Source organism: Chionomys nivalis, chromosome 26 (genome assembly GCF_950005125.1).
Source record: "Chionomys nivalis chromosome 26, mChiNiv1.1, whole genome shotgun sequence".
Lineage (NCBI taxonomy): Eukaryota > Metazoa > Chordata > Mammalia > Rodentia > Cricetidae > Chionomys > Chionomys nivalis.
The window spans coordinates 3,910,590-4,183,126 of NC_080111.1; the positions used below are offsets into that span (position 1 = coordinate 3,910,590).

The 272,537-nt window shown below is 46.1% G+C and overlaps 1 protein-coding gene across 1 annotated transcript; it reads left to right on the plus strand.

Moving 5' to 3' along the window:
• Window positions 1-21,361: 21,361 nt before the first annotated feature.
• Window positions 21,362-226,703, plus strand: Ankrd44 (ankyrin repeat domain 44). The gene is given in 29 exon segments (XM_057758516.1): window positions 21,362-21,555; window positions 109,107-109,190; window positions 130,314-130,392; window positions 139,494-139,564; window positions 144,187-144,387; window positions 144,501-144,588; window positions 147,578-147,720; window positions 148,652-148,864; window positions 155,060-155,138; window positions 165,327-165,441; window positions 170,206-170,288; window positions 171,442-171,505; window positions 173,503-173,571; window positions 175,629-175,769; window positions 177,946-178,026; window positions 179,800-179,911; window positions 197,301-197,372; window positions 204,206-204,238; window positions 204,241-204,409; window positions 208,200-208,287; window positions 209,228-209,345; window positions 211,082-211,298; window positions 213,466-213,553; window positions 214,909-214,992; window positions 216,006-216,151; window positions 216,636-216,718; window positions 218,357-218,439; window positions 220,328-220,419; window positions 222,510-226,703. Coding segments are annotated over 29 exon segments (3,171 nt in total). The 5' UTR covers window positions 21,362-21,528; the 3' UTR covers window positions 222,758-226,703.
• Window positions 226,704-272,537: the final 45,834 nt, after the last annotated feature.

Genomic DNA, 272,537 nt, shown 5'->3' on the forward strand with positions numbered 1-272,537 from the left:
TGAAAAGCTTTGTTCAAAACAGTCTGATTTCTGCAGTATACTTAGTTTCCGACAGGGGCAGCAACACCCAAGAAAACAAAGGCTTCCCTTCTAAATGGAAAGCCTTGGGGTTTGAGAAGAGCCCCAGGAAAGGCAGCCAGGAAGGGTGTATTTTTATTAATTGAATACTAATATGTAATATTCTCTGAGGTATGTTTTTTTTTAAAAAAAAGACATTTAAAAATAATATAATCATTTATGTTATTACAAAGTTATTTAAAAATTGAGTGCTTTTTTCTTGTCAGCATCTGATGAACCTTCAAACTGTCGAGCAGTAACAGTCTGTGCTTGGTACCAATGAGAGTGGAGCCGTCAAGACCACACAGTGTCTTGCTGCCTTCAGGTGAGGGGCCCAGATTCACACGTGAGCTGTTTGGCTCCAAGAGCCTGTGCAGTCAGTACTATTTCACCTCCTCCTCCCGAGACACAGACCCTTTTCTGCTGTACACTGATTTTAAAAAATTAAAGAGTTATTTATTCTTACTTTACAGGTAGGAATATTTTGACAGCATGTGTGTAGATGCACCGCACGTGTGCAGTGCCCACAGAAGACAAAAGGCCGTTAGAACCCCCAGGAAAGGAGTCACCAGACAACTGTAAGCCACTACATGGGTGCTGGGAACTGAACCCAGGTCCTCTGCAAGAGCAACAAGTACTTTTAACAGCTGAGCCTCCTCACCAGTTCCTACATTATTTTTTTTTTCCAATTTTTAATTTTTTTTTCCAATTTTAAACTTAATTTATCGTTAAAAAATAATGGGTTTCATTATGACATTTTCATACATACATCATTGTACTTTGCTTATTTTCCACCCCACACACTGCCAGCTTCAAACCCTGCCACCCACAACAGTGACCTTCTTGTAGGCTAGACTGGTTCAGTGGTGGTGCAAATGTTACTTTTTGATTGGATTAAGATACTCCATGGAATGGAACCTGTTCCCGACACCGAAGTGGTTAAGAATCTGAGACCAGATGGACCCTGGGGACAAACCTACTACTATTTTTTACTTAAAAATTTACAATGTAATTACACGACTTCTACCTTTCCCTATCGGGAACTTCGAAATTTCATGCACTTCTTGGGATTATTTCCTGTCTTATTGGAAAGTCCTCGTTCTTGTCTTGAGATGTGTTCATTTAGTAGATTGAGAGTTTCTGACCTCATATTGAAGTTGTTGATTCATTTTAAATTGACTTTTGTGTGGGGTGAGAGGCTATCTTTCCTCCAGCGTGTGTTTTTGGCACCTTTGCTGAAAGTCAGGTGGCTGTGGTTGTGTTGATGTCTTTGCGGGTTTTCAGTCCCATTCCCGTCTTCTGTTTTTGCAACAGTGCCATGCCTGTCTTGTTACGGTAGCTCTGTAGTATAGATTAAAATCAGGTATTAGGACACCTCAGGTTTTGTTCTTTCTGTTGAGGATTGCCTTAACTGTTTGGAATAATTTGGGCTCCCTTGTGAAATTTAGGCTTTCCTCCCCCCTATCTTTTTGTGACGAATGTTACTAGAATTTTGATGAGGATTGCCTTGAATCTGAAGATCCCTTTTGGTGACACAGCCATTTTCACAATTTATTAAATTCTGCCAATCCATAATCACCAGAGGTGTGTTCATCTTCTGTCTTCTTCAGTTCTTCACTGTTTTATGTTTCCATCCCAAGCCCGGTGGTGGCGGCGCACACCTTTAATCCCAGCACTTTGGAGGCAGAGGCAGGCGGATCTCTATGAGTTCCAGGACAGCCTGGTCTACAAGAGCTAGTTCAGGACAGGCTCTAAAGCTACAAAAAAACCCTGTCTCGAAAAAAAAAAAATTCCATCCCATAATTTTTCACTTTCTCTGGTTAGATCTATCCCTAAGTCTTTTATTTTGAAGCTATCGTGAACAGTGGTTTTCAAGCTGAACTTTTTTGCTTTTTTGATTATTCCATACACAAGTGCTGTCTTTATATCCTTTCCACCTTTTCCCCTGAAACTCTTCCCACGTTTCTCCCGATCCCCTCTCAAATTCTCACCTCTTCCATAATTACTGTGTCTATCTATATATATACAGGTTTCTATATTTATAATCGCATTTAGTGTTGCTTAGTTGTGCGCATGCGTTTGGTGTTGCTTTGATGTGTGCATGCTCAGGGCTGACCACTGTGTTGGGGTATTATCAGGGGGTCATCTGTGAGAAGACTCGCTCTCCTCTTCCGGCAACTACTGTTTCATCCATAATATGAAAAACGAGGATACCTGCCTGTGCAGAATGAGAACTGTGAGGTGAGGGAGTGCCGAAGGGTCAGCGCACATCTGGGGACAGATGCTGGTGATTATCTGGGCGGCTATGCATGAAGAATATTGACTTTTTTTTGCCTTGTTTGCTCCTAAGAAAAACGTGGAAGCATCCGTGTCCTGAGTGCCCTCGCGTGTGCCCAGGGAGGAGGCCAGAAAGCGAAACCGTGCGGCTCAGACTCAGGCCTTGAAGCTTCCCATTTCCCTTCAGGAAGAACAAGCAAACGAGCGAGCCAGCGATGGTTTAGGTGCTGACCAGGAGGACGAGCTAGGCCTGGGCTCCTTGGCTGCGTGGGTTTCTCTCGAGCCATTGTTCTGTTCTTTCGGCAGCTTCAACAGCAAAGCTGGGCTTTTTTTTTTTTTTTTTTTTTTTTTTTTTTGGTTTTTCGAGACAGGGTTTCTCTGTGGCTTTGGAGCCTGTCCTGGAACTAGCTCTGTAGACCAGGCTGGTCTCGAACTCACAGAGATCCGCCTACCTCTGCCTCCCAAGTGCTGGGATTAAAGGCGTGCGCCACCACCGCCCGGCAAAGCTGGGCTTTGTGGGTTGTTAAAAAGAAGAAGAAGAGGAGGAGGAGAAGAAGAGAAAGAGGAAAAGGAAGAGGAACAAGAAGAAGATCCAAAGTTCTGAGGGGTGAGAGCTGCTCTGAAGGAGTTAGGATGCGGGGGCGGGGGTGAATATAATCAAAATACATTGTATGAATGCACGAGATACTCAAATGATTAACAAAATGTATTTTAAAAACTCCCCCTAGAGGTAGTTTCTTTTCAGATAGACATTTTTTTAATCTACTTCAGAATTTTGCTGTCTAGTCCAGGCTATTCTTGAACCCAAGAATCTCCTGCTTCAACTTCCTATGAGCTGAGATGGTAAGATTACAGACATGTACTATATCCCAATAGACTGACTCACAATAGACATTTAAAGATTTTTAAAAAGAAGATGGGCAGTGGCGGTGCACGCCTTTAATCCCAGCACTCAGGAGGCAGAGGCAGGCGGATCCCTGTGAGTTCGAGGCCAGCCTGGTCTACAGAGCTAGTTCCAGGACAGTCAGGGCTGTTACATAGAAAAACTGGGTCTGGGGGGTGTGTGAAAAATTGGGTCATCTCATGGTGTTGGTTCTGGAGGCTAAGGATGATGGGTAACCTTGGTGAACCTCCTAGCCTTTTCTTAATGGTTGCCTCGCATTTGGACAGGATCCGGCCTGTAAGTCAGGAAGAAAAGGGAAGAGAGGAGCGTAATTGTTGTTGTTCCCAGCTCTTTATCCTGAAAGGCGCTCGGACCAGGATCCCGAGGGTCCTATTGCTTACATCTCACTGGTGGGAACTGAGTTTTACGGCCAGGAAAGAGGGACCATCTAGGCTCAGACTGCCGCCACCCCCACACTACGGAGCTGGAGAGGCCTTGATCTTTTGATACCAGCAGTGGTTTGAACACAAATGGCCCCCATTGACTCATACCTTAAATGCTTGACCAATAGGTAGTGACACTATTGGGGGTGTGGCCTTGTTGAAGGAGGTGTGGCCTTGTAGGAGTAGGTGTGGTCTTGTTGGAGGAAAGGTGTCACTGTGGGGCGGGGGCGGGCTTTGAGGTCTCTTATGCTCAAGTTAGGCCTAGTGTGACAGTCTCTTTCTGCTCCCTGAGGATCAAGAGGTAGGACTCTCAGCTCCTTCTCCAGCACCATGGTACCCACCTTGGTGATAATGGACTAACCCTCTGAACTGTAAGCCAGCCCCAATTAAACAATTAAATGTTTTCTTTTAAAAGAGTTGCCCTGGCCATGGTGTCTCTTCACAGCAATAGAAACCCTAAGACAACATCCCAGCCTCTACTTCCCGAGTTCCTTCAACGCATCAATATGCCTGGTTTTAAGTGGTTCTGGGAATCGAACCCAGGACTCAGTGCACGCTAGGCAAGCACTCCCACCGGAGCTCTAACCCCAGCGGTTTAGATCAGTTTTGACCCCTGTACTAAACGCCAATCGTGCCTGCGAGGAGGAAGGGGGAGGACGGTGAGGGACCTTGAGTCTCCCTCTGGCAGTGACTCAAGTCTCATCAGCCACCGGAATCCACACGGAACACTCTCGCCCCGTGCTTTCTCCCGCTGACGGCACCCCGTGCTTTCTCCCGCTGACGGCACCCAGAATCACATTTAAAGTGCAGAGCTTGCGCTATCCCCTTAGAGTTTCCGCACAGCAGTGGCCTCTGCGCTCTTAAAAGACGCATTGTTCAGACTCGCCGCAGCTGTTTGCCTCCGGGGTTCGCGTCCCCGTGCGCCTATCTTCAGGAACAGCTGGAAGCAATTTTCAACCTCAGCGTTTCACATTTCACGGACGGCTGAGCTTTACAACAACGTTGGAAGCCACGGCTCGAGGGCGCGTGCCGCTTTGGTGGGACACGTGACCGATCTCATCCTTGCCATTAGGTGCTGAAACACTCAGCGTCTCTAAGAGGGTCCTTGCCGGAGCAGTAAAGGAGATGCCAGGAAGACACAGAGAAGAATACATCACGCCAATACGCTGAATCTGCTCCCTGAATGACGGCCGAAGTGATCCCCTCCAAGAAAGGCAGGCCACCTCATGCCCCTCCCAGTCCCCAGTCTTCCCCCGGGCTTCCAGTCATTCTGGATAAAATCGAAGATTTAAAAAATGGCTTTCCGGCCCCTGGCGGTCTGGTTTCTGCCTTCTGGTGTACTCTTCCTCCTCCCTCTCACTCTGAGGTGGCCTTTTTTGCTCTAAAGCCACCTGTGAGTTCTCTCAGGCCCTAGCTCTTCGCGTCCTCCTGGCTGCGACATTCCATTTCCAGGTGTCTGTGTGGGAAGCGCGTACCTCTCTTCGTATCTCTAAATGCCGCCCTCTGAAGCAGTGTTCCTGTCCCCTGTGTCCTAACGACCGCTCTGCCCCTACCGCTGGTTATCCCAACCTGCTCTGTTTTCCTTCAGGGCCTTTGTTGTGAACTCACATCATACAGGGCTTACTATGCCATCTCTACAACGGTGTTTACCTCTGTGTTCCGCATGCCCAGACCTTTGTGTATCCAGCCAATGTTAAAAACATTAGTTGGATGCCAGCATAAGAGGTTTTGCTGTTTGAGAAAGAGTCTTACCCTGTAGCCCAGGCTAGCTTGTGTGTATAGCCCAGACCAGCTTCTGTACTCCCAGCCAGACAACTCCTGGCTCTGCCTCCTGAATGCTTGGGTTTACAGGTATGAAGCCTGCCACTTGGCTGAGAAGAACGCTTTTGAATTGTTTTCGGAGGCTGTTCGTGACAGGGTTTCACTATGTAGCTCAGGCTGGCCTCAAACTCACAGAGATCCACCTGCCTCTGCCTGCTGAGTTCTGAGGTTAAGGGCCTGCGCCACCACACTCTATCCGGCCGAGAAGAGTTTTAAGAAATGGGTCCTATAACCAACCACCTATGAGGAAGACTAATGAATTCACCAGAGCGTATTGGGTGATTTCTCTATTTCTTTTCCTCGGGAGTAGGCTGATAATTAATTTGCAAAGTTGAAATGATAAAATATTCAATGAAAGCAAACATTATTACATCATTGAAAAGTGGGTGAGATTCTCTCCTGAATTGTGCATGGAGAGACTGCTGTTTTCACCCTAATGACATCCCTGCCTTTTCATAATTAGTGCCTTCCTACCCATTCCCTGCAGAGTTAGGCCACACTCACTTTTAAAAAAGATGCTTCGGGGGGCTGGAGAGATGGCTCAGAGGTTAAGAGCATTGCCTGCTCTTCCAAAGGTCCTGAGTTCAATTCCCAGCAACCACATGGTGGCTCACAACCATCTGAAATGAGATCTGATGCCCTGTTCTGGCTGCAGACACACAGACAGAATATTGTATACATAATAAATAAATATTTTTTTTTAAAAAAAAGATGCTTCCGCAATAAGTGAAAAGCCCCTGAATTTGGCTGGGCCTGAATCAGGACGATGGATATATGCGTGCCTACAAGCACACACACTATGCGCTACGGGACAGTGACTGGAAAGGCGCTCCTCTTGCGTGGCTTTAGGGAGGGAAGTTAAACAATCCTGTGGCTGTCTACTTGGGAATCCAGTATGCATGACATTTGATATCCTGCAAGCACAGTATGGGGGTGTCCTGCTCTCTGTCACTTGTAAAAGTCACTAAAGTAGAAGACATGTAGACCCAGTGGTTCACTTTAAAGACAATTTAGCATATTACCTTTCAAAATGATTATTTTTTTCCTTTTATCAGTGCCTGCGTGTGTTTGTGTGTGCATGTGTACATGTATATGTGTGTGTTTGTGTGTGTGTATATGTGTGTTTGTGTGGGTATTTGTGTATGTGTTTATGTGTGTGCGTATGTGTGTGTATATTTGTGTATGTTTGTGTGTATGTGTGTGTATGTTTGTGTGTGTTTGTGTGTGTATGTTTGTGTATGTATGTGTGTATGTTTGTGTGTGTATGTGTGTGTATGTTTGTGTGCGTATGTGTGTATGTGTGTGTATGTATGTTTGTATGTTGTGTGTATGTGTGTGTTTGTGTGTATGTGTGTGTATGTTTGTGTATGTATGTTTGTGTGTGTATGTGTGTATGTGTGTGTGTTTGTGTGTGTGTGTGTATGCGTGTGTGTGTTTGTGTGCTAGTGCACATGTAAACATGCGGACACAAGGGATTGATGTCAGGGGTTTTCCTTGATTTCCCTCTGCCTTAGCTATTAACCAGGGTCTCTCATTTGAACCCAGAGCTGGAGATTCCGCTAGTTGGCCTAGCCCACTGGCTCTGGGGTCTCCTGGACCCTCCACTTTGGCACTGCCATCAACAGGATTTGACAACTTCACCTTTTAAAACTAATCTTTAGGGGCTAGGGAGGGATCTCAGTGGGAAAGGCACCTGCTAACAAGCGTGGAGACCCAAGTTCAAGTCCTCAGCCCTCACTTAAATATAGGCACGGCGTCACCTGTCCGTAATCTCAGTGCCTGTTGGGGGCGGGCAGGCAGGTGGATCCTGGGAGGTTTCTGGACAGCTAGCCTGCCCTAGAGTGCAAACTCTGGGTTCAGAAGAGACACTATTGTATAAAAATAAGGTAGAGAGGTGACTGAGGGAGACATTTGGCAGCAATCTCTGATTTCCATTGTTGCCTGCGGGAGTGAACACTACCCCACCTCCCATGTGCACAGACACGTGATTGAGTTACCGTACATATTGTCTTAGATAGGGTTTCTATTGCTGTGATACCATGATCAAAAGTGACCTGGGGAGGAAAGAGTTGATTTGGCTTTCATTTATAGTCCATCATGAAGGGAAATTAGCACAGGAACTGAAGGAATATGGAGGAAGGAACCAAAGCGGAGCCCTTTGAGGACCACTGCTTGCTGACTTGCTTCTCGAGGCTTGCTCAGCCCTACTTTCTTGTACAACTAAGGAGTTGCCTTAGTTGTCACTTGCCTAGGAGTGGCCCTACCCCCACGCCCTTGTGAGGACAATCTGATAGAGGCATTGTCTCAACCAAGATTCCTTGTCAGATCTGTCTAGGTTTGTGTCAAGTTGACAAAAGACAACCAGTATACTAACGGACTTCACTGCAACATTTAATATATTAACACAGTATTTAAAGGAGAGTTTTAAGAATGGAGAGCGTATATGTTATTCACTATATCTAGACCTATATAATATAGATTCATCTCATGATCTGGGAGAGGGCTAGGAATCACCAGGGAGAGTTGAAAACGTCCCTGTTTGAGTAAAACAAAGGATAACCAGACTATAATCCACAGCGCCAGAGAAGCTAGGTGACGAGGAGGACCCTGGGAGGGACACGTGGATCGCCCTAGGAAGGGGAAGTGGAGATCTCCTGAGTAAACCGGGGTGAGCGGGAGGGGTGGTAAAGGGAAGGGGGACGAGAACACGAGAGGACAGGGTGATTGAGGGGCTGAGAGGGCCGAGTGGGAGAGCAATGAAGGAGAATCGTGATAGAAGAAGCCACTGTGGGGTTAGGGAGAAACCTGGTAGGTGCTAGGGAAATGCCCGAGAATCCACAAGGATGACCCCAGCTAAGACTCTAGCAATAGTGGAGAGGGTGCCCGAGCTGGCATTCGCCTGTGATCAGATTGATGAATACCCCAACTATTATCATAGCGCCTTCATCCAGTAACTGACTGAACCAGAGGCAGAGATCCACAACCAAGCTCCGGGAATCCAATCGAAGAGAGGGAGCAGGGAATATTTGCGCAAGGGAGGTCAAGGTCATGATGGGGAAATCTACAGAGACAGCTGAACCAAGCTCGTGGAAACTCAGGAACTCTAGACCGACAGCTGTGGAGCCTCCATGGGACTGAATTAGGCCCTCCGTATGTGGGAGACGGGTGAAGCTTGGACTATCTGAGGGGCCCCTGGCAGCAGGACCAGGATCTATTCCTGATGCATGAGCTGGCTAGTTAGAGCCCATTCCCTACGGTGGGATGCCATGCTCAGACTTAACGCAGAGGGGAGAGGCTTGGTCCTGCCCCGACTTAATGTGCCAGACTTTGTTGACTCCCCATGGGAGCCTTACTGGTTGGGAGGAGTGGATGAGGGGTGGACTGAAGGGGAGGTGGGGTGGGGTGGGAGGACTGTGGTTGGAATGTAAAATGAAATTAAAAAAAGAGGAAAACGGACCCGTTTGAAAATAGTCCAAACCTTATAGCTACTGTGTGCCATGCTGTTTCAGTGGATGCTGAAACCGTACACCGTGGTGCCTGCTCACACTTAGGGGGGTGCTCAGTTTGCCCAGTCAAAGACTCTTCCTTATAGAAGCACGCAGGGGAGCCGGGCGGTGGTGTCGCACGCCTTTAATCGCAGCACTCGGGAGGCAGAGGCAGGCGGATCTCTGTGAGTTCGAGACCAGCCTGGTCTACAAGAGCTAGTTCCGGGACAGGCACCAAAGCTACAGAGAAACCCCGTCTCAAAAAACCAAAAAAACAAAAAACAAACAAACAAAAAAAACCAAAAAAAAAAAAAAACCCGCAGGGGTTGTTTCTTGCCAATCCTGAATGTCATTAAATTGGCCATCAAGATTAATTGTCACAGGGCCTTCATATTAGCAGGACTGCAGCCATGTTATGTGATCACGTGTTCTTGGGATGAAAATGACAACTTTGAAACAGGCTTTGAAACAAACTTTGAAGGGGCTTAGAGAAGAGGGCCAGAAAAACAAATTACCATTACTTAGAGAGGGGTATCTGACAACGAAAGCCCAAATGCTGAACCAAGGAGAGCAGAATGAACTGCGTCAGGAGGAACTTTCAGGTCAGGTGTTGTGCCTGGAACACAATGGGGGCCAACAAAAACTGGTCCTCCCCACCTTCTCTTTGACGTATGTGAACTGTTGCTTTCTGTTTTCAAATTGCATTTAGTTATTTTTATGTGTATGGGTGTTTTGCCTGCCTGTACGTGTGTCCCGAATGCATGCCGTACCTGTAGACACCAGAAGAGGGCATCATAGCCCTTGGAACTGGAGCCACAGATGGCTATTTAGCCACCACGTGTGTGCTGTGCACTCTGAGAGAGCAGTTAGTGCTCTTACCACGGAGCCGTCCATAAAACTTGACATGTGAAACTTTATTTACAAAAATTATAACGCCATTGGTCAGACACCGAGGCAAATATGGATTTGCCTTTCCTGAGGAGTGGTAAGTCAGAGTAGATCATTTGTATTAAAACATGTTTGACCAACATTTACAGAATTGCTTACCTGTCTAGTGGGCAAGCTAGTTATAAAGAACAGATCCACACATCAGTGCTAAACTGTAATCCTAACGCCCTGATGCTTCCCGGTACTAGTGCAACAGCCACACTTCCTGAAACAGGGTTTTTCTGTGTAGCCCTGGCTGTCCTGGAACTCACTGTGTAGACCAGGCTGGTCTTGAACTCAGCGATCCGCCTGCCTCTGCCTCCTGAGTGCTGGGATTAAAAGCGTGCATCATCTGCACCTGGCATCTTATGTGTCTTTAACAAGTATCGTTGTCTGTTTTTCTGTGCGTTTAGGAAAGCAGCATGTTCTAATGTGGCCTTTTTCATTCTTAGTCTAGTAGGGAAAAGATTTTAAAAGTCTTGAGGGACTAGAGGGATGGCTCAGCAGTTGAGAGCCTACTGCCTTGCAGAGGGCCTGACTCTGCCTTCTTTTTCTGTATCTCTGCTTGGATTTCATGCCTGGCTTCACTCTGCTAAGCCATTGGTTGAAACAGTTTTATTTATTAGTCAATAAAAGGAACATACAGAAGGACATCCCACATCATTTTCCCTTTTCTGTCTAAATAAAAAGGAAGGTTTTAATTTTAACATAATAAAATTACATATAACAAAGCAGTTTTTAAATAATAATTATAGTTACAATATTTAGTCTATTTGTATTAGGCAATTATTTCCTCTATTATATTTTCAGCACTTGAGATTCTCTCTTCTATCTCTTTTATTCTGCCGTTTATACTTACATCTGTGGTTCCTAATCATTTTCTCATAATTTCCATTTCCATAATCCCCTCATTTTTCATTTTCTTTATTGTCTCAATTTTAGTTTTCATGTCTTGATCAATTTCTTTCATCTGTTTGATTGCTTTTTCTTGGTTTTTGTTAAGGGATTTGTTGATTTCTCCCAATTTTTTGTTTGCCTTTTTCTTTATTTCTTTGAGGGAATGTTTAATTTCCTCTTTAAGGGGCACAAACATTCTCCTAAAATTAATTTTTGGGTCATTTTTTCTTGCCTCTTCTGTATTTGGGATTTCAAGTCTTGCTGTTGTAGGGCTACTAGTTTCTGTTGGTGCCATGTTGCTCTTTGTGGTGTTGAGTGTGTTCTTACCTTGTCTACCCATCTTTTTCTCTGATTGGTGTCATTGGGACTCTGTTTCTGGTGATCACTCTTCCAAGTGCCAGTGAATCCAAGGATCAGATGGTTGCTCCTTTGGTGCAGTCAGGGCCATGGTTTCAGTCACCCCGGAGGTCACTTGATATTCTCAGAGGTTGCTCAGTGCTCCTGGGGGTCACTCTTCAATCCTGGGGGTTGTTTGGGTCTACTTGCACAGATGTTACTTGCTTGGGGCTGTTCCTGATGAGGTTGCTGCCTTGGTCTGCTCCAGCAGAAGTCTCTGGCTCAGACCTGCTCCCTCAGTGGTGGCTCCCTCGTACCTGTTCCTGTGGTGGTCCTGCCTCAGGCCTGTTCCTGCAGATGTCCTTGGCTTGGGTCTGTTCCTGTGGAGGTCCCCGTCTTGTGCCTGCTCCAGCAGACATCACTGGCTCAGTCCTTCTCTTGTGGAGATCTCTGTCTTTGTCCTGCTCCAGTAAAGGTCCCTGGCTCAGGCCTGCTCCTGTGGAGGTTGCTGCCTCGGGCCTGCTCCGGCTGAGGTTGCTGCCTCAGGCCTGCTCCCACAGATGTCCTTGGCTTGGCCCTGCTCCCACAGAGGTCCCTGACTCGTGTCCAGTCCTGCAGAGGTCTCTGGCTTTGTAATAGATTTCTATATAGTCTTTCTAAACATCCTTGGTGGTAGCTATCCTTCTCACCCCTCATCTTCCAAATTCTCCCAAACATTTTATCCTTATTTTTATCTTATGTGTCTGGGTGTTTTGTCTGCATGTGTGTAGTGTGCCCTGGTGCTTATAGAGGCTGAAAGAGAGTGTCAAATCCCTTGGAACTGGAGTTACAGATAGTTATGAGTCACCATCTGAGTGCTGGGCGTGAAACGCAGTTCCTCTAGAAATGATGCTCCTAACCACCAAGCTATCCCTCCAGCCCCGGTTCCACCATTTTAAACATGCTGTGTGCTGAATAAAGGTGGGGACTGGGAGCACGGCAGTCTCCACTATAACAATTCATATTCATATTCTTGTTCATTTCCTATGTATAAACACATATGTATTAAATAAATGGACATGTGGATATGTTTTTAATATTTATAAAATTTAAAAATTTGAAATTAAGTTAACAGTGCAATCTAGTAAAACGAGATATTGTATGCTGAGTAGACATTAAAATCATAGGCTACGGTTACTCTAGTGCTAGTGAAGTGTCTCTCAGGATTGGAGAGGGTTCAAGCACTTGCTACATAGAAATCAGAGGGCTAAGGCATTTTGAAACAGGGACCTTAAAATGCACTGTTGGCTGTTTATGTAGGTAAAAAGTCTGTTTAATGGTCTGACCCTGAAACAGCCCCTTTTGTGTAAAAATCTAATGCTTTTGTTTTAAAATTTTAATATAGAGTGTTAGCCAGGATCTAATCAAGAAAAGGGAAACCAGACCTGTACCAGGCCTTTTCTTTTTGGGTCACAACCTGCTCCCAAATCATGACACCGAAGCTTATTATTAGTTTTGAATGTTCGACCTAGGTTTGGAACGTTTCTGGCTAGCTCTTTTAACTTAAATCAACCGTTTCTCTTTATCTTTTGCCTCAGTGCTTATTACCTTTCTTCTGCATATTTTACTTTCTCTGCTTCTCTGTGTCTGGCTGGTGGCTGCCTGACTGCTTGCCCCTGTGTGTCCTTCTTTGTCTCCTTCTTCTTCTCTCGTTCTTATATCTCCTGCCTAGATTTCTCCTTCTATTTATTTTCTCTGCCTGCTAACCCTGCCTATGCTTTCTCCTGCCTAGTTATTAGCTGTTCAGCTCTTTATTAGACCAATCAGGTGCCTTGGGAAGACAAGGTGAAATAAATGCAACACATCTTTACATTGTTAAACAAATGCAACACAAACAAATGTAACACACCTTTACATTGTTAACTAGTCCACAATATAAACAATTGTAACACACCTTTACATAGTTAACTAGTCCACAATATAAACAAATGTAACACACCTTTACATAGTTAACTAGTCCACAATATAAACAAATGTAACACACCTTTACATAGTTAACTAGTCCACAATATAAACAAATGTAACACACCTTTACATAGTTAACTAGTCCACAATATAAACAATTGTAACACACCTTTACATAGTTAACTAGTCCACAATATAAACAAATGTAACACACCTTTACATAGTTAACTAGTCCACAATATAAACAATTGTAACACACCTTTACATAGTTAACTATTCCACAATATAAACAAATGTAACACACCTTTATATAGTTAACTAGTCCACAATATAAACAATTGTAACACACCTTTACATAGTTAACTAGTCCACAATATAAACAAATGTAACACATCTTTACATAGTTAAATAGTCCAGCGTATAAACAAATGTAACACATCTTTACATAGTTCAAATAATATTCTACAAAAAAGACCACATTCTTTCTTATTATGTCGAGAACCACTTATTAGTGTTAGAGAGTTGAAGAGAGCAGTGGGTAGAGACACAGTTGTAGTGATATTTTATTTGTATTTTAACAAGTCTTGCCTGAAGATCAGAGTGCAGAGCTAAGCTAGGCGGTGGTGGCTCACACCTTTAATTCCAGTATTTGGGATCCCATGCCTTGAATCCCAGCACTAGGGAGGTGGAGACAGGAAGGGATGTGGCTGGGTGGAAAGGGGAATATAAGGCAGGAGGAGATAGGAGCTCACTGCAGTCTGAGGTTTGGTGTAGACAGTTGTAGTTCAAGGATGCCGTCTGAAGTGCAGTCTGAAGCAGTCTGCCACCACAGGGCTTGGAGGAGAGGCCTATCTCCTGCCATACATTTGATCCCTGCTAGAAATATCCATTTGTTGGGAAGTAAGACCTCTGACCCCATAGACCTCAAGTTACAGGCACTAGAAATGACAATAGCATCAATGGACTCTCAGTTAATGCGAGGTGAGACACTTCTATCCCTGCCACCACTGTTCTTAATCCCACACTTGATTCTTGGATCTGTGTATTTTGGGATAAATATTGTATATGTGGTATGTTGACTTAAAGTATACACAATACCCTCTACCTTTAAGAGGGAATGCGAATATTTATTGTGCTTTTTTTATTTGGCACCAGAACTCAGTCTTATAGGCTATTCCATCATGTGTCCAGGTCAGCTCTATCTATCTGGTCTGAGGTCAAGGATAAGACTGGCAAGTTCTATTTGTGTGACTCCACTCCTGTATTTGCTTTGCTGTATGCAGATGGAAGGTTCTGTCCTGCCTGGTTCTACAGTCGTTCAGTCCCAAAGAAATACACAGAGGCTTATATTAATTATAAACTCGTTGGCCTATTGCTCAGGCTTATTACTAACTAGCTCTTACAACTTATATTAACCTGTAATTCTTACCTATGTTTAGCCATGTGGTGTGGTACCTTTCTTAGTAAGGCATTCTCATCTTGCTTCCTCTGTGTCTGCCTTGTGACTGCATCTCTTCTTTTCCTCTTCCCAGAATTCTCCTAGTCTGGTTGCCACACCTATACTTCCTGCCTGGTTACTGGTCAATCAGCATTTTATTAAATGAATACGAGTGACAAATCTGTATAGTGTACAAGAACATTATCCCACAGCAACTGTAAAATGAGTTCCTTGCAAGGAAATAATATTATGGAAACTATTATAGGTCTAAACTATGTTCATAGGCGGAGGTACTGTCAGAAACATTTGAGCCTAGAAAGGGTATCAATATCTACACTATATACCTACTGTATTGAAGATGAATGACTGTCCCTCGATGATATTAAGGTGGCAAATTCAGTATAACCAACTGGTACCAGGCAACTAATTTCTTTTGGAAATAAGAACTCATTGGTTGATTTATGATGTCAGATGTTGGCCTTATTGCAAAGAAGACCACGACATCGAGCCTGTGCAGGAACTCCAGTTCTGATTCTATGATTCTCCTTATTTTATTTATTTCATATTGGTAGAGTCTAAGTTTCTCAGACTGTCCTTAAGTTTCTGGTCCTCTTGTCTCAGCATCCCGAGTATCCAGGATCACAGGCATCTACAGCCACTGTCTCAGCATCCTGAGTGTCCAGGACCATAGGCACCTATTACCTTTGTCTCAGCATCCCAAGTGTCCAGGACCACAGGCGCCTGCCACCACTGTCTCAGCATCCTGAGTATCCAGGGCCACAGGCACTACCACCACTGTCTCAGCATCCCGAGTGTCCAGGACCACAGGTGTCTGCCATCACTGTCTCAGCATCTCTAGTATCCAGAACAACAGGCACTACCACCACTTCTGGCTACTATGATTACTTTGAGACAGGCACATTTGAGTAGGTGGAGAAGAGGCCAATGTCAGACCTTCTGAACAGTGAACATTCCCATGGGACACAGACGCCCTCACAAGAAGGATGGATGTTTTTACCCATGTAGCTATCTATCTATCTTCCAGATCTCCTTTTCTCCCATCTTTGCTGTTTTTGTAGGCTGCTGACAATTTCCTAAAATAACCCTCAGTCATCGGTGAACAAATACAAATGGAAGCCTCTGTCCACCCCTCAAGGCAGACAAAGATACTCAGTTTGCAGCCAGAAATTACCTGCCCTGGAAGCTTTCATTCACTCCCTCATCAGGGGTTCTCCTCATTGGCATGGTACGGGTGGAATTGCCAGCTTGTGCGCACACACAGAAAACTGACTATAATTTAAAACCCTTCCACTGGGTTTAAGTTCTTCCGGGAGACAGAGTGCCGGGAGTAATTACCAAGTGAAGCTAAGCTACCTGCTAAGGCAATCTGTGCTTCCTGAACCTGCTCAGTCTCTTCGGGGTTTGTATTTAGGCTTGTGGCTGGGTGGGCCAGACATACCCCGTTCATAAAGAGCAGCCGAGGCTGCAGACTTGATACTTCATGATTAGCCAGTCAAATTCAGTTAGTAAGCCAGGTCCCTTTTCTCAAACGGACTAGTTATCTGCAGAAGAGGGGGATGGATCGCTTTGGAACTAAAGTCTTCTTGATAGCTCTTTTAATCAAGTTCATCAGAGTCTTCATATAGTATTCTTATTTGCTACAGATCTTTCCAATATTCCAGTATTTGCTTACTCTGAGTTAAAAGGTTCTTCTGTAGAGCCATTTTCTTTTTTTCATTCATTCAAAAAAAAAGCCTATTTTATGGGTTACTTGGTAAATAGGTCAAAGCATACATTTTGATGTAGTATGTATTGCTTTCAAAATCCAAAGGGATACAGCAAGTATAACATCGCTTTTGTTAGTGGTGTGCTTTCATTAATTTTTTTTTGGTTGCTAATACTGCAGCGCCACAGATTTGCTGTGTTACAAAGAAAAGAGGTTCATTTTGGCCCAGGGTTCTGGAGGCGCTCTATCTAGTGACAGCCTTCTAGCTGGCAGAAGGGGGTGAAGGGTGTCACACAGCAAGGCACAGGGAGTCTGCTGTGTCTAGAGATCTGGTCCCCTCTCACTTCTTAGACAGCCACCAATAATTCAATCACGAGGCCCCAACCTGATGGCCTTCTCTTCCTCCAGTCACCTGCGGATACCACGGTGGATCAAGTGTCTACCCTCTCAGTGGGGAGCAAAATGTAACACGTGGAGCCACAGGGAACACCCAAACTGACACAGAGCAACAACTTGTCTTTTGCTTCTCAAGGGACATCCTGACAGTGGCCAAATCCCTGGACCGCCAGACTCGAATAAAGTGGTCAATCCCTGGGGCGTATAGCGCACACTCTGACACACATGGGTCTTATTAAAGCATCTCAAACACTCGCTTCCCGTTCTCAGGTCCAAACGTCTGAGGTGTCTTTAGCACACTGACCAAAGCCAGCTTATGTTATGTAAGCAAGATTGTGAAGGTGAACTTGTGGTCGCAGTCCACACAAATTGGAATGACTTAAAACGATTTGCTCTCCCGATAGACATATGCCAGGCGCCTAGCTCTGTGTCCATTTGTTGGAGTAAAAGTTACAGCACTCGCTGCAACCGGCGCTGCTCTTGCTCAACTTCACAACAATTTATAGTGAAATTCGGCAGTCCCTCTGCCAGCAGCGCAGGCCAAAGGTGAGTGAAATGGGGGATACATCGTGCTACCCCGCCCCCTTCATCTCCCACACTTTTTTTTTTTTGGCGGTGCTGACGTCTAAATGCTGTAGGATTCAGTATTACCTCCTTTATTCGAGACTCTGCTAGCTGTCGAGTCTTCATCTTCCCGTTATATACTCAAGAATAGACCACGTGTGTAACTACATTATAGGCTTGGGGTGATTGATAGCTGCATAAAAACTCCACGTGTCCCTGCTGCCATCCGCCTCGATTTGATTGGTGGGTGGGGGTGGGGTGGGTGGGTCCTTGGTATCTCAGGAACTAGCGAGAGTTTAGAAAGAGTTTAATAATCACAGAAACAGGCGGGCGTCTCCCTTTCCCTAGTGCTAGGCCACCCTGGAAAATGCCATTACGTTCCTTTGAGGAGAATTTGTAGGATATATTTATGGCAATGTTTAGGGTTCCCTGAAGCGGACTAACATCTTCACTCTAGGGGTTCTGTGTCTATGACCTGGCTTCGTGTGGAGACTGGCTGGGATACTCCATCGTGAAGACACAGCCAGGTTTCAGGTGGGGCGTTTCAAAGTCTCCCCACATATTCTAGGTTTGCCCAGGGCACTGCCAAATAGCAAACTTTACTGCTTTGTCTCTGCTGCGTATGGCCATGGGGCCACATATCTGTGTCACTTACTCTGTGTCATCTGGCCATTGTCACCCCAGCACCCCACTGTAGCAGGATCCAGGGGTCAGCTCAGTGGAAGCCTCCCTCACCATCTCCATCTGTTAGAGCTTTCTGCTGTTGTCCTCAGTAATATATTACACAGCATCTTCATGTAAAGACACACATGTAAAGATGCCTTGACATGGAAGTCCAGACTCTCTGGATAGGCACCAATGCTAGTTTAGCCAATTTTTTTTCTTTTCGGTACTCAACCAGCCCAAATTTTGCAACATCTCGCCTATGACGACACCATTGTGTGTGTGTGTACACATGCACGTCATGTACACATGAAGTTGAAGGATAGCTTTAGGAGTTGGTTCTTCCCTCCCACCTTGTTTCTGAGGTAGGGCTCATTGTTTTTACGCTGTGTGTTTCAGGCTAGCTGGCCTGTTCTCCTTGTCCTCACCTGGGATTACAGATGCATGCGGCCCTCACATCTGGTTTATATGGGGTCTGGGGCTCAAGCCTGAGAGGTGCCAGGCTTGCAAGGCAAGTGCTTCTACCCAGAGAGCCATTTCCAGGGCTGTTTTTGTGGTTTTGTTTCGAGATAGAAGTCAGGCTGGCTTTAAACTTGATGTAGCAGAGGATGACCTCGAACTCCTGACCTAGTGTACAGTTCTGAGATTGTGGACTCTGGGCTTTTGACCTTTGCTTTGCTGATACTAAGCATTCAGATTGCTCTGCACCGGTAGTGCTCTCAGCCACAATGTATCCACAATGTTACTGCTTTGTCTTCTAGCAGGGTTGGGCTTTATGTATTATTTTGAAACATGCAGTAACTAAGTATTTCCATTTGTTTTACATTTATTATCTAATTAGGGGAGGATATTGGATTCTAAAATAAATTTCTGTAAGTAGATAATATTATGTTTGAATTTCAATTCAGGGCAGTGACGGCAATGTTAAAAGCACTTCCTACTATTTCTTTGACAGAAAGTGTCTTCTAGGAATATGATCCTCTCCCTTCCAGTGACAGCACACACCTGGGATGAAGAAATAAGCAAGACAGAGAGTTAAAGGCCAGATTGCCAGTAATATAGCAAGACACCATCCTGGGGGGGGGGGGGAGTAGGTGGGTGGGGACCGAGTCTGACTCAGAACTCATGCAAGCGCTTATCCACGGTGACCCAAAGCAGATCTGGAGTGAGTCTGTCACATTACAGAATTTGTTCTCTCTCTTTTGGAAATATGGTCACATTTAGTTGGAGAATTCCCTGTCCTATTTACTTATAAACCTATGCAAGTTATTAGCAAACAGTTTGCTGAATAGCAGCATGGAGGGGCCACGCACACACATATGCACACACACACACACACAGAGAGACATACAAACAGTCTGTAGAACAGCAGCATGGAAGGACCACACACACACACACAGACACAGACACACACATTCACTCTGTGGAACAGCAGCATAGAGGAGCCACACACACAGACACACACACACTCTGCGGAACAGCTGAATGGAGAGGCCTCACATCAGACAACCTGTGTTGTGTTTGAGAAGAATCTTGGGAGCAATGGCTTCACGGTGGGGGAGGAGGGAATGTGTCTGCTTATCACTGGTGGCCGAGGAGGGGGACCCAGGAGGTGCTCCCTCAGGACCCCTTTCTGCACGAGTTGAACCACAATCTGGAGGGTGAAGCAGAGTAGCAATGTGATGTCACTGTTGGCCAGGCGGAGCGGGTGAATGACACCCAAGGGTGTCGAACAACTGCCGTCACTCCCTTCTCCCATGAAATCTTCGGGGAGGCCCTGCCAACAGGTGGAAGAACCCACAACTGGTTTGTGAGGGAACTGTAGAGGAAGGCGTTTTAGCTTCCCCCGGGCACTCCAGCTCGGATTTGCTGTTCAACCGTCCTGAAGGCTTGCTCCATAGTCTGCTAGGGTGCCTGTGTCTGCCACCTCTTGCTTGCCTGCTTGACATTTCCCTCTGGATCTCAGCTTTCCCCCCCTCACAGAAGCCTGTCCGGTCTGGTCTCTTCCTTCTTAAGTGACCCGCCTTGTGGCCCTTTATTTCAGTTTGAAATTATATGAATCAGCAGTGACCGTCTGGTTTATGGGAATGTCTTATTTGAGGTTTCTATTGTTGGGATAAAAAATGATCAAGCTGGGCAGTGGTGGCGCATGCCTTTAGTCCCAGCACTCGGGAGGCAGAGGCAGATGAATCTCTGTGAGTTCGAGGCCAGCCTGGTCTACAAGAGCTAGTTTGAGGACCGGCTTCAAAGCTACAGAGAAACCCTGTCTTGAGAAACCAAAAAGAGATAAAAAACAACTTACACTTCTGCTTCCACATCACTGAAGGAAGCCAGGGCAGGAACTCAAGGCAGGAACCTGGAGGCAGGAACTGAAGGCCATGAGGGAGGTGCTACTTATAGACTTGCTTTTCACGCTCAGCTTGCTTTCTTATACACCCAGGACCACTCAACCAGGGGAGGCACCTCTCACGGAGAGCTGAGCCTTCTCACAGGAAGCATCAGTCAAGAAAATGCCCCCTCAGCTTGACCCCAGGTCAATATCTGGGGAGGGCATTTTCTTAAGGGAGGTTCCCTCTTCTCAAATGGCTAGAGTCTGTATTAAGTTGAGGTAAAAACTAGCCAGCACAGTATCTTAATTACGTATGCCCGGTTTTTTTCCTCACCCAGTCACTGCCTGGGTTACTAAGTATTTTCCCACATCTCAGAAGTACTTCCTATGAATCGCTAAGGCTGTATTAGAAACCCCTGCGGCTGGACAGCAGTCTTCTATCCGTCGGGGAAGCTAGACAACTTACAAACGTGTAGGAATGATTCAGCCAGGATTGTGCATCAATTTAGAACTGTTTTTTTTTTCTTCTTTTCTTTTCAGTACCACCTCCAGCCCCAAGCCCAGGCTACCAATTTAGGGTAATGTGTGGCTTAGCTAGGAGGCGGCTGCAGAAGTTGAAATGAAGGGCCCGAGACCCTGTTCCTCCCGCCCCTGTGTGTTAAGAGAAACACTGGAATCGTGAGTCCAGGGCCTCCTTATGCTTTAAACAAAGGGACGGTCTGCATGGCAGCCAGGTGGCAGAAATTTGGAGCGTTGGAGCAATGTGATTAGGGTAGAGGTTTAGGGAAAAAGGGGGTGTGACGCATTCCCCAGGGTGAAAGTTGGTGGCCCGCGAGTCGCAAGCTTTCTGGGCCCCTGGGGTGTGTCTGCGAGGGTTTGCCCATCAGTCGCGCGCGCGTGGGTGGGATCGCCGGGGAGGGTCGCCGTCGTCAGCCCCCCATACAACCCCCTACCCACCCCGGGGCTTCTGGCCGAACAGGGTGCAGGTGAGGGAGGGCGCCGGGGCCGCGGGCTGCGAGGAGCGGCTGCGGGCGGCAGGAGGCAGCGTCGGCCCGGGCGGCGCGAGGGAGGCAGCGCGCGGTGATGTCAGTGGCGGCCCAGCTGGCAGCGGCCGGCACTTCCTGTATAAAGGCGGGCGGGCCGGGCTGCGACTCCCGCGAGCCGGGGTTGGGCTCTGGGCGGCTGGCGGCGGCGGCCGAGCAGCGGGAGGGCTGTCACATCGGGGAGCCGGGCTCCCGGCGCGATCCCCGGGCTGTCCCTTCCGTCGCTCCGGCTCCCGGCGGCGTGACATCTGCGGAGCGGAGACCTGGATGTGTGTGTGCGCGCGCGCGGGAGCGGAAGAATGGCAGTGCTCAAACTCTGCGACCAGGTAGGGGCGCGGGGCGCGGAGAAGGGGGCGCGGCGGGCGCCGAGCGAGCGGAGCGCGCCCGGAGCTGTTTACGCGCAGGGCTGGAGCGTGCACGGCCGGCCACGGGGCTCGGCTCCCGCGCAGTCTCCGCCCTGGGCCGTCGCAAGTGCGCGTTCGCGGCTGGAGAGGGTCGGCGGGCTGCGGGAGTGGTCGCCGTGATGAGACGGGGTGGGGGGTGGGGGATGCGGGCCGTCACCGCACCGATCGGGGGAGGGGAGCCCCGGGCCGTGCTGCGCAGTCGGGAGCACTCAGTCTGGGGCTGTCCCGGGGAAGGCTGCCCGCGGGGTCAGGAGGAGGAAGGTGGACGCCGGCAGAGAGGCTCGCGGCTCTGGAGCTCTTCTGCGCCAGGCAAGAGACTGGCCCGGGTCCCCGCTCCGGTGGGGTCGGTTGTCTTCATCCGTTGGTTAGGACATCTCGGACTTCCTCTTTAGTTGCCCAGAGGCTGGGTGTGGGTGCGGGATGGGGGTGCTGAGAGCTGAGAGACGTGCGCTCAGTTTGCATCTCCCGGTAGGAGGTGAAGTCAGGTCCCAGGGTGAGCTTGCAGACGCTGGTGCCCCCATCCGCTTTGTTACTTTACTGACCGAGACATCACACCGGGCAGCCCGGGGCTTCTGCTCGAAGCCATGGGATTATTTGTTGGACCCCATTGACAGTCTTTGCTACGCATCGGAGTCTTTGACACTCATGGAAGCCCAAGCAAGTTGCGAGACAAAACAAAAAACAAAACAAAACCCCCAAACCTCTTTGTAGCTCTTTCCATGGTGGGGGGAGCAGGGGGAGACCATGTTCCTCCAGGTCCGGGTCTACTCATCCTCAGTGAAACTGTTTTGGGGTCCTGATAACAGAGAGACACTCTTGACTCTGACACATTATGCCAGACAGGCCAATCCTCGCTATTAAACATCTCAAACTTCTTTGGAGTTGCCTTGCTAGTTAGTATCCGGCCAGAGGTCCTGCGACTTCAATACAGCCCAACCCATTGCAGGAGTGATCCCCAGTGATTTGTTTTGCTCTTTGGATTGACTTTGCTTCAGCTTCTTGCCATCCTTACATAGTTACAGCCCCTTCTCCTTTCCCCTCCCCCACCCCATTCAGAAGTCACTGAGTTGAAAACTCTGTTAAATTTAGCAGGAAGAGCAACTGCTAATTGGGGGCGAACCTACCCCTCCTCATTGGCTCCTGAGCAGTGAATGCAATTGTAAACCGATATTAGGATTTTCCCTAGCCTTCGTTCACGGTGTTCGCCAACTGTTAAGACAGTTGCTTGAAGTCTTACATTGTTTTGAGTCTGGGTCCTGTCGACGTGGATGGTACACATACTTTTGTTCTGTCAATTTCTAAACAACCTGGTTCTAATAGGCATGGTTGTTATATATAGTGAAGGATTTCGTGCAGAATTTTACTTATAGCCACACAAATCACCTCTCCTAAATTCCTTAGCTTCTAAGTGAAACAGCTGACCTAGAGAAGAAACAAAGCTACCTCAAGACCCTCTGCTGTTGGCTGGTGGCGTCGCCTCCCAGGCTCCTCTAGTAGCAGAGAGCTGAGGCCTAGAGATACCTCCTCCCTTTGGGCAGACATGTTGAAGTGGGGTAGGGAAGGCAGGCCCTCCTAAATCGCACCAGCCCTGGTGAAGCTTGTGCTGCCCCGTTCAACCACACAGGAAGTTAGTCTCAGGCTTCAACGATGTCTGTCTGTGGAAATACTTCTAAGTACGTACCCTCGGTTCCCCCAGCAAACCACAATTGCCGCCAGGGAGAAAGAGATAGAACTTCCATTGGATTCTGTCTCCTGACAGACGGAAAGAGCCCAGGAGTTCCGTGACTCCAGAACACCTGAACCCATCAGGCTGTTTGGGGACCAGGCCAGAGGAAGACTGGGTGGGGTGGTGGTAGGGTGGGGTGGGGTGTCAGTGGTGAGCCAAGATGGTTTCTGTGTTTCTTTGGGTCCAGGAAGTGTGTTTCTCTTGCCTTATATAGTCTTGCTTTGTGTTTTGATCTTCATCTACTTCTGCTAACGACCCTTTGATTAAGCTTCTTCTAGAAGAGCTTTGCCCCAGCACTGTGGATGGAGAGTCACTGACACAGAATCCTGCTTCAGTCTGAGGTGGAACAGCTTGCTGTCTACCTAGGGATGACATAACCCTGGCATAAAACCCTCTCGGCCCTCCTCTTCCTGGTCCGTTCAATGCCTACTTGCAAGGCGAATCTTGACTTTTGGCGACAGCCCTTGGGTTTTTTGGGTTGAGGACACATTCTTGCTACCGATAACTTTGAATTGTCTCGCTGTGCTTTTGGATGTCCTTGAGGTGAGAGGTGATCACCGGTGACATTTTCTGGCCTACCAACCCCGAAGTCTGGAACTGGCTGGGTGGTGGTGGTTGCTACTTTCAGCAGCCAATCCTGCAGTGGTCTCTGAGTCAAGGGAGAGAAGCAATGTGTCTTTTCTGTTTTGGGAAGGCTGAAAAGAAATTGGGGGAAGGGAGAGGCTGCTGTGGTTTTTAGTCTTCTGCTGTGAAAAGGAACTGGGAACCACCGCTGCAAACACGCTCCACTTAGCACTTCTGCATTTGAAAGTCTGTCCTTCCATCATTCCCCCCCCCCCCTTTCTCTTTCTTTCTGATAGTGTTTTGGGACCATTTTAGTTTGTCCAGGACTGAGGGGGGTTTCCCAGCTTTTGGTGGTAAAGCGGAGACAGTCCCAAGCAATAGGAGGAGTTGGTTGCTTCTCCTCTGCAACATTGTTATTCAGCAATGTAATTAATACAGTCCTATACCCATTTCCTCACAGGTGGACACGAAGGCATTTGTTTACATCTCCAGAGAACCGAGATAATCATAAGGTTGGAGTGTCTTTCATCACGTCCAAATAGCAATGTGTTTAGCTGAAAATAAGCGTTCATGCAGCCTTTTGCAATTGGATTTAATACTTGAACTTTTGTATGGAACTTGTAGGGTGAATTCCTTATGTAGAGAGGTATAACGGACTGTAGAGATTTCAGCGTCCGGCAGCATCAGCTTGGCTCTTTCCTTCAGTTTTTCCCCCTTTCAAAGTTCCGTAGCCAGGCTGGCGGGCGGCGTCCTTGCCCATGAAAGGTTTGCTTTTCTGCCCGTGAGTTTGCTAACGACAGCAGAACCGCTCTCTGGTTTGTAGAGCCTGGTAGATACCAAGCTTCAGCACTTGGCCCTTTCCGAGCGTCCCGCCTGGAGGCCTTCTGGTTTAGCGTCTCCTCGCCAAGTCCTAGCTCACACTCCCGTCCCCCACCTCCTTGCCAAAGGCACTGTCTGGCAGCTGCAGCCAGAGACTAGAAATCCTGAAGCCTTTGAAAGCAGGATTTCTGGCCACAGTGTGGGGCCTTTGGACACGTTTTTATCAGGCCGTCCTAGATTTTCCAGCCACCCTTGGTCTGCAAGCCAACACTGCTCGTGCTACAGGAGCGAAGGAAGAAAAGAACACATTTAACTTTTGGACTCTGTTCTGGTCGCCCGTGACCCAGTGGTACCGTTTTCGGAGTGTACCCGCCGGCCGGCCTTTCATGGCTTGCGCCTAATCGTGGCTTGTACCCTGGGCCTTTGTGGTGGTGAATCATCTCTTAATCCTCAGCCACCCTAGGTGGATGGTGCGGCTGTCAATCCTGCTGGATGGGCGAGGAAACAGGAGCAGGGAGGGAGGTTGACGGACTTGTTCAGGTCACACACCCAGAGAGCAGCTGAGGGCAGAGACCTCCCCTGCCTTCTGATTGCATAAGTGGGGTTCTGGTACAGGCCATACTTTTCATAGCTGACCAGGGAGCAGCAGGTACAGAAGACAGGTCTCTCTCCTCAGTTACGAGGGAGCTCTGCGGGTGGGGTCAGACCCACCTCTGTCAGAGTGAGGACCTGCACTGAGGCCTCTGTCCCTAGCTGCTAGTCTCTGGCTTGTCCCATTAACCCTGCCACCCCTGCACCCACCGAATGATGCGCTAGAACATGTTGATTCTTTTCTTGATTGAATTTTTGTACGACATGGGAACTTTTAATCATCTTCAACATTGGGCCACCTTAGGAAATCAGAGAGCTGGACCAGCACATGGCGAGTTTGAAGCCTCCGTAGTCTGTTGGAATAACTGCCCTTGACATCGCGATACACTTCCTTTAAGGGTCTCTTTAGCCAGGTAACACTTCTGTATGATAGTATCAGTATCTCCCGTTGTGGATGTCTGTTTTCTAGACCGGGGACTTTTCGAAATAAAGATACGCGTCCCTTAAATCCCTTACTGTCTGCCCAGAATAGATGGAGCCTCCTTTCTTAAAAGAATGCGCGAAGTTTCACTTCCCCTGTTCTCAGAGGAAACAGAAGCCCAGAATGGCGCAGTTCTTATGTGAGACGTAGAACTGACACATCCTGAGAAGGTTTATATCTCAGCAACATAAATACGATGTATTAACTTATGGTGCTTAGTGGGTATTATATTTACAATGTAATGTTAAATTATTTTAAAAATTTATAATTCTTTAATTTTTTTGCATTAAAAAAATTTAAGGCGTGTGTGTGTGTGATGTTCCTGCATATGTGGAGGTCAGAGAATAACCTGTGGGCATCTATGTCCCCACATCTTTTCTCCCACCATGTGGGTTTTGAGTTAAGTTTGCGCTTAAGTTGTCAGGCTTGGTGACGGGTTCTTTTTACCTCTGAAGCCACCCGGCCAGCTCTGTATAACTTCCTATAAGCCAGACATCTGATAATGCTGTACTTTTCAAAGTTAAGACATACATGGCTTTTATAGAGGGCGACAGAGATGGCCCAGTGGGGAAAGCCTCTGCTGTAGAAGGCTGACAGCTTGGCTTAGATCACAGGAACCCATGCCTGCCATGCAAAGACAGAAGGACACCAGCTCCACAGAGGTGTTCTCTGTTGGCCACACACATGTTCATCATGGTGCATGTGCACTTGGGTCACCCCCCCCCCCAGAAAACAACAAAAATCTGATACAATTGATTTCCACACCCCTCCCCGCCACCAAGAAAATTTGATTTTGAAGCTAATATCTTAAAAATGGTACCGGGGGCCGGGCGGTGGTGGCGCACGCCTTTAATCCCAGCACTTGGGAGGCAGAGGCAGGCGAATCTCTGTGAGTTCGAGACCAGCCTGGTCTACAAGAGCTAGTCCCAGGACAGGCTCCAAAACCACAGAGAAACCCTGTCTCGAAAAACCAAAAAAAAAAAAAAAAAAAAAAAAAAAAATGGTACCGGAAGGATGGCTCGCTGGATAAGGCATTTGCCACCAAGCCTAAAGACCCGAGATCAATGCCTGGGTCTCACGAGGTGTGAGAGAACCCACTCCCACAAGTTGCCCTCTGACTCGACTCCCACGCTTGCGTCATGGCCCACGTGCCCCTCCTCTCCGTCAAGAAACAAATACAATGCAAGTTAGGCAGAACGAAAGTGGTGGGCGTAGCTGTTTTAAGAGTTACTGGTCTGTTTGTGGGGCCCCTGGCAGTGCTTCAGGACCTGGCCTTGATGCATGAGCTGGACTTTTGGGACCTATTCCCCAGGGTGGGATGCCTTGCTCAGCCTCGACGCCGTGGGGAGGAGCTTGGTCCTGCCTCATGCTTTGTTGACTCCCATGGGAGGCCTTATCCTTTCTGAATGGAGACGGAGGAGGAGAAAGAGTGGATGGGGGGGAATGGGGACATGAGGTAGAGGGAGGTGGGGGGGAGGGGACGAGAGGAATGGAGGGAGGGAAACTCTTGTTGGTATGTAAAATAAATAAAAAATGATTTAAAAAAAACTTTTGGTATTTAACATTATTTGGAAGTCTCTTTATGCGTGAAAACTCCTGGTTTGTCTTTTTCTTCCTGATCCGCCATGTACTCAAACACTTAAAAATTCTCATAGACAGTTGGGAGTGCACAGACTTCGGTGACCATGTCATTTTCCTCTACCCCACGGCCCTCTGAGAACCGTAACGGTGCTGTTAAATATTAACGGCCAAGGGACCTTCCAGGTATGTCTGTGTACACAGTCACACGCAAACTCCTATCTTACCTCTGTTTGCTCGCCTGAGGCTTGACAGCGACAGGTTTGGCTTCTGTGAGTTCGGTTGACACTGGAGCCTGCTGGCCACGTGTCAGCCCGAGGTTAGAACACGGCTTCTACCTCACGCGCTGGCTCTGGCAGGTAACGGTGGGTTGCAGGAGCCAAGCATTCTGACTCTTCTTGTCCAAGATGTGGGAGGCTGTGGTGACTGAGGCTGTGTCGCTGTGGGCATAAGTCGAGGGGATAGCGGAGGACTGATCTCTGGGCTCTAGGTTCCTCTTTGTCAAGTGAAGACGCCGGACTGGATGTCTTGGTGGTGCCTGAGCTCTGCCTTGTTCCTCCCATGCTCAGTCCTTCTAATGGAGTCTGCTTTACAGTGCCCCCCCCCCCCCCCCCCGCGTGGCTCATGTGTGCGTCTGCACGTGTGTTAAATGGTCTCAGGTTCCCGAAGAGGTTTATTCAACGTTAGCGGTTTAGAGACTGATTCTTGTTCTTTCCCTACTTCAGTTTATGGGGAATCTGAGTGCCTATTTTATAGGTGGTTTCTTTTATTACTAGACTCTTGTCTGCTTCTGGTGTTTCAGAGGTTGACGGCGGACAGTTTTCCTGGCCAGTGTTCGAGTTTGTGGAGAGTTGAGGAACTTAAAGGTGAAATTAATGGTTCATAAATCAAATTTCAAACTATGATAGTCATTTTGCGGTGCACATGTCTGTAATCCTAGTATCAGAGGTAGAGGCGGGAGGATCGGGAGTTCAAATCCATCACCGGCTATCCTTGGCTATATAGTGAGTTCAAGGCTAACCTGGGTTACGGAAAGATCTGTCTCAAAACCAAAACCAAACCAAACCAAAAACCTTTCGAAAACTAGCTATCTTTAATACTGGAAGACCATTTGCCCCAAGGAAGCTTCCAGAGCTTTTAGTAAAATTAATTAGATTTGTAGAGACACTGGTGTTGCCCTGACATGGAAATTTAGTGGCAGTTCTAACTTGTCTCTGGAAGTTTCAATATTAAATTACTTTGGTTTTCGTTTGATTTATTTAAAAAATAGCATCAGACTGGGAATAAAGGTCCTAGGATTCCACTTAGGGAGCTCCTAGTATTTCCTCGGCATTGGCTTTTCTTGCCCTATATAAAGAGACTGCCGGGTACAGATTCTTCTCAAGTTTTTAGCCTCTCCCATTGTGAGAAAGCGTCCTCCCTCTTTGTGGTGACCGAAGCTTTAGCCTTTCCCCGGCCTGATGAATGTACTTTGAGTCTTGCTGAAGGACCATGGATTCGTTCTCCAAGAAGGTCTTCTGAGTTGTCCAGGAACCAGGTGTGGAGACACAGGATGCTCTCAGTGTGGTCCTTGGAGAACAGTCTTGAGTTGTTTTCACTTACGAGAAGCTTTTCTTCCAGACCCTGGATCTCTCATGAGCCGTCGTGAGCTGGACCAGCGTGGGCCAGTGTAGCTCAGCGTAGCCCAGCGTAGCCCAGCGTAGCCCAGTGTAGCTCAGCGTAGCCCAGCGTAGCCCAGCGTAACCAGCGTAGCCCAGCGTGGCCCAGCATTCTGAAGCTTCCATCCAGAATAGAGCAATCAGGGTGGTAGAACTTAGGCCATGTGGCCTTCCCTGCTCAAAAGTCTGATCCCACTGAGTGAAAGCCAGGGTCGCTCGATTCCTTTTGAATCTCTACATCTCTGCTTTTCCAGTTTCCCCAAAGTGTGATACTGGATGAGAACAGGTGTGACGTTAGTCATCTCCTAGAGAGAGGACTGGAAATGAGCCGGGGCGCGTCGTGAGACTTAACCCCGCCAACGTGGCCACGTGAGAGCTGACAGTCATTTCATTTTGCCAGTGAAGAAAACGAGAACCCAGAGATTGAGGAGTTTATTTAGGACCCGTGAGTCTGGGAATCACGGCGCGGTGGGCTCGACCCCAGACTATATGGTCTTAGTCTTTCTGGCCTCTGAGACAGGGCCACTGTCTGTCACAAGAGACCCTCAACACTGTTTGGCCTCGCCTGGATATCTGGAGAAGTCGGTCTGAATCTTAGCAATGCTCACTGCATCTGCTGATTTCATAGGCGTGGTATTTTATAAGTTAACTCATACCTGCCTCATCCCAGGAAGAAAACTGTTATGTAAGCTGACGTAGACCTTCTGGGGGTCTTCTGTATCTATGATACCCCATGCTTTGGTGGAACGGTCCGCTTATCCTGGCAGCGTTCAGGGGCATGTGTGTGTTCAGGAATAGCAAGGACTTCATAGAAGGGAGCTGGATGGTTTTGGTGGCACAGGACATGGGTAAAAGAATAGTGACGGTCTGAGATGCTCTGTGTTTTAAAGTAAAAAGTTAAAATATATGGGCTCTAAGGAAACTATAGGAAGCAAATGGCCCTGTTTCTCAAAGAACACACCAGTCACAGAGCGGGTGTGGAGAGAGTTGAGAGTGAGTGGTTTAAAGAGAAGAGCTCTCACGTGACCAGTTAGGACTGGTAGTCTGGATTCTGATCTAAAGAAACAAAACTATACCTCCATAGGATGGTGTGAACTAAACAGGACTGGCTATGTGGTGATTAGTGTGGGCACTGCAGCTTTTTCTAGGAAGACAGTCCTCTGGAAAATTAAGAGACAAAGCCACAAAACTTTACCATCTGCCGAGGTGAACCTAACAATAGCCCCAGCACTTCTGGAAGCAACTCCCCTGCCCTACTCCTTCCTGTTCCCTTTGTGTGCTCTCAGAGGTGACCCCTCTCACCTGACAGCCTGTCTTCAAGGTCCTCATTGTCTTTGACTTATTGACAGAAAATCACAGTCTGAGCAGGGTATGGTGGTGCTCAACACTTGGGGAGTAGGGTCAGGTGGATATCCTTTCCTGCCCTCCCCCCCCACTTTTGGATAGGGTCTCTCTATGTAATCCTGACTGTTCTGTAGCTTGCTGGATAGTCCAGACTGGCCTCAAACTCACATAGATCCTCCTGCCTTGGTTTACTGAGTGCTGGTGCTGGGACAAAAGGCATGTGCTACCATCCCTGGTTTTCCTCCCCCTGGTTCTCTCTCTCTCTCTCTTTTTTTTTTTTTGACAAGGCCTTATGTAGCCCAGGCTAGCCTTGAACTTTCTATATAGCTGAGGATGACCTATAATTTCTGAGCATCTTTGCCTCCCAAGTGCTGAGATTACAAACCTGCACTAGCACAGGGTTTCTGTGGTGTTCAGGATCCAGTCCAAGGCCATGTTCGTGCTATGCCTGGCAAGTAGCCCACCAAGTGGGCTCCCAAGAATCCCATCTTGACTATTTTTTAAGAGAGCTTGGATTCGGCTTCTCCCTGTTGGATACCTCAGTTCAGATATTTGGAAGGGAGGTTAGGTATTAGAGCAGTCCTAAATGTCTATGTTGAAAGTGGCCTTGAAAGTGGGTTTTTGTTTCAACTGCAAGGCATGATGGGACAGGGAGAAGCTGCAAGGTCAGGTGACTAAATGGCGTGTCTGTCTTCACGGCAGGTGGAACTGGCTGTTGTGGGCAGTGGTTTTAGGCATCAGGATCCTGTCATTTTTATTTCTACCCATGTGAAACTTTTTTCATAGCTTTTTTTCTTTTTTAAACAGAGTCCAGATTTAAGGATAATGAAGGCCACAGGGCTAAGAAGTGACCCCTTGTAACCTGAGTAAACAGTATGATCACCGGCAGGGTAGAGGTGCAAAGATTCTAGGCATTTTGGACCCTTGCGGCATTTATCTCTTGGGGCCGCCAGAGATAAATTAGGGACAGTTTTCTTCTGAGCCCCGCTTTTTAGCAAAAGGTCTCAGATTAGGTTCTCTGGCACTGAACTTCCGCATATAATCCTTTAAATATGGCGCCTCATTTGATCAGTGTTGCTGAGCAGGCTGTGGGGGACACTGAAGTTGATGTTTGGAAGTCTGGGCTGTACACACAGCTTTGATCTTAGCTTCCACCTTAGTCTTTCTGGGCCACAGTTGTCCTCGACTGATGCAGGAGTATCTGCTTGTGGGGAGCCTGTGGCACTTCAGTGGGAAATGTCTAAGTACAGCAAGCGGACATTTGTGGTGCTTTGCCAATAGTCCCTGAATCTTGGCTCCTCGTTGGTCAAATTAAGGAGCTGAGTATTTGAGGGTCAACTTCAGCTCTCTCAGAATAGGTTTAAGTGATAGTTTTTGTTTGTTTAATTTATAACCTTTACTCTTGTTTTATTTCTCTCTAACGTAACGACCGTGGCACACAGATTCTTAATTTTTGTATGAATTCTCTTTATCAGGTACTCTGCGTGTCAGGTCCTACAATTTAAAAAGAAAAAGTTCTTTCTTTTTGTTTCGGGTTTTCTCTTGTCCATTGGCTTCGCGACTTAACCCTCACAGTTTACATTTAGATGGGTTCACCCGGATAAGTGTGCGTGGAAAAGACTGGGGTTTGCGGACGTTCTTGGGCCAAGCAGGCGAAAAGGACTTTGGGAAGGCTAGAACAATGCCTCCTCTCCACACAGTGTCAAATGGCCTTTTTGAGGCCGTGTCTGAGAGCAAAACAGTTTGCCAAAGCCGTCATCGTAGACAGTCATTAAGAAAAGTGTTATGAGAGAATGTTCAAGAACTTGGGTATAGAATTTCAGGCCTTGGGTGGATATTTATGGGGTAAAAGGAAAACCGTACATGCAGACAGGGCTGTAGCTCAGTGCTAGAATGAAGGACTGGCATCCAGGAGGCCCCAGGTCTGGTCCATGGTCCTATTAACAGGGACAGAGGAAACGTTATGAAGACCATAAGATAAACACCCTATCCATGAGGTCTCTGAAGAAAAAAATTTCAAAGTATCAGACGGACAAGAAGGATACATTGTAAAATGTCGTTTTAGTTTTGATTCTTCTTTCTCTTTTAGAGTGACAGGATACATTGCTTAAAGAGGATGGAGCCCCGGCATCATTGGATACATATGTGTGTTTAAATTTAAACATACTTGTTCTACCAGTAGATACTTAGGGCACAGTATAGCAAGGTGATAGGAAAACGAAAGGGCAGAACAACCACAGCAAAAACGGAAGAAAGAAAGAAAGAAAGAAAGAAAGAAAGAAAGAAAGAAAGAAAGAAAGATGTGGGGGAGGGGAAGAAGGCTAGGAAAGGTTTTTGTTCTTTTTTTTTTTTACAGTGGAGGAAGTGTGGCTGGGTACAACTGTAAAATCAGCACTGGGGTTATAAACACGAGGGGCAGGAGTCCACCGCCAGCCTCAGCTACATGAGTGAGTTTAAGGCTGGGGACTGTGTGAGATGAGCTCTCAAAAAAATCTAAAAAGAAGATGAGGAGGCAAAGGAGGCAGAAGAAAAAGCAACGGAGGAAGGGATCAGCTAGGGCCTGGCAAGAGGTGGATTGTGTGGGTTTCTGCAGGGCAGGGCTTCAAGGTCCCCAGATTCTGCGCTAAACTGATCATCTAGCTTCTCCCCAATGCGATTAACGTGCACACGTGTGCCTCAGCTTCTTAGGGTTGGAGATACCCACAGTGGAGGTTGTTAGTGAAGCCAAAAGGGAAACACAGTCAGAGGCTGCATCTCAGAGGGCCCGGATGGGTACTGTAGCCCAGCAGAAGGTCTTGAGAACAGGGTGTGGCCAGTGACAGAAGAGAAATGATTTTGCATAGCGGAAGGAAGTCTTGGGGCTCCTGCACCTAGGAAATGGTCCCTGTGGCATCTCTGCTGTTAAACGGCCCCATCTGAGCTCCGTGCAGAAGTCGTTTTTAGAAATCACAGCTTTACTGTTCCCATCCAGTGTTTTTTTTTTTTGGCTCCATTCCCACCAAAAATTGTTTACGTGATCCTGGCTAGTCATTTTATCTTCCTGGGTCTCAGTTTCCCCTTGCATGGCATCAGCAGGGACGTACCCATCCCCGTTTCAATGGCCGATGTCGTGATCTAAGGTCACTGAATCGCCAGCCTGGGATGGCACATCCTGCCCCATCGCAGGGTCTGTTTAAAGATGATCGTTCCCCAGCCCTACAGATGTGGGACTTTGGGGTTTGAGACCAAGCTGACCCTGGCTGGGTCTGGCAGCTGTAATATAGAGAGGCCACTTTGGGCCACTGCTGTCCGTTGCTGATGGTGTTGAAACACCAACCAGCAACCATCTTTTCTCATCGTCTGGAATTAGCAGCCCCACAAATGAGCCAGGCCTGCTCCCTGTCTAGAAAACAGAGGCTCTGGGGTTTGCTGTCTCGAGGTCTACCTTAAAGGAACCCTAGGGTTCCTGCTGCTTCAGCCATGATCACACAGCACCCTGTGGGGCTAGTGATGCTCCCAGTCTTAGCAAACCCCCATGGAGCCTGCCTGGGCCTCTCCATGTGGGGGGTACCAGGCAGTGTCAGATGATGCTAAGGAAGAGGAGCTTGTTTTGCCACAGCCTTCTGCTGAAGAGGCTAGGGGTAGCGTGGGGAATAGATGGCTGTGCCTTGGAGCAGATTCCTTTCCAGGCTGCTGTATCTTTAAGGCTGGCTCTCAGAGTAGAGACCAGGCCTAGTACATCAGGGACCTGAGGAGGGGGAGGAAGCTCTTGGTCCCTGAAACTCTAGCTACCGCAGGGAACTGGGCAGGACAGGGGGCAGGGAGTGGAGTAGTGTTTTCTGCTGTGGCTTCCATCTTTGCAGCCATGACCAGGGTCCAGATGTGACCAAGGCCATCAGGCTGCTGCTGACGTTGGCTTAAAAGACCGTCCCTGAACCCAAGCCGATAATACCAGCCATCCTCACACAGAACAGTCAATGGAGTTGGGTTTTTTTTCTCTCGTAAGGATGAAATGTTACCTAAAATCCTTCAGCCACCAGTGAAGTCATCAGGCAGAATAAAAACTTTAGGATGGGGTCGGGAAGAATACAGTTGTTGGTTTTCAACATCGTACAGGGATGTGAGCCGTTGGTGACTCTAAGGGTTGGCAGATTTCTGTTTCCTGGCTGAATCCTGCTGTCCACCTGCATTTCTCCATGCCCATGAGCTAAGAATAATCTTCACATTATTGGATACTTAAAAAGGATCAAAAGGATTGTACTTTATGACACATAACATTTTAATAAAGCTCATATTTTGGTGTCCACAATGAAGAGTTGTGTGGAGTGTATCCTCTTTGGTTGGCTTGCATTGTTGGTACCACTTTGAGGTGAGGATAAAGATATTTACTATCTAACCCTTTGCAGACTGAGATTTTGGGGCCTGGGTGTCACCTCAGGTTAGGTTCAGGCCTGCAAGCTTCAGAAGGTGCAACACTCATTACCTGGGCTGCACTTTGATATAGTAGATTGAGGTGGGGATTCTTGCTCCAGGGGAATGTAGAAGCTTAGTTACCTTTTCTGGGTCCAGTTCTCATGTTAAAAAAAAAAATCCTCGTTGAAACAGTAGTTTGCCCTCCAAGTTTCTCTCCCTCTAGGAGCTCGGTAGAGGAGACCATGTGTTTATACTTTAAACTGGATGTTTAGACTCTTGGTGTTGACCCAGGGAAGGTTAATATGTACTTTTAATGCATTCAAAGAGGCCGGATGGGGAGGTGGTGTGCTTATGTTTGGGAGCAAAACAGAAATCCCATTTTCTGCTGAAAGTACTGTTTCTAGTTTGAGTAGAGACTAGATCGGGAGATGACTTTAATTTTGTGGAAAAGGGTAACTTCAGGCAGATCTTTTGAGCTGTCAGTTTATCTGTGTTCCTTGCCATTCTGGAGGGTTCTTGAAGGAGCTGTTTGGAAGTTTTCGTGGGAGCTATGCATTCGGGTAAGTGTGTGTGCCTGTGTGAGTCCATGTGTCCAGTGTGCATTTATTTCATCATAATCATAAAGAGAATCCCCACCCCACACATTCTTTTCCTGGTCTTGGTCGCTTAGCCTATCGGCCTATCGCGACGCTTCCAGGCCTAGAGTCAGCCTATCGCGACGCTTCCAGGCCTAGAGTCAGCCTATCGTGATGTTTCCAGGCCTAGAGTCAGCCTATCGTGATGTTTCCAGGCCTAGAGTCAGCCTATCGTGATGTTTCCAGGCCTAGAGTCAGCCTATCGTGATGTTTCCAGGCCTAGAGTCAGCCTATCGTGATGCTTCCAGGCCTAGCATTGCAGTTGCTCTTGGATCAGCAAACCTCGGGGTCCTCCTGTCTCCCCCCACCCCAGCGCTGAGATCAGCAAATCTGGGGTCCTCCTGTCTTCACGCCCCCACCCAGCGCTGAGATTAGCAAACCTCGGGGTCCTCCTGTCTCCCCCCACCCCAGCGCTGAGATTAGCAAACCTTGGGGTCCTCCTGTCTCCCCCCACCCCAGCGCTGAGATTAGCAAACCTTGGGGTCCTCCTGTCTCCACCCCCAGCGCTGAGATCAGCAAACCTTGGGGTCCTCCTGTCTCCATGTTCCTCCCCCACCCCCAGTGTTGAGATCTGCAAACCTTGGGGTCCCATTGTCTCCTCCCCCAGTGATGAGATCAGCAAATCTTGGGGTCCCACCGTCTCCACCTACCCCAGCGTAGAGATCACAGGTTGTGTTTTCATGCCTGATTTTTCACCTGGGTTCCGAGGAGCCGCCCTCAGGTCCTTTCATTGCTTGCCCAGCAAGCACGCCATCCACTGAGCTATCTTGCTAGCTCCAGAGGAATTAACATTTTTATTTTTTTTTATTTTATTTTTATATGTATGAGTGTTTTGCCCGCATGTATGTCTGGACACTACATGCATGCCTGGTGAGTGAGGAGGTCCTAAAAGGTCATAGCCCCTGGAAGTGGTTGTGGGCTGCCATGCGGATGGACCAGGGAATCAACACTGGATCCTCTGGAAGAGCAGACAGAGCTCTCAGCCACTAAGCCATTTCTCCAGCTCCTGGAAATTTTATTTTGTTCATCAGTTTCTGTGTTCTGAGGATTTTGTCTGTGTGCATGTCTGTATGTATTCATATGTGCGTAGATGTATGTTTGTATGTATTCATATGTGTGTAGATGTATGTCTATGCATTCACATGTGTGTAGACGAATGCTTGTATGTACTCATGTGTGTAGATGTATGTTTGTATGTATTCATATGTGTGTAGATGTATGTTTGTATGTATTCATATGTGTGTAGGTGTGGGTATGCATGCATAGAAACCCAGAAGTTAGTATTAGGTCTTCTTTAACTGTCTCCCTCCCTCCCTCCCTCCTTCCTTCCTTCTTTCCTTTCTTTGTTTCTTATGTGCAGTTTGTGTGCTTGATGCATGTGTGCAGGCACACACGTCACAGAGCACATGTGCAGGGCAGAGGATAACTGTGGGATTCGTTCTCTCCTTCCATCTTGGACCCCAGGGATCCAACTCAGTTGCCAGATTTGTGTAGCAAATGTCTTTTATTATTATTAATAATAATAATTTTATTATTTCTGAGACAGGGTCTCTCTATGAAGCCCTGGCTATGTGACACTTACTATGTAGTTCAGCTGGTGTTGAACTGAAATCCTTCTGCCTCTGCCTCCCCTGTGCTGGGATTAAAAGTCTGTGCTGTCATGCTTGGCTTGAGTGTTCAGGGTGTCCCACTGAACCTAGAAGATCAGAGACTGGCTAGACTAGTGGTCGACCAGTAGTCCCTAGAGACCTTGCTCTCTCTCCCTGCCTCACCCAGCACCGAGATTACAGGTGTGCTCTGCCGTGTGGCCTTTTTAGGTAAGACTTTTGGTCTGTGCTTGCTCTGCAAGCACGCTTTGGACTGAGCCACCTCCCCAGCCCTTCTTCTGAGGGTTTCAGTTAGGCATTCACCAAGGCAGCTTTTAAAAGACCCCCTCCGCAGGAAGTCACGGTCCCTGTGCGCACACTCTCAGTTTCAAGCTTTTAGCTTGGCTGCTCTAAGGAGCCTGTCCTGGGTGGACTGGGGAGCCCCAGCCCAGAACATCTCAGTGGGGCATTTTCACCTCTATCTCCAATCTCTACAAGATTTTTTTTTTTTTTAAATATAAACCGCGTATCCCCTGCATGTTTTTTAGTTGGACGTCTGAAGATTTTCTTTGCAAAGTTAGAAAGATACAAAGGATGTAATTTCTGGCATAATGTAAATATTGATTTTTAAAGTGAAAACATTGTATCACTGTTTAAATTGTATTGAGTGGAATTTAAACACTATTGTGATCTGATGTGCCTGTCTGCAGTCCAAATTTTATAGTGTTTCTTTTTCCCCTTGAATTTTATTCAAGTGTAGTGCCTTTTTTGGATGGGTAGGGGGCAAGGTTCCAGCCCAGGCTGGCCTGGAACCTGTCATCTCCCTGTCTTCATGTCGGGATTAAAAGCACGCACCACAATGCTGGCTGTGATGCAGTTTTGCAAAAAATTGTTTTTATTTTTTTAGGTTATAATTGCATCATGTTTCCCTTCTTTTTCTTTCCTCCAGACTCGCCTGCCCTTGGCCATTGCTGTGATGCATTTAAAATGATTTCATCTATGACAAATTTTAGGGTTGAGTTTGTAATGATTATTAGCAACGTCTCAACACATAGCTTAAAAACTGGATAAAATATTAATAAAACATGCAAACTTAGATTCTTATTGAAATACATTTCTTGGTCTCAGAGTAGGGAGCTATTTATTTTAACACCATTCACTAGTGGTTAAGATAGAATAGACAATATAAGATGAATAACAGTTCCATACTCCGAAATTATTTTCTTGACTTCTATTGAACTAGTAACCCAAATACTGAAAAAATTGTGTTTACCAGTAAGCAATGAGTTGACGTAAATAAAAGGCATTGAGGTCAATAATTTATATTACCATGTTTTGATCATTTATGTCACCAGCTTAGGTCAGAAGGTCCTAAATTGCCAACATCTCTAACCATTTGATCTATTTCCGTGAATGACCTTGATAATCCTCGGATCGTGACTTTTTGTGGGCAAACCCCAGCTTTCTGCTTTGAATGAGAGGAGCCTTTCACGTGTGTTCAAGTCTTGCTTAGCTAGTTAAAGCTGACTGAGATTGTCCAGCTTCCTGGCCTTGACCCCACTCGTCCTTAAAGGCGAGCTCACCTGTTTGTGGAGAACTTCCTTCTGGGAGGCAGCGGGGCTTCTTGTCAAAGGATGGTCTCCCAACTTCAAGTGACTTTGAATGGATCATTTCTCAGGCGCTGTCATCTTTTTGTGCCTGAAGGGCAGCTGGAATCTCAGAGGGTGAGGAGGGAGGGCTTCTACCTTGGATCCAAGAGGAGAAGGAAGCCGCTGAAGAGGGAAGTGAAAGGGTGGAAGGTGTCCACACGGAAGCTGAAGCGTTATTTCTGCAAATGCTCCATTCTTGCAAACTTCCTACCGAGCTTTACCCTACTCTTGGAGACAGAGTCTCAGCATGGTGGAGCTTGTGCTAACTTGGGGGGTGATCTTTATTGCCTCATCCCCTGGGTTCTCATCAGGTTGCCGTATGGTGTCACCAAGCATGCAGGACAGACACATAACTCTCACAGGAAGTGCGGTTGACCTTTTTGCAAACCCGTGTTGCAACTGTGTGCCGTGCATCAGGTACTGAAACTTTAACATTTGAAGGCGAAGGAAGGAGAAAATGTAACCGCTTTTGGCACATTCGGATTAATGAACTTAAGTGGACTCGTCACAAATTTTCTGTAGCACGGTTCCAGCGAGTGATGATGAATAGCTGGCTTTGTATGTGTGGGTTTGGGGAAGCAGTCTCCTCGACATTTGAATCTCTATTTGAGTCTGATAGAGACTCGCTTTCAGACCTATTGAATGTGTCGTCATGGCTCCTCCTTATGCTCTACTCTGCATAAGTGATTGGCTTAACTGCAGGATATAAGTAGTAGGGTCTGAATTAGGGGTTCTGCGGCTGTGAAGAGACACCCTGGCCACAGCAATTCTTCTAAAGGAAAACAATTAATCGGGGAAGGGGGTTGACTTACAGGTTCGGAGGTGTAGTCCGTTCTTGGCATGGTGGGAAGCATGGTGTCAGGCAGGCAGACTTTGTACTGGAGATGCAGCTGAGAGTTTTACATCTGGGTTTACAGACAACAGCCCGAGAGAGCAACAGTGGGCATAGCTTGATCATCGGAAACCTCGAACCCTCCCCCCCCCATTTCCTCCAACAAGGCCACACCCCCAGAAACGCCACTCCATGGGTCTATGGGTGCTGTTTTCATTTAAACCCACCATAAATGGGTTGTAAATGTGATTGAAGACCAGAATATTTGAAGGCTAAGTTTATGGGACTGGTTACCTTATACTAAATCTATTACTGAGATTCAAAATGATGTATATTTGCTTGTGGATGCCGAACGGATTTGCCTGGCATTTCTGTGAAGTATTCTAGCATCAAGAATGGATTTTCAACCCTGACAGTCAATCTGGACAGTGGTGGTGCTTGTTCTTAATCCAAATCCTCAGGAGGCAGAGGCAGGCAGATCTCTGAGTTCAAGGCCAGCCTGGCCTACAGGGTGAGTTCCAGAGAAACTCTGTCTCAAAGGAACAAAAGACAAAACAAATAGACACAAGCAAAAATCCTCAAAGCAAGAACAGATTTTAAAAGATAACACTGGTAGCTGATGGCTGGTGTTGGCTGGCTTCTCTTGCTCGTCTCTAGACCAAACAGAAACACACACATCCTCTCTGCCAAGTACTCAGTGATGTCACAGGCAGGCCCTACAACATAGCTGCTTTCATGCTTCTCCTTTTCTGCTTTCTGGAGAATTAACCTCTTCAATGACTTAACTCATTTTTTTAAAGATTTATTTACATATCATGTATACAATGTTCCTCCTGCCTGTACACCTCTGTACCAGTAGAGGGCGCCAGATCTCATTGCAGATGGTTGTGAGCCACCAAGTAGTTGCTGGGAATTGGACTCAGGACCTCTGGAAGAGCAGCCAGTGCTCCTAACCTCTGAGCTATCTCTCCAGCCCCGACTTAACTTAGTTTTAAAGTAGGAGGATCTATACTTTTTTTTTCTGTAACATCTGAAGGTTAATTTTTTTTTTTTTTTTTTAACAAAAATAGACTTGAGAGTTTAGCAGAGAGGGATGGGCACAATTGTTGCAGAGGATCCAAGTTCAGTTCCCAGCACCCTCAGCAGGCTGCTCACCACCACTTCCAGTAGCTCTATGGGCACGAGCGCTGTACTGTGTGTGCCAGTAGTAAGAATCTTTTAAAAGAGACTTATTGTTGAAAGCAATTATAAGTTTATAGCAAAATTATCAGAAGCTGCAGGCTACTTCCTTGCCTCAGTCTCCTGCCTCACCCCCCACCCCCACTCCCCACCTTCCCCTCCCCACCCCGCTCCTAGAATCTTCCACCAGCATATTTGTTACATCAAATCTGACTGGATGCCAATACACCGTGGTCACCCAAACCCCGTAGCTTACGTCAGGACTCACTTCTGGTGTTACATGCTCTGTGGATTTTAACAACTGTTAAGGACACAAATTCACTTCTGTCTTTCTCTGAGTAGTTTCCCTGTGCTGGAAACTTCTGGGCTCTGTATGTTCATTTCTCTCCTCTCAACCCATGGTGGCCTGGGGCTTTCTACCGTCTCCATGGATTTTCCAGGCTATCTCGGAGCTGGATGACTTTTGTTTATTAGTGGTAAGATAAACCTTCTAGAACTTTAAGGGAAGCTTAGAGATTTTTCATTTCGTGGCTTGAGACTTAACCAAAGGTTACACATTTTCCAGGTTTGGATAGAAACAAACGCACTCAGCTTCATAAGCTGAAAACGTTATCTAGTATTGTTTAAAGTCAGGTGGTGATGGCGCATACCTTTAATTCTAGCACTCGGGAGGTAGAGTCAGGCGGATCTCTGAGTTTGAGACCAGCCTGGTTTACAAGAGCTAGTTCCGGAGTAGGCTCCAAAGCTACAGAGAAACCCTGTCTCAAAAAACCAAAAAAATTAAATAAAATAAAGTAAAATTAAGTATTCTAGGGAGTAAAGAGATGCATTTAAAAAAGGTCAAGATGGACAGAGAAATTCTCTCAGGGTTTAGAAATTCCTTAAAGAATCTTCAGGCCTAGTCAGGGGGTGTGGTGGTGCATGTCTTTAATCCCAGCACTCTGGAAGCAAAATCAGGCAGATCTCCGAGCCAGCCTGGTCCACGTAGTGAGCTCTGGGACAGCCAGGGATACACAGTGAGATCCTGTTAAATATTTTTTATGCCTATTTTGATAGCGTTTAGAAAATAAAAGAAGATAGTCTTTAAATTAAGACAGATGCTCTTACATAGAAATGTGCCCTGTTTTATTTTATTGCCAGGTAGGACTGGAATCTATCCAGTCCAGGATGTCGAGAGAGAATCATGTGATCACGGCCGGGGTCATGGGGAATCCGGATAGGGCAGCAGGACTCTATTGGCTGAGCACTGCAGTTGTGAGCTGGACAGACTTCCTTCCCTTTGCTTTACAGATTGGGGTGGTTGCACTATTGGCCACACCCAGAGTTAGCTGCGGGGTCAGACCTCTTGTGTAGGTGAGGGAATGGTTGGTTACTTCTACTGGTACGGCGTAAAGCTGGAAAATTGATTTGCTCGAGGATCCCCAGAAGCGATCACATTGAACACGCTGATATTGGTTGCATTCAGCAAAAAAGAACCTGGTGCTGTGTTATTATGTCAGTTTATTGATCTTATCAGTTCATTGATCTCTTTAGGCCTTATTCAAGGTGTATGTCAGTCAGAATGGAGTTTCACAGTTCCCCCCTTTTGATTCTCCTGCGGTCTGCTCAGCCGAGGTATATTTTGCAGGAGCTTATGACCAGGGCGTGCCCGAGAGATGCAGAAGGGCGGTCGGCTTTACAGCTCCCGCTGGCGATAGCTTGAGAAACTCCTGGAGGTGAAGGGGTTAGTGTCCATGACATCTGCCTGGAGTGAGACCACTAACCTTTAGAGCTGATTCCTGGGCTCAGAGGATCCATTGCCCCAGCTTCTTGAGTGGCTGGGGCTACAGGTGCCACTGTCCCTGTCTCATAGTTGGCTCCATGGTTCACTAGGAGCCCCAAACACTGCGTAATTTAAATCCCTTGGCTTCTGGTGACTTCCTGGAGAATGCGCTGTGGGATTCTAGTCCAACTCATGCCAACGAGCTGCAGTAGAACGAGCACGCGACCCTTGGACTTACTCAGAGGGCACGACTTCTGGGTAACCTTCAGAGTGTCCAGGTGTTCAAGTGCCACGCAATTAATGATTGCATTATTTCTCTCGCGTAAAAAAGGCCTGACTTAGCCAGCAGAAGAAAATTTTATTGTGATAAAGGAAGTTTTATATCTTAAAATTTAATATGTAAGACTTTATTTTTTTAAGATTTTTTTTTATTTTGCCTGTGTGTATGGGTGTTTGGCTGCATGTATGCCTCTATACCATGTAAGTGCCTTTGTTTTATGTGCATGAATGTTATACTTCATGTATGCAGGTGCACCATGCATGTACCCAGTGCCCAAGGTGGTCAGAAGAGGGTGTTGTATCACCTGGAACTGGAGCTATGGATGGCTCTGGTGTTGGAAACTGAACCTGGTCCTCTCCAAGAGCAACAACTGCTCTTAACTGCTGAGCCATCTCTTCAGCCTTCACTATGTGTTTTTGACTATATGTTATTTTAAATTTTTATTTGATCATGTGGTAATCGGTACTAGGATTTTGGGAAATTAAGTGGAAACATTTGAAAAGGGTCTGTGTAATATAAATGTTTACACATTTTCCTCTGAAAATTGGGGAAAGGCCTCTGTTTGGTTTTCCTTGATTATAGAACCTGAGTGACCTGAGGGATGGGTGCTGGAAATCTCTAGAATCAAAGCTCAGGGAACACCCAAGGAATTCTGTTGACATAGCAGAGGCCAGCATGACCCTCATTCCAGAGGCCAGCATGGCAGAGGCCAGCATTCCAGAGACCAGCATGACCCTCATGCCAGAGGCCAGCATGGCAGAGGCCAGCATAGCAGAGGTCAGCATGACCCTCATTCGTGCATTCTGTCTGCGCGGTTCTTCAGTGTTTTTTTGCAAATGGGTTTCACAGAAATGCGCTCCACCTGGTTGTGTGACCAGATATGCATGTCTGCCTTCTTGTGAGGTGCTCAGGAGCAGGACACAAGCCATGCTTATGCTACAAGCCTGTTCCTGTTAACCCCGACACACCATCGAGGCAAACACGTAGCTATCTCGGCAGTGTCAGATCTAGTATGCAAGTCTTTCCTCTCTCAGGCATCTCCCATGCTCCTTAATTTGGCAGAGACAATGTCCCGAGTCTTTCGAGGTACCGGGTCCCCAACCTTCTTTTTATTTCTTCTCAGTAGCATGGGGTTCATTTTGTGTGACTAGAACTAGAAACCAATGCCAGCCCCTCTGGAAGGCATCCGTCCTTGGACTAGTTCTGCTTGAGGCGAGGAGTCCTTTGAACCCACAGGGTACGCAGTATCCTCTCACCAGGATGTAGAAGTTGGTGAGCAATGGCAACAGCTCGGAGCGTAGTCATCTTGTCTGGTGCAGGGCAAATGGTGCCACACTGTACCGATCAATCTTTGCTGCGGAGGCTCGTTTAATTAAAAACTCATCAGGACGAAATCCTCTAGACGCAGACAACACGAGACATGCTTGTCATCTTCTTTTGACCCATAAATATTTATTGAGTTTTTATAAGACACTGGGCAGACCTCCCAAATACATCTTTTAATACCCGTTTTGTTGAATGTTTAATATTAATTTCTGTGTTCCTATTACAGCAACTCAAGTAAAAATCGTGAAACAGTTGCTAGTATATGATGCTTTAATTATGGCAAATATTTCATGTTTCCTAACAAAATAAATAATTGCACTAATACAGACTCAGGTGTTGAAGGTGAAACCAAGAAGTACTTGGATCTTCCAGATAACTACATATTTTAATAATTTTAAAGGGTAGTTTTTAAAAATAAAGATTAATGTAATGAAATCCCTGTTATCACTGTGGTAGATTATTTATTTATTTTGATGCATGGGTCAGGTTGGCCTGGGATGTGCTGTGTAGCTCAGGACTATCTTGACTTCATGACCCCTCTGCCTCCACTGTGATCATGAGTGTGCACCTCTAGACCTGGCGCTTAAGTAAGTTTGAAAGAATGGCCGTGTTTCCTCGTGTAACCGTGTTTATAACGACAGAGTAAAGTTTGGGAGCTGAGTCAGGCCTGACAGCTTTCGGGTCTATCTGGGGACAGGGGACTCCGATTCTGGCACGGAAGGATTTCTGGTGGTTTAGGGTGTCACTTGTCGCTATGGCGGGATATCTGACAAATGGGTTGGAGGGAGGAAAGACTTACGTTGAGTGTGGCCTGAGGGAATGTGGTCCGTGATGGCAGGGACAGTATGGCGGCAGAAGTGACTTGAATTTGTGCAATATATATGCAGACTAGGGACTGACCCGTATGTGTAGCTGATTTATCTGTGCAGCGAGCAAGACACCCCTTGGTGACCAACTTTTGTAGTTCAACAGTACAGTCCTCCTCTGCCAAAACACGTCATCCGTGATGCTTCACGGGATGGTCAGGAATTTTGCTGCCCAAGGCTTCCACACTCTGTCCGTCCGTCTCCACATAGGCTGTTCTGACAGATCCTAAACCAAGCAGGCAGCTCCAGCCCTGTGAGCCGTGGCTGGGGTACAGGTAACTGAAACCAGATGTGTGAGCGAGGCTGCGGCTTTTCGTGCTGAGCATCTGGTGGCTGGGGGCAGGGAGGGAAGCGCTTTTTTACGGACTCTTTTGTGCTTTTGTGACTTACACATTTCCCCGCATCTCAGCAGTGTTTGCCCATGTTCTTGCTGGGTATTTTCTGGGAGGAATTGTTGGTAGGGAAAGAGAACAGAGCATCCATTTTCCCCCCGTGCTAATCTTTCTCCTTTGCCTGTTTCCCGTCTGTACACTGCACTTGGCTCTGTGTGGCCCAAGCTGATTTTTCTGACCTGGCAATTACTGCTTGAGACCAGTTGATGGAGGCCCCCGGAACCCACTAAGAAATTTGGGGTTTGTGTTGTGACTGTGGGAAGCAATGAAGACTTCTGTTAAGGTGTGTGTGTGTGTATGCGCGCGTGCGTGTGCATGCACGCGCGTGCTTGCTTGTGCACACATGCAGAGCTGTGTACTAAGACTCAGAGTCTCACTGGATGCAGAGAACGAAGGCTTCTTATGGGTTTTTTTTTTTTCCAATTAGATCTGACCATTTTTGTGCACAGGTGGGTGCCTCCCTGGCATTTGGTAGGATCTGGCACTCACAGTCTGGCTCCTCAGAGGGGCATGTGTTGTCACTATTTTTCTTTTCCTTAAAGTCCCCAGAGGCAATATTTTATCAGTCTCTGAAATGTGGGCAGCAGGAGGGGTAGGCAGTCTGCTCTTCAGTCTGCCCCGCGGAGCTCAGCCCTGCAATCTTGTGGTTCCGAAATACTACCCAGCCTGAAACCATATGAAAACCTCCGCTTTGTCTGACGTACACAGGGGGCTGGACATGAGAAGCTAACACGTGAAGGATGTGGAAAAACCAGAGAGTTGCTGACTGCGCAGAATGCTCGTGAGAATTGTGCGTGGAGAGGGGCTCTTCCCTAGAATCTGTGGTATTTTCTTCTCGAATGTCCACGCCAGCTCACACCACCTGTTTCTGCTCCAAATATTCCCAAGGTCGAAGGTCTTTAGCCTCAGAGGTTTGAGGCGCTCGTTTGCTGATGACCTACATATCAGCCGAGGGAAGAGGAGGTAGGTAGAGGGGTCTTCAGGGCAATCAAAGTCGAGGCCACATGGCCAGTGGCATGAGTGTCTATCTCTTTCCCTTTATAGAGATATTTGTTCCAGGTGCACATTCAGAAGGCAGAGTGCAGTGTAGAATTGGGACATTTCATCTCATTGCCGGTCCCCGTTCGTTCTTTTTGCGTTTCTGTATTAGATGAGAATCTTCACACTTGACGATTTAACAGCTAGTCCAACACCCCTTAACCCCTTAGCACCAGCAGGTTGCCTCCACCCTGTCTCTGACCCACATTTCCCCTAGTCCTGTCCTCACTGCTGCAGTCACTCCTTACAAGGCTGCCCTGGGAGACCCTGTTCCGACCCTCTCTGATGAGGTAGGGATTGATCAACACAGGCTGCTTTGTCAGTGGAAGCCAGGAGCACTCTGGTGCTGAGCCCCTTTGCAGTTTGCTGTATCTCCACTAGGGTACTCTTCTGTGATGCATGGCTCGTTACCCCGTGGGTGAGCCCAGAATATTCTTCCTCGAGTCTTCCCAGCCTTGTGTAAAAAGATCCCTCGTAACTCTGGTGATTTCTAGCTATAATCCGGATGATACCGTGAACAAGGCTAATGGCACAGTGTGCTTGCCTATGGTACCAGCGCTGGGCATCTCAGAAAGGAAAGTGGGGAGTGATGGAGGGAGACACCTCACATCAGCTTCTGGATGCCATGCACGGTGTGCAACTGCATACACACATGCACACATGCTCACAAGCACACATATATAATGTTAATATGAGAAATATGAACATGATTTATAGTTAAATGGTGTAGCAATATAAATAGCCATATTAAAGATATGAGATGGCCACAATTCATCTATCTATCTATCTATCTATCTATCTATCTATCTATCTATCTATCTATCTATCTATCTATCTATGAGACAGGTTTCTCTGTGAAATAGTCCTGGCTGTCTTGGAACTCACTCTGTAGAGCAGGTTGGCCTCGAACTCATAGAGATCTACCTGCCTCTGCCTCCCAAGTTCTGGGATTAAAGGTGTCCATATTTTTAGTGAGACGACCATATTTTTAGTCTTATAATAAACTAGTTCAAGCTGAGAAACACTCAACTGAATGCCATCAATGCATTTTTATAGAACTTGAGAAATAAGAGATCAGGGCTGAAGTCCTGCTCAGTTGGAAGATCTCATCTTTCACACGTGTGAGGTCCTGGGTTTGATCTTAGGCATCACAGAGGGAGGGCACTCTATAAGTCTTCACTGAGACTATGAGACTTTCAGTGTCGACATCTGTGAGCAACATTCCCTATAAAAGCCAGGATTTTCAGAGCCGGTTGAAAAACTTGGAACTTTGAACAAAATAAAACGTCCACTGTCCTTGACAGAGAAGCCCCCGAACTATCGGTATCCCTAGCTGTCACCCTAGTGGATGCCCCTAGCTGATGGCATTTGGGCATATTTGGTGAATGAATGATTGGGGGAATGAACGAACAAGCTACGAGACTTGACTAGAAACAACCGTGTGTCTTTCCACAGTCTGGGCACCGAGGGAGGGCCGTGTTGCAGGCTGAGCTTTGGAGAGGCTCTCTTGGTCTGCAAGGGGCTCATAAGGACAGGCACCTGCAGCGGGAAGGAGCACCTTTAGGTAGAGCAGAGAGGAAAAGTTCCCACGGTGTGGTGTCCTGCTTCCAGCCGGTGGAGCTTGGCTTGTTCACATCTGCCTGTCAGTAACCAGCGTAGGGAAGTCATTGTAGGCGCACAGGAAAGCTTGCTCTTGGGACGTGGCTGTCTGAAGTCGAGGTCTGCCTTGAGGGGAGCTGGTGGCTACAGTCTGTGGAGACCACATGGCTGGACTGGGGGCCAGCTTATTCCTTGAGGAGGATTCCTGAGCAGCTTTAGGACAGGGTATTCATTCTCATTTTATAGCTGAGGAAACAGGGTTCGGACTTCTCCCTGGACTCCCTGTTTTGAGCTCCCAGCCACTATCTCAGCAAGCATAAAACAGGCCTTCCAAATTCCAGGTCCTCTTAGTGTTGTCTACAATGACGGTCGCTGCCCCTCCTCTGTTCCCTCCCTCTCCCTCCTCCCCTCCCTCTGTAGCCATTCATTTGTGAGGTATACTGAGCTCCATCTGCCATGGGAGAGGGGACACAGTCCCCTCATCCTGTTGCTTTTGTGTTTGGTGGGGGCACACCGGTCGATTCGCGTAGTGAAGCGGAGGGTTCAGCTTTTATCTTTTCTTCAGCGTAAGGAATTAATTAAAAGAAAACCCTGACAGGTCAGAGAGCCTCTTGCTTTGTGCTCAGATTTCCCTCATTTCTGACAGGACAAGGGCTTGTGGCTTTTGACCCCTGCGAAAGAGTGCTTTGAGGCCTTCAGGATATCACCTCCCAGGGCCCAGCCAGCCCGTGCTCGAGGCTGCGCAGGCTGCTGGCCGCCTCAAGAACCTGACCTACGTGCCAGAAGCCCGTGGGCCAGGCCAGGCTTGGCACTGGACCCACCAGCTTCCTTTACAGCCGGCTTCAGTTTGGGCTCTGAGTGGCCCACTGGAGAGACTTCCCAGCCACTTCTCATCCCTCGGAGGAGACGGCTGCTTTGTAATCCAAGCCAAGGCCTTTCGGTTTCTATTTGTTCCAATAAGTTTGGCGTTTGAACAGACCTAGTGGGAAACGGCTGTTGGGCTGAGCCGTGGGCAAATATCAGAATCACGATCTTACCAGCTCTGACTCAAGAGACTGACGTAAGGTGGCGTAGCTTTTAGTGCGATAGCTGGGTACTTTGGGGCTGGGATTCTCTTACATCAGCAGGAGTTAGATTTGGGGTGGGGGATGTGCAAACAGAAGTCTACAGCAGCCATTGGCTCCCATCAGCAGCTCCTTAGAGGCCGGTTCCCCAGCCCAAGGGATTATCGCGCTAAACAGAGGGACACATTTCCAGAGCCCTAACGAGGTTAAACAGATTTTTATAAATACCTCGGCCTTTTTGCACATTCTTTTCCTTGAATTACTTTGCTTTTTATGAGCACTTGTGTGTTTCTGTCCCCTGGTGCCCACTCCGGAGTCACCCTTGTCTGGGTCCCCTCTCTCCTCCGTGTTGGTTTTCTATTTTCCATCTGTCTTTCGGTCACAGCCTTCCCTAGATCCTGAGAAAAAATGCAGGTCTGTTTAATTTTCAGAAATTCTGGGCTTTTAGCCTATCAGCTTTTCAGAGCTCCATCTAAAGTCATGGTAGAAATCAGGAGGATTAAAAAAAAATTAAAACATAATTATTTTAATAAAATTATTTTACGGAGATACAGCATCACTCTTATAGCCCTTGCCATGTTATCTCCACCCCCTGTTCAAATTGGGGTGGAGGATGGATTTTAATGGGCTTCTTGAACCCTCAAGAGCAGAATCTAAGTTATTATGTCGAGTCTTTCCCAACTCATGATATAGTCACTCATAACTCAGGAGTAGTTTCTCGTAAGCGTGGTGGTCACCTTCCTTCCCCTTTGCACTGACAAATAGCAGGACTTTTCTAGTTTTGGCGCTGCCTGGTAGCTCACCTGCATCTTCCCGTGGCGTCACCTCCTCCCTCACAGCTGGCTTGCCACCATCAGCCCTGTGGGTGCTAGATGGTGACATCCGCTCAGTCTTTCAGCTCTCTTAGTCCCTGTACCCATCACCCCAAGAATACCCCTTCCCAGAGGCTTAGGCATGCCTAAGACATGGTAAAGGTCTCTTCCAACGCTCTGAGTATCTCTCCCCAGCGGTTAGCCGGCTGTTTATGGCTTCTTCGGTGTTCACATGAATGCCTGTCAGCTACCACAGCCTTACCTCACTGTCCCCTTCCAAACAACTCTCACATCACATCCATGACTTCGTTTAGGGCCCACCGTGTTTACTCGTTTGTCCAAGCTGAAAAACTTGGGGGTCATTCTTCACTTTCCACCTCCTCAGGCCCCACGAGTTGCCAAGTCTTCTTGTGTTGGCCTCCAGCATCATTTGCTGCGTTACAGCCCATTCCCTCTTCTCCAAGTTTAGAGTTTGAGCCTCGGCATGGCTTTCAAGGACTTCACTCTGGTCTCTGCCGCATCCTATCCCCTCCCCCACGCCGTGCGCCCACTTTAGATCTGCCCCCGCGTCCTCGCGCTTCTCCCGTGGAGTGGCAGCGCCATGGTCACATTCCTGGGGCATGTGGGGATCATTAGTTATCACCGTGATGAGCAGCCACTCACCGCCAGCAATCGATGGGCGGAGCCAGAGACGGCAACTGTCCCGCGTGGGAAAGGCTTCAGCATATGGAAATGTTCTACCCGGACTTGCAGGGCAGGACCATGCCGTGCCGTTGCCTCTGCCCTTTGTCTGATAGCCCATCTGGGCTCTGCAGGAAGAACTCTTATGTCCCCCCCCCCCCCCCGAGTTCTCCCACTCTGTCCTCCCGTGTCTGTGTACTTCAGGTGAACACGCTCTGAGCGTGTCCTTCCCGCAGAAGAGCTGACCCCATTCAGCTTTGTGTTGTCGACTCCTCGCATGGGGCTGTAGCCAATTTAGGCTAAATAGAGTGGACCGGCTCCAACCACTGAGGGGACCCGTCTTTAGCTGCGTGGTTCTTGGATTGCTCTCCCGGGTAGGTTTGAGTTCTGTCTTCCCGCTCCTTCCCTTTCTCTCCCTCTTCTTTCTCAATCGCAGCCTAACTCTGGCATGTTCTCCTTCATTACTACGGATTGGCTGGCTTCCATAGTTACACTCATCCGCAGTTCCTGGAGGCATCTAAGACCTGAAATAGATCTTGGCCATCTTCGCTATGAGGTGCGACTGCGGTAGTTACAGTTCCTGTTTCCAAGGCAACAGCTTTCTGGTTTGGAGTAGCATGCTTTTGGCAAGTCTCCTTTAAGAGAGAGGAGTTGGTGTGCATCTCCATATTCAAGCTCTGTGAGCTTTATTGCTTATAAAAGGCCAGTTTACCCTGGAACAGGGCAGGAATAAAACATCTCTCTGCTAGCAGTTTAACATGCGGAACATGTTAAGCATACAGAAGATGAGGACACATACATGTGCTTGTGAATATACCCACATAAGCAGAACTCCAGAGACAGAAATGGCATAGTACCAGCATCCTAAAGTTTAATAGTTATTAATGGAAATATTGGCTGTTTCCCAATACGGACTTCTTACTTCATTTAAGAATCATGTTTCTTTTTTTCTTCTTCTTTTTTTTCGTGTTTCTTTTTAAAAAATTGTTTATTTATGTGTGTGTGTATGTATGGGTAGCATGTATGTGCAGGAGCCTATAGAAGTCAGAAGAGGGCATAGGATCCCCTATAGCTTGAGTTATAGACTGTGAGTCACTGTGTGGGTCCTGGGAATTGAATGAACCCAGTAAGCACTCTTAACCTTGGAGTCATCTCCGCTAGCCCGACATCTCTTCCTTAGAGCGGCATAACTTGAAGGTTTTATGAGATTGTTTCTGATTAACCGTCATTGAGCAAGCACTGCACAGATCAGACAGTTGCTTTAGATCAAGACTCTTAAAAGTCCCATTTCCCTAGGGTGGAGGAGACCCGTGGGTAGACCCAGCCTGCTGGGGTGTCCACCTTTGGAAAACAGAGCATACTGTCCGTCATGCATGCTGCGTGACTCTACATGGGCTCTAGAATCAGATGGTTTGGGTGGCACCATCTCTGTCATGAGTGCTGCGTGACTCTACACGGGTTCTAGAACCAGATGGTTTGGGTGACACCATCTCTGTCATGCATGACTCTACACGGGCTCTAGAACCAGATGGTTTTGGGTGACACTGTCTCTGTCATACATTCTGCGTGACTCTACATGGGCTCTAGAATCAGACGGTTTGGGTAACACCTTCTCTGTCATGCATGACTCTACACGGGCTCTAGAACCAGATGGTTTTGGGTGACACCGTCTCTGTCATACATTCTGCGTGACTCTACACAGCTACTTTCACTTCTCGGGGCCTCAATTTCCTCATTTGAAAAGTGGGAGGAATATTATTAAAGCATTAATGTCGGGACTAACCGAGATATTGTACATAAAAAATATTAGCATTGTACAGTAAGTGATTGTTTCCTTGTCTTCTACCCCAAACTGGAAGCTGTAAGAGCTTTCGTCATGGAACGTTCAGGTGAATCTTGCTGTAGCCTAGGAGGTTCCTCTGCCCCCTCTATCTCCTGCCTCAGCTAAGTTTGTTTCTCCAGGTTTACTCCTGAACAACAGGGGCAGCAGCACTTGTCGGCTGCTGTGTGACATTTTTCTCACCTGAAAACATCTTCGCAATGTGGGCTGTCCCAACAGTGACGTGAGGTATGGGCAAAATGTGACACAGTCCCTGCCTCCGTGGGCATTAATCCCAAAGTGCGGGCTTTTGAGAACAAATGATTCCCCGAGACCTGAGGGGGGTCATGACCTTTTCCTTTGCTCTCACGATGCTGTGAGTAGATTCAGGGGAAGAGAGCCGGCTCTGTGAGCGGCCTGCACCCCGCTGAAGAAACTGGGGAAGCGGGGCTTACCTTGGCCATTTTGCTTCCCTTTAACTAGGAAGTAGGGGAGGTGTGGCCTGGATTTTGCAGATGGGGAGAGAGTGGACCGGAGAGGTAGGTGACTGCCCTTTCTCTAAACAGAGGGTTAGGAATTTTTGCTTGTTTATTTCGTGGTGCTGGGGATCGAACCTTTGAACCCAGGGCCTTGCTTATGCCAGGCACACTCTCTACCCCTGAGCTACAAATCCAGCCTCAAGTGATACTCCTAAATGTCTCTGCTGGAAGCTTCCTCCACTCCAAGTTCAAAAGTTTGGAACTGCCTGCCCTTCAGTTTGGGTAGAGGAAAAAAACCCAATTTTTAAAAAAATAAAATGGTAAAAAACCGGCAGCATTTTAAAGTCTGTTTTATCCGTGGCTTCCTTAGCCAGGTAGCAGGTTGAGCTCTGCTTGTATACCAACGGCTTAACTGAGTCTTCTTAGGATGGGGATTTCAACCGTAATTTTCCACTCCCTCCCCCCTTTCCTTTGGCATCTCTGTAGAAAGCACTTAGCCGTTATTTGAGGCCTTCTGAAAATTATCAAACTGAGACGGCTCCTGCAGCTTCTAGGCTGGTGCAGAATCAGATGGGCCGGGTAGGGGAAAGTTTTCCTTTTTCACGTGTACCAGGGTTTCTCTGCACTTGGGTCTGTGTGCAACACGCATGCGCGGTGCCCAGGGAGGCCAGAAGGGGACGTTGAGCCCGCTGGGGCTGGAGTTACAGATGGTTGTGAGCTGCCGTATAGGTGCTGATGACTAAATCCAAGTTCTCTGGATTTGGAACAATCGCGGTGCTCTTAACCACTTCGCCGTCTCTGGGGCCCCATGGCGGAGAATTCTTGAGAGAGCCACCTCTGCTTGGTCTCCCGAAGGAAGGGATTGAACCTTTGATGATGGCTGCCACCTGGCCGGTGGGCCTATGTACCTGATTCCTATTTAGGGCTATGTCATGTTCTCAAACGTCTTAGTATACCATAAAAGACGTTTACTATTGAATTCAGTTTATGAAAACAGTGATTCAAATGAGCCTGGTGCTATCTGCTCATCGCCGAAGGGTTGGAATGGCAGCTTTCTTTGGGTCTGTGTCGTTAGTCCCCTGAAAGGCAGGCTCTTCCCAGGGTCCAAAGGAAGTGGCAGCCATTGGTTTACAGTATTTTGTGGCAACATTTTATACGCTACATTCATGAATGGTCTGTCTTATAATATTCTCTGCATGTGAGAAATCCTACACTCAGGGCTTAAGAATCACAGTGCAAACACTCCGTCATCTTTATCAGTCAAGGCAGAGGCGGCTGAGGAAATAAATGGGAGAGGCAACCTGAGCCTTCAGTTTTGAAAGGCTTCTCCTCAGGAAGGGCACTCGCATTTCTGCGGGTGAAAGAGGAACAAGTCGCCTGGCTTGCAGAGTGGATTAAGGAGGTGTTTGCTCTTGTTTGGGTATTGGCTAAGGTGTGCCGAATTCTGCGGGTGGCTCACTGGGCCTTCTCAGTGTGTCTGAGGTATTTTGCTTGCTGACTCTTGTCATTCTTGTCAAGAAGCCAACAGTCCTTTCCTTCTCTAAGTGGCCATGGCTGCTACTACAAAACTGAGCGACTTTGTAGCTTTGGTGTCCTTTAAAGCAAATTATGATTTTTTTTTTTTTTGAGACAGGGACTCATGTGTTTCAAGCTGGCCTAGAACTTACTATATAGCTAAGGATGGTCATGGATTTCTGATCCTCCTGCCTCCCCCAAGCCCTGTGTATTTGATCCTGGGACTCTTGCAATCCAAGGAGTTAGGCAAGCATTCCACCCTGAGCTACATCCCCACCCCTCGTGAACCCACTGAAGAACCTATAAAATCTGACCGGATTACTTCGACCTAAGTATACGGTCCAGATGTAGGGAGTCCTGACTTTGGATTCTTCTTGAGCTAGAAGAAAGGCATCTCCTCATACTCAGGAGTTGGGTAAACATTAAAACGATTCTCCCCTTTGATTCTATTTTATTTTGGTTTGTTTGAGTAAAGGTCTTGCTCTGTAGCCCAGGCTGGCCTAGAGCTTGTGATTCCCTGACCTAAGTTCCCCAAATGCTGGGATTATGGTATGTGCCACCACACCAAGGTAAGGGTTTCACTTTACATATGATGGGACCCTGGACACGTGTTGCCAGGTATGACGAGCTCACGATGGGGTGAGACCCTGCTGGATGCCTGAGGAAGGGGATAAAGCAAGATGGCGTTCTAGAAAGGTGACCTGAGCGAAGGGCTACTTCCTGTAGATGTGATAGTGTGTGTAAAAGTCAAGACTAACGTCTCAAAAAGATGACTGTTGACAGCCGGTTGACCCAAACACTGATGGTTGCTCGGGTCGTGAAATCTGCTTCCTAGGCAATGGCTGTCCGTGGGACCACAATGGTGCGCGCGCACAGGTAACTTGGCACGTGGGATACAGGGTCTGGAGAATCAACAACTCAGGGTTATCCTCAGCTACACAGTGAGTTCAAAGTCAGTCTGAGTTACATAAGGCAATGGCTGAGTTCAGAGTGCCCAGGAGATGCATGGTTGGCACTAACGAGACAGATGCTTACTTGACTCTGATCTGTAACGGTCTAAGCATAAACTGGTGCAGGCTGGGAAAATGATTCTATGAGGCATTTCCCCCTCCTTTCGTGTGTGTGTGTGTGTGTGGTGTGTAGTGTGTGTGTGTGGTGTGTGTGTATTTGGTGGTGTATTGTTTTGTGTGTGTGGTGTGTGGTTTAGGGTATGGTGTGTGTATGTATGGTGTACGTGGTGTGGTGTATGGTGTGTGTGGCTTACGGTATGTGTGTGTGTGTATGGTTGTGTGTTTGTGTGGTGTGGTTTAATATACGGTGTGTGTGTGTGTGTTAGTATACTTCCCATTTTGTAGTAAAGATGGTTCTCGTTTCTGTCATCTCGAGCAAAAGTGGGATGAAGAAGGCACCCGTTTTTCCCTCTAGGAGCACTTTATAAGCATTTTGAGGTTCCTATTTCCATTGGTCAGAACCAGTCACGTGCTGACTTCCCTGCAAGGGTGGCTGGGAAATACAATCCCCACCTAGACAGTGATGTGCCTGTGGAGGGTGCATATCCAGGAGACAACCAGGGGGCTCTGCAGGGAGGAACACTGACATTTGCTTGTTCGTGCCCCTCTGCCGCTGTGCTTCCCAGATAATTCTCTCTTAAAAGGCGTATGGATTGTTCATTGAGAACCCCAGAATGTATCATAGTGTAACGATCGTTCAGTGAGAGCCCGAGAATGTATCATAGTGTAACGATCGTTCAGTGAGAGCCCCAGAATGTATTGTTCAGTAGTCTTCTTTTGTTACTTAATGTTTTGCTCAGACATCTGTGTTAGAAAAGTAACTTTGGAATGTACTGCCTGTCATTCTTGAGTTAAAAACACCGTGCTTTCTTTGAACATCTTTTTGTGGGAAGGCCAGACTTATTTCAGCAAGTAGAAATTTTCAGGCAGCGCACCCACGCGCACAACTCTGTGTGCACCAAGATGAGAAAAATCTTGGTCAAGGCTGACCTCCAGGGACGAGGTCAAAACATTTCCTTCTGCATGGGAATTTGATTCTGGCGTTGCCAGTTGTCAGTGATTAGAGCTGACTTTATGATGCTGATTCTAGGAAAGGGGCCAAAACATTAAAGACTCACTTGTAACCCTTCCTCCCGTCATTGGCCATATTGATATACAGCGTAATTTGGCTCCGGGCTCTAAAATAATTCTGTTAAAGTAGAGCAATATTTCTTGTTTTTCTCCAAGGAGATGGTGCCAGGACACTCTGCCTTTCTTCTTGCTGGCTACTTCCTGTCTGGAGTTTGTTTGTTGCTCTCGGTCCAGACGGTTCTGTCAGAGGGAACTATTCCATGACTAGGCAGGTTAGTTTGTATAAAAGTGCATGAATATTTGGTTTTAGTTGACAGCAGTGATCTGTCCCGTATATTCAGATTCTTGTCATAGAGCCTGGCACACACGGTATTTGATAGATTTTTAGTTGCGAGTTCTAGTTATGTGTACATTTTACACATGTGTTTTCCCTCCAGGTTTTTCTTTTCACATGTTGAAAAGTTGATTTTGATGTCTGAGTCTTTTGGGGTCCTGTCTCTTCCTTAGGGAGACTTAGACGTCTAGCCTTTTCTGAGGGTCTGGAGTAATCTCTTGTTGGCTTCATACTGTTTATTGTGGCTCATATCATCTTATCTATTTGTTTTTTTCATTTAACATCAGATCGCCTTAGATTCTCTGGGGACCCCGTTGTCTTTCCACAGTAAACAGGAGACTCAGACCATAGCTATAACAACAGATGCAGGGTGCCAAGGGTCATCCAGGAGACTCAGACCATAGCTATGGCGACAGAGGCAGGGTGCTAGGGGTCATCCAGGAGACTCAGACCATAGCTATGGCGACAGACACAGGGTGCCAGGGGTCATCCAGGAGACTCAGACCATTGCTATGGCGACAGACGCAGGGTGCCGGTGGGCATCCAGGTGTCGTCATTGGCAAAGAGACTTCAGGTGGGGGTTCCTTTTAGAAGCGGTTGTTCATCTTCTGCTATTTCTGAATTGGCAAGAAAGCACTTTTCTTGGGTTTCGGGTAGGACGGAAGAGGATGGATGTGAGGAGGCCGGGGGCGGGGGGGGGGGGTGATATGTGGGGAGGCCTGAGGGACTGTGCTGTTTTTTTGTTTTTGTTTGAGTTGGCAAAGCCCCGCCCATGCTTATAGTACAGCCTGTGATCCCCAGAGTCCCGAGACGTCTTCACCGACAACAGTGGACATTATTGGCATTGCAGGAGCCTTGGGTTCAAGGCTGCTTTGCCTAATCTTTAAGAGCCTAGAAGGAAACTTTTGGGATTGTCTTTTGTTCAGGTTTCAAACAGGAGGCTAAGACCGCAGTCCTAGAAACTTGGGTTTCTTTGTGCTGGTGGGTTGGAAGTTGTTCCTCGGAGAGCAATCGCAGCACCTCAAGGCATCTACTCAGAGCAATGGTCACTTCCTATCCTACAGAGAGGCGGAGGAGACAAATGAGAGGTTTTTGAAACACATTTAAAAGAAAATGGGTTAATCACTAATCATTAAGGATGGTCCTGCCAATCAAAGCCACGGAATGAAATACCACTTCACGCTCATTAAGATGGTTATCAAACCAACCAGCCGAACAAACAGCCCACCCAAACAGGAAGTGGTGCTGATGAGAGTGGAGAGAAATAGAAGCCCTTGTGACTTGCTGGGAGGAATTTAAAATGGTATGGACTGTAAAATGGGACCATAGCATGATTTTTCTTCAAACAATTAGGCAGAATTGCGTGAGCCAGCAACCCATTTAAGGCAGATGCACCAATAGATGGCCATAAATGGTTACTCACGATGTCCCCAAACGGGAAACAACTTTTACTTCAGTGACAGGCCAATGGGTAAATAAAATGTGCTCTGTACACACAGTGGAGTATTACTTAGCCATAGTGCAGCTCCGTGGAGAAGCATTTATACTAGGGACCATCTCCTGGGCTGGAAAAAACCAACCAACCCCAACGAAGCCAGAATAACAACAACAAAGTTCCGGACCTGACAGGCCACTGTGCTCCATACCTCACAGCGGCTGTGGGTGCCTGTACTAGGTGGGCCCTGTCACGCTCATCCTGGACGGAACAGAGACTTGGAAGGTCCCACCCTTCCCCCAGGAACTATTGGCAATCATGATTACAGAGGAGTTGTCGGTTTTCTTCAGCACTGGTGAATTACCTATGTAAGTCACCTCCACCCATGTTCATGGAAGCAACGTTCATTAAACTCAGTGGGTCATGGCAAAACAACCAAAAAGACCGAAAGTGGAAGGTGGCTTGCTGGGGAGAAGGGTTTACCGAGAGAGGGAAGAGGATGAGGGAGGCAATGGCACAGGGCTGGAAAATGACCAAAACACTTATTCTTCGACAGTTCATACATGTAAATATCAAGAAAAAAAAGGAATGAACAACCTGAATGAAGCTTGATGGTATTGTGTTGGTAGTATTATGTTCAGTGAAATAAACTGCACATTTACCTATGTCTCCATGTACAGAAGGTATCTGGGGCATCCTTTCATGGGGATGGAAGGCAGGATAGTGGCAGCCAGGGTCTAGGGGAGAGGCATGGGGTCTGTTGTGTGGAAAGGATTTCAGATGGAAAACGGTAGTGATTGCACAGGAGTGGGAAGAGGCTTCAGGCTGATAATTAGAGGTAATTAACTCATGGGTTTTGTTATGTACGTTCTCCAATAATATAAAAGAAACGTGTTGAAGTAATATTGTTTTAGGTGTGAAGAAAAATGAAAGGAAATGGGCCCCCCAAGAAGTCATGATTCCTCCCTCCCCGATTCTTTTAGTTTTGCTAAACATCCTTACTTGTTCCCTTTAAAGATTTTTAAAGACCCCCCTCTTGACAGCTGTTGGGGCCGGACATGGCGTGTGTGCTGGTAATCCGAGCACTTGACGCGGAGGTCGAAGACTCTGAGGTCTGTTCTCACGACAACACCGCCAAAGGCGGTCGTCGGATTACATTGAACTCCCCAATATCCAGCTCCGTCCGCGGTAGGTCTTCATGGCGTCTGTTTGGCCAGGGTAAAATGACCTAAAACAGACCTTGTCCCCTGACCTGGGGAAATTCTGGGCAGTGACAGCCACCCCCATGCAGGTCCCAGGGTAGGCTCAGCTTGAGGACCTGTGTTTAAACCCACGTCTGTGTAAGCAGAATGCTCTTGGAATTGGATTGGCGTTTCCATGTCCTCCTTGGTAGTCATGGCCACCAGTTACTCTCACAGCTTTGGGAAGTCTATCAGCCCTCTGTTTTCTGAACTTCGGGAGTTCTGAGGCCTGCAGACAGTCTTTCTGTCCGCAGACCTTGTCTTTAGGCTTTGGTCCTGTGAGGTGGCTGGGGCCCTTTACAGAACAATTTGCTGTGAACTAGCAACACCTAGATGTTTTTGGATCTGGGTCATGTGATTAGCTTGAAGTTCACAGGAAGTAATTGGCCTACATCCCCAGTGGCTTGGCTTGTTTATCTGTGACAGCCTTCGGTCCCTTCATTTCCTGTGTTTTCTGCAACAGAGAGGCTTTTGCTTCAAATCTGTTTCTACTGGGGATTGTGTCAGAGTGTGGGGCTGCACATGCCTCCTTCAGAAAGGCCTTAGAAGTCTGTATCATAAGAACAGTCCTCCTGAACATGTTTGAGGGCAGCCTTCCATTTCCTGTTTATCCTGCTTTGTTTGATTTCCTTTCGGATGCAGTGTAGCAGTGAGCCTTGGATGCAGTGTCGCAGTGTGCCTTGGATGCAGTGTTACAGTGCACCTTGGATACAGTGTTGCAGTGTGCCTAGGATGCAGTGCTGTAGTGTGCCTTGGATGCAGTGCTGCAGTGTGCCTTGGATGTAGTGAGCCTTGGATGCAGTGTCACAGTGGCCTTGGATGCAGTGTCGCAGTGTGCCTTGGATGCAGTGTTACAGTGCACCTTGGATACAGTGTTGCAGTGTGCCTAGGATGCAGTGCTGTAGTGCGCCTTGGATGCAGTGCTGCAGTGTGCCTTGTATGTAGTGAGCCTTGGATGCAGTGTCACAGTGGCCTTGGATGCAGGGAGCCTTGGATACAGTGTGCCTTGGATGCAGTGAGCCTTGGATACAGTGTGCCTTGGATGCAGTGTGTGTTGGATGCAGTGTCTCAGTGTGACTTGGATGCAGTGTTGCAGTGAGCCTTGGATGCGGTGTGCCTTGGATGCAGTGTGCCTCAGTTTTGCTGTTTTCAGGGAGGGCAGGTATGCCCGGATGTCTGATATTTCACTGGGCTTTGCTCAGGTGTGTCTCCTGTGAAGCTGTTACTGAGCAGGGATCATGTTTTGGAACCTTGAGGTTAAAAGGTCCGTCAAAGATGGCTGCAGGAGCCTTTTCTAGGGAGATCCCAAGAGCTAGGGTTTTAGTCTTCCCTCCCTTGGAGTTCAGAATCCCAGACAGACCAGCCTGACAATTGTTTCAGTTGCTGAACTCCTCCTCCATCTGACATCTTGTGTTTTTGTCTTTCTTTCTTTCCCCGTTGGTTTTAGATTATTTGCTTCTCTAGAGAATTCCATGGAAGCGCTGTGTATTCCATAGAGTTGTATCGTAGCTTTGACTATGGTTTCACATCATATTTCATCCATACGTTTTTTTCTCAAGTCATTCATATTAAAAACGGTCCCCATAAAGAAAGTATAAATTTAGAATATTTCAAGATTCCTTTCTGAATGATTTTTGTAGTTTCAGAGTCGCTAGGTCAAGAGTCCTTATTCTTGAGCAGTGTATACAGACAGAGGTTACACATTGCTTTTATCTGGTGAAAAGGTCCTTAGACGGGGCTCCCGGCTCACTTGTCTGGGCCGGTGTGGAGTTGTTGGTGGGACACCTGGCTGGGCGCCACAGGCCACTCTTTCTGCACCATCAAGGGTGGCAGCCGTGAAGTGGAGCAGCCAAGTGGCGGCCTGGCAGAAATGCTCTCCAGAGCACTGCCCCAGAGCAGGCCTGTGGTTTGCATTCCGACTCGTAGCTTGTAATTTTCAGATTCCCAGTTCTAAATTATGTCAGTTAAAGGCAAGCTAGATCTGCCTTCTTCTCGCTAGGTAAGCAGGATTCCAGTTATATGCGGGCCAGAGCCTGCATGGTTGTTAAGTTTTGTCTCCCTCCCTCCCCCTCCGCCTCCCCCACCTCAGAATTGTTGGGGCAAAGCAAAATTGAGCACGCAATTCTCCTCAGCGACTGGGGCCTCAGATGGCCTTAGTTTGTCCATGGTTTTGTCATTTAACTCGTGTTTCTCAGATGAGCGCATTGACGCATGCTGAGGCAAGCACCTCGGGCAGCTCAGCCTCGACATGGATGGGTATCGGTCCCAGAAGGATGGTCTGTGGTTTGGACATCCACAGGGAGACAGGCTAAATTCCCTTTCACGTCTCACCTTGGGCCTCTGTTTGCATTGTCTCACTTCCTTCTCTGAAGAGGACTTTTTCAGACTTCTTGGAAAGTCAGGCTGCCCTTCTGGACCTACAGGTTCAGCCAAAGAGGGACCAACTCTTGCTCTGTTCATCTCTCTCCAACGTTCACACATTAGGGCCCTCTTTGACTTCCCTAAAGTGGATGCTGCCCCAGTGCAGACAGCTGTGGCCCAGGGTCTTTGGGCAGCACGCGGGACAACTGTCTCAGGAGTTGCTTTTGGGTGTGTTTCACAGATGACACCGGGAGCATCATGGACAAAGTAGATGATAACGGGTGTGCACCTCATTTTATTTCTCTCAAAATGTCTTTATCAGCATATATTAATTGCATATAATAATTGGTTTCATTGTGACATTTTCACTCATATAATGTATTTCAATCCTTCATCCTCTCTTGTCTCTCCAACCCTTGTTAATCTTCTTCCCACTTAGTCTCCCATGAAAGTTCATGTCTTTTTTTTTTTTTTTTTTTTTAAACAGCTCAGTGAGTTTCCTTAGTGTGGTTTGCAGGAGCCTGGGCTGGAGCTGACTTTCAGGAGCATGCGCACTATCGGTGGCTATGCCACTGAAGAAGATGTCTCTCCTCGTCCCTCAGCTCTCATCTGTGTAAGCACTCAGGAAGAGCCACCCCTACCCCTCCTGTGGCAGGGTGGTAGGCTCAATCTTGTAGAGATCTGGTACAGGAAATTACTTCTGTGTGTTCAAAGGAGAGCAGATACGTTACTCCAGGAAATGAGATTTCTTTATCACCCCCCCCCCCCCCGCCCTCACCTTTTTCTGGCTTTTATGCTCTTTCTACCATTCTTCAATGATGGACTATCAGTTTTAGGCTCAGTGTCAGCCTCCTCCCCAGCCCCCCCACCCCACACCCTGAGATAGGGTTTCTCTGTGTAGCCCTGGGTGTTGTGGAACTCACTTTATAGACCAGGCTGGCCTTGAACTCACAGAGATCTGCCTGCTTCTTTCTCCCAACTGCTGGGATTAAAGGTGTGTGCCAACCACTGCCCCGGCTAGACCTAGCTTTTAAAGAAACATAATTTTGGTATTAAAACAGATATACATAACGTTTATTTCTAAGCATATGTAGGGAAGCTGGCACACATTCTGAAGATAACCATCAGGGGACACAGGGAATGTCACACTTGGGTCATCACACTTCTCTGTTGTTAGGAGCCATCAGCAGGCTTGTTTAGGAAGTACTGAAGTTCCTGGATCCAGCCACAAGTCTGGAGAGGAGACCCAGGAGGAAGATACTGAATAGCTCTGGTTGTTTCTGTTCACGGGGCCAGGGGTTTGCTTCCTGTGTAGTGTAGAATTGGATCAAGAATACTCCCACTGGGGTAGTGGAACTAAGAAATGTTAAATAATCTCTCAGTGGTCCTAGGCAGATGATAAATGTTATTTCTAGAATGAGGAGGACTAATAAGAGCTTTCTGGGTCTGAAGGTGACAGTGTGCGTCTGGAAATGACGGTTCCTTTGTCGACTACAGGATCACTGGGTGCCGTATACCTGTTCCTAGCCCACCTTATACCGCGTTTCCTTTTCCTGGTCTGCACTCGGAATATAAAGCTAAATTCAGGACTTATCTCCCTCCTTTCCTCTCTCCCACTCCCCTTCTCTCCTCTCTACTTCTTCCCCCCCCCCCCCATGGAAAGGGCCCTGCTGGAATACTTTTGGGGATGAGACATTTACCTGGACAAACCTGGAGAGTTAGTATAGAGTCGGCATAATTAAAGCATCTGCATTAATATCCTCCCAGCTTCCAAATTCTCCCCTTTGTATAAGATAATTCATATTAGCAGAATAGAAAATTTGACATTATTGGAGATATTATTGAACTACCATTTTATTGACCTGTGTGGAATATGAGTAGAGAATCGATGATTGCCTAATGCATATATCAGTATTATTGAATACTTTGACTGTTGCATTTACTGACAACTTAGAATAAGTTTGTAACTATGTGTAACTGAGAGGAAGGGGAGTTCCTTTTTATTTGGTAAAGCAACCGTCAGGTAAATACATTGGGAATGCCACCAGATTTTGTGGATTCTCATTTATTTTCCCCTAAAGCATAAAGATAGCTTTCACAAAACACTTAAGAAACATTTGAAAAATAAAAGTTATGAATGGATATACCACTTCCATCCCAGGAAATTTTGCTCCTTTTTGAGTTTTTTTTTTTTTTTTAAATAAACCAACCTCTGGGCCTGGTGGCACTCTGTGAGTTAAAGACAGGAGGATCTCTGTGAGTTCGAGGCCAGCCTGGTCTACACAGTAAATTCCAGGGGCTCCAGGGCTATAGATAGAAAGACCCTGTCTCAAAAAGCAAAGCCAAACAAACAAACAATATGCCCCCCCCCCAACAACAACAACAGCACCAACCAATGATAAAGCAAACACAACAACCACGAACTTACAATAGCACCGAGGATTCCCGAATGCTTCCTTGGAGGAGCACCTGGCGGTCAGTTCCAGTTAGGCCGTAGATCCTGATATCACGTGATAAAAGCTGGCCATCAAGAAGGGCAACCTGGCACTTTCAGGTGGTCAGGAACTACAGAAGCCGACCGCGTCTCCAGCCCTGCCATCTTGTAGGCGAAGGCTAGTTTGGAGTAAGCAGGTCCTTTTCCAGCGCTTTCTCAAACACTGCAGAAGTGCTCGGCAGTCCACAAGAGCATAAATATTAGCTCACGGCTCTTCCCAAGGCTTAAATTGAGTATGGGTTGAGAGAAGATATTTGAAAACTTGGGGCATAATTTTGAGAGTGTGAATTTAGAGGCTGTGAAGATTTTGATTTCAGTTGGTTGGCTCTGGGGCAGAGGGATAGGGCTGTGTATTTTTTAAACTCAGCGATTCTGGTTTGAGAATAAATATTTAGGTCACAGCCTAAATATTTAATATATTTAAATATAATAAAACTAAAGACAGAATGGAGGAATCTAAAACGTGTGGTTGGTGGCGTGTGTTGAGTAAAACAAAGTCTGAAGACGTTTCCTTCTGATTTCATCCCTACCAGCAATTCCGGGATAAGAGCACAAAGTGTAAGGCTCACAGTGATGGTTATTACAGATAAAAGAGTAGTCCTCCACGCGTAGACCGTGCTTGACCGTGACAGCAAGGACTGGGGTGTAGACATCAAAATGCGGCAGTGGAAATATCCTTGTTTATAATTTTATACTGAGGTTGAAATTCCTGCCCTGGTAGTTGACATTTGGGAGGCTGGAGGAAGCGGCTCAGATGGGTCATCCCAGTGTATGTTGGCACCAACCATTTGGTTTGCAGAAAGGACATTAAGCCAGCCTTGTTTTGAAATTTGTGAATGGCAGAAGGACTAAGTCCCAGAAAGGTTAGGGGGCCAAGAATATTCACAGGTTTTTGCAGGAGGAAACCCCGCCAGCACGCACGGAGGAGCCTCCCATTACATTGCAAAGAAGCTAACAGTGCAAAGTTATGGTCATGCGGAAAATACAATTTTGAACAAGGTGAATCTGGGGAGACTTCAGGAAGTGGGGTATCCTTCCATTTCTGACAGTGAGTTAATTGGTTCATTCTGTTGGAGTGCACACTGGCTTGGCTGGTTTGTGTTTGTCAGTTCTTTGAGACAGGGTTTTCTGTGTGTAGCCCTGGCTGTCCTGGAACACCTTCTGTAGACCAGGTTGGCCTTGGACTCAGAGATCTGCCTCCTAAGTGCTGGGATTAAAGGCTCATGCCACCACCATCCAAACATATTGGCTTTGGATAGAAGAAATCACCCAAATGCTCAAACCCAGGCATTCCACTCTTTGGAACTTATTCTAAAGAAAAACTTTGAATAGAGAAGAAACCGATAAAAATGAGGATAATCGTTATATTTTTATTTCTGATGCTAAACATTTGAAAGAATTTAGTCAGCCTGGTATGTGTGAGACCCTGACTTTGAGCCCTACTTCTGCAAAATAAACACAATTCGATTCTTAACAATATTATGTGGACTTAAAATTTTTTTTTGAAAATGGATGCTGGAGACATGGCTCAGTGCTTAAGAGCACCGACTTCTCTTGCAGAAAACCTGGGTTCAGTTCCCAGCACCCACATGGCAGTTTTCAACCATCTGTAACTCTAAATTCCAGGGGTTCTGATACAGTTGTGTGGCCTGTGTGGTTAGTAGGCACATATATGGTGTACAGACATACATGCAGACAGAATACCCATATACATAAAATCAAAATTAAAATTGAGAAAAACCTTCAGTAAATACTTTAACAATGAGAACTAGGAGATATTTTCAAAGGTATTCCCACCATAAAGCATAGGCGGAAACTGCTCGTTCATTTCCCGGCCACCCAGACCCGAATAATCACACAGAAACTATATTAATTACAACTCTACTTAGCCAATAGCTTAGGCATATTCCTAGCTAGCCCTTACATCTTAAAGTAATCCATTTCTATTAATCTGCCATGAGGCTGTGGCCTACTGTTAAGATTCTGGCGTTTCCTCCTTCAGCAGCTACATGGCATCTCCTTGACTCTGCCTACTCTCTATCTCTCTATCTCTTCCAGCCTAGCTATATTTTACCCTGCCATAGACCAATAAGAGCAACACATTTACAGAAGGACTTCCCACATCTATAATGTCTGCTGTATCTGTGTTCGCAAGTATAACTTCTGTTGTTTTTTTGAGACAGCATTTCTCTGTGTTGCCCTGGCTGCCCTGGAACTCGATCTGTAGACTCTGCTGGCCTCAAACTCGCAGAGATCTGCCTGCCTCTGCTAGGAGTAAAGGCATGCAGCACCACTGCCTGGCTGGCCCCTTGCCTTTTAAATCCTCTTTATACAACCTAGCTAGGTGCAGACCTTGGGGAAGGTCTGTGAGCACCCCTTTGCCTGCTTTCTCATCTGAGAAACGGAGATGATAATGACTCTGAGCTAGAGAGAATTAAGTGAGAGAACGCACACTTGATACATAATAAAACATTGTAGACTCTGAGTTTCCACCAGTACAAGCTACTCATGGTCCTGGCTTGGGAGGACCCCTGGTTGCCACACCTCCTTTCTTGCCAGTGGAACTCCAGACTAGTTATGCGTCTAGAGCGAGGGTTTCTCGGCTAATTGGGACCATCCTATTCTCATTAGTAAAGATTGCTTTGAAATGAGCGTATGATTCTGGTCTGGTCTGGTCTGTGGAACTGAATGGAAAGTCAGCTGAGGTCTCCTGAGAAAGATATTTCTCTCTCATAACCAAGAGAGGGGCGTAGGGAGATGGGTCACCATTTTGCACCTCTGCCCCCAGCTTGCCCGCGTTGGACCTTCTTGTGTGATGTGTTTTTCCAAAAGCCATCTCGTAGTCATGAGACGATGGTTGTCATAACCACAGCTGCAGACCAAGAAGGCAGGCAGAGCCTGGACCTCTGATGACATCACAGAGCCTGGTTTTGCTTGCCTCTGAAAAGGGGAAGAAATGTCCAAGTTGCTTAGGGAACGTTGACTTGGCTATTCTGTTATTGCAGTGACAATAGCCTTAGGGAACTTGATTGACAGCATCTAATAGCATGCTTTAGGAATTTATGTGTATGAATGTTCTGCTTGCATGTATGCTTGTGCACCATATATGTTTCTGATGATGAAGAGTCCAGAAGAGAACATTGGATTCCCTGGAACTGGACGTATGAATGGCTATGCATGACCATGTAGATTCTGGGAATCAAACCCAGGTCCTCTGGAAGAACAGCCAGTGCCCTTAACTCCTGAGCCATCTCTCCAGCCCCTCAAGGAATACTTTTAATCAATTAATTAACTTACCACAGTACTTTTAAAAATTATGCCACCAGAAAAAGTTAATTCATAAAACGGATTCACATTTCTGGAATGTCTTTTCATTGAAATGTAAACTCCTCGTCACATAGTACTTTACAGTTTAACCTGGACGCGCAACTATCCGGTCTTCTCTGCCTAGAAGTTCTTTGAAGCTACATTGTAATAAAAGTGAAATGTGGGGAAACGCGTGTGCTTTAATTATCAGCAGGAAAACTATTCTCAAAGGCAAGATTGTAACGTGGTAAGACGTTTGGTGAGGCTGGATATAAACCTGTAACCCGGTGATGGATGGTCCAGCTGCAGCTGTGGCAGGAACAGGCCTTCAATATTTGGACTATGTGTTTAAAAATAAACTTTCGGGCAGCTGATGGAGAGAGGGTGCGTCTTGATGGCTGCGTTTGCTGAAATTACGCATCTAAAATAGATAGGAAGTTGTATTTTTTCTTTGCTCTGTTGTTAAAAAAAAAATTGGATTCCCAGTGATGTGTTTGAATGTCACCGTGCTGCTGGCTGCCATCTTCTGAGCCATGTGGAGTGGACAGAACTGAAGAGGTCCAGGTCTTCCACAGCCAGAATCTTGCCTTATTTGAAGAAGGTTAACTGACTTGATAAAAATTCTCTGTCAACTGCATATTTTAGGAGGATCTTCATAACCAAAGTGACCTTTTATATAATTAAAACCAAATGATCATATTAACATAATAAAATTATTGTTAAGTCATTATATGCTTAGTAGAGTTGATTCTCCATGCAGAGGTAAAAATGCCAGTCCTCCCTAAGCAAGACTTCTGTCCAACCCTGGCGCCTCCACCAACTCTCACAGACACTTCAGTATGTCCTTCTGTGTGGATACCACATGCCACCTTGCTCTGAGTCCCTCCTTCTTGCCTGTCCAGAGGGTCTTCTCTTTTCATAGTGTGTAGTTTGACTTTCGCCAAACTAGGGTAATGTAGGAAGAAGGAACTTCAGCTGAGGACGAGTCCCCTCTGTGTGCTGTAATTACCATTAATGAATAAAGAAACTGCTTTGGACCTATAGCAGGGCAGAATTTCACTAGGCAGGGAAAGCTAGGCTAAATCCTGGGAGAAAGAAGGGAGGGGTCAGAGGAAGGCACCATGGAGCCGCTGGAGACAGACACTGGGAACTTTAGCTGGTAAGCCACAGCCATGTGGTGATACACAGATTAATAGAAATGGGTTAAATTAATATAAGAGTTAGCCAATAAGAAGCTAGAGCTAATGGGCCAAGCAGTGATTTAATTAAGCCGGAACAAGTGGCCCCCTTCCTCCTACAGAGGACTTAGCTCCCTCAGATTTGCCTATGGGCATGACTGTCAAGGCATCTTCTTGATTCATGATTGATATGAGAAAGTCCAGTGTATTGTGGGCAGTACCACCCCTGAATTAAGTGTGAGTCTTGACTTAAATTGTCACCAGACAAAGCCTGTTTTATACAAATCAGTCAGCTGAGCCCTCAGTTCCCAGGACTCCAGCTTGTGGGACTTCTATGGTAGACCAGCTAGCTGACCCTTCCTTTAAGAAAGGAAAGGAGAGGCTGTGCAGAATGAGTATTCTGAATGGGGAAGCCACGTTTTGCCGACACGTACCTGGCGGTTCTCATCCGCTGGGGTCTGTGTGACATGCCTGAATGAAGAGCTGTGGATCTTTTTTTTTTTTTTTTTTTTTTTTTTTTGCCTTGTGTCATGTCCAGAGATGAGACTTCAGGCAGAAGCAGAAATGCTTGGAAAATAACGAGCGTGCTAGAATGAAATAACTTTGTGCATTAGCATACGTATTCTTTTTTTTTTTTTTTTTTTTAGCATACATATTCTTAGTCAAGCCATAGCCACCGTAGCATGAGTGGCGCCGTGCCAGGCATTGAGGAAACAAGCAAGAGAAGGACCGCAGCATGTCTGGAAAGCCTGGGTTCTATGCCACTAGAACATGGGTTATAGATACCGAACTTGGACCTGGATCACCTGGTTCCTCTTCTGGCTGTCTTTGTCCTAACTGTGCAGCCATGAACAAGTTACCAAACCACTGCACACTTCAGTTTCTGTACCTGAAGAATGGGATCCTGAGCAGAACTGGGCACTCTGAGTTTAAGCCCCTCTCGGAGGGATGCCGGCAGGCTGAAATGAGAGCCACGTGTGACAGGATGCAGGTGTTTGTGGGATTGCAGGTGGATCTCAATCTTTCCTGCCCTCCCTTCCCTGTCTCTCTCAAAGGCTGGTCCGAATCAGCACCCACGTGACTGTGTCGTGTTCATGGCGTCCTTGACTGGGCAACAGGTCACCAGGTGTGGGGCTTCGAGGAGAACCTGAGATTCCTTGCCCTTCCTGCCTTCCCTCCCTGCTCCCTATCCACACGCCACCCTTCAGTTTCCATCTGCTTTGTAAATCAAACTTTTCACACATCGTTCTGAAGGGAAGCCTCATGTGCACACCTTCAGGATCGGCTGCCCACAGTCTGCTGCACACATTTGTGCCTTTGCCGTGACTAGAATATAGATAATGAACTTGGGTCAGCGGGAGACGTGGTTAGCATCGCTATTCAGAGGAAACGTGGGCTCTTCAGGAGTCAAACCGAAGCTAGTCCTTGGGTGGGTTCCTTATGGTGGAAGGTGAATAGTAATTTGCCCTCGAGGGTGTTGTAATGGACCCCTCCTCTGTTTTCCTATCTTTCAGCAATGGTTTTGACTGACGTATGAATTCCGGGGTTTGAAACATGCAGGGTCTCGCGTGACAATCTATCCCTCCGTGGTGACAGTGAACAGGAAGGGTTATTAGCGAATCATATCGTGAGTCTGAGAAACAGGCGGCACCCCAGGAAGAGGTTGGGAGCAGCCACCGCCCCTGCACAGAGCCCCTCCGGTCTCTAGGCAGGTGATGCGTGCTGTCTGCCAAGTTGATAAGAAATAGGAAGTATTTTCCTTTATGCGCCAGATGTATATCCCATGATGCACAAATCCATCATTTTCCTATTATACCAACGGGAGTTGTTGAAGAGTCTTGTTCATGCCTTTAAAAAATACCATATAAGCCGGGCGGTGGTGGCGCACGCCTTTAATCCCAGCACTCGGGAGGCAGAGGCAGGCGGATCTCTGTGAGTTCGAGACCAGCCTGGTCTACAGAGCTAGTTCCAGGACAGGCTCCAAAGCCACAGAGAAACCCTGTCTCGAAAAACCAAAAAAAAAAAAAAAAAAAAAAAAAAAATACCATATATCCCTCTGGTAGACACGAGCTGCCACGAGACTCGAAGCTTTGGCTGCAGCTGCCTCTTCTGGCATTGATAGCCATCATGGCTGGTTTGCACTTCCTCCTGCTTTGGAGGTGTGGCTGGCATTCGCGGAGGCGTGTTCAGTCACCTTCCTAGGTTTTAGCTTAAGATGGTGTGCTTGCTGGTTTTCGTACATGTCACTGTATGTTTGTGTTCCCGGTTGCCACACAATAAATCCCATGTTTATTAGTAAAACTCTTTGGTTGTTAGCCCCTTTATCTTGGGGCTACGCATCTCTCCTATCTCCCCCTCTGATCTGCATGTGCATACGCCCCAAATTCCCATGTTGAAACTTAATTCACAGTGTGGTAGTATGAAGAAGTGTGGGGGAGGGGCTAGAGAATGAATGGGGTTCGTGTCCTGACAGAAGATGGCTGCAGTAGCCCGTTTCCTCAGCAACATGAAGATTCAGCAAGAAGGTGTCTCTGGAGAATGGGCCCTCACCAGATGAGCTGCGAGCCATAGCCTTAATTTCTGAAACGCGACCAAGCACTCTCAATACCAATGCCTCCCCCTGCCCCGGAAGGTACGGACCTGCCTTGTGTATTCTTTAGTAAATGCATTGGGCATTTCTTACGTGCTCACCTGTGTACCGAAGGCGAGAAAACAGGTCTGTGCCGGCAGAGTTTGTCCAGTTAGTTGACGGCCACTAACCCGAGCCCATACGGTTTTATAAGGATTCTGCAAATAGAGTGCTCGGGATGCTTCCGGAATGCATGGGACGATGCGTGTTGTGTGCCTGTCAAGGTTAGCCCGTGTGTGCCTGTGAAGGCTAGCCCGTGTGTGTGTGTGTGTGTGTGTGTACTTGTGAAGGCTAGCCTGTGTGTGAAGGCTAACCTGTGTGTGTGTACTTGTGAAGGCTCTCACTGGCGATCTCTTGGATATCTTGTTATCCTGTGTCATGGAGGTCCTGCTGTTTTGGATCTGTAAGTTCATCTCCTTCCTATGCTCCACCAGTTCACAGATGAGGTGGACGTTGGGGTTGGCCAACTCACAGCCCTGGTTCTGAGCCTGGATGGGAGCTGGGTTGGTCAGCCCGCCAGCTGTCCCTTATCTTCACTGCCTAGGTGAGTTCTACTGCCCAGGCTAGCTCCAGGGTGCAGCCCGCAGCAAGGAGCGGGGCCTGTTCCCCTGCTCTCAGGCCCTCAGATCCAGGCCACCCACACTCACACCACCAGGGCCAACTCTATTGTTTGCCATAGTGAGGTCCAGGAGACAAGGCGGGGGAGGGGGAGGAGAAGGAGGGCAGGGTCAGCTTGCATGTCCCTAGGGCTGACTGACCAACTAGAACCCTTTCTTATAGAAAGGGATCTCACAGAGTTTCATGAATATAAATGATTTCAATTTGGGGCCCAAGCAATGCTGATGTTCCCCCATTTTTTTTCTTTTTTTTTTTTAATTTCTGAGACAGGGTTTCCCTGTTTAGCCCTGGCTGTCCTGGTACCAGACGACAATACTGGCCTTGAACTCAGTGATCCCTCTGCCCTTGCCTCCCGAGTGCTGGGATTAAAGGCGTGCACTGACACAGAAATATTACTTTTTAAGTTAATGAACGGCAAGGAAAGGAAAAAGAACAGAGAGGTAGGGAAATCGTTGTTTTCCAAATGTGTTTTACTTACAGATCAGCACAAGTTCCCAGAAAAGATGATTTAATAGTTGCTTCCTTTTCGTTTTGAATAGATACAGTATTTTGTGCCTATTTCTCTAAGCATAGTAGTCAGCCCTGGAATATTTGAGGATGAGGCACTGTAGAAGAACAAAGGTCTATTCTCAGGGATCAAATAAGACAGTCGGCTATTGTGCACGGCCCACAATCGATGGCAAGCGATTTAAAAGAGTTGCGTTTGGTGTGGAACCGGGTCTGCCCGGGCTCTCCTCAGCCCTGATCCCGGGCGAAGCTGCCTGCTGCCGCAGCCCACTGGCCCTCAAAGAACACTTTGTTCCCATCCGTTTCCTTGACTCGTAGTGAGGCACTGCTGTCTCGCTCTGCCCCGTTCGGCCTTTAATATTTCTGAACGCAGATGTGAGTGAAGAGTCTAGCCGTGCGTGCGCGTGCGTGGTCCCTCCTCCTTCCTCCCCGCTCGCACGGCTGCAAACAGGGCCCTTCGTCTCCTTTCCCCAGGGGGACTGTATTTCTGTAAGTCACTGAAACATTTTCCACTCTTCCTTGTTTTCTTTCTCAGACATCCCCCCCCCACCGCCCCCGCAAGCAGTTTGTTGCAGGAAGAGATTAGTAGTTCAGGATTTAGGTCAAGACTGTTTTTGTGATAAACAGAGAAAGAATGCGGAACTCATTTGGAAGCTCTATAATAAAGAGACAGGCCACACTTCTAGCAGCAGACTGGTAGACGGTACCACACCGCAGCACTGCCAGTACCCAAAGCCAATTTCAGTATCACAGAACCTAATCAAAACAAGAAACCAGTGTCCGTCCCTCCGTCCACCCACCCACCCATCCGTCCGTCCGTCCACCCATCCATCCATTTACTCATCCACCCATCCACCCACCCATCCATCCGTCCGTCCACCCATCCATTCATCTATCCGTCCGTCCACCCATCCATCCATCTATCCATCCATCCATCCGTCTGTCCCTCCGTCCGTCCGTCCATCCGTTACACATTATCCTTTCTTTTTGATGGCTTTAGAAATATCCTATTCTCTACTCTTTCAAAGATGCTGCAAGTCAGAGGCTGTGTCTTCACACTTAGGGTTGAGCCCACGCTCTTGCACGTGCTAGGCAACTCTTTAACATGTCCTCAGCTCCCAGAGGTTGATTCTTAAACTATTTTTTGGGTCCCTTTCAAGACAAAATAGTCAATAAATACTCAAATTTGGAAAGCTCAAGTAAAGGTCATGTTTGCTCATGTAGAAGATTCTAGCAGTATCAATCCATTTTGTCCTTTTATATAACCCCAACTGTAGGACCCAGCCATGACAAGCTCAATAGAGGTCCGAGTCTCAGGTTACCCTAAGGCAGTACCTGATTCCAAGAAAGACCACAAACTGAGACCACCCAGACACCACCCAGGAACAGGCCATCCAAAGGCAATTTCTAATGTTCCAACCACTATAGCTAGGAACATCTGCCAGCACACACCCATCGCTTTTCACCAGGACACCCCTAGATAAACGTCAGCCAATCAGGGGTCCTGAACTTTAGAATTTCCTCACCTCAACCTCTGATATTATACAAACCCCACCCCAAATGAGCTTGGGTCTCTGATTGCACCAATACATTGGACACATAGAATCTAGGTTTGAGCTTCAATAAGAATAAAGTCTCTTTGCTTTTACATACGGGACTCAGTCTCCTGGTTGGTTTTTGGGGGGACTCTGCTCCTGTCACTTACTAGTTTTGTGATTTGAGTTATGACATCACCAGTGCCCTTGTGTGTTGAGCAGTTGTGATACCTGCCTTACCTCACCATCACCCTTCCTGGATACTGATATCTCCAACCAGTGAACAATTGCTAGAAAACACCTAGTCTGGCCCTTTACCTGTGGGCCCCCCAGTAAGTGACGGGCAGAGTGGTTGAAGCCACATTCTCCGTCCACATCGTGATGCCCTGCGTCTTAGCAGGGCTGTCTGGGCGTGGTGGTTGTGATTGTACCAAGAACTGTTTCAGTTCGATGCCAAAAAACAAAACAAAACAAAAACCACCATTGAAAGGTACCTGAGAGAACTTTAGGTCGGAGAATAACGAAGGAGGTAACAAACACGAAGGAAGCTTCCTGCAAAACATTTTCCAAGCCCGAGGTAGTGTTTTGGTTGCCGTGGGTATAACACCAAATTCTACCCTTGCTTGGCTGACTTGTGTTCTCTTTCACACGGGAAAACGGACAGGGAAAGAGTAACGAGGAGGAAACACGGGCAGCCGAGGGGCCTCGTAGCCTGACTGCTGCCTTCAGGGAGGCTGTCGGAGCGAGTGGGCTGAGAGGCAGTCTGGGAGGAGGTGGCCGGCTTCTCAGACGGGCTCAGCACCCACGCAGGTGATGTGTTAGCAGCTTCGAAAGCTGTTGTTAATTATGGTCATGGATCCCCGACATGCATTCTTTTTTGCAGAGACTGTCTGATTTCGCTAAGCAGCCCGGGGAATCTTATTTACCTCTTGTCTCTCTTGGCTTTGCTGAGTAGAAACCGGTTATAAAATTCCCAAGTAGGCGTGGAATTCCTGTCCAGGCACTGAGTGGTTTCTCTTTTATATGGATAGATCTTGAATGACAAGTGGCTGTGGAATCGTGTTCACCTCCAGGTATCAGTTTTTGGACCTAGAGAAGCAGATGCTTTTGTAGAGTTCAGGTCAATTACAGTCTCCCTTGCGGCTGCCCACAGGTGCGGCTGCCCACAGGTGCGGCTTCCTAGATCTCGGGTGTGTGTGACGTTTCGGTGGCAGCTAATCATGTTTCGTCACACTTGCCCCAGCTGAGAACTACTGTCCCCGAGGAGCATGGAGCTGCCATCCCATGTAGCTAGGGCACGCGGGACAGCATGGTATTAATTGATGGATAACTCAGCCTTAGCGGAATTTCTCCTTAAGAAGCATGGGCTATGACAGCGACTCAGGCCATCTGTCTTGTTTTGAGAAATCCAGATTTGTTTCCTTCTGCCTTCTTGTGTGGCAGCCATGACATTATTTCTTCAGATCCTTTCCCTTCTGGGCCCGTTTAGGAATGTGCCTTTCAATGGGGTGGGTCCAGGTAACCAAATTCTGGACTGAAAATCCCACTCCCCCCATGTAGACTATGGAGGCAGGGATGATATGACCACTTTCTGGGCTTGTCCCTGTAGAACCTCCCAGTTGCTTTTTGTTTATTTGTTTGGTTTCTTTTGTTTGCTTTGTTTTTTTAGAGACAGGGTTTCTCTGTGTAACAGCCCTAGCTGTCCTGGAACTCACTTTGTAGACCAGGCTGGCCTCACAAAGACGCACCTGCCTCTGCCTCCAGAGTGTTGGGGTTAAAGGTGTGCGCTACCACGCCCAGCTCTCTCAGGTGCTCTCTTAGTTTGGAGAATGTAGCCCAGGATCTAGCGGGAGACCCGGAGGTTGTAGGATATGGTGAGGCCATTAAAAGAGCAGACCCGAGACCATGAGTGACCCAGGGAAGCACAAAGAGAAAGGAGCTCTACCGTGGTCTCCCCCTGAGATTTAGAGTAGCTTGGCTAGATGCTGGTGACGGCATAAGGGTTTGTAGTGTTTCTTTTCTCTCATCTCCCTGGTGGCTGCCTCATGGCATGACCCTACCACAGGCAGTACCTAGGACAGAGCCGTCTCTTCTCCTAGCTCCACACAGTTTTCCTTTTCAAATCTCTGAAGGAAGACTGTTTGGATCTGTCCCCAGCTGGCCTCTGGACTAGCGGGTCTACGGTCACGGTGTTAGGGTTTTGGTTGCAATCCAGGCCGAAAGGATTTCTGAATGTTGAGTTCATAATTGCTGGCTCCCCCGCACAGTTCAAATGGTGACATCTTAAGGCAGGAGGGGGGAGAACAGTCAGCCCTTTATTTCGTTCTGGCAAGACCGTGGTTTATGGGGCTCTGGGGAGAGGCAGCTGCAGATGTATCATCCATTTTGGGGACCCTGGGCGGTCAAATAAATCTTTAAGTCAAACCCAAACACAGACAGCACATCCTCCAGGAAGGCTCATGCTGACCCCCGTGATGGGGACACCCCGCTTTCCAAGCAGAATCCCGCCTTTGCTTGTGGGATGCTCACTCTTTTCATTTGATCTCGGTCAGCCTTGGTTTCTTAGATCATTCAGCGGAATTGGGATTTTTGCCCCTTAGACACCATTTAGTGAACTGTTCCGGCATTCACGGCTCTGTTTGTATCTCACTGCGGTGGAACGAGAGGTTATGAGCGAGTTCCTTTTCAGAGTCTGTAGCAGCAGAGTTGGGCTGAGAGGCCCCTAGGGCAAGGTGGTTAAGAACTGGATTGCAGGGTTGAGGGAGGGCTTGATTAGCGTGCGGGATGCCCTGACATCATCCCCAGGAATGCACAAAACTGGGGGTGCTGACACAGCCCTGGGAGGCAGAAACAGGAGGATCAGCAGTGCAGGGTCGTCTGTGGTTCCGGGACAGCCTGGGCTACATGAGACCATGCCACAAACAAAACCCAAAAACCTCAATGAACGTGGATTCTAGAGCCCTCCTACTTTGGTGCTAGCCCCATAGGGCATCTTACCCATGGCGTGACTTTTGGGTAAGACGGTTTGCCTCATTATACCTTTGATCTGGAAAAAAGTTTGTATGAAGTAGAGGGTTAATTTATGTCTGGATTTTAGGGAGCACCTAGTATAATTTCTTGCTTTATCAATATCATCTGTTAGTACTAATGAAATAGTAAGTACTATGTTTTCCTGTCTTAATGTGTGGTAATCAAATGGGACTTTTTTTTTCTTAAAGATTTTTTATCTTGTGTGTAAGAGTGTTTTGCCTTCATGAATGTGTACTGTGTGCATGCAATGCCTTTGGAAGCCAGAAGAGGGGACCAAGTCTCTTGGAACTGGAGTTACAGATGCTTGTGAGCCACCATGTAGATGCTGGGAATAAAATCCAGGTCCTATGCATGAGCACCCTCTTCTTTCTTTCTTTCTTTCTTTCTTTCTTTCTTTCTTTCTTTCTTTCTTTCTTTCTCCCTCTTTTTAAAAATTAATTCATTTTTTCATTTATTTTACATACCAATGCAATTTTCCCTCCTTGCCCTCCTCCCATCCCCCACCTCCGCCTGCTTCCTTTAGTTCCTGGATGAAGGCTCTCTGATGACAATTAGGGCAGTCACCAATCTGATTATGGGGAAGGCCAGTTCAGGCACCTTCTCCACTATTGCTAGGAGTCTTAGTCAGGGTCGTCCTTGTGGATGCTTGGGAGATTCCCTGGCACCAGTTTTCTCCCTTACTCTGAAATGCTCCCCCCATCAAGACGTCTCTTTCATTACTCTCTCCCTCCGTCCTGTCCCCAACCTGCCCCACCCAATCCCTCATGCTCCCCATCCCCCAATTTACCCAGGAGATCTCATCTATTTCCCCTTCTCAGGGCAATCTCTGCATCCCTCTCTGCAGCCAGTACTTCAGCCCACGTTGGTGCTCTTTAAGGACGTAGTGAGAAATAGCATTTATCTGGAGAGAATGTCTGTTTGTATATACACATGGGAAAATGAGCATGTATCTGGGGACCAGTGGCCTCATCTCTGAGAGATACGTTGACAGAATCGGCGCTACCGTGCTGCCCGGGTGAGGTGCAGGGCCTGCTCTCCAGAGTGTTGCAGCCAGTAAGGGGTGGGGCCGACTCTGTGCAGTCCCATCTTCTGAGCCTTTGACGGTAACAGGAGCCGCGGGCATCAACACAGACCACGGTTGCAGTAGGTTCATGGACTGAGACATGGACCTTGGCAGCAGCCCAGGATCAGACATCACGTGGCCCCGGGGGGCAAGCAGGCCACCTACCTTAGCCACTCCTCATCCCTTCACCTCTTCAGATTTACCTCTCTCCACAGGACAGGCACCATTCTGCCTGTCTCTCTGTCTCTCTGTCTCTGTCTCTCTCTGTCTCTGTCTGTCTCTCTCTCTCTCTCTCATACACCACCATGCATTTGCTCAACGTAATAGTGCCTGACTGTATGGCACCAGGTGGGCCTGTGTTTTCTCCTCTCAGCCCCGGGTAGTCCACCTTGGGCAGGCGTGTGGGTCTTCCTGGCCATCTCTCAATCTTTTCTTTTTTATGTACAGATTTAGAAGTGTTTACCTAAATTACCTTTAACTTGGTCTTCTATATAAACCCACACATGGGAGCTGGGGATAGATGCCATTCTAGCTTTGTCCACGAGGAAGTGGAAGCTTCTAGAAATGCATTTGTAAATGGGAGGAACAGGGCTGCATTTGATGTCATTGGATTCCTGGTTCACGTTTCCTTCAGCTAGGTCATGTTCTGATACCTCTTTCTTACAGTTCTGCCTTCTGTCTCCTTTCCCTCATGAATGTATTGGATTTTAGTAAAGCAGACGCTTTTCTGTTCATATATAATACACTAGGAGGATTTGAGCACATGAGATCAGAGAGGACATCTGAGGGGAATGACCTTCCGAGGTCTCACTCTAGAGGTCTTTTATCAAGAGGTGTTCACTACATCTGTGGAGGCTAACTGTGCTGAAGATCTCAGAAAAGGGTCAGCCATTCAGCAGGACCCCGTACCCTATTGCCAGCCCCCCACACTGCTTCTTCCAGCCTCCCCTCGGCGCTCAACTCCTCCTGAACACAAACCGTTAGAGCACTCACTGTCAGCAAATTATCCTCTTCTCAAGTTGCCCCGAAGCGATTTCTTTATTTGAAGGCTTTTTAGTTCATTCTTGCACCCGAGATTCAATTTACCATCAAATGAAGTTTTTTCTTTCCTTAGAAGAAGTTGTTATTATTTCTTCAAAAGAGAACTATCAGAGGAACATGGATTGGCAGAAGCAATAAAGGAAGCCATTAATATAGATTGAAAATCAGGCTGCTGTTTTGGGGTGAGCGTGGCGGGGATGGTGTGCACCACCTCACAGCGAACAGCTGGGCATAAAGACAGCTGTGGCCTGAGGGGTGAGGCGATGATTTCTGGTACCTCTTGGGGCATCAGGTCCAAACTGGGGTCCCAAACCCTGAGATTTGTCAGAGGAATAGTTGGGAAAGAGGGGGTTGTAATAGATAAGGAAGAACCTGATGATTTGGGTCACAATCCCAGCTGTGTGACTTTAGGAATGTCATATGATGCAGAGTGAGGTGGTTGGACCAGGGCAGTGGTATCTAGCCTTTCCTGTGCACCAAAATCACCTGGGAAATTTTGACAGGGCCCCATCTGACTTAAGTGATGATTATTTGGTGCCGATTTAATTGATGTGGGATTTTCCCGGGCATCAGTATTGCTAAAGCTCTCCTGGGATTCAAATGTACAGTCCGTGTTAGATCAGCGCTAAAATCCCCTCTAGTTTTCACAGAGTTTAAAGCATACATATCGCCGGTCTCTTACCAGGGCTTTATGCGTGGTGTGTGATGTATCACCTTGTGCATGGCCTTGCTGTAGTAAAAGATACTGATCATTTTTGTCTTAGGAAACATAGAATTGTTATAAGAGATGCTGATGCTTTGTCGTTGATTTGTAAGGAGAATTCTCCAGGGAGAGCCATGAAGCATTTCTTTCCCAAGGCATGGAGGATGGAAGAGAGATCTGTAGAGATTTTATATATCCAGAAAGGGTTTATGTGCAGACTTTTGCGTTTTTACTCAAAAGTTTATACAAGGGGGATGTGTTCACAGACTTGAAGAGTCAGCATGATAATTTCTAACCCACAGCACCCTCTAAGTTCTTTTTAAAGAGAGACCACTGGTTTCTGATGACTACAAGATCGTCGTCTCTGTCCCTGGCTTAAAATCCCATTTCTTGCCACGTAAGTCATTCTTCCTTGGGAATCAAATTCCTCCAAAGGAGATTTACTTTGAAATGCGATATAGCAGAAAAGCCTAAACTTAATTTAATGTTCTTTTTTACTCAGTTAAAACTATTAATTATGCATGAATTAAGCTAAATTATTTTAGAGTTTACACTTGAATACCGTCAGAAGAATCAACACACATGACACAGAAACCTGATACTCAAGGATTCCACACAAAGGCTCTCTGCTCAGATCTTGAGTGTCTCTCAAATCCACAAAGGCTTTATCACATGACCCAGAAGTGGGTCAGGCAACCCCAAGCCAAGGTCACCTCTGCTCTCCCCCCAGCCCCCACTCCCTGCCACACACTGAAAGCTTTGACTATGTAATCCTCTCTGGTGCCGGATGAAGTTGAATGAGGTTCTGAACTGTTGTAATCGACTCCTGTGCCCAGGGTAAATTTTGCAGCTGCTCTGCCTTTCCAGCCCCTGATCGATAGTGGTTTTGATTCAGAAAGGTGGTTGTTAGGTGAGCCCCATGCTTTAGGTAAGAGGTACCTGTAGGTTGTGTCCAACAGTCAGATTGCCATCACTATCAGCTCTAATGCTTTTTACCTGGGGTGGGGGACGGGAAGAAAATTGAAGTATTTAAAACTACCATGGGACTTTAAGAAAAATTGGTGTTAGTTTTTTATATATACATATATATACAGAAAATGGCCACCAAACAAAAGTGAGAAGGTTAATTTTCTACATAACCATGCGCATGCTGGAAATTCAGATGTCCAAAGAGGGTCCTCCCAGGTGTCTGCTTCTAATAGGAAATTTATTTTTAATAAAACTAGAATAGATGCAGTATTTTAATTACTTCTTACAGGTTAGCTCTTTTAATTCTCCAGCAAGAGTATAAGGTACATCCTATTTAAAAAATTTATTTTGGTTTTTCGAGATTAAAGATGTGTGTCCCCATCCCCTGAGAGTTCTGTGGGAGTTGTGAGAGCCAATGTATTTATATTTTATTTATTTATTTGGTTTTGCTGCAGCTTTTCTCATCGCCCCCCCCCCTCCAAGAGTGTCTTCTGGTGGGAGATGAGGTGGACCTTCCTTTGCATACAGGTTCTTCCTCCTCCAGATGTAGAGAGGCCTCATTGATTCACACCTGGAGTCCATTTACCCCATGGCCCGCCTCGCTCTTCCCAGACGAGGGGATCCTTCAGGGGCTCAATTCACGTCATACCTGCTTCCAGGGGCTGAGTATTTTGCTTTGTATATTGTTTTTGAAACAGAACTTGTATTCTTTTTGAGTTCTTCATATAAAGTAACTTAGATTACGCATTTATTTTTTGAGTCAGAATTTATCTTTTTTGGACGCAAATGACAAAAGTCTCTCACACCTGGGGACAGACAGTAGAGCTAATGGCCCAAAGCTGTTAATGTGCAGAGCTGGTTGCCCACTGATTATTTTATGTGTACGCAGGTGCACGTGTGTGCGCGTATGTGTGTGCAGGTGCATATGTGTGTGTGTGCAGGTGCATGTGTGAGTGCAGTTGCACGTATGTGTGTGTATGTGTGTGCAGGTGCAGTATGTGTGTGCAGGTGCATGTATGTGTGCAGGTGCTTGTGTGTAGGTGCACGTATATGTGTGCAGGTGCACATATGTGTACGCAGGTGCACGTGTGTGCGTATGCATGTGCAGGTGCGTGTGTGTGCAGGTGCAGTATGTGTGCGCATGTGCACGTATGTGTGTGCAGGTGCACGTATGTGTGCGCAGATGCATGTATGTGTGCACAGGTGCACTATGTGTGCACAGGTGTACGTATGTGTGCACAGGTGCATTATGTGTGCACAGGTGTACGTATGTGTGCACAGGTGCATTATGTGTGCACAGGTGTACGTATGTGTGCACAGGTGCACTATGTGTGCACAGGTGTACGTATGTGTGCACAGGTGCACTATGTGTGCACAGGTGTACGTATGTGTGCACAGGTGCATTATGTGTGCACAGGTGTACGTATGTGTGCACAGGTGCACTATGTGTGCAGAGGTGTACGTATGTGTGTGCAGGTGCACGTGCTTGCCAAACTCGAGTGTTGTCCTCAGGTGCTGTTGACTTTATTTTACGAGGCAGGATCCCTCAGCCTAGAATTTTCCGATTCAGCTAGGCTGGCTAATCCCCAGACCCTTCCCTTACAGGTATCGATGCCTCTGGGATTTTAAGTTCCACCACACCTGGCTTTTCCTATGTGAGTGCCAGGGATTGAACTCAGGCCCTTGTGCTGGCACAACAAACACATTACCAACCGAGTCCCCCCCCATCTTACCATGTTTGAAAACGTGGTTTCAAATCCCGTTTCCTCCCCCCCAGCCTGAGAAACTAGGGAGGCTTCAGTCTTCCCCCGGTCTGCCCCATTCCTCTGTGTCTCAATCTTTAAGTCTTCAGGGTTCCATTCTTGACCTCTAGAAGTGTGATCTTCCTTCAGCCCATGACAGAGACATGTGGGAGGTGGGGAGTGGACTGGGAAGTTTCCATGGGTCTGGAAAACTGGCCTTTCAACAGTGGCATTAGTGTGGAGCAGTCACAGAACCAGCAAAAGCCACAGCTCGCCCTGGTGTGGCCGTGGGGAAACCCAGACAGTCACACAGGTCCCTTATACCAGCGGTAGGCCCTCACCCTTCTGTATGCTTCCAAGAGTCTTTTTTTTTTTTTTTTTTTTTTTTTTTTTTTTGAGATTTGCCACTGTATGGGAGAGCTGGAAAAAGTGCCTGGGAATGGCAGCCAGGTCCCCTGGTATCAGGCATGTCAGAGGGACCTGTGGATCACAGAGATGGTTTCTCATGCTCTGGAGAACACGGAACGTTGAAGGATTGTCTCGTGAACAGTTTCTGGACTCCCTGCATGAATGTCATTGCAGTCCTTTTGGTTAGCAGGGTTGTCTTTTGCTTGTTGCCATTTTCTGACAGGACCCCGTCTGTTGATGTGGCAGTTTATCCTGTCTGTCTGTCTGCTCTTTCGTCCTAACGTTTTGACCGGACAGCCTTTAGTTTATGACGGAAGTCGTCGGCTCTCCACTCATTCCCTCAGCCACAGGAGGCAGAGGGGGTGACTGTGTTCAGCCAGGCGTGGAGGGTTTTGTTGCTGAAAGTCATTTCCCTTGGGACCAATCGCTCAGATGTTTTTTTGGAAACCTGGTGGGAGTTGTGTATTCTGAGCAGAACTGGGACCTTTTTGGATCTGGAAAGAACAACAGCAAAGTCTGCTGACCAACCCATTCATTTAAGAAGTGGAAAACTGGGTCTCATGGTTGCTAAAAACCCAGTGTGTTTTTATTACCTCACAGGGCAGAAGTGTCCAGGGTGCACCTTGAGGAGGAGATGTCAGTGGTTTACAACTGTTGTTGCTTTCCACAGAAGAAACGCCTCAGGGAAAATGGTACCCAGCCATTTTCCTGTTGCATAATTGCTTAACCGTTGTACCTGGTGATTCCAGGTAGCTCTCAGGTATGAAATCCAGGGGGCAGGAGTCCGTGGGTCACGGTAAATACTAGTCTACCTCTGTTCAAACACTGAATCTTTGGTGCCTCATGGTGACACCAACATTTTAAAAATAGATGGGATCTTTCGACCTCAGTAAGAATCCGAGTGGCTGGATAGGCTTCCCAGCTTTGGAACCGACTCCAGTTTTCATGACACCCTGCTGGTATTTATGTCACATTGGCTACCCTGGATCTTTCTTTGTTCCTTCTAGGGATTTAACCGACCCAAACTCAGGCCAAGCGGGAGGTAGCTGTGATTTTCTGGATGGTCTGATAATGTGGAGATTATTAGATCACGGAGAGAAGTGGAGAGCAAATTAAATGATAGTGTATTCCAGCAAAGCCAGGCCGCTTAGGCAGATAGCAGTGAGAAAATGGCCCCCGCTCTTCTTCCATTTATAGAACCTTTTATATTTTTATGATAGGAAATACCAGGGACTCTGCTGGGACCATTTGCACGCGGAGACTCCTTATTTTTGGTGGTAACTAGGTCTCTGCCCACTTCCTCTGTGGCTGGAGGAGTGATGTAGGTTGATTTTTTTTTTTATATTTGGGCGCTTGCTGACAAAGTCAGCTGTGGGCTGCCTGGCATTGTCTGCCATTTTAAGACAGCGGGATTGTGCTTTCTAGAAACCGATTCTTGGGAGAGTAAAAGATGTTTTTCTTCAGGAAAAAGCCCAGAGAAAGCGGCCCTGAGTGTGATGATGTTGGTGTAAAGGAAAAAGTCTACTGCTTCCCAGATCTGGGAAGAGGGAGATGGTGACATGCGTACCTTTGTCTACACGGTAACCTGTACTCCTCAAATGTCCAGTCAGCGCCTATAAAAGGACTCAGTCCAGTCAGTCTGGGTAACGTGCCAACCTCAGTGGCAAAGACAGTCAAAGGCTAGGTCCTGTTGAATAGGTTTTCCTGAAGCATCGGCATTTAGGAGGGAGAGCTAGGGGAGAGTGTCTGAAGTGGAGGGATGATGGAGGGATGACAGACTCACAGGTTTGCCCTGCAGCAACAGTGGGCTGGTGCCTGCTTGGCTCGTGGAGGAGAGATTCAGAGACAGGTGTTGGATTTCTGGGTGGAGTAAAATGCGGAGGGAACAGCCCTTCTTTCCCTAGGAGAGACCTTGAAGGCTAGGAGGCAAGTCACCGCCTCCGTTGACGGCAACCCCAGGTCTCTTGAACGTTTTTCAGACTAGGGCAACCGGTTCGGAGGCTGTAGTGGGGCACAGTCCCTCACACACGGATGTTAGATAGAGCCCGTGTTCTCACGCAGGTCGCTCTCGTGACTGGGATGGCTCACCAAGGGGTTGTTTCCTTCACTCGGTTTAAGCAAGCAAGGCGCCAACCTCGAACCTGGATCTGTTTGACCTTAATCTTTGGGTTCTTCCTCCCTCGCGGCTGTTGGTTGGTGGGAGCTGCAGATGCGCCTGTTAACTGGGGTTGTGATGTTGAACACAAATCAGAAGACATCGAGGGGGAAACAGCATCATAAATTCTGCCACCAGAGTCGAAGGCTTTCCCGAGCTCAGTGTGCTTCCTCTCCAGCCTCTGTGGCCGCGTAGTTAGCCCCGAAGTCTTAACTGCCGGTTGATTTCTAAAACTATCTCCCTTGGGCCTCCCGAATATACGCTGAGACATTAGTTTTCATTAATTGGCTACTTAGTGACAGTACCTAGTTGTATATCTTTTGAAGTACCAGCTATTTCTTTCAGAGACTGGGCCAACCTGGAACACATTGCTTTCTCATTGGCAGCATGTGGCATCCAGCCAGAATGCTTTCTCGCAGTTGAGGGCAGATCCAGGTGTGTTACTCACTCAGGGACTTTTCTATGCTCAGGCGTAGCACACAAGGCTGACAGTGATGTAATGAGAAGACGGCCCAGAGCTCGGGTGTCCTGTGAGCAGTCCTTTGCTGGAGTCGAGAGACTATTTACCCACGCTCTGCTAATGAGCTGTTCCTTCTAGCATCTAATCAGGTGGATTCATTTTCATGAAGGTTAAATGTGCTTAATATATTTAATAGAGATCTTGAAATAGTGTGTTGAATCCAATTAGAGGGGAAAAAAGTCCCCAAAATTCCAAGTGGGCTCTTTGGAACAATTGCCTCACGGATATTGTTTTGGTTCCTCTTAGAAAAACCAGGAAAGTGATTGGAAGACGATGCGCCAAAACCTGAGCCTGTGCCAAAAGCAGTGCTTCCTACTGCTTTCGCAGACCGGCGGCACAGGCAGATGAATAATGCCTTCCTTTGGAAAGTTCTCCTTACCCTCTGGAGCCTCGTTTTGTGCAATGCTCCAGGCTGTGCTTGCTGCAGGGCTTGGAGCTCACCGAGTGACAGTGTTTCTAAGTCAGGTAGAAAGCTTGTAGATTCAGTTGCCTTAAAGATCCTGCAGGAAGGGTTCACCTTGGCAGCCTACCCACTCTGTCTTCTGGAGGCCAACACAGCCAGCTTGGCCTGCAGAGAGAAAACACGTTGCTGTCTGTCTGAGCACCAGATAAATAGCTGGCTTGCCTTTAGGTGTCAATGTGCATGCAAAGCATGCCTTTGAGCATTAGGAGTCCACTTAGCTCTACCTGCCGTGTTCCTACAGTACTGGGACTGAGACTGGCGGGTCTGTGGAGCTGAGTATCCTTTGGTCTTTCACCTTGAGACCTGTGGCCATTGAGTGATGGTTGGAAGTGTGATGTGGGAGTCCCCTCTGTATGCTGTGAATACTGTTGGTGAATAAAGAAACTGCCTTGGTCTGTTGATAGGGCAGAACTTAGGTAGGCAGCGGAGGGGGGGGGGAGACTAAACTGAATGCTGGGAGAAAGAAGGGCAGAGTCAGAGAGAAGCCATGTAGCTCTGCCGGAGACAAACGCCGGAACTTTAACTGGTAACCACAGCCACATGGTGATACACAGATTAATAGAATGGGTTAAATTAATATGTAAGAGTTAGCCAATAAGAAGCTAGAGCTAATGGGCCAAGCAGTGATTTAATTAATACCATTTCTGTATGATTATTTCGGGGCTAAGCCGCCAGTGACAAACAAGCAGCCTTCTTCCAACAAGGTGTGTGTGTGTGTGTGTGTGTGTGTTCATCTTCCTCTCTTATAGGTGTTACTGAATTCTTTGGAGCCAAATCATGTGTGATACAAAACACTGCCATCATTTACCTGTGGACTGAGAACATTTACCTGTGGAGATGTTTTTCTGTGAGACCCTACATGACCTTATTACGAAGCTAGCACAGACGAGGCGGAGTGGCTGAGCGTGTTGAATGAACACGGATGAGTGGGAATGAGTCATGAGAAGGGAGTTATTGAGCACCTGCTCTGTGTCTGGAGTTAGGGATGCAACAGTGAATACCAGGGAGGGAAACTTACGGTTTTGGTAGATCTTGAGGATACGCCTCTTCCTAAGCAGCAGTAATGGCATAGGCGGCCACTAAATTTAATTTGTGGTGCACTAATTTTGGTGCAAATTCTCCACTTCTTTGGGCTCCTAAATTGGGACCATATGATAAAAATGGTTTCTTTGAGGATTGCCCTTTGAAGGTCAGTATGAGGAGAGCGGATGCCATATGCCCGTCTGGTGGCAGCGTGCTCTCTGCACGGCTTTGAACTCTTGGTTGTGGCCCTGCTAATCACTGCTCTCTTCTGGATCGAATCCATGCCTCACTTTCTAACCCGTTTTCCCAGAGCTGCATTTCTGACCAACCCATTTCCTTCTCCTAAAGGGGTAGTGATAGATGTGTGCAAACGGAGATGGGGGGGAGGAAGAGAGAGGGAGGGAGGCCCAGGAAGGAGAGGGGAGAGAGGGGGAGAGGAAGAGAGGCCCAGGAGGGAGAGGGGAGAGAGAGGGAGGGAGGTCTAGGAAGGATAGGAGAGGGAGGGAAGGAGGGAGGGAGGAAGAGAAAGAGAGAGAGAAAGAGAGAGAGGTCCAGGAGGGAGAGGGGAGAGAGGGGGAGAGAGAGAGAGGCCCAGGAAGAAGAGGGGAGAGAGAGGAAGAGAGGTCCAGGAGGGAGAGGGGAGAGAGAGGGAGGGAGGTCTAGGAAGGATAGGAGAGGGAGGGAGGGAGGGAGGGAGGAAGAGAAAGAGAGAGAGGTCCAGGAGGGAGAGGGGCGAGAGAGGGAGTGGGAGAGAGACCCAGGAAAACAGACCCCCTTGTAGGAGAGTTTACTCTGGATTCATCAGTCCTTCATCACTGGGGCGCTGGTCACGGACCTGGAGAGTAAAGTGACCATTCCCTCATATGTCCTCCCGCTCTCTTGGTTTGGGACCTGTTGGCATTATAAACCATAGCTCAGGTGAAGGGGACATGAGAAGAGAACAAGGAAGACCCACAAAATGCCTGACCTTGGAGTGGGGAGCAAGGCACCTAGAGAACAGAGCTTGGTTATTTTGGGCCCCCCAATCAGTTCCCAAATAAAGACATGGAGACTTATTATTAATTATGAATGCTCAGGCTTGTCCCATTAGCTCTTTTAATTTAATTTAACCTGTTTCTATTCGTCTATGTTTTCCTTCAGGCCCTTTTACCTTTCTTTCATTCTGCATGTCTTACTTTCCTGTTTCCTTCGTGTCTGGCTGGCTGGTCCCTGGCGTCTCCTGGCATCTCTTTTTCTTTCTCCCTCTAGAGTCTAAATTCCTCCTCCTACTTATTCTCCCTGACCAGAAGTCCCGCTTATATGTCCTCCCTTGCTGTTGGCCAGTCAGCGTTTTATTAGGCCAATCAGATGCCTTGGGCAGGCAAGGTAAAACAGCAGCACATCTTTACATAATTAAACAAATGAAACCCATCTTTGCCTTGTTAAACAAATATTCTGCAACAGTCACAGCAGGGATAGTATGCAAGGAATACGCTCAGAGAAAGGGTATGGGGTTCACACAGCCCTCTATGTCTCATAGCATCACAGGGCACATTAGAGGTCCCCAAAGGTAGACAGATGTCTGTGTATCCTGCAGATAGGGTGGAGCCAACTCACAGGCCCATCTTCCCGGCAACACTGCCCTCAGCAAATCCCACCCTGGAGATTGACTGCTCCCTCGATGGTGGCACGAATGGATTTGCTCTTCAGCGTCTCTCCCCATGCTCAGCTCCAGTTTCTGACCTGATTAGAGGCAGACCCAGCTACATATTTGTCATGCCTCTCCCCACCTCACTAGGCACCGACATGACTCTGTTCAGTTGCTTTCCACACGAGAGCAGCTGGGGAACCCAGTATTTTCAAGCCAGCTTTGGTGAATGATTTAGCTGAAACATGATATCTACTAAAATGTGTTTGCTGTGGTTTACTGTGAGTCTCAAATATAGTCTGTTCTTTGGGTATATCTGAGTAAGTAATTAAGAGTTTTTTGTTGAGCAGGGCATGGTGGCACATACCTTTGATCCCAGCACTCAGGAGGCAGAGGCAGGCAGATCTCTGTGAGTTCCAGGCCAGCCTAGTCTACAAAGCAAGTTCCAGGACATCCAGGGCTACACAGAGAAACCCTGTCTCAAAAAACAAAAAGAAGAAAAAAAAAAGAGTTTTTATATAGTCAGAGTTGGGGTCTAAAACTATAAAAATTTGATCCATTTGAAAAACTGCCCAGAACATCTTCTGTGTTGGAAAAGCCATGAGCGTATGCGCCACAGGCAAGGAAATGAATTGTACTCAGGACCCACTGTGCAGCCCAGAGGGTTGCCTCTAAGAGCATTGACTGTTAAGTCTATTTTGCCTTTATTCTAAACATCTATTCTTCGGATAGCCGAATGGTGACTCACCCTGTGTTCTGAGACAGTCAGTCAAACAGCTCGGACCAAATTGGCCACTTTCATGGGGCTCAGGGTTCCTCTCCTCCAGGGTTAGCATAAGAACCGTTGAAGTCACTGAATGAGGACGATAGCAGAAAGTCAGGAGCCTGTTGGGAGGCAAGGCTTAGCTTCTCCTGCTCATCTCCCACCAGGAGCTCATCCCCATATTTGGACATTAAAACTAACTTATCCCCACTCTCATGGGTGGGAGAAGAAGGAGGTGGCGGTGGTGGATGAAGAGCTTAGTCTTCCCAGAACCAGGGACAAGCCGGTCAGTCATTGCTTAGGTGGCCGCTCCGTGCTGGGAGTGTGTCGCTCAAGCGTTTACCTGGAGGGCAGCTGTGGACAGGCTGAGGTCCCACTGTGGCTTTGAGAGTTGTTTTTTTCCCGTGTGAAGTTAGAAGATTTCTAACACAATGAATAAATCTTGTATGTCTTTGAGCATTTGGAGCGTAGATACCTTGAATTAAGCGGTGAATGTATCCAGGAAAGGCGGCTTACCCACAGAGGGCGTTCTCTGGGATTTTGGACCCATGGCAATGATTTGAGCCGATGTGGTAAGAGCAGTGTGTCAGGAGAAAAATGGACAGGGCTGGAAGCAATTTTGCTTAATGCATCTTCCTTCTTGCTGGCCGCTTTGATTCTGGAATGATGAAAGGTCAGAGGAGTCGTCTAAGAGGTCACAAAAATAGTAGTCACTTCTAAGGGAGGAGCGGCTCCAACACCCCAGCAGGCACAGCTGCTTCCGGGAGGGCGGAGGTTGCACTGGGGTGGGGTAAAGGAACGGCAGGAATGCTCGGCTGCAGCTTGGGTAACAAGGGACGGACGGGTGAGGGCATCCAGGACCCACCGGTGAATCATGACAGACTCCCGGTGGAATCTGCGGAGGTGGGGGCAGTTCTCAGACGCCCCTGCCTGCCTCAGAACCCTGGTTTTCTGGTTGCTTGTTCCTTTTCTGCGTAAGCTTGTCCTCGTAACTCCTAATCACTTGTCCCAGCACAGCAGAAGAATTTCTGCTTGATTCAGCACATGGCCACATTTAATAAGCTTCCGGTAATTTTCTAATTTACTGGTTTAATTTCCATTCCACTTACAAACAGTTGTTTCTACCTGAGGAATGATGGATTCGGAAGCAGGCAGGGTTTTTTTACTTTTCATGAGCGAGATACAACAAGCGCATATAATCTTCTTAGATGATGAATATTAAGAACATAAAGCTGAAGAGTACCGACTAACTTATTCTGTGGTCCTGATGCTTAATGAGCCTTTGGGAACCTTTGGTGGAGGAGCCAGATCCTCAGTTCCTTATCAATCACACAACCAGTGGACTTTCTGTTTATCATTTGACAGTTTTGAAATACTTCCTTGGACATCCATCAATTAGCAGAGGGCCGATAGAACGGGCTCCGCGGTGTTTGCTTTCGGCAGTCCCGTATGTCTAGCCTGACCTGTCGATAAAAGGGCTGTGATACCATAGTATTACTCAGCGACGGACAAATGAATGAACGTGTGTCACCTCTGCCAGCTAGCGTCTGACCTGCTACAGCCTTTGCGTGGAGTGGCATCCCCTGGTAGACTTACTGCCACCGCGGTCCCCATGTGGCCTTCCTGCCTCTGGTCTACTTGGCCAGCAGTCTGTTCTGCCACGGCAATCTGAATATGTCATTCTTCGGGATGAGTCTTACATACGCGCTTCCCATTTCTCTGAGAAAGATGACAAAGGCTTAGTATAGCCCATGAGATGCCTCGGATTTTCCCTGTGCGCTAGCTGCTAGGATTGGTCTGCGTGTGTTCCCCTTGTGTGGTAAGGTCCCTGTGATCCCCGTTTCCCTCTCAGCCTGGAGTCCCTTATCTTTTGTCAGCTAGGGCCTCAGTTTAACACAGGCGTGTCCAGAAGCCCTTCCCCTTTGACACGGTTGGGTTGGTGCCCCTCTTCTTTGAGTCCCCCTCCCAGCTGAGGTGTCATTGCTTCTATGTTTCTACTTTTGATGGCAGAGGCTGGGGACTGTCCCTGTAATCCACCTAGTACACCAGCCCATTAAGTCAAGTCACTTGTAACATGTTGTTTGTATGGGTAGGAAGACAATAGTTCAGGTGAATCCGTACACACTATGGGGCCAAAGAGATGTAGAAGATCTTCATGGAAGAGACCCAGGGACATCCTTAAACTCCTGGTCCTAGTTATGCCCTAGGAACCGGGGTAGAGACTTTGCCTCTGATCTTGCCGATTTTGTTTAAGCTGTTGCAGGGTGCGTGGCCGCATGAGGCCAAGTATGGCTGCTAAGGTGGCCCAAGACAAAATCGAAATGCTTAACGGAAACATACGCTTTTGAGAGTGTTTGCAGAAACATCATCACCTGGTTCTCAAGCATACACTCTGTAGATGACGTCACTGTGTCACAGGGTCAAAAAGCTGGAGACTCCTGTGGACTGGGAAGACCACAGTGAGGTAGTGTAAGAACCCTGCTTGGCTCAGCGTCTGTCACGAACGCCTGGAGTTCATTCTTCCCTGTCTCGGTCCACCTCTCTGCCTCCTTTACCAGCCATAGCCAGGCAGTGAGACCTCCATTCAGCATCCTGGAACTCTCCTATGGCAGAACCTGGGTGCGGGCAGGCAGCTGAGGTACTGTCTGGTCATCTTACTTCTAAAAGGGAGTCCAGACAGCTAGGTTTTCAATTTCCCAGATTCTGATGTTTGCACACAGTCGAGAGCGCTTGGTTTAACCTAACTCTTGACTCAAAGCAGGAGTCCAGGTTATTAGACTTTGCAGGGCATCTCAAGGACAGCAGTCACTGCGTCCTGAGTCCTCTCCTGGACACCTGCTCTGTGGCGAGAGAAGACACCCTATATACTGTGTCTGACTTTGACCACCTCCTGGAAGGAAGCGGCCCCTTTCCCAGCCTCCCACTTGGCCATTTTTCCCTCCTGATATTTGAAGTTACTACTATAGTCTTTCAAAACCCCCCACCCCCCACCCCGGGTAAATACTCTTGTTCCATAAACCAGAATTTACCAACTGGCGCCTGTGGGCTACATCTGGTCTAAAGATGTATTTTGTTTGGCCCGCGGCATTGGAAACATATTGAATAAATTGCCAACTCTGTAAAAAACTGGAGCCTTTTCCTGAAGACTCTGAAGCTGCAGGCCCCAGCTTTGAGCAGATGGGCTTCCCCCAGCTCCCGTGGCCTCAGCCTCCAGCCCTAGCAGGGTAACGCTGCTGGAGTCCTATTGCCTTGTGGTTTTAGATTTCTCATTCTTTATTCTCTTTATCTTCCTGGGCTAAGCTCCAGAGGGGTCAAGAGGTCACATCTTCTAAAAATGTTTCAGTATGGTATAAAAATATGTAATAATGATTTTATAATAAAAAGGGTATTATGGGCTCAGGAGATGGCTCACTGGGTTGGGGGACAGCAACACAACAGGAAGTTTGATCCCCACATCTACATAAAGCCTGCTGGGTATTGTCCAAGTCTAGCCCCAGCCCAGGGATATTTAAGGGATCAACTTAAATATTCTGCATAATGTACGTAAACGTGTGTGTTTTTATAGTATGGTTTTTACATCTTATGTGCGTCTTTAACAATTTTAAATGCACTGCACAGTGTCCGTCAGCACATTCGGTTGTTATCATTATCTACTTCCAAAGCGTTTCATCACCTCAGAAGGAAGCCCTGTCTTCGTTAAACAGCCGCTTCCCCCTTCCCTCTCATTCCCAGCCCCTAGCAACCTCAAGCCTGCTTTGTCTCGCTATGGATTTGTCCAGTTTCAGTACTTCACATGGATGGCCTCAGGCAACAATGTAGCCTTTTGTGTCTGGCTTCTTTTACTTAGTATAAAACACTCAACCTTCACTCCCCAAGTCGCCTCCAACATGATGCATTGTATTCTCTCTTATGGCCGAGTAATATTCCCGAGCACGGCTACGATGCATTTGGTTTATGAATTCATCAGTTCGCTAATGGACTCCTATTGTCTCTACCTCTCAGCTGCAGGACGTAACATCACTGTGGACATACATGTCAAGTCTCTGTTTGAACCCTGGATTTCAATTCTTTGGGTTATGTATTTAGGAGTGAAATTTCCAGGTCCCACGATAGTTCTGTGTTTACCGTGTTGCCGGACTACCCGCTTATTTTCCACAGCTGCTTCATTGTACATTTTTTTTAGCTCTTCTCAACATTCCACCTGTTTCCTCACAGCCTCACCTGCGCTTACATTTTGTCCGTCTGTTTTTTTTTTTTTAAATCTTATTTTAGCCATTAGTCTTTAGTGGTCTCTCACCATGGCGTGGATTCGCCTTCTCTAACCTCCAGTGATTGATGGGCCTTTTCACATGCTGTTGGCCATTCCATTTGTGTGTTCTGCTTACTTAATAACTTCCCCCAGCTTTAACATTGGTGCGATCACCACCGGTGTTGCCGCGAACCGTCGGAAACGAAATTGTCTGACCACCTCTTTGATGTGGAACTTGGGGTTGGCTGGAGGTGCAGCTCCTCCGAGGTGTTCACGAAAGGATCAGACTCCACATCACGTGGGTGCATTCGTAAAACGCCGATGTGAGATTTCACTTCACGGGGCTCGCTGGGGTGGGACCCTGTTTCCTAGGGGATCTGGGTAGGTCATCTCATCCAGTTGTTCACTAGATCTTTTCTGTATTTATGTCTTGAAAAAAGAAAGAAAGAAAGAAAGAAAGAAAGAAAGAAAGAAAGAAAGAAAAAGAGGCCTTTTAGAACCCAGCACATGGCCAACACTCTGTTGTGACCAGCTCTGAGTCTAGGTTGTGGGTGACAGGCCAGTGACCCTCTGTCCTGTCAGGGTGAGCTTCTCTCCCCAAGGTGGCCTCGTGGGTTCTTTCCTTGTAAAGTCAGATCTTCCTTGCTCCTCACTTTTAGGGAATTAATCATTTTGAACCCACACTTTGTAGTGAGTAATCAAGCCATGCAACTTCTTCTCAGCGACCCAATGCATTAGTGAATAAGGTTAGACCAAAGTCAGGTCTCTAGGCTCGCATAGTGAATAAGGTTAAACCAAAGTCAGGTCTCTAGGCTCGCATAGTGAATAAGGTTAGACCAAAGTCAGGTCTCTAGGCTCGCATAGTGAATAAGGTTAGACCAAAGTCAGGTCTCTAGGCTCGCATAGTGCATAAGGTTAGACCAAAGTCAGGTCTCTAGGCTCGCATAGTGAATAAGGTTAGACCAAGTCAGGTCTTGAGGCTCTCAGATAATTTTTTTTTTCTTCCCCTCCTGGCCTTGCTTCCACATTCTTGATTGGTCACAATTCAAGAAACAGAACGTTGCCAGGCAGTGCCAACTGTACCCAGAACTAGCTCCGAGTGGGAACAGGCCCCCGCATGTCTGGGCAGGCAGTTTCCATCCTGTCCCTGGTTTACTGCCTTTGACCAAGCCTAGTGTTCTGTCCCTAGTGCTAGGAAGGCAGCCAAATCCCCCTGAGTCAGAACAAGGGGGCCATGATCTCAGAATAACTGTAATTATACTGTGCACTTTAAGGTGCTAGAATATTGTGCACTGATTGGATAACGATTTATGAATTCCGATGTTAAATGTTTAGTGCAGAGTCCACAATCTAGTCTTAATGGGTCCCTTATGGGTCCCTTATGTCTTTAAGGTGCTGTGTTGAGGGCCATGCGAGAAGGATAGTGCCCAGAAGCCCGGGGTCTTGGAGGAGCGACCTCTGGTTGCCACTCTGCTGAGCACACACACAGATGTTGAACATCAGCCTGGTGCCATCATTCATTGGTCCTCAAACACATTTCCTCCCCGTTAGGGTACTCTAGTCCCCTTCTAGGTCTTGTTTGTGTTGCCTCTTCTGCAACTGACTTCTGCGCTGTCCGGCCTTCCCTCCGCCCAATCAGAGAGGGCTCCTGGGATGCTTGCCCAGAGGGGACTCTCGGAGCTCTGCAGTCTGTCTAGGTGTAGAAGGGAAGCTGGCAGCAGTTGTCTGGAGAACTCTGGAGCACCAGCTTGCATATTTGCATTGCCTGCTTGGGGTAGGCTTCTTTCCCCAGCTATATTTGGCATTCTCCGAAGAAGAATGGACTATGTTAAACATTTTTTTTCTGGTATATTTTATAAAAATAGCATACTATAGGTATTCAGAAGATGCCTTCAGCTCTGTACTGTGTCTTTGTGTGGCGCATGGCCAGGCTCTGTTATGCTATAGCTACATTGTAGAACACTATGTAGCTATAAGGAAGTTAGCTTCTATGGCTGAACTGGGAGGTAACCTTAGCTGTTATTCTCACAGATTTCAAGAGAGGGATGCAGTAAGATTTCATTTTAGTGGTAACTCTATGTCATATGTATTGGTATTTTTGTGTACAACAGAAACATCCAGAAAATGTCAAGGAGTACTTATTAGCCTATTATTATCTGTGATCGGAAAGGTTATTAAGTTTTTTTTTCTTTATCTGTCTTTGTATTATCGCAACAAGAAAATTGCTTAAGATGTAACCTAGCTATCAGAAAGAGATAACGCATAATGGTTTTGATACCCCCTTTTCTGTGTATTTTTTTCTCTTCTGGTTTTGAAGCTGAATGAGACGAGGGAAAGAAAAGTTTTGAGTTGGGGACTAAATATAGAGAAAGATAATATTACGCTTTTGGTCCCTTAACTCATAGCATGAAGATACCGTTCTTTGTCATTCAAACCTGGACTGAGCAGGTAATACTGACCGCTCCAGGCTGTTTCTTTGTGGCGCCTCTGGAGATGACTAACGGGTTGTGCAAATGTGGGCTGTGCTACCTTCTGAGAGGCCCGGCAGAGGCTGCTGGTCTCAGAGCTGAGCGTAAACACACAGCTAGCAACTGGCTTCCGCCGGCAGAGCAGCTAGCTGCAGCTCTGCAGAACTTCCGCCACTGAGGGTCTGGGCTGGCTCTTGCAGAGAGCCTTGCACCTTGCAGATAGAGTCAGTGAGAGTCTAGGCAGCCCCATGCGCGCTGCTCACGCTACTCTAAAGGTGTGGGGAGCACATTTGCCTGTGAGATCTGCAGATCTGCCGACAGCCACAGGAAGACCTGTTTCCTCTCACGGTGGAGGAATACCCCCTCCCCACGAATTCGCACCCAGACTGGCACTGCTCTCACCTCACTTGTGGCAATTTTCTTCTAGTCTATCGCACGAGCTGCTACCAGGGTGATTATTGGAAAACTCAGCTCTTTTTGTTTTAAGTCAGGGTCTCACGTAGCCCAGGCTGGCCTCAAACTTATCTCTGTGGCTGAGGATGACTTTGAACTCGCAGGTCTTTGCCTTCACTTTCCAAGTGCCGAGGTTTTAGGTGTGTGCTACCGTGCCTGGCTCTAATGGACAATTCCTTTTTTTTTCTTTTTTAAATTAAAGCGCTTTATTTTTATTTTTATGTATGTCTACGTATATGTGTGTATGTGTGTGACTTTCAGATAGTGTCCACAGAGGACAGAAAAGGCTGTCAGATCTCCTGGAATTGGAGGTACAGGCAGCTGTGAGCTGTCTGATAATGCGGGAGCTGGGAATCAAATGTGGGAGCTGGGAATCAAATGTGGGTGCTTATAAGAGCAGCAATCTCTCTTACTGCTGAGCTAGCTCTCCAGCTCCTAAGGTACAACACTTAAATCACTCCCTACCCCTGCAAAAACAGATAGATCTTCTCAGCTCTATAGAAGAGAGTCCACAGCTATCAGCCAGAACCAGAGGCCCACTGTGATCTGATCCCCACGGACTTCTTACCCTCCTTGCTCTCCATCATGGTCCACAGAGCAAATCTGCCCTTCTCCTCATCGAGTCTGCCCATACGCTTCAAAATGCACAGGGTGTTCCTTACCATCCGCCCACCCCCTCTCTTCAAGCCCTCACCGACCTTCAGTCTTGACCTCAAAGGCTGCTGCGTATTCGAGAGGGCCGGACACAGTTTCTGTCTCTGCTTGCTGTGCTCCCCTGGTACACGGTGGGGGTTCTCTCAAGGGAAGGACCGTCGATGGTATCTGAGTCTGCATTTCCTACGCGTAGCAAATTTCTTAGGCTTAATAAATCAACATGGACTAGAACCGAGTATGTTTGTCTGAAACGCACTTGAATGATGTTTAGAAAACATCCCTTATCTGTAGTTGGGTGGATAGTATTTAGAAAAATAAAGTAAATATGAGCTGGGCCAGTGTCTTTGAAAGGAAATAAGATATGCCGGTCTGCTCCTGTAAGATTTCCCATTTCCCTATCAACTGTTTTTCAGCCCTGTAGGCTCCTCTCTCTTCCTGTTGTCTTATCCGTTTCCCTTTGACATCCATCAATGAATGCCCTTGCCATGATTTTGGCTGGAGAAGCCAAAGATGGTTCCCAGAAGATTACATGGAGGAGTCTTAGGTCTGAATTCTCAGAGACGTTTCTGGCTTTGTGAGTAGGGAACCCTCAAGTCACTGCAGGCAGAGACCCATCCTGGCTCTTGATTTGAGAGTGGGCAGGACACCAAGGTAAATGACCCTAATTTGCGTATGTCCCTAGTCCTCCATCTGTGGAGACACAGCGAGAGCTGAACGGCCATCTCTCTTCCACAAAACACTCATGGAATCCAAAGAGAAAACACAGACAAGGCGGACAGGGCTTCAGAGAAACCCATGGCGAGCTGTGGATGTAAGTGTTGGGAAGGGTTGATTGCGTCAAAACTGGCTTGTTGGTGCTTTCAAAGAATTCAGATTTTAGCAGATTTCAGAGAACCTCTGTTTGGAGTTTCCCAGAATCACGAGCGACTGAATTTGACTAAGCCCACATTCATCAGTGGGGGTACTTGTAGCTATCTATCCCCTCCCCAGTCAGCAACAGGTTGATTCCACCCTGAGGAATCCCTTTTCTTCCTTCTATGTGATCGTGTTGTTTTTAATGCCACTCAAAATGCCTTATTCGTCTTCTTATGTCTGAGATCACCAAAATTATAACTGCTTAAGTGACCATCATGAGGAAAGTATACCATGATAAAGACCATTTATGGCATGTATCGAAAAGGAACCCTTCAAAACTTATTGTCCTTTTACGATAAGGGAGATGTATCAGGTATTAGCAAAAGTCATATTTAGGCCCTACAATTGAAAATTGTTTTATGTCTCTGAGCAAAGAAATTCTGCTGAGCGTGGCATAACCTTCATCGTCATCTTTGGACTGTATGGTTGCCCCCCACCCCCTGCCCTGTGCGCCACTACCACAGAGATCTCTGAAATGGCTTGCCTTGTGAACATGTGGACTGAGCAGGCCGTAAGGTACACTTGGAGAAAGAATGTAAGCAAAATAGTCAGGAAAGAAGAACCTCTAAACAAACTCGTGAAGCAGGAATCTCAATCACATGTCCTCGCTCTTTTTGCCTAAGAATATGCTGGCTTAAGTATTCTCTACATACTATTCTGTCGGGTCTGTTGTGTTCTTACTTAAGTAGGCTTTCAAAATTACATTTGTTTACACGTCTGTGCGTCTGTATGTACAAGCGTGCTGTCCATAGTGCATAGTGAAGGTCAGAGGACATCTCACGGGGGTCCGTTCTCCCCTTCCACCAGGTGGGCTCCGGGGACTGAACGAAGACCATCGGGCTTCTTGGCCAGACCCTTTATCTGCAGATGCCTGGCCCCAGCTCTCTTAAAAAGTTTTCTCCATAACACTCCCTAATTACCGTCACCAAGGTTTAGATTTGATCTCCAGCCATTTGAAACTAGACAGAGTGAAAAAGAAAAAGAAAAAAAAGATCCGAGCAGTTGGCAGCGGATCCTGATGAAAATATGGGCCTTGGCAAAGCGCATCCGTCTTGTTTTGTTTTTCTTTTCTCTTTATGGATGTGGCCTATTTTTGAAATGTTATGATTTCAGCTCCATGCTCAAGTGACGAGCTTGACAAAACAGCTCACATAGGCAGGAGTTCTGTGTACGCATGTGGAGGGTGGGAGGGGTGGGACGGGGATGCTCCTGAGCTAAAGGAAGTAAACTCGATTTCACCTGGAAACGAGCGCCTTGGGGCAGGAACTCCGAGCTATATATAAAGAGAGGCGGCAAGGAGCCAAGAAGCTGAGCCAAACCTGTATCCAGGGACAGAGCAGGCATCAAAGAGCTGAAAACAGTGTCAGTGGTTTCCCCCGCATCCCTGGAGGTCATACTGCGGAGTCTGTCCCCAAGAGACCAGAAAGTCCCTTCCTGCAGTGGCTTGCATTGACAACCCCCTTTCCACTGGGTCTCTAACTCCAGCGTGGCCTCCCGTGTTCAGCACATACTGTGGCCAGAGCACACGCTTGCGAAAGCTCCGTGCCTTTCTCTTGCTCAAGACCTGGGTTCCTGTTTGTCCACGGATTAGGTTAAAATGCCTCTCGCTGGCACCGTGTTCCCCAGGCTTGTCACTTACTCTTCAGCCTGTTGCTCTGAAATCTTTATTCATAGTCTGTCTTTCACAGGCTACTTTAAGGCCCCTCTCTTCATCTTTCTGATGACACATATCTACGCAAGTCTTCCTCAGTTGTGTTTTCTGACTTTGAGGAAACACGTTTTATCCTTAGTAGTTATGTCGGAAGTAAAATCTTTTGGTCCACACATCATAGACTATATCCTCCATTTCTTGCTTCTTATCCTGAGCGGGCCATTAAGTATAGCGGCTCACACCTATAATCCTCGCATTCAGGAGGACTGCTGAGAGTTGTCAACCAGTCTGGGTCATATAGTAAGTTCCAGACTGCCCTGAGCTCTCTAGCAAGACCCTGCCTCAAGCAAAGGAACACCCCAAGCCAAAACCAAAAGTACAACCAATTTGGAGATATGTGGGAACTGAGGCTGAATGCCTGATCTTAGGCTTTCGGACAGGACGTGCTAGCTAGGTCATATATCATCCCTGGTGTGGCACATTGGATAAGGTTCTGAACAGGCAGAATTAAGAACATCTACATCTCTCAACTCAGTGTCTCGCTAACATGTAAATCGTTTGCCCCCCTCACAGATTCAAACGAGGGGGTCATTTTCTGTGTCACCCAGAGACCAACCAAAAGGTTCTAACTGTTTACATGTCTTTGCTAGCCTTTAGTATGAGGATCAGTTGACAGGCATGAATGCATGACACGGTTTAAATTTAGCGTATGTTAAGTCTACAGAAGAGTGGGCATATTCGGCCATTTTACACATGTTCATAGCGCTCTTTGCTCCTAGTTGTCTGTGCCCCGTGACACAGTCTCATCATAAAGATGACGTATTATTTTAGTAAGGTCTTTTTTTTTTTTTTTTGGTTTTTCGAGACAAGGTTTCTCTGTGGCTTTGGAGCCTGTCCTGGAACTAGCTCTGTAGACCAGGCTGGTCTCGAACTCACAGAGATCCGCCTGCCTCTGCCTCCCGAGTCCTGGGATTAAAGGCGTGCGCCACCATCGCCCGGCTTTAGTAAGGTCTTATTATTTGGTTTTGGAAGTTAAATTTCATACAGAAAAGCTCTGTGATATTCTTAGTTGCTCAGTGCAACTAAGGCAAATTCAGGCTGTCAGGGCTGGAGAGATGGCTCAGCGGTTAAGAGCACTGGCTGCTCTTCCAGAGGTCCTGAGTTCAAGTCCCAGCAACCACATGGTGGCTCACAACCATCTGTAATGAGATCTGGTATCTTCCTCTTGAGGAAGAGACCTGGTCAGTCGTCCTCATCAACTTAGACCCTGAGACCCAACATGGACAAGTTCAAAGAACTGCTATGTACGGGCGGCCCACGCATGCTTCAGCTTTGCCAGGGCATACATTTCATTTCAAGTTTTCCTCCTAGCAGGAAGAGCCTTTCTAGTTCAGAGATGGCAATGCATGGATTAGGAGTTCAGTTTGAAGGTTTGCTCTGCATTATTATTGTTATTATTATTATCTGTACATGTAAATCACAGGACAGATTTTGGGAGTCTTTAAGTCATGGATTTCAGGGATCAGACTCAAACATTCAGATCTTCTGGCCTATTTGGCAAGCTTGCTTCTATCTATCTATTTATTTATAACCTGCTCAGTCATTTCACTGGCTCTTACTCCATACTTTTAAAGGAAATCTTCCAGGATCCTTTATCCATCCAGTTTGTAGGATGGAGACAATAGGAATCCCCGATTTCACGGCAGGAACACTAGGCACCTGGCCTCCGATGGAGGTGTTAGTGTATCTGCAATTCCTTGAGTGTTTCTTGTAAAATGGCTATTCTAAGTTCATCTTACAGATGAGGAAACTCCGCTTAGGATTGTCCCAGGTCAACTGACTCTACATCAGCAGTCTCTCTACCAGGGTAAAAGGGAGAGCCATTATAGGTCTCATCAGCAAAATCAGTATTGCCTCAGGTTTCGGCTGAACCGGGCTGGGATTTCATCATGTCGTTTTGCCTAACCTCCCCTTTCAAGTCTTCGGTAGCTAGGAGCGAAGCTGACCTATCTGCGCTGTATTTTATCGTGAGTTATCTGGCCTCTGGGGAAAATGAGTGGCCCCACAGAGCAGAGAAGTGGCCATTGGTGGAGCTCAGAAACAGGCTAGCAAAGAAGGAATAGCCCCTAGCTATTGGTCCTTACTAACCACTGCCAAGCCACCGCCTCTGCGGTGTTTTCATTTTGGAAAGGTTAGGTGACAATTCTATCCAATTTTTGACTAAACATATTTCATTTTTCATTCTTTTTAAGTAGATGGATTCCTACTATAACTTGGGATTTTATGTCTTTTCTGTTTCTTTTCGGTAAACAATTAGAACTATTATAAAGATTGACTTTGTTACATGGTCCTGTAGAAACTCTCTCCCCCTCCCTTTCTTCCTTCCTGTGTGGTTCGTATGTGTGTGTGTGTGGTTCTATTTATGTGCGTATGTGTGTATGTGAGCATACTCTGGAGAATAGCATTGGTATCTCTCCTCAAGCATTTTCCACGCCCCCCCCCTTTTTTCTTCTAGAGATAAGGTCTTGAAACTTGCCAAACAGGTTAGGCTGGCTGACCCCTGACCCCCCCGCCCCCCCCCCTGCACTGGGATAACAATGGCCTCATCAGGCTTGGGTTTTTTGTTTTTCTGTTTTTTTTGAAAGTGGGTTCTGCTGATTGAAATAGTCACTGGCCTTCATTAATTAATTAATCAATTTAGAGACAGATACTCGCTGTATCTCATGCTTCCCTGGAATGCACATCTTCTCACACTGATGACCTAAGTGCTGGGATTACAGGTGTGAGCCGTTTCAAACGGTCCTTTACTCCCTAATTAAAAACAGCGTTTATGACGACTAAGTGTATTCTGCCTGCCTCTTACGGTACTTCAGGGAAACGACTTTGGTTTATATGGCCGTCATTGTCTTTTGGTGATGGGGCGGGCTTCCCAGATAAAGATAAGGAAGGAAGCCTTCGGCAGCATCCTTGCTGGGCATCAGCCAGCAGGACGGGCATGAAGAAGAGCGGCAGGCATTGTTCGTGAGATCAGGTGACTCGAACACATTTTTTGTTGTCCTTTTGCAAAACTACAGTCTCTGCCCCATACAAAAACCGGTTGCTATTTAATGAAGTGTTCCGCTTACCCATGTGAGCTGGTGGTTTTGAATGGCCAGGTTATTGCTGTGCTAGCTGTTAGGTACTTAAACCATGCTTCCGTCCGGCATTTAAGATGCACAGGGCCCAGAGTGCTCAAGTATATATAGGCAGATGTTTGGGCACACCACTGCTTCTTCTTGGTTTATTGATTGATTCCAGGATCCATTCCTGATCAGAATGCAAGACGCTTGCTTGTATGTTTGGGGATTAGGTACCCGATCTAGTCAGAGAAAGACAAGCCACGAGTCAGGGATTGTGAAGCGCGATGGTAGGGCATCTTCTACAGATGTTTGCATCTGTTACCCCGCCTCTAGGTCCTGGTCTCAGTGACATGCTGTCTCTCTGCCTCTCATTCAAGGTCTGTGTAGGAAAGAGCTTGCGGCTGACGAAGGGAAGGCAAGGGGGGTTTAGCAGAAGTCTAGGGAGTGGTTTCCACAGAACACATGATTTTGCTGTTCTGTGGATTGGACCCTCATGTGTGTTAGGTAAATAATCTGCTCGTGGGCTTTGTCCCCAGCCTCAAGCTTATCAATGTTTTTTTTTTCTCTCTTTTTTTTTTCCTGTCAGTTTTCTGATTGAACCCAGGGTGAAATTATTCCCCTCTCCCACCTGGAACTTCGTTCTGATGTCATAACTAACATAATTTTAATGGAATGGAGAGAAGAATTGAATCGTGCTTTTCACTTTCGTGTTGACGTGTAGTGTATGTATGTGTTCATGTTTGTACGTGTGTGTGTGTGTGTGTGTGCCGTGGGGGCCAGAGGTTGACGTCCGGTGACTTCCTGTATCACTTGCCACTTTGTTTCGAGACATGATTTCTCCCTTATGACGTCCTGTCTGTGCTGGAACTCACTATGTAGACCAGCCTGGCCTTGAACTCACAGATATACACCCTCTTTGCTTCCTAAGTGTTGGGATGAAAGACTTTGCCATCACGTCTGGTCTCCACCTTGTGTTTCAAGACAGGGTCTCTCACTGGACCTGGAGCTCGCTGATTGAACTGGGCTGGGTGGCCAATGGCTCTACGGATCTGCCTGTCTCCGCTGCCCCGCCTCCAGCACGGTGTTGCAGACAGGCCACTGTGTCTAGTTTCACACAGTACTTGGCGGGGTGGGGGTGATGAAGGTGGAGAGGATGGCGGTGTCTGAACTCAAGGGTCCCCGCTTGTGTGCCAGCTACTTGACTGACTGAGCCATGTCCCCAGTTCTCTAGATTGTGCTTTCAAATAATGAAAATGACACTTTTGAACCTAGGATTTGCCCAGATAGCTCTGTTCTAAAACAATGGGCTCATAGCTCAGTAGGGAAACTGAGTTAAAAAAAAATACTGTTTGATCCTTCTGTGTATTCATTTTTATTTTGGTACGTATGTAGTGGTGTGTGTGTGTGTGTGTGCGCGCGCGCACGCGTGTGTGTGAACATGTTTGCTTCTTGCCAAGAACTTTCTTAGAAGCTAAATTGGACTCGTAACCACTTCTTAATTGTAGGAACATTGATAGGACAACAAATTACTATCTTGCGCCCCCTAGCGGAATTGGAGCCCTACTTCAGACTTTGAGAATACTGTCTTGAAAGATTTAGCTTTGGAAACGAAGTGTTTTTCTGGTTGGTTTTCCAAGGTTTTGGATAGGAGAGAGAGAGAGAGAGAGAGAGAGAGAGAGAGAGAGAGAGAGAGAGAGAGAGAGAGAGAGAGAGAGAGAGAGAGACTCTGAGACTGCCTGCCTTGATGAAAGATCTGCTAAGCTTTTTCTTTTCTCATGCTTGCTGCAGAAGTCACAATGGCCGTCAAAGACAAGGAACCTGATGCTCCGCTCTGCTGCCCATATAGGCTAAGTGTCCTCAGCCTGGCAGTCAGTCACCTCTACACGTGCTGGGCCCCCCTTCCAGGAAAGATGGCAGTTGAGGGCAAGTCCCATCCAAACGCCCCACTTGCGCTACCGAGAAGCTAGGCTGGGAGGTGCCCAGCTGCCTGGAGTCTGCTGGAGGACCGCGCCAGCCTTCACAGTCCACGGCGAGCCTTGCTGGCCTGTAGCTGCTCAGGGGCAAAGAACATTCTAGTAACAGAGGTTGAAATGACTGCCCCATCTCTTTAAGCTCTCCCTTCCCGTATTACTGTTTTCAGCGATTTGACCTGTCTTACGTGTGTGCTTGCTGGGCTGTCTGCACAGCCCAGCCTTGTGTTGCCCATACGTGCAAGGAGGAACACGTGGTTTTCAGGTCTGCATGGACTCCCTCCTGTCCTGTCTCCCCGCCATGTGCTCGGCCACCCGAGAGCGTCATTCTTAATAAAACAATGGGCATTTTGATTTGGTTTGATTAGACCTAATTGGATTTCTTGCGCCGGCAGAGCTGTCTTATTCTTATTGTATGGAGTGTCCCACCTTAGTTTTTCCTGCAGGGTCCAGGCCCCAGGGCCTGGGCTCTAGGCCACACTGGGAAAAACTAAGGCCTCTTAAATACCCTGTGGGAGTGGCATGCTGGGATTTGGAGTCCAGAGCAAAGCAACCCCCAGGCCAGGTAGCTGGGGCTACTCTCCCAACTTAACACTGTCTGCAGGGTATGTATTCCTCCAAACCCAGTGAGTGCCTGCAACACTGGACAGCACCACACCCACTGTGTGTGATGCTCCTTAATCATGTGGATATACACCTTCTCATGGAAGCATTTGAGTTATGGATGGAGAGCCACACATGGTAATCAAATACAGCAGTTAACGCTGTCCTCAAACTGCCATTTCCACGGCTGTGATTTGGGGCCATGGATAAGTCAGGGATCCTGACACAGAGACAGCTGATCTGAGAGATGAGGTGGCACCTGAGGGGCGGTGGGCACTTCTGCGGGGGAGTGGGAGGTGCCTGCGAGGGAATTGACATGCGTCTCTATACATATGTGTCCAAGCATGGATATATATGTACACGGGACACATACGTGCAGTCGTGGGGGTGTGGATGTGTGTATTCCGCAGCAGCATCGGAGGGCAAGAGGCTCAGCTCGTCCCGTGGAAGCCAGGGGCATCTGTGTCTGACCAAGCCTTAGGATGCAGCTCTCAGCAGAACAGGGCCTAGAGCCATCCGGGAAGCTGGACACACCTCTGCGTGCTTAGAGACTGCTCTGGCGCCCTTCCCTGGCAGCCGGGTCAGGGAGCCTCTCTTTGGGAACATTCCAGTCATGACTGGGGAGGCTTGTCTCCCTTGAGGAGTGCGCAAGGACTTAATGAATCCCACAGAGCATCTGTCTGCATTCCTCAGGCTTGCCAGTGAGGGTGTGAGAGGCCCCTGAGCAGCTCACGACCGACCACTGGTCCTGTATCGCCTGAGTTGGGCTTACACCTGAGAATCTGAACTTCCCAGCTGTTGCGTGACCTCTATTGATTTAACACAACACTCCTACCCGGCTCTGCCACTATACATTGCCTTATGGCTGTTGATTCCCCCCCCCCCTCCTTGAGATTCATTTAGGCAGAAACTCACCCAATAGCATTTTGCTACGAGCCAAGAAGACAGAGAGAGCAGGATGAAGAGATGAGTGTGATCCCGTGGGAGACTTGGTTAGCAGGAAGGTTGCAGGAAGGGGAAGGAGGGTCTTTCTCTCTCTCTGGAGCCACCGACTAAGACTGGACCGGTGGAAGACGTGCCTCTTTTTCTCAACCATCTCTTTTTGATGCTTGGTTTTGACAACTTGCAAAACGACCCCTACACCTTGGCGTGTAGTAGGATTGAGAGATGGTGGGTAGGAGAGAGGCATGTTTGCCCATTCGCTGGAGGCTTCTGTGACGGGGGAGGGGTTAGCCATGGACAGATTCGTGGCAGGTGGAAACAGCCCCCTGCGATTTGCTACGTTTGACGTGGTGTTATCTCAGGAACGCTTACTTGGATGACACTCACTTTGGTCTCCTCAACTGACACGAACCAGCGTCAAAACCCACAGGAGAGCTGGGACCACGCTTGGTGCCAAACCACGCAGTACAGTGTGAGGACCTGCGTTAGAATCCCCTTGTGGAAACTGGGCATGTGAGCGTGTGTCTGTAATCCCAGAAGTCTGGTGAAGGGGAGGCAGGGACGAGGGCATCTGTGGGAGCTTGTTGGCCAGCTGGGCTGCTGGGAGCAGTGTTGAATAATGAATAGACATTGTCTCAAACAAGGAGAAGGACCAGCACTCAAGGCTTCTTCTGATCTCCATATGTGTGCAGGCACACATACACATCATATACATATATACATGCAGATATATATACTTATACACAGGCTAAAAGACCCCAAATCTGTAAGAAAGCCTGGGCTAAGGACAACACTCTATCTCAAGAAAGCAAATCAAACAAACAAAAAGCCTATGACAAAGACAATAGGAGAGAGACAGAAAGGGGGGGGCGGTAAGGAAGGATTTTGGGATAAAATGATGACTCAGACTTCCAAATGAGAGGAGACCTGGAGGTAGATGAAGCCAGTGACATCATTGGAGGTTAGTGTTTGGGGCCAGTTCCGAGGAGTTAGAAGGTGACTTCTGAAGCATCCAGATCCACAGCCCCCTTCTCTAGATACTCAGCCGGAACCCTCAGGAGAGGGCCTCAGGAATCTTATTTTCATAAGCCTCTTGGATGAGTCCTCTTCTGAGTCAAATAGTGACACTGCTGTCATCCAGGTAACTACCTGCCAAGACTAAAGCATTTCCAGGGGTTGTAAGCAAATACATATATGTAGTTGTCAAGATGTGAAGTTTAGGGGAAAAAGAGGCTGAATATTCCATATTGAAACAATTAAACATTTTTCTTTTTTCTTTCTTTCTTTCTTTCTTTCTTTCTTTCTCAAACTAGTTCCTTGGGTCGCTGGTTTATGCGGGCTATTTTTATCTTTTTAAATTTTTTTAAAATTGATTTTATTGAGCTTTACATTTTTCTCTGTTCTCTTCCCTTCTCCCCTCCCCTTCAGCCCTCTCCCATGGTCCCCATGCTCCCAATTCACTAAGGAGATCTTGTCTTTCTATTTTCCATGTAGATTAGGTCCATGTATGTCTCTCTTAGGGTCTTCTTTGCTGTCTAGGTTTTCTGGGATTGTGAATTGTAGGCTGGTTTTCTTTGCTTTATGTCTAAAAGCTACTTATGAGTGAGTACATGTGATAATTGTCTTTCTGGGTCTGGGTTACCTCACTCAGTATGAAAGTGTCTTTCAGCCATTTTAGAGTAGTTCTCTGTTTAGGTCTGTACTCCATTTTTGTTGGATTGTTTGTTCTTTTGATGACTGATTTCTTGAGTTCTTTGTGTATTTTGGAGATCAGACCTCTGTCTGATGTGGAGTTAGTGAAGATCTTTTTCCATTCTGTAGGCTGCTGTTTTGTCTTGTTGACAGTGTCCTTTGCTTTATAGAAGCTTCTCAGTTTCAGGAGGTCCCATTTATTAATTGTTTTTCTAAGTGTCTGTGCTGCTGGGGTTATATTTAGGAAGTGGTCTCCTGTGCCAATGCATTCAAGTGTACTTCCCACTTTCTCTTCTATAAGGTTCAGTGTGGCTGGCTTGATGTTGAGGTCTTTGATCCATTTGGACTTGAGTTTTGTGCATGGAGATAGATATGGGTCTATTTTCATTCTTCTACCTATTGATATCCAGTTATGCCAGCACCATTTGTTGAACAAGTTCTCAAGGGTCTTTTCTCCAGTGACTTTCGATGTCAAACTTCAATATTTGTGTTAGGGGTGGCAAGGTTTAGTTCATAACAAGGGTGGCTTCAAAAATCCTGCATTCGGCAATATCCTCGATAGGAACTTTAAGGGTCTATCACAAACACTTTGAACTGCGGGAGATTTTCTTTTTCTACTTCATTTTAGGTCATAGCCCCAGACAGTGGCCCTGTGTCCTGGCCTTCAGGTTGTGCTGAAGTCATTCCTCTGTGTCACTACCTCCCCCACTAGCCTCCTTGTGCTTGTAGCTCGGGTCTAATTTGTCTTTGCCCGCTCCTTGATAATTCTTGAACAAACTGGGAACAAATCTTCCCGCTGTCTGCGTAGGCACACAGACCTCTGTGTCAGCAAAGGTCCTAACTCTCAGTCTCTTGTTTTCGCAGCCACCGCTGGTCCAAGCCATCTTCAGCGGAGATCCAGAAGAGATTCGCATGCTCATCCACAAGACGGAAGATGTGAACGCACTGGTAAGAGACGCTGAGATGCTCTGGTCCTGCAGGGCCTCTTCTGGGGCAAGCAAGGAAGGGCTCGTTGACATTTTCTGTCCTGTGGACCCCTCTATGACATAGTTTGAACCCTGGACTGCTTTTTAGGTTATTGTTTTAAAAACCCATGCAGTGAAACTCTAGGGTTAGACTAAATCAATTATATTGAAATATTGTTGTAAAGATTTAAAGACTGAAGAAGTAGTCACTCTGTGGAAAAATGCTTGCCTAGGACACACAAGGCCTGGGTTGGACCCTCAGCCCTGTGCAAAAATAAAAAAAAAATCAAATTAAGGATACAGTCATATGTATCCTTAAAATGGCTTTATTCTAAGCAACTCATCAATGAAGGTATCACACACTAGGGAACTATGTCAGCATGTCCCCAGTTGTAATCTCTATGCATCTCTGTGAACTTTTATACAGTCAGACGGACCTTTCTGAAGCTTGGGGTGTTGCACTTTCTCTGCCAACCACACTCATTTACTTTTCCACCCTTGGAGGAGTAAAAACTATGACTGAGTTGAGGCTAGAGGGAACACCCCACTTTTTTTTCCTATCTACATTCGTCTTGAGATGGAGGAGCAGATCTGACGGCGAGCACGGAACAGAGTCGCCAGCACGGCATTCGGAGCGAGCTGCACCCGTCTCGCGTGTTATGAGCATGGCTGTGATTTCTCCTGGCGACAGCGCCAGGCTGAACACGGTTACTCCAGCGGTTTGCAGCGTAACTCCATGAGAAAAGGATCCCGGCCCCCGCGGAGAAGGCAGAGAGAGTGAAGATGTAGCTTAGTTCTTTCCCGGTGATGGCCCTTGGCTCGCCGGTGAAGTTTGGCAGCCTGTGCCCGTGGGCCAGCAGATGGGGAAGCTTATGCTTTTTTTCCATGAGGAAAGGATAACATTCTTTGCCATGAGCGATTGGTAGGAAGCAGAAATCTGAGTGCCCTCAGTTCTGTCGGAGCGTGGCCATCCGTCTTAAGCACCCTGTCTGTTCTGCTTTGGCCCCGCCCTTGCTGAGCCGAGGCCGAGGCACTGGGCCGAACCAGACCCACTCACGCTCTGGCCTTTATAGGAAAGACCTGCTGGTTCTTCTTCTAGGTACTATGACCCTGGGATGAACATGGGATTCCCCAGCTCTCACACTGTCTCTGAAGTTGTCTGAACCATAGGCGTGCTTGAACATATGCGTATTTTTCTGAGAAAAAGGGTCAAGGTTTACGCTGAATTCCTGAAAAAGCCTTTGGACATCCATCAAAAGATGAGCACCCGTCACGTACCTGTGCAGTCCCATGCAATAAGTCACCCGCTCTAAACAAAGGGAAAGGCATTAGCCAAGAGCTCAATCTTTGGTGGTTTCTGAGAGTTAGGTCTAACAAGCAATTAGGTGTATAGGACGGGGCTGCTAATTCGCTTAACGTCATCTGATTATTAAAATGCTCAGGCCCCTTGGGAGAAGAGCCCTCTTTCAAGTGTAGTGTTTGGCAGAAAGGACCCAGCAGAAAGGACCCGGAGTCTAGTAGGTCTTCAGGGTAAGCCGGGCTTTGCCCTGGGGCCATAACCCCAGGTATCTCTCCATCAGCTCTGCTGGTGGCTCCCTTCCGAGACACGTCCTTTGTGCTGAGGAGGTACAGATGGGTGTGGCTCTCCGGAAAACATTTTGGCAGCTTCTCCCCAGCTGGCAGAGAGAACACCAGGGCGATATCTTGAGATGCTTTTTTTTTTTTTTTTTTTTTGCAAGGTAAGCCAGATGAAGTCAGGGACAGAGGACTTGCCGAGGCAGCTGGGCATCGGTCCAGGGCCTGTGGGTTGTGCCCAGGAGGACATGAAGCAAGTTCCCTGTCAAGAGCTTTGACATCACAGGAATTTGCCCGGACTATTTCAGTGGCTGTGGGCCAAGCCCTTGTAAGCCTAAGGCAGGGTTACAACCTTTTCCTAGTGGTCAGGAGCAAACAGAGCTTTTATTTAGCTACACCTCAGGAAGTTGTACTGGCCTCTGAATGGCCTTTGTTTCTTTTTGGAAAAGCAACAAGCATTGATGATTGGTACAAATTGCTTGGACTGTACCCAGCTATGTCAATGAGTTAGCTAGGTTTCGCTCTGGTAACCTGTAGATGCCCGATGAACGTTTGAAGTAGGAGCTTAGTTCTCTCGCAGCAGATGAGAAGAGTGTCCCCAACTTACGTGGGGTCCCTGGTATGAAGGTGTGGTTTGTACGAGTCGGTGAGGAGGTGGGAGTCTCCCTTCATCAAGCAGACCTCTGTCCTAAAACCACACGGGCTCCAGGGGAGGATGGGATGTCACTGTGGCACTGTGCCCCTGAGAAGTCTGCACCATCGGCTTTGGTCTTACAGTCTTCCGTGGAGTCGGCGATTCTACTAACTTATCTCAGGGGCATCTCGTGAATGCTTCCGTTATTGACAGAGTCACAAAGTGAAGTCAAGAAACGAGAAAGCACTCTGATGAACTTGGAAGGGGAAAACCCAGGCTGCGCTGGAGGCCCTTCTTCAGGAGCTGATCTAATGCCCTTGCTGGCTGTGTGTGCGTGGCAGCCGGGAAGGGAGGGGAGGGGGAAGTGAATACAGGAGTGATTGACAGCTGAGTGTGGCAAACATGGGGTGGGGCTGCCTTCCACAATGAAGCCTTCCTGTTGAAGGGAATTGCTCCTTTTGTTCCTCTCACAGCCCCAGAAACCCCGTCCCCCACCTCCCTCTGCCACACGGGGAAAGAGATCTCGGATCCCACCATCACAGGCTCGTAGGCTGTGATACCCTGCTGGCCTAGTCTCTCATTGCCGGGGTTCCTTGGGGACCGGGTGGATTGGCGGAGCATTGGTTAGGTTACGTGGGGCCAGGCTCCTTAACCGGTCCCCATTCTCAATCACGTTTTGCCCGAGAAATATTTACGCAACCCTGAGTATATAGGTGCATAAAACAGGTGTAATGATGAGCTATTTACTCGCGATGCCTTACTTTTAAAACAATCATTTGGTATACATATAATTTTGCTGTTTATTAAAGACTAAAGCAAACGTACATATTAGTGGGAGTGATGTACTTTTAAAACTCTTGTTTTCACACTTTTAAAGATTTATTTTATATTGAGTGTGTGTGTGTGTGTGTGTCTGTCTGTGTGGGTAGCTGCATTTGAACAGGAGCCCATGGAGGCCAGAGGCACTGGATTCTTCTGCACCTACAGGTGATTGTGAGGTAGCGTAGGTGGGCACTGGGGGCGAGACACGGTTCCTATGCAAGAGAAGCACATGCTCTAACCCCCAGGCAATCCTTCCAGCTTCTTGGTGGGCTCTAAAGTTTTACATGAAGAATGGAATCTTGTCTGAGTGTTTGGCACCACAGGATAGAGACTATCTCCCATGCCTTTCAGTCTTACCCACGACTGTGATGGCCTCTTTCTACAAGCATGTAGAATAAAACAACATGTATACGGTTAGGACCTTCTTAAAGCATTGTGGGAAGTACTGCCACAATCCAAATGTATTGCACCATCTCTCTTACGGAATTCAAGCACCAATTGAAGTTAACAATTTGGTGCGCACACACGGGTACACGTGCAGGTGTGCAATCTGCCTCTTTTACTTGGGCTCTGGTAATTGGACTCAGTCTTCACATATGCTAGGCATGTAATGTTTACCAGTGAAGCCATCTCATAGACTTCAAATGGCAATTTTTAAAATCAAATATTCTCACAGCGGAACTCAAAGATACACTAATTTGATATTTGCATGTAAGAAGGAGATAGCAAAATGTTCTATTTTCCATAATAAAAGTCACAAAATTTCTAAGCGAGCAAAACCTTTGTATGGCAGCAATGGTGTCTGTCACCTACAGCAGTCTTGAACTGAGCCGAGGGGTTGCAGGCAGCATTGGTTGGTGTGTGGCGGGAAGGCTTGCACAGCGCAGCGTGCATGTCTTCTGTGAGCCTCAGTGAAGCCCTGAAGGACAGCCTGGGCAAGCCGGCTAGAAACACCTTGGGCTCCTTATGTGCTTGAGTTTGAACTAAAATCTGACCGGTTAAGTTCAGACACTTCTTACGATTGCTGTTTTCTTCATGACCCCCACATTCAGCTGGGCCGTGACCCACAGTTTAAGAGGCAGTGTTGCCCAGGGCTCAGCTGGGAGGTGGATGTTCTGTTTGGAAGGCCGAGAGAATTTAGGTGGATTGGAGGAACCTGTGACATGTTAGGATCCTTCTGCGGTCTCTGTCGTGAGTGGTGTGTCAGAGCCTAGAAATATGTGGAGGTAACTGTTGTATAGCCTCAGGTATCCACGTAAGCCGATTCAGATGTGGCCAATCACTAGGAAGACTTTATAAACCTCCGCTGGAATCAGCTCACTGAGCTTAGGGTAGAGAAGAGCATCTTAATTTACAACCTCACAAGTCCAGACTTCAGAGACTGAGTCAGTAGGAACACACGTTAGGATCACGTGCCAGCACCCTGACACTTGAAGATGGTCTTATTGCACCATACAGCGATCTGGACAGAGACAAACTGGGGCCTGGCCCCGGCGAGAGGCGAAGACGGGGAGGGAAATGGCGGCACTCTCTACTTAGGACAGGAGCCCCTCTGTCATGTTAAACCGGAACAGGCTTGCTGTTATGGCAGGTGGTTGTAAGCTGTAGAAAATAAGATTTCAACCCCAAGGATAAGAAATAGAAAATGGGGCTGTCTGAAGAAGCAGTGAGCTGCCTTCACGGATGAGGTCCCGGAAAGGCCACTTGGTAGAGCTCCCAAAGGCGATGACTGGCGTTGGCACAGATTGCCCCCAACCCCTGTTGTGCCCTTGGCTGACAGTAGTCATTCATGATGATGTGTTAGTGTTAGAGATACCGCCATACTGTCCATCCATGTGCATTATGACGCCTCCCCTGCCTGAAGTAGCTTTAGAGAACCGTGTCTTCCAGCGGTGAAAGAGCGCATTCCTGAGATTTGTGACTCTCAGTGATACCAAATGCGAGGCGTTTATTTCTCATCGAAAAGAGCCACTGACAGAAACACATGCATGTACACACAGACGCATGCGCGATGCTCTTTATGATGGCAAAGAAAATTAGCAAATATTCTTCAATATCATTTAGTCCTCAGTCCATACTAATCAGTAGCCTCAAACAGCTGAGTTGTCCCCAAGCTATGGCTTTCCACACGCATGTATAATGACACACATTCATCATACATATTACATAGACTAGTTCAGTGATGGCAGGATTGCTCAGTGGGCAGAGGCGTTTGTCATCAAGCTTGATGTCCTGCTTCCAATCCCTGGGACCTGCAAGGTACACACACACACACACAAAGTAGAAAAAAATTTAGAATAGGATTTTACTAAAAATCCCATGCTCTGGGGGCTGGTGAGATGGCTCAATGGGTGGAGGCAGTTACTGGGCAGCCGATCAGAGGATCTGAGTTCAGTCCTCTGAACCCACAGCAGAAGAATAGAAGCTGCTCCTGAAAGTTGACTTCTGGATTATACACACACAACACACACACACACACAACACACACACACACATATATATACACATACACACCAACGCACATACACGGATACACACATGCGATAAACATGCATATACATGTACACATATATATACACACACATATAATACACACATACACAGAGACACAGACATATATACTCATACATATACACACATACACAAATACACACATGCACAAACATACACACGTACACATATATACACACATACATATACACATACACACACAGAGACACATACACACATATATATACATATACACACATACACAGATACATACATACACACATACACACATGTACACACATATACCCCCCACATACCCACATACACATACATACACACACATATTCACACAGACACACACACAGTGTAAAAAATTAAAAATATAACGTTCCACCTATTCATCTTTCTTCTCTTGCCTTCAAGAATTTCTCGTTTTATTTTGTTGATTTTTTTTAAGCATGTGACCTGAGTAAGGGCAGTCCACCTGAAATGCAGAGGGGTTGCAGTTAGCTCCACCCCAAGTCTTCCTAAACAGACATCCTGGACTCACTGTGGACTTTGGGTTAACTTTCTTGGTCGTCTTTGCCTCTGTGAAACGCCATGTTTGGCACAACTGTCCCAAACTTTTATCAGTGTTGGTGGCATTAAATCCTGCACCTTCTAAGCTTGTTGGCCCCACATCGCCCCCTCCTTGCTTGGGAGCTGCACACGTCTGTCTGTCTCTGTGCTCCAGATGTCTGGTTACAGTGCAAACAGTGCTGTTTGCTTTTAGTGAAGCAAATGTTTTCTGTGTTCAACGGAGCCTGTGAAATCTCATTAAGAAGCCAGTCATTAGCCCCGACTAAGTAAACCCCGGATGTTTGGTGTGAATATTTTAGCTTCCCCTCCCCACGCTAGCTCAGCTTTCTCAAGGTTACTGGTTGTCAGCTGGGACCAATAATTTTTCAGTCACCTGCCCAGCGTGCAGCCGCTCCATCATCGGGAATCTCCACCCGCTCCATTAAACTGGGGCTGGATAGGAATCTGTTCTCTGTAGCTCCATTAGTGCGGCCTGAGTGGGGGATTTTCCTGCCGCTCACTTCATACAGGAGACTTGGAAGCGCTAGAAACGGCCTTCAGCTGGTGATTGCCAACAGTCTTCCCTGTCTTTATAAACATTATGGGCTTTCACAAAGGCCAGTGTTCTCTTCTTACTGGCGTGTGTGCATGTGTGTGTGTGTGTGTGTGTGTGTGTGCTTAATATTAAGTGTTTGTTTTCAAACCTAAGATAATAAGCCATGAAGATGCATGGAACTCAAAGTAGTGACTCAGACACTGTTAGCATGACTGACTGTGTTCACATGCACTGTTAGCATGTGTTCGCATGCACTGTTAGCGTGACTGTGTTCACATGCACTGTTAGCAGTGTTCACATGCACTGTTAGCATGTGTTCACTGACACAGAATGGTGCTGAGGTTTCCCCCTAAGGGTGTACCATGGTAGCATCTCAAGCGTGTTTCCCAGAGTCCAGAACAAGACTCCCTCCTAAGGAGGGAGAAGAGATAATTCAGTGGCTAAATACGTTGGAAAGCTCTTGTCCTACATATTCCCTCAGGCTTTCGTGATTCATAACACGTTACGGTACAAAAGACTGAAGGTTTCTGCCCACGGGACATCAGTTTAACAGGATGCTTCTCAAGGTATCTGACTTCTCAACCTTCTCCCCAAATGGTCTTCATCACTGTTATCATAAGACCATCATCCAAACTGACAGACAACTTCAGAAAACCCCCAGAATGGTCTCTGGCATTGTTTCCTGAACTTCAGCATGCAACAAGATCTCAGAGTGCACAGGCTATGGGTGTAACCCCGGGGTCCTGGGAGGGGCCCAAGGGGCTGCGCTTCCAGTCAGTTTCCAGTTGCCAGCTGTTTGGGGACCACACTTTGAGGACTGGTTCATGGTCAGACCGGAAATAGAGAGAACGGATATTCTGATGCATGACTAGGGGCTGCCATCGGCCCACGGCTTTATGACGCAGAAGTCAACATTCATTCAGCAGCTATAGGCAGGGTTTCCGAGCACCGTGTCAGGTACCGGGTATGTGCTGGCGTTGAATAAAGGCCTGGTCGCTGTCTTCAGAAGCCTGCGTGTAGTGGACAGATACGCGGCGATCTGGTCGAGAAGGTTGGTCAGTTGGTACTTATAAACTAAGAAGCCTGCTGAGAAGGAAGCTAACCGTGAGCTATGGCTCCCAGTTAAAGAGCCATGAAAGGCCTCTGTAGTGGTGGAGACATTTAGACTGAGGCTGTCCATGAAACGCTGGACATCTTGAGAAGACTGGAACATTCTTCAGGTTGGATGAAAATATGAGCAAGGACTCTAACGCGGGATGGCAGCGGTGGGCACGCCGCCGCGTGCGTGTAGATTTCTTCTGTGTGTGGTAGGAGGGCGGGGGATACACTGACGGCGTCTCTGCAGATGTGGAGACAGGTCCCTTGAGGTTCAACGACAGACCAGATGTGAAGGGCATGGACGAGCTGGCAGCCAAGTATGGCTCCTGGCCTGGGAAGCAGAGAGGAGGAGGGACAAGTGACATCAGGAGTCACTTTGTTTCTGAGAGAAGCCAGAACTGAAGACTTGCTTTTCTGGGGGCAGTGAAGTGACCATTATTCTGCAGACACAGTCATTGACTGTTGGGAGAGGGGGTGGGGTTTAATAAACATGCTTGTTGACAGAGCTCCCTATAGAGTGGCTATCAGCGACCGCCTAGCTGCCTTGCGTTAGAAAGCAAATAAGGCCATTGAACAGTAAACAGCATGTATCTTCCTGTGATAACAGAGAATGCCAGGCTCTCAGAGATTCGCAGTTGCTATGTAATGAACAGGAGACAGCTACTCTGTTATGTTCACAGCTTGTCTGGGTTGGGAATCCTGGCAGGGCACGGTGGGATAGCCTTTGCCATTTCAGGACTGGGATTAATTGGGAAGTTCCATTAGCTGGGTGGCTTGAAATGGAAGGCAAAATTATTTTGGGGTTCACTCACAAGTCTGTCTGAGCTTGGATTTTATACGTGACAGGCTTTCTGTCTGCAGGGCGGCCAGGGTGTAGTCTTTTGACCAGATCTCAGTACCAGGTAAGTATTCCGTCTTGTGCAGTGGGCCTCCAGCCCGATTAGAAAGCATTTGGTCATCTCCAAAACAATCGTGCCACTTGGCACTAACAGGCTCATCTTGCCTGGCAGCTCAGTAGGTTTTATAGTACTCAGGGAGCACAGCTGTGTAAGACTGCTGAGCCCCCCTCCCCTCCTCCCATAATATCTTACGTAGTACCTTCTGACACTACAATCCTAGTCAGTGGGGAGGAAGCGTCCAGCTGGATTTATTTCTATCCTGTTTCTAAAGTGTGTGGATACCCCCAGCCACAGGGTCTTGCCATCTTGTTTTGACCAAGAGCGATGACATTAGCTGTTCGTGTTTTGGGGTTGTCTGGGGAGTGCCCTGGCTAACAACTCATTCCACACTGGGATTTTTCATCTAAGCTTTTATGGCTTCTGGGAATAGCGTTCTCCATCTGTGCCGGGTGTTTCTGCTCACGTCCTTTCTTAAAACGTTCACTTTTTAGTTCGCCGATGAAGTAATAGGGTCTCTATACGGCTTGAAAAATGCATCCTTAGTTCTGGTTGCCCCTCTTACTGGCCCCCACCTGTCCCCATCCCGCACCCTATGAACCTTTCCTCGTATTATCACCTCTGCTTCACCATGTGTTTACTGCCCACCCCACCCAAGACCTTTCCCTTAGCTCCCGTCTCACTTCCTGGTCTCTGCAGATGCTCCCTTCGATATAAACACCGGAACCTAAAATCGTGACGCTAGGATCCACACATGAGAGCAAGCGTGTGTCTTTCTGGCCCAGGGCTCCCTCACAGTGGACACAGCTTAAAGGCGTGTGCCACGGTAATCATGGTAATCACGTGTCTAGCGGGTAACTCATGCTTTTCAAACGTTAATGTGCGTACGCATCACCGGGAAGCTTTTTCTCAGTACAGTTGGGAACACATTCGCATCACCTAAGCTCACAGGGGCTCAGTTAATAGACCCAACCCCCACATCTGTTACTTCCCACTAGCTTAAACACTTCACCTGCTATTTGAATATGTCAGGCCTTCTTTTTTGTGGATGATATTATCTTCACTCAATTTTTACAAAACAATATAACAGCAGAGTTGACTTCATGGGTATGAAGAAAATTTGGGGTTCGTAGTATGAAAAAATTTGGGGTTCCTAAAAGATATTTCCACGAAACCCGTGTGACCTGGGGATGAATCTTCTCACGAGATGCGTCAGAGTGGTGGCTGTGGACTTAAACTGTAGTAAGTGGGCTACTGGGCAGTGGCTCTGTTGTCCACAGCTGCCGTGTGTCCCCAGGCTAGGAAATGTGCCTACTGGGCTTCTGTGTCTCCTGTGTGACGGGGATGCTACAGTTCCCACCCATGTCTCCTGTGTGATGTTACAGTTCCCACCCATGTCTCCTGTGTGATGTTACAGTTCCCACCCGTGTCTCCTGTGTGACGTTACAGTTCCCACCTGTGTCCTGTGTGATGTTACAGTTCTCACCCATGTCTCCTGTGTAATGGAATGTTCCAGTTCCCACCCGTGTCTCCTGTGTGATGTTCCAGTTCCCACCCGTGTCTCCTGTGTGATGTTCCAGTTCCCACCCGTGTCTCCTGTGTAATGGAATGTTCCAGTTCCCACCTGTGTCTCCTGTGTGATGTTCCAGTTCCCACCCGTGTCTCCTGTGTGATGTTACAGTTCCCACCCGTGTCTCCTGTGTGATGTTACAGTTCCCACCCGTGTCTCCTGTGTGATGTTACAGTTCCCACCCGTGTCTCCTGTGTGATGTTACAGTTCCCACCCGTGTCTCCTGTGTGACGTTACAGTTCCCACCTGTGTCCTGTGTGATGTTACAGTTCTCACCCATGTCTCCCGTGTAATGGAATGTTCCAGTTCCCACCCGTGTCTCCCGTGTAATGGGGATGTTATAGTTCCCACTCACTGTGAGGAACACTCCAGGAAGGGCGGAGAGAGGACTCCCGTCCCTGGAAGAACACAGCCAGTGTCAGTATCCCCTAGAGACGGCTCTTTCTAGATCAGCACATCTTAGTTCCCGGAACATCTTCTCTTGCAGCCCTGACTTTGATCTAGCACCTTTACCCTTCCCATTTCTGCGTGGTGTGGCTGTGGCTTAGCCCACAAAGATCCGTGTGCTGGGAACTTCGCTCCTAGCATGGTTCTCTTGGGAGGCGGAGCTTCTGTCTGCTAGATGTGGTTAGGCCAAGGGGGATTTGGTCCAAGGGATGGATTAGTGCTGTCTCTCGGTGCTGACACAGGACAGGGTTGTGATAACGTCATGACATCCTCATCCTTGATCTCTTCTACAGGGGCCTGTCCCCTTTCTACTTCCCCATGCTGGGACTCAGCCAGATGGTGACATCGTGCTCTTTGGACTTTCCCAATAACCCCCCTTTCCACCCAGCCTTGGGCATTTTTATTTCAGCAATGCGCAAACACAGTATGGTCAGCCCGCTAGAACAGGGCCTTTCGCTGTCCCCATGGAATTATGATGCCTGGTGTCAGAAGCCGTGCACTTTGGTTGGTGACATTGCCCCACGCCTGTCTTCAGGGTGCAGCAGTTCATTTCTCTTGGAAAGACACGGTCGTGCTTGGGAAAGAAGTGCAGATTTGCTTGACAACCAAAAGGCTGTGGAGCCGCAGAGATGGCGCCAGCACACAAAGGAGGTGTCCGACAATGCTGGCAGCTGTGTGGCAGCTGTGGCGAGTTTGAGGTCAGCCTGAGCTCGGGGCTGCATGAGGGATTGCCTTCATCAGAGCCAACCCAAAAGCAACAAACGAAACAAAACAAGCCAACCAAAAATAAGATATTCTAATTTATATGAAAAAAATGTGTGATAACCAAACAGATCTGTGGGTCAACTTAGGGTTTGGTTTTTGGAGCCTGATGAACTCTTAAATACATGCTTGTTGCCTTTGCTTGAATATGGACTTAAAGGCTGAGCAAACACCAATTCATCCTTCCTCTGCCAGGTTACCATGAATTTTAGAAAAATCCTTCTTTCATTTTATGACGATCTCTCGTTTCTTTGTCGTTTTCGGGTCACTGTATAAAAAATCAAGATTTAAGAGCCACCTCCTATAGCCAGCTTCCCTCGATAGGTGTGAGCGTGCGGTTGCACTGTTGTCTTACACAACAGCTGCATCCCCCACTAGATGCTTCCACGGGTTTTTCTTCCCGGCTCCAATAGCTGGTTTCTTTGCTCGTTGTCTTCTCTCTGTAGTGTTTTCTGAGCGTCCCTAGTGTTTGGACCCCCTCGGGTGCTTTCTCCCTGCCTACCAGTCCCCAGTCCAAGCTCACAGATACCCCTGGCAGGAGGCCAGGGATGCCTCGCGTGACCCGATTACTGTGGCTGGCCCCACTACTTTTCTGTCGCCCAGTAGCTAACTTCAAGCGGTGGTGGCAATGGGGAGCTTTCGTTCACCAAAGATGAGAGACTTGTCCCACCAGCTCCCCATACCCCTTCCTTCAGTGGTTGGCATGCTTCCTTTTCGAGCTCCGATCCTGTGATTCTCTAGACCCAGGACCGACTGCAGGAGGCGTCTGTCTGAACTCCCGGGCAAGTCTACTTTCACGTGTTTGACGAACGCTGTTCCGTCTCCTCTGGAGTTTTGGCCAGTCTCGGCAAGGGTCTCCTTCATCTTTTCCCACATCCACCTTCACCCCCACCCTGTCTTTACTTCTTTTTCCCTTCAGTCAACCAGAAGGAGCCCATTAGGAGGAGAGTAAAAGGGCGGGTTGTCGTAATGGGCCGTGGTTGTTGAGAACTAACCACCCAGCAGGAAAAGGCCAGGTGTCTTTTAAGCATCATTTCACCCTGCGGTTCAGGAGGAAAGTATTGGATGCTCATTTGACAGAGAAACGATGGCTTAGAGAGGGGCCCAGGAACTTGCCCAATGTCATTTGGCTCTCAGCGTCATTGCTGAATTAAGCCCTTGAGCTACGGAGTCCATGAGGATGTACTGCCATCCAGAGGTGGTTACTGCCTGACATGGATAGACAGCACAGACCAGGTCCTGACAGCCAGAGGAGGCCGAGCCCCTAAAATAGGAGACCTCGGGTGCAGAGTGTGGAGGAAGGCAGTTCTGGTTAAGAAGCAGACCCCACTGAAGGCAAGCACAGGGAAGGCCCTGGGGAGGGGCTGGGCTTCGGCAAGGGTGGGGAGCAACAGGCAGGGTGGGTAGTAGGGAAAATGGCCCCTGGTTTCCCAGACCAGATGGAGGATTCTAACCATTCACATCCCTTCCCTGGTGTGGCGGTGCCCTCGCCGCTGCTGTGGGAAGGGTTCTTTGGGCACAGCTCTTCGGCTGGCAGAGTGTCTGAACTGCGGACCCCACGGTGTGCCGCCTGCAGAGGATGGCCTGGTACCACAGAGAGAAAACCTTGAGGCTCAGCTGCCTGGGATTCCTGGTAGCACACAGTAACGGTGCCCTCCTGCTCTTTCAGCCTGCCCTTCACCCTGTGCGCTATTCGAGATGTCCAGCTACCCACAGGCTGTTGGCACTGTCTGAGGCCAGGCTTCTAGGGATCCAAGAACGGCAGAAAGTCCCCACCCAGCCCTGTTGGGAATACAGCAGCTTCTCCCCCTCTAAACTTTCCTGAGAACTCGGGTTCTTGCCCCATGACATGGCTGGGGAGGGAATCTCCCAGCCTACCTCAGTCTCTTTGAGAATTCACAGTAGAAAGGCGCGACACTGCCATCTTGCTTCCTTTTCCTGTTCTTTATGAAGCCCTTGAATGGAGCCAATCCCCCACTCTCTCATTTTTAGAAGCAGGCCAGTGTTCCTCACCTCCCACCCCAGCTCTGGGCTTGCTCTGGCCTGTTTGTGAGCATCACCAACCGTGTCTTTTAATCCCAATGATAGGTTCTAGCATCCCTGTTTCCCAGGCCTGGACTGTTTGTTACCAGAAGTTTTACTTTAATGGGGCCTCTAATTGTTCCGAGGCTAGCCAGAGATAAACATAGACTTAAAAGCCCTCAGAGTTGATGTCTCTCTCTAACAAATCACTGAGCTCACAAGAGTGCTCATTTAGGGGGTTTTTCCTGGATCACATTAATGCTACGTTTTGGGACACGTGCCGTATGGTGGAGCAACCAAAAGAGGGGTCAGAGGGCAGGGCACAAAGCTGGGTATGAAAAGATTTCTTCCAAGCGACTGTAGACCCTCAAATCAAGGACTCCATATTTTGTGGCTTTGGGGTCACATTGTCCTTGTACCAGATGTTCCTGCTGCTTCTCCAATGATTTGGGTGTCAGAGTATCACGTTTCTCCATTTCCGTTGGACTGAAATTGACTGAATTTGGCAGGATGGGCAGTAGAAGGAGATATAAAATGGTGTATAAGAAGTAGGGCAAAGGTTATAACACATGTTTTGTCCATTGGCATTCAGGGAATAACAACTAAACATCTTGTTATCAGAGAAGCCATGTTGGAACAGCTTAAGGTGAAAATACATACTTTGAGGATGAAGCTGGGACATGATCCAAGATTAATATTAAAAAAAAAAAACAATACAGAAACTTGGGCCAGCAGTCCCCGCTACTCGGAAGGGTAAGGCAGGAAGATTAAAAGTTCAAGGCCCACCCGGACTACAGAGTGGATTCAAGGCCAGTCGGCAATTTAGTGAGGGTGTATTTCAAAATGAAAAGTACAAGGAGGGCTAGGAGCTAGGCACGGTAGCGTATGCCTCTAATCCTAGGGATGAAGATTAGAAGTTAAGGCCAGCCTTGGTTACATAGTGAGTTCAAAGCCAGCCTGGCCTGCATGAGATCCCATTTCACCCCCAACCACAAAAGGGCATGGGGCTGGAGACGTAGCTCAGTGGTAGAACATTTTACTGAGCAAGGGTGAAGCCCTAGGTTCAATCCCCAGTTCTGAGCAACAATAAGAAAAGATTATGGGCTTAGAGAAAATCCTGAGAGCTAAGGCAGTTGCTGATAGTGATAGAGTCTCTGGGGGATTTCAAGCCTGCACATGAAACACTTTGGTGGCTGGCGGGCAGGAACCAGGTCAGGACAGGGTGTCTTACCAAGCTGTGAGACTCAGGACGGGTGTGAGTCAGCAGGTCTCCCTGTGAGAGGAAGCAGAGCACAGACATGCTGGAGAGATGGTCAGTCAGATGCAATGCAAGCTGCGTTTATGGGAGAAATTATGAATATGTAAATTCAACAAAGTGTAGCGCTAGCAGTAAACCAGCCATTCACATAAATGACCAGTGTTTATGCCGTCTGTGGGACGGGGCATCTCTGTGTCTTCTCTTGTGCTGAGGATAAAGGTATGGGAGATGTCTGTAGCAAAGGGCTCTATCCTTGCCTTCTGTTTGCTCCCAGGAACCAGCTGATCACGCAAGGATCCTAAAGGGCTCTTAGTCCATCTGAGAAAATAACAGCTTTGAATTGCCGAGCTGCATAAAGTCGGGTTAGGGAAACATTTCGTCTCAAGCCCAGTTCTATAAAGGGCACATGCATGTCCATGACCTGGTCTCTGATGCTTATTCTCAAGAAGACCGGGTCTGTCAGAGAACACGCCGGAGGTGGAAAGGAGCCTTTCTCACACGCAGGGTCTCTGAGAAGTGCCATCAGCCTCCCTAAGGATCCGTTAGAGTGTACCTGAGTGTCTGTCCCATTGGCTCAGGTTAGGAAGGCCGCGCTTGAGTGCTTCTTTGTTCGGTGATGCAGAAAGTGGCCCCCAGGTTATCTGGTGTGTGTCCATCATGGATCTACTTTTAAGTACTAAGGAGGAACTTTTAATGGTTTTGATAATGTAAGCGTCCCAATCTGAGGAGTCTGTCAAGTGTCAGAAAGCTTTGGTTGGAGTGTTTATGCTTGGGGACGCCCAATTCTCATGACTTAGGAAACGAAGGACATTGTACACATATTAAAACTCCCAGGACAGAAATTGGTCCTAAATTTGGATTCCCGGGACTCACAGAAGCCACATGCACTAGCGTAAGTCCGTGTAATCCCAGTGTGCCCCATGGCTACATGGGGGGGGGCAGTACAGGAGAGTCTCCGAGGCTCAGAGACCAGCTTGCCTAATTTCTTAGTAGGGGAGAGATCCTGTGTCAAACAAGGAGGAAGATGAGGGCTGGCATCTAAAGGTCATCCTCTGACCCCCACATGTGAACATTTACACACACATGCACATGCATAGGCACACACACATGCACAGATATGTGTGCACACATGCACAGCCACATGAACATGCACTCACACATGCACATACATGCACACACATGCATATACATGCACTCACGCATACATGCACATATATGCACACAAACATGCATGCACACACTTGCACATACATACACACAACACAATAAATATGTGCATGCGTATACACATGCCCACACACATGTACATGCATGCACATAAACACACATGCACACATACATGCACATAGACATACACATAGACATGTGCATGTGCACACATGTGTATGCACACACATGCACAAGCACACAATATGCATAAACGTGCATGTGCACACACATGTCTACACACATGTCCACGCACACACATGCACATGTACATGCACACAGACATACACATAGACAGAACTGTAATTTTGTTACTGTTAGGTAAATATCTGATATGCAGAATATCTGATATGCCAGCCCCGTGAAAGGGACGCTTGACCCCCCCAAATGGGGTTGTGACCCCCCAGGTTGAGAACCACTGTTCTACAGCATCTGGCATCTGATAAATTGTATTTTCAGGGAACATGGCTGACTATTATAAAACACACCGGAGAGTCACTGTGCTTATTTCTCTCAATTCTCATTCTATTTTCCCCCTCTAGTTTCAGTATTCTTAGACAAAAATTTTAGATAGTTTGCAGCGTAATGGGTGTTACTTCCCATAGTGTTTCATTCATATATATTTATTCCTTTTTCTTAACCATACCATTTGCAGTGTGGCCAAGGCTGGTCTTGCAGCCCCGCACTGAAATGATCCCCCATCTCCTGCATGTTGGTTCCACAGAAGAGCACTGCCCATCTGGCTTCCTCATCTTGCTCTTTTAAAACACAATAGCTTCTCCCTTAGCATCAACTTTGTCTTTTGTGTCTTAAGTTTAGACATCAACCTAATTTCTACGCGGTTTCTTGTTATCTTAAGTTCCTGCTGGCTTCGTCTGCCATCTCTTGCTTGCGGTGAGTTGTTTCCACAGGGGTTTTCTGTCGTGGGCTTAGAAGTTCATCTCCAGTGGAGATTTCATTTATGGTGTCCCAGATTCTCTGAATGGAGGACTTATCTCTCCAATGAGAACTAAGTTTTATACCTATTTTTCATTTGAAAGTTCATGTATTACATAGATATTATAAATTCAAAATCCTGAACCACAGAGGGGAAATCCTGGGAATACAGATGCATCTTGGAGAGTTTCCATCCCTCATCAGGAGCCAAGGACAAGGTGCCCCCCTGCCAGCTGCCTGTGTGAAAGCTGGGCTTTCCTGCCAGCCCAGCTTCCACTTCAAAGGCCATTTCTCAGGTGAAGGTCTAAGTTCCAGTTCTGCGTTCCGTCTCCCACAGCCAGGCCTGGGTTGAAGGACCGACCTGGTGCATCCGCATCCCAGGCTGTAAAAGCAACTTCTGCTTCCAGCCTTGCTTCCCAAGTCACTTTCCATTCCTGGCCTCCTTCTATTTAATTTATAGTCAGCTCCGTTCTAAGGATGCTTACTGCACCTTCTATATGGTCCAGCCCATCCCCAGAATTTTTGGGAGGACTCAAGAGGAAATCTCTCCTGGTTAGTTTTTATTGTCAACTCAACATAACCTGCTTCATCTGGGAAGAAGATGATTTGAGAATTGCCTCCCACTCCATCAGATTGACCCGCGGCCACGCCTACGAGAGACTGCTTTGATGGATGTGGGAGGGCCACGCCCACTATGGGCGGTGCCATCTTCGGGCAGGTAGATCCCGGCTGTGTTAGAAAGTTAGCTGATCTGGAGACGGTAGGCAGCGTTCCTTCACAGCTGTTTGAGTTTGCTCTGCCTTCCCTCAGTGATGGATTGTGACTGGAAGTAGAAGCCCAATAGACCCCTTTTCCTCCAAGCTGATATTGGTAGTGGTGTTTACCATAGCAACAGCAAACAAACTAGAACAAAAGGATTTTAGACTGCCAAGGGAACTTCTAAGATGATATCCTTGCTTTCATTTTTATTAAGAAGAGTATTTCACATTGGGACCGTGACACATAAAACTTCAACATTAATTTGCTGTGTTTTGACGAATCCTATAACCTAGGCAGGGCTTATATTCCTTTTCTTTTAAATGAAGATAATAAAATTTGAGAACACCATGGTGCGTCTCCCCTGGTAGGGATGCTTTACAATCAAGCAGTTTGGGAAAAGTGAAATGAATGCGTGGTATGGTTACTGGATAGGCTTGCCTCTTTCAGACACGCTGGTGTCGTATCTTAGAATTCCTTTCTAGTAGCATCCTGACTGGTGTCCCCTTCCTCCATCTACCCTCACCTCCTATGGCTGTGCCTCTGATCCCACTGGTTCAGCTTATGACAAAGTGACGTGCCGCAGCCCGTGAGTTCTGACTTATTGAGCACAGTGATACTGTAACTCTGTTATTCAGCCTTGGCTCATGGCCCTTTACATTTCATGCTCCTTGCTGGGGAGCGTGTGTTAGCAACCTTGGTCATCAGTGAAGATGTACTGCGTTTAGCTAAGGTCTTTCTAGCTCCTGACTGTCTTCTTTTGCTTCGGTGAAATGTCCCATGTGGCAGGTTCTATGTCTGCCATGTCATTGAAGGGGGAAATGTCAGTTGGAGTAGTTCTTACACAAGCTACAGGAAACCTTTGAATGCATATTAATAGAAACACTTGGATTCATATTAAGGGTTTGTACAATATGACCTTATACTCCTACACTCCTTCTTACAATTATTGGAACCTTAGTTTGAACATGCTGTGTCCTATCAGGGACCATGGAGTTAGCAATCCCAGATTTGTAATAATAGACCAACCAAATCTGCAAGGCAGGGAGAGAGGCTGGAATTTCTTTTCATTTGAGTCCAAGTTCTCAAACGGAGCATTCATTTGCTTCAGGGTAGATGAAGTCATCATCTGAGCTAGGGTTCTCATTGCTTAAATCACTTGGGCCAGGTTGAGTTTGTTTGAACAAGCCCTGGATCTAATTCAGTTCTCCGAAGAGCGTGCAGTTATAAAACAGTCGTCTTAATGCTCAAGAACAAAAGGTAAGCGGGCATAGTGAGGATTCAGAGAAAGTGAGAAGTTAGGGTCACAAATATTTGTAGGGTGAGAAGTTAGGGTCACAAATATTTTTAGGGTGAATCAGTAGAAGAAAGAAAATATTTGTGTCTTAGATGGTTTTGTAGCTTACTGCCTGTAAGAATGCTTGATCCTTACATTAGCATGTAGATTTTCAGACAAAGGACCTTTATTTTGGAGACTAGGGTCATGCAGGGCTCACCATGGTCATATAACCAAACGACTTCTCCAATATCTACCGTTGTTTTCCAGTTACAGACTGCTCTGTTCTCAGTTCTCAGTAGTATTGCCTGCACACACAAGGGTATGTTTCCATGTAATTCACGCTCCCCTCTCTGTTCACTTAGTGTCAGTTCATAAAACCACTTCCCAGGTCTTCCAACAGCTAAAGTGGCTTGAAAACAGGTCTGTCACGTCCCCTGCCTGCCGCCTGGATTCAGACTTGGGATGCACAAGGCAGTAGTTTGAAAGAGAAGAGGGGAAGGGAGGGCCTGGACCGTGAGAGTAATATCTTTGGTCTAATAGAGTGTGATTAGGTTCATTAGACAGTCAAGTGGTAGCAGGAGAGACAGAATCACTGGTGAGTACCAGGAATCCTGAGGCATCATGGGAGGTCGTGGGAGAGGCCAAGCTTATGACCCGCTCGCTCAGTATGACCAAGCGCCTGAGATGCCACCGGGGTAAGGACTTTCTTTCAAGGAAATCTCAACCTTGGAGGGGTTTTATAGTTCATTGCCCAAATGAATGCACCCACTTCTCACGCTAGCGCACACTGTTTTAAACAGGGCGTCTTTATTTCCAAGGCTGGGTTGATGCAGCTCTAAGAGCCGCCACGGTCACGCGACTGCCCTAGCTTTCCGACGCATGCCACGGTTCATCGTCACAGACCGCCGTCTTCATGTCTCTGTCTCTGCACACTGGCGTTAGTGTCCCTGTGTGGGGCTCTTGCTGTGCGCGGCCTCCTGCTTGTTTGGGGCTTCATTTTCATCGTCTGGACTCCTCTTAGACCTGTAAAGTAGATATTACCTCCAATTTACAGACAGGGAGGCCATATTTCCCGTGCGTCATCACGCTGCCTCTTGGTGTGTATCAAATCCCTTGTCAAGGACGTCAACTAGAGCCTGCCAGCTGAACGTCCAACTTCGGCTCTGCTGTGTATCTGTAGGATCTTGAGCGCATTTCCTCATCTATTTGAGCCAGTTTTCTCATGTGATGTTCTTTGAGCAGTAGATACGGCGCTGGTGCTGCAGTTGTGTGTATATGTGTGTGCATGTGTGTTCATATGTGTGCATGTACATGTGTGTGGGCATGTGTGTGCACATACTCATGTTTATGTGTAAGTGTGTGTGTGTGCGCGTGTGTGCAAGTGTATGCATGTGCGTGCATGATTGTGTGCATGGATATGCGTGTGTACTGGCTGGGCTTCGCACAATTCATCGATTGTCTTTGCGCTGTGTTCGGTTATGGTTTTCTGCAGTGGTCTCAGCTTGCTTTAGAGAGGAGCCTCTTGGATTAGAGGGTGACGGCTGCCTTTCCTGTGGGTATAAGGATAAGATTTAGAATCTAGTTGCACAGTTGTGCTAGCCTAGCAAAGTGGTGGAAGTGGGTGGTCTTGTAAGATCCATGAACTCATGAGCCCTGGGGAGGTTGGCTAGGTGTCTGGTACAAGCATCCTTCTCTCTTGGTGATTGGCTTTAAGTCCATTTAAACAGCTCTTGGTTACCACCAATAGGAGAGTTGCACTGTTGCGCCTTTGGGGGGCATCTTGCCAGGCTGGTCACTGTTGTGGTTTATGGCATTGCAGCGGGGTAGGCTGTTTTGCTTCTCTTCCTCGGCATCTTACATAGTACTTTTTGGCGCCATGGGAGCCAGCTGTAGGAAGGAGACTGCCGGCTTAGATCTGCTTCAAACAGTCTGTGTCTTGCATCATATGTGTGCATCATACGTGTGCCCTATGTGTATGCACAGTATCTTTAGCAATAGGGCCATTCCTTAATCCTTTGAGGGGAACCCTGGGGCAGCAGCCACAGTCTGTATTGTTTTGGGAAGTAATTTGTACAACCTACCAACCACTTGTATAGGAGTTTCTCATGACCGGTACTGGGGTTTTTGTTGAACTGGTACCGGGGTTTTTTGTTAAACTCGCACACACAGGTTGACCCTCAAGCCTTGCTCTACAGTCCAGCGGCCACTGACTGATGTCTACTTTGATTCTGTTTGTTTTAGGATTCTGAGAAACGAACCCCGCTCCACGTGGCTGCCTTCCTGGGAGATGCAGAGATCATTGAACTCCTGATTTTGTCAGGTAGGTAGCTATCATATTCAAAAGCCCACTGCTCGTGGAAGCTTGAATGGCCTGTTTACTAGACAGCAACTATAGTGAATGGAACAGAATTGCTTTGCTCATCAAAGTGTATTTGATCAGAATTTATCTGTACATGAAACACAGCAGAAGACATTGTTGGCAACGATTCTCGACTAAGTGAGCATTGCTTTGAATGTCTTTTTCCTATCCATCCTGTCAGACCTGGCATTACAGACAAACAGTACATCTGGATGTCTTGTTTTTAATTGTAAGAAAATAAAACTGATTAAAGTCTATATGAACCAATATGCTATATATATATATAGACAGCAACTATATATATATACTTTGTATGGGTTTATACACGACATATAGCACAAAGTGTGCATACAATCTGAATATATTTAAAATTGTACTACAAATAATATTAGTTTTCTCCTAGGCAGTTATGGCTTCAAAAAAGGTGCAAAAACAGATGGAAGGGGCCGTGTCAGTTTCTAAAGAGGTTTCTCTGAGTGGGCAGGTGGAGTTTGGAAATATCCTCATGGCCAGGCATGAAATGAACTCCCACTACTTTATAAGATACTTTTTTTAAAAAAATGAGTGCAAATATGGGAATCATGCCAGATCTAATCTCTCTCTTTACTGGTCTGAGATTCTTTTTCATTCTCTGTACTTTTAATATTTCCTCAGATTAAGGTTATGAATGCTTTTGTTTCTAGACTCTTGGGTGTTCAGGACAGCTCACCAAATAGCTTTCCAAAATCATTATGTGGTTTTTCATCTGAATGCTTGCCAGGCAAATCCCTGGAATGAACCTGTAGTAGGGAGCTGCGGGCCTCTTCCCACAGCCCGGCTCATGGTTGCCTGGCTAGCTTATGCCCCAAAATAACGACACACAAACTCTATTCTTTTAAACACTGCTTGGCCCATTTCTGTTCATGTATGTAGCACCCCAAGGTGCGCTTACCGGGAAGATTCTAGCCTACGTCCATCCTGGGTCGGAGCTTTATCACGTCTGCCGGGGAGAGGGGAGCATGGCGTCTGCTCCAGAGAGCAGAGCTGTCGAGTCTGAGCTCACTTCCTCTTCCTCCCAGCATTCTATTCTGTTCACTCCACCCACCTAAGGGGTAGCCTATCAAATGGGCCAAGGCAGTTTGTTTATTGACAAATGACCTTCCTCCATCATGAACCTGAACAGAGTGGCCACACACCTTGCTATAGTCTGTATGCAGGTCTCTCTGTAGACTGTATGCAGGTCTCTCTGTAGACTGTATGCAGGCCTCTCTGTAGACTGTATGCAGGCCTCTCTGTAGACTGTATGCAGGCCTCACTGTAGACTGTACGCAGGCCTCTCTGTAGACTGTACGCAGGCCTCTCTGTAGACTGTATGTAGGCCTCTCTGTAGACTGTACGCAGGCCTCTCTGTAGACTGTACGCAGGCCTCTCTGTAGATTGTATCCAGGCCTCTCTGTAGACTGTATGCAGGCCTCTCTGTAGACTGTATGCAGGCCTCTCTGTAGACTGTATGCAGGCCTCTCTGTAGACTGTATCCAGGCTGACTGCTTTCCTTTCTCCTGATTTTGTCTGACGAGATTTAAATCTGGAGGAAATGCTGTCACTAAGTAGGCAAAAGGCCTGGACTGAGCTTTCGCCTTTGTCCGCAGTAGCCAAGGGAAATGCCAACGTTCCAAGGTATGCAATGTCAAGAGCGGGTGTGTGTATCTGAGAGATGTGCCATGCATCATGATAAAGACGGAGCCGTGCTGTGTGCACAGGAAGGCTCGTGATGCTCCCAGGTGTACTGTGTTCTATTCCTCGGGTGAGCCTTTCCAGGAAACAAGGATAATGTGTGCGTAGTCAAGTGTGCCTTAGCAGGGTTAGATTGTGGGCATTTCTCATTCTCCAGAGAAGATCTGGCAGCCGGAGGGCGTTCCGGGCTGTGTTCCAAACAAGCACACATTGTGTGGTATTGGCACAGACCACAGCTAAGAGCCAGTGAGTACCTGGACAGTTATCCTAGCAGCTGAAATTTGGTCCAGGGAAAACTGTGGACAGAACGTATGTGTAAAATAAGCATCAGGTGATAATGGCATTCAGTGATACCCAGTAACAATATTGTCACCAAGATGAGCATTTCCTCATCTGATGCCTGAACTCCGAATGTTCCAGGTGCTGACATGGTGCCGCCAGTGGGGAATTAATCCTCACCTGGCTTAACATGACGGGCTGCCATCAGAATGCAGAGACGCTAACGTATCTCTAAGGTATATACAAAGCAGACGAAAATGTCATGTGTCGTCTGGGGTCAAATAGAACAAAACCCTTTCCTCCAAATTCAAAATCTGCAGCACTTCTGGGCTCAGGCAGCTTGGATAAGGGATGTTCAACCTGGGTTAAAGGGTGTCTCAGAGGCTGCAGAGATGAGTCTGTGGTTCAGCGCACTGGCTGCGACTCCAGAGGCCTGAGTTCAGGTGACCCAGCACAGGCAGCTCACAACTATCCGTAAATCCAGCTCCAGGGGACCTGATACCATCTTTTGGCTTTTGTAGGAACCCCCCTCCACACGCACATGTGCACACATGTACACACACACACACACACACACACACACAGAGAGAGAGAGAGAGAGAGAGAGAGAGAGAGAGAGAGAGAGAGAGAACCGAACCACAGGCAAAGGGCAGGAGAATGGGAGTGGGGAGTGACTTAGAACAGTAAAGCCTCAACTTTTTGCTCCTCCGTCCTCGGCTTTGAAAGGGAGGCTTTAATTCTGCATCATGAGGGTCCCCCATATGGGACCAGTGTCACTCGGCATCACCTTCATGCCACCTTCACGTAGCATAGACCTCTCGATGTCTCTGCACCCGTGGCTGTCAGGGGAAGCTGTTGTACTGTCTTGGGCTGCACAGTTGTTTAGTCATAGAATTGCCGATCTGTTCATCTCGTTAGTATAACTTTGGTTTAGTTTGCTGTGGAGTTTATCTCTGCCTCGCTCCCTTCTGCCCACCAGGTTGAGAAAACTCTAGCAATTTTATTCAACGGATGCCAGCTTGGGCGGGTGGCGTGGCTTTCATTTTTATTCAATTTGTATTTTATGTCCCTAAAGAAATAGTGCACGACTGTAGTGACTTCAGTTCTGAGATCTCATCTGGCAGCTGACCCTTCGGGAAACCCTGTCACACGGTTTCCTCATTTCATAATGAATGAGGCGCTAATGATTCCCATGTTGGACAAATAATTTAGCCTCGCCAGAAGAGCTTCTTACAGCTGTGCTCCCTGTTGCTGGGTAAACTCCCAGAGCTTGCCGAAACCCAAACTCACTAAGTCACCACCGACTTTGTCTCCTATTAACTGGGCCAGTGGAACACTGGGTGTTTCTGAACGGACGCTGTTTTGGAGCAGGGGCAGGGCTCATGATACACAGACCTGGCGGATTCCTTCCACCTTCTTATCCTGTCTGCCGCTCGCTCGGGTTGGATTTCCTCATCTTCCAGGGCTTCTGTTTGGGAACCAGCCAGGTCAGGATGGAGGCAGGTGTGGGGCGCCAGGGCACGCGCGGGGCTGGGGGGTTGGGGTCAGTCAGTGGAGGAACACTGAGCACTGAGGTCAGAGTCGTGGTAAGGAAAGCAGAACCCCCAGGAAAACGACCACAGAGAAATATCTTATGGAAATATCCAGGAAGAACAGGGGCAATGGTGCGAGTCTTGGGTCAGAGGAAGAAACCACTGGGAGTTTGTCAGGTCTGCCTACAGAACACAGAAAACTCACTACAGGGTCTGGGGAGGCAGCTCTGTCAGTAAAGATGCTTGCTGTGCGAGCACAGGACCGAAGCCTGATCTTCAGATCTGCGCAAATAACCGGGCTTGGTGGTGTGTGTGTGTGCGTGTGTGTGTAGTCCCAGAATCAAAGGAGTAGAGACAGTAGGATCCCAGGTTTACTGGCGAGTCCCAGGTCCTGGTGAGAGACCTTGTCACAAAACCCAAGGTGAGCAGATGGTGAGGAACAGTCTTGGAGCTTGACCTGTGGCCTGCACACACACACGCACACACGCATGGATGTGCACGCACACACGCACACACATGCACACACACACACACCAGCTACATGCCTGCACAGACACACAAATAAAAATAAATGCATTTGCTAGAATCTATGCCACCGAACAAGTAATAGTTTTGCAAGATGATTTCTTGTGTTTTTATTTATGTATTTATTTCCAGTTGTGCTCCATAGTCTGGTGTCAGTTGCTCACAGAGCTGGTAGCACGAGGTTCTGTTACTCCTACATGCCTAATAGATATCCGTTCTTTGTGAATGGATTTTTTTTTTATATCTGGTAAAGATTGTGACTGAACAAATCAGAGCTGATCCTAGACACAAATCTGGTGCAATGTTAAACAATATGCTGCCTTTTGGCCCTGGCAGCAACTTGAAGAAGAGTTTGAAAAATGTTTCAGGCAATCGCCACGCACGTGACATTAGCTCGTACGTTTCCACGGTGACGGGACTCCTGAGCCGCAGGAAGATCCGGCCTGTTTGGCAGAAAGAAAAATCAAATAGCAATGCGATTGCATTGTATTATAATCGTGTTTCATAAACTCTTTCTCGAATGTTTCCCTTCCTCAATAAGCTGACTACCCGGCCTTTGGACAGACTTGCCTTCTGAATTGATTACTGTCTTTGATCAGTAAGAGTGGCCTGTCACTCATCCTTCAGCCCGTCTGGATCACCTCACTGCTTTTTGTCCCCTTCCTCTTCGAGGCTAAAGGAACAGAAACATTGTCTCTGGAAAGGATGCCAGTGTCCCTTTGCTCCCCATCCCTTGGGACGAGGAAGGAGAGCAGATAGCGACAAAATGAAGACCGTGCTTCAGTGGTGGTTAGAATTGTGCTTGGTAATCTTCAGCCGAGCTCTTGTTTCTAGAGTCCATAATATTTAATACCTGTTTTCACGATTAAGGATTGTAGTGTCGAGCCGGGCGGTGGTGGCGCACACCTTTAATCCCAGCACTTGGGAGGCAGAGGCAGGTGGATCTCTGTGAGTTCGAGACCAGCCTGGTCTACAAGAGCTAGTTCCAGGACAGGCTCCAAAGCCACAGAGAAACCCTGTCTCGAAAAACCAAAAAAAAAAAAAAAAAAAGGATTGTAGTGTCTTTGGGCAAAAGAGCTTTGGCCGTGCAGATTGTGCCCTTCAGGGCACATGACACTGACGGGCAGGTGGAAACACGGGGATTCCTTTGGAAAAGTCAGTTATGAATATTCAGTAAAGCCCAAACCCTCTGCCGCCCCCTCTCTGCCCCAAGAGGTGAATAAGACTCCCTAAGGTGTCCAGAGGAAGAGGATGGGAAGCCAGGGAGAGATGGCAGTGGGAGCGGGGAGATGCGGATAACACTGCTTTTGGGTAGCTCCTGGTGGGGAGGAAGAGGCTGTTCCTGGCAGCTGCATAGCCAGCCTCTAGGCGGAGCCTGAGTGGCAGAATTGAGGGCATATTTATTCAGCAACTAGAGAAGCAGTTTCTTCCACCTAATTATGAATTTTCCACTTCTCAAGCTCCGCTGAGGCTGCACCTGACAGCGCCTGTGCTGGTAGACCCTGCGCTATGCTAGTCCCAGGCCCAGCAGGCAAGGGGCTCTTTCCTCCTTCTGACTGTTTTAACATTGAAAGCCATGGTAGAATCTGCACAAACCTAAATGTAATCTGTATATAACAGTGATAGCAGTAACAATGCGAATTATATGGGGGAAATAGGCAGAGAATATGAACCAAATAATTCTCAGAAAATGTATTGCAAACAGGAAAAAAACAGTAGAAAATGTTTAAGCTTAGTATTTAACTTAGGAGGAAACGTAAAAATGAGATGGCATTTTCTTCTAACTAGATTTACAATATTTTAAAACTTATTTTAAAGGAGCTTTACCAAAGTATTATCAATATTCTATACCACACACACACATATGCACGCACGCACGCACGCACACACACACACACACAAATAGAGTTTAACCATGTGCAAATACACTCATGAAATAATTTCTGTAATCAAAACGATGTAACCTCCTGCCTCCTTAAGTTTCTCTCCACGCACCTTTTGGGATAGAATGTGTTCTCTCTCCCCTTCAAGTGTATTTTAATTGCATAATTCAGCGTTATTAATTCAGATTCATCACACTTAAGGTGACTGGTAAGATACAGCATTCATGAAGACCCGGGAAACCAAGCACTCAGACACTGGGTGTAAATTGCCAGGCTCTGGACAGCCGAGGACACCATTAGAGAGAAAGCATGTGTTATCCGCGATCCATCTTAGGTTATCTGCCCTAGATGAAAACTTACACATCTTCATCAGAGCGACGTGGTATGAATGCCCATTTTTGTCATCTCTGGAAAGCTATCGGGAAAAAGGAAACTATTGACAGACGAACTGTCTGAAGAGATGTGACATATTTACACTGGAATACGTGTAGCAATGCAAAGGAATTGACTCATTCTTTGTCAACCTGGATAGATGTAAAATATATCTTATTAAGTGGAACAGGGGAGGTCATATTGGGAGAATAATTTCATGTGAACCCCCCTTCCCCACACATAGTTATTTTAAGTTTTAGCCAGGCGTGGTGGCACATAGCTGTAACCACAGGACTGGAAAGGCTGAACTCTGAAGACAGTTGTGAGTTCAAGTCCAGCCTGGACAACACAGAGAATTCCAGGTCAGCTTGCACTACAGAGGGAAGCCTGGCCTTAAAGAACAAAGCAAGATAACTTCAGGAGAGTATTTTTGGTATTGCTGCGTGTATGTGTGGTGTATGTACTTGTGTATGTGTGTGTGTGTTTGTATTCATGTGTTTATGTGCATGTGGGTTTGGTTTGTGCATGTGGAGATCACGTGTCAATGTTGGCTACCTTCGTTTTTTTTCCACTTTAACACTTGCTTGAGTCTCTCTTTTAAAACTGTGCTTGATGAGGCTGGAGGGAAACCCCAGCAGGTGAGAGTCCTTGCTGCTCTCCCAGGGGACGCGAGTTCAGTTCCCAGCACCCACTTGAGGGGATGCGCAGCTGCTCATGACTCCAGCTCCAAGGGATCTCAGCTCTCTTTTGTCCTCCGTGGGCTCCCACACACGTGTGGCACACATGTGCGCGTGTGACTCCTCCCTCACCTCCGTGGGCTCACACACACACGTGTCACGCATGTGCGTGTGTGGCTTCCTCCCCCAACTTCTTCTAAGAAAGAAAAAGGATGTGCTCGCAGGGCAAGTAAGACGATTTAGCAGGTAAAGGTGTTCACCACCAAGCACCAAGCCTCGCAATCTAAGTCTTGTCTCCAGATGCCAAGAACCTACGTAGTGGGAGGCAAGAGCTCTGACTTCCACATGTACATACACACGAATAAATGGAAAGAAAACGAACATTAAAAATCATGCATTTGGAGCCTGGAGGGATGAACCGATCAGTAACTCCAAGCTTTAGAGCTCTTTGTGGGCTGTTGCAGGAGACATAGACTTGGGTCCCAGCCCTCACGTGGTACAGGCAGTCCTTAGTGTCTCCAGTTCCGGGGGGCCCTGGAGCGCCCTCTTTTGACCTCTGTGAATAACAGCTGTGCACATGGTGTACATGTAACATGCAAGCAAATACCTGAGCACATAACAAAATAAATTTTAAAAATTTCGATGAGAACTTAAAAGAATGTGCTTGTCTGTATATCTCAAAGTTGACAGTTGACGGCATCGCTCCACAGTTGTTACTGCCTTTGGAAATCTTCGCCGTCAACTTTGGGGAGGGGGGCGAAATAGCGAGGGGATTCTGCAACAAGAACTGCTAATAATTTTCTGGTGCTTTCTGACTTGTGAAGAATCCTCACCTCCATCTGACACTCCCGAGCCCCCAGTAGAACCAACATGGCAGTCTTGATGTGTGGTACTCTTATTCTAGAGACCAGAAACTCTGAGTCCCTGGAATACTGGCTGCTGACATCACAATACAAACTTCAGACTTTGTCCCTAAATCCTGTGTCCTTCCTGTCCACTTCACTTCAGAGCCTTTAACGTGGGCTTCCCATTTTAGTGTGGTCTCCATGCAGCTATGTAGATGGCTTTCAACCCTTTTAGACAAGATGGAGTCCGTAAAATCAACTTCCAAGGTTTTGATATGGTTTAAAATTAAGTGCATTCAATGCTCTCAACCTCCGCAGCCTGTTACAATAACCTTGGGCTGTTAAAAAATAAAAGTGTCTGATGACACCTCAAAGTGAGGGATTGAGAGGGGCAGTGCCCCTTTGCGGGGTTAGGCCGTTTTCTCTGATGAGTGCTGTCGACGGTTTTGTTCTCTGTTCTGTGATTCATTGTTTCTTTTTGTCTGTGGCTTAACCAGTAGCTCACATTTACCGCAGAAGTCTCCTGCTCCCTTTCTAGAAGTCTCTGTGTTTCCCCTCTGCTTTCCGCTCGTCTCGCTCCCTCAGCTTTTGTCCTCCCATTTCCCTGCCCTCCTAGTTTCCAATATCCGTGTCCCTCCTCTCCACCCTCATGAGCTTCTTCACCATCCTAAGACCCAAATGGGCGCCTCTCACCCATTGTGGGTGCCTTCTCCCCCTTCCTGTCACAGCCCTTTTATAAACAATCTCTCACTGACAGAAGGGTTTATCTAATCCTTGAACCAAAGACTTGTATAGGGTGTCTCCATTGTTCAGATCTATCTTCGGTGGCCATGCTCCCATGGGAAGCTATGGGAACGTCAAGGGAGCAAGGTGTGTTCTGTTTCCCAGAATCCCATTCATCTGCGGCTTCAGCTCAGTGCCTTGACTTCGACGGAGTGTGGAGAATGTCTCTTAGTGTGAGCCAGCCGTCTGCTCCACAGCACGAAGAAGTTGTGAACAGTCTGCACAGGTCTCCTGTCTGAAAACGCCACAGGATATGGATTCCTGTGTCAAAGGACCTGGCATAATTGGGATGTCCTGGAAGATAGATTTCTGGTGGTCCCTTTATCCCATATAAAACCTTGTCAAATTGGGACTGATGCAGGGAAAAGAAGGTTTGCTGGTTATCCCAGGCAGATAGGAACGGCACGCAGCCCTTGACTCTGCTATGCCCTAACGTGTGCTGTTTGGTTGCAGGAGCTCGCGTAAATGCCAAGGACAACATGTGGCTGACCCCTCTGCACCGCGCTGTCGCCTCCAGAAGTGAAGTGAGTGATCCTCTCATTTAGTCTAAACACCTACTACCTTCTGCAGAAAGAGAATTCTTTCCGCAGAGGACCCTCAAGGGTAGATAAAGCGGAAGAGAGTTACCCACGTGGGCAGGGGCAGCTCTTTGCGTGTCTTGATCATGTAGGACACGAAGCAGTAGGAGCGTCTTAGGGTTTTTATTGTTGCAACGAAACACCGCGACCGAAAAGCAAGTTGGGGAGGTTATTTGATTTACATTTCCAAATTGCTGTTCATCTCTGAAAGAAGTCAGAACAGGAACTCAAGCAGGGTAAGGGTCCTGGAGGCAGGAGCTGATGCTGAGGCCACAGAGGGGAGCTGCTTAGGCCGGTAAGGCTTGTTTCTCTTGGCTTGCACAGCCTGCTTTCTTATAGAAGCCAGAACCTCTAGCCCAGGGATGGCCCCACCCACAATGAGCTGGCCCCTCCCCATTGATCACTAATTGAGAAAATGCCTTTCAGTTGGATCTCCTGGAGGCATTTCCTCAACTGAGGCTCCTTCCTCTCTGTTGACTCTGGCTTGTGTCAAGCTGACACACAAAACCAGCCAGTACTACGAGGCATCTTGGTCATCCAAGTTGGGTATACGTCTGTATGTGTTTGAGCCCAGTCTGACCAATGATGGGTTGTTCAGCTCTTAAACTTCTGTGTTGATGAACGGCACTTGGTCCTTCCTTAACCAACTAGCAAGGTTTTCTGGGTAAAGAGAAAAAATTGCCTGAGGATGACTCTCGCTGGGGCTTGGGGGTGGACAAAATGTAAACTCACGAAAGACAATGACTTTATGGCATCCACCACAGCCGGCAGAGTTTCTAGTAGAAACTGGAATCTCTGAGTCTTCAGCTTTGCCTCATCCTGGTGCCACGGAAATCCTAAATTCAGGCTCATTTTTCCTTTTGAATTTGGCCCTCTTGCTATTCTTTTTTGCCTCCCCTTACTAATTGTTGGGGGGAGGGGAGTGGGCCTAAGGGGAAATGACGGGGGGCGTTTGGTTTGGTTTTTAGTACTGTTAGCTTTTGCTAATGAGGATGCCAGTTTCAGTATGAAGTAACACATGCATCCGTTTCTCAGACTAAGATGGTTCACGAGTGTGTAATAAAAACAAGTTCTTCACTGAAAAGCTCCTAACCTCTGTAGCATTCCCAACGTCATGGCCTGGTGTATCTGGGTATCCCAGGAGCAAAACAATTCAAAACCAAAGAACATTGTGTCTGCTCCCTAATGCGCCAGTGGCCACACTTTTTTTTTTTTTTTTTTTGCTAGCTTTTCCCAAGAAATGAAGAGACTTTAACTTAAACATTGGGGAGATTCACTTTGTAACAGTGGCCGAACACTGGGGAGATACACTTTGTAACAGTGGCCAAGAGAACTAAGCAAGACTTGAGGCTCCCTGAGAGAATATTCTGAAAGCTGCCAATGATTCCATCTGGTTTCTCCTGCCTAGTGTGTTCCTCTTGATTTTTTGCTTTGTTTTCTGGGCTAGAGAGCCTGCGAAGAACAGAATTAAGTGTGTGCAGGCCTGGAGTTGAACATGGAAGAATGCAGCATGTTTGTTTGCTGAGGCCCACCAGGCAGAAGGCACTGCGGGCCATGCTGTGGGGTCTTCCAGTGAGCGCACAGCGTGGCCTCTGAGGTTGGGATGTTTGTGGCTTGAGATGACCTGGGTATGAATGTGCCGCATCTCACAGGTTCTCCTGCTGTGCTGAGCTGAGCGGCCCTAAAGGGGCATTGCTGAACTTCTCTCTTCCCTCTTCTAGAGACTATGTTTGGGTTAGAAAAGTTAAAATTGTTCACATCTTGTCTTTGGGGTGTTAGATTGAGGACGTTGTGCTTTTCTTTTTTCTTTCTTTTTATTTTTATTTTTTTAAGATTTATTTATTTATTACACATACAGCGTTCTGCCTGCAGGCCAGAAGAGGGCACTAGATCCCATTATGAATGGTTGCGAGCCACCATGCGGTTGCTGGGAATTGAACTCAGGACCTCTGGAAGAGCAGCCAGTGCCCTTAACCTCTGAGTCATCTCTCCAGCCTGTGTTTTTCTAACTGTTGCCATTCTGAGAATTTATTGTGCACTTACTGTGTGCTAAGACCTTCTGAGCATAAATCTACTTTAACCTCTGAGCCTCTGACATTGTGGTATTGGCTGTACACACTTAGAAAGTTAAGTCTGGAAAAAGGGTGTCACAGCCAATACGTGGAGAAGAGTGTGGCCTGGACACTCCTAGCTTACACACCCGGCTCTGCTGCCTCCCTCCAATTATATAAACTCTCCTGGATACTGTTTTAACCAGCCAACATCTGGCTTTGCCTTTCTGCAGGAAAAGTCTGCCTTTGGGAATAAAATTCTCTAGGGTTTGAATGCTTTGTGCTCTACTTCCTGGAATGTAGGTGGGTTACACTCAGATTTAGTGAGGATCATTAAGTCTTCAGGGGTGCTTGGTAAAAGATATTGTTCTAGAATTCTCCCCAGTGGCCCTGTTGGAACTGGTGGTTGGACCTAGAAATATTCATCTTATAAAGAAAATTCTGATGCATGCCTCACTACGAGCCCAAGACTGGATACTGGGAATACTTTTTAAGAAGCTTACATGTTGTTTTAAGTTAGTTATTTGATAACTTTATATACTCTTCCCCCACCTTTATAAAAACTCTTCCTCCCGCCTTTATGAATCCTGGCTTCTCCCTCCCTGTCCATTTTTCATATTCATTGCTTCCGGTCTTCTGTTGTGACCCATCTAGTTTAACGAGGGTCCTCTGTGTAGCCATTGACTCGGAACTTTTCCATCGGGGCTTAGTGGAGTGGCAGCGGGCACACAATTGAAGGCAGTGGCCCCCTCTTTCCCTCCATCTATCAGCTGAAAATAGTTCAGCAGTGAGCTGTCTGTGTTGGGGTCATGTCTGGGCCCATTCTGGGGCAGATCCGTGCACAGCTGTTGAGGTTCCGTCATTGCAATGACTGTATATTGTTCAGATGGAAATTTGCCGTCTGTCTTCTGGCCCTTTGGTCCTTTCCACCCCATCTTCTGGGGTGTCTCTTGAGCTTTGGGAGGGAATGCTATGATATCTTGTGTAGGGCTGATCCCTGAACCCTCATTATTTTCATCCCCTTCTGCAGCCATGAGTCTCTGTATTTACTGACGCTCACTGGCTTCTCTGGTTAATGCAGAGAGTGGTAATTGTCAGTGGCCGTAAATCTATGTTTTAAAGGTGGTTCCGCACTTTGTTGATTTAGTTAAACAATAGAATTGAATTCTGCTCTAGGGCCTGTGACCTACTACTACCATGGGCTTTTGGGTGGGGTTTATAGTACTTAGTATGGAGGTGAAGAGAGGACCTCAAATCCAGTCAGGGAGATGTTGGTTACCTCCATAATGGCCATGCCACTACTGTGCACGTGGGCACATCTTGCCTGGCCGGTTGGTAGCATAGTCCTTAGGACTCCCAGCACAGCCCCTACCAGCACTGTGAAAGCTAGCCAGCAGGGAGATTGCCAGCTCACTATGAATACTTCTGTGCTTGTCTTTCCTGACTTTCAAAGACAACGTTTTGTGAATAGCCCCCCCCCCCCGAATACTCTCCTATCTCCAAGTCTCCAAACACCTTTGTACTGCGAGTTTAAAGAATAGCTATATGCTAATAATAATTATAACAATAGGGAGTGTTTTAGTTTGGTAATGGATACTTCTAGAAGAATAATCCCACTAATTGAGCAAATTGTCTGAGCAGCAGTTTATACGGTGACAGAACATGAAATTGCTGTAATCACTGTGGGATAAAGGCCCTGATGGATTACAGGAATATGGTATAAGCCTTCAGGATTCCCGTGTGGCCTCAGGAGCATGCGCCTACGGCACAGCAACGGCTTGGCTGCTATGTGCAGTTCTTGTTGCCAGACCTTGCTCATGATCACATCCTTGTGTTTATGCCGCCGAAACTCCCGAGTATGCAGTGTGTGCAAGGCACCAGCTATGCTCTGCAGAGGATACAGAGAGTTGTCGAAGACCAGAGCCTGATCTCAGGCAGCTTGCAATCCATTGAGTTTGGCGTTGCTTACACCTGCAGAAAGTATTTCTGATTTTAAACCTCACTTGTCCCCAGTGACTTGAGGAGAGTTTGAGTACAGCACATATTTGAGAGTAACGTGAGCTTTTAGAAGCCTCGGGAGAAAGCCAATAGCTTCATACTCAGGTGTGGCGGCTTGTGCAATTGCAGAATCGTAGCGCTTGAGAATCTGAGCCTGGAAAACCACAGCTCAATAAACAAACAAACAAACAAACAGAAAGAAAAGGAAACAACAGCAAGCTCACGAAAGAACAATGGAATGCCTGTTAGATTGAACAATAAGTTAATAATTTTATCTCATTTTTGTTTTAGTGGCCTCTTACGTTTCGCAAAAATTCCAGGTTGTTATGCACTGGAAACAATACTAAAAATTTTTCTTTGAGGCTGGCTGCCATGATGGCCTCGAATTTGGGATGGTTTTTCTCCTGCTTCTGAGAACTGTCCTTTCTCGCTCCAGTTCCTGCGTCCAGAGAAGACCTTATATGCAGGACCCACTTATTGGGCGCTTGCTAGTGACTCCGTGAACTGTTTCTGTTTCAGGAGGCGGTGCAGGTATTGATCAAACATTCGGCTGATGTCAACGCGAGGGACAAGAACTGGCAGACCCCCCTCCACGTGGCAGCAGCCAATAAGGCTGTCAAGTGTGCCGAGGTCATCATCCCACTGCTGAGCAGTGTTAATGTCTCTGACCGAGGCGGGCGCACGGCCCTGCACCACGCAGCTCTGAATGGGCACATGGAGGTGAGTGTTCTCACTGGAAGCTGGGGCATACTACTCAGACTACACGCAGGTAGCAAGGAGCTCTCGTGGTTGCAGAGAGAATGCTTGGTCTCACTGTTTCTTTTATCTTTCAGATGGTCAATTTGCTCCTGGCCAAAGGGGCAAACATCAATGCATTTGACAAGAAGGACCGGCGTGCTCTCCACTGGGCAGCGTACATGGGTGAGGAGTCTGTGTGTTAAAAACAAAGTGCGGGGGGTCTCTACTAGCTCAGTGGTAGGGCAAGAGCCTGGGTTTGATCCCCGACATATCACACAACAACTAACAGCCGCAGGCAGTTGTCCTGAACTACAGACGCCACAGGCCCTTGTTGACCATGTACGCATCCTTGGAGAAGTCTGACTTAGGGGGTGGACTCCACTTGGATGAAGATTTGGCCCGATTTCCTGGCATCGGTAAAGGGCTCCAGTTGGCTAGTCGCCTTGTCGGAGGCTTATTTATCCCCCAAAGAGAGGGGATGAGTCATGGTCTGGACCTTTCGGAAGATCCTTCACTCTAGAGTAGAAAGCAACACACTTCGTGTGTATGCTCGCTTGTTATGACATCAGGTCAAGTATTCAGGAAAGAAAGACTGGTTAACAGCGCGAGGACACCATGCTCTTTGTCTCTGCATGTCTAAGTATTTTTGAAAGAAACAACAGGAAGGAAGAAAAGACAGAAAAGTTTCCTGGCTCCTTTGTAGGTAGATGTGGTCGAGTCCCCTTAGATTGGGCTTCTGCTATGCTGGGTTCAAAGTGGAGGCCCACAGGCTTCTTCAGGCCACTCCCCTCTGCTGGAGATGAAGAATTAGGGTATATCTCTGTTTTCATCCTTTTCTTTTTTCTTTTTTTTAAAACACTATTTGAATTTTAATAATAAAATATATAACATGGACATGAAATATAAATGCATAGAAATGAAACAGATTATTAAGTATACCAGTGTCTGGAACAGCATTTAGTTTTTAATGACTATGAACCAGTATGTGGTTGCTGGGAATTGAACTCAGGGCCTCTGGAAGAGTAGCCAGTGCTCTTAACCTCTGAGCCATCTCTCCAGCCCCTTGTCCTTTTCTTTTGATGGGTGTAAAGACCTTGGACAAGGGATAGCCCTCTCAGTTTATTCTCAAGGCAGACAATGAATAACGAAGATCCTTCTGTACGGTTCTGCTTGCAGGAGGGTCTGCAATTAGAAGAGAAAACAGGGTTTTATCAGATGAGTTGCACACAAGCTGAGACTCACCCAGGGGGTATTGTTTCAGTAAATCCCAGAGGATCCACACAAGGGGACAGAGTAGGGAGCATAGCTATGGTGTTCATGCGTGTCTATAAACAACAAGGGCTATGATGTGCTAAGGGGAGACACATCAAAGAGAATACAGAGACACATCCTCTTCTGGATGTACGTATAGAATATCATAATATGCATGATGTTTCCCATTGCTGTGGAAACACAGTGAAGGGAAAGTTGGAAAATAAGTACTGAAATATTAGAATGGTAATTCCAGGGATTGGTGACTGACTTTTTTTTTTGAGTCTTTTTGCCTATTTGAATCAATTTGACAAACAGACATGTCTTTTATCATTTCAAAAATTGCTGGTGGTGGTGGCCCACGCCTTTAATCCCAGCACTCGGGGGGCAGAGGCAGGCAGATCTCTACGAGTTCGAGGCCAGCCTTATTTACAAGAGCTAATCCCAGGACAGGCACCGAAGATACAGAGAAACCCTGTCTTGAAGGAAATAAAAAACCAAAATCATTTCCAAATTTAACATTATTGGGGGTGGGGAGTGGATTGGGGTAAGAATAAAGCAAACCACACCTCTACGGATTTCTGAATGAATTCTTATAGACACCAAGAATACTAAAAGCTTGTAAGAATTAACTCTGCATAGCAAAAGACCTTGAACCACTCCTCCTAGCTGTCTAGTGCTGGTGTTACAGGTGTGTGTTGCTATGTCTTTCTTTCTTGAGTATCACAGACCGTTGAGTTGGCTAAAAGCAATCAGACGTTTAGGTGAAATGTACACTGAGCTTGTCAAAGAATCCGGGGGCTTCAGGCTTAAGCTTTGTGGATATGTGGTTAACATATTTTGGTGACTTGAAAAAGTCAAATCATTATTACTCTTGTCATCAGGGTGCCAACAGGAAAGCGTAAAAGTAGGTGGCAAATCTTAGGAGATAATGGCATAAAATTTGAGGCAAGTAGCTTGAGATAGCACCACCAGCAACTGAAAATATTTTGTTCTATATACAAGTTTTTGTAGATAAGGAATCGACTTTTGATAAAGCAAGCTCATACACCCCATTCACACCTATCCCCCACCCCCTCTCTTACAAAGTTGGGCCCCGCAGTCAGTATTTGTCTCCCTCCCTTCAGTTAGCCATAGTGTTCGTGACAATGAATTTAAACTTGGAATGATCTTCAATTATAAAATAAAGGTCAAACTCATTTATCATAGTGAATGAGGGAACAGAGTTTGAACACCCACAACAGTTGAGATCAGGAGGGTTTTCTATTTACTGAGTAATTTATGGGAGTTATTTTACATGGAAACGTAAGAAACGGCCTTTTTATGGGTTAAAACCCAACACAGCAATGGCAGTTTCAGATTTGCCCTTAATCTGGGAGTATCCTGATCTTTTTTTTTTATTTAGTTTCTAAACTGAATTGTTACTGTTGGGCTTTTCTGGCGAGGAGTGGGAATGGTTTTCGTTTTAACACCCCCTTTGTTACCGTTTCTGTTTTGAGGCAGGGGCTCGCTAGGCCATCTAGGCTGGCCTGGGATTCATGCTGTCTTTGAACCTGTAACTTGCTTCCCTCAGTCTCTCAGCTGCTGAGATCACACACTCAGCTGCAGGACAACTTAAAAAGGCTGCGGTACTCATGCGTCCTCACTCTCGGGTTCTTCTTGTTGTCATGGCGAACAACCAGCACCTTGGCGACATCTCATTCAAGCCTTACCGAACCATCCCTTTCCTTCCCCTGGGATATACAATAATGGCCAGCACAGAGGGGGACTCTGTAAATGCTCATTGACTATTTTCCTCGAGGCGGGTTGGATCGGGAAAATACTGGCGGTAAAGAAAGCTCTTAATGATCTTTGGGGGCACAGCGAGTTGTCAAATTGCCTTCTAAAGGTTAGCGATGTTTTCGCTGCTGTGTTTGTCCAGGTCACCTGGACGTCGTGGCGCTGCTGATAAACCACGGAGCCGAAGTCACCTGCAAGGACAAGAAGGGCTACACCCCTCTGCATGCCGCAGCCTCGAATGGGCAGATCAACGTGGTTAAACACCTCCTGAACCTGGGGGTGGAGGTAAGCCCCCCACGGCTGCGCTGCTGCTTGGCTCCCGTCTTTCTTCACATTCTTCTCTCCGAAATGAAATCCTGTTTGCATTTTATTCAAGTGGAGAAAAATGTATTTCCTTGAGTCCTATATTCCCTTTTATGTGGGCTGATAAATTATAATAGGGGCATTGATCAAGAAGCAGGAAATCAAGCCGGGCGGTGGTGGTGCACGCCTTTAATCCCAGCACTCAGGAGGCAGAGGCAGGTGGATCTCTGTGAGTTCGAGACCAGCCTGGTCTACAAGAGCTAGTTCCAGGACAGGTACCAATGCCACAGAGAAACCCTGTCTCGAAAAAACCAAAAAAAAAAACAAAAACAAAAACAAAAAAAAGCAGGAATTCAGAAACAGACTGTATACACAAAGAGATATATAAACCTTTGCTCTGCAGGGGGAGCAGCTGGTGAGATGGGCTAACATGGCTAGCACACCTCCGTTCTGCACGAGGTGTCAGGCGCCAGAATGAAAACAGAATTGATTCTGAGCCTGACTCCAGGGCACGGTGTCCACAAGCTACCTCTGCTGTTAACCCCGTCCCCTCTTTTCATGGCTACTGTTCCTGAGCCCATGACTTTGGGGTTTATTCTTTTCTGTCATTTTGAAAGTGTCTTTGCCTTCTGTCTTATTTGTCCTTCTCTAGCTGAAAAAACCAGCTCCACAGGCATTTGAACCTCTAATACCTCATGGGTCATTTTTTTGTCATATTCAACTTTTCCTGTCTCTTCTGGTCGGGGGGAGACAGGCACTCTCGGGATACCCACTGGGGAGCAAGTGAGCTCTGAATAATCACCCCAACAGGTGGGCATTCCTTTTCTTCTGCTGTAGCCGCTAGGCCCTTTGTGGCCAATGGAGTAAATTGGCTCCCGGGATCTTAACTGCCCTGGTGTTGGATGCTTTGCAGATCGACGAAGCCAATGTCTATGGAAACACAGCCCTGCACATTGCCTGCTACAATGGCCAGGATGCTGTAGTTAATGAGCTCATCGACTACGGTGCTAACGTGAACCAGCCCAACAACGGCGGCTTCACCCCTCTGCACTTCGCAGCAGCGTCCACACATGGCGCTCTGTGCCTGGAGCTGTTGGTAAACAACGGGGCCGATGTGAACATTCAGGTATGGCGGTGCTCGGTCTCCCCCGCCTCAAACACCTCCGCGCCGAGCCTCTGAGCAGCAATAATCATTGTCTGCTACGCTGTGTTTTCGTGAATTGGAAGCACTTTGAGTCACAGACCTATTCTGGATTGGGATGCTCTGGAAATTGATAGGTTGCCTCTCTGGTACGATGGTACCAGCATGTAGCCACCAAGTCTCCAATCCCTTCTCCTTTGTGGGTTCATAAATGCTCAGGTGAATGTCGGGTCTGAAAGGTGCTAGCCCAGCCCATAGATTAACACAGAGACAGCCATGGTTAACTGGTTGGGCAGAGCTGCTGAGAACACAGAGGAATGGCTAACTCATGATTGTTACCAAGCTCAGCATGGCTTTCCGATGCTTTTCTCCAGCAAGCTGTAAGCAGTGGCTCCAGTGATGGACCATTGACCCTGTTGCCGTGGGCATCCCTTGAGCAACTGAGTCGACTAAGGACCTCCCTGCTCTTTATTTGACAGTGAGGGAGAGCTTGAAGATGAGCTGTGATCTCGAACCATTACAGGTTCACAATCCAGGAGCTAACACACACAGAGAGAGTTAGGAGGCCAGAGAGGATGTGGCCAGTGCCAAGAGAACAGAGCGATAAAACTTTGGGAAGTAGATGATGCACCTGTTAGCTTCTTTCTTGTCTGGGGATTAAAAACAAAACAAAACAAAAAACAACCACCACCACCAACAACAAAAACCCTGAGTTTATTTTTGAGCTGAGAAGATTATAAATTGGGAGGAGCCACAGAAATAATTCGAGAGAGCACTTGGCCGCAGAGAACACTGTGAGCAAGGGAGGGAGGAGCCATGAGCTGGTAGCTTATCGGTTCACCGTGGTGTCTGATGGAGGAAGCCTATGCATCTGTGCCTTCAGTGTTCCCCATCTGGGTTGTACTGAAACACCCTTGCCCCGTAGTAGAATATTCTGAGCAGTGCCCTTCGCTGTCCCCTTACCACTAAGCACCATGTATAGAATGTATAGAATCTGGTGCCCTCAAACACCAGAAAGCACCCTTACAACTAAGACAGACACACAAGAAGCTAAACAATATCTCGAGGACTGTGGGCATCCGCGGGTCTTTCTAAGGAAGGAGGGTGATGGACATTAGAAAAAAAGCACTGTCTTTGCAACCCTGTACTTAATAACTCACAGGCTGAAAACCCTTTGATTTTGTGTGTATGTATGTATGTGTGTGTGCGCGCACCGGCATGTGGGGGCCGGAGTCTTTATTGCCATGTGGGTTATGGAAATTGAACTTGGGTACGCCGGCTTGACTGCAAGCCCCTTTACCCACTGAGCCGTTGTACAGGCTCTGTGTTTAATTTTTGAGAAACTGATATTGAGCCAGCGTGAGGACACGATAATGGAAAATGTAGCATGGAAGAGCAGTAAAGAGCATGAAAACCAGTCCTTAGGTTGCTTCAGTCACAAAAAGGTGATGGGAAAAGGTGGAGTCATTCGAGGAGAGAGTGGAGAAGGCGAGGGAGGACCCCAGGACTTGACTCTTCGGGTCCTGAGAAGGAAGAGCCAGAGCAGAGGACGAGGAAGAGGCAGAGAAGGGAAGAAAAAATGGCAGGGAATATGGTATCTTCGTGAAGGTCAGACTCATGCGAAGGGAAAAATGGAACGGAAAGAGTGTTTCAGAGTCAGACACTCCGTACACGGGGACAAGCAGGGTCCCAGGTGAGAAGCAGGCCTCTGGAAACATAGAAGGGACCAAGGAGACACAGACCACGAGTTTTTGTGGGGGGCAGAAGTCAGAGTGTGGTAGTCAGGGGGAGCAGGAAGCACACAGCTGGTCAACGACCAACATCTTGAGGATGGTGGACATCTGTGGAGCTTTGAAAGGAAGGTGACGGACAATAGATGCAGGCATTGCCTTGGCAACCCTCCACTGAATTGAGTTACAAGCTGCCTGAGGCTCCCCATCCTCTGAAAATGCCTCTCAGTGTCTGATGCCCAGAATTACAGATGAATGTTCCCAACCAGCTTTGAGATACTCTTCTATTGACTTAGGAATCCTTCTTGGGTACCTGAGTTTATATTCTGACACACCCCTGTCCTGGCTTAGCATGATCCCATTGCAACCTTCCTGCCCAGGGATACATGTTACATAGACCACCAATTCCTGTGGCTCTACAATGTACCATACCCTGTCTCTAAGGAGTAGCAACGCCATTTAGGGAGAAGGCCTTGGGAGATGAGCAAACAAGACCTTAGAAATAGAAGAAAAGATGAACGTGATGGTCAAGACGATTTATACATTCCGCTTAGTTCAAGAACAAGGTTGGATTCCCCCCTGCAAAAGCATTAGTGTTTGTCAGAAAGTAATCTTAATTCTTACTAGCTTTCCTTTATGACTCAGGGCTCGACCATACTTAAAAGAGTTCCTTGTTTAATGAAGTGAATTCTCAAAATAAAGCTTTCAAAGCCTTAAATCTGATGGGGAAACATACCCAGGAAATTGGGGGAGACTAGGAATGAAGAAAAGTATTTTTCCCCATAAAGGCAAAGCCTTGAACAAATAGGACTACAGGACGATCTCCCATGTACATAGGCGATGCCACCCTTGTCCAAGGTTCCGGGGACGGTAGCAACAGTCAGGTGCCAGGGTGAAGATTTTCAGGCAGAACATGAAGTGTAGCAGAGTCTTGGTTTCAGTTTGATTGAGTTCTAAATTTTAAAGACCAAAGAAAGAGCATTGCCCTTTGGATGTCATTAGTCTTCAGTGTTTTTTATTTTTTATTTTTTTGAAACGATGAGCACCCTTTACATCCATACTGTGTAAGCAAAGCTGCCCCAATGGCAATCATGAGATTCAGGACAACTGGCGATTGCCTGATCTTATTAGTAGGTGGACAAGGGCCAAAATCCGCCCAGGGAGATCTGAAACAAGCATCGTCTGCCCCAAACAGCCCATCTTTGCCTTTTACCATCTGGGGTCCTCTCTCCTTATTTGTCCCTGTACTAGAGACCCAGATGCTCCCAAGGAACAGAACGTGGTTACCATCTTCCACACAGGGCTGGCTTTGCCATCCCCACGCTAGAGACTGCCTGCCTCCGCCTTGGCTCACAGCTGCAATCCATACAGCCTCTCAGTGAGCGGTCCTTGGTAGAGCCATTAACCTCATTTCCAGGCGTGGGAAGGCTCTTCAGTATTGACCAAGGTATTTCCTAAACACTGGAGTATTTATAGCTTCATATATATTTAATTAAATCATAATTACTTGTGTTTTTGTATTAAACTTAAGAGCAAATGCTGGAACCAAGCCTCTATTTTTTTCTCGATATTTTCTGATTCCGGCTAAAATCATATTATGTGGTTCCTATTATCTTCCCTCTCATCTATGGAAGAAAATTTTAACTGTAGTGTTTTGTTTTGTTTTTTTTCAACTAGGATGTAGTCATCACGGTGATTAGCTCTTCCTTTGGCATAGGCTTTGTGTAACTCGGTTCCTCTTTTCAAAGGAATACTTGCAGGATATCATAAAGTTCTTTCTGCCAAAACAAAACAACCCACAGTCTAAAGCATGGCTCTTACCTTTGTGTGTACTGTGCAAGCTGGAGATGAAGCCCTGCCCTGTTCAGATTCAGTAGGTGTGAGCTAGTTCGCAGAATTCGTATAACCAATCAACACCCTGGGTACAGGTAGATCTGGGTCCTCTAAGAGATACTTATTTAGTGGTTATTCAATTAGGGTTTTAAAAGCGAAGCCATTTTTAAGCATAAATGCTTAGTTTTTATCTAAGATTGAAAATTCATATGTGGCATTTTGTTTTTTTAACCTCAGACTTGAAGAAACATTTCTACTGATATTTAGAAAAATAACAGCGATACAAGTTTTAAAAATACCCAAGGGCCAGCAAGCTGATTCAACAAGTAGAAGCTTCTGCCACAAAGCCTGTTGACCTGAGTTAGAACTTTGGGTACCACATGGTAGAAGATGAGCACTGGCTCCCTCAAGTTATCCTCTGACCTCTGTCTGTGCATGGTAGCCTAGGCATCCCCACACATACACATTAAATAAATAAATTAATTAAAATGTAATAAAATTGAAAATCCACACTTGAACGAAGATATGGCCACTCCTCACCATAAGTTCAAACCTACCGTAAGTTTAAAATTACTTTAACCAATTCCTTCCCCATACCGAACACCACAGCTTGGCAACCGTCCACTGCAGCATCTCTGTTGCTTACCTGCATGCTGCTGCAACCACACCACACCTTCAGGGTTTCATACTGCGTCTTGTAGCCCAGAAAAGAAGCCGCATTCAAGCTCTGGGGCATAGTTCCTACTGAATCTGAACAGGCCCACATAATCGAGATTAAGAATGCTCTCTGGAGCTGTTGGGAGCTGCAGATGAGCTGCACACCTGTGCCTCTGAAGATGCCTCTACCCCAGAATCATGATAGGGTCTTTCAGATGTATTTTTATTTCTTAATTAATTTTGCGGGAGTCTGATCTTTGGTATGATAAACACAGTAGATAAGTTCTGAACATTTTCTATGTTCTGTCTTAGCCTGTTTTAGGATGTTCCATGATATGTTTTTGTCATAAGTAAGCCGTGCACATCCAGCATGCACTCACTGTCTACTGATGTGAGATGGGGGTGAATGGGGCAGGGTTTCCCCCTTCGTTTTGAGAGTTGCATCAATTCAGGCAGCTTCAGGTCAAACAGGTCCTTGCAAGTTTGCAGATTACTTATCTTTCTAGAAGGCAAGGAGTACACCAAGATGTCCTTTGTCAGCTAATGACAAGGGAGGAGAAAGCATTTTTGAATTATTGCCTTCCTAAGGGTTTTGAAAATGTGTTGTTAGTTATTTTTACTTATTTATTTATTATTATTATTATTATTTTTTTTTTGGTTTTTCGAGACAGGGTTTCTCTGTAGCTTTGGAGCCTGTCCTAGAACTAGCTCTTGTAGACCAGGCTGGCCTCGAACTCCCAGAGATCCGCCTGCCTCTGCCTCCCGAGTGCTGGGACTAAAGACATGCACCACCACCGCCCGGCAGTTTTTTTTTTTTTTTTTAAATTGAAAGAAAAGGAGGCTGTGGTGAGATGGCTTAGCAGGTAAAGGTGCTTGAAGTGCCAGCCTGTGTCCTGCGTTTGTGCACGCCTGTGACCTGCGTTTGTGCACGCCTGTGTCCTGAATTTGTGCACACCTGTGTCCTGAGTTTGATCCCTGGAACCCACATGTAGCTGGAAGGAGAGAATGTACTCTGTGAAGCTAGCCTCTGGTTTCCATATGTACACTGTCCCGGTCCCCTCTTCCCACCATTGAACATACACATGTACACACACACACACACACACACGTAATAATAGAAATAATAAATAAACATTTTAAAATTTAAGGATAGGATGTTGCACAGTCACTGGAGAGGTCTTATATATTGCATCTTTGTATATATATAATATATATAATATGTGTAATATATCTTTGTATATATAATATAATATTCTTTGTGAATTTCATACATGTATACAATGTATTTTGATCAGACTTAACTGCTCCCTCCCGAGATCAGATCACCATCCCCACCATATATGCATGGGTGTGAGGCCATTCACGGGAGCAAGGTCAGCCTACCAGGGACCACACCCCTCAATAAGCCAGACTCTCCTTCCGTTAGCAGCCATCAACGATCAACAGCTCCACAGCTGGGGTGGGGGCTCATGAGCCCCGCCCCCATCCATGTTGGACCATGTTGAAACGTGTACTGGGCTGATCTTGTGGAGGCAACAGTTACCTGCTGAGTTCCTGAGGGCATCAGTTCTGTTACACCCAGAAGACAGTGTGTCCCAGCCCTCCCAGTCTCTGCCTCATAGGATCTTTATCTTGTTATTTCAGAATTATCTCTTCTTTGTAATTGTTGAAATTTATTTATTATTTATTTATTATGTATGCAGTGTTCTGTCTGCAGGCCAGAAAAGGGCACTAGATTCCATTGCAAATAGTGCCATGTGGGTGCTGGGAATTGAACTCAGGTCCTCTGGGAGAGCAGCCAGTGCTCTTAACTGCTGAGCCATCTCTCCAGCCCATGTTGACCACACTTTTAAACTAAAAAATTGAAATTGTGGTTCCCAGGACATTGGAAGTGGCTTTTGGAGTGATATCTGACGATGCTGGCTCATAGCTCCTTTCTTGCCCCTTTCTTGTTTTGTAGAGTAAGGACGGCAAAAGCCCCCTGCACATGACGGCTGTCCATGGAAGGTTCACGCGGTCACAAACCCTCATCCAGAACGGTAAGGGGTATTCTTTGATGAGCTTTAACAGTTTGCTCAGATAGACTGAATTGGATTTAACCGGCTATGTGAAAATTGATGCTGTGTTTCCTCCAATTGCGGGGGGGATTGTAAACCGTGTTGTAGTCAATTGGTGAGAACACGGTAGGAGTGGCTGTGGCCAGAGATGAACAGGTTTAAAATACTGCAATTTTTCCCTTTTCGTGAAGCTCAGCCTCCACAACTTGTACTGCTAACAGCAGGTCTGAGTTATTTTTAGACTGTTGAACCCACTAAGGCTCCCCAAGTTTAAGCTCATTAAACCACCTGGACAAAGGTAGAAAGAAGTGGGGTGACTCGGGGTGTAAGGAGGTAAAGTTTGTGGTGAGACCACAGACTTAAGAGAGAGCTGGGAAAGCCATGTAACACAGTACCATGTAGCACGGTAACATGTAATATAGTATCATGTAGCACAGTACCGTGTAACACAGTACCATGTAGCACAGTAACATGTAACATGGTAAAGTAACACAGTAACATGTAGCACAGTAGCATGTAGCACAATACCATGTATACAGTACCATGTAGCATGGTAACGTGTAACATGGTAAAGTAACATGTAACACAGTAACATGTAGCAAGTAACATGTAGCACAATACCATGTACACAGTACCATGTAGCACGGTAACATGTAATACAGTACCATGTAGCACAGTACCGTGTAACACAGTAACATGTAGCACAGTAACATGTAACATGGTAAAGTAACACAGTAACATGTAGCACAGTAGCATGTAGCACAGTAACATGCAACACAGTAACATGTAGCACAGTAATATATAGCAAAGTAACACATGACATAGTAATTTTCCAGGTTCTCAGCAACAGTGTACATAAAGAGCACTGGGCTGTCTTGGAGACCAAAGTCCCTGAAGTCTTATTACACGTCATAGCTCATGTTAGCCTGAGGGTCACGGTTGGCACCTGTGAGCTGAAGCACAATTAATAAAAACTCAGAGAGAGAAATTGGGGTTCAACTTAAAGGTCGGACAAGCAAAACAGCCAGCCCCTGGTTCTTACTTCTACCTAGTCCAAAATGGCGATCCTGCCGCCAGGAATCTCAGAATGAGACTTGACTGAGCACTGTCTCCTCCCATCTTATATTTCTCTCTAGTGCGGGGTTAAAGGTGTGCACCACTGGGATTAAAGGCATGCACCGCCCGGTTTCTATGGTAACTAGTGTGGCTACTGGGATTAAAGGTGTGTGTCACCACTGCCTGGTCTGTAAGGCTGACCAGTGGGGCTGCTTTGCTCTCTGATCTTCAGGCAAGTTTATTTATTAAAATATAAATGAAATACCACTACAGTGAACGGGCTAACTGTGACAACTTAGCAAGCCTCAGAGTCAATCTGAAGATAAGAATAACAAAAAACAGGTCTGGTCCAGGCGTCCAGCTGACATTCCTGGTCAATTTAGTAGACTCAAACCTCCCAATCTCAAAATTCTAATGTGAGTGACTTTTCTTGGTTTCCTTCATTTTGCAGCTGTAAGAATCTTGGGCACAATGGAAAGTTAGTGGCACTGAGTTATAACAGGCACTCAAGTCAAAAAAGCATACACACAGACACACACACACATATATTTATGTGATTTGACATCACTATAGAAAACCAGTCACTGACGATGCTTAGGAAATAAACTATCCCCAGTGAGGCAGGTTATAACCCGACTGTATAACTATGCTGTGTGACGTGGAATGAAGCTGTGTGAGAAAGACATCTGAGCAAGCTCCCAGCGAGTCAGGGAAGACAGGGTAGAAATCCACAGCAGAACACCCATTGTTCTGACCTGTAGTACGAGCCACAGGCGTCATTTCGGTGGAAATAGATAAAGGCCTGTCCCTTTGAGGTCTCTTCTTAGCCCACTGTAGTTCCCATAAGCTTTTCAGAAAGTTTCTATCTCCCTCGAAACAGAAAAAGTTTAAATTAAAACTATACGCTTAGCGTATTCTTTTTGGCATGTGCACTATGTGTTGTATGTTACATGTGTGGTGCACATATGAGAACATATGTGTGAGTGCCCGAGAAAGCTCATGCAGAGGCCAGAGCACGTGTTTGGTGTCTTACTTCTGGCTCTGGCTTAGGCTTTGAGACAGGGTCTCTCACAGAGCAGCGTGGGGTGGCCGCTAAGGTGGCCAGCAAGCTCTTGGGTCTGCCCATCTCTCCCTCCCAGTGCCAGGTTTATGTGCACGGATGGCCACGCCCAGTTCTTTATGTGGGCACTGGGGATTTGAACTGAAGTCCTGTGCTTACACAACAAAGGCTCTTACTCACTGAACCATCTCCTCACCCCTTGAATTTTTTAAAAATATTTATTTATTTATTTATTTATTTATTTATATGTATACAATATTCTGTCTCTGTGTATGTGTCTGCAGACCAGAAGAGGGCAGCAGACCTCATTACAGATGGTTGTGAGCCACCATGTGGTTGCCGGGAATTGAACTCATGACCTTTGGAAGAGCAGGCAATGCTCTTAACCACTGAGCTACCTCTCCAGCCCTTGAAATTTTTTTTATGTGAGTTTAATCAGTGGATTTTAGTTATAGGAAACAAAAAGTTTTATCTCTCATTAAGGCAATCTTCGGGTAGACACAGGACTGGAGAGTTAAAACACTGTGTATATGAATGTTTTTCCTACATGTATACATATGTGTGTGTATGTGTGTGTGTATTTATATATATGTGTGTGTGTATGTATATGTGTATGTATGTGTGTGTATATATAAGTGTGTGTATGTATATGTGTATGTATGTGTGTGTATATATATGTGTGTATTTATATATGTGTGTGTGTATTTATATATATATATATGTATGTGTGTGTGTGTGTATGTGTGTGTGTACCATGCATGTGCCCGAGGCCCACAGAGACCAGAAGAGGGTACCAGGTTCCCTGGAAGCGGAGTGACAGGTGACTGTGAGCAGACATGTAGCTGCCGGTCCTCTGCAAGAGCAGTAAGTGTCTGAGCCAGCTCTTCAGCCCTGAGAACATTTTTTAAAACCTTATGAGCTGCTTTTTCACTAGTCTGTCCCTCTGCCAGAGCACACTTGTCTCCCCCCCTTCTCCCCCCCTTCCCCCACTTCTAGTACGGCCCAGCCTCCCTCTCCCACGGTCCTGTGAAGAGCACACTCCTAGGAGCTGCCGCTGCCTTGATTCCCCATCAGTCAAACTTGGAATCTGCTGCATTTCAAAGTAAGAGCCCTTGGCTTCATAGCTTATCCCGCCATTGACTGGCTGGCATCTAGCTTATGGGTGGGCTAGGCTCCTCGGGCCTGAACTGATGAGATGTGGTGGCCATAACGGAGATTAGTGCCTGTACTGAGAAAGCTGAGCGTGGCCAGACACCCTGTATGATTCCAATTCCTTCCTGCCATCCCAGGAGGAGCTCGCTCCTCTTCAGAGTCGTGTGTTGGGCTTTCTGAGCAGCTCCTTGAGGAGCAGACACAGCCTAGCATTAGTGAGTAGCCTGTCAGGCACCATCTCCACTTACATCTCCCTAGAACGATGGTGGGGTTCAAAACTTGTCTTTTCGACTTGAATTCAGTCCAGTCTAACAAGCACCGAGATTGGGCTAGAGTTGCCCTCATAGATGGACAACTTGGCGCTGGCTTTCTGCTTTCATTACATGCCCAAGAACTGGCAGTTCTTCTGTTTGACCTTTCTGGGCCTTAAAATAATGTTCTTAGGGAGCAGAGGAAGTTCTTTTCTTTCTTCCTGTTTATTCTCTTGCTTTTGGAAAATCTCCTGCTCTGGCCGAGACCCTGATTCCAAAGAGGACGGGTGTCAGTCTCCAGAGCTTGTCCTGACCCATGTAAGTGCTCTGTGTTCCGGAGAACAAGTTGACCATGCACCGGGGAATGGCTTTTGTTTTTTTTTGTTTGTTCTGTTAGATGTTTGGCCTCTGTAGAACATTTTTCTGTTGTCCTCTCCAGCCAGGCTTACTAAATCTACAAGAAAACCTGGTTCCTCCAGCATCCTTCAGCTGTGGGAAGGCAATCACTAGAGCAAGCAAGTAAAGAAAAAATAAATAAACAAAAGCAAAAACACACACACAATAAAAACCCACAACGTTTTCTTTTCCAGTTAAAAACCAAAGTGTGCTTAGGCTTCAATGACCTTGTTTGTTGTTACAAAGCTACAGCAATAGAAAGATGGGGGCTGGAAGATGACGCTCTGTGCAATCAGAGGCATCAGATCCAGCTGTTGGCACGAGGCAGCTGCCTCAGATACGGTCCAGCGAGTTACAAAGTTCAGAACTGATATTATTGCCTTAGACTCTTCCGGTCCAAGCTCTCTTTATTTTGAAAGCTTCTAAAAGCACTAGCTTGCGATGACTCAGTCTAACTTTTGACCTTTGGCTCATGGCCCTTCTGAAGTGATGTAAGGTGACCACTCTAGTTGGGGCAACAACAAACTCATTTCAGGTGAATGCTCATTGACCCTTTGAGCGTGCCGTGTATGCCGTCAACATGATGGATGCTTATTTCACTCACCGATTAGTAGTGATCAGCTTGCTGCATCCGACCGGCAACCTTTAGGCAAATGGTAAAGACATTTGATGTAAACTCTGGGCTTCAATATTTCCAGGTGGAAATAGAAATATGTCTGTAGAGTGCTGACAAAATAAGGACTCACTCACCCAGAGGATTTGCTTTAACAGAAACATATTTTCAGATGCAAATGCAAAGTCTCTCTGATTTTTCTATTGTTATGATGTTCCCCTAAAATATGTTTTAAATGAAAGCAGAAGGGTACACATACAGTAGTTATTCTTAGGTGGCTTTAAACAGGCATAAAATGACAGCATCCATGGGAGAGATTTTAGACTCAGACTACAGTGCTTTGTTGATATTTTCTCCCTCTCTCTCAACTTTTCTCCCCTCAAATTTTGGCATATCTGAGGCTGGAAAACCTAGGCCCAGCATGTCTTCAGAAACCTTTGGTGGCTCTCAGCTGGGAAGGATATGTGTCTATGTAGTGGTGTCTGGAACAAATATGTCTCTGAAGTCTATGGATCTCCTGTCCCCTTTCCCTAAATCAGTTCTGTGGTTGACCCCTTCCAGGGAGACCACAGCTCAGGTTGTTAGATACACACGCCCTGGACTATGCCGGGGTAACCATGGAGGCCAATGGCTGCCAAAAATGCAACTAGGTCATGAAAGTGAATTAATCTAAATAGAAACTTCTAAACTCGGGTCATAGTGAGATCTCTCTGCTACCTAAATGATCGCAATAAATAGCTTCACCATTTTTATTATTATGAAGTAACTATATACTCATTGCTAACTAAAATGAACTCATTGAAGGACCTCCCTAATCAGAACTTCTGTTGGCAATTTGGTTAACATTTTGAAATTTTCTATGTATTTATACACAGAAAGATACCAATTATTACTTTTACAAGAATGATCATGGCGTATTTGTTTGAATAACTCATTCTTAAAATGAGCGCCATACCGAGGAGACACAGATTTGAGTAAAGATCAGTGTTTGGATTCTGGAGGCCACTGATATTTCTCTGCCATGGTCAAAGGCAGCGTGTTGTCAGCTGCGCATGCGCAGGCTTGCACGGTGTCAGCTGCGCAGGCGCAGGCTTGCTGCCGGCAGACTGATTCTTCAAGTGGCGATCTAGACACTTGAGTCTCCAGAGAGGAAGCTCCTCAAATCTGTGATGAGCACAGTTTTTGAAGCTTTTGCCTCTTTCACAAGGGCCACAAACTTTTGGAAATCATTTTATTGCCAAGGTTGTTATCAACTGACATATTCTAACAATATACTGACCCAGTTTTTTTTTTTTTAAAAAATACTACCTCCTGAAAAAATAAAACCAAAAAAACCCACGGTGTTACATTGACTAGGATGAGCAAAAGCGGATTCATTGGCTCGTTAGAGTGAAGGGATGTACAGATATTGGGGGATTTGATAAAGTTCTAACGCAAGACACAGGACCCTGGCCTGGAAGTTCAAGCTCTTCCCAGATTCAGGAAGACTGAGGTCATACTTGAGAACACATCACAGGATGCAAACTGGCACAGGCTTTCTCAGAAGCCATTTTTCTGCTTCTTGTCCAGAGCCGTAAAAAGATGCAGACTTTTAATCCGGCCATTCTGCTCATAACTGCTCCTGGAGGGAAGTACTCTGCAGAGTGAAGAGTCTTCATAAAGATGTTTATTCTTCGTTTTTCCTGGTAGCAAAAATCTGGGAAGAGCCTCTAGTGTCTATTGACTGGGGACTTGTTAAGTAAATGCTCCAAATTACAGATCTTATATAGCCATCTACAGTTACAGTAGTGAAAAAAATATCGCATGGAAGTATTCGGAATATAGCATAAAGGGAGAAGGCAAGATACAAATATTTCTACACTATGTGAGCTCAGCCATGGAAAATTCCACATATAATCCATACATGCACACGCATACACAAGTGCACACACAAATGCACACATGCATACACACATACACACACAAATGCACACATGCATACACAAATGCATACATGCACACACAAATGCACACACAAGTGCACACATGCACACATAAGTACACACATGCACACACAAAAATGGAAGGAAGTACACCAGAATACTAATACTATCTTGAATAATTAGTAAATTTATGAATGACTTTTTCTTTTCTTGTATTTTATTTGATAACCTCCATCAACAATACATTGTTTAGAATAAGTACATCTTCCTAACTTGATTAAAGCCATTCATATTTACATTTCTTATTTTGGCAAATACAGATGTGCATGTAGTTTAGGTGTGTGTGCTAGATGTTATAATACCGGTATATCTTGTTACAGTATGCATATATTAACAAATCAAAATAATTGAAATGAGGTCTTGCTAATTAGCTCAGGCCAGCCTCAAGCTCACTATGTAGCCCAGGATATCCTTGAACTCACCATCCTTAGTCCTGGGATTGCAGCAGGAGTCACCATGTCCATTAGACGTTACTGTTTAAATTGAGATCTAAGGTACATACAGTTCAGTGGACCTGAGTGTTTTCGTAAGGTCAGGCAACTGTCCCTGCCATGTAACTGCAGGAATGTCCTTATCATCTCTAAATGAACCCCGTTCTCATCAGCAGCCACTCTCCTTCTCCCCCCACGCCCCCAGACCCTGGCAACCATTAGTCTACTTTGTCCTTATGAACTGTTTGAGCCTCTTCTTCCTCAGACTTATTTTTTAGGACTTTGGAAAAACATTTATTCAGTCAGACAACTTGCATCACAGTCACTAAAATAAACTCCAAATGAGCCAGCTACCTCAACCTAACACATTTTTCCAGCGTAGTAAACAATGGGTTAATTTCTTTGACCAGAATGTGCAAAAAGCCTTTCTACTTGCAATCCAGATACAATAAAGGAAGAGGCTTATTTATTACGTTTTTCACAGAATGAAAACACTATAAATAAAACGACAAAGACAAAGGAAGCCTAGAAGGAAAATATTTGTAGCCTATATTACTGATAAATGCACAGTCCTCCGAAGTCTAAAGAGCATTTGAAAACCAAGGCATGAAAGACCACACGCAGACACACAAATTTAGAACAATGGGCGAAAGTCCTGAGACAAGCTTCCTTAGGATTAGATAAACAAATGTCCCTTGATAGAGGAGATGAGGCTCAGCTTCCTTAGTAATAGGATAAATGCAAATGAACCCCCCCCCCCATGCTGGTTCTAGCCACCAGATGACAGATTCTCCAAAGCTCTATGGGAGTGCGGAGAAGAGGGATCCCTCCACAGTGCCACCGAGGGCGAGTTAGCAAAACCCATGAAAAGCATACTCGTATTTGCCTTTAAACTAGAAAGTGCCCTTGCAGGCGTTACCCTGCGTCTGCAAATAGCAAACACAAGAAGTAGGCGTGCACATGAGAGTCTTCACTGCAGTGTTTCTGGCAATAGCAAAATGTTATCTACACCCTAATCCATAGGATACGAGTCTGCTAAGCCAGCTTGTCTGTGCAGGAGAAACAACACAGCTGTGTGATACTAAAGCTGTCCTCAGAAAGTGACCACTCAACTAGAGTTCCGGGGCGTAGTCAGGGAAACACAGGAAGCGTAAACTAAAATGAAGGAAAATGATTTCTAGTAGGAAATCTATAAGATTGAAATTTGGGAACGCAAAGAGAACTGAGAGTGTGTGCATGTGCACGTGAGTGTGTGCATGTGTGCACATGCGTGTGCATGCGTGTGCACGTGTGTATGTGTGTGCATGCATGCGTGTGCACGGGCACGAGTGTATGCATGCGTGTATGTATGTGTATATGTGTATGTGTGTACATGTATGTATGTGTGTGCATGCATGTATGTATGTGTGCTTGTGTGCCTGCATATGTAGAGGCAACAGGTCACCCTCAGGTGTTATTCCTCAGGAACCATCTGCCTTGTTCTCTTGAGATTGGGTTTCTCTGGGGACCTGGAGCTTGCTAATCAGGCTCCTTGGTCAGTGAACCCCAGGGTTCTTCCTGTTTCTGTTTCGCGCCTGGTGGGACGGCAAGTGTGTGCCACTGTGTCTGACTTTTTACTTAGGTTCCAGGAACCAATTCAGGTCTTTGCGCTTGCGTGGCCAACTGAGATAGCTCCTAAGAGGTTTTAAACATATAATTTGATTTGTGAAGCTTAAATATTTTATGTATGAATAAGCCCATTACATTGAACCTACTTAAAAATTTAAAACAGAACCAAATGCACCGCCGGCTATCAAAGCACATGCACCCAAGTGCGCAGTACTCAGGTAGTGTTGCTTAAGGTGCCCCCTGCATGAGGGAAAGCGTGAAAGGGTTTTGTTGGAGATGGCATCTTAAACTGAGCATTCACGCAGGGTCTCTACACAAAATGCTTCTAATTATAAAGGGTAAAGGCTTCCTTTGCCACAGGATGTGTTGGTAGGCGTCATCTTGAGTACTCAAATGTTTTTTTTTTAAATTGAAGTAAAATGCATCAAACAGAAAAAACCCATTGTAGCCATCTTTAAAAGAATCAACAGTTCAGTACCATTAAGTGGTCCCACTGTTAAACAGCCATCAGCAGCAGCAGCAGCATCTTCCCATAAGGAACCCGTGTGCCTGTTGCACATAACACAGCGTTGTCGCACCCAGCAGCAGAACAATGCAGCCCGCATGAGTACTGGGGCAGGACCACGGGAAGTCCCCATCTGCTCAGGAGTAGCCTTGCCAATATGTTTAATAGGGCTCTAACGAGGAAACCTTCAGACGAGTCCTGGATGTTGGACATCCTGCACAATTTGGTTTGCTTTCCAAAGATATTAATGGCTTGTTTGCAGGGTTTGAAATAAGTACGATGCAGAAGGAGTCATGGAAGGGAGGCAGTCAGAGTCTTTGGCTTCCAAGCAAACAGGTAAACACCTTGGAAGGCAGCTGAAGGAAGTGCCGTCCGCACTGTAGACTGAACAATCGTACCTGTGTTCATTTTCTTCAGTAAGATAAGCGGGTGCATTTGTGTGCGAGAATATTTTGATCTCACACGAAACACATACAAGTAAAATGCCACGTGATCTAATTTATTTTTAAACAATTCTTTGTATAACTAAATAGAACCAACCTATTTGTACATACACTCATAGGAGGGAAAACAGGAAATGAAACGTTGGGGGAAACCACGCAAAATAAATGAGACAAAATGAAAATGTTATAGGAAGGGATGGCAGAGAACTAATGTGATAATATGATCTTTTTAGCAGATGCGGGCATTCTTAGCTTTTAACCCATGCTTCTCCTCATTTTACTCATCCATATTTTAAGCTAGGTCACCGCACTACACAAATCTTTCCCTGAAGGCTCTGTCTCGTTTGGTTTGCGTGAAGTCCTTTTCTAAGTCTCCAGAATTGTATTTTCTATGTCTAGTTAGAGCCGGAATATAGTTGTAAGGTTTTCGGTTCTTGAGACAATATAGATTTTTCAGAACCATTTCTAATAGACTTCCATCTCAGCAGACGTGGTCCTGCTACAGCCTCAGCTAATGACTCATCCCCATAAACAGTCGTTTTTACCCTGTAGAGCAGAGACGCCCACTGAAGGAGAAAGGAAATCAATATTTGGTGTTCCCGAGCGGCTGGCAGGATATGGTACCTCAATCACCCTGGAGCTTCGCGTGATGCCGTATCGCAATCTCTTTCAGGAGGTGAAATCGACTGTGTGGATAAGGACGGCAACACCCCCCTCCACGTGGCCGCAAGATACGGCCACGAGCTTCTGATTAACACCTTAATAACAAGCGGAGCCGATGCAACCAAGTAGGTTCCCGGGAAGCGCAGTGAGCTAACTGCCGGGTGTGGGAACGCTGCCACGGGAGGCTGTCGTGCCGTGGAGGGCTCCCATCTATCCAGGTGGATCTGTGCCCTTGTGCTAACTAAGCACAGATTTACCTCTGAAATCCACCAAGGGGCTTTCGTGGCAGAGCCAAGGAGGAACCAGTTTGTTTCGGTTGCCTCAGAACGAGGTCTGTTCTCCTTTTTTAGCTGAGGAAACCTCGGCTTCGCTTCCAGCCCTGCTTTCTCGTGTTCCTTTGTTTCAGCGTCCGCTGTTAAACGGGAAACGTAACTGGGCGAACTCAAATTTATTCAGAGGCTTTGCTCGGTTTTAAAAATAGAGTCACAGGGTACCATTGAGTCTGTCTGCCACACGGGGAAGTATGAGGGTCTGAGTTCATTTTACACTTAATTCCACAAAAGTGTGGAAAGCGTTTCTCTGGATCTGGGTTCTTAGGGGGTTTCATGAGCAGTGCCCTGCCTGGCATCTCCAAGGAGATAATTTTGTCTCCAGTCCCACGTAAGACAAAGAGCCCTTAAAGACAGTAATCAGAATTCTAAAGAAAAACAAGGCTTCCGTGACAAAATGCCTGGTGTCTATGCCGTCAATATTGACAGGAAAGAGAAAACAACAAGGTGGCGGACAAAGGTTTTGAAAAGGTTTCAGGCTGAAGATGAGCCTTGGGCAAACCTGAGGGTGTGGGTGAAGGCTGGAGTAGGGTCTGGGCAGAGCAGAAGATGACAGTGGTCCCCCAAGAGGAGGAGAGCATCAGAGATAGAGAGACATACTCCTGAGGTTTTTCTGGGCTAGCCTGGGCTCGACTTCTGCTGGCTTCACTGTTAGAACTGTGTGATTTTTGAGCCTGTTGCCCAATCCCTCTGTGCCTTGAAACACCGAAATCATACTGGTACCTATCTCTAAGTTCTTCAGGAAGATTAAATGGCTTAATTACGAGAAAAGCTCTCTGGTTAGGTCTCTATGAGTGCAAGCTATTTAAACACACCAGAAGAGCTTATTAAATGATAATCGTTATGAAAAGCTCTCTGAACAGTGCCCAACACATAGAAGCTATCAATAAATGTTAACTATTATTTTATTACCTAATACTGTGTAATAGAGACAAATTAAAGAGTGCCTCAAACACTTAGATATAGAGGCAGCCTTGATCCTAGAGGCCGTGGGTAGCTGTAAACAAATTTTCAGGAGGGAAAGCGTATATTAGGAATTCTGTGTTTGTCAAATGTGTGAAAAATCTTGGTGGAGAATAAGCTAAAGTTCAGATGGTTCAGGGTAGCTATGGTGGGTCCATACTCTCTGTCAAGGTCACAGGCCAGGGGTTTTGAGGTGAATCTGAAGGAAGGCATATCTCTGCGGTTAAAATGGTTTGCCTTCTTCAGCTGTTGGGTGGAGTTCGCCTCCACTGCCCTCCTGGGGCGCTGGCCTGTGGTTGCAGTCTTGTGTTTGTTACTGTGGACCTGCATGGCCGACCTTTGCTCTGGATCTCCAGAAAACCTGGTGTCCAAGCAGAAGAACAAACCGATAGACATTTGGACGGCGTTGGGAATGGAAAGAAAGGCAGATGCATCAAGAAAGGATCCCCACTACAAGGGCACAAACGTGGATGTTTTGAAAGGAAATCCTAGGGCTCGGTGGCCTGACACATGGAGGGGTCAGGAGAAATGAGGTGGGAGTGGAGGAGGAAGATCTCTTATGTCCTGCCAAGGAATCGGATTCAATCGGAGGCATTCGGAAGCCGTTAAGGAATTATAAATGGGTGTGGGATGTGTCTAACAGTCTCATTTGTGTATAAGAGAAATCCTCTGATATCCACCCAGACTGGAGGCCATCCAGGCTGCAGGCCATCCGGGCTGCAAACCCTTGGCAGCCTCTTCCAAGTGTCCCAGGAAGAAAAGATGAGGTCGTCGGCGGAGGATGAGGCTGAGGACCTGCAGAGGAGGGGATGCTGGCCAACAGTGTTAGCTGTGCGCATGTCCCTGAATTAAAAAAGGATCCATTTATCCAAGTCCTCCACCTCTCTGCTTATGCTCCCCGTTCAGCCTCCATCACAGCAGAATTACAGTTACCATGGTTACTCAGATGACTGACTGTGATACTCTATTGTTGCATATTGTATCTCAGTTGTCACTCACCACTCCAGGTTTATATAGGTCCCCACTCTCAGGAAATACATGATCTCTTTGGGACCAGACTAAATAAACAATGACCATCCTACATGCTTATAAGTCTGTCACCAGAGCAAGTAGCCATTGGGATACAAGAATACACAGCAGGGATGTGGAATCCTGTCTTACAAGACCTGGACCGGCTTGGAGGAAGAAGCTGGGGTCACCCAAGCCTGAAATGAACATTTGTTATTCAGGCCCTGGTGGTGAGAGCGCTTCATATCCTGTGTTGACTTACTTTCCTTATATGACTTGAATAATAAACATTAGCATGAATAATAAGCATTACAATTTTTGGGGGGCTTTTGAAATTACTATATCAGTGAATGTTTTAAACTGTAAAATTTGTATTTATACATATATGTATGTATATGTGAATGCATATATATTTTAAAATGAGGTTCATTCAAAAAACTGTAGGAAATGCTGGGCGGTGTTGGCACACGCCTTTAATCCTAGCACTTGGGAGGCAGAGGCAGGCGGATCTCTGTGAGTTCGAGACCAGCCTGGTCTACAAGAGCTAGTTCCAGGACAGGCTCCAAAACCACAGAGAAACCCTGTCTCGAAAAACCAAAAAAAAAAAAAGAAAAAAAAAACTGTAGGAAATGAAGTCTTGATTCAGAATGTTCCTGTAGAAACTCTAAAATATCATAGATAATAAATAGTCTATACATTTTACATACACTATACATTCTTTATATTCTCTTTCAAAAGTCTAGAAATATTTAATTATGTATTTTGCCTTAATTCTTCCAAACAAATCAAATTATTGCATGCTAATCCATTGGCTGCAAGTTCCATTTAGATTTATAATCTATAATACTCCTTTAAAAGTAGTATGTGTCTATTAAACCAAGTGGGGTATTATGTTAGTGGTGTAGGAACCCTTTTCTCTCCTCTCCTGACTCCTCCTTTCTGTGGACAGCAAGATCGTCACTGCTCTTCAGAATCTTGTAGTGGGGGGCGGGGTGTGCATAAGGCATGGGGGAGGCCATTACAAGTGTTCTCCATAAGCTGGTTCCTGGAAGACTGGAAAACTGCATCTCTTGATGGATGCTGGCTGTTGTATACATGGGGATGGAAATCTCCAAAAATGGAAAGGAAAATTAACAAAAAACAGAAGAAAATATCAACAAACAGAAACCAGCCGTGGGAAGAGAAAGCGCGGCTCCTTCTTGGCACTTGCATTCTGCAGAACACCAAATGCTGAGATATCTGTGTCTGTGCAGCCTCCACACATCACAAACACTAACTCTCGAGATGGAAAACGAAGCATTGGAAAGCCAAGCTGAGCAAATTCAAATCATATGCGCTTCTTCATGAAGTGTGAAATCTGAAAATGGACCATGTTGTGTCTGAGAGTGAACGTGGGCACTTAGCGCTGCAGGGCCCGTGCAGAGGGCTTTAGCCATCTGAAATGCATGATCTGATTAAAACGGGATGTCACAAGAAATGTTTATGATGCCTAGCAAACCGCAGATGATGCTGATCGCGCTGAGGTGAATTCAGCACGTGACTTTGCGCCCCTGTGCTGAGAGCTGGAGGGGGAGACTCAGAGGAGAGGCGTGTATTACCTTTGGAGGGAAGAGTGCCCATGTCAGAGGTCTGCCCGCCCTCCAGGAATCCTGAAGTCAGGCAGAGAGCATGCTAACTGTCTGATCCATGCTCAGTGATCCTTTGCTCCTGGGTTTTGTGACTGGTATAGTGGTATGGGTTAGTGTACATCAGCAAACTCCATTACGAAGATGAACTTTTGCCTACGAAAGGTAAACCTTTCCCTTCATCAAAATTTTATCTTCTGTAATACAGCCACTTTTGGCGTTTGACAAAACACAGGCACAATATTAGGCCAACAGTAAGTATTTATTGGATCAAGGAATAAATAGGTGGTTTTCCACTTGGTACTTAGGCTCATAGAGTGTTGAATGATAAGTAAGGGAATGAATGAATGAATGAATGAATGAATGAATGAGATGTTCAACCAGTAAGCCGAAAAAAATAGGGTACATGTTTAACTCTTCATATTTTTAGCAGATATATATGCATAGATACACATGTACATATATATATGCACATAAATATGTGGGACACACCTAAGTATATATTTATGTATGCATATGTGCATACATGCACAGGTACATACATACACATGTGCACACATGCATATGTATATGCAATATGTATATACAAACATAAATGCACACACCTATATATGTACACACATATGTATATACAAGCATAAATGCACACACCTATATATGTACACACATATGTATATACAAGCATAAATGCACACACCTATATATGTACACACATATGTATATACAAGCATAAATGCACACACATATATATGGACACACACATATATATGGTTCTGGGCTTTTGATTGATTTAGAGCAAAGGTCATCTTAAGGTGGAAAATGGTTGTGTAATTGTTTATCGAACGGGAAAATTACAAAATTGCTTCACGAATCTGTACAAGAGCCTCACTGGAGGACTTGCAGAGGGCAATTGTTCTGCGTGCTCTTGGGATCTTTTACTGTGAGTGGCTGTTTTTCTCTTTAGGTGTGGCATCCATAGCATGTTCCCCTTACACTTAGCCGCCCTAAATGCCCACTCTGACTGCTGCAGGAAGTTATTATCATCCGGTAAGTGGATCCCTGCCAGCATCCAGGCCCGGTGTGTCCTTTCTGTGAGCCAAATGACATTAGGTGACTGGTCTCAGTGGCTTACTGTGCTTGGCCATTGCCTTGCTTTGGCAGGGTGAGGTGGTTCCGTAGACTCCCAGCATGAGACAGCTCCTGGCAGTCCCTGCCGTCAAAGCTTTTGGGATGCCAGCATTGCTGCCTAGAATGAGAGTCTTGTCTGTTGGCCAGTGGTCCAGAATTGAGTGGCGGAGGGCCAGAGCTTACATATGGAATCTTAGTCATAGAAGAAGAAAAAAATTGAGACTTAAATTGGTTATTTCACATTTAATACTATTCAACAAAAGAAAATGGCCCAATCTTCAATATTGCAGTGGTAGAAAATACGATGTTATCATTCAAGATGGCCCATGGGCACTGAAACATCATCAAGGCAGACCCCTTTTCAAGAAGGTTTAATTTTTATATTTTTAATGTGGGGCTGTCTGGAACCAGAGATTCTCCCTGCTTTGAGCTTTGCTGGTCTTTCTTAGCACGGCTTCTGCCAATCCCCATATATTAAGAAATCCCTGGGCTTTCCAAAGTGGTAGAAGCCTGCAGGGTGGAGATTGTTTATAAATGAATTCATCAGCTCTCCTGGAGGCTTATTTCTCCCTCTAAGTACTTTACCTATGGTGGATTCTGTTTTCACGGCTGTTTGCTTAAAAACACGAAATCCCTGCACGAAAGCATGTCTCTCACATGCGAGACCCACAGGAAGCTTGGGACACACCTAAGAACATGTCTGTTCCTGCCTGTTAGGATCACTCTTCTGCTGTCCATGTTCCTCGTATGTTCTGTCTGTCTGTCCGCTGCCCTACTTAGCTCAAATTGGTTTCACAAATTTCTCTCCCTGGGATTGAAGCTGGGGCTGTGGCACAAACAGGGCTGAAGGCAAAAATAAATCCGCCTTGACTTCACGGCGCTTCCTATGAAATTGCTGTGTTGAGCCGTTGCCATTAGTTTCCGCGACGACCTCCTTCTGACTACACGGTTGCTTGCGTCCTGGCTTTCCTACTAACCGATTTTTCTGTCTCTGCAATGTCTCCTGTGGTTTGACTAGGACAAAAGTATAGCATAGTGTCCTTGATTAGTAACGAGCACGTGCTGTCTGCAGGCTTTGAAATAGATACCCCAGATACGTTTGGAAGAACGTGCCTTCACGCCGCTGCCGCAGGAGGGTGAGTACCGGGCGGTCGCCATTCCTCGACTTGACGACTTCGTGCATCTTGAGTGACATAAATTGCCTATGAACCAAAAGCAATTTCCTCAGCAAATGGGGCCCCAGTCACTTGTACCAAATACGGAGTGTCACTAACTCCACTTCCACATCGCTCAGATTTTGTTCTTCCAAAGAAAGATGAAGAGTCTGTCCTGCGTAGCGCAGAGAGCTTGGGTCGCTCTCCGCTCCCAGTCCCCGCCCCACACGGCTGTAGGCAGCAGCTGACACAGCGTGGATTTCTACTTGGCATCTTAAAGAAAAGAAATTAATTTGAACTTTGTTCTCAAGTTTTCCCCTCTTTGTTACAAGTGGATGGGTGGTGATTGAGAGGATAAAGAATTGAATCCATTTATGCTCATTTGTACATTTTTACAATAAAGAAAAATTAGAAATTTTTAGAAGGATTTAAATGTAACAAAGTTCAAGGAAATCCTAAACATGGGCCAGAGTGATTTATTTCCTGCCTTTCCCCCTGTAGCAAAAAGCCTTTTTTCATCAGCTTTTTTTCCTGAACAAATCAATGATTAGACCAAAGCTCTGATCAATATATTGTTGATATATGACCACACACTGACCAAACATAGTGTCTTTTGGACGACCTTCTATTGGGAAGGCGTTGGTTTTTAATCGTTTTCCTAGTACTTAAGGAATTCTCCATTTATCATGTGTGATACTAAAGACATTTCCCATTTATCAGGGGTGAATGAACTGTGAAGCTGTAAAGTTCCTTATTTAAATGGCTCCCTTCTGGAGCCGTAGACTAACTCTTCGTATACAGAGTTATTGTATTTTTAAAAGCGGGCCCCTTCCCCCAACCTCAGTCCTCAAACTGGGTGAGATATATGAGCCACGCAGGTCTAACCCAGCCATGGCTTTGATCCTTCTCCATCCGTCACTCAGGAAGACATAGGTGTTGCGTGTTAGCTGGCGTGCCGTGCCGATTCAAACGGTCCTTTAAACATTCAAATATTTTGTGACTCTTACATCTCGCTCTCTGAGACAAGAGGCTCCGAAGGGTAGTTGTGAAATGGGGAAGACGCCCCGCCCCCGCACGCATGCACGCACGCTTAGGGAAGACCCCCCCCACCTGCGCGAGCACGCAAGTGTGCGTGAGCTAAAGCTTATCTTTAATGGGATCATTTTTCTTATTTAAATTACAACAAGACAAAAGACAGTACATTCAGAGCCTCTTCTTAGGATTTCAAGTTTAGAACGATGATGGATGGTAATGCTCACGTTTTAAAGAAGATCAGACCTGCGCAGAACGTGACAACGCTCTGTGCTGCGATTCTGTTTGAAATGCCCTATTAGAATGAACATTAGCCACGTGCCTTGCCAGAGGAAAATTCCCTTCAGTGGGTCCTTTCTCTGTGCCGTGGGATTTACTGCTCTTGTGAATGACGGCGCTGCTCGGGACGATCGCTGTGCTCCCTGACATCACTCCCAGTGTCGGTCCAGCACATTGATTTACCTGGGTTGCAAAGACAGGGAGCGCAGCTGTCTTTTTTCCCATTGCAAGTGGTTATTGTGGGGGTTTATTATGCTATGATACAAGGCAGTGCTGAGCCACTCGGCTTCATTGTTTAAATGTGACGTGGAGTTGTTAGGCTGTGGTGATTTCATAAACTTCTCATGGTCCTGAAGAAGAATTTTAGTATAAATGATGAGGCCATTGTCGGAGGCCTTAATCATATAATAATCATTAAATTCCTTAGCCATTGCGTTGAAAATGTTCCATGAAGCTCTTTCATTTATAGATTTATTAGCTTTGAGTGGGAACTTTAGACCCTTATAATGCAGCACTCTGTGTCCAGGTTCTTTCTCGCTAGCTAGAGGAATTTTAGACCCGAGGTTATCATGTCGGCTCAGCCCCCACTCTGCAGGAAATGCCTCTTCCAGGAGGTACCTTAATAATTAGCCTCCACCGTACTAATTGTGCTTTTCCTGTCTTTCCAGCAATGTAGAATGTATAAAACTCTTGCAGAGCGGCGGAGCAGATTTTCACAGAAGGGATAAATGTGGGAGGTAGGTACTCGGGGTACCTGCCTTTGGGGCCTGACCGAGAGTGGGGACAAGCCCATGGCGCAGGCCTGTTGTCAAGGTGATCGCCATGGGACAACCGGGACAATTCCATCTTCATGGAACGATCCTTCCTTATTGGGAAATACCAGCAAGGCTGACAGGACCCATGAGCTAAGGGTTCTCTCAACTTCCGTTTTCTTAAAAATTGCCTACTTGGATATGTTTGAGAAAAATCATAGAACCAAACTCAAAATCTGGGCTTGAGAGAGGGCTCCGGAGTTAAGAGCCCCTGTTGCTCTCGCTGAGGATTGGAGTTCAATTCCCAGCACCCTTGTCTGCAGGCTCATAACTGCCTATAACTCCAGCTCCAGGGGATCTGATGCTGCCTTCCGGAGCTCCCCGACTCCCCTGACAGAGACAGACACCCAGACACAGATGATACAGCCACAAATCAAAATTTAAAAAAATTAAATATGGTCCAAATATCTACAGCATTTGTTTTCCATATAGGGCATTTCATCTTGAGATGATTTTTCGACATTTGGAATATTAAAGGAACACAGACCACCAGTGGATCACAGAGCTTCTCTTATCTTCACAACCCCTTGAATGGCTAAACTGGGTCATGATGCTAGCTGGTTCATGGACACACACACACAAACAGAGAGAGAGAGAGAGAGAGAGAGAGAGAGAGAGAGAGAGAGAGAGAGAGAGAGAGAGGTACCAATTAGAGAGAGAGAGGGAGAGAGAGAGAGAGAGAGACATGTACCAATTAACCACATTTCACTCAGCACTTGACCACATGGCCGTAGTGGTCCCATTGACAAAACCACCTAATACTACAGTTCTTAAGACACAGCCTGCCTGTGACACGACAGCATGTATGCATGCACATGGGACACATGACTGTATGTAGGCGTGTGTATACACACAATAACCTCTAGCAACTCCTCACCACCCCAGCTCTTGGCGGTTGACTCACAATTTCTTTTTGGACCACCCGCCTGTGATGACTTTCTACCCAGCCTTCCAGATTCACATCTAGTGAAACCTTCTCGTCCCTCTTATGGAAACATCCTTCCTCTGCCTACAAAATGTTTAAAATGAAAAAAAAAAGGCTTAAAACTAGTACATAATTCCTGAGCTAAAGCTACTCTGTTTTTAGTATTTTATTTGGTTATTATTCCTCGGATATTGGTTAGTCATGCCAGAAAAAGATATCAACTAATTGGAAACTAAAAATAAGTAATATAAATTGCTTCCTATTTCTCAAGCAAAGAGGCTAGCTTCTGGACTAGGAAGGGTAACTGTGGTCTAAAGGTTAGGAAAGAATCCTCCTGAGGAGACATGGACGTGGGCAAAGGTGAAGTCTGAACGTGACCCCGAGAGCCCCATCATCCACTCTGCATTATTGGGTTCATAGTGTCATAGATGCGGGAGGAGTTCTGTAGGAGAAACCGAGTCAGCTTGGGAACGCCTTCAATTCCAGGCTAAGAAACTAAGCCTTGTTCAGCGGGGGAGGACTGGTGGTTTTAGAATGGGATTGTCACAGGTGGGGATCGGTCCTCTGAAAATCCCAACCAGGAAGTAGACGGAAGCTTGACTAGAGTTAAGGATGGTTTGTAAACATAACAAAACAAAATTTATTAGCATCCATTAATTAATACAGAACGATGGATTTTATTGCGGCATTTTCTTTTATATGCGTAAAGTACAGACTTTGTGTTTGTGCCCTCCACTGTCCTCTCCCCTGTCCGTCTCTAAGGATGGTCCTAACGAAGATGATCTGGAGGGTTCTTCATGGGGCAGTCTTGGCACGGACAGGCAGTAACAGATCTAACCCGCAGTAGGCCCAGGATAGTGCCACCGTGGCTGGCCTTGCTAGCAGCCCCCTGCGGGTCTCTGCAGACTGGGCTTCGTGTCCCTCCGCCCCCACACCCTGAGAACGGGAGCCAGGATCCTGGAGCCAGGGCTCCTGAGGAGTCTGTCTGCTGGGCCGAGTAGAGGGGACGAGGCAACAGCCACAACGACAACCATCATGGCCACGGTTTGTTTTTCAGAACCCCCCTGCACTACGCAGCCGCAAACTGCCATCTGCATTGTATTAAAGCGTTAGTGACCACGGGAGCCAACGTTAACGAAGCGGATAACTGGGGACGGACGGCTCTGCACTACGCCGCCGCGTCAGACATGGAGAGAAAGTAAGCATGGCCCTGTCTGCGCTTCATCTTGGGGTAGAGCCAGTAAGGGGAGGGCTTGGGTTTTCTTCATACCGTCTCCTGGAAACTGCGGAGGAGGACTCTCAATCACCCAAGCCCTAGGCCTCCCCATTCTCTCTCTCTCAGTTATTGATTATTAGGTTTATCATTATTACATGCCATTGCACAATTTCTTCTCTGCTCTGGGGGTAAATGCCAAAGGAGCGCTGTCAAGCCCAGATTTTTCAGACCAGGCTTTGAAAATCTGTTGGGATTTATTTGGCATGCACAGTAGTCTCCATCATTCTCCCTTAAATGTCTCATCTGCAGTGATATATATACATATATATGTATGTATATGCACGTATGTATAAGTATGTATATATATGTATACATAGATATCTCCTGTGTAAAACACACCCACCAATGCAGCATCCCAACTGTCTTCAAACACAGCCTTGCTGTGATGGGATTAGACACTGTTCTTCCCAACTTGGGCGTGAACACTCATTCAGCAGCTGCAGAAGAGGAATTTCTTATCCCAAGCATATTCGGACTGTGGGTGGCGAGGCACGGAAAGCGGCCGTCACCAAATCCCTGCGGGTGGGGTCCCGCAGTGTGTAGTTCTTAAATCACAGGAAGACTTTGATGACTCTGCCCGACAACTGGTGAAATATTTGCTGCCCCCTGTGGTACATTTGTTTGTGGGTTAGTTCTGATAGTTTCTTCTCTAGAACAATGGCATCTAAACATTTCATTTTAACGCATAAGTAAGGTAAGGATATGCTCTCCCACTGGGGCTATACCACCAGCCCTTTCAAATATTTGGGCTGGTGATCCAAGTAAGAAATACATCTTATATCATAATACAGTGCACATATGTTCATATATGAGAAATAAAAATGGAACGAACCATATTTATGTTTATTGCATGTGATACGTTGTATTTTCTATCTCATTTTGATAGCTTCAACCTAATTTGATGTTACTTAGTGACAGGTCGTGGTCCATTGTTTAAAAAATATGTATGAAGAGCCAGGTGTGGCGGCACACACTTGGGATCTTGGCAATTGACAGATGGAAGCATATGGATCAGGAATTCAAGTTCACCCTCTGATATATAGAGAGTTTGAGGATAGCCTAGGCTTCGTGAGATCCTGTCTCAAAAAACAAACAACATATATATGTAATCATATATAGATATATATGTGTGTATATATGCATTATACACATGCACACACACATGCACACACACATGTGCACGCACACACACATGACTGGGGAGATATTTCACTTGGTAAACATGAGTTCTGAATTTGATATCCAGAACCCACATAAAAGCACCCAGGTATCTGGGCTGAAGAAATGGTTTATTAGTTAATGAGTGTTTGCTGCACTTTCAGAGGACCCGAGTTCAGTTGGCTCACACTCACGTGTCACTCCAGCTCTAAGGGATCTCACCCACATGGACACTTGCACACACGTGGCTTTCCCTGACACAGATACACAGATCAATAAAAACATCAATAAAAACGATAAAAAATGATCTTTAAAAAAACAACCCAGGTGTGGTGAGAGCTGCTTATATCATAATACAGTGCACATATGTTCATATATGAGAAATAAAAATGGAACGAACCGTATTTATGTTTATTGCATGTGATACGTTTCTAATAAGATGTCACCCTTGGGATCTCACGGAACACAGGTTGTCAGTTGAGCAGTGCTGTGCTCTGGGAAAGACAGACTGTAGGAAGGACTAGGGAGCAAGTATTCTTCATGTTTTAAGGGCTAGAAGAGAAAAGTCTAGGAGATGAAGGCCAGGATCTCCCATAGGAAGAGAGATGCTGGCCTGGCCAGAAAGCACGAGGGTTTGTGGTAGTGGGCAGAGGAGCCTGAGTAGATAAGTTGTTTCTTTTTACTTGGAAAATTCTCGGCTGCCTGTAGAGGGGTAGGCAGCTTGATTCTGCCCTCAAGCACACACAGCTGGGGAGAAGGGATGCTCTCAGTTGGATTCCTTGGGAGGAAATACATTTCCTAGATGCCGTGGAGGGAGCCAATGTGTGTCCCTTTCGGGCTGGGATAAAATCACTGAGATGTAATTGTGCAAAAACGATCGACAGCTTTTAATTTGGAAAATTAATTGTGATTTTTTTTCTCTATATCTTATGCTGAGAAGTAAGATGATCTTGGGGAACGCCCATGACAATTCCGAAGAACTTGACAGAGCCCGGGAAATGAAGGAAAAAGACGCTGCACTGTGAGTTTCTTCAGGGCATAAAATGCGGTGCCACTGGGGTTTCACAGTCTTCTGTCCCTCGGGGTGGCCACACGCCTGTCTTCCTGCTGGGGGGTTTCATCGGGGATCTTGAGAGAGGGAGGGGATACAGACCCACGTTTAACATGTCCGTCCATTCTGCTGTTCTCATGCGTGGAACTGTTTATAAGATTATATGCTTGCTTTGACTGCCGTCGTGATGGGCCAGCATCTGACTCTGTCACGTCTCATGTCCCGTGCGGGATGTGTTATACCTCTACTTGGGACCTTAGGTTCTACTTTGATGACCTGGGGAATAACTGTTTAGCAGATTCTATAAATGAAAGTCTTCAGACCCCTCGGACCCTTGACTTACAGATAACCCCCTGCTTCCTGTAAGCAGCTATCCCTGACCCTACTACCCTATACTGGCTTCATCTAGGGACTTCGCCATTGCTATGCAAGGGTCTGGAGTATCTGCCATCACTAAGGGGCATTGACATGTGAGCGCTCTTCGACAGTCTAGTCACAGAGAGATCAGTGCAGAGGTCCACGGCAGCGGTGAGCCATCACTTAGCACAGTGATCAAGCTAATGAACCAGTTTGCCCACGTTGGGCCTCACCCCCAGGGGGTACAGTGCTCAGAGTCTGCAGACCTGTGAACCACACTGTGTTTATTCTCTTCTCGGGTTGCCAAAGGAATGAGCTTCTGTGCCCCAAAGCTTGTGTTCACTCTAAGGCCTCTACGCTGCTCACTCTGTTCCCCTTCCCTTCCAGACACCAAGGAAAGCCCTGGTGCAGGTCTTAGGACATCCCCGAGTATCTCTGGGATAGAGACAGAGACACTGCTGTGGGTAAAACAGAATGAGCAAGTTTCACCGTAATACATCTAAACTTTAAAAAGATAATGTTAAAAAAAAATAGAGACTTTTCAGCTCCCTCAGCAAGCCTCCCTTTCTCCGTTGGATTGCAGGCTTGCCCTGGGCCAGCCCAGGCTCACTGGTGAGGAAGGGGGCAAAGTAAGTAGAGAAAGGGCCATGAATGACCAAACCACCCTGTCTGAGTTGGGCATCTAATGTTCCGTTGATCTTGCATCGCAAGTGGCCGAGCTGCTAGTCAGGGTGAGCCTCTGCAGTCGAACACTGGGTTTGGTTTTTCCTTAGGCACTAGGTGGAGGATATCCAAATCCCACATTGCTTCTGTTGCGGTGTCTGTACAGTTGCTGTCTAGTTTAGCTCTGTCCTGGACTGAATAATTCTCTGGGAAGAATTCTTAATGCATAGAACGCTATTGCTGGTGAATGACCTACGTAAAGAGCTACATTCAGGTTTACAAGGTGCCAGGCGCAGGATCCTGTCCACGGACATTTAATTACCCAAATAAAAAAGTACTGACTGTGCCTTCTGATGCAGAGGGGTTCACGCTGACCGTCCCTTCTGGTGCAGAGGGGTTCGCGCTGACCGTCCCTTCTGGTGCAGAGGGGTTCACGCTGACCGTCCCTTCTGATGCAGAGGGGTTCGCGTTGACCGTCCCTTCTGGTGCAGAGGGGTTCACGCTGACCGTCCCTTCTGATGCAGAGGGGTTCGCGCTGACCGTCCCTTCTGGTGCAGAGGGGTTCACGCTGACCGTCCCTTCTGGTGCAGAGGGGTTCGCGCTGACCGTCCCTTCTGGTGCAGAGAGGGGTCGTGCTGACCGCCCCTCTGGTGCAGAGGGGTTCACGCTGACCGTCCCTTCTTGTACAGAAGTGTTTCTGAGGCTGCATCTTTATGCTTACAGCTGTCTAGAGTTTCTGCTTCAAAATGACGCGAACCCCTCCATCCGGGACAAGGAAGGCTACAATAGCATCCACTATGCCGCAGCCTATGGTCACAGACAGTGCCTAGAACTGGTGAGTTGTCTTCTCCATTCATTTTTTTCTTCTAGCACGACACTGGCCCTGAACTCCCGACAGCCACCTAGTGCCATCATCACCAGGAATCCAGGGGAGATGGTGTCTGTAAGTGAAAAACCTGCTCCTGTCCGTCCTCATGTAACTGATAGCAGACTCATCCGCTTTAATTGTGATAGGAGTGTTAGAGCCGACACAGCTTTTATCTTAAAGATAATTAGGGTGTCAAAGGAGCTGAGTGGATCTTCCCAGAAAGAACTCTGCAGAGCTCACCAACAGTACTGCAACTTAGTATTTAACGTATCCAGTCATAGGCGCATGGCTTCCTTTGGGCCAGCCCCATGTCTGGAGCAGAAAGAAAGACACTGGAAAGGGCCAAGAAAAGAATTTGAACTTAAAAAAAAAATCAAATGATTAAGATATACAGTCGATGGGAGCTTAATTCCCAGGAGAGTCAGGCAACTTCTTGCAAGGCGTGGCTTCTCTTATGTTAGCCATCCACGGTAACTGCTTTCAGAAACATGGAGTGAATTTGGAAAAATGTGCTTTTACTATGTTAACACAGGAATATGGTACACATGGGCACAACTTCCAAAGAAAGCAAAAGCTAGTTTGGAAGATAAAACCATACCTCATGAATATTGGTTCAAGATACTATCCACATCTCCATGTTCTTCACAGGCTAATAAGAGAAGTATAATAGCTACCCCGGGCTCTCTGTCTGCTCCCACCTCCTGCTGTTCTACTCAGTACCTGTGGAAGAGCTTGGGCAGGCCACCATGTGGTCTACACATTTCTCCCAAGCACAGCATGGTTACGGTTTCCTTCCTCTCTTCCCATGCTTTCTGTGGTGGTATGTTCAATTACTGGCTACATTTCCGAAGCTCTTCGGTCATACATGTCCAGAAAAGACCCTGCTCCTGTCACCGTTAACCCATGGCATGGCAGAGTGTGCCAATGTCTGCACCAGTGTGCAGAATTTACAGCAAACTGTCTCCTGCAGCTAGCTGGGCCCTAATAACACCCCCCCCACACACACACACAGCTGACAACTCAGCCTGGGGCTGGGGAGCTTGGCCACCTGGCGGTGGTGGTGGGTGGTGGCGGTGGTGGCGGGAGATGGTGAGGTTCAAGGACTTCCATGTGTGCTGGCTAAGGAAGAATATCAGCTCTGCCATTATCCAACCACAAGGTCTGCGAATATTTTACTTTCTTTCCGTGAGACTCCATATCTTGCCTAAGCTTTTAAATGGGACATAGATTGTTCTGAACATTGACTAAGAAAAAATAAAGTAGTTAGTCCTCAAAATTTAACAATAGAACTCTCACGTTGTATCACTTCCACTCTAGCGTGTACACTGAAAGGAAATGAAATCATTATCTCTAAGAGATTTGATTAATAAATAAAATTATATACCACATATATGTAATAGATGTATAATACTGTTTCAATGTAATATTATTCAACTTTTTAAGGAAAAGAATACTCGCCATTTCATAACAGTGTGGGTGACTCTGAAATACATTATGCTGACTGGAATAAGCCAGACCCAGAAAGACACAACACTATACAAACTCACTTACAGATGGAATCATAAAAACAAAATGTCCAAAAGCTGGGAGTCGGGAAAACGGGAGATGTCAGTCAGATTGCACAGGTCCTCAGGGTTCTGGAGATCTGTCGAACACTGTGGGGACTGGAGTTAGGGATACTCGGTCACGGAGCAGATGACAATTGTTAAACACACGTACATACTTGCAAACTCTCTCATACACATGCACACGAACACCATCCCCCCCCCACACACACACGAAGAGGCACCTGTGAGGCGGTAGAAGTTTGGTCATCTGAGATTATCAGTTCAGTGCATACATGCTTTACATTATATTACATGCGCTTAATACATTTTTTTGTTGTTAATTTTACTTCAGTCAAGCTTGAGCAATCAAAGATTATAAGAAAATTGTCTATCATGGTGCCTGGTACATGAATAAAAGTAGTGGCTATTGTTACGTGTTCATTTTCTGTACCTTGGCATCTCTCGTCTCCTGGACACTGTGCCCTATCTATGAACACCTAAACAACTGGGGAAAAAAATGCTGTATCCCATCACTATAGAGGCAGGAGAATCAGCAGGCAAATAAATAACTCTGATAAAAATAAGCCGTTGCTCTATTGGGGTTTTTGTATTTCTGTTGTTTTTATCATAATCTAAGATGAAACAGGAGTCCCAGAGATGGGACCGGTGAGGTTCTGTGGATGTGTAGTGGTTAAGGAGGTGCTTGCTGGCTCCTGTCGGCACGGTGTGTTTGCTAAGCGCATCTCTTCAGATTCCTCCTAGTCTCGTTCCCATTTGTATGACTGTGCACTAGCAGTGTGAGACTGGAAAGGAACGGAACGAGGGCGAGAACTGGGGGTGTCTGCACTTGGTCAGTAAATTCAGTGAGGACTGGATTTATGAGCTACCAGAGAACCTGTTGTATAATGGCTTCTTTGCTTTTGAGGATAGCTGCATTGCCCACGAAATGAAACAGTTGTAAATAAAACAATACATTGGAGCCTAAGGAATATAGACACTGTATCTAAACGCGTGCTGCTGATCCAACCACCATCTGGGGCCAGCCATTCATAAAAGATTCCATGTGAGGCAGACCGTATTGGAATATGCGTGTCAAGTTTCTCCCATCTGCTTTGATTTTTGCTTACGATAATAACCGTTTTCTTGCCCACTTACTCGAATCTGGGCTGATTCTTTCAATATTCATTAAGCAGACATAGTCTTTGTGGTCTTTAGCTGGTGGTTTTGAGTCCCATTAAAGATTAGCATTAATTGGATCAGTCGACATTTCCCCTAAAGCCGTGCATTTTATTGCCTGGACCAGAATCAATAGAGCATTTATTTATTAATGCTCACAACAGAAAATTTATCCTATCATCTAACATTAAGAAAAGAAATGGGGTCCGAAGGACATTTGTGTTGTTGGGCACAGGTTTTGTAGGGACTCAGAGCAAGCAGGCGAGAAGTCTTCCGGAAGCATAAGCAGGATGCCTTTTCCGTCATTTATTTCTGCATTTTTACTTTAAAGTTTGCAATTTTGCATTCGAGCCAGTGGTCTCCTTTGTTTTCGTTCCGCACTTCTAATCACATCGCCACTCCTCTCGGCTTTGGGATTCCTCTTCTGCCCCTCAGGTGAAACCTCAGTTGCCCAGAGCAAGTGCACCCCACCCTCACCCGAGGCAGCAAGAAAATTACCGAGGTGCTAATAGAATTCAGGGTACCGCGGGAGCATCATCCAGAGGAAAATTGCTGTTGATTAAAAGGTAACTTTTAAGCTCGAGGCCTGCGCTCTGAAATCACCATGGAAACACGAGGCAGTTGTGTTGTTTCCTAGCAGAACACAAAGAGCAGTACGTGCTCAGGGAGTGGAATCGATGAAATGTAACCCGCGACCCTGGGTATTTCAGAGCTGACCACTTGGCACCCTTTCAAGGTGACTGTCACTTCTTGCAATCAAGCGTTTTGCAATGAGCAGCTTCAACTAACCTAGCTCTCTGTGGATAGCAGCAAAGGGGTGCAGATCCTGCCGCCTTCATCCCGGCGCTGACGTAAGAGGAGGCCTTGCATTTCTGTGAAGACTCTAACATTCACATTTTAGTATAAAATAAATAGTGTTCTGGAGGTGAATGATTAAGACAAACTGCACCTTATCTCCACTCTTTTCATTGAAATTATCTATTATTATTATTACCTATCTTACTTTTCACGGCATATATCCGTTTTCCACCTCGAAAGGCTTTAATTTACAGAGCTCAGCTCAACCACAAGGGGACTGACTGCAATATTTTAGTCTCCTGCAGGGGACCAATACTCAGTCCGCCAATTCAGCTCTCGCGAGTTTTTCTGATGACTTTGAGTTAGAGTCACGTAAATACGTAACTGCGTGCATACTGCCCTGGCACCTCGTGCGGAGCAAAGGATACGGTGATTAGTATGTACAGGGACCGAGGACAGTGCCACAGGGCACTTCAAGAGGAAGGGTTTCGTTTTATTTGGTTTAGTTTTGAATAAAAGCTCTGTTACCCAGAGTGCTCCGATGGCTTCTGGTTAACGCCGCGGTGGGTTTATTAGGAACGTGCAGTGTACCAAGTCGCTCGTCTGAAGCAGGCCAGCTCCGTCTTTGATGGGTTTCGTGTAGATCGTGAGTTGCCAGCAGGGCAGGACAGGAGAGCGTGAATTACTCTCCTGGCAATAGTGGCATCTCTAACAGTCTCTTGTTCTACCCTCAGAAATATTCCTGTTTTTCCAGGACGAAATAACACAAAAATTAGACAAGAGAACTACAGTGTGCTTGCCTCAATGTGGACACGGACTAGATAATATAGCTTTTCGATTTTATATTTTAATTGTGTGTATGTATGTATGTGTATCTATGTGTGAGTATGTGTACATGAGTGCAGTGCCCGTGGAGGCCAAAGGAGGATGTCGGATCCCCCAGAGCTGGAATTGCAGGAGCCACCTGACGTGGGTCCTAGATGAACTCCCGTTGTCTGGAAGGATAGTTCATAGTCTTAGCAACTGAGTCATCTCTTTGGTTCACAGAAGCTTATCTTTAAAAAGAATATCTCCATACAAAGTAGGGGCAGAAAATGATATTTTGGATGAAAACTTCCACCAAAAGTATTGACAGTCCTCAACAAAATGTCAGCAGATTAAGTGCAGCAATATATTAAAAAGATAATACGTCACAGCCAAGTACAGGTGTTCTGGGAAGGCAAGTCGGGTGTGGCATTAAAAAATCAAGCAAGGTAACTTTCCATATTAAGAGAAAAGGCGGGGAAAAACATCAGCTAAATTGCTTAGTACAATAAAAAAGCATTAGGTAGAGGCTGCTGTCTGCATATGATATAAAAACTTAGCGAATTGAATACAAAGAAGCTTCATTCATCCGATAAAGATTGTCAGAGACACATCTTTGGTTAAAAGTTGTCATAAGCCACATTTCGGGGTGGCGTATGCAGGGGTCCAGCCACAACGGGCTCGTATGTTCCAGGGTAGGGGCATGTGGGGTAGAAATGTCGGGCAGCATAGACGGAGATACAATAGAAATACAAAGACATCGGATAGAGCTGAGAGGGCTTCTCAGTGAATACCCGCATTCATCTTCTGCATGTTTACATACCCCAACCTAAGGGTCAAGGAGCACAAAAGACTACTTTAGCATGACACAAAGAACAACCACACACAACAGTTATGAGACATCAAGTCATTATTTCACCAGTAAAGAATGTGATAAGCGATCAAGGACGAACATTGAATTTTTCTGGAGAGAAATAAATATGCTTTTACCAAACACAAAACTCAATTCAAGTAGGATTGCTGGTCCTTGCTGGAAAGATGCAACAAGACAGGTGTTAGAAGAAGACACAAGGGACAGATTCCTAAAATAAGATGCAAATTATCGAACTATATTAGTGTTAAAAGTTTTGCTGTTTAAAAGACACCATTCAGAGACTATGTTTGGAAAGCTGTGTGCCAAGAACTCTTGCAAAATATTTAAAGAAAATCTAAAAACTAGCGTAGCAAAAATATGGACATCCGATTCCATGGATGTCCATGGATTTAGTCACATAGGAAAAGGTCATCGACCTTCAGAGTTATCCAGAAAGGGAGGACAAGCCAGATGTACAGTCTAGTTTAAGACAAACTAGATGCGTTAGCGTTCTGCTCCTTCCATCATAAATGACCACACATTTCACGGATCGCAACACAGTTTTGTTACCTTATAGATCTATTGGTTAGAAATCCAATACAAGTTTCAAAACAGAGGAGAAAGGGCCTGAAAGAATATGGCATGACTCTTGGTCTTTGAGGGTTACCTGAACAACTCAAGGCCAGCGTAAGACCAGAGCTGATGGGGATCCATTGATCCAAATGATTGCCCCTTTGCCTCAAGTTAGTGTGACTTTGAACTCTCTCTTCCCTATATTCTCCAAGCATTGGCCTTCATAGCATATATACTGAAGGGCTCCTACAAGTATTGCTTCAACCAGAGAGTCACTAGATTGCCATTTTTGAAGAACCTGGCTCTTTATTAGTGTCTGAACCTGAATGGTTGCTACGTTTCTCCCCTGACCATGGAGCTGTCCAATCTTTGACCTATGTTGCGCTCGGTTATTGGAGGTTTGCTAGTATTGTAGCAAGACCCTTCCATTTTTCCATGACCATGAGGTTTAGGCATGGCGTGTGTATGTTATTTCATATTTTAAGAGAAATAGTTGTACTTCACCTAAACCAATGTCTGCTACAACTGAATGTACGTGTTGTATATAAATTAGACATTGAACTTAAACGCAACTCTACATTGGGTCCTTTTTCAGGTTTGAGCCTGTGTTTCCAGTGTCCTACGTGTGACCTGGAATCTATTCTCTTTCTGGTGTCCATTGCCCTTCCCTTTAACTGTGCTTATGATGGCATGTACTCTTTGGTAGGAAACAGACCGCTTGGTTCTTGAGCAATGTGTTAGCCTCTTCTGTAGTACTGCGTTGTTTAGCTAAGTATATAATACTGGTTAAGATTTAGAGTTTATTAATGTCTGTGGTTATTTATCTGTTTTCGGCATACACCACCATTCTAATACTTAGAAGACAGTCACAGAGGTGAGGCTGGATTTTAAGTAGAGAATGGACTAGAACCTGTGAGTTATAAATAACTGGCCTGCTGCAGACTGTTTTCTCACTATAAAAATATCATGTGCCTAGTTATGGAATTTTGGAAGACTCCATATGAAAAAATATATATGATATTGAAAATCTGTGATTTTCCCACCCAGAGAAGAACAGCTTCCATATTTTGGTTTGTATTCTTCCCTCTGTATATGTATGTACACGTGTGTGGGTGGCGTGTTAAAATACACATTAATTATCTCAAAGCAAAACAAGAATTCATTTTTTTTAAAGGGACTAGTTTAGATGATTAGGAGTGAGGGATTGAGGCGTCCATTTAATTTAAACTTCAGCCGAAGAAATATTTTGTTCGGAACTTGGCTAAAACAGACAACTGGGCCATCTGGTTTTAATTCTCCACTTTACCAACTGGTCCAAGAAACTCACCTCTCCCTGGTCTCCCATCCTCATCCTCTTTGGCAGACCCGGACGCACCCTGGCACGGTTACCAAAACAAATGAATGCTTCTTAGTCTGCTCGTAATTAATACCCCCCCTCCCCCCCGACAGAGCCCGAGTCTTCTGCAGCCTTGGAAGCCTGCCTGATTTTCTCTGAGATAAGTAATGAGATGCACAGGGCTGATGAAGCTGTTTCTCTGAGCATCTGCCAGCCAACCGGCATCTGTAATGAGGGGTGGAGATGACTAAAACGTGAGATGGCTGCAGGTCTCCTCAGGTGTCACAGCGGCTTCCCTCCGCCCCTCGGCCAAATGCATCCCCTAAGGAAGAGGAGCCTGCAAGGCAATCAAAAAGGCTGAACCTGAAGTCACTGGTATGGTCTGGTTAGCACCTGTTGTCTATCTCACAGCTCACGCCATCCAAATTCCCGAGCAGATGAGCTGAATGTGAAGGGTGGGTTTCTCCCATCCTGTTGGTGATGCTTTCCTGTGGAAGTGATTCTGTCTAGCAGTGAGTCCAGACTTATGAATTCATTCGTGAGGATACATTGGGACACTTCCATCACGGGGCTTCCCTAGGCTGTTTGCTTGAGATGGAACCCTGACTCAGATCTCTATTCTGTGGGTGGTGATCTTCTCTGAAAGGCCCAAGGGAACACGCCATAATGTCTGCTTTTACTTCCCTTCCCTCGCGGAGGGCTGCCCAGCCTTTGCGCTCTTGCTGTCTTGAAGGGGAAAACTCATGAGGCCTAGTGTGTTGTGGGTGCTGCCTTCTACATCCTAGGATGATAACAATTCCCTGGGCCTCTGCTTGCTGGACATCAGTAACAACCCTACTCCTTCAACTTCCTACAGTCAAAAAGACTGATGAGAAGCCAAGGACAATGGCACTAGGTTTCGATCCTAATACATGAACTGGCTTTGTGGGAGCTTAGCCTGTTTGGACGCTCACCTTTCTGGACGTAGATAGAAGGACCTTGGTCTTCCCGCAGGGCAGGGAATTTGGACTGCTCTTCAGTATCGAGAGGGAGGGGGAATGGAGTGGGGGGGAGGAGAGGAGTGGGGATAGGGGGAGGGAAGTGGGGGGAGGGCAATATTTGGGAGGAGGGGAGGGAAATGGGAAATGGGGAGCAGGTGGAAATTTTAATTAAAAAAGAAGAAAAATAAATAAATAAGTAAAAAAAAATAAATAAAAAAAAGATAAAATAGATAGAAATATTGTAACTGTAAAAAAAAAAATATTGCAATACATGCCAGAGGTTCCTGGGGGGCAGGGATGGGGATGGGGTAGGGTGGGAGAGTAGGGAGCACTTCCCTGTTTGAGAACAGTCTCCACAGGGCGGTAGTGGCAGTAAAGCAAGCAAATCTCTAGTGACCGTGTATAGTTGGAAACTCAGTTAGAGCTATTCATTCATCTCTCCAACAAATAACTCAGAAGGCTCCTGTGGAGAACAGTTGATGGAATACTTCCCGATTTAACCAAGCTGGTACCCCCTATCGGCTGGATGTGAGAGAGGCTTATGGCTTCGAGATGGGCAAGCCCAGGAGGCACAGGGGCCTTACCCCATAAAAAAGTGTTCATCCTGGTGGCTCGGCTCTGCGTCTGGATAAACACCATTCTTTTCTACTCTTCTCTGTAGGTAAGATCTTTCCAAAAAAAAAAAAAAAAAACAACTCGGCATCTAACCAGCAGAAAGGAGCTGCAGTATAATCTAATTAAAGTAATTAACGTGGGATTGCATTTATCGCAGCAAAAGATACAGTGAATTCAGAGCATGGGAAAAGTAGGAAGCTTTAGCGTTGGTTTCAGGTATCCTGATCAGGGAGCCCCAGTGTAGGTGGGAAGGAAAGGTGGGCCATCTCTTAGGGTCCGTGGGAGATGGTCCCAGGAACACATCCAGAAAGCAAGAGATGAGCAAGTCTCTATAAAATAGCCCTCTGTGTGTGCGTGTGACCTGCATGTCCTCTCTGTAGTATTGAGAAGACCCGATATGATGTAAGTGCTTCACAGATAGTTACGTCACACTGCTCAGGGATACCAACCACGACGCGTGCGCACTGTGCGTCTTCTTGTCTTTTCCAGCCGGCTGATCGTTGAGTTTGTGGAGTTTGCAGCGCCCACAGGTGGGAAGGCCCGCCTGTAAGTGTGGAGATAGAAAAGGCGACCCAGGGTTATTTTTATATATTTCATTTAAAAACAATCACTTCTGCGCTAAGTTCTTCAGGGTGAGATGCGGGAAAGTTGAGCCTCTGTTTGCTCGACGGTGCAGCTTTCTGCCTCAGCGTCCAGTTATGTAAGGAGGGGAGAGAAAGGACTAAAAAGAAACAAAACAACTGGACATCTGAAAACATCTATGCAGAAAAACAATATAAAATTAAATACCTTTTCATAATTTTCAAGAAATCCATATTAATATTTATTCATAGAGCTGAAAGTAATGGTCATAACTGAAGTTCTTTTTTTAAAAAAATATTTATTTATGATGTATACGATATTCTGTCTGTGTGTATGCCTGCAGGCCAGAAGAGGACACCAGACCCCATTATAGATGGTTGTGAGCCACCATGTGGTTGCTGGGAATTGAACTCAGGACCTTTGGAAGAGCAGGCAATGCTCTTAACCTCTAAGCCATCTCTCCAGCCCCCATAACTGAAGTTCTTGAAAGACTAGCAGAAAGGGAGATGGTTTGGTGAGTGGAGGCACTTGCGGCCAAGACAGATGACCTGAGTTTAATCCCTGGGTCTCACTTGGCACTCCCAAGTGGGCTGGCACAGAGGGGAGCAGCACCACCAGTACGCAAGCGTGTTTGCACGCACGCTTGTATACCCACACCTACACACACATATACATTATCATTTCTGTATATTTAATATAAGATTTCCACAAAGAATCTGTGGATGTGTGGGATTGTCTTTTCCTTTCATGGTTGTTGCCCCTCTTAAAACAGTTACTTTTGCCATAGGATATTTGCTATAGGTCCTTAGATCCCTCCTGCCCCAGTATCAGGGACTCTGTAGACAAGGCAGCCAGTCCTCCAATAAAGGGGAATGCTCAGTAGCTCTGTCATTAAAACCACTGCAGTACTCCTGTTCAGGAGAAATCCTGTCTCCATTAATTTACAGTGTGGCTCTTGGTAAAACTCTTTACTTCCTGAGCCGGTAAGTCTTGGCCCAATCTGCCTGTAGTCTGAGAGCTGCTAGGGCACAGTTCTAAAATCCTGGTGGGTAGATGCTGTGGTGCCTTGTGTCCAGTAATATTTATGAAACATTGCCTTTGTTGGCAATTTTAGGGTAGCAATTCTAATAACTTTATGTTTCAAGAAATTTTAATAGCCTCACGGAGGCACTTATCAGAGATAGCTCTGAGAGAAAATTAAAGACTAATGTTTCTGTGTGTGCACGTGTGCGTAATGGGTGCACATTCTGCGTGTGTTTTGTGTGCACACAGAGGTCAGAGGACGGCCTTGGTTCTCTTTCCTCAGGTGCTGTCCACCTGTTTGTAGACCGGGTCTCACTGGACTGGAGTTCACCGAATAGTCTAGGCTAGCCAGCAGCTGAGCCTGAGGGACGCTCCTGTCCCCCTCCATGTCCCTACCATGGAGATAACAAGCCCACAGCACCAGCCTGGAGTTTTTCACATGGGTTTTGGAGATTGGATGCCGGTTCGTGCTCACAAAGCAGGTACTTTATTAACCGAACCATCTCCTGAGTCCCAAGGCTAGATTTTTCTTTTATTCTTTTCTTTCTCCACAAGCTGAAATTGACTTTTGTTAATTTAGTGGGAAAGATGAGGTTTTACTATAGCTTAAATGCGACTCAACTCGTAGTTTAAGAATGAGCACCGTTAAAATTGGAAAAGCGGTATAAAATAAGATTGGTCTTCGAAAGCGTGTTTGTTACTGGGAAGAGAGTGAGGAGACATGGGCAGTATTCTATCCCAGCATGAAAGAAGAGCTGGGAAGTCCTCAGAGCTCTTTCCGAAGAGGAGTTTCCTTTCTCTTTGAGGTTCAATACCAGCTTCCTTGGAGAGCGGCTGCTTGAGACTCAAAAACAAACTCAGAGGCTGAGTGAGTAGCATCAAGATGATGGACAGAGACCCAGCAAACGGAGCTGCTGGCGCCACATCCTAAGCTGTGCTAAACTTCGAACACAACGCGAAAGAATCTCTTTGCCAATTACAAATCAAAAGCCTCGATTGATGTTCTTGCAGTGTGGCTTCCTTAGAGTCGGTGTGGCTTTGTTGGAGGAAATGTATCGCTAAGGGTTGGCTTTGAGGTGTCAAAATCCCAAGCCAGACCCAAGCTGTCTCCCAGGCAGACCAGGATGTAGCTCTCTCTGCTATTTTCCTAACACCATGCCTGTCTGCCAGCTGCCACTGCCTCTGCCGTGATGATAATGGACTAAGCCTCTGAAACTGTAAGCCACGCCCCAGTTAAATGCTTTCTGTTAAAAGAGTTTCCTTGGTCATGGGATATTTTCACAATAGAATAGCAACCAAAACAACAACTTCCAAAGGCCCAGGTACCTGAAAAGTACCCAGCAGAGACCTGGTTCTACAACTTACCACATTCACACATTATCCAGACTCTTCCTGGATGCGTGGTCTCCTATCATATAACTGTACAAAAGTTGGTGATCAGAAGTAGGGTTTGTATCTTCCCACTGGAGACTACAAACGTTTACGTATGAGGGCAGGTTTTAGTTTTGGTGTTTTGGTAATAAAGAGGGGCGGGGAGAGTGAATGGAAAGGAATAGGAATTGAGGGAGTCTCGTAAACGATGCTCTGCTCTGGAAGAAAGGAGGGTTGGTAGCGATACAGAGGACACGAGGGAAGGACTCAGACTGTGTCGATGGAGATTTTTCTCTGTCCGGTGGTTCCTGCTGGACCAGTTTCTCTCCGCCCACTGGGTCTCCAGCCACTTATGAAATAATCACTCTAGGCTTATTGTCAGTTAGGTAGTTGAAAGAATGAGTACAATGTGAAACTTGCCCACGGACCATTTGAGAAACAGAGCAGTTAATGAAGCAATAGAATAGGGGCTGTTGAGCTGCACACCAGACTGGTTCATGTCCCAAAGGACAGCAGGAGCTAAGCCCTGGATTGTCTTTCCTACCAGTCCGAGGTAATTTGTATCTCTGCTGGAAACACACCTCCAAGTTAATTTGTAACTTTACAGAGAATCAGCCTTTGATTAGCATCAGGCTATCAAATGAATGTCTGGATGGGCTTATGAAAAGATCTGGAATTTTCCTCACTGTCTTATGCACAAGTTTAGACACCTGGGGCATTTGACAGTAGTGAGTACATGCCTAGCGCATGGGGAACCCTGGGGTAGAGCTCTCGTGTTCTTCTGAACAGTGGGGCATCTATCAGTTGCTTCTTGATTGCGATCAGAACCTCTGTGGCTTTGAATTCTACAATCTTGTTATCAGGGTATATTGGCTAATTAGCACCGACTTCTGTTATCCCTCTTCTGCCCATACACAGACACACACACATACACACACACACACACACACACCACCATGCATATAACACAAGAAAACAAAGAGAAAAGGATTAAAAACATCACATGTCTTCTCCACGGAGTAGAGTACACTAGATTGAACTTACTATGGACAGAAAACGGTGGCCTTATCTTTGAAATGCTCTCAGAATTTAAGAGGCGAATAGACATGGTTTGCATTAGTTGCCGTTCATGAGGATGTCCTCAGTGGTCTGATGGGTTCTCTAAAGATGCTTTTGCATACGGCAGTAACCCAGGCACTCCATCACTTTGTATCAGGCTGGTGTTTCTAGAACTTACTGTGACGGTGGTCCATGGTGTGGAGAGTTGGCTTCCCTCTTGAATCTGAAATGCAGAATGTGCTCTCCTGTCGTTAGGATTCCTGGTCAGCTTTACAGGAGATGGAATTGTGGAGGGGGCACACTTCTGCATGTGTGTGAAAAAGTGCCCAGAGAGGTTTAGCTGGCTTGAGAAGCTCGGGGTTGGGTCCCACATTCTTTAAAAAGAAGACAACAGAATGTTAGCTTTTGTCTCCCTGCTTCCTGACTGCTTGATGCAACATGACCAGGGTTCTCCATGCTCTTGCTACCATGTTTCTCCACTGTGATGGACGGTATCCCTTTGTAAACTGTTGGCCAAAGCAAACCCTTCCTCTTAGGCGTCCCTTTTGTCTGAGCCCCAGCAGAAGTGACAAGTGCAGCTTGACTAACAATGATACTGGCTAGGCTCATGCTGCGTTATAAAAATATACTAGTCAATCAGACATTCGGTCCTTAAACTTTTTACTAGATATAATGTAGCTATAGCTAAAGAAACTTCAGAAAGCACCCAGCATATCCATCTAAGCTTTAAATAGAAATGTCTGTTATTTGTTATATATTATAAGAGAAATATTTATTTCTTGTAGGAGTTTCGAATGTATGAGAAACTAGGAACAGGAAGTAAACATACCTGTAGTTGAGCCCCTGACCTCAACACTGTTAGCCTTTTGGTGGATTTGCTTCACATTTTTTCCATATTTTTTAAAACATCTACAATGACATGGACTATACAGTGTTTATATTTATTCCCCCCATAAAATATTATGGCAGACTTTTTTCAATGATACCAAAAGCTCTTGGTCAACATGTAAATGAATAAACCATCTTCAGTTATTAGAGGGCCATGATTCAGCCATGGTTCTCTAATTTAGTTTATACTATCAGTACTGAATAGATTTAAGCATATGCCTTTCCTAAGATGCAGGCTCTGAAGTGGGTTTACTGCACCCTCACAGAGCAGGACAGTTTTGAGCACCACGCAGTTTGCGCCTTGCCTGGGTTTTACCATCCCGTGGCTTTCATTAGCTTCTCGTTACACATTCTACAGGCTCTTACGCCTTTTAATTGGCAAGGAATTCAACAGGAACTGGATACGCTGGAGGGAGGAGATAAGCAGAGTCATCAAATTCAGCTCCCAGGAAGAAATGGAAACTGATTCTACGCCTCCAGTTCCACCCTCCTTAGTGTGTGTTATCGCCTCTTAACGTGGCTTAGCTCTTGACTGGCACACGTGAGGAGAGTTAGTGGTTCTGTATTTGTGGAATTGGGGGAAGGCGAGGGAGAGAAGACAGAACAGAAAGTACATTAGGCGCATGCCTTTCCATAATCATAATTATAATCATAATCACGTTTCTGCGAGCAATCGCGAGTGACCGTCTCAAGCGACACAGCTCGTTCTGCTGACCATGAAGGCGTGTGATCAGAATCCTGACAGTCACAGCTGTTCATGATGTGGCGGCCTGGGGAAGCCATTGGTTTGGGGCTGGGATGAGCATCTGTGGTTCTGCGGAGTGGCCAGGCGCCTACAGATGTCATCATGGCCTGGCTTGTCATACAATGCTGATATTGGAAGATCTCTGGGGGCTCCTGAGAGCTAGCTAGGTCTCTGGGATCATTGAAGGAAAGTGGTAGTGATATAACGGGGTGGCCCGAGACTTCGGTTGACTCAGTGTCTTTCATGGATGGATCTGTTCTACACACACACACACACACACACACCACAAATCACACAAACACACATATACCATACACACACATGCACACACACACACACACCATACATGCCACAAACCACACATGCACACATACACCACACATACACATACACACATACATACATGCACACATAAACACACACACACAACTAGCCGAGCAGCTAAAGCGTGTTCCTGGGATTGCCTGAGCAGCATTCATTCCTAAGCATGAACCCGTGGGATGTGAAGTAGAATTTCTAATGGAGAGCCAGGTTTCCTGGGACCCTTGTCCTGCTTCTAACCCTTCACAGACTCGACAGGTCTTTACTGCCAAAGGATCAAGAAATCTGTCTCCAAATGTCTCCTTGTCTTGAACCCTGTAGACATGGCTGATGGTTTTCTACCTCTCCCTGCCCCCCTATTTGTGGACACTGGCTAAGGTGTCAGAGTCTAGCCAGAAACAAGCAGAGCAGGAGGTACCACACAGACCCACCAGCTAGACCTGCCTGTTTTACAGCCTGGGCCACACTTACTTCCTGTTTTCTTAAATAGAACATTTTCTTTTCTTTTTTTTTTTTTTTTTTTTGGTTTTTCGAGACAGGGTTTCTCTGTGGTTTTGGAGCCTGTCCTGGAACTAGCTCTTGTAGACCAGGCTGGTCTCGAACTCACAGAGATCCGCCTGCCTGCCTCTGCCTCCCAAGTGCTGGGATTAAAGGCGTGCACCACCACCGCCCGGCTAAATAGAACATTTTAAAACTAGTTTAGCGAATCCCGAGGCCCTTGGGACACTTAAAAATTTCACTGCCCTGTTTTCAAATAGACAGATAATTTATACTATTTCTAAAGCTTGGGTTTCCAGCTCTAGTGCATGCTTATGTGGGCCTCCTGAAATCCAGTGAGCTTGCTGGTTCACTAAACCTACCAGTCAGTCAGCTCACCCCCGAGTTCATATGTGTTCTTCGTTATCACAGATGCGCTTTGTAAAATAGGTTCAAACTTTGCTTGTTCCATTTGCTGCCTTTGCTTCTAAGACATTAAGATGCTCTTTAGCGATCCTCCTTGTCCTGTGGAAGTGCCTCCGGGTTCAGAAAACAGTGTCAGTGTCCTAGAAATCGTGTAAGCTCAAATACAGCGATCATCCGAGGCTGAACAAAACGCTGACCATTGGGCATGGAGTCATCTTGCTGTCCCAGAATTCAGGGCTGAGGCCAGAGGATGGCATGAGACCATGAGCTCAGGACCAGACTGGGAAACAGGGAAAGCCCTCCTCAGAAACAATAGTCTAGTTAAAAATTTACCGCTTATTTCTAGCTACCACCTATGCCTGTGAACCAGCCTCCAGCCAAGATGGTTGGAGATGTCTGTCTGTTTATGCTGTCTCTTTTCTCTCCCCTCCCACAGCATCTTTACCCAGCAGTGGGAGCTGGAAGCGGATGCAATACCAAATCTTCTGGGTTTCTGTACCCAAAAAGAGTCTCGGCAAACTTATGCTGGTTGGAAGAAGCAAGAGAAGAATAAGTGGACTGAAACCATGCTATTCCTTTATGTAGAAACTTTATAGTTGATTGGTCAGCTGGGAAAAGAATGGACCGCAGGATCTTAGGGGTGATAAAGGATAAGATGAAGCAGTCCATTGACGGTTTGACTAAGGCAAACAGTCCTCTGAATGAGTACAAGTTTCATCACATCCGTAGAAGTCTTTGATGATGGATTGGGGGTGTACATATTGCACTGATGACATTAGGTTTGGGTATAGTTCATTAAGAACGCATGGGCTTTGTACATTTTGATAAGCGTATTAATTGGAAGTATACTTAAGGGAAAATTAAACTGATATGCTTTATGTCAGATATATAAAATGATAGCCCCTCATTTGACTATAGGGTCTCTGCGGTCACCGCTTTCTGCAATACTGCTGCACTGACTGTGGAACGGGGTAAAGAAGACAATATATTAGACCTAGGTTGCATTCCTTCATCTGCCACTTAACCGCTCTGGGTTCCCCGATCACCCCCGCGTTCTGTCAGGTCAGCCAGCACAGCTGCTCACGGCACAGACTGAATGCTGGCACTTCTTCCAGCATTCAGTTTGCTGGGTGAATGAAATAAGGCATCACACGCTGGCAGAATGATCAAACTATGTATGCGGAAAAAAAAATCTTATTTTAACATAAACGTCGTGGGAGCACAACCAACCGTGTCTATTCATTCGCACAGCATATTGATTGTCTTCTTGCCCTGGTCGCCGTGTTTGTAAAACCGGGGGAAATGGTTCTGCGTTCCTCTGGCTACAGGTTCATTCTAGGACAGGCTTGGAGCTGGTAGACCCTGTCAATTCCAGGAAGTCTTGCCGGGGATAATGCCGCAAAAACAATGAGCAGGATGTTTACGGGCCCCACCGGGCGGCGAAGATGCCTTTGATTTCAGCCGTGTTGGAGAGATGGGTTTTTAATCAGTGCTTTGAAGCTAAAATTAAACTCGTTCTCATTATTTCAGCATATCCTAGGTTGTATAAGTTCCAGGTTCTAGTCTCATACTAACGAGGAACAAGCACAAAATAGCTCACACTTCTAATGTAGCTATCAATAATGTATTGCCTATGAATTTAAAATGGCGTGTTTTGAACTGTTAATTTCTACACTTGTTATTTATTTAATCTACCAAAGACTCTTAATCATAACGTCTTGTCCCGTATGTATTGACTATGGACAGGCATTTTATGTATCTATTTATCTATTGTCTCCACAGCTTTTGGAAAGAACCGCCACTGGTTTTGAAGAATCGGATTGCGCTGCTCCCAAGAGTCCACTCCACTTAGCGGTAAGCGAACTGCCGTGGGCAGCGTTTCCTGTTTGTCTCACAAAGAACAAGCCCCAAACCTTAGCCTGCTCTTGAGACGCCTCCCAGAAAGGCCGTGATCAGTGCTAAAGAGAATAGCAGAGGCTTGAAAGCATGGGCTACCGAGAGGGACGGCTTCACCTAGGCCTGGCTTCCCCACAGTCACCTGCCTTATCCTCAGTGTCCTCGTCTGTAGAATGGGGACAAAAAAAAGAAAAAAAGATGAAGCTTGCGTAAAGTCAGCACCACCAAAGGTGTAATAAATGATCACTGTTAACTTTAATCATTTTTTTTTTTACAAAGGAAACATTTCAGCTGAAGAATTCTGATTATGGAGAGTAATATGCAAATGTTGTTAGACCTATGAATAATCAAATATCACATTTTCAAATGTCACGATTAAAACCTGTGTGGGTTTTAAACAAAACTATGGGAGAATAGAAGGAGCAGGTTTAGAACAGCAGCCAGGCCATTCCTCCTGATTTGCTGTTGGGCCTCAGAGGAGGTTCCTGGCTCGGTTTGCACGCTGGGGAGATGTGGGAGGGGCAGAGATCTCAGGAGCAGAGCTTCCTCCCACCTCCCGGCATCAAAGGGGAGAGCATTGAACCCCCAAACTCTCCCCGGAGGTCCTACCATTCTTGTAATTCTGCCCCCGATGGCATCTGGTTCACCCTTAGCGATTGGCAGCTGTTTGAAAGAGCCCCACTGCCTGGCAGTCACACCAGCCACAGCCAGCTCGCCTGGCTGCAGTGCTGCTTGCTGACTGGTGGTCACTCAGCTGTGGTCTGGTCATGGAGGCCGAGCTGGTACTTAGATGTACCTTTGTTTGTAAATACAACGGGACAGGATTCTAGGAGAACGGACAGGGGCCAGGTCTGCCTTTAACTGGTATCCGATGCACAGATACTCCTTCAGTGTTATTCTGGTGAGTGTTTAGAGAGAACGTTTTGTTAATTGATACAGGTGGGCATTCCTGCAAGGTGAGAGGAGTCAAGGCCACCACACGAGGACTGGGAGTGTCCGGGGCCAGTCACCCTGTGAGAAGCCCGCCCTCCACTGCCTGCATCTCCACATACATGGCCAGCACACTCAGAGCCTCTGATACACCCACTAACACATTCACCGCACACAGAAACCTTTACACGCACGCACATACATTTTGAATGCTGTGTGATGAGCCCTCCCTCTCGGTTCCCAGAGGTAGACTGAGATGGAGAAAATGGGCGGGGGGGGGCGTTCACGCGCCCAAAGCCCCAGAGCGGAGCATGCGCAGATGCTCTAGCGAGGCCCTGTGGATTTGTAGAGCAGAGTTCTCCTGCCCCGTGACCGTGGTGCTGACCCGATTGCTGCTGAGAAGAGAGTTCCAGGTTCCCAAAAGTTCTTTCGTCTCGTTTTGTCCCCCAAAGTATATGCTTTGGGCTTCTGGTGTGCAAGACGCGTTTGCTGAGCTCGCTGGGTCTCCACTCCGATAGGAAAGGCGGGGGCCAGAGAAGGTTGTCACTTTGCTGTCTGACAGAAGGTTCTGGGCTCCAGTGTAAAATCCTGGCATCGGAGAATGCTTGGCATGTCCCCAGGACAGCAGCGTGGTCACCGAGGAGGTGACAGAGTGGCAAGAGAGTGGGGAGAACAAGGAGTAGGGGACAGTCGCTGTGACATCTCGCGGGGCCACCTGCTCTGTGGTGACAGATCCAACTAGCAGAAACCGCTTGATCGGGTTTGAGGAGATAAGGGAGACGTCTGTGTCCGAGATCACAGACTTAGCAAAGGACAGAAAACCAAAGCCAGGAATGGCGGTGGTGACGTCAACCAGAATGATTCCAAGGGGCCTGTTCTAGAATTATTTCATTTTTCCCTCTCCAAGCTGACACCTTAAAAATATTTACTTCAAGACACCTATGAATATATTCCTCACCCTCTCCAGAGTTTGCTGGAGCAATTACCTTGATAAAAGGCAAGGCACGTTGTTCTAGGTGAAGGCATTCTAGCAGGGGAACAGAACCAGATGCCCCTAAATCTTGACCCCTAGAGAGACACAACCAGCTCTGAGATACTATTTCCTGCCTGCATGATTCGAATCCCCAGGGTTATCAGCCCAGAGAATCCCCTACTCCTTTCTTTCGCTTGGAAAATTTAAATTAAGAAATGAGGCCATACAAACGGGAGACCCCAGCTGTTGAGATTCCGGGGCGGACTTGAGGTGTTCCTGAAATGGGCGGGGCTCCCAAATCCCCTCTTCTCGTTTACCCACAGTTTCTGTCCTTAAATGAGTCATAATCAAGGCATTTAAATTACCTAATGAGATGTTTCTTAAAATAGTTTAAATTAATAATTTAGATAATTTTAAAGTCTGGTACTCCCAGTAACAGCTTAGAGTAAAATTCATCCCTAACCTAGAAACTCTTTGCAATGGTTTACCTGGTGGCAAAGGGAAAAATCGATTGTCCCCAATTTGGCTGGGGGGGGGGGAATCTCCAGTGAGACCACACCCACACATCAACCACACTCCTGGACAGGACAGGCCCCTTGCTCAGTGGTATATGGCCAGCACAAAATGAACACCAAGAGGTTTTACTGTTACTGTGGGCTTTTTGTTTCGACATTTTCTTTTGTCTTATTGATTTTTATTTTTATCTTTTGTTTTGTTTGTTTTGTTTTTGAGAAAGAACAAAAACTGAAGTTGTGTGGGCAGGGAGGTGGGAAGGACCTAGGAGGAGTTAGGGGAGGGGCGGAAAAACATCCTCAAAATATAGTGGCTTTTGAGTCATCTGATGGTTTTCATGTGCCTGGTACCCAGATCCATCCAGGCTGGGACTGGAGAGCTGTAATTAGCAGGATTCCATCATTTTCACATGCCTGGTATTCAGAACCATCTAGGCTGGAACTGGAGAGCTGTAATTAGCAAGATTCCATCATTGTGTCTTAGCCTGAGCCACTTTAACTTGAAAACAATGAATGGATTTTTGTTTTCTTTTCATTGTGAGGATTAAAAGAGAAGATGCAGGGGCTGACCTAAGTACCTCTAGGAGTGCCGACCGCCTCCTGCCTGTGTGAATCTCCGTTCCCTGCGCGTCTCCTCTTTACTAAACCCAAGTGTGCTGACCATTGTCCTCTGTATAGTTCCATGCATTGTAGGGTTTTCTCGGCTAAATTAAGGGAACAGAAATTGAAATGGTTACTGTTCTCATCATAAAGAAGAAGGGGCTAGATTTGAAAGTGTCATCTGGAACCTGCTGCTGTCTGCTGGGCCTGTTCCCCCCAGCATCATTCAGTAAGCTGAATTCAGAATTACCATTTACCGTTAAAGTGGGAGGCCATGGTCTGGAGAGTCAGTTCTCAAATGCGCCCCAGATCCACGAGGAGAATCCGAAAGTCCGATTCACAGCCTGGCGTGGATGTTCCGGTTACTACAAACAGAGTTCAATGATCCTCAGCTGGCTTAGAAACCACCTACGGCCTAGTTAGTAATGGCTGAAGTTGGGGCAGGATTTGTGGAAGGCATTTTACTATTTTCTCTTCTTTGTTGATGTTGGAAACTCCCCAGGATAAGAGGCCAAGGACCATGCGTCTTAACTCTCAGATTGAATTGCCATATTCTCTTTTCAAAGCACTCCTGGGTCAGCTTGCCTTACCTGAAACCAGTTTTTTCCACCCAAGCCGCATACCCTTAGCATAACGAGGTCACTCTGCCCCTCTGGGTGCTCTTTGGTAAGATGGAGATAGCAAGAGCATCTAAATCCCAGATTGGCCACCGTGACGTGAGGTGACGTGCCCCACAGAAGCAGCCAGCAAGTGGTTACTTCAGAATTTAGGTTACAAGACAGACTTCCTGCCTGCTCGGTTACAGCTCTCGACGCAGCTTGTTTTCCTGTCTCTAGAGAGGCTACTATATTGTAAAGGTCCAGGAGTCTGGGACTTTGTCCCCAGAGTGTACCTTCATGTCCCATGGCGATAGTCAAGATATTTTACATCTACATGGATATTTCTATAGAAGGAATTTAGGTTTTTATTCAATATCTGTTATTCAGCCCGATTCCATCACAGGCAAACACAAAAGTATTTAGCCTTCAAGTCAATCAAATGGAATTCCCAAGGGAAAACTACATGCCTATTAGACTCCAGATGCCCAGTAACTTGGCATCTACCTCAGGACTTCTTGTGGAAAAGGATGTTGACAGTAAATATGGTGGCCTATGCCTACATATGTGTTGCTGACAGTCCCCGCACAGAAGAGGCTGGAGCAGAAGGATTCAGGTTTTGAAGGAAGCCTAAGCTAGGTAACAAGATCCTGTCTCAAAGAGGGGGGCATTTACAGATCATAGATAAGATGTGGAAGCAGTTGGCATGGTGCCCAGCGCGTAGGAAGTCCTCAGTGAGTTGTTGTTATTATCAAAAGCAAATCAACAAATGCAGGGTTAGTATTTGGTGACAATAAGCGCTTCAAAGACGAGGAAGTGGGCTGAAGAGTGGAAGGGTCTTTTCTATGTGCGCTGGGAGGCTTACTTCCCTGGTAAGGTATTTGCGTAGATGTACCACAACGGTCAGGACAGGTGCCGAGGCCAGAGGAGGAAACTCCTGCACTTAACTGTAGAGGGCAGTGTGGGCACCCCAGAGCCATGCTAGGTATATTGCCTGCAGCTCAGTTTCTAAAAAGCCCTTTTTGGATACTGTCCAAAACAAACGTCACAGCGACCTACCCGTGCGCAAGAGTGCAAGGTTGCTTTTCCCCACACTGTTAATGGCATCGGGTAGGACATCTTCAGTCCTGTCCAGGTGGTCATGAGATTTTTGTATGCTTTTGGCATTTTTCCTTCCTTCCTTCTTCTTCTTCTTCTTCTTCTTCTTCTTCTTCTTCTTCTTCTTCTTCTTCTTCTTCTTCTTCTTCTTCTTCTTCTTCTTCTTCTTCTTCTTCCTCCTCCTCCTCCTCCTCCTCCTCCTCCTCCTCCTCCTCCTCCCCTCCTCCTCCTCCTCCTCCTCCTCCTCCTCCTCCTCCTCTTCTTCTTCTTCTTTCTTCTTCTTCGTGAGTTGCTTTTTCAGGTCCTTTGAACACTTTTCCTGGTTTTCAAAAGTTCCTTTAATAGTAAGGAAATCAATCCTTTGTGTGAGGTCTTTTGCAAATGCGTGGTGCCCTGAGGAACAGCACAGTGGGAAAAAAATGCCCGTGACAAAAAAAGATGCTCTTTGATGTCTGAGGACATGGGGACAGCCCTTTCCTATTTCATTCTTGTCTTTCTCACTCACCCCAGATAGCCCACCCCCTCCTCTCTTTTACTTGTAAGATTCCTCCCTTCTATATTGGGAAGGCGGGGAGTAGTATTCTTCCCTTTAAAGACCAAATTAAGAGTCTCAGGCTTACTCTCTTGTTTTGAATAGTATGCAGTCGAGGACCTCATAATGGGTCTGAACTTGGCCCCGACCCGTGCCCTATATTCCCCTAATTGTCTCTGCGGCTTCATTATGATCAACGGAAGAAATAAAGAGGCAGGAAGGCTTTCCTGCGTCTCAGATCTATGCAGAACTGGCGCAGTCTCTCTCTCTTCATCTTTGCGGCAGTCCCAGGAGGCAGCTTTTATTGCTCTCAGTTTATAGATTCGGAAACAAAGCTCTAAGCACAATTAAGGAACGCACCTACACTCTCGTGGTTAGTAGCCGGTCACGTGGTAGGCTGTGAAGGAAGGTTTGCCTGCCTGGAGCGAGTCACAGAGCCCTTAAGGTTTCCAGTAATTTCCCCCCCAGCTTTATTAACAGAGAAGATCCTGAAAATGGTCTCATTGTCCATCGCTCTGTGTAGGGTCCTCCTGGTAGAGGACCGTCTAAGTCGCGCAGCCATTTTTCATTATTAGATCACTGTAACGGTAGGTCTGACAAGCACGCATTGATGGATGTGGTGTCTTTGAGCAAATTAGCTGGCAAAAGAGGGAAAAGAAGGTATTTATAGGCAACTAGAGGCTTTTGAATTAGTGTTTTGGTCTAACTGCAGATTCATCCCAAGTACTGCTCCGATACAGCCTCCTTCCCTCCTTCCGTCCCTCCCTCCCTCCCTTTCTCCCTCCCTCTTTCCCTCGCTCCCTCCTTCCCTCCCTCCCTCTCTCTCTTTCTTTCTTCTCTCACATATTATATCCTGACTGCATCCTCCCTCCCTCCCCTCCTCCCCTTCCTCTCCCTCCCTCTCTCTCTTTCTTTCTTCTCTCACATATTATATCCTGACTGCATCCTCCCTCCTCCCCTTCCTCTCCCCTCCCTCTCTCTCTTTCTTTCTTCTCTCTCACATATTATATCCTGACTGCATCCTCCCCTCCTTCCCTTCCTCTCTCGCCCCTCTCTCTCCTTTCTTTCTTCTCTCACATATTATATCCTGACTGCATCCCCCTCCTCCCCTTCCTCTCCCTCCCTCTCTCTCTTTCTTTCTTCTCTCACATATTATATCCTGACTGCATCCCCCCTCCCTCCCTCCCTCCCCTCCCTCTCCCGCCCCTCTCTCTCTTTCTTTCTTCTCTCACACATTATATCCTGACTGCACCCCCCCTCCCTCCTCCCCTCCCTCTCTCTCTTTCTTTCTTCTCTCACATATTATATCCTGACTGCACCCCCCCTCCCTCCTCCCGGTGTCCCCCACCTCCACTCTGCCCCAGATCCACTCCCCTCACCCACTTTCTTTCAGAAAAAGGGCAGGCCTCAACCAAACATGGCATCTCAAGTTGCAGCAGGACTAGGCACCCGACTCAGGAGTCATCGGCTCCATAAGCTCAGCCGTGAAGGGTGGATGCCAGGGGATTTGCAGCTATGAGGGTTGCTATGTGTGCCTTTCTTCTCTGCAGGCCTACAATGGGCACCACCAAGCCTTGGAGGCTCCTTCTCCCAGTCACTAGTGGACCTGGACATCAGGGACGAGAAAGGCCGGACGGCTTTGTACCTAGCTGCTTTCAAGGGCCACACGGAATGCGTGGAAGCACTCGTTAACCAGGGCGCGTCCATCTTTGTGAAAGACAGAGTCACCCAAAGAACTCCGCTTCACGCCTCAGGTAGGTCCCCACGAAGGTCCAAGTTACTCCCGAGTTTTGTAATTCATGTGTAGGTATAAGTAAGAGGGTAAACCAGCTGAGGCAACTCAGCAGATAAAGGTGCTTGCCACCAGGCCTGTTTGACCTGAGTTCCTGCAGGTTCCTGTCATCCAAATGCATAGGGCACATGCCACCCCAATAAATAAATTAATAATTTTTAAAAAAGATTTTAAAGGACTGTGGCTGGGGCTGTAGTACAGAGGAAAGTGGCTGCCTAGCATGTACCAGGCTCAGCAGGTGTGTGCCTAGGCCCTAGGCTCCTCCCCCCACCCTCACCCCCAACCTCCGCAAAGGACAGCAACACCTTCTTCCATCCTAACTTTTAACATCTCAGTTTTATTTCTACGCCATGCATACCCGAATGCTTCCAAAATGCTTTTGATCTGCTTTCTCCTTAGATGTGATGGGTGCTTTCTGGCCTCTCCAGAGAAAGAGCCTCAGAGCCTTAGACTTGTGAACGGGGAGTGGAGGGGGAACGGGAAGGGGCGAGTTACACTGTGATCTCTAGAGTCAGTTAGAACCCGAGCAAGCCACATCAGAATCATAAAGCAGCTAGAAGCGAGGCTTTAACGACACCCAGGACTGCTGTGCCAGGGGAATCACAGAGAGAGAGCTAATTAGCACACTGTTCTACCTATCCGCCCATGCGGTGTTCTTTCCCCGTTGGCTTTTGATACACCCGAGAGCAAAACAGAAACAAGCACCTGTGCGCGTCAGTCAGCTAGAGACGTGACTTTCCTGGGATGTTTCTGCCGTCCGCAGGAAGGGACACTTCCAGACGTGCACAGATGTGCACAGATGTGAAAGCCGTGTAGGAGAATCTCTGGCCCAGCTAGCACAAGAGCACCTTTTGGCTCAGCCAATGCCGTGGTGTTAGCCTTTGAAGGGCAGTGGTCGGCATCTTTTTTTTCTTTTAAATACAAATGAAAAAGGATGTATTTTTATTTACTTCCAGGAAAAACTGCCCCACTTAGTCAAGCCCTGATCCTGTCGGGGGTAGTTTCAAAATAACATGAAAAGATATTTAACGAATCTGTCTTTCTAAGAAGGAAGAGACTTAATAATTCCAGAGAGAACAGAGATGCCCTGGTGTTGTAGGGCTCATCAGAAAAAATTCCTCCCCATGTGTTGCTGAGCTAGCCTCGCGTATTTATGTGAGAACTGAGAGCTAATGTTCACGAGTTAGATGAAAAAACCGGGGTTGTATCGTATTCCAGCCTGCACTGCTGGGCGCCACAATGCATGATTAAAATGGGAAGGTGTTACTATCTTGAAGCGGGCTTTAGACTGGGACCAGTCCCTAGCAAATACTCAGAATAACAAGCTTGTATTCACTGTTCTTATCTGACTTGGAAGAGCCCAGAAGATGAGATGGTCTTGGTGGGGAAGTGAAGGAGTTAGGACATGTGTGGATGGTTCTCATTACTAGAAAGTTTTCTAGGAACGCTAGACAAGCCGGTATATTTTTGTCAGAGCTGGCGAGAGAGCTCAGGAGGCAAAGGTTTTTACCACCAACCTGATGGCCTGAATTTGGTCAATGGGGCCCACATGGCAGAAGAGAGGGCCAACTCCTACAAGTTATCCTTGGTTCTCTGCATGTACACTTTGGCAAACACACATCAAAATAAATACAGACGTAAGTCTCTTGCTATGCTTTAACACCCAAGCCATTGAACGACCCCAATACTGAGACAGAGAATGCCTACCTGTGGACTGATTATCTGGAAACAGATATCTCCGGGAAATGTCAGTGATGGCTGCTATAGCCAATTATAAATTTTTGTTTCTCGCCACTATTTTTGCTTCTTAGGCTCCCTTAGTTTGCTCTTTTTAAAGATTTGTTGCCTGGCATAGCCAAGTTTCCGCCTTGTTACCAGGTAATTCCTAACAATTGCCTGTGGCTGGTTTGGTTGTGGAAGATGGCCCCATAAAACAGGTAAATGATGAAGGACCAGCCTGACCCGTTTGACACCGTGATGGAGGTGTGGTCCAAGGGTGCCCCCTAGTGGTCAGGAAGACCCACGCTGGCTTTCCCTTGACGCCATTCATTAAAAAGACAGGCTGTCATCTCACCACCTTCCACAAAATGTCTGCTGTGCAGGAGCTTCAGCCTGAGATTTGAGGAGCCACTTAGCCAGAATTTTTTTTCCAGTTCACGTGAGAGGCCAGTTCCTTTGTCTCAGACCCTCGGAGCCTGTGAGGAGGGGCAGCCAGAATGAGGGGTTGGCACAGATAAACACAATGCCAGTTGTGGCTGTCATTCACATCTGGGAGAGGCTGGACCAGTCTGACGGAGGGATGGAGATGCCAGGGCACAGCTAAAGACACTTATGTCCTTTTGCTAGAAGACAACTTGGAGAGACTGTGGTGTGTGGGAACCCAAGGAGAACAGGTTTGTCACCCTAAGGGGGACTGAATTTTTCTGGGGGCTGTGAGGTAAGGACAGGCTACTGTGGTGGAAAAGCAGACACTGAAAATGATTGTGTCACGTGATACAGCAGGTGAGCAATGGGAGCCGAGATAGTCTTTTCTTATGTCTGGTCAAAAACGAAATATCCTTGGAGTGATTCTGAGCATTAAAAACTATCAAATGGATACAGAAAGAAAAGCCAAGATCTGAAGTTCCCACCCCTGAACCCGTTGCCAAGGGGATTTAGCTGTCCAGCTGACGCCAATCTTTTCCTTTTAAGGCACTGGCATTAGGCTCCGTGCAGATTTCAACGAGGTAACAGGCCCTTGTATCATTTTAAGAACAGCAGCAGCAGCAGCCATAAAATGTTGCCTGGAATTCTAACTCGTAATATTTCCTACACACACACACACACACACACACACACACCACGGACAGATGCTGAGAACACACTAATTCTAGGGTTTATTGTCCCGCAAGATTTGCTTCCCAGCATCCCTCACACTCATTTAGGGACCGCCTTCTTCTAAAGGGGCATCTTTAGTTATGCCCATGGGCGCTTCCTGTTGCCCTTTCCCCAGCTGTGAGGTGAGCATGGCGCTGGGGTTACACTCCATCTCCTGCGCACTCCTGGGTAGCTGGGGCGGGTAAGGGCCAGCAGCCTTAACTAGGGGGCCTCTGAGTCCTCCCTCAGCGTCAGTAGGGAGAGGAGGGAAGAGAAAGGCAGACAGTAGCTGCTGTCACCTGCTATAGCATGGCTAAGACACAACATCAGCGAGGAGGGAACGCATGGGCTGTGCTTACTATCCTGCCTTGGAGTTTCAGCATCAGCCACCGCTAATCAATGGGAACTGTTGCTTGGTATCGCACTTAGAATTTACTGATCTGGAAGAGTGGGGACCATTCTGTTCTCCATCCACTGCCCTCTTTCTCTCTCTTCTCTATTCCTCCAGCTCTCTGCTCTTTTTTTTTTTTTTTTAAAAAAGGGCTGGAGATGGGCTTGACACAGGATGGGTGTCTGAACGTGGAGAGCTTCTCAGTGGGACTGGCGTTGGGGGTTGGGAGGAGACTTATCAGGCCCATACAAGGAGATATGAAAGGACAGCAAATTTAAGGAAAGCTCCCTTAACTCTGGAAACAGAAAGGGAAGGTACAGAGTTTGCAGGCAGGAAGAAAGGGCCGACCCTGAGCCAGGCCCCCTGGGCTGTCGTGGACTGGAAACCAGGGCTGCCTGCTAAGAGGGGAGGGAAGTCATTGATTGGACGTCCACATCAGCTTGGCTTTGGAGAAACAGCTACAGCGTTGGTTCGTTAAAAAAACGTCCGTCATTTTCTCTTCCAGTTGTTAACGGGCACACGCTGTGCTTGAGACTACTGCTGGAAATAGCAGACAACCCCGAAGCGGTTGATGTGAGAGACGCCAAGGGACAGTAAGTGCTTCCGTGTTGGCCTTCTGCTGCTGTGTTGGTCCCCAGGGCCGGTTGGTTGGTTGGTTGGTTGGTTGGTTGGTTGGTTGGTTGGTTGAGCAGCGAAGAAGGCTGAGTTAGGATAGGAGTACAGCTCTGTGAAGCTCATAGGTAAGGAGTCTGGAACAGTGAGACGCGGCCACCAGAGCAAGCATTTAAGTGAGCAGCCGGTGTGGGCATATCTTAACGACAGCAGACACCTCTTTATCCCAGCTGTATCTATTGCCTGGCTTTTAATACTTTCTAGTTTTTCCACCTTTGACTTATAAATTTTTGATTAATAATGGCAAAAAGACAGACCTCGAGGGGTTGTTTCTGTTGTGAAAAACAAAATCCCTCGGCTTGTATCCTCGCCTGCGTCTGCTTTTCTCTCTGTTGGCCTGTTCCTCACCCAGGCTCTCCTTACGAATAAGAAGGGCAGACAGAAAGACTCGAGTTGCTACCCCCAGGTGAATGAGTTTGAGTGCCAGTCAGAGCAGGGCCCCATCTTTCTTCTACACTAGCCGGACTTATCTTCAAAGCCAGGAAGCTCTGTCGGTGGAGGTAAACCCGGAGCAGACAGAGGTCAGCATGGGTTGCTGTGAAAGCAGAGTTGCTGGGACAGGATCAAGGTCTCTTCTGCGTGCACACGTGCCCCAGCCAGCTGACACCTAGCGATTGCCACACAGTTTCGAAAATGGTAGAATTAATGCGATGACTTGAGATGAGACCGTCCCCTGCCTTGCCCTGGGCCTATGGGTTATGCCGCCATCCCATGAGTCCCTTGGAACAGAAATTGATCTCTTGTTCTACACGGCATAGAACAGCAAATTAGATACACAGGAAATATTGGGCCATTAATAAGAACAGAGAGAAAAGTCTTCTCTCACTGGAAGTGGTTTTAATCTCCTTTCTCTCTCCACAGAACGCCCCTGATGCTCGCAGTAGCGTACGGACACATCGATGCTGTCTCCTTGCTGCTGGAGAAGGAAGCAAATGTTGATGCTGTGGACATAGTGGGGTGCACAGCTCTGCATAGAGGGGTACGTGCTTCTCTCAGCTTCAGTCAGGGGCCTTTTCAGTGAACTTGCTTGGTTTTATCCGGCGTGAGATTTTAGGGGGAAAGATTTGTTTCACAAAACAATCCATTAGCTCTGCAGTCAAAATGAAATTGCAGAATTTTATACAATTATAGAATAATGAAAACTACGGTCAGGTCCTGCTTTAAGACTTTGTGTTAGTCTGGGATAATAGACACAGGAACACCTACCATTGGAGGGATCGGCTTGCCTTTCTGACTGCAAAATGCATATCACAGAAAATTACAAAACATTTTTTAAGTGCAGAAAAAGAAAAACACAATCACCAGTAATCATATACCTGTAGTAATATTTGATCCATATACATACACACATATATACTTGCACATACACACACACATATACATGCATATACATATATACATACACACATATATACATGCACACACATACATATATACACATGCATGTACATATATACATATACATACACACAAATACACACATGCACTCATATACACATACATACATAGACTCATTTACACATACACATAATTATATACATGCACACATATATTCACATGTATGTACATACAGATACACACACATGCACATATATACATATACACACATGTACTCATACACACATTTACACATACACACACAAATACTCACACAAATACACATACACTCACATCATATGGTCTTTTTTCTTTTAGTATATATAAAGGGCCATTTTCCATACTGTTAAATATTTTTCTGGCTGGCCATTTCTAGTGCCCCATTGTGTGTAGGCGCCAGAATGCATTCTGTGATTTCCTGGCTTTGAGCAGTCACGTGATTTCTGTGGCTCCTTGTGACAAATGAGGGCACTGTATGTGTCCTGTGACCAATCCTTTGCACACATCTGCAGAGCTGGTTTTGTGTGGGACAAAAATAAGTTAAATGTACAAAGGTAAAAATCACAAAATTGCTCTGTGGGTGTGGTATGGACACCCTGAGAAAGGGCAGGAAGAATTTTTCATGGGTGTTGCTATAGTCGTGGCTCTTATTTCTGGGCACTTCTTTTGGGCCGTGCGGCAGATCCGGGTACTCTACATACATGTGCCCGTCAGTGACAGACTATACATGATAGCGATCTCACACGGTTATAAAGGAGCTGTACATACACGGTCCTTTCCTGTAGAGCTCTCTCGGTGCCTTTGCCGTTCGGATACAGAAACACTTGCCAGTGTTGTGACCCCACAATGTCCAGCAGGAAGATGCACTGGGCATGTTAGCTTAGGATGGACAGGCTCTGTAGCCTGAGTGGGCAACAGGCTGTGTTCTCTAGTCCCATGGACAGACACTGGGATATTTCCGGAATACATCCCTGTCCGCACTGTATCATGGCAATTGTGTCATCTCCTTAGTTACCGAGCAACCTGTGAGGTCATTGTCCTCTGCCCACTCATGGGTGAACAGCGAGAGCCAGAGAGGGGTAGACAGGAGTTGACAGCTAGGATGTAACCACACCTTGATTCTGAGGCTGCTGTTTTCTACGTAGCACGATACCTTCTGTGGTTATGTTTCTCGTGGGCTTTTCTAGCAGGGATCTGACTAGGGTTGTTCTTCCTCCTACCTCCTCAGCAGTGACCCCTGCTCCCTTTAGACCAGAAATGTGGTGAGCGCTTCCGCTCCCAACGCTGTCATCCCCAGCCAACCACGGTTTGTTTTGTATTTTCATTGCCACATGACAGATTATGACAGGACACGAGGAATGTGTGCAACTGCTGCTGGAACAGGAAGCCTGCGTCCTCTGCAGAGACGCCAGAGGCAGGACGCCCCTGCACTATGCGGCTGCTCGGGGCCATGCCACGTGGCTGAGTGAGCTGCTCCAGATTGCCCTGTCGGAAGAGGACTGTTGCCTCAAAGACAACCAGGGCTACACTCCGCTGCACTGGGCTTGCTACAATGGTGAGTGGCGTGCCATCCAGGCGATTCCACTAGACTCTTTATTCAACCAGCTCCCTCTTGGTGAGCATTCAGATTAATTTGGGGGTTTCTTTTCTGTCATAAACACTGTGGCAGTATGCGTATTCATATTACAGCATTAAAAACCTCATTAAATATCCAGAAGTGAAATTTTTAAAAAGCATGTTTTTTAATGGCAAGGAGTCATACTGCACAAAAGCCTGCTCTAATGTGCATCACAGTACTTTTTCCACAACTTTGCCAGCCCAGAGTGACTCAACCCTCTCTTTATTTTTGCCAACATCAAGGGTAAAAACACATGTCTTTGTGTTTCCCAGCCTCTTGCCGTATTAACGGCCTGTTGTTTCCTCTCAGAAAGTGGCCTTTTCCATCCAAGCTTCTTTCTCTTGCCGAAGAGCCTATGAGTTCTCCTGTGTCTGGAAGAGCCGGGCACCTTATCCGTGGCAGTGTTCTGCCTCGTTCCTTCTTAGGAGCGCCTTCTTCCATGCTTATGTTTGGGGCTTTCATCCGTTTTTCATAGGATCTCTGTAGCCAGCCTTGCTTAAGAAGATCTCCTATATACCCCCTAAGATAACAGATATTGTTTACAAATATTTCTTACTCTACATCTGTGGGTTTGTATTTCCGTTTCAGTTCCGTTAGGATTTTAGTGTGACTATTAAGTCTGGAACAAGTTCCTGGGCTCCAGTTACGTTGACGTAAGAATGCCCGTGTCTTCACTAGTCTTCATCGGTTCTGCCGTAATAACTTATTTTTGCCCCTCTTCTACCATTGGTAGACCGAATTTTTTTTTTTTTTTTTTTTTTACCTAAAATAACGTTTTAACCTACAACCTATGAGTGCCCGCTGGCCAGCAAGAACCAACAACAGAAAAGGAAGAGCCCAGGGGAGTCCTGGATGTGAGGGAAGACACATACTTGCTGCAGCCCACATCGTCTCCCTGGGGCTGGGTCCGTCTTTCTACACTTGAACCTCTGCCGGTGCAGGCAGAGGAGAGCAGACTGCTCCCCAGCAATCAATCCCCGATTCTGGAATTCTCAAGCACCTCCCTCCAGGTCTGAGGTCCAAGCTCCCAGAGTTCCTTTGGCTGGGCACTGTGAAATTTTGAAAGTGGTCTGCCACGCTCCGGTTTTAGCTGCTCAAACTCAGTCTCCCACTGAGGAGCAGAATGTGCAATAAAACCAGCGGTGTCAGCTAGCTTTAGGTCCACTCGACACAAGATAGAGTCATTTGGGAGGAGAAAACTTCAACTGAGAAAACACCCCCACCCAACTGGCCTGCGGACAAGGCTGTGGTAGATTGTTCTTGATTCATAAGTACTGCGGGAGGACCCAAGCTATAAACAGTGGCATCCCGGGGCTGGTGGTCCCAGACACTATAAGAAAGCAGGCTGAGCAAGCCATGAAGCCAGTAAACAGCACCCTTCCATGGGTGCTCCTACCATCCCTCCCTGACTGCCCTGGATGGTGAGCTTTAACAAGCTGTAAGGGGAAATACAGCCTTTCCTTCCCAGGTTGCTTTTGGTTCCAGTGCTTTATCGTAGCTCGAGAGACCCTAGTTAAGACAATGGCAGAGAAGGCTTTAAAAGTCTCCTGCATTGCTGTTCACCACGATGCCTCCCCTTTGCTCACCGGGGGCCTCCTGTGGCCAGATGTCAGCAAAAACACTGCCATGGGATTTTATGTTCAGGGTCTTTTTGTTGTTGTTGTTTTCTATGAGATGCATGCCCCCTTCCCTGGGGTACCTACCTGTAAGCTAACCTATTGGTATGGATGAAAGGAAAATGTCCCGATTATAAACATGGGGAAACTGAGGCAACGCTGAGTCAGGCATCTCTCGAGAGCCGGGGGTGCCACCGAATCTGTTCCGCTGGCCAACGACGTGACGTTTTCTCTCTCTCCACCAGGCCATATGGTCCTCACTGTTTGATTTGCTCATTGTGTCTCAGAACACCTGTGAGCGCGATTAATAACATTTCAGCGTTTTGTTCGTTTTCTTCCACAGAGAACGGGCATTCCGCCAATTCAGGAAAATTCATATGCTAGAACCGAATGAACCCTTAATGGGGAGTTAAAAAGTTAAAGAACGCCAGACGGTGCTGAACAGCGCTTCTGTCTGGGGGCTCTCTAAATTTGTGTGTTCTCTGCAGGCAATGAAAACTGCATAGAGGTACTTCTGGAGCAGAAACGTTTCCGGAAATTTGTTGGTAATCCCTTCACCCCACTGCACTGTGCGATGTAAGTAGAAAGGGTGGAAATGTCGCGGTGACCTCCGTTCCTTTAACTGCGTGTAGGAAATGTGCCCTTTATGAATGGAAAAAGCATTTAGATTGCAGATAAGACTGAAATAGTCTATTCTGCTGCTAGCGACTGATAGGTTTGCTACCATTGCCTGGGCTCTCATGGTAACGGTTTCCCAGAAGCTAAAGTTCCAAGGGAGCTCATGGTGGTGGGCCGAGAGGGATGGTCCACAAATGTGAAGAAGTCTTCAGCGGTATCCCCCATTGCCTGGCAAACTCTGAAAAATAAGTCAAGGTCAATACCAATTTTATGTATCTGTAGCTGGGAAGACGTTTTCTTCCAGGAAGACTTTTTATAAAATTCCTCATCTTTATCCTCATCTTCCTTCTCCTTCCACCTCCTCTTCTTTCTCCTCACTCCTCCTCCTCCTTTTTAAATCTAATTGGTATTGCAAGTTCATAGAGAGAAATGTTTTTCATAGAAGGCAGTGACCTTACGTCAGGGTCCCATGAGTCAGAGCGGGGTGCACGACTTCAACATGCCATCTTTACGTTACCTGTGGACTTCCCATGAAGCAGGGTCATCTGACTAGAAAGACACTAGAGGCATGAAATCACATCAGTAAAGAAAGGGTAGATGAGAAAGAATCTGGTGATTTGGGGGGCTGGAGAGATGGATCAGTGCCTCAGAATACTTCCAGCACCCACATGGTGGCTAACCACCATCCGTGCCAGTTTCGTGGGGCCCAGTGCCCTCTTTGGGCATCCTCAGGTTCTAGGTACACCTGAGTGCACATATGTACGTGAGGAAAAACACTGATCTGCATAAAGTAAAAATGGACAAATCTTTTAAAACATTGATTTATTTATTTTATGTACATTGGTGTTTTGCCTGGATGTATGTCTGTGTGGGGGTGTTGTGTCCCCTGGAACTAGAGTTATGGACAGTTGTGAGCTGCCATGTGATTGCTGGGAATTGAACCCCACTCCTCTGGAAGAGCAGTCAATGCTCTTAAGTGCTGAGCCATCTCTTCAGTTCCAGATGGACAAATCTTAAAGATATCAATGAGGGTGAATTCACGTGTGAAGGACCTATATCTTTTCTACTTTGCTGTCTCGACATCACATATGTGGGGCCTTGTACAAGCGGTGTTCCAGGGGACCTCACAAACACTGAGGTCCTTCATGGAAGCAAGAAGGAGGTTTCAGTGCACACTGCCATAGCATGCTACAGATATCAGCATCTGATGTCTAAAAATACATCCAATTGTTAAATATACAGTGCATATAAAGATGCGGTGTGGAGGGATATATGTTAATGAGTTCTTACACTAAAATCCGTTTTCATTCCAGAATAAATGGCCATGAGAACTGTGCGTCACTGTTGCTGGGGGCCATCGATTCCAGCATCGTCAGCTGCAGGGATGACAAAGGCAGGTGGGTGAGGCTGCGGTGTCGCGCTTCTGGTCTGGAGACTTGGTCCTTGTTTTCTGTTGTAGAATAGGGAGCCACTTGCTTCTATTTCTAGATACCCTTATTTTGGGTAGTGCTAAGAACCAAATCCAGGGCCTTAGACGAGTTCAGACTGAGCTCCAGCCCATAGTATTTAGAGAGAGTCTCGCAGTGTAGCTCAGGATGACCTTGAACTAGCTATCCAGCCCAGTCTAGCCTCAGACTCATGATCTTCCAGACTCTACCCTGCTGAGTGCTAGAATCACAGACATGAATGACGCTTGGCCAAAAGAAAAAAATAATTAACTGAGAAAGTAATGCGTGGTATGTTTTTCTATCCTAGAGATTTTTCCATACCAAACTATAGAGATTCATTTTCCCTTTTGAAAGCTGCATGTTGTCTCATTGAGTGAATGCATAGCATGTTGCTTGGCCTGACCTCTTTAGAAGACTATTCACATGGCTTTCAATATTCTGCTATTCCTAAGAAGCAGCTCAGGGAATCTGTTTGCATGGCTAAGTATAGATGGGAAATGGAGTCCTGGGGGTGGAGTTACTTCATTAAGGCTAATGCTTTTTCCATTTCGATGAGTAATGTCACGTTGTCCTCCCCAGTAACCTCACCGTCTGCATTGGGTTATGTAGGCTTTTAAGGCTTTTAAGTTAACCAACCAATTGCCTACAAATTAGCCCCTAATGTTAAAAGTTTCTGCCATAGATGAGTGGGAACTCACTAGAACTCAGGATTAGAAGTTGGAACGGTACTGATTTCCTTATGAGTCATTGCAGGAGCCTCCCCCTCCCGCCCCCCCAAATCGAACGACAACGTTCATAAAGCTGATACTTCCATGGCTGCCTTGATGGTTGTAAGAAAAGATTGGGCATCATTTCTGTCAACCCAGAAGCTTTACATCTTTAGAAAATACCCTTGCATGTCTCTTGATGGTTCTTGAAATAACCAGCAAGGCAGCAAATCAACGTGTGTTTGAAACCTGCAGGACAACCCTCCACGCAGCAGCCTTTGGTGACCACGCAGAGTGCTTGCAGCTCCTCCTGAGACACGACGCTCAAGTGAACGCGGTCGATCATTCAGGGAAAACAGCATTAATGATGGCTGCTGAGAACGGGCAGGCAGGCGCAGTGGGTATGTACTTAGGCTGCAGGCTTTGCACTGGGGCCAGTCTGAAATGCGGCAGAGTCAGATAAAGACGCCAGCGCTATTCTAGCATGGCCACTAGGAAGGGGCCACCTCTGAGCTCAGGCATGTTCTCCCCTTTGTAACTGTGTCGTTGGAAGACGATAGCAAAGTAAGCGGATCCTTGGGTGAAATCTCTCAACCTTCAGAAACAAAACTTTTAAACAGAGCCATCTTGTCTGGAAAGACTGACACCGGACTTGGATTTAGCCCAAAGGCTGAGGGGCGGTGGAATGGTGGAGCTCTGAGGGCGGTTGGAACTCTGCCCACCCAGCTCCCGTTTGAATGGAGCAGATATGGCAACCAACTGTTCCTTCTTTACAAACATTGAGTCTGCGTGTGGGCTCTACCGACGCGAGTGCTGTTTTGTAGCCGCGCTGAAACGTGTGCCTGGCATCCAGTCTCACTTACTCTCTCGTGGTTCTGTCTGTAGATATTTTGGTGAACGGCGCCCAGGCTGACCTGAGTGGCAAGGACAAGGACTTGAATACTCCGTTACACCTGGCGATCAGCAAGGTATGTAATAATGGGCTTCAAATGCTGCTGCTTCCTGCTGTGACCATAGTAGCGAGACCATAGGGTCTGTCCTCCTGGGCTCTTAGGAAGTGTGGGTTTTAACTGAATGACAGTTTGCCAGGATGCTGTCAACGATGCGGGAACATGAAGCGGGAGAAGGAAGGGGCAGAAATCTGGGTTGGTGGATATGCCCCACTCACCAGTGGAACGATGAAGATGGGTTTCCTGCATTTGCCACTTGTGGTCCGGCCACATTCCACCTGTCTCGAGTCTGCCATTGTACCTGTCTCCCTGACTGTAGCACCGCATTTGGGTGCCACACTACAGGGTAAGACATTAGTGATGTGTCTTATAAACGCTAAGAAGTTTCTGTTGCGTTGGGTTTGAAGACACTGTGAGAACACAGCCCCAAATCACAGTGCTTTAAAGCAATATCCGTGTACACAGCCGTTGTTTTCTCAGGCATATATCAATGCAAAGTATATAGTAGATTTTTTTTCTTTAATAAAAGATGCATACAAATGCCTGTTTGTGTAATTCTTACAAAATGTATTATGTTATAATGCCAGTTGACACCGGTGGTACCAGAAGTCTCAGCCATTCCTCTCGTTGGTTGGTTATATGTTTGTATCTGTGCCCTGGAAAGAATACAGAAACAGCAGAAATGCTCCAATCTGGACATGTATGTCAAAGCACAGGGTGCTAGTGATGGGAACTCCTGGGCTTTACGGACATCCTTATACAAAGGAATCGCTTGAGAATGTCCTTAAAACACAGATGCTGGCTAGGTATGGGGGTGCATGCCTCTCACTTCAGCACTCTGGACTACATAGTAAGGACCTGTCTCCAAAACCAAAGAGTGTATGCTCTTGATCAGGTCTAAATTGGCCTAAGATTTTTTTTTTCCATTATAGATGGAATTTTATATCTCTGTGTCCCAGGGAGAGTCAACATTTCTAACTCTTAGATGATACTGATGATGGTGGCCCTATGCCCTTAATTAACAGACTTAGTAACACATAATTCTAGATCTAATAATTGATAATTTAACTATCAAGCCTCTATTGTCATAATATCCAAAGATATCTATAGTTACGGTGGAGGGAAAAATAAAAACCACATTCCAGAAACAGGGCCTCTTCGGAGTACCAAACAGGAATGGAGAAAAGTGACACAGATCTTGGGTGTTGTGGGAACTCAGGAGATGGATCCCCAGAGCAGTAATTGAAGGTTTGAAGGAGGGCGCACCCCATGTGTGTTTAAAAAGTGATGCTGCAGGCTTTAGAGGGCGCTGCTAATGCTGCCCCCTCCACCACTCACCGGCCTGGCCACACTAGCGTCTGCTTTCACTCTCTGGACGTTCGTTTTAAAGATGAGCTTAGAAATATTAATATTAACTATCAATATTTTAAGTCAGTAACATGTTAAGCAGGTCCTAACGGGCCCCAGGTAGACGCTTAAGAGTATCTCGGGCTCATTTACTCTTTAGAGAAAGGAATTATCCGGAAAACATTATTCCTTTCCAGGCAGAGGAAGCTGGCAGTCAGTTGAAAGGGCAACCGAGTGAGCGTTCAGGAGCTGTGCTGTATCTCTGTGCTGTATCTTTGCCTCACGGGTCTTGCTCTTCCTCCTTATTAGGGCCATGAAAGATGCGCCTTGCTAATACTTGACAAGATACAAGACGAGAGCCTTATCAACGCGAAAAACAGTGCCCTGCAGACGTGAGTGTGACAGCCACGCATAACCTGAGCCCAGAGTCATACTTTATTTTCCTTATTCTTCGGGGGAGGGGGGTGGCGTCTAACATGTATACAACAAAATACGATCCTCTCCACCACCATTTTCATCCTCCAACTCCCCCAGATTCCTTCCTGATCACGTGTCTTTTTTTTCTTTTTTTTTAATACCCAATTAATCCATTACATCCAGTTTGTGTGCATGGATGTGGATCATCCAATGGGGCATGGGAACCCATGAGTGGCTCCGTCTGCCAAAAAGAATGACGCGCCCCCCTGCGGCTCCAATTTTTGTCTCCAAATAGCTCCCCAGAGAGGGGCGGGGCCTGGAGATCATCTATTCCATCTATGCTGGGATTTGGCTTCGGTTGATCTTGTGCAAATCTTACGCGAGAAATCTCAACTGCCATGAGCTCATGAACGCCATGACCGTGTCGTGTCCAAAAGACAACCTGCCCGGCTCTGCCCCATCCTCTGGCCTTTCCGTTTTCAGCATCGTCTCTGAGATGGCCCCTGGGCCTGGGCCTGTGGGGGAGGGGTGATAAAGACTGTTCATCTGGGGCAGGGCCGGAGTCATAGTGTTTATCCAGCACACGGCAAGAGCCTGCCCTGTGCTAGTCTAGCTCTGAGAAGCAGAGCAGTGAGTGGTGCCAACAAGGCCGCGTCTTCATGACGTTTCTGTGTGCGCCTCTGCAGCGTTGACTGGAGATCCACGGTCTTCAGTAGAGCCCTTATTTTGATACAGCTTCTCAGGGTTTGCAAGTTCTTTGCTCTCCTTACCGGCGTTCTCTGGGCTTCATTATAAATTTAGTGAGCTTTTAGGAAAACCGTGTCTGGGCTTACGAACTGACATATTTGGGGAAACTGTTTGTACTAGGTATTCGCCTTATGTAGTCTGACGCGAAAACAGCACACTTATAAGTCAGGTTCCCAGAATGCATTTGAACAGCGTCTAAGCTATTTGTTGCAATTATATTTTAATATAATTCAGTGTAACCCTCAGTGTGAACGATCTAAAAGCTGCTTCTTTTTTTTTCCATTTTGGGAAATTACTTATGTGTTTGTTCTAAAGGCAAAGAATATTAGTTTTTTTTTAAATTTAAGACTATTAAAGGAAACGGCACAATATTCTGAGGGCGACACTCTTTTATGAGGTCCCGTAAACCAGTGAGACATCTATGAACACGCAGTAATAAAAAGATCTGAGAGTGTGTATTAATACCGCTCACCCCAATGGACCGTGCGAAACAGAGTCTCAAAGTAGCCAGTGCAGAGCCTTCCACAGAATGCAGCAGAGCTGGGATCCCTCTGGCCTTCGCACTACCCCCAGATGGCTTACGATGTACACTGTTTATGAGGCTTACAGAGAGATCTTGGCCCAACGCATAATAATAACTTGGTCATTTATACCTGAAAAAGTTATGCCCAGCACTGCTTTTTCTTCAAAAAAAGTAACCATGTACTATTTGTAGATCCTTAAGTACATCTTCCTTGCAGTGACATAGTTCTACATTTTTCTGTATTTTGCTGCCAATTAGTTTTCCTTTATGTCCAAAACCCGAGAGAATCATAAAGACAAAAGGCTTGTTTGGGCTCACAGCTGTGCATATTTCAGGTTAGGATTGGTTGGTCCTCTTTATTTTGCCCCGCCCTGAGCAGCTATCTTGACAGGGAACACATGGCTATTTCACTCAGGACAAAGAGGAACTGGGAAGGACTGGCGTCCTACAGTGCCATGCTCCAGTGCCCTGGAGATTCTCACTGGGCCCCGCCCTCACAGGCCATCCCCCGCCTCCACGAAGCCTCCTCAGGCACACAGCCTTTGGAAGATCCCAGCTCTCTCACTCACACGATGCTCGGTGCTGTCTTTCAGGCCTCTCCATATCGCTGCCCGCAATGGCTTGACGGCAGTCGTGGAGGAGTTGCTGGCCAAAGGAGCCTGTGTGCTTGCGGTCGACGAAAACGGTAAGTAGGAAGAATTAGCGGTCGCTACAGGGGGCGTTGGTTGAAGCCGGAGGAACTGGGAAAGTTAGGCACGGCTTAAGAGCCGGTAGGCGCTTCCTTCCCCTTGGAAGCCACTTATGTGTGAGAAATCAAACCCAGGTAGTTTGTCCTGTCTGTCTTCCTGCCCAGTGGGTTGTCTTCCTGTAGCCCACCATTGCTGCCCATGTTGCGTGTCAAAGAATTCCAGGTATAGCAAAGCCCTTTTCAGCTTGGCCTTGGAAATTCCGACTTACATACATTAGCAGACACTCCAGGGCTCCATGGGAAGAGATCTTCGCACACCGGTTCCTTCCTAGATCAAATGTTCTTGTAAAGTGCAAATCAGGACTCATATTTCTCATATAGAAAGTTGGGAAACGTGAATGAAATGTTTCTACTAGGGTCTAGGCTGGAGGTTTCTCCTGTCCTCTATGACTGGCCTTCCCCAAACGAGTTTATTCTTGTCAGAAGCCATCCACTCTGCCTGTTGCATTACAAGATCTATTGAATACCAGAATCCTAATAAATGGCCACCGTACGCACAATGCCCCTTAACCTTAGGAAGCAAAAGAGGAACTTCTGGATATATATGCATTAAGTAATTTTTGCAGTGATAGCTAAGTAAAGTATTCGGATGTATTAATACCACTCAATTAACTACTTATTACAGGTATTGGAGTTAGCAGCTCAGGCCTGTTTCTCCGAAGTAAGCAGTCATGCTGACATCTTAGCAGATGCTTTAGTTCTGTTCCCGCAGCCCCACGTACCCTAGCATGTCCCCTGCGCTCTCCCCAGCCCGGCTCGTCTAGGAAGTGCAGACAGTTCTTTCAACCCATCCCCTTAGCTTTCCCAGCTTATTTTCCTCATCTTTAGCCTTAAGCTTAGCATGAAGAAGCCCCCTGTTTCTCTCTGCGATGAGATGCTAGATTAAATGGGTGTTAACATGCTCTCAGGTGTATGCAGTCTGTATCTATGGATACAGAAGCTCTGTGCCAGGGGAGCCCGCCTCTCTCAGGGTTTAGCTGGGCCAATGGCGGGGGACGTTTGGAGATCACTTAGTACCCCGCTGCACTAATAGTCCCTTTACCAGTCGCTGCCCCTCCAGGAGTGGAACGTTAAGACACCTGACGCTCTTCACTTGGTTTCTCTCTGTAGAGACGAATAGTCTCTTCGGGGCTGAGAGTGCAGGGGGCCCTCATGTCTAGGAACAGGAAACGGCTGAGTTTTACCAGAACGGTTCCTCTGATTGACGGAGCAAGCTCACTGCTCACTGTGGAAGGGGACCTTGGGGTGGGGCAAGGATTAGCAAGTCCGTCTGGAGAGCAGTGTGTTCCTCCGGCAAGTGCTGAGGTCCTGTTTCCTGATGAGTGTCTGAAGCCTCAAGTCTGAGTGACAGAGTCACACCACCTAATTACGGCCCACAGGGCTTCGCCCCACATTCCTGAGAGCTCAGATTTGTGACTTTCGTTGCTGAGGTGACTTCTTTTTGAAGGGCTGTGGAAATTCCCTGAAATGGTCATGAAAGTATTAATTACTGACCTCTTCAAAGGGTTTCGGCCTTGCAGAATATGTACTTTCTGTGACGCGTATATAAAGCGCCATCAGCCACTGGTTTTACCCTTTCTGTTTGACACACACTTGCCATGGAAAGAGAGTCCCCCTCTGCCAGGTCTGCGGCTCATGGTGTGTGTTTGCTGACAGTGGGACCTCCCCACTTGGATGTCCTATTGCTAGTTTTTGTGGCTTGTGTCCCCAACCTCCCTCCCTTCCTTGCTGTATGTTTCTGTTCTCTAGATGAAGGCTGGAATCCGCTAACCGGGGGAAAACACTGTGCTTTTCTGTAGGCGTGTGAGCCCAAACCCAAAACTAGAACCTCCGCGAAATGTCGTGTCCTCCCTGTCCCATGCCAGCCTCACCCCAGCATGACTTGTGGGAAGTAACTCCTCTTAGCTGGCATGAATTCTAACTCAACATGCATCTCCTCTCGTAAGGTTGCGGGAGATGTACTGTGGACCGCCATACAGCTCTGGACCCTCCGGACTAACCTCTGCCTTGTCTGCATTTACGCCCAGGTCATACCCCGGCCCTCGCTTGTGCTCCTAACAAAGGCGTGGCTGACTGCCTGGCCCTCATTCTGGCTACCATGATGCCCCTTTCTCCCTCCAGTGCCATGACGGCTGTCAACCTGGGTGGTCTTAGAAAGGACAATTGGAGCAGGACGACCCTCTCCAACCTGGGTAGCGGGGTCAGTCTGAGCAGTGACCACGTGGGCTCCGAGGACGGGTGTAACGAAAACGATTCCGACTCAGAAACATTCTAACCGTGGACCGTAGAGGCGCGTCCTCAGCCGCCTGGAAGCTTGAATTCCAGACTTACGCTGTATCCGAGTATTTGAGACCAAGCTTCCGGAAGCCAGCAGACGAGGAACCAGTCTAGCCAAAGGAGGGCAGCTAGGCTGTAGGCTGAAGCACATGCAGATAGACCTGGTTTCTGGTTTGCTTCCTATTTTCTTTAGGTCTGAGGTACTTCTGTGAAAGTCCTACCTCTCATTTTTAAGTGAGGAAAATTTCTAAGTGTTGAATCCTTTGTCTTTGGGGATCACGCAACAGAGAGACAAACGTTCAGCCTAAAGATTTCCTTTCTCTCACGTATTCGCCAGTGAGTTCCATGGTCTGCCAAGCGACATTCGTGTCCCCTGGGAGGAGAGGGAAGAGGGGCTAGGAAATGCCCGCACCCTCTTCCCAGTCTGTTTACTTCCTCACTAGAAGCCAAAGGTCAAAGTTAATCTTCAGGCGTAACGCCTATGATCATCTTCTTAAGGGAGTCCACCTGACCCTGCTTCCTCCTAGGAAGTGTGTAAATACATACCGCAACCTCTTCCCAGGATCTTGGTTAAAGTTGCCAGATGAATGTGAACGTTGACCATGCTTTCTCGTTAGACACAAACAAAATAGCACCCAGGGCTCTCCTTAAGAAACCTGTGAGTAATTTTTCAATGGAGTAATGGATCCCAGATTTAGCCAATAACATTTCAGGTGAAATTATACCGTGCCAAAACTTGAAACAATATGCAAGTCAAATAGGAAATCACTGTCTAGCGAGCTTGCTCGTAAGCGGAAATGCTGACTTTGGTAAGGGCCTCAGGGCCGGCACTGTCCTTCCACGGTAGACTAGCAAGAAGCGCTCAGTCGAGGTGGTGGCCCAGGAGTAACCGTGCGCTCCCGTGAAAGGGAACCAAGGAGACGGGAGCAGAAATGGCTGGTGTAGAAGCGCAAGCTGATTGCCGGTTATTTGCTAACGAAATCAGCATTGTGAATACCTGTGTCTGCTCCCTCTGCCAAAGCTTCTAGGTCCAACGGACCCCGCCCTTCACCTGGAACAGCTGCACAGAAAGAAGAATGAGACTTTGAGACTTACACGCACATCCTTACACGCACGCGTGCAAGTGGATGCGTGGGCTTCATCAGCCCCGCTGCCCATGAGGACCAAAATGCTTCCACCTACAACGGGAGAGTTTGAACTTTTTTTTTCTCTCTAAATGCAAGTGGGAACCGTAGTAACTTTTCTATGGGGTTGAAATGTAATCATTTTTTTGCATACCGGTCTTTCCTGTATTTTATATTTCAAATGACATGGTTTTCTAGCCGATGGTTTGACATTTGTAACTGATGCCCCGATGATGTGTTGTCCACGGGTTTGGGTTTTCGTTTTGTTCTCAAACCAGAGAATATGTCTGTATACTTTGATGTAAATGTGTTTATATTTATTTGAAATGAAACAAATGCTGAGAAAATAGCCACTGTTTAGGCTCTTTCTCTCTGTCTCTCTCTGTCTCTGTCTCTCTCTTGTTGCTATTTACCTTATTTAGAATAATAAAATAAGTGGGAAAATACCCCTGCCTCTGGGCTAGCCGATAGCTCTGGGGTTAAACCCAGCATTTCCCACGACTACCAGCTGACCCTCAGGTTTGTTCCTTGACTGGTCCCATGCTGTTGTCAATCAGAACCCTTCCACAAGATGAAAACGGGTGTAGCTGATCATGCACACGAAGGCAACCCAAGGAAAGACCCGGAGGCTGCAGAAACGACACCCAGAATGTCTCATGATTCTGAGACTTAACGGGAAACAAGGCCAAGAAAAGGAATTAAAACCAAACACAGAGACGCGAGACGCAAACCCAGGCGCTGTGCTCCGCTCACTGAAGGTTCAGAAGAGACATCCGCAGCGCTGGGACACAGCTTTCCAGGGTTAGAGCAGGTTCCGTCTTCGCCCTTGAATTTTCTATTGTATAGTGTTTTGCAGGGCTCGCTCACATCTGGATGAGACCCAGACAACATGCGTTATTGTTCCCACCAAGCTTGGGGCCTTTGCCCTCACTCTTTTCAATATCCTGGATTCAATTAAAATTCACGTTGGATGTTCACAAATGAGAACTTGTTCGGAAATTTTATAAAACTGATGTTGATTTCAGCAGGCAAATCTTGCACCAGCAACATTTTTTTTAACCTTCTCGGGGTGAAGGTGTGATGAACCCCTCCATCTGTTCTTTTGGTTTGGAGCAAGTGTGTTTTTAACACGTGGACAGAGTGCTAATGAGCAGCAAGGACCTCACCGTTAGGGAACCCCCGCAGATTAAGGGGAGCGCTCCTGCTGAAGAGGCGTGATGGGCTATGCTGTCTTCTTCCAGAAGGGAGTGGAAGTCTTGCCGGGCTGGCATTTAAAGCAGGAAATGAAATGCCGGTATTGGTAGTTGATGCAGTAGAGAGAAAGGGGGTTGCTTCAGCAAAGCAATGTCCTAGCAGGAACCACTGTGGCCATGGAGCCCTGCTGGCCTTCCCTGGCTTTTTCTGATGGAGGAAAGACAAGGAGCCCAATGCAATCAAGCTTACAAAGAGAGCCATTCTTCTGAGTTGGCCTGTCTGTCTGTCTGTCTGTCTGTGTCTGTCTTTCTCGCCTTCTCTGGTTCTGTCCCTCCTCCCCGCCCAACAAGACCAAAAGGGTTTTTTTTGGTTTTTTTTTTTTGTTGTTGTTTTGTTTTTTTAAGAAATAACTTTTTAAAAACCTGTAACTTCTCTGGATTTCAGTTGTCTTGTGCATGTTTGCGACATCACTTTCTGGGGGATGGGAGGGGTGTTTTAGTAGCGTCTGAGTCGCTCAGTGCTTTCTCCTAAACGCATGGTTTTTAGATTGTATGTTCGCCCACCGCCACAAGGACCGTGTCTGATTGCACTTACCTGTCCGCTGGTGTCTGCCTATCTCTGGTAAATTCACGGCTATCTCCAAATCGCCTAAAAGTCCTAGCAAATCATAACTCAGGGGATTTCTATTCGTCACTACTAAAAGGGCACCACAGTATGTTTTGGTACGTTGGGCAGTAAACGTCCTCTTGGCTTATAGCCCCGTTGCATTAGAACAAGGACACCGAAGGATTTGTCGCACATTAGTCACGCTCACGCTAGTGAGCAGCTGGGTCTGTGCAACCATTGCACTGCTGAGGAACTCATCCGTTGTGGTCTTGGGTCACGATGTCAGAGTGCCTTTTATATTTGTATATCCTGGAAATGTTCCGTGAGACGCTTTGTGTCTTTTCACTCGAGTGTTACTGGAGCAATATGATCCCAGGGAGTTTTTGTCTTTTTTTTCCTTTCAATGTCTCCTTTTCCTATTTCTCCCCTTCTCTGCTTTGAAACGAAGATGCTGAAGTTTTCTATAGGAGTTACGTTTGGCTCTGTCATGCTGAGATGCTTTCTCCGCACAGGGCTGTCAACCATAGGTCAGTATTATAGAGGAGCAGCGTTCTAAGATAGTGACAATCTGAGCGTGCGCGTAGAATGTAATTCCGTGTGTTTCCTATGCAGTGATCTGAAGAGTCGATGCAAGCATCTTCTGTGTAGTAGGTTTGTCTGCAGACGACGCTGTAGCATGTGCAATATATCCTTGCCAACATGTTGTGCCAGTGTTGCATTTTGTATAACACGTTTGTAACAGCATAAACTGTAGTGTGATGATTTCAGTGGGATTTTTGTCTGTACTTTTTTAAAAATGTAAATCGGACTTGAATGACTCTGGTCAATGTCATGGGTGTAAAAATGAGGAAAACGGCTTTCGGTTCAGTGAAGGACTTTGAACCAGTCTGAATCTCCCCAAGCACAGTTTATACTTTGTAACTACTGAGTGCTCTCGCAATGGAATGAAGTACTTACCTGTAATATACTGTGGACCTGCATTCAGATGGTTATTTTTGCAAATAAAAACGGTACAAATATTGTTGCAACTCGTGTTCTCTTCCATTTCTCAGAGGTGTGCTTTTCCAGATTATGCTAATTCAAATCTTTGCTCCCTAATTCCAAACCAAATTAATTCTGGAAATAATCAAGGAAGCAGCGTCCAGATTTGCTGTTTATGCTTACATGATCATACCTAAAGGAAAGACTCGAGCCTATGTGCTATGTTCATTATAGGTATGTATCCCCCCAACATTTTTCATAGGGAAGTTCAGCTGAATTATAGCCAAAGTCGTGTGTCAGCCAGAAGCAGAAATCCATGCGATTATGGGGCCCATCAAATTTGACACAGTAGCTTCGATTGAGGTTGGAGTCGCTATTAACGTCCTTGCGGTGGGAGGGACGCGTAGTAAGTCGCATCTGTGGCACAGGAGGAAATGACGCAGGTTTCCACACTTGCACAACCTCCTGTCTGCACAACTATCTCCACTGCCATGTGTGGCCCGGCCAACGCGCTATCCTTAGAGGTGGTGTCCAGTCTGCTTCTGTCTGTCCTGTGTTTCTCCCTGGATTATCAGCTTTGAGGACAGTCCCCGGAAAAGCTGAGGGACAAGCCTAATGATGATGTCTCCAGTTACTGAGAAAGGTTCAGGGTGTGTGGCTTGGCCCCGTTCCTCCAATTACAGCGTCACAGGATATATCATCTCAGTTCTTACAGACCAGTTCTGTACCTGGCTTTTTCTTTAAGGAAGCATTATTTCAGAGATGTCTACAGCCTGCTCAGGTTTGCAGAGCTAATGATATGAGCGCACGGTTTATGCCTCTCTGCTCTCTCTCCCGTGCCATCCTGCCATAAAGGGTTTGCTTTTCTATCATCCCTCCAATTCTCTAGAAATACGTTACGAGATCCTGTCTGTAGTCAAGGGCACAGGACTGCTGAAGGATGAGGAGCCGGTGGCAGATCACTGGGAGCTCCTTGTCACACAGTTCTCTCCCCGTGTCCTCCGAAGGTGTGGCCCTGTTCCAGAATACCTTTCCAGGGATGGCTGTGGCAGGAATTGTTGGCTTGGCTTCATAGATTCCTTTCAAGAATAAGAAATCCCTAATTTTATTTTTTTTGCCCTCCTAAGCAAACAGTGGCCTCTCCTACAGTGTAATTGTGCCCATGTCCCTCCTTGTCGTCAAATTGCTTATCCATTGATCCTTCTCTGATTCCACTCAATGGGGTTAGAGCCTCACAGATCCGCCCTCCCCTCAATGTGTCCCAGAATTGGCTTCGAAGAGCCAGGAGCGTCCAGCTTAGAAGGCTATGAAGGCGGCGGGAAGCCTTATGGGTAAGCGTGTTCTACGGATTTTCCTTTTTGCTCATTTCACTCTGAAGGCAGACAGGCTGTGAAGTAAAGAGCAGCCCATTCATTCCCAACTCCCCAGGAAGTAGTTGGAAGTGCATGGGCATTTGTGGTTGGCCCAGTGTCTGAAGACTGAAGAGCATCTACTATCGGGAGACTCAGGGACACCCGATGTTCCACCGGGTCAGTGACCAGCTGTTCCACATCTCATTCCCAAAGCCAATGGTCCCTTCCTCCTTAGCTCGTTTAATGACTCTGCTCTTGTTTCACAATCGACTTATTGCCTGTGCAACCAGAATCCTATAAACAGTTCCCGCTATGTGTCTCCACTTTAAGGAGAGTTTACATTGGAAGATCAGCTAAGCCCGTGTGCCCTCTTTTTCCCCAGGAGGGACCACATACAGGTGAGTAAACAAGAAAACAGCATCATGAATTCAAGGTGAGTATTTAATTACTGTGTTCGTGAGCACACTCACCTGGACACACAGGCATATTCCTGGAGGGCAGCGATATCTAATTTTCAGGTTAGGGTATCAGAGGCCGTTGAGTACCAGCCTCAGTGGGAGCGCTGTGGCTTCATAAGAGTTTTACAGAAATGGCGGTGACAATTCAAAAGGCAAATATCCCCAATGCCCTGCCTTCTAGATGTCCTCTGCTGGATGGTGTGGTCCCTGAGGGGTAACCCAGTGATTTCTGTTAACTGTCTTCTCACCATGGAATTCTGGGGATTACAATGGTGGGAAAACTCCTGCTTACAAAGATAGGAGATGTGGCCCAGTGTCATACAGTGAGGTCTGGAAAGACATCACTGCAGCCTCTCGACCCTGGAGGACACGGTCTATATCTTTAATGGACAGTTGGAGTATACTTGAATTCAGTAAGGAGCTTATACTTTTCAAAAGTCAAAGCATGTGAGTATTCCAAGGACAGAAAGTGGACCTGTGTTTGCATCCACATGATATTGTGTGACCAGTGGCCTTTGTCTAGAGGGTATTTCCAGATCTTGGTATTGTGTTCAGAGAACAGAAGAAGTACTCACAAATTTCAAAATATCAGGGGAATTTACTCAAAGATTGCAAATACAGAATAGATGCATTTCAAGCAATCAAGAGGCCGCGAGTGAGTTTTCCTCAAGAGCATTGGGTTAGGCTGTCTTGTCGGGACCCAGCAGGGAGAGGAGCTGGCTACTGAGGTGTGAGGCATGGCTGATTTCATTGACGGGCTTCCACAGCCTTTGATCACGGTACATTTTTCCCATGATGCATCAGATTTTAATTTTTCATACACTCGTAGGCATAATATTGGAAATAAGAAAAGTTCCCCTAAAAGTTCACTCAAAGGAACCAAGTTCCCTTTCTATGCATGCGCCCAAAACCAGTTCAGGCAGTTTGGCCTCGTCTCCTTAGTTACAGAATATGTTTAGGATGGTTTTGCAGGAAAACAGCATTGTTGGAGCATGGTCAATGTGCAGCTTGACACAAGTTGGGGATCCCAGGCTGCTGAATGTATTACTGGGAAAGGGGTATATGTATAGCTCAGTTCACGTGGGCTTCTGTAGTATTGAGGTATCTCTGGACTGACCTGCCTCTCAAGACCAGCAAGTTTGAGAATCCTCCATTACTCCTAATTCTTGTTTTTCTTCTCATTTTCTTTCCTTCTTTTTAAAAGTCAGATTCTCACAAAGTAGCCCAGGCCACTTGGCCTTGCCCTCTCCATCCTCCTGCCTTAGCCTCCCAAGTGCTGGGTTTACAGGCGGCACCACGGTGTCTGGCGTAATTGCTAATCTTTCTTATTTGATTCCCTATGAAAGATAAGTATGGAAGTTCAGTTCTTAACCACAGGGAGTTGCCAACTATGGAACTGTCAGGCAAGAAAGATTGCCGCGGAGGGAGTGCGGGTTTATCTACTCCAGAGCAATTACTTCAAGAAGGTCAGTGTAGACAGGACGAGGGCTCTTCCCTGGGTTTGGTATGATTCTTTAGGGACTTCTGCAAGCATAGATTGCCAGAGCCATCCATAAATATTGGGCTGAGGAGAGAAAGAGATGGGAGGAGGCGGAAGTAGGAAGTCACTAGAGAAGGATGTGGAGACGGAAGAAGAACGTTGTTTAGAATAGGAAATAGAGCATACTGCATACTGATGGTGGAAATCTATAGGGAGTGGCGGGGAGTTTTGGACAGGACGGGAGGTGTGAGTTTGGAAATAACTGTGGAGTAGGCTTCAGAGCTCTTGACATTTAGAGCATGAATTTTAAATAGACAGCCATCCTTCCAGACCTTTCCACAGATACTGGGATGTAGACACAGAATAACTCGAAAGTTGTTGGACCAGTGATTGAGTTTTGCCTGGTGAGCACAGCTGAGCCGGGGTGGGGGTTGGGAGGTGGGGAGGAAGTGAAGACCATGAGTCCCAAACCAGGTCAGCAAGCCTGCTAAAATGCGAGGGAGGTGATGCGGAGTGCTTCCGAAGGAGGTACAGTCACTGGGCTGAAGGTGCAGAGATGGGAGGGCCATTGAGTGGTAACACGAAATTGATGAGCTGCCTTCATTCACAAGTTCTATAGGTCTGATAGTGAAAAAAAAAGTTCATCCCAGGATCCTAACCATGGGAGTGGGTGACCGCCGGCGATTAAAGGAAACTCATTGGATGGGGAGAGCCAAGTCCTGGAGGACTCGACAGAGCTGACAGGACGACTTGGTTGGTGCTTGCTACACAAGCGTGAAGACCTGAGTCTGAATCCCCAGCACCCACATAGATGACAGGTGTGTCCAGCTAGAGCTGGGTGGACGGAGACAGGAGGATTTCCCCAGAGATCTCTGGCTAGCCAGCCTCATCAGTTGGTGAGCTCTGGTCCCTGAGCTCAAAAAATAACGTAGAGACCTGTAAAAGAAGAAGACCCGTGACGTTGACCTGGGCCTCGACCTGCACACAAGCACATATGCACCTGTACATGCATGTCACCCACAAACATATATGCGCTGTAGACATGTAGGTGCAAAAATTTTGAATATTAAAAATAATTTTTAAAATCCCAGAGCGTGGCGATATGACAAATGGCTCAAGAGCCGTTTATCTCACAATCTGAGCAAAATAGATGGGAAAATCGGGCTATACTAAAATTCAGTTCCATTCAGGTATTTTGCTATCGGTAGACACACACTCAAACCTGATTTATTATCGGACTAAAGATCAGTTTTAGGATTAAGCTGAAGCTTTTAAAGGAAAAAGGGTCATATTTCTGTTTAAAAAGAAAGAAAAGAAGACTAGCCCTTGACTATGGCATGATGACAGATTTTAAGAGCGTATGATTTAACCTCAGTGTGTTTCTCAGGCTCCTCAGAAACCATGGCAGATGGCTCAGAGCTGTTCAGTGAACAAAGGAATGTGTGGATCCGACAAACATCTCAGAGATAATCGTGAGATATTGAGCCCTTTGCCCACAGAGAACAAGGGCTAAAATCGCTGGAACTCAGTGTTCCTCTTAGTGACAACTAAGCATACTTTATAATATTGAATTTTCCTTTAAAAATTTAACCTCTCACTGAAAAAAATAGTTAATGTGGGTTTTGATTCCTTTGGAATTTATTTATTTTTTTCAGAAATTGTTTGACTTCTGATACCGTGTTTTTATTTTCATCCATTTTGGGTCTGCAGTTTCTTCCTGACTCTGGTGTTTTGATTCAAATCTGTAAAGATTCTCTTCCAGGACCATTCCCTGTTAACCCATTGATCTTCTGCTGAACCTCCTTCACAAGAGGCGACTCCTTACCATGTCAACTTCACCAGCCCGCTGGGTGCGTTTTGTTTTGGCATCAGTGTTGAAACCTCTGATAAAGAGGCCAGTTGGTACCATCCGGAGCTTGCTTTGTGATGTCACCACCGACACTAGAAATGAGATCGAGAAACCCAATTAATTTCTCATAATGTATTTCAGATATTGCAAGAGAGAAGTCTTGGAAGGGTGCTAACAATAGCTCCTAGAGCTAAGAGCATCTTTCCTTGTATGTATTAATGATCTGCGTTCATCATTCGTGCCACCAGCCTCATGGTGGATGTGCAGTGCAGGGGACACACTCGCTAAGATGTCCCTTGTGATTAGAACTGTCAGGCCACAAATGAAGAACCACCTTATTAAACGGCTCAGGCTGCTTTCCAGTTGGCGTGACTAATAACCAGTCAGCACGCCCTGGGTTCCTATGACGATGTGACATGCACCCTGCCAAGCGCTTTAGAGACAAGAGCTGTAGGAGAGGGAGACACCATTATGGTCCCCATGAAGACAACGTTCACTGGTGATAGATTTGGCTTCAAGCATAGTCAAGTGGATTCCAAAAATCTTGGCTCTGTTATATGTGGAAGAAAATGAATTGCTTGGTCCCCTCCCAATATGCAGAAAGAGTTGTTTTGCATACTGAAACCACTGGATTTATAGCAGATGATACATAATTGACTTTATTAAGTTGCAAGATATAATCAAGAATATGAATCATCCCATATACACAGCACACACCCAATCCCATGTGGGTCTACTCGGTATCTAGCCAAAGGTAATGCAGAAATCAATCAATTATTGATCGGAAATGTGCTAAAGGCCTCAAAATTTCATAAAAAAACATCAATAGCAAAGGTTAAAAAAAAAAAGACTTTCCCATCAAGTAGCAACAAACCGTGGAAATTATAAGGAAATGTTCTACTTGTTCTTCATATAATCAAACACCACTACCTTCAGGAAATAACCCAAAGGGTACAGAAAGAAAAAAGAAACTGGCAGATGGATGTGTTCCATTTTGTAGAATTTGGAAAACTAAAATATGTATACCACACCATTGATACCTATCCAGGTTTTCAATGGGAAACTGCTTTGAGTTCAGAAAAAGCTGATTCGGTAATTACACATGTGCTAGAAGTTATGGCCATCATGGGTATACCTGTACAAATAATGACAGGAAATTCCCCAACATATGTCTCTAAGAAAATGAAACAGATTTTACTTATTATAATATAAAGTATATTACAGGTATACTACACAATTTTACAGGGCAGGCAGTTACAGAAAGATCAAATCGAACTCTAAAAGATGGTAAATAAACAGAAAGGGATGATAAATATCCCCAGAAATAGTTTGCATTATGCTTTATTAACTTTGAATTTTCTAAATGCTAATGAGAAAGGAACAACAGTTGTGGAGAGACATTGGCTAGTAAAAATAAAAACTACAAAATTAAATCTGCTGATATACTCTAAAGACGTACAGACCTCAGAACAGAAACCAGGACATGTGTTACATTGGGAGGGGTTTTGCTTTTGTTTCCACAGGAGATGAAAAGCTATGGATACCATCCAAATTGATAAAGATTCAATTTGAACAAGAGACACCTCTTAATTAGAACAGATGATAGTTTTATCAAAAAAACATGGCCATTTAATCTAAACTAGCCTTTAAAACTAACAAATGCTTTTCATTTAATCAGATATAACTTGCCAAATGTGAATCTCCACAAAATTAGTGTTGGGAAAGGTTTTGTTTCTGTCTTTTCAGGAGAATAAAGGCTTCCAGCTAAGGAATCTGAAGAGCACTGGACAAATGAGACATCTGGAGAAAGGACAAATCATCAGCAAATATTTTAGGAGTGTCTTATTGCCACTAATCCCCAACAGAAGGTGAAGCTTTAGACCACCACCATCACTACTACAAGTCTTTGGATGTTGTAAGCCATGAAGTCACTAGAAAATTTTGTCATCAGATGACAGAGGAACCAAAAGTGGAAGAGAGGAAGGTGGATGGGAGGTAGGAAAAGCAGTCTAAATGTGAGCCCCAGCGTGGAGAGAAGCAACCAGATGTGGTGTGGAAAGCAAGACTTGGACCTAATAAAATGATGTTCATTTACTTGGGAAGGAAAAGTAAAGCCTGCCCTGGCTTAGAACCTGAGGAGAAGTTGGGGCAACACAAGAAGGAAAGTAAAGAGGAACTTGATGGTATTTTGAAATTGGCTCTGAGCTCTACAAGATTACAGCACCACACTTTACAAGGGAATCCTACAAAAGGTAGCATCCTTTTTGTTTTTGTTCTGAGACAGAGTTTCACTATGCACCCCATGCTGACCTAGAACTCACTGTGAAGTCCAGGTTGGTTTTGAACTTATGATGCTCCTGACTCAGCTTCCTGAGAGCTAGGATTACTGCAGTGTGTCGCTATCTCTGGCTCTAATATTTCTTCATGTTTCACTTTATTTTATTGATGATAGCACTCAAGGAACGGGAGAGAAAGCTCAGTGACTAGGAGCACATGTTGGTCTTACAGAGGACCTAGGTTCATTTCCCAACAACCACATGGCAGCTCACAACTGCCTATGACTCCAGTCCAGGGAATCCAGCTGCCTATTTCACTTTCCTTTGTCCCTAGGCACATGCGTGGTGCACAGTCATGCATGTAGCCACTCATAAAGACACATAGAAACAAAGATACATCTTTAAGAGATTTCAGAATGTCGTATCGAATCACTTATACCATTAATTTGCTCTTAGGTGAATAATAACAGCCACATTTCAAGGGCTGAATATTATTTAGAGCTCCATTGTAGTTGCTACAATAACATAGACTTCATTGTTGAAATAGGAGCGGCGGGTGCCACCCGGCTCCCGCATGGCTAGCTTTATACCTGAAATAACAACACACAAATGTATTCTTTTAAGCGCTGTCTGGCCCATTAGTTTCAGCCTCTTATTGGCTAATTCTCACATCTTGCTTTAACCCATATTTAGTAATCTGTGTAGCACCACAATGATGGCTTACTGGAAAGATCTTAACTTGCGTCTGTCTCGGAGAGGAGAGTCATGGCGACTGCCCTCCCTGCCTTCTTCCCAGCATCCTGCTCTGTTTTCTACCTAATTTTCTGTCCTATGAAAGGGTCAAGGCAGTTTCTTTATTAACCAATAGACAGATGACCCTTCTCCATCCCTTCATCTTCTCTCACACCGTGTATCAGCACACTGTGAACTTTGACCGGCGTTACCAATCTTTGTTAAAGGCCCAGATTCTCCTCCACGTTTTTGTTCCTTGTTGTTGTCTGTAGGAGTTTGCCAGTGTGGTTCAAATCCCCTCAGTGTGTTCCTCCCAATCTCCACAGTTTCTGTATACCAGGCTCTGCGTGGTGTTGACGCACAGACCGCCGACATCCCAGAGACCCTTACTGTGAGCACACAAAGCTGAAAACAATTGTCATAATAATTCTTAGACTAAGCACCGCTCTTGCGGAAGCTGCCAAAGCTGGCTTTATGGCGTAGAAACTGCTTGTTCAAGGTCAGGGTATCTGCCACAATTGTATTGGCTGCTGCCGTGATCTACACTGTCTGAGCTGCAGCCAAAAAATAAAAACAGGAGGAAATGTCACCGATTTTATGGGACGTCGGTCTTTGACGAAAGAAAAACGCCCAGAGAGCTGTTAGGCTGCAGCCGGGGTACAGCGTGCGTGGACTTGATGCTAGGGGTGCTAACTGACTAGCTTTTCACAGAACCCCATTTTCACAAGAAAGCGTAACTGAGGAGGTGAAGGATGCCTATGCAGACAGGGGTGTCTGCCAGGCATTTTCTTGGAAAGGAATGAAAGACTCTCACTAGACCGAAAGCAACTAGCACCGTTTCTGTATTTGAAGGAACGAGTGTGTCCTGCTTGCTGCTTGTCCTTTGCCAATGCGACACAGGTAGTGTTGTCTGAGAAGAGAGGACCACAGTTGAGAAAATGCCTCCCTTGTCGCGGCCCCCCTCGTCCAGCAAGGATGATGCGACCACCGGAGCTCTTCTCACTGCAGTTTTATTCAGGACCTTTTGACAACTGTAAAATCTCTCTCTCTCTCTCTCCTTTTCTCCTCTCTCTCCCAGCCCTTAAGTAGGCCTGGGCCGCCAACCCCAGATTGCCAGGTGGGCACTGCCCATAGGTCCAAGCATATGCAAGCAGCTGACAATCATTGCATGATAATAGCATAAGTCAGGCCTAGTTGATATTAGGAGTTGATTATCACAGAGAGCACTCGCTTTCGGGATCGCGGAGGGCGGGAGCCAGCACCTCAGGTGCGACTCCACGCAGCTCTCTACATTGCCATCAGGTGTGGCTTCACGCAGCTCGCTGCACTCCCTCCATAAGGCTGCTTTGTAGGCAGCCCTGTGGGTCATTTTCTTAATTAGTAATTGATATGGAGGGCCCAGCCCATTGTAGGTGGGGCCATCTCTGGTCAGGTGGCCCTAGGGTCTAGAAGAAAGCAGGGCGAGGAAGTCATGGCTTGAAAGCCAGGAAGTAGACCCCTCTTGTGGTGGTCTCTGCCTCAGTTCCTGACTCCACGTTTTTTGCCTTGAGTGCCCACCCTGACTTCCTGTCACAATGATCTGTGATTCGGACATGTAAGCAGAAGTAAATCCTTTCTTCCCCGGGTTGCTTTTGGTCATCAGTCTTTATCACAGCAATCGAAGCCTAATGGAGACAATGTGTGTATGCACGCATGTGTGTATAACACAACATCAGGCAAAGGTCAGAGGTATCAATCCTTGCCCGCTCTGTTGTCTGAGGGAGGAGGCTCTTGTTCAGGTCTGGGTTGGTCCCCAAGCTTCTGGGGAATCTTCTGTCTCCATCTCTGGTCTCTCCGTGGATGTGCAGAGATTACAGGTATGCACTACTGCACTGGGCTTTACGCTGCTTCCAGGCATCTGCCATCTTGTTATCATACCTGCGTGGCAAGCGCTCTACCCATTAAACCATCTCCCCAGCCTGATAATATGTTTAAATGAATGAATGAAGAATTATCATTTCAATATCTCTCAAATAACATAATAAACATCAACAGCTATAACCCATGAACAAATATTCTTCAGCGTCCTTGATGTCATCAATGTCAAGCAATCCTGAGACCAAAAAGGTTGAGGATGAGAGATTTATGTAAATCTTCCCTACTGTGTTTTCTTTCAGTCTCTGGCCCTTGAGATAGTCGACTTCTGCCTTATTTTGTGGAATCATCGGTTGGTTTATTTAGTGCAATAACATCTAATTGTGGTTATTGAAATGTACTAACTGTACGAAGCACTCACCAGCCGCGTGCCTATCTGGTCATAGAACTCTTCCATCAGCCCAGGGAGTCTGGGGCTGTCGGGAGCATTGCGCACATCTTCCTGTTTTATTCACTCATTGTGTTCTCTTAGAAGCCAAAGATTCTTCCAAAGTCCTCAAGGAAGAGGCCCTGTTTTATTTCATTCAGGTATTTCTCGAGCTTTATTTGAACATAATACTTTGTTTTCCACCCAGAACCCAATCTTCTTCCACAAAATGTACTTTGAAAAATGTCATCTTACCTTTTCCAACACTGTTATCTTTCCTATTCAGAGCGTAGCAGCGTTACAGTCACGTTTGGAATCTCTTAGGCTGTCACTGGATAGAAATAACAGTAAGTTATGGAAGCCTGTCTTCTTGATCTGAACTCTTCTATGTTGCTAGTTCCCAGCTGCAATTTCTTTGTACAGCTATGTGTTCTAGTTCAAATTGCTTTTCTAGTTATTTCTGCCTTCTATCTATCTCTCATCTCTCATCTATCATCTATCTATCTATCTGTCTATCTATCTATCATCTATCTATCAATCATCTATCTATCTATCATCTATCTATCTATCATCTATCATCTACCTATCTATCTATCATCTATCTCTCTCTCTCTATCATCTATCTATCTATCTATCTATCTATCTATCTATCTATCTATCTATCTATCATCTATCTATCTATCATCTATCTATCTATCATCTATCAATCATCTATCTATCTATCTATCTATCTATCTATCTATCTATCTATCATCTATCTATCATCTATCTATCTGTTTATCATAAGGTTAGATACTTGAATTTCCTGCACAGAGTCTTGAGAGACTGCCTTTGATGAGGGACCCCTATGACACTGAATAAACTCATCAAAGAGTCAGATACACTAAGCATTTCTTTTAAAGGTTATTTTTAACTTCAGGATAGTTTTAGATCTAGAAACAAGTCACTAGAGTCGCAGGGAGTTCTTTAACCGACCACATCCAGTTTCTCCTGTTAGCAATCAATGCTGCGATTGATCTGGGAGCTCTACTTTTATGACTTGGGGTGTAAAAATAACTACGTTCCTTTATTACTTTCTAAATTAAGATGACAATATCGACCGTGCTTTGCAAGACCATATATACTTCTACAGACCACCAGGAGAATCATTACTCCAGGCTTTTCTCAGTAAGGAGCCAATGCCTTAAGTCAATCAATACACATCTATACACACCTCTCCCAGAGGGTGAGCAGCTGGGCTGGTGTGATAAGCACCTGGACCGTGAGCAGGCAGCACTGATTGGAGCTATTTGCTCCCAGTCAAGGCCACTGTGATCATTAACATTTATTGCCAATATAACAGAATCAACAATTACCAATGAGGCAAACCTTTGGGCGTGTCTGTGAGTTCATTAAGGTCAATAAGCCAACCCTAAATCTTGGTGGCACCGTTCCATGGGGTTCTGGGTTCTGAATGAAATAAAAAGGAGAAAGCCCTGAGCACCAGCAGGAACCATCTCTCCACTTCACGACTGCATCCAAGCGGCTCCATCATGACTTTGCACCCACAAACTGTGAGCCAAAAGCAAACCCTTCCTTAAGTTTCTTAAGTTGGGTGTTTTGACACAGCAAGGAAAAAAAGGAACTAATGCAGGCAGGGGCCCAGAGAAATCAAAATACAGAGGGAAGCTTCAAAGGGAAAAGTCAGTGACAAAGGATGGGTAAGTCGGCAGAAGTGGAAAAACTTAAAAGAAAGGTAAAGAAAACTGTGTGGAGGAGTTAGAAGGACACTGATAAGAACATTGAACTGTTGTGGATGGGTTATGTATTCTTCATGAGAAATGATTTTATTGAAATCATATGAATATTGATTAATTTATATGCTGCTTTTCTTTCACAAGAGAAAGTTATGGATATTTATATTTATGTTTATGAGTGCATACATATTCTTGAAAGAGTGCAGCGGATTTTCCCCAGTGGTTACTCCTGGGAGAGGACCAGGGCCTGAGGTCAGGGAGAGAATGTGAAGGAGGGTTTTCCTTAGCTCTAAGTTTCTCCAGTGCATCAACTTATTACACAGCAAAATATATATTTTTAAAGCAAAAAAAATGACATAAGCAAAATAAAATTGAGAAATACTGAAAAGCAAATATAAAAGATGTTTATAACCCTGTCTCCACCCTACTAGAAGGGTAGCATGAATTATTTTTTTCCCACTCCTCTATCTCATCTGTTAAAGGTTTATTTTTATTTTTATATGTATGGGTGTTTTGCCTGCATGTATGTCTGTACACTGTCTGTGTAGGCCAGAAAAGAGTGTCTCATCCCCTGAGACTGGAGTTGGAGGCAGTTGTGAGCCACCATGCGGGGTCTGGGAATCAAACCTGGGTCTCCTGGAAAAGCAGCCACTGCTTGTATCCACTGATCCATCTCTCCAGCTACGGCCCTCTCTCACAAACAGGTCTAGGCATGTAAATGAGGTAGACAGTAATGTTGTTAGATTGCTGGCCGCTTATATCCTCTGAACTTGAGTTTAGAGACTCCTCCGAGGTTCACGCGTTCTTTTATCTGCTTCTACCATCGTGGAAGCTTGCTTTGAGATGGGTCTGTGTCATCCGTGCAGGTCCTGGGGTAACCAGGAGATGTGCAGCAACTTGCTGGCCGGAGATAGACAGGCAGTGTGAAAATGAAAGAAACTGATTGGAAGCAGCGGATGATTTCAGGACACGGCATAATTCAGAGTGTCCTGACTGACAAAATCGATAAATAGCTTCCTGCTTGTTTTAGTAGATGGGATCAAAGTCTTGCTTCTCCCATTTTTCTTTGCTTTAGCAAATATAGATTTGAGACTTTTTTTTTAATACTTACGAATTTTCACTAAAAACCCAAGAATAAAACAAAACAATATTGACAAAATACAACTCTCTGCTCCTCCTCAAAGACTGTGTTTGAGGCTACCCCATCCTGAGCTCTTTGGCCGCTTCCTTCCAGAATGATCAGATGTGATGATGTTTGCCAGGGTCCTATTCCTGCTCTCTACAGAGCTGCCCTCAGGTCTGCATTCCATAGCTCCTGTTTCTGTACACTTTGTAGAGATTGATCCCTGCCCCCCGCCATACACACACCTTGGGCCACACTGACTATGACCATGAGGCCAGAGCTGCTCATCACCGCTACAGCCAGAATGATGAGCATGGTGTACCAGCACATCATCGACTTGAATATTGCATGACTGTGTGAATGCAAGCATGAATGTGGGTTCATAGGCATGCGGATGAACGAGCCAGCAAATAATAGTAAGGGGACGTTAGAATGTATTGTATTTCCCCTCTCTGCGATCTGAAAAGGAGTATTCTTCTGCCTCCAGTAATTAAACTTTACACCTAAAGAAGTAGTTTGTCTGCAAAGTGTGGGCGCTTGTACAGCAGTAGAGTATTGATAACTTGCAATAAGCTTCCATGGTTTGGGAATCATCTGTCTTGTAAGGGGTTCTCTGCCGAAAGGCAGTTCCTATCCTGAGGTGTCAAAAGGGTAGGGATGGAATTCACTCTGGATTTTAGAGAGGTGCCTTTGCAAAGTGATAACATTAGATAATTGCTATCAAGGCAAAGACAAAAGATTGAATATTGATGGCCTTAAAAATGAAGGGGAAGTGTGGGGGGGAAATCAGTTCAAAGCCAGTCAAGGTACATAGTGAGTTCCAGCTCAGTGTTTTGATAACTTTTCTATTGCTGTGAGAGAACACCATGACCAAGGCAACTTACAAAAGAAAGCATTTCATTTGAAGTTTATGGTTCCAGAGGGTAAGAGCCTGTGACCGTCATGGTGGGGAAGCATGGTAGCAGGCAGGCAGGCAGGCACGGTGCTGGAGCAGTAGCCAAGAGCTCACATCTTGACATATAACCATGAGGCAGAGAGAGCTCACTGAAATGTCATGGGCTTTTGAAACCTCAGAGCACACTCCCAGGGACAAAGCTCCTCCAATGAGGCCACACCCCCTAATCCTTCCCAAGCAGTTCCTTCCACTGGAACCAAGTATTCAAACAAACGAGCCTATGGGGCCATTCTCAATCAAACCACTGCCTTCCGCTTGCTGGCCTCCATAGTCTTGCAGCCACATCAGGATGCAAAATGCATTTAATCCAACTTCAGAAGCCTCCGTAGTCTTATACAGGTTTAACACTGTCTCAAAAGTCTCTTCTGAGACTCAAGGTCATCTCTTCACTGGAACCCTCTGTAAAACCAAGCTCAAAAAGCAGATTACATACGGTGGCACAGAAGATGCATTGCCATTTCATACTGGGGCATGCTGAGGAATGCTGAACCAAAGCCAGCCCAAAACTCAGCAGGGCCAACTCTACATCCTTGTCGCCAGATATTTGATCACACCGTGAGCTCTGAGAGATTGCGTTATTTACTAGAAAAATCCGTTTCTAGTTGTGGTGTGACTCAGCCCTAGCGTACACCTTTAATCCAAGAGCTTTCTGCTTACTGTGAACAGGATTAAATATGGCCGTGGGTCAAGGGGCGGAGCCAGAAACCAGAAGACAGGAAATGAACAAGAATGAGAAGGAGTCAAGAGGCTGGCTAGAGAGACTCACAGGAAGTAGAAGGGAGGGACATTCGGTTGGAGGCTCTCTGTTTGAGATGGAGAAAGAGAATCCTGTAGAAAGCACGGAACTCCTGTTCATTGGCGCAAGCATTCTGGAAGTGGTTTTTGGAATATTTATTACACTTATCTAGATAGCATCTAGCAAGGCAATTCAATTTCTGAGGCTTTATCTCCCAGAATACGTACATAATGCATCTATATAAGTGTAAATAGATATTAGTTGCAGTAAGATCTCTACTAAAACTTGGAAACAACCCAAATGTCCATCAATGGGGAATTCAATGAATAAATATTGTTAGATGCATTTAATGAGATTATTATATAGGATTTAAAAAAAATCAAGCCTCTTGTTGACTGGCATGCAAAGATAATAAATTTATTTAGTGAAGCCAAGTTACAGAACAGAGTATATACCATTAATCTTCATTCTAGGGAAAAGAGCTATAGGTATAATGGGAAGACAAGAATATACCGCAAGTTTAACAGCGGCTATGTCTGCATCTTTGAGGATTGGAGGGAAAATGGGAGCATTTTCAAGCAAAAGGAACAGTCAGTGGCTGCTGTCTGGAGCATTTAGCTGTGCTTCCATTTGAGAAACCCATCCTAAATGTAAATGTATCTTTGACGGAATCCAAATAATGTAAGAGGTAAGTTGAACACAATACCAGCGGTTTCCAAATTTTAGCTACTTGCTCTCCATGCCAGTCACAAATACCTGGCATCATGGGGGAGATTAAAGACGTGGTAGGCCCGTGTCGGGTTATTTTTCAATAGACTCTGCAGGCCACCAGGGATAGAAGCTCTTGGCAACGCAAACTCTGAACCTTGTAGGGCTATGCCCGGGGATGAATCCTTTTCCTGCCCACATTTTACGCTATGCCTGGAATCCTCTGGAGGTAACTGTACTGAAGCTCTTTCAACATCACTAAGAAGCAATTGCTGCTTATGACTCAGCTCCGCACCCCACCTACATGACGTCGAGGTCTCTGTTGTTTGTTCATTTGTGTTTATCTACAGATAGAAAATCAGTCTACGCCGGCATCTGACCGCATCACCGCCGAGCAGAAGCAAAGTTCACTGGATTATTGCTGTGTGCCTTGTTGCCATGGTTCCCAGCAGAATCATCAAGTGCCTTTATTTATTTCTTTTTTTGAAGACAGTTTTGTTATTTTAATTGTATGTGTTTGTGTGCGAGAGAGCGAGCGGTACAGGTACATGCATGCTCATGAAGGCAGATGCCCAGAGGTCAGGGGTATCGGATCTTCCTGGAGCTATAGGTAGGGGCAGTTGTGAATTACCTGACTTGCATGCTAAGAGCTAGCTCAGGTCGTCTGCAAGAGCAACGGGTCCTTTTAACTGTCGAGTTACCTCTTCAGCCTAAGCAGCTGCATTCTATACTCCAGGTTATGGGCTAAGCCATTGAAACATGCTGCTTCATACCGCAGACCCTTTCTCCTGGAGAGCCGATTCTCCTTCTGTGTGTGATTCTAGACGCAACCCCTAACACCCAGTGAGAGCTTTTGTTGACCTGCCTGGGTGGTTTTTTTAAATTACTGGAGAAAGCCTGGAGAAAGGGTTGATAGATTGGTTTTAAGCCCCTAGAGTTACAGAAGATTTTCATATATTTATGAAAAAACATTGATTTAGGCAGAGATGTCAAAGAGTCACACAGAGTTTTGTGTGTGTGTGTACGTGTGTGTGTGTATGTGTGTGTGTGTGTGTGAGAGAGAGAGAGAGAGAGAGAGAGAGATTCTCCCTACCACATGGAACCCAGCAGTGTCCGTAGTAACGCTGGGAAACAATTCTCCAAGCACCTTCTTAAGCCAATGTTTTCACTGTGGATCTCTGCCACAGAGGTAGTCGTAAAACTTCCTTCCTGTCACTGCTTGTGAGCAGCGAATGCTAACAAATAACATAAACAAGGAAACATTTTACAGCTGTCCCAAGAAGGCAAGACCACTGTTTCTGCAGATCTCTGCTGCATCCCTTTACATGGTAGCTGATAGGTACTCAAGACACACTAATCTAGTAGGTGAATAGCTCCATGTCACGACACATACGAGAGGCAGCATTGTGGATTCAGGCAAAGGATATGTTCAGGAATTCCCATAAACAACAGGATCATTTTTAGAGCAAAAAGCATACTCCTATTCAGAGGCATTGGAATTTGGGTCTATTGCAATTTATGTGAAGATAATATATGACAACATTTATTTTGGCAAGTGAAGATTGTTGACAGTTGGGTTAGAAGGCTTCAAAACCCACAGCTAATAAATTAATTTATTGACGAGGTCGTCATAGGCCTGTCTGTTTCTTTGTTATTTATCTCCTATGAACGGCCCTGCATCCGGGTGCTCTTAGTTAGATTTCTCTACGGCACCAGGATCTGTAACTCAAACAGAAACGGTCATGTTTTCATCGTAGTGAGTGTGCTTCAGGGACAGATGGTCAGTGGACACAGCATGGTTTACTGGACACTCTTGCTCTCTTGCGGAATTAGTTTCAACTGAAGCCAAACCTGTGGCGTTAATGACAACATGGCTTGCACGACGGAATCTGTGTAGTTGCCAAAGTCATCAACCGTAGCGGCTCCCGATCGTTTGCAGACCCCATTGATCACGCAGCTTGAAGCCAGCGTTTACATTTTTGTTTCTAGCTGAGTCCTTGACCGAGGGTGGGATGGCAGGAAAGAGGGGCGATTCTGTGTGGCTTTTGAGATCAGGCAGTCAGTTTGACAGCTGGGCTTATATAACCTTTAACTTCTAATTAGAAATTTTCAAAGTACCTGGCTCCCCCTAGGATGCCAATTTGCAGAAGAAATCTGCTTCCAGCTCCCCTGTGAGAAGTCAGTGTGAAGGCTTAGCCGACAAAAACAACAAAGCTCCCCTTTCTGAAGCAAGCTAGCCTCCACTGTTGACCCATTTTGAGGTTAATATCCTAGCCTGACTTACATTCAAACTCGTTTATCTCTATTAATATACACGGTACACAGTTACCCCCCATTCTCTCTCAAACAAGCCCAACCTTTACCAACCCCAGGACAGAAGGTGGTCATGGAGAAGGTGGTTCTTTCTTCACTGACATCAGTGGATGCTCTTGTCGCTTTTGCATTGCTGGGGAAATGCCTGCCACGAACAATTTAAAAGGGAAAGATGTGTTTGGGCTCCTGGTTTCAGGTTTCCAGCCTGTGAAAACCTCCACTTCCAGCTGGTTCTGTTGCCCTTATGTTTGTGACAAAGCCAAAACGTCATGACGGAAGAACATGGACAAGGAAAGTTGCCTAACTCATGGAAGCCAGGGAGTAAAAAGTAAAAAGAAGCTAGAGACAAGGCACATTCTTCAGTGAGGCCACGCTGCCTCCACTAAGGTCCTCCCAACAGCCTACTCAAGCTTTAAATCCACCAATGGCTTAAGACAATGTCCTTGTCAGAGTCCTCAGGTAAACACGGGAGGTGTGCTTTACAAATCTTCCGGTTAACTTTCAATTCTGATAAGCCGGCAAGATAGCTCAGCACAGGATAATTTATTAACATCTGTGTTCAGACACATGCTTTAAAAACGCTGTAACCTTCCTTATCCCTTCACCCAGCTGCTTGTCATATTCTCAGGCCCAGCTGGGTGGCCCTGAGTAGTGAGGGACTCACTCTGGCAAGCCTTAGCAACAGGAATCCTAGCTTGCAGGTTCTTTTCAGGATTATTCTTTGTTTCTGCTGTAGGGAGTTGTAGGGAAGACCAGAAGCCAGGCCCCATGGTGAGTGTGGGGTGCTCGGAGCAGGTCTGCTGTGCTGTCATTTTTGCTGGGACTTAGATGGACCCTGAGCCAGACTGTGGTTCTGTTGGTCCTTGTGATGACCTGGGTGGCAGTGGCCCTTATACTCTGATCCTCCCTGTGTGGGATTTTCTGGGGAGGGGGAGGCTCTGCAACCTTGACCTGGAGGACATGATGCTTATAATATCACTGTCCAGTGTGCTCACACAGGTATTGCTGTTGTGCACAGTGGGAAAACGAATTAGAAAGAGAGAGGGCTAGAGGTTCTGAATATTGCATTCCACTTTGAGGTTTGTGTTATAAATGTTACAAATAGTTTAGGAACTGGTCGAAAGAGGTGATGTGGACCATCCTTCAGCAATCCTTGATTAGAATGGTTTTAACTTTCTGCTACCACCAGCCACCATGCGTGACTCAGTGATTCAGTTCAGTACCAGGGAACAAAGGGTGTTTCTTACCTGCAGAGATTTCTCAGGCGTCCATGGTGTTATACGGTACATAGAGCAGCTCCACATCGTTTGCCATAATCCATGTGGCTGGAAGCAGATTTTTAAATCATTCTTCTGTGTGGTCTTGGGATTGGGCATCAGTGTGGCTTGGTTTACCTGAAACCGCCAGGAGCCATAGGGGCTGCCCAGCCGTAACAAGAGATCACCTCCATTTGCAGAGAGAGCTTCCGTCTTTGGAAGAAAGCTGAAGGGTCAGAATCATAACCATTTAGGGGTCAGTCTGAGTTAATTTTGTGGAAGTTGTAAATTGTGTTTATTTAATTTCTATACACATAGACTCATAGGGAGCTGGGTAACGTGGGTCAAGATCACCCTTTTCCTGGCTGAGTTTCCTTTGGTCTTTTCGTTAAAAGTTGGTTATAATTGTCTGCCTTTGTTCTTGGCCTTTTCTCCCCACCCCCTTTATTCTTACACAAATATTGTATGCATGCTTGATTGTTTTAGCTCTGCAGTATGTATAGAACTCATATTGTGTCGCTATATGTACCTTTTTTTTCATAAATCCATTGAGCATTATGCATATTTCCACTGTGGATGTCGGTTTGTCATCCATTTCCTGTTATAAATTGTTGGGCGCTGTCATTGGGTTGCATTCACGTTACGGTGCAAATTTACCATACACAGCACCTGATATTGATGCATCGTGTTCAGAGGATCATTTACTTCTGTATTTATTCAGGTTTTGATGTTCTTGTTGATAATCTGTGAAAGACCTGGTTTATTGGCTAAAACGTTGCCTTGGCAGGTGGTTCAGCATGTATTCTCTTGGGGATGACCCGACTGTAGGTACCAACACTTAAGTTTGAGGTCCAGTTGATCTGACATCCTCTATTAGTGCGTTCTGATATTTTTTTTTTAAATCTGTAATCTTGAATTTTGTCTTAAAAAGTGTTATTTCCTCACTCTGATGCAGGCTTTCAGAGAATCATCTATCATAGGAAACAAAATGGTGTCTAAGTGATCCTAACAGACATCATTTTCTTTATCATAAGAGAAGGAGATCCTTTTAGTAGTTGAAAATGTTTTTACAAAGTTAAATCATCAGAAGGCTTCAAATGAATCTTTCCCACTTTGGTGAAAAAACCTCCTTTCTCAACCAATTTTCTATGGTTGGCAAAGGAGAGAACTAAGTGCCTTGGATGAGTGGTGGGCAATGATTCTTGGAATTTGATTTTGATTAGAATCTTCCAGTTCATGTTTGACAGAACATAATATATATATTTGTTGGTCTGTCTTTGTGTATTTTTGTCACTTTTCCTATTCTGTGTTGTTGATTTTATTAATTGTAATCTAATTACATGATTCATTTTCTGGAAAGTGAAGAACCTTCACCAGTTTTGTATTCATAAATATTTTGTTATGATTTTCTTCAAAAAAAATGCTTTAACTTTGTAATTATTTTAACATCCGATAAGGAAAAGATAAAATTAAATTCCGTTGAATTGGGGCCATGATAAACTAGTTGAGCATCTTCATCTCTAAATGGTTCTGTTTGGCTATGGAGTTTATATTCCATTTGACAAACCATGTACAATCTACCTGAGAAATGCACATTGTTTCTCCTATCTGATTTTTGTTCATATGAAGCTATTGACTTTTTATATTAATTTTATAGCCTGTTTCATTACCATGTTCTTATTTTTTATTACTATGTCCAGTTTTTGTTTACCAATTATATAATCATGTTATCTGAAAGGATAGGTCTCTTCTTCTTCTTCTTCTTCTTCTTCTTCTTCTTCTTCTTCTTCTTCTTCTTCTTCTTCTTCTTCTTCTTCTTCTTCTTCTTCTTCCAGCTCTTGTAAAGATACAGCTGTGTTAGTGCCTGCTCTGGTTTCCAGTGTTACATAGTGATTGACAGGTGGTCATCTATGCCTCCCTACTGTTAGCAATGTTTGCCCATTAACTGAGAAGCTACCATTTGGGCTGAAGTCTGTCTGTCTGTCTGTCTTTCTCCCTCCCTTTCTATCTTCTTTTACATGAAAGGGTGTTTGTTGAGTTTTTCTCAAATGCCTGTTCAGCATTTGTGGAAGTAATTTCTTGATTTTTTTTCTCTTTAGTTTTATTAATACAGCCATTTTCTTAACTGATACTTGGCTGTGGGAACATTCATATTCTTAGATTATGCTTTGCAATACTGTGCTGTTTCCCAATGTGGGCTTGGTTCTCTTTGGTAATATTCATAATTTATTGGTCTGCGGTCTCTTTATCACAATTATTTGTGAGTGTGTGTGCAAGTTCCTTATTTGTGTCTCTGAAAATATTCTTCATTCAGATAGCAGATTTCCCCCCAGAAGACGGTCTAACCCCTCTCCAAGAATATACCTGGCCATAACATATTAGTTCAATTAATTAAGTGAGAGAGAAGAAAACATTTGACTTAATTATATGATGGCTGCTATTTCTGAGGTAAGTTGATTATAAATATTACTTCTTTGGTTTACGTCACCAAAATATTAGTCACAGGTCATGGTGGTTAGTGGATTTTAAAACACTGTATGAAAGAAATATGCTTCTTTTAAGTAAGGAAAAATTAATCATGAAAAAACACTTTCCTCTCCATTGTATTAATAAAAACTATCACTGTATGTCATCAAATCGATTGTGAACCTTTTTCAATTGTCTATAAGTTAAAGACATTTATGAATGCTTAGCCGTTGTTGCCATCCCTGATATCAAAATGTTGGGCCAAAATTATCTCAGGGCCTGTACCTCGAGGCCTGTAGGACAGAGTAAAGCCTGGCTCGAGTTTGAAGGATAGTCTCAAAACTACTGAATGAGGATGAGACAGCAAAATCTAGATAGATGCCCCTCTAGTCAGAGGGAGGGCTTGGCTGTCTCTCATTGGCTGGCGGTACCCCCACATCGCACAATGTCACTAAACCTATATAAGCTGACGCTCACAGTAGCAAACTGAGTTCCTGCTTTGACTTGACTCCCTATCGCACTGTGGGGCTGCAGAACGGGGCGGGTGGGTATCCCTGGTGGATAAGGCTAAGGAGGCCATCAAAATCCAAGCCCCATTGAATGATATGTCTCCAATACCTAGTGGCCTTAAAGAGCCACTGCAGCCCAGGGGCCCACTCTTAGTTGTTGGGTGGCTTGCGTAGTACACACGCTACCCTCCCAAAATTAACACCAAACCATCCACCAACAAAGTGAGACAATTTATCTCTCTTTTCTAGGAATTAGCTTGTGAATTCTACGAGATTAGGGAAATGGGAAGATGGGCTCTGTTGGGGTTTTGGAGTCGAACAAGTAGGGTAAAATCAGGCTTCACGAGAATTTGAAACACAAACCATTGCAGAAGCAACGTAATTGGCTGTACTGGGCTTCATAGCACTGCTTGCGCTGCATTTGACGCTTGATTAAAAGCTAACGAGTTGCCTTAAACTAGGAACAGATCTGCCCCGCAGTCTGACTCGCAAGCCGATTGTGCTCCAAATGTTCGTCTGTAGATCGAGAATTTCACACTCATGAAATCAGGAAGAAGGGGCATGTGAAATAAAGTACAGTTCTGATTATGTGTAATCACAAAAATAGCTCTCGAAAGTAATCGGCAGGGCAGGAGAGACACTTTCATTGCACGAGCCTGTGCCAAGTGTGTGTGATATTTATTCTCCCTGGAAGGTTTGTTTTATTTTAAAATGTTAACAGTAACAGCTGAGTATACATTTGGAGCATTTCCCTGGTGTCAAACCGAATATATATTGTTTCTTACACTCTGGCCTCTTTCCCTCTCCTGCTATTGAACTTGAATCTGTCTGGTTATGGTGACAACTCATATCAAATGGTGTCCGTCACTGTCCGACTTATAGGCACAAGTCCCCCTAACCCCGTATTCCTCACCCCCTCACCTCTTCACCCCGGTAAAGACAAGTGTGCCTCAGGAAGTAGCCTGTTTTAACTACAGATGGATTCCTTTTTCAGGAGCGTTTATTCCTTACCGTCTGGTTGGCTCTGTTTTCCCAGGTAGAGGGATGTTGGTCAGGGTAAAGTCTCTTGACTTTTTATCCAGCTGCTCAGCAGGCCGAGTGCTGCCCAGCCTCCAAGATCAGGCAAGGCTGGGCAAGTCAGGGTGGCTTTGCTATAAATATCCTTTACTTCTCTGACTGTGAGAATGGGCTGAGCAAGCCATGAAAGGCAAACCAAGAAGCAACACCCCTCACTCCTCTACAGTCTCTCTAGCAGCTCCTGCCTTCAGCTTCCTGTCCTGACTTCCTCTGATGATAAACTATGTTGGGAAAGAGTAAAGGGAACAAAACCCTCTCCAGCCCAGCCTGCTTTTGTTCATGGCGTTCCCTCACAGCAACAGTGACCACAAGTCAGAATCCAAGTGTGACGTCTAATCTGGGCAGGGCAAGTCAGAGAAGACTCCTTCAAGATGTAAGCCCGGGAAACATCTCCAAAAAAACGAACAGAAGGGACCGGGGAGATGACGCAGAGTTAAGAGCACTAGGTGCTCTTCCCGAGGACCTGGGTCCAGTTCTCAGAACCCACATGGCCGTTCACACATTTGTAACTCTAATCCCAGGGAGTCTGCGTCATGCAAAATACAATAATAATAATTAATAATAATAATAATAATAATAATAATAATAATAATAAAGTCTTACTTTCAGCCAGGCAGTGGCAGCACATGCTTTTAATCCCAGCACACGGGAGGCAGAGGCAGGTGATTCTCTGTGAGTTCGAGGCCAGCCTGGTCTACAGAGCAAGTTTCTGGACAGGCGCCAAAGCTGCACAGAGTAATCCTGTCTCCAAAAAAAAAGAAAGAACAGAAAAATAACTAAATACATTTGTGAGATAATTTTAGCAGTTTTTCATTGTTGCTTTCGTCTGTCGTCAGCATCTACTTCTTGTGCACAGCAGGCACAAAACCATTTTCGCCTGTGAACATCTTTGGAAACCTTGCGTCCAGCCCGACTGTGGCCCAAAAGTGATAAGTGAACTAACACACCAACGACCGACGCACAGCCGGAAAGTGCAGTGTCTTGTTCCTCTGTGGAACCTGGTAGGCATTTCCGAGTGCTTCTTGGAGATTCCAGAGGGGTTGAGCTCCTACCACCCAAAACAGAGACATCTGGAACAACAGCTGACATTATCAGTCTACGTCAGTCTCTTTTCCTCCCTGTCTTACAGTGCTACGGGCATTTAGAGAACATTCTATCGGCTCCCTAATCTCCTCCATGTGCTCCATGTTCAGCACCGAAATAATCACACAAAAACTTTATTAATTAAATTACTGCTTGGCCCATTAGCTCTAGCTTCTTATTGGCTAACTCTTACTAATTATTAATTTACTAATTATTTATTTAACCCATTTCTATTAATCTAGGTATCGCCATGTGGCTATGGCTTACCAGGTAAAATTCCGTCTGGCTCCATTGGGGCTATATGGCTTCTCTCTGCCACTGCCTCTGCCTCCTTTCTCCCAGCATTCAGTTTAGTTTTCCCTGCCTACCTCTATTCCCTGCGTAGGCCCAAGACAATTTCTATATTAACCAATGGTATTCACAACATACAGAGGGGAATCCCACATCACCAGGCGTCGAAAAATAAAGAGGAATGGGTCCTCTGAATGGGACGTGAATGCTATTACAAACATGAACCTGTACATCAATCATACCAGCTGGAAGTGTCTCAATCATTTCCAATCTCTGCTGACTTTTTGCTTCCTGTGTGATTTACAGAATAAAATGAGCAACCTTGTGTTATCGCTCAAGCTTATAAACCGAGCAAAACCATGGCTTGCAAAACTCATTCTGTGTGCAGCCGCTTCCACCCTCTTAGGTGCATTTTGTGTTGTTTGCTTTATTATAGCAAAGCACTACAGGATAGTAACATAAATATGTCTCTCTAAATGGTCTGTAGTTTTGTATTTTTCTCTTTTTCTTCATGGCATAGGTAGTTTCAGTTCTCAGCTTGACACGCGGGAAGAGGCGTGGGATTCATGGGACACACAGGAAGAGTGAGGAGCTGCCCCTGTGGGTTTGCCCCCGTGTCCATGTCTGTCGGTCATTTCTTGATTGCAGGAGAGCCGAGCGCAGGTTGGGCCGTGTCGTCCTTGGGCAGGTGGGCTTAGGAAGGTAATGGAAGGTGGCTAAGCCCAAGCCTGGGAACAAGCCAGTAAGCAGTGCTTCCACCGTGGTTTCTGCTTCATGCTCCTGCCTTGAATTCCTACCTGGATTTCTGCCTGAGCTTCCCTTGGTAAACTGTAATCTGGCTTTGGTCAGTGCTTATCACAGCAACCAAAAGCAAACTCAAACGCTGAGCACCGGTGGTCTGATTTCTCTCCGGTAGTTTGTTTTCACCGCAGCCTAGTGTAGGAACATAAGACTCTAGCCATTGTATTTTTGAGGGACACAGAGGCTGCTGGTGTCTGTTACTTTGCAGTTATAGAAGATGCTATGAGCATCTTTGCTTGTCTTCTCAATAGTGTGTACAAAAGCCGCACTACATGGGGATACTGGGCTACCTGTGTGCACGATCAGCTGTGACATGTGATACCAAGCCACTGCACCGACTACCAGCCCCACTGAAACTGTGGGACCATTCCCGTTTTGCTACGTCGTCTTCGATATTTAGCGTTATCTGATTCCTTGTTTTGCTAGTATGAAAGAGGTTTAATTTCGTTCCATTGCCGTTTTGTTTCCCTTTTCCCTGATAACTGAACAAATTTACTTAAAAATTTACTCAGTTTGTGCTTTTATTTTTGTGACATTGAGGGTTTTGTTATCTGCGAGCATTGTTTCTCTTTTATTTGGATTTTTGTTCTTTCAACAAAATTGCTCTTCCCACGTAGAGCTTCTGTCTCTGCTGCCAATAGTTTTTGCTAGCTACTTAGTCATCTTGGTATGGGAAACGAAGCCTTATAAATATTTTTTTTCTACTTGTTTTTATACTTGGAAATGTGATTCAACTTTTACACGTGAGTTTTTGAAACCAGCAATTTTTTTAAAAATAATTCTAAGTCCAAAAGTTTGTCTAGAGATCTAAATTCTCCACACAGAAAATTGCATTGTCTGCAAACTACTCTTTCTTCTGATTTCTTTTATTTTTGTTTATTTTCCATTTTGAATCTTCTTGCACTGTCTCGTATCTCTGGTTAGCATTGCGAGCAACTATGTCATAAAACAGAGTATGCAGTAAATGCCATGATAGCGTTTGCGTCTTGTTTCTGGTCTTCAAGAGACTTCCCATGAACTGTTTGGTTTGCGAGAGATGGTTTGTAGAAGCATATAGAAGATTAAGCCAGTCCCTCATAGGCAGAGTTTGCAAAGGATTTCCAGAATAGGAAATTAGATTTTATTTAAAATTTTTCTCCATCTACCTATACAATTATATGCTCCCCTAAACTGTTGGGATAATGTATATATTTGTAATGTTAAAACAATAATAGTATAGATTTCCCCTGAGCTATTAGGATAGAACATATATTTGTAATGTTAAATCAATCTTGTGTTTCAGAGGAAAAAAAAGCTTAAATAGTTAAAACATTGGTAGACTTCTTCGTTGTTTAGAATTTTCCCATTCATTTTTATGGATGAGGATGATTTTTTCATTTTGTGCTTGATTTATTTTTATCTGGGTATTTCAATCTCACAGTGGGCATTTCACTGGCCTTATCCTCTGGAAATGTGTAACTATTGAACTTATGATCCTTAAATTGTCTTATTATTCTTTGCCTGCTTAGTCTATTATTTATTGGAATAATTACAGTTCTTTGATGAGCATGGAATTTTTCCTCTCACTGAGATTAGTGTGTTTCACGTTGTCAGTGAATATGGAATCTGCATGTTTATTCTGTCCTGCTATATTGTGTTTTTTTTTTTTTATTGCACTTGAATGCTAAAATAAACCGAAAAGGTTCCCTGGGAACAACGTTCTTCTTTTGTGGGGGATGGCTTTTAAATTTTGCTTGACTTTTATTAGGATGGCTGAGCTTTCCTCTTCCTTCTTGAGAATATTTATTTCTATCTATTTCATTTATTTTTCAAGTTTCAGCTACAAAATTGTTCACTAGCTTTTTGAGAGCATGTTAGGAATTGTATGCTTTTTTCTGAATCAGCTTTACCTTTTTTAAGTTGTCTTTTTTTAAAATTTTGACTACTTTAAAATGTAAACCTGCTTTTATTCATTCAATTATTCGTCTGGAGGGGGCAACAGTCATAGTTCTCTGGTGGAAGACAGGATGACTCATGAAGAATTTATTCTCTCCTTTCACAATGTGTGTCCCAGGGGTTGGATTCGGACACCAGGCTTGGTGGCAAGCACCTTTACTTACTGAGCCAAGTTGTTGGTCCCATACATGAATTTTTAAAAAAGCTTTATTGATGTATTTTGAGAGGTGACAAACTTCACAGTTTAATTATATAACTCGGTAAAATTTGGCATATGTATATATCCATAAAACCACCATTAAGGCAGCAAATATAACCATCCCTAGCCAGGTTTTTCTCATGTTCCCTAACGGGCCACTTAAGAGTGCCCTGGCGAACTGTGGGTTTCTATATTGGCTGGTGGGATCGCTATTTCTGCCACTTTATAAACTTGGGGGCATTGCCGATATCCCTTTTCTGCCCTTGGATCGTTTCTTCACACTATATTCTAGGCGCTCTGTGTAGCTCTGTGGGTTCTATGCTCTGCTGTGCAAACTCCAGCCGGTTGGTGTGCTTGGCTCCCCGGCTCTGTATCCTCAGGGAGAAACAGTTTCTCTGCAAGATAAAAGAACCCGCTGGACTCTGCCTTGTTCCTCTTCCCTCAGCCAAGAGCTGGAAACACCTAAGATGAGGAAGCTTGAGGCCCTCATGGGTTTTGTTTTCCACTTCTGAGGGGTCACTGTCATTCATTCTGATGTCTTGCAAATTATTGTTTCATCTATGTTTGTCTTTAAATGAATGTATTAGTTATTATGGGCTTGTCTCATTAATCATCTCAAGGAACCACTATTTGATTGACCTTTCCTATTATATATTTTTGGTTCATTAATTCATTCTCCTTATTTTTTCATTATTTATTATTAATTCTGTTTTCCAGTAATATAACAGCATACCTTCATTTTCCTCTGTAAGCATTTAAGAAAATAAAAATAAGCTTATCTCTTGGTAACCCTTGAGTTACTGTCAGTTAGGTTGTTTTCCATTGTTGATGTTTTAGTAATTTTGAAATTATGTCCTGACTCTTTTCTTTGATCCACAAATTTCTAGAAGTATTTAGTATCTAAGTACATGTCCTAGCTTTTATTATTAATCTCTAACTTAGACTCAGAGAAAATCATCCTGAAGATATTGTTGTTGGCTAATCAGCCACACACATGCATTGGAAGCTTACAGTCTGTAATTTGTAGTAAAACGTGCTACTCATGGGACAATCACTGCAATCAGAATAACAAAGGGACTCATCACCCTCCGATTTCTCATGCCTTTTATCCTCTCCGCCCAATATTTCATCCACTCAGAGGATTGGCTCATGTAGGTAACTGTTCAGATAATGCTATCTGGCAGTAACTGGAAAAAAAAAAACTCAGACTCGAAATATATCAGACATGAGAGCAATTTTGTAACTCGCTTAACAAAGAATCTTGAGGGAGATGATGTCAGACCCTCCAAGACACTACCGAGGTCTTGGAGCCGCTCTACCCTGATGTCTTTCTACCTTCTAGGTTAGCTGCTCCTCTAGTTGAAGGGTGGCTGCCCTTTCTCCCAGTTTACATGAGATAAGAAGCCGCCCAACAGCAAAAGATGCCACTCACCTGTCTGCTCTTAAGAGCAGGGACAGATTTTATGAATGTCCCCAGTAGATGAGAGGTCATCTTATTTAAATCCCCTAGACTTGTGTCCTGCCCTCACACCACGCCATTCAAGACTAAGAAATAGCAGTTCCACTTCTCCTCTCCCAGAGCTGGAGTTGGGGAATCATGTTATGAAAGAAAAGGCTCAGGTCGCAGAGGAAGAAGGAAAGGATGAGGTATTTGCGGTATGAAAGCCATTCAAAAAAACACTATTCAAAAAAGGGCCATTAAAAAAAAAAACCCTCTGCCCTAAGATCGCATAGCTTATTGTATGTTCTGGGGGTCTTTGGAGGGTCACTTATATAATGGAAACATACGAAAGCTTGTCTTCTTAAGTGATGGGTTCCGGAGTTACCAAGGGCAAGAATTAGCATCTCCCTAAAGACCTGACAGCATTTAAACTCATCTTCAACATGATATGTTCAAGGGAAATTATTAGCCAAGTCATTTCTCAACTTTAAGTATACCCTCTAACAGAAGAGAGCTGAAAGTGGTCATTTATTTCAGCTTTATTGAAATATTAGCCTCCTCCCAAATTAATTATCTTTATTGAGTTTTTAGATAGTAAAAAATTGCATTCCATTCCATCAGCCAACTCCAGCCTTTTATCAAATTAAAGGGCAGAGAAGCCTTACTTCTCTTGAAACACTTTGTGCACAGTGTTATAACTGTGAGAGACTGCATAATATTGCGATTGCAAAGTAATTAATCCACTCTGGGAACCTCTGGAGCTATCTTTCTCCCTCTCTAGTATCCACTGGAGGGGATACTCTGGGCTTAAACATTTCCATAAAGGCAATGTATAGCCTTACACTTCTGCCTATAAATCATCTGCCAGGGGGTGAAGTGGTTTCCATGGTAAGTAGAGAAGAGGAAAACGGCAGGACATTGCCTTGGCTTTATTCCTAAGATTCAGATTTTAAAAGACAATGGACAAAAGTGGATGGATAAATGGGCCGCCCAAAAGTAGCAGAGAGAGATGCTGAGCAGCCCAAAGGGATGCCTGTTCTGCTTCCAACATGCTTAGTGCTGTGCCAAATCCTCTGTCAATGTCTCTCTTCCAACGACCCTTGTGGATTGACACAGTATTACCCCAGTTTCACAGGTGAAGAGCACAGTTTCACTGAAGGGTCTAGAAAGGTTAAGTCACTTGGCCAGAAGCATATATATATATATATATATATATATATATATATATATATATTATTAGAAAGTGAGGCTTCCTGATGTGATGGTATCTCAGGTTTGGTCTGAAGCTGACACCTTAACACAATCATGATGGATCATTTCTACCTGAATTTAAACAAGTTTTTCAAGTCCCTTCTACAGTTCTTGACTGTAAAATATTCCTAAAAATTACAAAAAGTATCCTTTTTGTATGTTTTCTTTCCTAAAATCAAGAATCACTGGATTTCGCAGTGGAAATACCTTGAGGATGGGATCACATACAGTGGATGTGTAGCCAGTATAAAAATGATGCTCCCCGAGGTCCTCACCCATTCTTCAAATCTCGTAGTAAATTTTTAGTGGCATTTAACACATTCACCTAGTTATGCAACTGCTACTATCTGTCATCTACATATCTCTCCTCAACTTGTAGAACTAAAACTTTGACCTCGTTAAGTCATAACTCTCTCGTCCCTCCTCCCCAGTTCCTTTGGTATCACGATCTACTGGTCTAGGAATGAAATCCCCAATGACACTTACCTGCTGAAGTTTTCCAGGTTCCAAGAATTGTGCCTGAAAGACCCTGGAGAGGACCTTCCCTCAGGAGAAGACCCCGGGATCCCAGGAACAGTCCGAGACCACAGGCTGCAATCAGCAAGAGGTTTATTGAGTATACACAGGTACCTGCGGGCGGCAAAGTCTCTTCAGACTGGGAGAAGGTCTTTTTATAGGAAAGAGGGCGGCAAAAGCATGTTTACAGAAGCAGATGCGTGGTCATTGGTCAGTTGGAATGAGGCGAGGGGGCATAAGTGGTTTTTCCTCTCCCAGCACAGATGTATGGCAACAGATATCCTGTTCCTTTTTTACAGATATCCTGTTGTATAGATGTCCTATTTTACAGATATCCTGTTTTTGCAGAATGGCATTACAGCAGCTAAGCTGGGGTCTTCCATAGGGGCAACTGTTTCTTTTGTAAACTGCTAACATTTTAAGTTTGGCACATGTGCTGACTATAGGTATCCTGTTTTCCTCAGCAAACGGGATGTTCTCATGAGAGCAGGCTTAAGCAAACAGGATGTTCTCACGGGAGTATGCTAGTTCTGAGAGGGGGTCTTAGGGTCTTTCAGTGCCAAGAGCACAGTAGTAGCAATAGGGAGGGTTTATAGAGAAAGACTCTGTCTAGAACCGGAGCGAGTAGTGAGGTAGAAGAAAGGAGGCCCAGAAAGTTTTGTAGATTATTTACACAGAATCTTCCTCTCCAGGGTCTGTGTATCTTTGGGACTTCTCTTTGATTGCTGTGCTTGCTGCAAGAAGCCCAGGTGGGGAAGGGCCTCCAATCTCTCTCCACCAACTGGCTGCTTTCATATGCTAATCTTGCTGCTCTCCTACTTAGACACAATGCTTTCTTGTCTCATAAATACACTCTGTGTACCTCACCCTGCAATTTTGTCCTCTCTGGTTTTTCCCCCCACTTTGCATATCATTAGGGTTCAAGCGTGCAGAATGTGTCGGAATTTCCTTCCTGTCTGTGCGCATTTGTGTGAGAGTTTAGGTACCGCTTTCCTTAGTTCTTCGTATTCAGAACGGATTCATACGCAAAGCCAAATCCTGGCCACTTGAGTCACGTACCTTCTGCCTATCGTAGTTGTGCTGTGGCGAACCAGGATGTAAGATATTTTTGTGAGGCTCGTCATTTAGTTTTATGTGTCCTTTAGCACTGTCAACTAGGGGGCACTTAGATTAGAGAGATACAGATAAGGACGGGGGGGGGGGGGGGAGGACAGGCTGGTGCAAGGAGCGGGTGGGGTGTGGGGTGTGTAATAGCCCAACTTCCTGTCAGCCCACGGCCTGCTCCTCTGATCTGGAGCTCTGCAGTTATTTTCATGTTCTTCCTTAGGCTCAGCTTCTCGGTTCTTCCATCCAGACTGGGCATCTCTGCTTTCCTTGACTCAACTTTGACAATGTTGTACCCAGATGGCGGAGTCCCTCCAAAACCAACTAGGAGACCAAGTCCTTTATGGAAAAGCAAAGAGCCTTTATTCTTACATGGGTTTGCAGACTTGGTCTCTCCATCGTGGAAGAGCTCCGAGCTCAGTCGGGGTTGGCGTCTTAGAGTAGCAAAGATGGGGGTGAGGGATTTCTAAGGTTCAGGACCCCGGATTGGCTGACATTTGTCTAGGGGTGTCCTGGTGGAAAGCGATGGGTGTGTGCTGGCAGGTGATCCTATCTACAACAATTAGAACGTTAGAAATTTCCTTTGGATGGTCTGTTTCTGGGTGGTGTCTGGGTAGTCTCAGTTTGTGGTCTTTATTAGAACCAGGTATTGCCTCAGGGTAAACTAGAGACTCAGGCCTCTGTTGAGTTTGTCACGGCTGGGTCCTACAGACAACTTGTTCCCTCTTCAAATTATGGCACCTTGTACCCTTACTTTTGTATTCTCTTCACTAACTGAAGAGATTCATCTTGGCACTAATTACATGAAGAGGAAGAAGAAAAAAGAAAGAAAAGAGAAGGATCTGTAGGAGCCAGCCATGATAAGCTAAAGAGGAACAGATCACCCAAAGAAAGTTCTTTACTTCCAACCATTATCACCTGCCAGTGTAGGACTCAGCCATCTATACGTTTAATGGAGGCCCGAGTCTCAGTAGTTTACCCTGAAGCAATACCTGGTAGCAGGAAGAACCATAAACTGAGATTACCTTAGCACCACCCAAGAAAAGACCATCCAAAGGAAATGCCTAACATTCCAACCACTATAGATAGGATCACCTGCCAGCACACTCACCAGGACACCCCTAGACAAATGTCAGCCAATCCGGGGTCCTGAACCTCAGAAACCCCTCACCCCCACCTCCACCTTTACTACTATAAAAAAACCCACTCTAACTGAGCTTGCGGCTCTCCGTTTACTCCAATACGTTGGGCATGCGGAGAGACTGAGTTTGTAAACTTGCATAAAATAAAGGCTCTTTGCTTTTACATACGGGACTCGGTCTCCTTGTAAGGCTTTTGGGGGACTTTGCAGATGTGGGCATAAGAGATCCATCACCATTCTTCTAGATAGTCATTAGAATAAGCCAGGAACACAGAAGTTGGAAATCCTAGAACGGAGCTAGCAGACATAAGCACCTACCTGCACGCACCTTTTGCCTAAGCCTCTCTCGCGGGGTCCACCCATAAGATGCAGGAAAAGAAATGACAGATTGAAAATGAGGCTAACCCGTCCCCAGCGAGACTCCCTGCTGGCTCCTCTCTCCTCAGGGACAAATGGTTATTAGTCATGAAGAGTCTCCAGAAGGTGTTCTTGGAGCCTTTGCGGTGTGACTCATTGAATTCAGGGTCTAAAGAGCAGATCCAAAGACCGGGATGCGCCTTCTGTGTGCTCTGCCCTTTGCAGCGCTCCGTGGAATCTCCATGGCTTTCAGGTCTCAGAGGCTTTGAAGCAGAACCCTGGCAGCAGGCAAGGGCTGAGCCATGAAGCTTGTAGATGTGCAAGAGCAGCCATGGCTTCTGTCTAAAGCAGGCCTCTCAGCAGCAGAAAGAAAAAGAAATACCAGCTGTACAAACAGCCACCAAACGGAAGTGCTCAGGACGGCTGCATTTTTTTTTTTTTTTTTTTTTTGGCCCTTGGCCCAATGAGTTCAAAACCCGTAGAAACTGTGGGCTTTGCCAAAATATCCTTCCCTCATGCACTGGCCCTTAGAAGTAACTGCACTCGCTGCCTGGTATTTTGATACAGAGAAAACATACTCCTATCTCCTCTCAGATGTCACATGCTAAATCAAAATTTATGAATATCAGTTTCGTGTAATAACCAGGCTTTGTCTGAAAGATGATATTCTTTGTGTCAGTGAACTTCTCGGTTTGTCCTTTCTCTTCTGGTAGCAGAACAATGGCTTTTGCATTCTAGTCTTCCTAAATAGGCAAATACCATGATGCCCATGAACGATGCTTAGCTCTGTTTCTCCTTAGAGTATATGCATATGGGGGTTGTATGGTCATTCTTGGCAATAGATAGGACTTGGATTAAACTCGCCATGTTTTGCCAAACTTTGAATTAAAAGCCCAAAATTTTGTTGCAAATATCCCTGCCAGTCAGGTTCCTTGATATAAATTCATATTGGCTAACATTAACAGTGAAAGAAAAAATATTGACTCTGGAAGGCTGAATTATTTATTTCCTGATTCAGGGGCTAACAATCATGACCAATTTTTTCAAACCTAACCCATGCATATTTCTGTAAATAGAATTATATCGGGTCACAGTTACCTCAGTCAGTTGTGATGTATAGTTCTCTTCATGCTATGATGGCAGAGCAGTTTATCTGTTAATAAAAAAAATGTATGACTCACATGGCCAGAAATATTTATTGCCTGCCCGTTTCGGTACTGCAGATCCCTGACTTAGTTCAACTCGGTAAGACTAGAGGTAAGTTCCCAAGTCTGGATCCTTCACCATCACTTCCATAGGCTTCAAGTTCAATGCTTTACTGAAATACGCAAACATACGCTTTAACCCAAACCCATCACCTTGTGTTCCTGTGTTCCTTCTCCCTTTCGGGGCAAGAGTATGTTTGTTTCATACACTATTAGTGTCCCCTGGTAACACAGCCATATGTTAGCGGTACTCTGTTTAACACAACGTCTTTGACATTAGCAGCTAGTTTTCTCAACTCATATTCTGTTCCCAAGTCTTTTTCAAAAGCTTTAGGTACTGAGAGCTGTGTATAACATTATCATTTATCTTGGCTAAGAAGTTATTTTTAAATATTACAAATCTTACACTTCATAGCAAGAGGCTCCAAGATCTAGGGAAAGCCTTTAATTAAACTATAGAGTGTTACCTAAGTAAATTAAGAGATTAATTCAATATACTTGTGGAACACTTCCAATTGCTTTCTTTACTGGGGCTTAGGTATTAAAAAAAATGACCAGGTTTCTTATATAGCACAGGCCTTTGCAAAGCTTGGATTGTTTGGAGGGAACACATGCATAAGCAAGTATATATACACAAAAGGCAAACAATAAGGATTGTGTTCATTCTTTCCCACTAGGGATATACCTGAATTCCATTATTTTTATCTGATATTAAAACCTCTTCAATGATATTTCCATTAAACATGTTTCTATTGTGTATGCCACGGTCCACAAAAACCTCCGGTTTCACTGAAATTTGTTTTTTAATAGAGGAATACTGTCATATAAAATACATAGCAATCCTGGGTAATGAAACTATGCTTTTTTTTTTTTTTTTTTTTTTTGGTTTTTCGAGACAGGGTTTCTCTGTGGTTTTGGAGCCTGTCCTGGAACTAGCTCTGTAGATCAGGCTGGTCTCGAACTCACAGAGATCCGCCTGCCTCTGCCTCCCGAGTGCTGGGATTAAAGGCGTGCGCCACCATCGCCCGGCTATGAAACTATGCTAAACCAAGCTTTTGACAATGAAAAAAAATCTATTTTTGGCATCATAATTTTTAGCCATGGTAGGTATGCATCTGTGGAACGGGTGATGTGATAATAGTATTTTGTCCATGTGAACGGAAATCTAATTATTTTTTGGTTCAGCGTTTCTCCTTTTTCTCCATCCTGTATGCGGTCTCAGCTCTTTAAACATTTCCTATCAGGAGTTTTTTAATCCTTTTATTATAAATTCCCATGGCTTTCTTATATTATTCCCAAGAAATATGAATTTTGAGATGAAACAGTGCATGCATTGGACTGGAGTTAAAGCGCACAGTTACGTCACGCCTTCTGCTCACGGGTTTCTCTTTCCTCTCAGGGAGTCTAGCTCTCCCTACAAGCAAACCAAGCTGTCACCCCAAAGATCCTATGCCCCCCCCTTCGCTGCGAGAGGCAGCATGGACAGAGTTGAGTGTTGGTTCCCAGGGCTTGGGGTGCGCTGCCTTTCACTGTGTGGCACCGGGGCTGCAGGGGCGGAGAAGGATAATCAGCTTGAAAGGCCTTATTTTGTTTTTGATGAGCTCCTCTCTGTTTCCATGGAAACCAAGCGGGCAGCCACACAGTTGCCAGCATTGCATTTTCTTTTTCTTCTTCTTCTTCTTCTTTTTTTTTAAGCTCTAAAGAATCAAAGGAAAGGTGAGGTTCTGTGGTTATAACTGTGCAATATGACTTCTTTTCAAATAAATTTTAGGCAAATATTTGTTGGTCGCCTTCTGCATAGAAGGTTTGGGGGTGGGGCGTGAGTTATGAGTGGCGGGCAGGAGAACGCTTTAACCCAACTGAGTAGACTACGGGGGGTTTCCAAGACCTGGTCTCTTGTACAGTGGATTCCTTTTTCATTTAAGAAATTGAGGAATAAAGCAGATATTTAAAGCCTGCAATAAAGCGTTAAAGCTAGCATAATTTAGTGAGACAAATTTGAGAAACGATTCGATTTCCACACCAGGCGGGATTCTCTTTCTCTTCCAGAGCATAAAGTGAGAGAGAGCCTTGGGGGCTGCCTTGTGCAAAAAAGAAAAGAGTAAAAGGGGGCTTTCAAAGCCTAAGAGGTTTTCTAAGAACTTGATGTACCAATAAATTTAATAAGTATCGTATTTGAGGGGTGACTGTTAAATGATTACAATGTGATCTCCTTTCTTATGGAAATTCGCATTAATTGAAGCTTAAAGGCTTTAGCAGGGGCTGAGGCTGAAGTTCAGTCAGTTCTGGTCAATGCAGTGCAAAGCTCTGGGCTCCGGCAGCTGCACCTCTTAAAATGGAGTAGGGTGGCCTATGCCTGTGACCCCCGTACTCGGGAGGTGTGAGAGTCACAAGTTCAAGTCATCCTTGGAGCTCAAGGTTAGCCTGAAACACGTGAGATCCTGTCTCAAATGGAAATGAACAAAATAAGAAAAAAAAATAAGAAACAAACAAAATAAAAATAATAAGAAAAAGTATCTCAACTTGAATACATGTTCAAATAAGCTTTTAGAAATAATTGATCGGATAAATGTTACCCAGAAGGAGAGAAAGCATGCACCAGAATGGAAAGTTCTAGAACTCCAGTCTCTGATCCTGTGCTCCTGATGTTTCCGCTAAGACAACAGATGAAGAAACTTCATAACTCCGACCAGCTCGTCGCATATTGCAACCCAGGCTGCACGCTGAAAAACACCAACACTGGAAGGCCATTCATGCCCGCGAAGGGGGCTCAGATGGCCACACCCGAGGAGACTGGAGAGCAACCTCGCATCTCCCTTTCAGAAAAATTGTCAGAACTAAGCATCTTCTGAGAACCGTTTTTGCAACCTCTCAGGACGCTGAACTGGTGGAAACTCATTTATCTTTCTCTAACCACAGCCACCTCTCTACCCATGAACTCACGATTCAGTGAGCGCGCCTTCAGCCCGATGATAGCGCTGTGTACGGACCACGTTCTTCTCTGGGATCCGCTTTCCTTGGCTCAGTTAAATATTTCCTCTTCCGTGCTCCAATGCTCCGTGTTCATGTCTACAATACTTGACCCTGGCGGTGCAGGTACGGTGGGTGTGAGCGTGTGCGTTCGAGCTTGTGTGCGCGTGCGCATATGCAGGTCAGAAGTAGACCTAAGGTGCCTTCCTCGGTTGCTCTCCAGCTTTCTCTTGAGATGAGGTTTTCATTGAGCCCGAGGCTCCACAACCAGCTGGACTGCCAGACCACCAAGGCCCAGGGGTTCTCCCGTCTCTGCCTCCCCAGTGCAGGGATTACAGGTGTGCTCTACTGTACCCCAAACCCCACCCCAATAACATGGGTGCCGGGGATCCAAACTTGGGTAGTCATGCTTGTGTAGCAAGTATTTTACCTCCCGAGTCACTTTGGGGGTTGCTGTGCTATAATAATGACCCTCTCGTAATGACTCTCATTTATCTCTGATCTCAGTCTCCATTACAGAAGTTGGCACAAATAGTTCATTAAATGTTTTGTGACCACATAAACTCTATTCTTGTTTTTGCCTTGTATACTGCAAAACAAAAAATCCATCTTAGCTGAGGGAGGTCAGCAACACTGGGGAGCAATAGAGCAGAACACTGTGGATGAGGTCCTCACTATTGATCAGGTCTTTATTCATTACAGTTCATTTTTCAAAGCAGTCATCCTGAAGCCTTCACATTCTGAGTCTCGGCCAGCCCTTATTCCTACCTTTGGAGTTTCCCCTCAGATGCTCTTAGCACCCAGCCGGAGCGCCCTCCCTTCGTCTTTCCATGTTCAGGCTTCATTTTCTTCCCTGTCTGGATTCCAGGGAAAGACGTTCTCCTCCTTATTCTCTTCATGTGGCAGCATGCTCTGCTCTCTCCCTGGCTACCCCTTCACATGTATTTTGTCGTCCTATAAAGAGGCTTTTGATGAGCACCCTACTTTCAGACAGATAACCAATAAGCAGATAAATAGTTCGGAAGCGGGAAGAGAGGTGTCAGTAATTTGATCCGAAAGCCCCAACATTCCGTTTGTATGTTTTGTCTTTGTTGTTGTTTTTGTTTGGTTGGTTTTAGTTTTCGAGACAGGGTTTCTCTGTGTAGCCTTGGCTGTCCTAGAACTCAAGAGATCGGTCTGCCTCTGCGTCCTGAGCTTTGGGATTAAAGGAGTGCCACCTGGCCAACGGTCTGTTTCTTAAAACACCATTACCGGTCTTCTCTCTTCTTGCTGCTCCTTTAAAGTAATGGTGTGGGAAGGAGTTCTCTCTTAGGATTAAAAAGTTATGTGTGGAGTGACCATTAACACTTCCAAACAACTGGCTTAGGTGAAACCTGTTCCTCTGCCTCGGTGTTACACCCTTATTCCAGCCACATAGAATTTGAAATGAATGTTTTTCTTTTATATGCTTCACTGCCTCTCTAAAAGCAGGACACGCTTAAGTACACCTAAAAAATGGAGAAGTGGCCGCGCCTCACTCGTACGCAGTGACCGTTCACAGACTCAGACGCAAAAATCGTCATCCCGAAGATGTGGAAGCGACCCCAAATTTCCAGGCTATTTTTGTATCCGAAAACCCCAAGGCTTTCCAGATGGCTCGGCAGGTAAAGGTGCGCGCTGGCCAAGCTTGAGTACCTGAGTGAGTTTGATCTCCATAGCCCACGTGGTGGAAGGAGTGAGCTGGCCCCGCCCCCCGACCGCCACACAAAAGTCATAGCATTCTCCCTGCAGACGAATAGATGAAAGACATCCTTCTAAATTTATAAAACCCGGAGCCATCCATGGCTCCAGCCACACTCGCAGCTTCTCAAGGAAAGCACGGGATCCTACAGCCTCTAATTCTTGTTAAAGGTGAATTTGAAAACCAAAATTATGGTAAGGCAGCCATTATACGGACTATATGGAAGAAATGAGTAATTCTGGGTGATACGGGAAAGAAATAGGCTTTGAAAAATACGTCTTTTTGTTGTTTTGGTTTTGTTTGTAGCTCAGGCTGGTGCAGGAACTCACTTTGTAGCCAAGAACCTTTGTCTTCCAAATACTAAGGTTACAGATCGGTCCCACCACTCAGGACTTAGCAGTTCTGGCTTTATTCTTTTTTTTTTTGTTTCTTTTGTTTTTCAATGTTGAGAATCAAACCCCAAGACTTAAATATTCTGGGCAAGTGGTCTACAATTAAGTCACACCCCCAGGCCTAAAATGGTTTTTATTTTTAAAAGTTAATAATTTTGGGAAGTAGGGAAACATACAAACCTTAGACCAATATTCATTTACCACTCCTGTTCCTACCAAGAAGTAAACAATGTTATCCTTATATTCCTTGAAAACATTTTATGCCTTTTTACAGTTGGAAATGTACTATAATTTTGTTTCTTACCTTTCTTCTTAGCATTGTCCATGATCAAATCCTTTAAATTAGCATCCTTTTAACAGCTACAAAATATTTCCAGAGTGTAAATGTAGCAGGCTCACTATCATTAGATCTGCATGTGTGGTACTTCGAATGTTTTCTATATCATAAAGCTGAGGTTTTGGATTATTCCCTGAGGAGAGACTCCCAGACCGGCGGCCCTCATACCACCAAATCTGTGCGGTGTGTCTCAGGCCCTTTGTGGTCTCTGATCCTGAGGGCTGACGGGCTTCCCAGCTTCCTAGAGCAGTGCTCTTCGCCCCTTCTTCCTCTCTGCCAACCTTCTTTCGTGTTCCTCAAGTGAAGACTTCAGTCTCTGTGTAAACTCCACAGATGTTAGCTGAACCTCGAAGCCTCAATTGCTACCCAGAATTTCTTCGGATGCTTTGCCGAAGGTTCTGAGGACTTGAACTCCGTTCCTATGAGACTCATTGCCTCCTGAAAAGGCCAATTAAAATTATTCACAAAATAGCATGTTTCCCCCCTGAACGGCCTTCCCTCTGGTTTTCCTATTTCTGTATATGGCACTGCGGCGTTTCTAGGGCTCAGCCATGGAGTCATCTCTAATTTTCCCTACCTGGTGTAACACTGATCTATTGAATCAATAATTCTCCAGATTTCTTCTACTTTGTCCCATTTTAAAAGTATGCTTTCAGTATCATCTTTGCATGGGGTATTGTTACTTTTTTTTTGAAAGGAAAACAAATTAAGGTATTTTTAAATTATTATAAAAATATCAATTTTAGAATAAAAGTGGAAAATGCATAAAAACTGACACATTAAAAATAGTTTAATGGGCTGGAGTTATGGCTCAGTGGTTAAGAGCATTCATTGCCTGCTCTTCCAAGGGTCCTGAGTTCAGTTCCCAGCAACCACATAGTGACTCACAACCATCTGTAATGAGGCCTGGTGCCCTCTTCTGGCCTTCAGGCATACATGCAGACAGAATATTGTATACATAATAATAAATAAATAAATATTTAAAAAGTTTTTAAAAAAATAGTTTAATATTTTCTTTTGTGCTGTCTTAAGTTGGTGGTCTGTTCTCTACCTATAAGATATGGGCTACATCACCTTTTTTATCTTTTACAGTTTTATGGTTTTTTTATCTCTTGTACTGAAAACTATTAATTCTCAATAGCAATTTATTATATTTGTTTTATCCTATAATATAAAGAGAACAATCCTCAAGTAACAAAGCATTTTACCTTGCACAATAAACCTGGAAATTGAAATTTGTTTTTCCTTTTGTCTTTAGACTATTGCACTAATGTAATGATATACATAGCCCTGTGTCTGCAATCATTTGAGATAACTGTGTTTTGGGTACAAACGTTTGGAAAGAGGTATGCTTTAGCTATAAACTTTAGGGAGTTGTGTTAATTGCCTCAATTAGCTATTAAATTGTATGTTTGCTTTTAAATTATTTTATTTTTGCACCTAGGAAGATGGCTCCAAGGTTGAAGGCACTTGTTCCTCTCTCGGAGGGCCCCAGTTTTGTTCCTAACGCTCACATGGTGGCTCACATCTGTCTCTCACTCTCCTTCCACATGATTTGATACCTTTGTCTGACATCTACGGACACCAGACATGCGTGTGGTACACATGCACAATGCAGAAACACACTCATCCATAGAAAATAAATAATTTTAAAGTTTTTTTGAAAAATATTTTACTACACATTGTACTTATGTAAAATGGATTGTTTACATAATCTAATCCAGTTGGTATATTTTTGAAAATGTAGCATATTCTATTCTTATCAACACAATTTAAAAGAAATTCCCAAGTTGCTGGTTAATCTTGCTTACTTGTTGAGATTTAGAATTACCTTGGAGTCAAATATCTGTGATATATTTTCTAGACTCAGTTAACTGTAGTGGGGAGCCCATCCAGCTCCCCATCCAGCTCGAAGAAAAAGGAGAAAGGGGACTGGTCACTGGCCGTTGTCTCTCATTGCGTACTGACTGTGGATGCAACAAGACCAGCTGCTTCAAGCTCTTGTTGCTATGACTTCCAAGCCATAACAGACTGTACCTTGGAACTGTGCGGCAAAATAAACCTCTCCCTTTAAAAAGCTGCCTTTGTTAGGGTATTTATGTGGTAATGACAAGTAATATAGAAGACTGGCACCAGGAGTGCGGGCGCGGCTATTGTAACATAATAACATGAACATGTGGTTCTTAGGACTTTGGAAAGGAGAAATTTGTAAGAGAAATGAGTAAGCGTTTGGAACTTTGGGTTAGAAAGACTCTTTGATGAGGCGAAAAGAACTTAATGGGCCATTGTGGTGGGAGTTAGGTCACAGGGAGAAAGATGGGGCTAGTGGAGGTCTGACTTCTGAGGCATCAGAGGACATCAGGAACTCTGTTGGAAACAAGGGTAGCAGGCATTCATGTTAGACTCCAGACAAAGAACATAGGTGCATTCTGCATGTGTCCCAAGGACGTCCAGTGAAGTGGAATATAAACATAATTGATGAGTCGGGCATGCTGGGATTCACCTTGACTCTTAGCACTCAGAAAGCAAAGGCAGGCAGATCTCTAGGAGTTCAAGGGCAGCCTGGTCTATACAGAGAGTTCCAGTCCAATTAGGGCTGTAGAGTGAGACCCTGTCTCAAAACAATAACAACAACAACAACAACCCCAAAACCACCAGCATCACCAGCAAAGCAAAGCAACAATTTTTTTTTTTTTTTTTTTTTGATTTTTCAAGACAGGGTTTCTCCGTAGCTTTTGGTTCCTGTCCTGGAACTAGCTCTTGTAGACCAGGCTGGCCTCGAACTCACAGAGATCCGCCTGCCTCTGCCTCCCGAGTGCTGGGATTAAAGGCGTGCGCCACCACCGCCCGGTAGCAACAAATTTTTTAATTTGTTTGGCAGAGGAAATTTCAAGGCAGGTTAGCATTCAGCCTGATATCACACTTACCCAGGTCAACAGTTAAAAAAAAAAAAAAGAGCAACAGGTGGGAAGAATTTTTTGTTTAATGCATAATTTGTAAAAAGAGAGAGAGAGAGGGATAGAGAGAGAGAGAGAGAGAGATTGGGCAAGTTTAAGATGTAGTCAAGACATACACTAAAAACAAGGCTTAATTGTCCAAGAGAAATCATCTGCTCTTCACTTGGACAATAGACAAACACCATGAGGGCAAGGCTCCACCCATCAAAGGCTCCAGCTTTTGGTGCAAAAATTCATTTGAAAGCAGAGCCGAAGCTGAGAATGCCAGCTGGAGGGGGTCCTCACTTCTGGAAAGCAACTACCTGAGGAAGCCCTATGGTTAGCAAGAATAGGCTGCTCTAGCCGTGGTCCCAGAAGGCAAGTCTCCACCCTGAGCTGGCAGCAGACTTAGAAATGTTATCTGTACTGCACTAGTCGGGTAGGCATGTAAGAGGCAAAATTAAGGAGATCATGGACTCTCATATCGTAGTTTCAGAGCAACTGAGCCTAGGCAATACTGCAGGGTTGGAGGTGTTGGGACCATTTGGAGTCCTGGCCTCTAGCTGCTCTTCCCTGCTAGAGATCTTTACTTTCCTTCTGATTTGAGTTACTGAAAGCTGTGTCAAAGTTGTTTACCAGCTCTGCTTCATGAACACGTGGTGCCTGGGCCTTGAGGATCAGAGGACAAGGTTTTCACCTGTTGACCCACCTGACTGTTGGGTATATAAGCCTCCGTGGTGCTATTGAATAAGGGCTTCTTACCAGTGACTGGAGGTTCGTGTCTCTGTCTGTCTTTGTGTGTTTCAACCTCCAGCTCCTTGCCCGAAGCTCATGAACTGTATGGTAGCGCATAGAGCACAGACAGGCATTGTGCACTGCAGGAGGTCCTGAGATGCTGTTGTCTGAAGCTGTGAAAGTGAAGTCCAAGCTGCAGCAGAGACCCTAGGATGTTGGAGATGTCGGAATCATGGAACGTCCTGTCAAAGACGCCGGATGTGGAGTAGAGCTGACAAGAGAGGCTGTGAGGCTGGAGAGATGGCTCCGTGGTTAAGAGCATCTGCTTCTCTTGCAGAGGACCTGGGTTCAGTTCCCAGCACCTCTGTGACAATTGACAACTGTCTGTAACTCCAACGGAACTCCACTTCCCGAAGATCCAGTGTCTTCTGGTCTCTAGGCACTACATGCGTCTATGCAGGCGAAACATTCATACACAAAATTAAGAGATAAAACTTTCTTTTAAAGGGACTCTGTCCTGCAGGCAGTACAGCAGGAGGGCCAGGATACCTAGGCCCTTTAGAGCCCAGATGATTTCATCATGAGCTGCAGATGCCTGACATGGAGGTGCAGAATAAGACGTTTGCTCTGTGGGGATTTGGTCTGCTTTGGTACAATCTTTCCTAGTTCTCCCTTTTGGAAAGAGAATGTTCACTCTGCCAGCATACGTAACAAAGTTTCTGTTTTATAGGGGTTCACAGCTAAGGGATTGCCCTAGTCTCAGAAAAGACACTTTTGAGTAGTACTAGGGCTGTCAAAGATTATGGGGACTTTTGAAATTGAACTAAACGCATCTACATTATGAGATGGCTGTGATCTTATGGAAACACGAGGTGGAAGGTAATTGTTTTAAAGTCTAATTGTTGAGGTATCAAGTTGACGAGTAGGGCTGTGAAGGTTTAATTTTGTCAACTGACTAGAATTTAGAATCACCTTGGAGACACATCTTTGGACACGTCTGGGAGTGGTTTTCTAGATTAAGTTAGCTAAAGTAGGAAAACCTACACTAACTTCCCAACTGGGTAAAAAAACAAAAAAAGGGAACTGGGTTCTAGCGTTGTTCTCTCTCTTTGCTTCTTGTGTGTAGATGCAATCTGTCAATCCCCTGCCTCAGGTCATGCTGCTTTAAATCCTAGGCCATGTCAGGCCTTGAAACTGAGTTAAAACAAACCCTTTGTAAAGTCACTTGTGCAAAAATACTGTCACACTGTAAGACAAGTATCTAATACACTGAGTGTGCACACCACACCACCAGAAGCATACATGGCATGCCTTAAATTCATATTAGTTAGCCATTAACCTTGCTAGTTAATATTACCCAGGGTCCCCTCACATGTTATTCTGGCCCTTCCAAATCTACCTCCGTGTGTCAAAACGGCTTACCTGTCTACTTCCCTGTTCCTTTCTTTCTTCGCAAATATCCCACATCCTGTAGCTAACGGTATTTGCCTGGCCCTGTGATATCTAGCCTATCATTTTAACGTGGGTCATAGCTTCTTAGTGTGAACGGAGGGGGGGGGGTTGTTGAAGATAAACAATACGCTGCTTTTCAGTGATAAAATTCTTTGATTTCATGTATCATAGCCAATTTTCTCAGGATATATGCTAGAAAATTAGTCTTAAATAAAATGAAATTGAGTCAACGCCAAAAATTCTAAAATCCTGAAGTTAGCCACACACACACAGAGAGAGAGAGAGAGAGAGAGAGAGAGAGAGAGAGAGCTTTGAAGCTGTTATAGGTATTGCAAACGGGTTTGTCCTGCCTTTTAAAAAAAAAACCCCTTCTAAAGGAAAGCTTGGACAAAATCGCCTTCTAACGCCAATATAGAACCCATCCCCCAGAGACATGGGGGGAATCCAGATGGCACCAGTTAGTGTCAACTTCATCCAGCATAAACCAACTGGGACATCCATGCTGGTGGACATTTTCGTAGTGTCTTTTAAAGACCACTCCTTGCGTGACTAAGAATTCCACCAAGAACAGGGTTTCCTCTGGGTCTTGTTTTAGTGAGCCGGTGCTTTCAAGTGTTATAGGGCCCCAAGTTGGTGATCTAAGAGGAGGCCGGGTGAAAGCGATTTGTCTCCTCCGGAGTCAAGCTAACTGGTCCAAGAA